The following is a 238,670-nucleotide window of genomic DNA, read 5'->3' on the forward strand; positions in this document are numbered from 1 at the left end:
GGTTGTCTGCCCTTGATTTGGACCAAAGATTCCCAAACTAAGTCTTAATTTTTAATTACAAGTAAAAATTATAATTCGCAACACAGCTGAAGGGGGAAATGATGAAACACCTGGGGATGGAACACCCAGACTCTTCAGTGGATTTAGCTTAAATTAAAATTTCATTTTCATGGAATCTTTTTTTCCTGCCATGCTCTCTGGTTGTTGGATGCTACACAACCCTGCAAAATTTGCCTTCAGCCACCTAACTGTAGAATGCCCCTATCCCAGACCTTCGTTCTTCTGGTCTTCGGATGGCACAGCACCTGAGTTAAATGTCTTAAGAGGCTGCTAACCGGGCAAGGTGGAATTAGCCAACATACCTAACTGAGTTTGCATCAGGAAAGTAGAATAGAGAAAGAATGGACCTCCAGGGATCTTCTTTACAAATATAAAAGTCAGATATCCAAATACTCTGAGTAATTACATTTTCCATTTCTATAGTGCACAGCTGTGATACTATGCTTTAATACAATGTTCAGTAGTCTAATTGGTCTCAATGACTGATGCGCAATGGTATTTAATAGCTGGCCTGCAACAGTATTCAGTAATTGAGAATATTGTATGGCTGACAAGTCATGGCGTTAAGATCTGATGACATTTAATGGAAAATATGTGACTGTACTTTGGTATCTGGTCACTTAGGAGATCTGCTGAAGCACTCAACAGATGATGGCAAATATAACTGATTTTTAAATGCCGAGTTCCAAATTAAAACAAACATTTCAATAGGAAATTGTTTTCCTCAATAGTTCTGAACATTTTCAGTTGGAAATATTGTCCATAAAATGTCAGCCGTGGGGTGGGGGTGGGAAGAGAAAGGTAGCATTCAGACGGGTCCAATAAAATGAGTGGTGGCTGTTGTGTTGAAAATGTGATGGAAGTAAGTGGTCAGTAGGCATTCAGAAATTAGCCTTCCAAGGATGGTGGCCTGCAGTAGCAGAAGCACATTCTTCTCAAGATGTTCCCACTTTGAAAACATTCCTAAGTGCCACCTGCAAAGCCATGGAAAAATGAGCACCTTGTGATCACCAAGGTGTTGGCAGGATGAGGAACTGATTAAGGTGGAGGCCAGTCCCTGCCTCCATGAGGCATCTTGGATAAGCATCGCCTCTAAGTCTTGAGAAATCCAGTGTAGATCAATCAGCAGGTTTTGCTGTGGCTGCCCAACGTGTTCTTCAGGCTGAAAGCCCAAAGGCTCAAAATGTAGGCGCTTTGATGTGGGAAGTCGCATCTTCCATAAGGGCCAAACAGAGAAAGGTAGCCCAACTGTAGGGAATCTGTTAGCCTAGCATATCTGCCTCCCCCTGGCACGTTCCATCTTAGCCTGCCAAAGCGTTGTGTTGAATATGACAGAAGGAGGGCCCTTGGTCTTCCTCTGTCACCAAAACAAAGAACTTGTCTTCATTTTGATCAGACAATGTTCCTGACCTCGAGATCCTTCCCAGGTGCCAGACTTCCCTTGCAAAATTCCTAGCCCTTGATGCTGCTGGCTGGGAAATCTAGAAACTGAATTTCCACACATCTGGAGGACACCAGTCTTGGGAAAGTAGATTTACACAGATGGGTAAATGCTTACCATGTTTTCAAAAGCAACTTTCCTAGCCTGGCCTGGAAATTCCATGGTCTGAACCTTTTTCATTCAAAGTCTGTATTCTGCCACTGAGCTACTGACCCTACAGCTTTGGATACAGACCCTGAGCCTTCATGCATCAGGTCTGCACTCGGCCAAGTGCAGAAATCATCTGCAGATATTAGCCTCCTTCTCTGCTGTACTATGAGGACTGGGAACCTGTTTTCAGACTGAGATTCTTAATTAACAGGGAAATATATAGTCCTTCACAGGCTTCCTTCAAAAGGAAGAGAGGCCAACAGGTGATCCTATTTATTTATTTCCATTTCTATGGCCATCCATCTTAACACCGTGACTCCGGGTGAGAAACAGCAATTAAAAACATGAAACAACAGTAACAGCCCAATATGTACATAAATGGCAGCCAAAGTAATAGCAAGGCTCTTGAACATTTTAGTATTGCAATTCCCTAACATGATAAATCAAATAAATCAATTTGTGCGATAACCACCCCACCCCACGAATATACACTAACTAGTAATTTCATTTGGGGATGCAGTTGGGCAAGAAATAAATACACACCTTAATAATTCCAGGGGTTCTCAAACTTTGCAGGGCTAAAGCTGCCCACAGGGGCTTGTGCAGGGAAAATACAGGGCAAAGCTCAGAGCAAGTTTCAGCAGTGTTCCTACTTGGCCTGTGTTTTGCTACACTGGTTTAAAAAATGGTGACACCCCCCCACCTTCCTTTCAAAGTTTGAAAAACCAATTTTATGGAGTAAAAACAGCAAAGCAGCACCAGTGGACAAAAGTTTAAGCTGGTCTCTGAAACCTCTTACGACGTGAAAGGACACAAAACTGGAAGAAGGAGGAGGATGCTGTGTTTGCAGACCGGAGTTACTTGGGGTTAGCTGATTTGGGACACAACACACTAGGAGCTGGTGGGCTGGGGGTGATTTGGGATGTACGTTGTTTGTAGGACTTGGTCTCCGTTCCTTCCACCTCTTGGCCCTCTAGTGAAGTTCTTGTTGCAAGGTGTATCCACAGTATCCCTGTTCTTTTGCATCAATACCCCGGGCCTTTCTGATTTCAGAGGACGCCGGGGTTTTGAAAAATCGCACTCGGATCAAGGCAGTGAATTCATCTCCGCCGGGGTTCACATTCTGGCCCATTAGGAAGGCCAGTTGCAAAAGCCAACGGAAAAAATTGTTTCTGCATAAATTGTGCAAACGGCCAGGGTTAGATGCTGTTTAGGTATTGTGGAAAGGGAGGTCCAACTCAGCAGCAACGGGGAAGGCTATTATGCCGCTGCTGCCCCCACAAGCAGAAACCAAGAGCCAAGGGAAGCATTGCCCTCTTCTTTACACACCCTGCCTTGGCTTGCAACACCCTGCCAGACTGCTTTTAGGTCCTCCAGTGTTCAGATTGCATGGCTCAACCCAATTGTTTTGTGCTTTGGGGAGGACAGTAGATCCACAGTGTCTGCCTCCAACTGCTAACAAAAGATCATTTCCTAAAGTGAGAACGATTGACCGTGGGTTTCTTAAGAGAGACATCATTCAGTACATTATCAGCTACACTCTGCAGGCAAGGATATACATCCACTTTTAGACTTCTAAAAACTTCTAAAGGCGGGGAAAGGCAGAAAATTACTTTCCCGTGATCTAGAGATTGGCCATAAAACTCAGAGTATTGAAAACTTAGCCAGAGTGGCTTCAGTGAACTTCATTCATTAACTTTCTTGCTGGCAAGGTCTCCATATCTCAGTGTTCATTTTATACTTTAATTTGGTTAGCCTTTAATTGTCCTATTCAAAGGAGAAGAAAAGAGGTTTAGGTGATACAGAAGGTAATGCACTAACCTTTTATCTCTGCAAAGCTCAGGCAAACTCGGGAGGTTTTGATACTCTCCAATTTTCTTTTCTCCCCAGGACATTTGGATTCACAAACCAGATGGGGCAGGATTAAGATCTGACTGTATTTAGAAGCAGGCACCTTCCAGAGAGAAAAAGGACACCTTGTCGGATGCAGAAATTATAGGCTCACCTGTATGTACCGTTGCATAGGAAGATTATCTCTGCAAAAGAAAGGCCTGCTTGCACCTGGAAATTAAGGGCCTTCCGCTCCGTTCTGCTAAGTAGCTCTCTCCAGGATGTCCAACTTCTTATGTTCTCCATGAGACTTCAGTCTCCTGGGTTCTCACTGTAATAACCTTAAGAGTTTAATCATTCCTATGATACATTTGCTGAACAGTTTAGTGTGTCTTGTATGACTCTTGGGCACAATGGTTGGTGAGAATGTGGCTTGTCAGTACTTTCATCCTTCAGACAAACTGTGGCTGTCCTGTGGGAGGCAGGTTCAGTACATACTAGGGGCCATTCTCCCTCCTTGTGATCTAGCCTAAAGGAAGGGGATTTTGAAAGAGGAGAGGTGGATGGCCCAGCTTTCAGTGGGGAGCACCAGCTTCTTGTGAAAAGGACTTCTATGCCATTTGTCTCTTACTCCAACAGACTGGATCTCAATCCAAATCACTGGTGATCCATGATCACCAGTTGTGAACCAATGACTAGCCTGGAAAAGGAACCTCGATAGATCAGAAATGCTTCCCCATTTTCCTCCCTTCAATGCGATCTTTTTAAAAAAATACTGTAGGTTTTAAGACTTACCAAACCACAGAAGGGAACTGAGTTGTCAGTTCTCAGCAGCTGCAAGTGATAGGTTGTAGATTATGCCAGAGATGGGGAAGCAGGGATCCTCCAGCTAGTGCTGAATGACACCTCCCAGCAGCCCTATCCAGTCTACCCAGTTGCTTAACATCTTGAGGGCCAGAAATCCTCCAGTTCTCGCCTATTCTAATAATGTGCAGCGATAAACAAAATCATGTTCTCCAGGTGTTCTGGACTTGAACTCCAAATCAGCTTTCAGCAGCATAGCCAATGGCAGGGGACCGTAAGACTATTTGTCCCAAATACCTGGAACATGGGGTTGTTTCCTCCGGCTCTGCACATGAAGGGATAGGGAAATACATTTCCCATCTGAGCCCAGAAAAGACAGTCAGGGATCCAATTAATTAATTGTTCAGTGTAAGACCATTCGATGCTTCTGTGGCATAATTTGCCCTGAAGAATGCATTTGTGGGGCAGAAGTTCTCTTCTCTTCTTTCTAAAGAAGCTAGATTTAAGAAGTTGCACTTGTGGTGACCTCCCACTAGCAACGGGGTTAGTCATGATCCTACCAGAATAGGAGTGGCGGCCTAGCACTCCTTTAGGAGGTCTAACTTCGCCACTATTTAACAGGGGGAGTCTCTTGCTTCTAAAATATTTCTCTGAATTGCCTTTGTCACAGTAAACTTTTAGTCTAATATGACAGTGAAGGGGGCAAAAGCTTCAAGAAGGAAGGTCTTCTGAGCTGTGGGGAGGGGGGGCTCATTTCTGAAACGCCTTCTCCGGGAAAACACGCCAAGCACCCATGCAGACGTTCATTCAGCATCAAGTAAGACTGGTGTTTTCACCCAGACTTATTCATAATTAGTTTGGGTTTTCGGTGCCCACTTCGTAACAAAATAATGGCTCACCTCTTTTTATTTGCATTTTTTTCTTCTGTGCTGTTTATTAATGTGTTCTGCTCAGCTTCTGATTCTTATCCTTTAATGGTTTAAAATCACACCATCTGTCCATAGAACTTGTTATTGGCCATTATAAAAAAGCACACCCAACGACTTTAACTTCTGAACCGGGAAGCTGTTCTTCCTTAAGTGTAATGTGGAATACAGACTTCATATTTATACCTTCATAGTTTATTGACCTCTTCCAAGAAATTCAGTAAAACATTCAAATAATATTTACAGGTGTTATGGCAACCTTTGTGTTGTTGTTGTTGTTCTCCGACAGGGGATATGAATAACGTACATCTCAAGTGCCTATGGAATTCGTCTTTTCCAAAGTGGCATAAAAGAGCCATGAAACAAAGTTGAAAAGCAAGCGAAGTTTGGTTCCTATCTTGATTTAAAGGCAAGTCTGGTCCAATTGACAAGAGACCGAGGACAAGTGGAAAAGAACGCATTTCTGACTTAAAATTCTTTTGGTGCTGTTTTCGCAGAGCTCACCTTCTTCCTTCAGTTGAGTTTTAGTTCCCAGAATACCAGCTAACAGCCTTTACTGTAAAAGAATGTGTGCCAGAGTTTGAAAGAGAGGTGCACTCCTGAAAATCCACGGGGTCTGGCGCATTCAGTCCTGACATGTGACAGGCTGCTTAAGCCTCCCATCTTGGCAGAGGATCTTGCGTTAAACTTCCAAACTGGGGAGGAAACTTGCATTTTTTTTTAATGATCAATTTGCAAGCCGGCGGAGATAAAGTTGGCAGCCTCTAGCCAACTCCTGATGACAAATTAAGGTAACGTTGGTGAGGGTTGCCCCGATCTGCACAACTAGTTTTGTCCTCATTCTGAGGATATTGTCTATGTGCACAAGCAAGTTTCCCTTTCTCCTTTTAATTTCTCTTATGAAAAATAGCTGTATTTACGTGGCAAAGCTCATGCATGCTGCTATACACTATAAATGGAGCAAGTGCACTTAAATAGCCATGTTTTCTCACAACATGGGCTCAGGCATATCCTGAACATGAAGTCCAAGGGCATGGAGGAAAAACCTGCTCACTAAAATGCAAGCATGCACTGTTCACAGTAATTCCCATGTGAAAGTTTTTCCAATTAAATTCAAGGAATTTCAGATCCAAAATTCAAAATGCAGGATACGATGGATCCTTACTGTCATTTGCCAATATCTTTTGGTACTGCGATGATGTGACAGAAGAAAGCTGTATCTTTAAAGCCTAACTTGAAAAGTAGAATTGAAGACATGGATTGGACGTATTTTCTACGGCTCCCCATCATACCTGCACCCAGAAATCTATACAACCTTACACAACATCAGGAAAATTTAAAAAATACATAAAAAATAAAATCCTAAAAATAATACTGTGGCAAATTTTAAAATAGCTATAGTATCTTGCAGATATCAACCTGAGTCAAAAAATCTGTTTCTAGGAAGTGCTTGGATGTACCACTGAAATGAGCAAGCAAAGAAGGGAGACTTAATTCAAACGGGCTTTGGAGGGGAGAGAAAATCTGCCTCGTATTTTAAGCTGGAGAAGAGAAACATACCCCCCCAATACACACACACACAAAGGAAAAAGGAAATTATTTCACAAAAAGCTAAGGCAAATTTATTTATGTTCAGTTGTAAAAAAATGGGGAGAAGGAAAAACAAGGAGAGAGAAAGTTTCACATATTCCTATCAGAAAAATATTTACCAGCCATTTGCTCCATTCCAGGTCACTTATGATTATCTGGCTAGGCAAGAAGAGGCCAGGAGCTATGGAAATCACGCCAGGGGCTTCAGAAGGATCATAATCAGTCTCTCCTGTTCCTCAGACTAGGCAAAAGCAACTGGGAGAAGGCAGCAATGTTTACAAAGGTCCCTCCTGCTGCTCAGTTCACGGCTCTTCTGCTGGTGAGCCCACGGCGGCGGCGAATTCTCAGTTCATGCCTATCCCACTTGGTGAAGAAGGAGAGGGAGAGAGAGAGAGGACTGGAGGGAGAGAACCGTGGGTGAGGATGTGCATGTTCCTCATCCCCCCAAGAATGGTAATTCTCAGCAACGCGATGGCAACGGTCAAGGCCGCAGAAGTTGGGCCAAATCCTTCTGAAAAAGGACTCAAGACGGGGGCATCGAGGGCCCCGCCTGACAATTCTCCACAATCTCAGTGTGCTTTGTGTTTCCACTTTTTGTGTTTTTTGTCTTTCTTTTTGCTTGCGCACCGGGAGCAGAACCACTGCATTTCTTCTGGGGGAGCGGTGGTGATGCCGACACACGGCCTGCGAAGGAAAAGGACAAGGGGTGAAGGTGCTGGAGAAACATAGCGGGTCCTGAAAATTTAACTCCCTTAACTCCTGGGAGGCAGGGACAGCGACATTTCACCATCCTGATTCTGTGGTCCGAAAGAACGTGGGTAAAAAAAATGCAACACGTTTCATCTGACAAAGACTCCAGTTTCACACACACAAACATTACGAAGATAATGATACGGAGCATCGCCTACAGTGAAGAGGTTGTACAACGTTCCTCGATTTTGATCGATGTGGCATCAGTGCTGACCTTGTGAACTCTTTCCCCTACCTCAAAATCTGGTGGAGATATGAATAAAATGAGGCACTGATGGACTTACAGGTAGACCACGCTTAATGACCATTCGTTTAGTGACAGTTCAGACTTACGATGGTGCTGAAAAAAACCAACTTACGACCGGCCCTCACACTTATGACTGTCGCGGCGGCCCCGCGGTCATGTGATCGCAATTTGCACTTGGCAACCAGTTCGCATTTATGACCGTCACGGCATCCCGTGGTCCCATGATCGCTTTTTTTGACCTTTCTGGCTGGCTTCTGGAAAGCAAAATCAATGGGGAACCACATGATTCGCTTAACACCTGCAGCGATTCGCTGAACACCCGCCACAACAAAGGTAGAAAAATTGGGTCGGATTTGCTTAATGACTGCTTTGCTTAGCAACCAAAATTCTGCACCCAATTGTGGTCGTTGAACGAGGACTACCTGTACACAAGGGATGTTTCCTATAGTTTCTTATGAAACATGTTCTTAGATACTTGGAATGGCTGCATATCTCTGAGTATTTTATTGATTGATTGATTGAATTTCTATTACCGCCCATCTCTCCCAAAAGGGGGACTCTGGGCGGTTTACAATAAAATCTTACAAAATTATGTGCTTTCTCTGAATGGTTCTTCCTGATTTCCCCCCCCCCCCATCATACATAAACTGGAGTGCATCTCTAAATAATTTTGAGTGTTTTTTTAAAACTCTCTCTCTACTGTTCTGATCATTTACAGCCCTGGTTCTTTGGTTGTAAAGGGTTGCATTTCCCCATCCTTTAAAAAGACATGCATACATGCATGCCAGAGCATTTGACCCTGCCCCCTTTTTTGCAGGAAAATATAAGAAATTACAGGTTGAAGAAACAAGTTTGAAGGTTTTTTTATAGCCACTGGGATCAGTTGTCTGTTTAAATGTGTAGGACGATTACTCAGCTCACTGAATACATCCTTTCAGTTGTAGAAAAGGTCTATTTTTCAGTTCAGAAAAATACTCTTAGGATTATTTAAGTAATGAAAATTCAGAGAACTCTATATTCACATCAGTGCTTTGCAAGAAGGAATTCCATACCGCAGACAGTACGAACAGGCCGAATGTATCACTTGGCTGGTATAGAAGCCTGTGTGCTCAAGATAGGGGTGTACAAGATCACTTGAAATGAGGGCTGTGTTAGGCCTGTGGATGGCATGTCTCCAGAACAGGAAGGGCTGGACAAAAAATAAGCTAGATTTAATTTGATTTTATACTTACTTATACAATTAAATATATTAATGAGATTATTTCCACGTATTTTATACTTCCCCCATTCGGTCACATTAAAGCATAGACTAGTTGCCTCCAAAGCTTTGAGAAATGGCCACATTAGACAAGAGCCCCAACTTGGGCACTTTTGTTTTCCGATCCTGTCTGACTGCCACCAGCTGATGACAACAGGCTGACAGCGTTGCAGCCTTTTAAAAGAATTATCATTTCCAAGGGGCTAAGGTGACACACAACTGCTGTATAATTTGAAGGTCTGGGACGACAACGCCCAAGGGCAGTCCTATCACATGACTTCAGAAGCACTTACCAATGATACCAATCGTCACAGTCATCACACCCAATCATTGGGCTGCCGTCGTCTGGTTTTTCACAACCAGGACAGATCCATATCTTGTTCCCCCACTCATCTCGGATCTGGATGGATAGAAAAGGAGGGAGAAACTGAGGATCCAGATGGGGAGAAGGCTCCTTTAATGTACTGTAGATTACTTTCTACATATTCCACAATAGCTGTCCAGTAGCTCGAGTATTGGGAGGGGTGGGGGGGGACATCCTACCATGTTATCTTAACAAACGTGATGTATGAATGCAGGCATGCACCCTTCAAAAACAGCAACAAAAATAGTAATGTATTAGATTTATAAGGAAGCCAAATCAGAGAAACTCCAGGTGAGTTACAATTAAAAACTCAATAAAAACAATCATATACATAAAATAAACAACTTCCTGCTTTGGGGAAGCACATTAAAAAAAAACAATTTCAACCATTCTTATTTATTACTCAGAGGATCACAAGTGAATTCAGCCCACGGTCTGCTCAAAAGGCCAGGTTTTGAATGCTTTTCTAAAGCAGAGTAGGGATGGGGCCAAACAGACCTCTGGGGGGATGGTATTTCAGAGGACAGGAGTCCTTATTTCTAATTAAAGACTCACACATGCCTGAAAAAGCCAGTATACTGTATTGGTACACATACAGATTCTGCAGATGCTAAAAGTCCAAACCTACCATAAGGAACCTTTGTGTCATCCAGAAAACCAACATTTGGCACAAATCTAACCCTGATGACGAGAAACATCTGAAAACCTGGGGGAAAGCTTCTAAGGTTACATCACTTAGAATCAAAAACCTGAAGTCTATCTCATAAGAGAGGCTAGTAGCCTGGCCCAGAACAAGCCAAGCCAGGCACAGGATAGAATAATGTGGGCATGCCAACTATTGCCTTGCACACATGAAAGAGAAGGTCAGGGTGCCAGAGCTTCAGCAAGCCAGGGAGTGGCACCTCATGACGCAAAGGCGATCACCCTCCCTCCCCTTCCAGAATGCAAGATGGCATACTTAAGGAATAGCCCAACAAGGCTCATTCATTGGCTTCAGTTTCGTCTCAGCCTTCCTCAAGCTGGGACCCACCACTTGGTGGGTAAGTCTGTAAGTTCTTGCCCCCCCCACCAAACGTTTTGCTAGCCAGTGATAATGGGACTTGTAATTTGATGGCCTGGAAGGTGCCAGTGCCAGTGCCAGCTTGGTGAAAGCAACACTACCAGACCGGGAGCTGAAGGTGATTACGGCGCTGCCAGGCTCTTTCCATTTGCTCTGTGCTGCCTCATCCGCCACCCTCCCTCCCCTGCGGAAGACAGTCTTGGCAATGTGCATCTAATATATACAGCAGAGGCATTTAGGTTGCCGGGCTAGTACTTATTAGCCAAACCCATCCAACTCAGCTAACTGATAAGATCAGGGGTATAAAAATGGTTACTGAGTAACTTTCCATTCCTCTGACATTTGTCACACAACGAAGGGTTACTGAAGGGTAAGCAGGGGGGAGAGAGAGAATTAGAAAGTTTATAGCACTTTGCAGGAGGCTGGTAGAATCTGACTCTTCCACTCATTAGGGTGCATGTTCAGGGTATAATAAATGCTGCTAATTACAGTAATTGCAGCAATCGTATTTTGAGCAAAATGTACACTGGAGTTCAGGCTTGTGTTAGAACCTGACGATTTTATAAATTTCCCTCTCCTATGTCAACATACAAGAAACTTTCTAACTCTTAACGCTGCTCAATGTTAATTTTCTTAAATCCAAATACATCTGAACCTAAATTTATGGGCTACCACCTACATTTATGGGATGCATTTATAAAACACCTTACCGAGCAATTATTAGCAAAAGGAATGGAATCTTGATAGAACATGATGGGTGTCAGCCTATTTTTAACTGATAAATGTAATGTATGTGAAAAGTTACACTCTAAATGTAAGGGTATACGTTATGACCATATGAACACAGACTGTCTTCCTCCTGCATGAGCTATTCTGTTTTGTGACTGCTTCTTAATTAAAATTGGTGAAAGCTGGAAGAACTACCGTAAGCAAATGAACTGAGAGTTGGGTGGCATATAAATTTAATAAATAAAAAAAAAGGCAGACAGGCTGATTATATGCTTAGATTTCCCCTTCACTCCTTTGGTTCTGCCATTAATAAACTAAGCAAGCTCTCGTTTAAAATGATGTAATTGCCCTGTAAGTTACCTGATACATATTAAACTACAGTTTGCCTAAAATGGTTTGCTGAATAAATCCTCATTGGATGGACTTACACAACGTGCTGAATCACAAGTCCGGGTTTACACATGGCTGAATTCACACCAGTTCAGCAAGAAAACAACTGTATGCCTCAGTGCAACGTGTGAACCTAGCTGTTGATAAGGCCGCTGGGCTCTTTAGCTCAGCTCTGCCTCCTGGCCAAGGCGGAGGTCCTTCCTGGAGGCTTTATCAGTGAGGAAAGCTCAAGCAAGGCTTTTGACAAGGGTAAGCCAACATGTCAGAGTGTTCTCACTGACAGAAGGCTGGGATTGTATAATGCATAATGGAAGGGGAAGGAATTCTGTTTAATTTCAACTGCTGGGATTTACTTTGTATGGAATTAATATTGGAAACCATCTCTCCAAGGTAAAATATTTGCTACTGGATTGCATCCAGAAACTAGGGCAGATTTACAAACAGGAAAGCTTTGTTTGAGAAGTATAAAACTAAGGGCACTACACGACGCCAGTCCAGAATCAGCAGACAGAGTTTAGCATGTCAGGCAAGTTATTTCTGGTGCGGTGGGCTTTTTTTTACAGAAGAGGGGAACGATAAGTGACCTACGGAGATGGTTTTTCCTGCATCAGAAATGGAGTGGAATAATCATGAAAAGTGGGACCAGTTTACTTTCTGGCATCGGCTTCCTTGACATGATGTCCTCCTCTGCCTTGGCAGCCACCCTCCCTCTCCCGCAGAAGACAATCTTGGTGATGTGCATCTAATATATGCAGGGCAGGCACATGGGTTGCTGTGTTAGTACTTATGGCCAAACTGATCCAACTCAGCTAACTAACCACAACCAGGGTATAAAGGAACCCCCCCTTCTGGCTGTGAATGATGGGAGCTGCAGACTACTTCCTCCAGAGGACACCACATCAGGGAAGGCAGCATTTGTGTATTTCATAAAGTTCTATCTGATCAAGATGGAGGCTGATTAAGATTTGAACTGCAGTTGAATCCCTACCTCGAACTTCCTGTTTGGCTATAAGTCAGCCCCCCTGTGGTTTGGTTACTCATTTCTGAAAAATGAGGAGGGAACTTTTTTTTTTCTCTTTCACACTCCCCTTTTCCTATTTCCTGCCTATCTTACTTTGAGACTGATTGCACTTTGTGCCACACAGAGTATGCCAGGGAAGAGAACCTGCACTCGTTTAATACCGCCTTGGATATCTTGAGAGCTGAAACAAACAATGTATTTGGGCATTGGTTCATGTATCTCTAACTTGCTCTAGAGAGCCAAGACGGGCTGGAGCCAAAGCAAGTTAGCTGCACTTAGGTCCTGCTCAAATCTACGTGAAATCCATGTACCAAAGCTGTACTTTCAAGAATTCACTGGACACGGCAACAATTTGCTTGTGGAGAATGGATATCCAGCATGTGTGTATTCCCTAAACACAATGGTCATATCCTTATAACTGTATACACCGGCACCTTTTGTCATAAATACACATACTTCTTTGGAAGTTTCTCTGTATCTGTTATATCAGTTCATCTTAAGATGTATACACCCATATGCATTTGATAAGTATCAAAGGCAGAATATAAATATGTATTGCTGGTTTTAAGCTTTTGGAGGCCAGCAACGTGTCAACGATTCAGATACTTGCCATCAGTTCAAGGTCAAGCAGTTTGAACCAATAATCACATTTCATTATTCCAAAAGTTGATATAGAGTTACATATAGTACTTATGTAACACGTGTAACATTAGGCACAACAGGTTAAAAATATTTAGATCCCGAAACTTACGTTGGGAGTTAGCAATCTGTCTTGGTGAAGGTTGACTTTTTATTGGTAAATTGTGGAAATAAGAGTTGAAATCTGATCAGCTCAAGTTGCTTGGTCAACTTGAGATTTATTAGTAAGCCTCAAAAACAGTTGTCTCCATGTACCTGGTTTTGGGAAATTTCTCAACAGACTTAAACTTAAAAACCTTCCTGTTTACTCACAACTTGTTAAAAAACTTTCTGCCTCCATTTTTGGGGGGTGTTTTTACTGATAAGATCGCTTTACTCTGCCCCCAAGTTCAATACACTTCATATTGTAGGTACAATGGTGGTAACTTTTATGAATTACTTTGCAGGGGAAGAAAATTAAAGCATATTGGCATCAAAAGCAAATCTGGCATCATATATGCCTTCCCCTTACCACATCTGTAAGACTTGACGAGCGCTCAATACCCAGGAGCTTTGTGAGAGAAAATGTTTCAGCCAAAGAAGCCGACGAAGTGCTTAATTACAAAATTTTAATTCATGAAAAGCAAACCCTTTTATCAACTTGGAAAACTTTATTCTGAGGGTGGTGATCAAACTCAGAACACCCAGGTTTCGCTACTTGCCTCGGAACTAACCACGATGCTATTGGATTCCGGTTTACCACCCGTACCAACTGTTTGAAGAACCGCTTAAAAACTGGTCTTGTAGATAGAAACGTTTTAACCATGCACCTAAGTATGACTGTGAATGGAACAGCTGGAAATAGGTGGTGTTAAGGATCTAATAAAAACATTTAACAGGAACCCAGGACATGGGATGATCCCATGTTCTCGCTGAGATACATTAAGCCACATACCACGTAATTGCTGACAGTCTCTGTCACGACGCTTCGAACGGGGACTTTAGAGCTTCCCATGGCAGATGCTGCAGGGGACGACGGTGGAATCAGGGCTGGAGAAATGGTGGCAGGAGGCAGAGGAGGAACTGCTGAAGGAGGGGGGGGTGGGGGGGCGACATGAACAGGAGCTGGTGCTGGGGAGGGCGGCGGCGGCGGCGTTTTCGGCCGAGCTGAGAGAGAGGATGGTTTAGCCTCCGTCGTGGACACCACTTTGCTGATGACACTACCAGAAAAAAAAAACGGAAAGAGCAGATGTAGCATTAAACGATTAATTTGATTAACTAAAATGATGCCCCGTAAGTGGGGGGAAACCTACAATTCTGCTTACGAAGGACAACAGTAGCAACAGTAGTTCATAACAGCATTAGAAAGAATTAGGGAGGGAAACAAAAGTTACAGCAACAAATTTTCTAACATCAAGCAGATTTAGTAATCACCAGCTGTAATACAGATATGCCAGTTATGGCCATTATGCCCCTTGAAAGGGGCCATTATGCCCCTTTTCAGAGCAACACATCTTACTGAAAGGCACAAGCTTTTCCGAAATTTATGCATTTTAATAACATTTGCTAGTCTGAAAAGGTGCTACCAGATTCCTGGCTGGTGGCTACCACAAACTGCATGGCTCTCCTATAATACAGGAGCGGAAAAAATGGCAGGCCTTTCAGCTAAGCCGATGGTCCTACTTCCTGTGGCTTTCTCTGGTACAGAAGACAGACTGACCTTTGGAATGCAGCTCCCCGAGAGGTCCTGAACCAGCTTTTTAGCAGAGTGGTGGCGCCTCTGCTTCCAATCTCTCCCCCTGCTACAGGATCCAATGTAGTGGTGAGATCAAATAGGCAGACTGGTAACGAACTGCTTATGTACGTCAGTCCCTCTCCACTGCCGCTTATGGTGGCCGAGAAAGTTTTGAATCAAAACTGTCTTTATAACACCAACAGAGGATGCGTAAGAACACGAATGGGGTGCTAAACTCAATCTACTGAAAGCATTTATTATCCGAAGAGGCAATATTGGCACTTTGAAAGTAGTCTTTGTGGGAATGGTGCAAAAATCAAACTACTGGAAAAGTGACAAAGAGAAAATATTTAATTATGTTGTAGAGAGAGGGTGAGGGAGAAAGCGGAATGGATTTGGATTCACGCTTGGGAGCAGAACCAGTTATGAATCCATGTTTGCAGTAGTCCTTTCTTCCCTTCCAGTCTGACTGCTGATGTGGGCTTGCTCGGTAGGTGTAATGATTGCCTATTCTAAACACCATCAGACTCATGAACAGGTTCATAAAGATATCTGATTTATTAAAGAATAGTATGCAGGATCACAAAGAAAGCTGAGAATGATGAAAGCGCGCCAAATGCAAACTAAAAACCCTTGGTGCAAATGAGATCCCTCCCCCCATAGAGTCTTCCCAGGCTCACAATCCCAGGTGCTCCCAATGGCTTCTAATGGTCCGCGGGAAAAGTCCTTGAGCCGAGCACATAACCCAAGCACATTCCATTGAAACGAACACAGATACAGAGCTTGGCACAAGGTCTCCCAGCAGCTCCCTTCCAACAGCAACGTGTGTCAGCACCATGGCATGTGAAACGTTACGATGTACAGCGCACACTGAAACAGTGAACATGACAGTAGGAAGTTTACAAGTAGCAGGTGAAGACAATAGCATCCCTTTGTGGTTGCAGTTGGTGGCAAACGTAATATGAGTCCAGCCCCCATAATGCCTAGGCTACTGCCGAGGGCTTCTCTTTGAAACTCTCAAAGGATGGCATGTCACCCAAACTAGACAACTTATTCAACTGCAATTGCTTCTATAGTTATGAAGTTCTTTTCTTAGCCCTGTAGCTTAGATCCAGCCCTGGCCTCTAGATGCCATCAGGGACTTCATAGGCCTCAACGACATTTTGCAGGTACTAATCATTCATTCATTCATTCATTCATTCATTCGTTCGTTCGTTCGTTCGTTCGTTCGTTCGTACGTACGTACGTACGTACATATGCACATACCATTATATACACCACAGTATGACTTGGTGGTGTATATAAACAAAATGTCCATGCAAACTACAAAATACAAGGACAATAAAAATACTAGCTTTCCAGAAATCATAAGAAACTGAGTTATTTTAGAGAGCCTTTGAGGTATGAATTGATTCTTACTGTTTTCGTGAACCTACTGGCAACAACACAGAAGCAGGTTACCATTGCCTTCTTCCAAGGTGCCATTACAACTTTCCAGTTTAGCCTACAGCTTTGGGATTTCCTGTAGGTCTCTCATCCCAGATTAACCAGGTCTGATACTGTTCAGCTAAAATAATGGAACAATGGATGGGATATGTTTGCTGAGATCTTCAGGAGAGAACTCTGCTCTGCATCCCATCATCCTCAGAAGCAAGCTGATGGGACAGGGCCTCTTTGGGCACAGCACCCTGACCATGACCCACCCTGTCTATACAATATTTCTCTGGTTCCTCCCACCCCCTTTTTTTTTTTACTGTTCATTGGATGCTCTGCTATACAAGCAAAGTCAATAGCCAATGCCAGCAGTCTCAAAAAGAGGCACAGCTAAGGAAATACTGAAAGGGTGCTTGCTTTGGCTTGTTGTATTGTGATCGTACAGGCAATGCTTCTGATAATTTTCTAGGCTGGAAAAGTTTAATATGAACAAATGCTGGAAAACAGGTCAAAGAAATCATTGTGTTCTAGTCTAATTTTTTTCAATAGCCAAAGCAGAAGATGCATCTGCAAACTCTGTGTTATTGTTTTATTCTGATGATGATGGAAGCAATAACCCTTGATTAGGATGAATAATGTTATGTAGTGTATATATTATACTCAGCATACAACTATTAATTACTACCTCCCTTGTAATATAAAGCAGGATTTCATTGTGATATATAAACAGAGCAGAGCATTGTGCTAGCACGGAATCTATTAATAATGGAACAGGTAGGCCCAACTGGTAGATCCGAGTCTGCAACAGGTAGGAGACATCTGCTCATTTGGCAAGGAGAAAGGAAAAGAAGGAATCCTGGGGGTTGTGGTCCCAACATCTCTGAAGGGCACCAGATCAAAGAATGATGCTTTGGAGAAACAGAAGATAAAGGGTATATTTCAAGATGGCAAGTGGATTTTATTTATGTGTGATGGCATCTTCAGCATATCAAAATGGGGAATTTTAAAGAAGCTCCAACACAGAAGACAATAATGGAAGTTCATTCACATACTGGGAAACTTATTTTTCTATGATTATCTAATTAGCATGCTAATTGAGTTTGTTCAAAAAATCCCAATCTTAGTTTGGGAATGGAAAGAAGGATTCAGGGTGAACCTAAGACAGACAGGAAAGAGTTCAGAGCTGTCATTTCAGCTACAAATCAGCGCTTCTCTGCAAGTGCAGATTCCCAAAAGGACAAAATAAAACAAACTTTCAAAAAGGAGAAGACACTCAGACCCGCTTACATCGGGCTTTGGGTAGGAGCAAGGATGTTTGCCTTAAAAGCCAACATTTGTTTTGAGGGGAAGTAAACAGAAGAATGCCTATTAAGAAGTTAAAAAAGACTTTCACTAAAAGGTGAGAAGGGATTCTTCAATGCCACAAGTATTTCCTGTTGACAAGACTGCCCCAACAGCCCACTGCAACTGCTGTGCTCTTGGGCTGTTAAAAGTACAGCAAGCCTAAAGAATTGGCAACTGATGCAAGTGCCATTACAATCCAAGTCTGGAAGCACACCTCATTTTGGAGCTTTCCCTATCTCACACTGCAACAAGCACATTTTATTAGACCTAGAGCAAATTCAAGCACTTTAAAATTCTGGGCTGAAGAAACATGAAGGGCAGGAAATCAGAAAACAAAACGCAGGGCATTTTGCAGGGATTGTATCTCTGAGACGACAGGCCCTCCCCAAAACCCTCTATCAGTGCCCTTCATTGTTCACCTTTCATTTAAACTGGCTCAGCTGTGGGCCACCCAATGCTCTTATGCTAAAGGCTGGGAGTTTGAGCATTAGCTGCTGTGATGTGCCTCCTTTGCAGAGGTAAATTATGCCAGTAGGCAGGCAGGCAGGCAGGCAGGCAGGCATTTGCGCTGGGAATCTTCCTTAAATCACAGTTCAGAAGAAATGCAGATTTTGATATTTCCTCCAAACAAAACAGGAACAACAAAGCCACCTCCAAAACTTTTTTCAAGGGTTTTTTGGAACAAGGCTAGAAAGACAGCATAGTAGAAGGAGAACCCTTGAACCACAACTTTCTGTGTACTGCTCTTCCTAAAAAACAGCATTGGTCTTCATCTCCACAAACTTGAATAGGGCACAGAAGTGTTCAGAAAATTTGCTAGGTTGCTTCAGACACCACCGCTGGCCACCTGGGAGATGCTGACAGTTCAATTTGCCAAAAGCAGCTGGAAGAACAGAGACCAAAGTCCTGGACCTGAATGTAGAAGAGTGAAGTTGGGTACTCTTCTACAAAAGCAATTGGTCTAGGAAATAAACTGAGACTAGAGCATTGTTGCCTGTTTTCAACTTCTTAGGGTATGGTCAGAAAAATATGAATGCACGGACAAAAAATGCAGGAACCCAGCTTGGGATTTTTCACATTTTGGTGAAAACAAAATATTACGTAAATGCAAAATACCTGGTACATGTAATTTCAAAGCTAAGTCATGATCAGCCAATAACAAATAAGTGTTCTTATTATAAGGGACTGCAGATGGCAGAATGCTAGTAAGGGTGATTACGTTTTCAGCTCAATCCTTTTGCCCCATGCACTCATGTCCCATAGCAGAAGGAAACCAGTGTTATACTTTCCTTTTGACCCATCAAATGTGAACCTTCTTACTCTTTATTGGCAGGGTTGTATGTAGAAAGCAGGCAACAGACATCCGTGGCTTTTGTTACCAAACAATTTAGGTTGGGGTATCAGGGACTGGCTTGAAATTTTCTTGCAGACCTGGTCATTCCTCCTCAACAGCAGCATTAACCGCCATCTTTGTCCTGGTTCTCTTCTCTAGTCCTGAGCATCCACATGCTCACCTCCTCACTTTTCCATGAGAAGGGTGACTGAGGTCTTCATCTGAAATGTTTATTTAGAACATGTGGCCTAGTTATCTTGGGTATCATATCCTCAATCTAGCTACCACTCCCTTCAGCTAATAATGTTCTGCAGGAGTAGATACAGAAACTGTTTTGCCTTACGCCACTGGGCTGTGATGGGGTAATTTTCAAGACGGGTGGGTAGTCTTATCAACCTATCTGAAGGCAGAAGACGATAAGTGGCAACACACAGTAGATAAATCAAAGTCAAATAATTTTTAATAATGAATGTTTCTTTAGTCTTTCCTTGCATAGATGAACTTAAAGACTAATTTATAAACTTAGGTCAAAAAATAAACAAATTACGAGCCATAGGGAGATATAATTGGGAAACTACTACACTGAGGACTTTCACAATAATATACAAGATGGCAAGCCAAGCAGCAGTAGAGATGCAGTCTGCTCTTGCATATACAAACACTATACGGTGGATTCAAGCAACACTTTGTCCTACCTAAAGAAGAGTCATGGTCCAAAAAAAAGATGCACACTGAGTTCTGGCATCTCTGGCTAAAGGATCTCAACCAGCACGCCAGGAAAAAAGAGATTTGTCTGAAATCCTGATCAGAAGAGCTAGATTTTGGAGTATACCTTCACTCTAGAATAAGGCAGCTTCCTACCTTTTCCAAAAAAGTGGTGCTTTTAAATTTGGTTTAGTATTGAGCCTCATGGGGCGCAGAGTGGTAGGCAGCAGTGTTGCAACCGAAACTCTCCCATGACCCAAGTTCGATCCCAGCGGAAGCTGGATTCTCAGGTAGCCGGCTCAGGTCGACTCAGCCTTCCCTCCTTCCGAGGCCAGTAAAATGAGCACCTGGCTTGCTGGGGAAGGTGACGACTGGGGAAGGCAGTGGCAAACCACCCCGCTATAGTCTGCCAAGAACACGTCGCGAAAGCGGCGTCCCCCCAAAGGGTCAGTCATGACTTGGTGCTTGCAGAGGGGACCTTTCACTTTTTTTTTCATTTGCTTAGTAAGCCAACATACTTCTTAGCAAGTGCCAAAAACAGCAAGTCATACTATTTGATGCATGTCAGCACCTTTGGACGCTCCAACGGCCTTGTGACTTTTCCCACAAAAAGGCTAACAATGATTCAGTGTATCATGTGGTGGAAATAAAACAACGATCTGAATCAACCCAAGGTACAGGTTCTCACACTTTAAATCACAATAATAAGTATTGGCATCACATAACCATGATTTGGAAGGAGTGAACGCATCATGCAATATGCCCTCTCATTTTTCCAGAAAACAACTGGAATCTTTGCAGTGTTAGAGCTGGTTCAGAAATAATTGGAACACATGATCTGCGAACAAGCTGAGGAAGGGCTACAGCTCAGCGCAGAAGTACATGTCTCCGGGCAGCCGTTCTCAGGTTCATCCTCTGGGACTTCCAGGGAAGGCTGGGAAAAGTCTGTCTGGAACCATGGGGAGTTACTATCAGTCAATGTGGATATTATTAACCTAAGTAGAGCAGCAGCTTTGGGTTGGGCTAAACTGACTAAGAAACAAGTAGGTTTGAAATATGATTTTGGATCCTGGCTTTTCAAAACAAACAAACAAACAAACAAACAAATAAATAAAAAGTTCCCCTTGCTCAGAACTCTTGGAAAACTGATTAATTTAAACGGAAAGTGCACCCTTTCAACCTCCTCCTCTGGCAAACCAAAAAGGGAAAGAAGTGAATGCATAAAGCCAGGGCTTGCTGAAGTTCTCACTGTCAGAATCCACTACCCTATCATCTCTCAGGTCTTGTCTTAGGGTTGACTCCTTACTGACTTACCCCCTGCTACAGGGCTCACTTGCATGTACAGTAAGAAGAAGCACTGTTTGCCCATGGAAATCATTTCCATCAGGAGTCCATGAACGTACACATATCACCGATGCTTCCGCAGACAGGCATGTATCAACACCCAATTCACAAAGTGTGCAATTCTCTTCCAGGTATCAGCAGGAATGCTGTCATTTTAAAAGCAAAACCAAGTCCCTCAGCAAAACTGAATGTCAGGTTCTGCGGTGTGTAGCAGAGGCAGACCCCTCTCTCTTTCAAAAAATCCAGACAAAATCAAGAGCGCTGCCTTTCCAGCATACAGTTATGCCACCCTCCTTCTGACCCAAACCAGCAGGAGTGAGCATGGGAATTCCTCAAAAGACAGAGCGTGACAATTTCTTTAAGAATAAATTTTCTCAGTCCCACACTGAAGCTGCTCAAAGCAGTGAGATCACAGATTAGTCTCTCCACAGGCTGCTTGCCTGGCAGTGTTTTTACCAGGATTATACCCTTCATTAAGAGATAAAAAATAAATTAAGGGTTCTTTTTTTCCTCCCAACAAAAATTGCCATCCCAGAAAGAAGAAGGAGTCTGTGAGAAAAGCCTTGAAGCCATGCAGGGATGAGTCTTCCTGCAACCACATCAACCCAAACTTAAAAAGGTACCACACACCACTCCCTCTCCAAAAGATGAGAGAATGGCTAAAGATTCTGGTGAGAAGCTAGCCTTGCCTCAAACACCCTTTTCATTTGCGGCCTGCTTTCCTCCAAGAGTCACACAACTTGAGAAAGGAAGCTGTACAATTTGTAATACTGCAACGCTGATACAGATGTTTCCAAAATGATACAAAACAAAACAGGTTACAGTGAGTGGACAGGATGCAAACCCAGGTGTAGACAAGGAATTCCGATGCTCGTCTTTGTGAATCGCCTTTGCACACGGTGTAATTCTATGCTCACATGTAAATGAAAACTTGGCCTGCAACAAGTTTGATATGTGCATCCTTTATTCGTCCTCAGAAGAGGATCATGTGATACTCATTTGTTTCTATTTAACAATGGGAAAATTGGATGACTTGCCCAACATTCCCCACCCTGTCTACAGCTGTAATTTCATCTAAGTGCCCTAGTTCCACAATTAAAACACTATCCACATGGTGCAGCAAATCCCAAGAGTATTTTTTTCCCCAAGTAGCTGAGGACAGTAGACTTTTAAAAAAATCACCTATTTTAGATTTGGAAGTTTCTACAAAACTGAGCTCCCCAAACCTCATGTTCCCAGAGAAGGTAAAGCCGAGCATGTTCTTCCAGTCATCATATTGCCGTAAGTAGATAAGTTACTTGGGTTGTAATGGCTTGCAGCAAGCACAAGCTGTAACACGCTACACCTGAAGTTCAGTACACCCCCAAGATGTGAAATAATTTCCTATCTTTGAATGCAATTCATTTGATTTCAATCTCACCCTTGCTGGCAAAAGCACCTAACCTTATTAAAATAAGAGAGAATGGGGCGAGGGAGAGAACGACGTCTTGCAAGCTTTCAGAAGGAAACCACTTTCTAATGTCAGGTTTCCAATGGGGGGCTGTGAAGGCCGCTGTACACAATCACCAAGGAATAGGCACGTGACACTGTTCTTCAGGGAGAATAAGCCACGTCGTTTTTGGCACCTTAAAATGCAAATAACCACAACTTGGAAATGCAAGTGTTGGGCACAGAACTCTGGCTACTCTGTAGATTTGCTAATATTCTGGTTACTTTGGTACTCAGAAGAAACAACACCTTTTCAGCGATGATGGTTGGTGTGCAATAATCACAGACTCATTCCTGACATATAATAGCCTTCCTTAAGCTGGCACCTTCTGGATGTGCTGGCACTGTTGGCTAGGATTTCTGGAAGTAGCAGTCCCAACTGGAGGGTGCCTGCTTGGGGAAGATGGATCTACATAACCCAGTAGCAGACCCATGCAACCCCATTTCTTCTTGCTTCCCTCCCCATCAGCTGTCCCAGTCATGACAGCATATAAATTTCTAAGCAATTACTGTGTTTGTGGCTGTCCCTTACACCTAAGTGAAGGAAATTTCATTTCAGTGAAATGGAGCTAAAGCTCAAAGCCAATAGCTATAAAGATTTCAAAGCCTGCAGCTTGTGCTTGCCTTAGTTTTAGTATTGAGCTTATCTGATCATGGGGATACATTATAAAACCACTATATTTTTCTAAATCTGCCTGTTCTCTGCTTTTATATGATACCTCATCCTGCTCTCTATAACCACAGAGCAAGCTTTAAAAGATTATCCAAAGCTGGTTTCAATTTTCACGTGTGACATTCATATTTATAGATTGCCATCATTTATACAGCCTTTTAAACACAATATGATTAATTATCACTTTTATTTAGCAGTGATACCCAGCTATGCAGCTTTGGAAGTTAGCAGTCCTGAAACTTTGTTCTAAAAAGGCTTAGCAGAAACTCTTTAAAAAAAAAAAATCAGTTCTTTTGTCTTACTTGCAAGCAACTCTTAATACACCTGTTCCGTAAATACTCAACTACTCAACAGTTTTTTTTTAAAAAAATTTTTTTTTAGGAAAGTGCAATTGCATAAAAAGAGTTTGTGGGGGCTCTGTGTACATGGTAAAATTAGTAAAGCACAGCATATAGAAATATTCAAAGAATAACTGATTGAGGGGTTATTTCAATTGTTAATAATGCACAATTCATACAATTTTTTTAAAATAATACCTATCTTGATAGATAGTATCACCGTATAATTTATTCACTAGAGGGCAGTGCACTTGTGTATATTTGGACTGAATCAGGAACTTCTCCCAAGTTCAGCACCCTTCAGATGTGTGGATTACTATTCCCAGAATTCCCTATTGGCTAAGCTGACTTGAGAATTCTGGGAATTGTAATCTAACGTATTTGGAAAGTATGAAGCTGGAAAAGGCTTGGAAAAGATTAAAAAAGAAACAACTGATGTATCTTCCTCCTGAGACGCCACCAAGTTTTAATAGTCCTATAATAAGCCCTTATGGCACAACAAATAACAGTCTTATTTTTATCGGACTTCATCATGCAAAACAAAGATAGGGGAAATATGCAAACAATATCCTTTTTATGCTATAGAACAAAAGCCAGATATGCTTAAAAGTCTTTTACCTTTGCTGAAGGTAAAGGCATCTTAACACAACTATAAAACCGGGATGAACTTATGCACATTTCTTCTGAGGAATGTGACAGATAAGAGGGCTGATGCTATCAAAAAGCTACAACTGCAGAGAAGCTCTTGTGTCATATACTGGGGTCTTGTACGAACAGGCTGAATGTTGAAACTGTACCAGCCCAAAAGGGAAGACTTCAGAGGCTATGGATTCAAACAAACAAGCAAACCAAATGGATATAAGGCACTGAATGGAAGTCTTCAGCCTATAAGGCACAGAAGTGGCCTAACTGGAGCAACTATCCATGGAGATCCTAAACTTCAAGACATCTTGGATTTTATCAGATCAGCAGGGCTTAAACACTACAGTAATATTTCAGTCATAACCTGGAAGAACTCTTTTGATCAGTCAGTGAACAGAGTCACAGCAAGTAGTAGCACCCACTCATCTTGAAGAAGCTAAAGCAAAGTTGGACCTGATTAATATTTGCATAGGAGACCAAGAGGAGAAGGCAAACTACTTCTGTACTGTTGCCAAGGAAACTATATGGACATTTTTATGTAGTTACCAGGAAAATGGCTTGACCAGACGAAGACTTTGTCTTACTGAACTGGAAAACCAAATAGTAAAAGATGAAGCAAAGAAAATAATGGATTTAAGTTACAGGAACAGTTTGGCAGTAGAACCAATTATCCAGAGAAGGGGTAGGCTACCCTTCACTGGATATGTTCAAGTGAAAGCTACACAGTCATTTTTTGAAGAAGTTTTAATTTTGATTTCTGTGTTAAGTAGAGAGCTGACCTTGGCCTCAGTCACCTCTTCCAATTCTATTATCTTATGAAGAGAAAACCAGATTGTCATGGTATGCCCTATGAAGAAGGCAATTTTGCATGTTATCTACCAAAGATGTTGAGCTTTAATCCAGGGGCAGTCAACTTGGTATTCTCTAGATGTTTCAAACTTTGTGCTTAATGGCAAAAAGCTGTAACAGCCATAGATCAGAATAACAACAAAAACAAGCTGCCAAACATGATCTAAAAAGACACTCTAAATGTGTACAGTTTTGCATTTGAAACTCAGTTAAAACCTAGCACAATCATAACTACAGAAATAAAATTCATTGCTCTGATATTTCCTTGGGAATGAGCTCCATCCTGTTGCAGGACAAGATAATATATTTATATTTTAAAAAGCAGAACTAATATAATGAGTCTATGCAGCCAGATGCATATCCAGTCATATTTACCTGTGGATGGAATAAAGAAATACTTTCTTGCTGTTTTGTTCTTACTTCAAACATACAAAGAAAGTATTGTCTAACTTCCTGGCAGGGACTGTCCTCAAAGCCTTGTATGAGACTACCCCAACAAGGTCGTAAAACTCTGGACTATTCAACGTAATTAACCATTTAAATGCAGTCCACTTTTCACCAAAAGCTGATGTACACAATGCACATTGAAAAAAATAATTATATAAATGAAAGCCCTTTTTCCTGGATCAATTACAGATAAGACTGCCGATCTTTAAAAATAACATTTCCATACAAACTACAGTATATGTATATACTAAATCATTGCAAGCCTAAGAAGAAAAATCTAAAAATGAAATGTCCATTAAAACCATGTATCTGGAACTGAATTTTATGTCAAGTAGATCAATCAGTCAAAAATCAATCTGTAGATATGAAGTGGTAGCTGGCTAGTCCCATTTCTGCTTGTTCAAGAAATAAAATATTTAAGATACAATGTTAATTCTCGGCCTAGATTTGTAGTGAAGAAAACTAAAACAATTGGATGGAAGAGCGAGATCAAGTGTGACAAAAGATATCCAGAGGGGGGAAAAAAACTGTAGTGAACGTACTAAATCATTGTCCACGATTAAAGTTGTACTGGCATAAGGATTAAAAAATTATATTTAATTAGCACTAAAAAAAATGAAAAGGCTCCCTGGTGCTCCCTGGCACAGCTTGGATCAGGCAGAGAATGGTCCAATAGCCCACATCCTTAAAATAGAGACTAGGATGCTGAACTAAACCACACTTTTCTTCTGAAACCTCTTTCCAGTCACTATCACATTCACATTCACAGACCCACAATTTTTAAGTAATCTTCAAGGTAACAAGAACAGCGACACCAGATAAAAAATTAAATTGCGATTTGACTCATTCTTCAGCAAAAAGACAGAGGCACCTTTCCCAGACATGAGCGAGTGTTTAAAGATGAGAACCCTGTTTTGATGTGCTACAGGAAACTTGTATATACAAACAAATGTATCCTGGGCTGCCCCAATCCCTTTTAGAAAAAGGAGGGCACACAAAAAGGGGGGGGGGGAGAAAGTGTCTCAAGTGTCAGCAAGAAATAACTTATAATGTGGCCTTGGCACTGGAGATGCCCCTTCCCCTTCCCTGATTATTTTTGGCCTTTAGTATAGGTAATACTAAATCTAGCTTTTTATTATTTTTCTTTGGTTGTTCTAATGTCGTTAGCTGTCCAGAGTCACTTGGTGAGTGGGCAGCCATATAAAATAAGGAAAGGAAGAAAGAAAATAACAAAATGCCATTTCAGGGAGAGAAGACAAGCGAGCTTGTTCTCTGCGCCACCAAGCTGTGCAATAAGAAACCCCAAGGGCATCCACCTTCAGCTCTGTGGTGTTGGCAAGATGAGTTTTTGTTTTGCTCTTGCTGGTTTGTATGTGGAGCCCTGTTTGGGCAGGGATGTGTCTAAACCTGTTGGGAGTTTTCTCACTTTTGTTTTTTAATTGAGATGCACACACATTACCCGGCACCTCCATCACTCTTGTGCAACAGAGAAGAGAATCAAAGAAACTTGCATCTAGTAATTGGTCTTTTCTTCCTAATGACTCAAACCCTTTTATGGCTTCCTTTTGGGAGTCACTGTTTTGACAGTATGGCCCAACAGCAAAATGAAGATAATTTTGCTTCTGCTCCCCACCTAACACAACCCAGTGGAATAATTGGCATGGCGGCTTCTGTAATTAATAGGAGGGAAGAGAACCTCAAGAAAGGTTGGGACAGGTTCTCATGCTTAAATTTTAAGGTGCCTTTAGGAAAAAGCTGGGAGGATGATTATTTAATCTTTCTGGAAATGGCAAGTTTATTCCCAAAAGCATAATTTACTGCCAGGATTATTTGGTGGAGGAGAGGAGAGGAGAGGAGAGGAGAGGAGAGGAGAGGAGAGGAGAGGAGAAGGTTGGAAAAGAGGAGCTGAAGGCAGACCAGGAGTTCTGCTCTCAATGCTACATATGAGGACTTCTGCAGAATAGAAAAATGGACTCTGCGTATGGAAATTCCTGACTGCATCAATGTAAGATGAAATACAGGCTCAAAACCAGTACAAGATTAATATGATTTAATCCTTCTGGAAAAATAATGGGGTACATTGGCTGCCACAGAAGTCAAATATTGAATAACCTTCTCTGTTTTATGACACAACACATCTACATGCAGCCATGTATCGTGCTCCAGGAGTAGGTTTTTATTTTTATTGTACAGAAACAGAGAGAGGCCAGTTCTGCTACTTTTACAATATTTTTATCACACTTTTCCACCAAGGTGCTCCAAGGACAGAAGCGGTCCAAGTTCCACGGCTGGAGCAGAGAAAGAAGCAAGGGCGATAAAAGATGGCTGCATGTGGCGAAAAAAAGCTAGAGAAACAAGGAATACAAGAAATATGGTTAAGCTGAAGACTACACGGAAAAACAATTTTAAGGAAGGGTTTGACAGAAGAAAGGCGGAAACAACCATGTTCATGCAGGGAATTCCATACTTGGCAGTGGGGGGACAGTACAACTGGCTAGGAATTGTGGGAGCTGACGTTTAACACAACTAGGAAGCATTAGGTTGGGAAAGAGGCTGGTGCTATTGTGCCTTTAAATCTCAGCACCCAATGCCTTCCTATTTTTCCTTCCACAACTCTGAAAAGTTGTGCTTTCTACAACTTTTAGGCAATTCATGCCTCCTGCCTCCTTTCCTTCCAGCTCACCCTTTCAGATGCATGTTTTCCCAAAGCACCCAAAACAAAACAAAACAAAACAAAGCAAAACAAAACGAACACCAGGTACCCTAAAGACAAGCTATGTATATATATATTTTTTTAAAATCATGCTTGCCCTCCAGATATATATGCATATCATGGAAACACCTGATATTTCTATCTTGGGGGGGATTGATAATGAAGGAAAACCACAAAAACCATGTGCCTCTCTACTCTTCCAGTTTTCAGTACACCCTCAAGAAGACGACTTTGATTCAGTGAACAACTTCTATTGAGAAAAGATATTTAGCGTAGGGACGAGCATGGGAATTGGAAGTTCAGCTTCTGAATGGATGCTGTTTACTGGTTTTTGAGGAACTTACTGGAGGTTTTACATGGCTTCTGAAGATACTTAAGTCCCCCCTTCTCTTAAGGTCTTTTCAGTCAGCTATACTTTTAGCGGGTGGGGGGGAGACAGGATCAGAGGCTAGTCCCAGTTTTGAGAAATGACGATCTCTCAAGGAAAACCACGTGCTTTGCTCTGGGACTGATCTAAATACGCCTCACAGATCCCTGTGTTTGAAAAACAAGGGTGGAAAAGCATGCAGAGCAGGGCTTCTGGAATCCTTCCTGACCCTTTAATAAGAGCGATGATGCTCTGAATCACAGCAGCCAGGAGGGAGAATGGAGCCGTCAGCAGCATCCAGAGCCTCGGCCCTCCCGCTTCTTCCGTGGGAGGAATTTTGTCACTGGGGCCCTTTGCCAGTAAAGCCTGCTTCGCCCTGATTTTATGGCGTTTCTCTGTGCCAGTGAAGGCAGTTTCATTTTCTCAGGTTTTTTTTTTAATATATTCATCTGTTAATTAAAAATGTATATGCTGCACAGAACCTTAGCACAGACTATTGCTTTTCTCGTGCAGGCGTGCGTGCGTGCATGTGTGTGTGTGCGTGTGTGTGTGTGTATACATGCACATATTCTTGTAATCTGCCTTGGGAATGCTCCAGTGTAGAAGGGCAGAATGTGTTTTTTTAACTCCAATCAATCAGTAACATCTCATCCCCCCCGCCAAGATGGCAGCCTGAAAGGAAAACATCTATCAATAGCTGCTCTATTCTCTTTCCTGGATTCAGGGAAATGATCAAAAAAGGACCCATTAAAGTTTCAGTTCTGTGATCCTGACCTTAACCAGTGACCGTTCGCTGCTAAGTGCTCCTTTGTGCAATACCGGGACCCACCCTTTGGTTCCTGGCAAAGAGAAGGTGGCCGTGGGGAGCTTGGCCTCGCCTCTCTCTCGCCCATGGCTGCACCTGAAGCTGCTTCCTTTGATTCCCCTAAAGACCACTTGTTCCCCATCTTCTGATTTCACTCCACAGTCAAGTTCTCCTCCAGAGCTTTCTGCTGAATAGATGGAGTCTTGCAAGGTAACTAACACTGCCCACAGCTGCACCCACAATGGCTGTCTCCCGCTTGCATTACAACCTGGAGAAGATTTGGTCACGGTGCCCTACCTGCCCAAACACTGGTCCAATTCATCAAGGCATGAGGGAGGACGAGGGTCTCCAGCAGGATCCCTTTACCTGTTTCCCCACCACAAACAGGGCCCTAAATGGAACGGGTGGTGAGCGGCTCGTCCTGTAATGCAATCCCACTGCCTGACAAGTCAATAAAGAGCCAATCCATCCTCTCCAGCCACACAGAGAGTGCCAAGGTTAGGAGCAAACACAATTTGGATAGGCCCTTACAGGGAACTTAATGAGCCCCATTATTTGGCTATTGTGGGCAAACACTATGAAACCAGTAATCTAAATTACCAAAGTCTGAATAACTGGTCGCTAAATGGCGCACAGAGTTCAAAAGAACCTGCACAATGGCTGCCTTATTTACCCTTTCAGAAGAGGACTATTGTCCCGCCAAAAGCCTAGAGGTAAGGTGAGCTCGTAAGTGATTCTGAGGATTTTAAACCCAAGAGCAGCAGCGAAATAGTACAGCGTCTGAACTCTGCCTTCTTTCTCCCTCCATAAACTGGCCACCAAGGTAACGAAGTGGAAATGCACAGGGAAATTCTGGATCAGCGTGAGAAGTCATTCCCCTCGTGGTTCTCTAGTGCTGGATAAATTCCTGCTTTTTATATTGCACAGCCTCCAAGATTCCGGGTAGGACTCAAAGCTTCCACAGCAGATGTGAGTAGTGCTTTCGAAGCCTATCCAGATCGGTGGCAGCCACCCAGACAACCCTCGCTGTTGCTGTTGGACCTGGTTAATATCTGGATCAGAGACCATCAGGAAATTCCAGGTCTCTAGGTTGGACTGGATGATGATAATAATGATGATGATGATGATAATGTCATCTTCATCGTCCTGAAAGAAGGCAATGGCAACCACTTCTGCACTGCTACCAAGAAGACTACAATACACGCACATGTCCATGAAATCACCATGAAGCTTGACTTGAAGAAGGCCTTACTTATTTTGAAGTCTATTACTTCAGACTATAAAGTGGGAGACACAGAACACTCGACTTCCTGAGCAACTACACGGAGGAGTTGAAAACGGCCACAGTTCCCTGGTGCATACCCAGACTGTTTCACGTGCATCTATCTTTGGAAATGTTGTTAACCACAGCACTGCAGCCATGGCAAAGACTACTGTTAAACAAAGGATAAAACAGCTTCTGGCCTTGGGTTGTGATACGTTCCAGGTACCCTGCAGAACAGAAACGCCAAGCTGCCTGAACAATAACCGTCACAAAGACTAAACACAAAGGGTCAATTTAAAATGCATTTTAAATGTAACAGAATACAATTCTACAGAGCTGCAGCTTTCACAGAGCTTCATCTTATGTTCACATATATCAAACCACATTCTATTTTTTCTGAATGCCAACCCTGTGTGGGAATCAATGGCTACTTTAGGATGTCACAGCAGCCGGAGCACACGCATCAATAGCCTTAGCCAAGCCACCCTATTTCTCAGCTACAGTTCTCCTGTCCGCAATATGGGGGGAAATTATTCGGACTTTCTCCATTCACAGAAATCAGGATTGGGGGTAGGGGAAGGAGGTGAAGATGAAGGATAAACGGCAGACCATGGCTTTGTTCTGGAGTGGCCAGATGACTAGAGACAAGGTCTCTGGGGAGCAGGGAGTTCTCAGGAAATACTCTGAGACTTTAGAATATGATTTCCCTTGTGTTATGTGCAAACTCTGGTGTAATGCGTGTTCGTGTGTGTGTTTTCCCTGATATTTTGCTGTGTGTGTATCTGAGTACCACCAATATTGCTTTCCCTGAAATGGATACATCACTGTATGTTATGTTTTGGATTTGGGGGCACAAGCAACAGCTGTGTCTTGTCCTCCACTCCTTGTTCAAGTTACCAGTTTCTAAACATTATCAACTTAACTTCTGTGAACTTAACTTCTGTGCACACCCAACCGTATCAGTTAAAAATCTAGGGGCCATATTTTTTTCCACATGCAAAGCTTGGCTACTCTCTTGAGGCTTAGCATTTTGGCTAGTTTATGATTCAAAGAATGGGGCAAATGCCAAAATTGGGTTGATTTGGTTAACCATGTTGTACGAATTGAAGGAGTGGGCAGATCCTACTTCTTTTTCCCCTTTAATCAAATTTACTGTTTGAAAAATGGGTGTTATCATTTGATTAAACAAACAAGACATCAAGACAAAAATTAGAGAACGTACAAAATTAAAAATAAAAAATAAACCAGGAACAAAAGGAAGCAAAAAATTAAGGAAAACTTGGGAGCAGGCGCACACACACACACACACACACACACACACACACAGGGTGTTTTGTTACTATAAGCTACCTTGTGACTGGGTGAATCCAAGCTCCCTTCACAGCCATTTTGTGATCAAAAAGTTTAGGAACCTTTTTTTAAGAGCATCGTATAACAACCAAATATAAATGTGACTGGTCTCAGTTTGTGTATATGCTACTGTGGGCTTTCTTCACACTTGTACAAGATAAACTACAATCTCTAAAATCCAATCAATCAGTTAAAAGATCAGGCCTGATTCATTAAGGCATAATTAATTTATTTTGAATATGGAGTCCTGTGAAGGATTGCTCTGCTTGAATTGTTCAAAATCCTTTGCATGAATCCAATAACCTGTGATAGCCCACCAAAACTGTTTTACTACAGGTCCATGAATGGGCATTTTATACAATCTCATCATGCAAAGGACATTTATCAGTCAATAAATGCAATAAGCCATTTTTAAAAAATAGTGCAGATTAGGTGCTTAAACCCTATTGGCAACTGAAGCTTGATAACCCCGCATACACCATTTTTTTCTAGATAATTAATCATAAATGTTTCCCTTTAGACACTAAATTACAGTAGTAATCTTGTGACTTAATACCATAACAGCACACATAGGACCAGCAGATCATTCAAAACGTATGCAAGTAGCTACACATTCCTTAAAAACTTGGTAGACCAAAGTCCTGGATCCATTACGGATAAGATCTTTCACAACAAATTAAATAAAGCAATTTATTGAGGCTTGAATTTGAGATAAAATAGATTTATTGTTGACCTTTTTTCATTTAAAGAACACATTTAGCTCTAATTACATTAGAATGGAATCCAATAAATTTCTTTTAATGTGGCATTTATGCAAGTATTGCTGTATTTGTTTACTACAATGACAGAACTTCTCTGATTATAATCTATTTGCCACTTAGTTTTATTGTGAAGTCAAAGCACTTGCAAGAAACTAGTGTTTGAAAATTAAGACTTCTCCTAGATCTTCTTACACTTATTTTAGATATAGAAGAACCAGACTTGACAATCCAGTCCATCTGACTGGAATATACATATAAATTAGTTGAAAAGTTTCTTTTAAAATGTGAAGATATACTTATATGTGGAAGACCTATCCAAGGGGGAAGATAGCAGGATTCTTAGGTAGTTACAGAGACAAGAATCAATTATTTACATGGATCTGCTTGTGAATAAAACAAGACATCTCCAAAAAAACCATATTTATTTTTACTGAATTGTACACATGGATCAATCTAAGGATATTTTGGCAGAGTCACTGAAAAGGAGGAACAGTGTGCTTCCCAAACAGTACACGCAAAATGTATTTTATACAAATTTATACAAATATATTAAAAATAATTAGCAAACAGCTTTACTGTTCGAATGTCAATTCATATTAACCAAACAAATAAACAGATATTTATTGCCCTAGGGGCTATGTTGCCCCAAGCAACACAGGATCAAAAATATCTGCTATTCGGCTAAAATATTCGGATTTAATAAAATTTGAAGGGACTAAATTTACAATGAAAACAAGAGAAGAATTGGAAAATGAAGGATATTTATGTCATTGGTTTACATATATTCAATTAAAAGAACAATTCAAAATAGATGCTAAAAGTTACAAATTTACAAAAAAACTATCTTGGTGGGATGAACAAATCTATGCTAATAATGACCACATGATCTCTAAAATATATAAAATATTATTACAAATGAGAATACTAAATGTACAAATTAAGCAATGTATGAATAAATGGGAGAAAAATTTTGGATATAATATTGAATATGATGTTTGGGAAAGAATGTGGACTAAGGGATTAAAATTTACATCAAATTATAATTTAAAAGAAAAATTTTATAAAATGATGTACATGTGGTATACCACCCCTGAAAAATTATCGAAAATGTTTCGAAATATGTCAAATGTCTGTTGGAAATGTAAAAAAGAAATTGGAACTTTATACCATATGTGGTGGACCTGTAAAAAAGCAAAAAAAATTTGGTCATCTATACATAAGATAATTTGTAAAATGCTGGCAGTTAATATTGATAAATTACTGGAACTCTATTTATTGGGCTTTATGAACAAAGATTTGGAAAAAAACTATGGAAAACTTCTACTGTATTTGATTACTTCGGCCCGAATTCTCTACGCTGCAAAGTGGAAAGAAGAATTAATCCCATCTGTGGAGGAATGGATACTTAAATCCCTAAATTTGGCGCAAATGGCAAAACTGACAGACCAACTAAACGATAAAAATATGGAAGATTTTCAAAAGGACTGGACACCTTTTTTCAAATATGTGGAATGGACTCAAAAAGTTAATATGAATATATAGTATATAAATAGCAAATTACCTAATTGTTTAATCTCTTATTAGAATTAATGAAGGCAATTTAGAGAATTAAAGAAAAAATAATAACAACACACTAGGATACTAAGCTGTACCTTCTAGAAAGTTGGAAACCCTAATCTTTCTATTTATTTATTTATTTTTCATCTTATCCCCTCCCCCCCTTTTATTTTTATTTATTTATATACATATATATATATATATTCCTTTTCTTTTTTTCCCCTCTCTCTTCTCTTTTTTTTCTTTTTCTTTTTCTTTTTCTTCTCTCTTCTTTTCTTTTTTATATTGTAAGATATTATTGTTTGTATGTAATTCTATGTTTATTAAATAAATTAATAAAGATTTCATGAAAAAAAAATTCTGGTATTCAATAAGGGTTTTTCCTTTAAAAAAAAAATGATGAAGGGGAAGCTTTTTGGAAACACAGGCACATGCTCACTTTTGAACGTATATTGAACAGTCTACATACTGGACAATATGCAAAGTCAAAGGATTTTGATACGTTTCAAGTGTCAATGGGGGTAAAGAAACCTCAGAAAAATTGAGAGAAAAGGAATCCATAGACTTGATCTTTGACAAGTTCAGAGTTAAATTGCTAAGCAGACCTTTAAGTTTAAATCATCTGCTGCCTCACTCTCAGTCCGAAGATTTTCAGAATGCCTACAAGAAAACTCCCAAACCACAAGGCTCCATAAACATGTCACCCTGGGTGGCTGCCAAAGCAGAAAGACAGAGTATAAATCAAATCAAACAACAACAACAATAAACAATAAAGCAATAATCCCACAATTCAGTTCCACAGCAGACAACAGAACAGCATGCACACTAGTGCCCAAAATGCCTTGGGTATACCATCTAATGCCCCTTCCAAGGAAAAGGGTTCAAGAGCCAGGACACCAACACATTTTCACCCAATTCAGCTTACGACATGACATGATTGTTTGGGGTGGGAGCTAGCCAGCCCAGAACTGCGTAGAGACATTTCTTACTATTATTTCTATATACTTTAACCAAAATATTCTGTTCTTTTGCAGTAGGAAATACGTGGTAGATTTGTAGGAAAATGGAGTGCGGAAATCTACAAATACCTAGTGATAGCAGCAAGCTCTAGGAGAAGTCTTACTTTTCAAACACTAGTTTCTTGCAAGTGCTTCGACTTCCCAATAAAACTAACCTCAGTCTCCCACACAGAATGAAGGCAGGCAGCTTGCATATTTGGGGATAAGTGGTGGAGGACAGAAATGGATGCAATTGTAGGTTTGTGCCCTGGCTACCAGAATACGCAGAGACACCTCTTCGTTCACATGGAGCAAAGACAGGAATTTAGATGAGCATTTAAATAAAAGTAAAGGATTAGAAGGAGAGAGCCATTTTGGTAGAGTGGTTAAGGCACCAGGCTAGAGACCGTAAGACTGTGAGTTCTAGTCCCATCTTGGGCAGGAAGCCAGCTGCATGACACTGGGCCAGTCGCTCTCTCTCAGCCCTAGGAAGGAGGCAATGGCAAACCACTTCTGAAATCTTGTCAAGAAAACTACCTGGATTTGTTCAGTCACCAAGAGTCAAAAAAATGACCTGAAGGCATGCGTGCGCACACAGATACAGAGGATTAAAAATCTTCATCTACTACTCTTAGTCCAAACAGAAAAGACCAAATACTGAGGAAAAAACCCCACCTTTTTATCCATACTGAAAGGCTCTGCAAGGCAGGATTGATGGACCTAAATAGAGGCTGTCTACTGGAGGTACAAAAACATTCATCTTGTTCTACTTATTTGATGCAAACAATTTCAATTCCCATCCTTCTGGTGGCACGCATAAACCCCTCAAATCAACCTGTTTCTCTTCAGTATTATTTAGAGGGAAAAAGAATACAGTTTTGTATTTTTTCCTCTTTTCTCCTTCTCAAACAATGTTTACTTCTCTTTCCTTCTTCCCAAGCAGCAAAAGATTAGGATGCTGTGTATATGCTTTCAATACAGCACATAAAACAGTCACAAACATCATTAGAGTCCCTCTTTCGGGGCTGGGGGGGAGACGGGCGGTGATAAAAATCTTATAAAATAAAATAAAATAAAACAAATAAATAAGGTGAATCTTCTGCCAGGTACTAAACTTTAGCCTCAAACTCTGATCTGGTAGCACATTCTTCTATTCTGCAATTGCTTCTTCTGACTTGGCGGCCTCCATGAGCTTCCAGAATTTCCAGCCAACTTGTTCTGAGGGGCTCCTGTAGTAGCTGCTTCACTGGGGAACTTCCCCTCCTTCCCCATCCCTCATGCCCAGTTAGACAACTTTTCACTTTGAAAGCTTTTTTTTTTACTGAAACACTGGAATTGTCTCCAGACTGTTTCTCCATCTTACTGTCTGGACACACTCAGTATGGAATAAAAGGGTTGCAAGACTGCTAAACAGCAAAGATAGTTTTCAGACAATCCATACCTTAACAATGTTCTCATCAAGTCTCCCAAAACAATTTCCTACTCAACTGTCTGATGATCTCATGTTGGCATGCAATACTTATCCAGCAGGCTTAACAATTTGACAGATTTAAAATCAGGGCTGAGTTGCAGATGCCCTGAAAGGCTATTGGGTCACTGTACAGGGGACCCCCAAGAATGTACTCGTTTATTTATTTCCCCAAATTTTATATCACTTCAACCTGACTGACTCAAAGCAGCTTAAAGAAATCTCTTTCCTTGTAAGAACAGGAAGGTAGTCCACAATTCCACTCATTGTGGCAAGGGTGCCACAGATTTCTGTCAACAAGGGGACATTCCTCCTGAACTTGGGAACTGTGAAGGGGCACATGCATACCAGCTATGGACACTGTTTTCTGAAGTTGCAAAATGTAAAAATAATGTTTCACCTGTCCATCCCAACCCAGATTTCTAATGTTGTATCACTATTACAAATCTGACTTATCTTTTTCAGAAGCCAATATTGACTAAAAAAGGGGGTTATACATGTCGGAGCTAAATATAATATTAACATGTACATGAATGCCTACATACATACACAATTCAATCCAGGTCCTTTTATCAAATAATACTATTAAACAATCTCATTTTTTGAAATCAAGTCTGATGAAATAATAGCTAATATTTTGTTAAATATTATTATAAGCTGTCAACCAAACGGTCTAGTCAAGCTTAGGTTCCATTTTGTGACAAAATGCTGTTAGCAGCCTCGATTCCGAAACGTTATTACTTAAGCCTTTCACGTTTTGTTTAGTGTCCTTGAACATGAACACAGGAAGGCAAACAAAAACTCTTAATCTGCCTGCACAATCATAAATCAGGGATTATGCCTTTGGGTCGTAGAAAGGCTCTATTTAATTGCAAAATAAAAATGACTAAATATTATGGCAACCAAGGTTCGTGTACATTTGTTCGGGAAATATATTAATTAGGAAAGGGGATAGTATATTAAATGGATTTTGCCAGAAGCAGGAGACATCTGATGAAACCATCCCCACCAAGAGTTCATGAAATGGGTTATTTCATACTCACATCTTGTCCTGACCGCCCACTCTGAGCGTCAGCCTGGGAATCACAGGAGATGGTGCTGGGATAACAGGTTCAACTTTGATCTGCTAAAGGTAACATATTCAAATATTAAATGGGGTGTCTCCTATAGAGAAAAGTTTTAACACCGTGTTGAATTATGTAGAGGATCTTCCTATAAGAAATCCTTCTTGTAACTTAACCTACAACAGAAGGCAACTGAATGGAAAGAAAAAATAATGAAAAAGTGTTTAGGATATTACTCCATTTTATTTACTATGATGGGGCTGACAGGGAGAAATTCACAAAGAGTTTACGATGCCTATGAAAGCTGGTACCAAAGATACAATGTTTTTCCTACCAGTATTTATCCAAACTTTCTTTTTCTTTTTACTTATTTACGTGAAAAAGACCATCGTCCACCTTCCGTTACTCAAGTCAACATTTTTACAATGGCTCACAGTGAAGTATTCACAATACGCAGCCCTCATAATTTTTTTAAAAGGCTCAGCGAAATTAAAAATTGACCAGAGCAAAGGGACAACCCCCCCCCCCCACACACAATAATATCAGCATTTTAGCAAACTAAAAGTCCTGAAAGGTTTCGGGAAAGAAAAAAGTCTCTGTGTTGTACAGGGCAAATCTTCACGAGGAGGGTTTTCTGCAGAAAGGGCACCACAGCTGAAAAGACCTCAAAGAGATCTTGGAAGACCTCTGAAGAATTTTAAGCAGCACCTAAACACATTAGAACCTTTATAATCTAGTGCTGATATTGGTAGCAAACATGTTGGGCGTCAAGCTGACACTAATATGTTACACGACACAGAAATATTCTTTACTCAATGTTTATTCACTGGAGGCGGGGAGAGGGGATGCACACTAAAGATGGGCTTCCTTTTGCAGTCCTACATGGTAATTTTTGCTTCTTTCTTTTTAATGGTCCAAGATTTAGAACCACTCTCTTCTCTTAAGAATCCTCAGAAGACATCTTTGCTAACATTTCGCAATACATATTCCAAGTTAATTGGCTGAAGGCCTGCTAATAAATCAGTAGAGAGCCCTAATAAACATAATTAATCACCTTGTTTTCTGTCTTTCGTTTTATGATTAAATGTGCCCATTCACAAAGGATGCCGAATTGCACACCGTGGTTTGTCGCTATATATTCTTTGCAGTTGGCAAAGGAGAACGCATGTTGTCGGATCAGAACAAATTAACATAATCCGGTCCTGGGCAAAGCAGGACCATTAGCCTATCTTCAGCAGCTGGCACTCAAAGGGGTGGTGCTTCCACATCTGGAAGTTCTATTTAACGATAACGGATAAAAGTTACCAATCAATCTTCCTTATACGAATTTATCAACCTTATTAAAAACAATTTCTCCCTTTTGTACTAATTGTAATGGTATGTGGGAACTACCTTGGGGGACAGGTGGAAGAGGCACAGCCAGAGGAACGGTCGGACAAGCGGCAGCTGAGTCCGCAGAAGGAAAGGGGGCATGACAAACGTCTCAGAAGGGACCCTCCCTAGTTACTTGGGCTGTAACGGCGGCAGGGGAGAGATGAACTTTCAGACTTGCAAGGTTCTGTTAATGTAACTTACAATAAAGACAGAGCTAGTGCTCCTGGGTGTGTTTCTTGTCTGGACGACCTCGCAAAGCTGACATCAATCTTGCAAGTCTGAAAATACATGATTTCCCCAAGCTGGCACTTTCCACATTCGGTGGCACTGCAACAGTAAAAATTCCTTTCATCATAATGGCTGGGAATTCTGGCAGGTCCTGTTCCAACAGATCTGCAGGGTGCCAAATTGCAGAAAGCTGTATTAGTGCAATGGTATGTGGGAATGACTTTGGGAGACAGGTAGAAAACCTGCAGACTAGTCAACCGTCACTGTTCTTGTAAGTTTCTTTTCTTGTAAGTTTTGGGAGAGATGGGCGGTGATAGAAATTTGAAAAACAAACGAACAAACAATCAAATGAATCTGCAATCCACAATTTAACGTGCCTGTGCAAAAAGTGGCAGCAAAATGAGATATGGAGAAAAACTGTGCGAAAGCATGCTTATATCTGTCCAACAACGTTCTTGAGGTAATTTTATCAAATAATACTACCAAAAAACCCCAGATCAAAACCAGAAACCTTAATTCAGTTGTTGGTTTTTAAAGAGCATTTTTCAAGAACCAAGACTTACGGAAAGATGCTTTGTTTGGGGAGCTTTGCGTTGATTTTTGCAAATTAAATTAATACAACCATCACAGTCTAGAATACTAAGAATCTAAATGATGTTGGTGCATTTTATTCACAGAACTGGGAGCCAAGAAAAACTGCATGCATGCGTGTGGTTATGTTCACGCATCTACACTGGAGAAGACATGGGTGTGTGAATGTGTGTTAAAGAAAATATGAATGTGAGTATGCATGAGGAAGGCCGAAAGTGAGTTAAATGGACAGCCTGAATATTTGTTGTTGTTTTTTAAATGTGAAGGGAACATAAACTCTCCGTGATTAAAATTTAAAGAGCTGCAATTCTGAAATAACGCTGGGTATTTGGACTGGCAGAAGAATATTTACAGTGAATTACTAAGCTTCCCAAATCACCAAAGTGGTAACGTCCAGCGATGTAAGACTCCTTTGTAACTAACTAAAAATACATTGTCACTGGATTTGTCCAGTTTTATGTATAAGCAATACTTCTTTTACCTGAACTAATACTAGTAGTCATATAAGCCCCTTATTGCGGTGTGCAGCAATTTTTTTTTTGCACTAATCTTCAAGGATTTAGCTTCTTTGCCACATACCTCAGGGCACCAACTGATAAAGCCCTAACTCTCCGTTTTTCCAGGACGCCAGCAGAGCGGCCTTGCAAAAAATGAAAATCACTCAAGAGATTTAAAAGGGGGGAAATTTATTTTCAAAATCCTTACTTCCAGCAAAGAGATGGACTTTTTCCATGTTAAAAGAAGAAGAAGAAGAAAAGGGGGGGGGGGGGAGGCTTATCTCTTGAGATCAGTTTAAATTTTAATTTTGTTGAGGAACTCTTTAATGAAGTCTAGCTTTAAAGTTTATCTTTTGACAGGGACTTTTCACCAAGGTAACAGGAAGCTTTGTCAATGTAATCTGCCCAAGCTTATATTGCTTTCCTACAATACAGTATATTTTAGGAGTATAAAGGATAGATTTTTAATCACTTGTAATGTTGCATTATAGTCCCAATAGTGTACTGAGTTGTAACAGGAGGAGAGAAGAACTAGTTACAAAATGGGGGGAAGAGCTATTTTATTTTTTCTAAGTTCATTTTAATCGTTTAGCATTTTATTCGTAAGTTGCAATTTGGAACAGAATCATGACCTTGGGCCAGTCACCCTCTCTCAGCCCAGCTCACCTCACAGGGTTGTTGTTGTGGGGAAAATAGGAGGAGGAAGGAGTACTAGGTATGTTCCCCACCTTGAGTTATTTGTAAAAATAATAAAGGCGGGATAGAAAACAAACAAACAAACAGGGATAGAAAACAAACAAACAAACAAATAAATATTTTCTCCCGTAATCTGTTAATATATGAATGCCGCAATTAGGAGAACTTATGACTCCCCTCGGCAGATACTACAGTAATTGAGAGATATTTATTTATATGTGATTTCCACTTGGGAGACAGAATTCTCTACCAAATGTGATTATTATAGGGACTGATAGAGTGGTTTCCTATGCCAAAGTATCCAACCTAAAAAAAAAATAGACGGAGCAGTGAGAAGGAAATACCGGGGCAGATAAAGGGGGAGGTAGGCAGATTTGAGCCCAGATACTCAAATTCCTTCTGTCTCCTTCCGTGAACCTGCTTTTCTCACTTCACCTCTATCAAATAGCCCGATAATCTGATAGTTGGAGCTAAATTCTCTTCCTTTCCCCAGAGTCTCCTTTTTCAGATTCCCTTGGTCTTGGTATGGTTTACTCCCATTGAGAAAGAGCAAATGCTGCATTTCAGCAATGCATCTCTCCTTCGGACTCTAATATAAATGGTATTTTCTATGGGAGATTTCACAACAACCCCATGTAAGCTGTTAACAGTTGGTTAAGGTGCTGGAATGGAGGAAGCAAACCTGAGTTCCAAGTTTGCTCTATGTACAAAAGTCAGCTTGGGCCAGTCATTCCTTCTCAGTCCTAGAAAGAAGGCAACAGCAAGCCACTTCTGAAAATCTTGCCTAGCACTTGTCTTGGTAGAGACTTGTGTAGAGCCAGGAGTCAAGTCTTATCTGAAGGCCAAAAAAAAAAAAAAAGACCCTGGCAGTTTAATTTGACAAATCACAGCTAGTAAAAAAATGTCTGTAGATAAAGACATAGCCTATCAGCTTATATAATGGGGAACACTGAGGATTCAAAAATTCCCAGAGGAGAACAAATCACTGTTCTGTGCTAAAAAAGTTTCTCTGGTTTCATTGGAGAGAAAAAAATGTACCAACATTTCCACCTCTGATAGTCCTCTTGGGGCTTGAAAATAATTTCACATTTGTATGCTTATGACGCCACTGTTACACTCATCCCACTCTAAAGCTGGCTTGGTGCAGCAATACTCTGACGAACCATTAGGCCAAGGGTCAATATCCTGTGGCCCCCTTCCATGACCCCTCTCATCTAACCTGACTGCAGATCATATGCAATTCCCTCTGAAGAGTCACAAGTTTCTCACTCCAGCGTCCTCTGCCTACGACTGCACCACTTTACTTTTTGCCCAGTATTATGACCATATGACTACTTAATATCACTGAGGCTACAGGGCCACTAAGTTCAGTATTTTCTATCCTGATTGGCAGAGGCTCTGCAAGGTCTCCAGCAGTAGTTCTTCTACCAGAGAACCTCATAATTGGAAAGTCTTCTCTACTTATGGGCTGAGACCAGCAGCCAAAGTAGTGTCTAGGTCAAGGGACTGGACTTGGACCAAAGAATCTCAACCTAGATTCAAATCCTCACTCAACCACAGAGCTACACTGGATAGCTTTGGACCAACCATTCTCTTTCAACAAAACCTGAAAGGGTTGTTGTGAAAATCCTGAGACCTCAAAAAATGGTGGATATAAACGAAGTTAGTAATGAAGAAAGAACTATGTGCTACCACTAAGCTGAAGTACCCCTAAGACCTTTATATACACAGGAAAAGAAGAATCTAATGCCCATGGAAAGTTGAGATCTGATAACAATGTAAAAATTAAATCTGATTTATTTATGGAATGGAATGTGCAACAGACTTACAGAAGCTAAACAGTAGTACAAAACTTATTCTATATTATCTTTCCTTCCATTCCTTATGTCATATAGCAGTTGATCTCCTGTCCAAATTTAGATTGCAAACTTCTTGGATGGTTGGGAAGAGGATGGTTTTTAATATATATTACTCTGTACATTGTAATTATTGTCATGAACTACCATGTAAACCAGGGTTTCTCAACCAGAGTTCTGTGGAGCCCTTGGATTCCATGAGAAGTCACTAGGGGTTCCCTGAGAGATCACAATTTATTTTTAAAAAAATTATTTCAAATCCGGGCAAATTCACATTAAGGAGGTAAGCTTCATTCTTTGAACACTATTAATGCATAGACACAGGCCTGTACATGAAATGAATATACTAATTTTGTAACTTCTGGCCTATCTTTGAGCCTGAATGTGCAGGAGTTCCCTGAGGCCCGAAAAATATTTCATGGGTTCCTCCAAAAATTGAGAAAGCCTGCTGTAAACTAATGGTCTTAACATCCTCCAGTTTTAAAAGGAGGTCTTGGGATGAAATAAAAGGAACACTAGTGGTTTTGATAAAAGTAAAAGCTGCAAAAATTATAAATGGTCCAAGGTTCTGCAATTCCCCCCCCCCATTTGCATTCCTGTTTTACAATTCAGAATCCTACGAAGGCATTCCATTTTTAGGCTTAATGGATCACTAAACTAAAAATCAGCATGTAATTTTTGGCAATGATGAAGGTGACCCAGATCTGCCTTCCAACATATGAGAGGCTTACTTTTTCATGCTTGTGCTTCTCTTTCTCTTTCTCCTTCTTCTCCCGTTCCTTCTTCTCCTTCTCCTTCTCTTTCTCCTTCTCCCTTTTCTCTTTCTCTTTGTCCTTCTCTCGCTCTTTCTTTTTCTTCTTCTCCTTTTTGTCTTTTTTCTTTTCTTTGGGCTTTTCCTTCTCCTCAAAGAGCTTCTCAGGAAGCACTGCTGAGGGGGGCTGCAGCAGCGAGGGGAGCTTCATGGTGGCTGGGGTGCAGAACAAGGACAAGGGCAGGTCTTTGGGGGGGAGGGCAAGGGGGGCCGATGAAGCTTTCGCCTTGTCCTTAGTTTTATCTTTTATTTTATCTTTGTCTTTCTTCTCTCTGTCCTTTTTGCCTTTCTCTTTCTCCTTCTTCTTATCTTTATGTTTCTCGCGTTCTTTTTTTGCATTGGTGTCTTTTACCTTCACTTTTGGATCGTCATCAAAGTCCTTCATTTTGAACTTGAAAGGATCCAGCTCCTCTTCTCTGACCAGGTCCTTCCATGGAAATTTGGCTTCTTTGCCCCCTTCCTTGTCTTTATCCTTCTCCTTATTTTTCTCCTTGTCTTTGTTCTTGTCTTTGTTCTTCTCCTTATCTTTCTGCTTCTCTTTCTTTTTCATTTTTGTTTTCAGCTCCTTTTTCAGCTTCTTTTTCACTTCCACTGATGAAGCTAACTTAGTTTTCTCCTCATGTATTTTGAGCAAAGGTTCAGGCGTTGGCGGAGAAGCAGATGGAGACGAGAAATATGGAAAGTTTGGAGGTAAATTAGCATGAGCACCCATGTTTGCTTTCCGAATGACCTCATCTATTGAGTCATCCATTGTCCATGAAATGTCTGAACCTGAAGGAACTGGGGTGCCTCCTGCTTTATTTAAGCTGCTATTCGCTGAAATAGAAGCTTTAGGTATGGAAGTCTCAGACACAGAAAGTCTTTTTGGACTGGTAAAAACGTCTCCTTCTGATTCTGACCCTGAGGAAAACTCAAATGGATCAGGATCCCGTTCTGCACATGCACGAGCAATTACGGCATCAATGGAATCATCAATTGTCTTGTCAATCACTGCTAATTTCTTTGCTGGATTCTCACTGTTGGGTTTGGCAGGCTCACCTGGTGTTGGTCCTAGCCTTACCTGGATGTTCTCTTTCCCCATCTTTTCACTTAACACCACTAATGGAGTTCTAACTGGTGTCTCCTGCTTAATTGCTACTTGAGGAACAACATGAACTGGAACTTTTGGACTTTTCGGGCTTCTTGGACTCTTGGCCCGGCCAGGAGACTTTTTCTCTTTGGTTCCAATTTTTGGTGAGCGAATGGGGCTTCCAATAACTGCTGGAGATGGAGAAGCCTTTGGCATTTTAGTTTTCTGCACGGGAGACACTGTTTTCACTTTTGTTTTAGGAACAAGTGCTTTTGATTCTAGCGGTTTGGGGATTGGCACCTGTGATTTTGCAATTGGAGCCAGTATGGGTGGCTCTGGAGAAGGAGGCACCAAATCACCACTGTCTTGAACACAAACTGGGGAAAGCATTGGAGGCACCTTCTGGGTGTTTATTAAACTAAGAGGCTCACGTGGTTCCACTGTTACATCAAGGGCATCTCCTTTTGTGCTTGCTAGCTTGGGCCGCTTAGTTGCAGGTACTTCCTCAGATTCCGGGCTTTCAAGTGGCCTCTTGCTTAAGTAATTTTCATCATTAACAGCCTCATCTTCTTCCATCTCTCCCTCTTCCTCTAAAGGAACTTGCATGGCTTCTGCTGAAGTTCCTCCATCGGTTGGCACCTGCTCCTCTTCTTCCTCTGTGGCAAGAAACAAGAAAACAGAGAAGTTATTTTCAGGCTCTGAACAACAAAATATTTTAGAGTTCATGAGAAATTAATTTGCATAGAAAGAACAATTCATTGTAATGCATGGCCAAAGACTGAGGTGTCATTGCATTAACTGAAGATCAGAAATACATAAATAAAAGAAACTAATATAGTTTGCTTTTATAGTTTATTCATCTGCCATGTCATATGATGTGAAATAGAACTTGGAAGGAGTGTCCCACATCCACCCCTTGTACTACTTGTAGAGCATGATCATACTGGGATTTTAATTATTTTAATTGTGTTTAATGCTACCGTCTTAATTGGTTTGTTAGTCCCCATGATTACTATATAGAAGTGGAAAGGCGTGGTACAAACCGAACAAATAAATGTCAAGAGATGGTTTTGCATTAGAAGGCCAAAAAAATATTTCTATTGATTCCCCCCACCACCACCAAGGACAAGACAGTTAGTTCATCTGGCATTCATCAATCAGCATCTAAAGGAGGACATATACCTGTAAATGGAGGTACATTGCTTTTTTAAAAAAAATCAAGATAGCTACATTATGCAAGCATAATCCTAGTGCTGCTACTGTTACACAACAACTACATTCCTCTGTTCTTTAACTTCTTGACAAACAGCTTTTTCTGGCTTTACTTTGGCAACATGGGAATTGATGCACCACGCGACCCTCTTCCACTGACTTTAATAGTGGCACATAAACGTCCTCCTTCATCAACTGTAAAGTGCTTGAATCAAAGCATGCCACAGATATTATTTGTGAACTGAAGATTTACTTGGTGGGTGCATTTTTGTTATTTTAACAAACTTTGCTCAACTGCAAAGTATTCTCATATTTTGAACCCAACTCAAAAATTTTCATTTGGAAAGGCTTCCTTTCAAACCTTGGGAGGGAACATTTCTTTCCTCTAAAATGTGTCAATGCCCCGATTTAGGAGACTTGAGTCAAGAGCCTTGGGGTGAAACATGAATTTGTGCCAGCAGCACAAATTAAGTAAAAAAACAAACTAACAAGTTAAGCTTTTGCCAAGGCCCAGAGGATTTACAGCAGCCAGTCCAAAGTGGAGACTTTGCCTGGGGATAAAGCCTTCTGCTTTATTTAGACTTCTATAAGAAATAGAAATATGTTAGTTCAGTTTTGCTTGGATGGACATGTACATTTTTGTCCTTAAAAAAAAAAAAAGAGGAAGAGGAGGAGAAGGAGAAGGAGGAAGAAGGAAAAAACCAAATCCGCCTCTCCTGTATTGGCATCTGCTGGAAATAGACTGCACTGCCAGATTTTGTGCAGGTTCCAAAAAGTGGGTTTAATCACTGACTGATCTCTTCTGGGAGTGAAATATGCTCATATTCCCTATAGTGGCATGAATTAAAAGAAAATTGAGCTGAGCTGGAAAAATATTTCAAATTCATAGGTTGGGCCTCAGCGTTATAGACAGCTGCTCAGTGCAGAGGTGAAAACAAAAATTCCCTTAACCCTCCTTGCTGGTGCACATGAAATTCCAGAGGTCCCACACAACCTCAAACAGGTATTCATACTTGATGACCACATATCATGGTTCTGATGAAACTGGCCAAAGTCAGGTACTTCAGGTGAATATAAACACTAAGATCACTTTTTCTACTTCTCTGAAGGACAAGGAGCTTCTTTTTCTGGATTATAATATGCATATACATTTTTAATCTAGGTTGACAGAACTATTAGAAACATTTCCCCAATAAGTAAGGTTTCAGAATGCAAGGATTTGTGGTGGGTGTGTGCTGGAATATCTCTTCGGAAACAGGTTTATTTCCTCATCTGCTCTTTCCAAGCACGAGTCTAATTAATTCATTACCCCTCTTTGATAGCTAAGAGGCCTGAGACTTTCAGTCACATACAATCAATTTGGTACTCCAATGTAATAATGTGAAACTCATTATTAGGAAGTATTTCTAGCTGTGGTACATTACAACATAATACCATAAGCGAAGTTTTACCCTTCTTAGAAAGTACCAGTTCATACAATGGAGTACAGTTTGACCAGCATAGTGGTATTTTAAAGCATTATATTACCCCAGACTAGGACATATTGTAGTGGGATAACAGAAGCAGCACCACTCACACAATTTTGATGAGAATGTCAGCGAAACAAACAGAAAATCTCCAAGAAGAAGCATATAGCCAGAGAAACAAAAACGATTTCTGAATGAAGGTGCGAACCATGAATCTGGTGAATCTACATTGTTACGCTAATCTTGATCCTGGCATTTAGTAACATTTATCAGAGGAACTCAGAGCCAGGAAAGTCCATATAATGAGTGAAGAGTAATAAAGACCCTGATAGGTTCTTAAGTGCTTAAGCAGACTTCCACGAAGTGGCCAAAATGGTAAAGACAACACTGCACAGATATTCCAGATGTATGTTTTTACCTGTGTAAAAATCTCTCAGGAAAACATACTTCAATAAAGATGTTTGAAAATAATAAAAACAGTTCATAGGTTGTGAGGGAAGAGGAAGTTATCTCAGACTGCTTGCTCATAAACATTAGAGCTTAATGATTTAAATCTTAGAATAAGAAGAATATGAAAGGGGAACTCAGGCTGAAGACACTGGAATTATCCAAACGGACAATTCAATCTTTTTTTTTTTTGTACTTGCATATAGCTCAGTTAGATTTCTTAATTTATGTTACATGTCTTGATATAGAATGTGCTAGTCAGGTGACTGTGTAACACATGGCTAAATTAACTTTAATATTTTGATATGTCTGTTACCTGTTTTCACCTGGAATAATGGGATACCCCCCCACCAAAAGCGCCCCTTCCAGGTCCATCTGTGAACTGTCCAGCTAATGGCTGAGACTCGGGAGAAAATTCTGTGAATGAAGAGCAAAGGCTCAAAGAGGCTATTGGCAATTCAAAGTAGATCCTACAAAATGTGAACTTTCAGTCAGAAGATTAAAATACTCTTCTACCAGGCTCGAACCCTCAATACTGAACTTACAAACTGCTGCTCATAGGAATTGGACCAAAGCGGTACACTGAAGTCGCAATATACTGTGGAGGTCCCTCAACGTTTTTTAGGAATTTTCAGTCTGGAGGCATGCAGACTGAACAGTACTTAAATTTATCAGCCCTCAAAAACCACTCGAAACCTTTGAGCATCAAGCTGATGACATCTTACAAGTGTGAAATCTAGAAACTTTAATTACAAGGCTGCAAGCTTCTAATACTTCTATTAGCACATCCAAGATCGCAGTTGGAGCGCACGGCCCCTCCTTCCATGATAATATATGCTGCTGAGAGCTCTCTTCTACCTAGTTTTGTAGTAATTTACTAGCTGCAGCCGGTGAATACCCTGTTTTTTGTTTTGTTTGTAGACCTAATCCTCTGCCTACAGGCAGAAAATGACTTTCTCAAGGAGCGCTTACAATTGCACAAAACATAGAATGGACAATTTTAAAAAAACAAAACACCTCACCATCCCTTTAGAGAACATGACTTTCCAAAAGGAAAAAAGGAATTGTGCAAAAATAAGTCACTTCTGCAATGAGCAGTATCTGCGGCTCAAGCAGTAAATCCTCACTTTTTTCCCAAAGTTCCTCAAACCCAACTGTGGCCACAAACTCAGTAGTGCCTGGGTATGCTTTAGGCCGAAATGATTTAAAGGAGGAACCCGTAAAGCTGGCCCCAGGCACCAAGCTCTCCTGTCAGCACCTGATCATTCGAGCATTCACACATACACAGTCAAGAGGCTGGATCTCTTTGAACTGTTTTAATGAAGCGTAATGAACGGTACAGAAGGCAAGCTGCGAATAAAGATTTCCCGCTCAAACCTAATTTAAAACTACATCCCCTTAGCTAGTCCCCTTTCCCGCGAAGCATGTCACCCCCCTCCCATCCAGATGGTAGTCCTGGCGTATCTCGACCCCGCATCCTTGATGTGCTCCATAGCCATAATAAACCACTTCACGCTCCAACTTCACACCCCCTCCCAGCTGGCAATCTGAGAGAATGAAATGATGGGAGATGCCCTGATAAGGGTTTCTGTAAAGCCTTTGATCGGGGGATCTGACATCTCCAAGGGTAATCCTGGGAGCTGGAGAAAAGGCATGGAAAATTCAGTTCCCAGACCACCATGGTGGTATGTAAAGGGAACTTCAGGGAGTGGCTTTTCAGAAGGCCAACTGAGTGACAGGTAATGTGATGGGACAGAGCTGTGGAGTAACAGAAGTGAAAAGGAACTTACTGGCTTGACTCTCTCCTCTGCATGAATTCACCATCACTCTGCTTTATTTAATGCTGTACAGGTAGTCCTCGCTTACCAACTGCTCGTTCAGCAACCATTCAAAGTTACGACAGTGCTGAGAAAGGAGACTTACGACCAGTCCTCGAAGTTGCAGCCGTCACAGCTTCCCCCGTTCACGTGATTGCCGTTTGCAACCTTCACAGCCGGCTTACAACAAGCAAAGTCAATTGGGAAGCCGGCAAGAAGTCGCAAGTTGTGGTCATGTGACATTGTGCTTAATGACCTGCGATGATTTGCTTAACAATTGCAACCGGAACTGACAAACTGACCTAAGTCAGGCACAGTCACATGACATTTCACTTCATGACTGCACTGCTTAACAACGGAGCTGCTGGTCCCAATTGCGGTTGGTAAGTGAGGGTTAACTGTAATGTTTTATATTCTTACTGGAGGCCAGTAGCAATTCTCAGTTTTATTCTGCTAGTGCCCCACCTTTCTTAAGAAGACCAATCAAGCACTTTTCCAACTCAGGCTGTGCCACCCCCCACAAGCATCCTTTGTGCACTTCAGTCTGGGACTCTTTACAATAACCCAGACACACAGGCTTGTAGCATTATTCTCATCACGTGAGGTCACATGGAAAGTATCTTTTTTTAAAATGGTAAAACATGGACTTCTATTAATTGAGGGCCTATATTTTTTAACTCCCTTCCTTCCTTCCACCTGGGTTCTCTTCCTATTTCCCAAATGATCCTAGAAAACAATCCTACTTTCTCCACAAAAGTAACTTTCCCCTGTAACCTGCAGACCAATGATGTCACCAAAGGAAATGCGTAGAATCAAAAGTACTCAGAAATAAACTGTATCCCTGAGTGGCAGGGAGTGTGAGTCGGGCTTTGACCATCATGAGACAGGTTAGTTTTATCCTACTGATTACAGTACGTGTTGTTGCACGAGTAACCCTGCTTGGTACAAATAAGGTTTCCAAGATGTTTGCAACAGGCCCTCTTCCCAACCCACTTACCGCTCAACAATAAATCATGCTGCTCTAGCCAAAGAACTCTATATGCACTATATTCCTTATTTAAACATATTTCATTTTTTTCCTGTTAAAAATGAAATTATTAGCAAAGACAAGGTAATTAGGCAGTGACAACTTGTATGTTGCAACCAATCAATAACAGGAGTAGATTAACTAAGCTGACGGTTGTACGATGTTGATGGGTTATAAATGGCTAGAGAGACTGACCTGCAGAAATGGAGTGTTTCCCTAACATTCTCCACAATAAAAAAAGAAGAGAGCCTTAAAATGCTATATAAGCAAGCTAACCTGAAATGACACCTAGTATTATAAATGGCCTAATCTATATGTTAATATGGTTGTATCACATAACTGCAGCAAGACTAAGATAACAATATGACTTTGGGGTTTCTATGGCTACCATGCTAAGCGAATGTGCCAGGAAGTGCCTCACTGCGGACACCACACCAGCTTTCTGAGGGCTTCTCTTTGGTTATTTATGATATGATTTATAATAATGACAACATCTCCCATTTTCTCCCCTCGTCAGATACAATAAATTGCCATCGTTAATCTCCGTTTTTGGTTCAGGCCCGATTACAATAGTATAATAGGGGCACAGTTATGGTAATAGGATGCATTAAGGTGAGATTTCTCACACCCGCTCATTTCTTATAAAAGAAATATGAATTTGGAGATCATCTGAGACAATGTCACTATCTGGAGTATTTCAATAATTTTTGCTTCAAGCATTTCTGGCCTGGAAATTTCCGAGCCATCTAAAACTCTCACCAATCCACAGGCAAAAGGTTGTTTTAAGATTAAAACACCGGAAACCCTAATTGAATTTGTTCTTCTGGCATGTACTGCCACGGGAGTGTGTGTGGGAATGGGTGAGCCACATCCACACATGACAGAGGGAGAAAAAAACCCACAAGCGCATGTGTGGGAAGTCAGCTTTCGTACTTCAGGTTGATCTAGCTAATAGAGTTGGGAAGGGACAGTACTTTTCAAACTGGCACTTAGACTGAAAATGTTTTGTTCCAGTGCAACCCCCAACTCATTTAAAACATACAGGCAGATACACATTTGTAAACAGAAGACAGTAAGTAATGTGGTTCTCTTGATACAAAAATCTGAGAGAACACTTTATCTATCCATTGTTTCGAGACTTTTCAGGGAAACCTTCCAGCTTTAGATAAGGAGCTGGAATTTTGTTATAGCTTATATCTGTATTTAGTCACCGGAGACCAAAGGCACAATTTTAATAACGGTTAATTCTGAGCTACGGTACGAAGTTTTCTGTTCTTGCCCTTCCAGGTTTGACATGGTATAGTCTACATTATTTCTATAAACATTTTAATTGATTGATTAGCTAGATTTTACTTTTGGGGGAGAGGGGTAAAGGCCAACTGATCACATACAATAAAATATTTAATTGAGCTTTATCGAACTGCCCTGCTCCTTCCTGCAAGGTAACCTGATAATCCAGCCACTAGGGAATAATAAGGCCTGCAGTGATGTGGAAAGAGGGTAGAAAGCTGGAATAAACTACTTCCTTGAAAAATAGTGACATCCCATTAATGAAAGTGGAGACTGCACGTAGGTAAGGTCCATGAAATCTCACATGCTAATTAGCATCACTCCTTAATTTGCATTAGGAGATAATTAGAGAGATTTTAGCCTACTGATCAGTTTAATTCCAAGTATAAAGGCAAATGAAAATTCAAAAGGCAACATTACCTAAATGAGGGATGGGCAAACTTTTGCTGGCCACGGACCACATTTAACTTTTTTGGAGGTATTAAGGGCTGTAACACAGGCAAGGTTGAATCACAGAGCTGAGAAAGGGTTTTAGGTAGGATTTTTTAAAGTCTTTCCTTATTCATACTTATTTTACAGCTTACAGTGACATTCCGCCCAGCTTCCTATTTCAAAATAGTGTGAAACTCTACCCTGAGTTTTCAACAATCAGATGAGGCTCTGAAGTGTTCAGGGGACTGTGTGTGGCCTTGGGGCTGATTTAGAGGATGGTTTCAACTGAGTGCCATGTCAGATTCCTCAGGTCAGGGGTACAGTGCATAAGATGAGACCCCACGACCACAGGCATCTCCCCAAAGCCTCAAGTGATTGCTAGCCTCCATCCCTCATTAGATGTTCTTGTTCAAAGCCAATTGCCAAGAGCCTAGTGAGAAACACAGTCTGAAAATCTAAAGGAAAAGATATTAAAATCTGCAGAACACACCTCTGCCAAGTTATTCCTACAAATTGGCAGCAGAAGACAAATTGCCTATGTGTGCAAAGAAGTTGTTCTGCTTCCACGAAAGCAAGCTGAAGGCACTTAAAAATAATCAATATAGGCACTTCACATTTAGCACACCATGGGATCAGAGAGAAGTATTTATAATTCAGTTAGCCAAGTACCTTTTGGCACAGCGTGGACTGTATTTAGATTGAGCTAGATCTACAGAGCTAAAAATATGGAAGGGCTGCCACGGCATTTTGTGTCTAAGAATCAGAATGGCAACACACACCCAAAGGAGGTCTTGTGTCCTCCCTGAAGGACTCCTTCTGGAAGATTCAGATGCTCCCAAACTTCAAGCTAAATTATCTGTGGTTCCTTTGCTTCAGTATCCATGGATTGATGTTAATGGGAAAGTTGGAGCTTTCCTTACCAACTATGGGGAAATCAAGAAATTACTGATAACCAATTTACTCAGAATTCTACTGATGACCTAAAATGGCATTACCTTGTTAATATCTATTTGCAAATCTAGCTAAGGGCTCCTAAATTCTACCATAACATGGCAGATAATAATTTCAGCTGGGCTGCAAAACCTGTGCTCTGTCTCACTGCCAACAATGGGCTTGCTTCTAAATAAACATGCACAGGCTAGGATGTATATGTCTAAAATAATACACTACTGAATACAGGTTAACATTTGTAAACAGCTGGCAACCACAGACTAACCAGGCAAGAATTGCTTGAAAAAAATTGAAAGGGCTTATTCTTCATACAAGCTTGAATATTCCCTGGTAAGATCAGCTGGGATAGTGACTATCCTCCCCCTTACCAATATGGGCTAATAAGATTTATAGACTGCGGTTAAATACAGGACTATCTGCCCTTTGCCCACCATCTTCCAACGGGGGGAAAAAATTACCTAATCTTGATCATATCTAGACTTAGTTGTACAAAGATTCAGCTAAATCATTACTGGGTTCCCATTCTTTCTTACAGATGGAGAGCAAACAAAGAAGGGATTGGATTAGTAGGATGTTTACAGTAATCGTGGGGAGATGGCCATAGACATTAAGGGGTCAGAACCCGTATGCTGTCTTTCCTCCAATGTGATCTCCAATGCAATTTCTTTATGACCACAAAACAAAACAAAACACTGGCAAATCTTTACTTTTTAGCTGCCTGGACACCATTCTTGCATAGCTGAGACTAAGAACGAAATTCTGGGATTTGCAATCTGACACCCTGATGCAGGCTAAAACTTTGGCAACTTTGGCTAAAAGCAGTACTGATGTCCTGATTACCAGGAAACACACTGAGGCGAGGACTTGGTCTCTAATATTTATTAGTAGTACTTAACAAGAATCCTAACAAACTGAGAAAGCGTGGGAAAACCCAGCCATATAAACCCCAAGGGTTAAGGCGGTCCCGATCTGTGTCTCTTTGAATGGCTGAACAGTTCCTCAGTGCTACGCATGCGCTTGACAGTCTGGGTGAGAGCCCCCTGCTCGCCATCCTTACTCATGACAACTGGGGTACAACAAATAAGATCTTCACCTCTTGGATTTTATATCTATTTTATCTTTATTTATTGGTCTGTTATATTGTAATTTATATGCTTTTAATTTCAATTTTATTGTAAACCGCCCAGAGTCCCCCTTTTGGGAGAAATGGGCAGTAACAGAAATTTGAAAAACAAACAAACAAACAAACAAATATGTGTGTGGTTTTAGGTTTTATCTGTTCTTATGGGTTCTGGGTGGGTTTTTTTTTTTTTTTTTTTGGAGTTGGGTGGCTATAATAAATTTAAATAATAAATTAATAAATATGGAGAATTCAACTTTCAAGTTACTAAGAAACTGGGACGAACAACCGCATATCAAACAGCACTTAACTCTGTCTCTGCTTTTCCAGGGAATTCAGGGGCATCTTCCCCTGTTTTCCAAAATAAACTTTAGAAGAGGCAACCAGTTTTCTCCAACGAATGCCCTTCAGATGTGTCCGTATACAATGGCTATCATCCCAGCCAAGCTGGTTGGAATAATGGACTACGAGTTCACTATATCTGGAAGGCACCAGACTGGGGAAGACTGGAGTAGGCCACAGCTGAGAAAGGGAAGATTTTATCACCCAGACAAGATGCTGTTCTTTGCCTTCATGTCTGGGTCTGGCTGGCCCATCTCTCACTGTGATTTCTCTTTCCAACAATGCCCTAGATTTGGGTGGTGGTAGTGGAGAGGGTGGTAGGAGAGGTTTGACAAGGTAGTATAATCTTCTCTGCAGCCACACAAAAGCACCACTGAAGAGCCATTTGAAACAGGAGAGGACAGTCCTACTCTACGTCAGCTTCAAAACACTGGTGTCAGCACCTGCAGAAAAAGTGCTACAGGCACTCATGCTGAGTAATAATGTGGAGGGGAGTTTTACTCACTCAAGCATGGTGTGAAGTTTAGAGGACATGAGAAAAATCAAAAGCACATCCACTTGAAGGCTTCTCACTGTTTAAAATGACCTCAGGTTTCCTAGAGGACTGCAGAAATCTATGCTTCACCTTCCAGAACCTCACCCATCAATGAAAAGCCTCCAAATAAATCTTGCTCCTGAAGTCTGGGAACTAACCAGGCTGCAGTGAGATGTGGTGGAAGGGCTGTTGAGGGAACAGGCCAAACCACTGAGGTCAAGAACACCCATAAAACATATTTTCAAAGTGCTTGTTTTCTATAGCCCTCACCTTTTCTGGAAAAAGTACAGTAAAACCATACAGTAGTACATCAATCTTATGGATTAATTAGTTAAATGCATACTAACTGCTTTAAAATAGCCATATTCTTGGTCTTAAACCATGAATGCTTATGCTGTAGCAATCTTAATCTTAGAAGTAATCTCAATTTTAATCTTAGAAGAGGCATTCTCTCCTATATGTGAGAGAGAAGGGGAAAAAGAGAGCCAGTTTGGTCTGGTGGTGAAGGCAACGGGCTAGAAACCAGGAGACTGAGAGTTCTAGTCACGCCATAGGCATGAAAGCCGGCCGGGTGACCCTGGGCCAGTCACTCTCTCTCTCAGCCCAACTCATCTCACAGGGTTGTTGTTGTGGGGAAAAGAGGAGGAGGAGGGAGTAATAGGTATGTTCCCCACCTTGAGTTATTTATATAAATAATAAAGGCGGGATAGAAAATAAATAAAAATAAAAAACTTAGCAAGGTGCTGCAGTTATACGACTGCATATATAAAAAGTTAAACTTTTAAAAACCTGCTATGCATTTAATTGGGTGCTTCCCCCCTATCAATTAATATAACTAATCTACTGAAGACTGTAGCCCTTGCCATGGGTGGTGTTGTGATGGGGAGATGTATGAATCTGTGTTTCAGTTAATCTTTGCTCCATTCCAGTTGACATCCACAGAAGATAATCTACCTGGAGAAGCATAAAGAGGAATAAAGCAGGCTCCCCATACTGGTACCCTCTAATAAATGGACTATGCTGGTTATGGATAAGGGGAATTATAATTTAACATATGGGGAAGGAGAAGGAGAACAAATTGGGAAAGGCATAAAAACTATCCCACAAAATAAAAGATGCGTTTTAAAGCAGGATCTGCAACAAGTCCTGGCCTCTGGTGCTCTCGGCGACCTTGACCAAAAAGAAAAGAAAAAAAAAAGTGGGGGGGGGGGAGGAATATCTTAGGACCTGGGGCTCTGAAAGTATTTTAGCATGAGCTTTGAATAATTATCCTACAATATGAGTTTCCTGATTAATTGCTTCAGATAAGGTCTCCTTTTCCTAGCTGGCCTCCAGTGACTCTCCCTACTTCATGTAATCACTTGTGTCTCATTTTTTTCGGCACACCGGGAACAGCTGAGAGGGAGAGGGGGCGGGGGGAAGAGATACACAATTCCATTACTTGAGGATTAGCCAAAAGATAACCTTACGTATTCCATTACTGACCATTATTTGAGTAATTATGCAATCAAACCGAGTCACTTTGAAAGATACATTAATTGTTTTCCCAGGTCTGCTCAGGCTGTGCATCCAACTGAGAGAAGTTGCATCTGTCCACAGCACAAAAGTGCATTCAGACGGTCAAAGAGAAATGTAATGAGAAATCAGGCCAATTTTTAGAAAGTTAATTAGACTTTCGGAAGAACATTGTATAAAGAAGGAAGTTAAGAATCTGCTCTGGCTGACGTATGCCCTAAATGACTCAGAATTGAGACAGGCAGTTTTTGGACATGTTACATGGACCATTAGGAGACACCACGTGACCGGTTTCCTCTTATGGGAATCCTCAGTTGTAAGGAGCCAGGTATTATTCTATGGGATTCAAACTCTCTACCTGAAATTGAACTCTCAGACGTTTGTGCTTCAGATGACTGTACGCAGTGCACTTCTGAGGATTCCCAGTAAGAATGAAACTGCTCATGTGGTGCCTCCTGGCCGTCAATATAACTGAAAAATACCACTCCGGATATACACTGTGTAAAAAGAAGAGAAATTTCTCCCCCTTGGAGTTTGGGGGGGAGTCACAGTCATGTAAAATTGGTACGTAACACCTGTATTTCTCTGCCCTGAGAGCTTAAGGGAATCTGTGGATTCTACATACCATTCTGAGAGCTTTCCAGACATGGCTTTCCTATCGACATGGATATAAAAATATTTGGTCATGAGAGTTCTCACAGTGGGTCAGTATATGCATTTAAAGAGAGAAATGCTATTTAATCTAACGCAAATATCAGCCTGCAAGTAATAACAAGTTGAAAAGGCAAGCATCTCTTTCAAACCAAGCTCAGCTTGGCCGATGTAGTTTTCTTGGCAGCAGTACAGAAATGATTGCCCGCCGCCTTCTTCCATGATGCATTTTCAACTTCCCAGTCTAGCCTACAACCCTAGAACTTTGGGTGGTCTCCCATTCAAACAGAAGACATGGTTTCAAAGGCAGGACAAAGAGTTGGGAAACCATCTTTTCTCCCATGTGTCTGAAAAAAACTGAGCACGCCTATGTAGAACAAAATGTCATTTACATTTATTTATTTATTTATTTATTCATTCATTCATTCATTCATTCATTCATTCATTCATTCATTCATTCATTCTTCAAACTTCTATTACTGCCCATCTCCCCCAAGAAAGGGGGACTCTGGGCGGTTTACAATAAAACCAAGATTAAAGTCATAAAATGTAAGTTGCAATAAATACACCAATAAATAAAAATAAAATAGTTTATATCAAGAGTTATTCTGAATAAACACAATGGAAAGTCAAGTCTTTAAGTGAAACTGGGCTTGAAAAAAAGGGAGATCTGACATGCAAACTGATAGCTTTTTCAGAATCAGAGATTCTGAGCAATGAAAACCAAATGGTCTTGTACTGATTCCTCAACAGCTTAGAAAGGGACTCGGGAATGCAATTTATTTCCATTTTTGATTGGTGCTTTCATTCTAGCATAAAAAGGATTTATCCAATTTTATGACTTTTTAATGTAAGTTCTATAACTCAATATCCCATCCCTTCCACTGTTTGATCGGAGTGCAGATATGTGCCCATAAGTGCATCAAAAGGCAAGCCACCATATGATTCTGCTAGCAGCCAACCACTCCCTGCATTCCCCAGCCTTGGGAGGATCCCTGTGGTGAATAAGCCAGTCTGCTCAAACTGCTGAGGGACCCTTGTCCTCATGGAAGACTTTGTTCCCCTGAACCGATGATTACGTGCCATCATGTTGTTATCAACTCTTAGCAACCACACAGATAGGTTTTCTCCATGATGCTCTGTCCCCAACCTGGTCCTTCAGCAATGCCAACGGTGCCCTGACCATCACTGTAACTGAGTCTATCCACCTTGCTGCTGGTCATCCTCTTTTTTTATTTCCTTCCACCTTTCCCAGCATTAGAGATTTATCCAGAGAGGTAGGTCTTCACATAACGTATCTGGTGCCCTACTATGTCTAGTTTACAAAACAAGACATAAGAACTAACAACGCAAACACAAAAACAAACAATTGTGAAGAGATATCAAGCTCCCCATTTATTTATTCTGAATTTATTTATTTAATTGATATCTCTCCATTTGAAACCTTGGGGACTTATGGGAACAGCTGACGCAAAATGATCTCCCAACTGTTACCCAGGCTCCACACATTACAGAGACATCAGTTGACAGATGTAGCTTATCCTCCAGGACCACAGGAGTTTATGGGAGCCAGACTGAATTTTTAATAGGTGGGAATGCTGGACTATGAATATGTATAAAACTTCATAGAAAGCTGGTTGGTCTGGAAAAAGGTTATTTGATGACTATGCTTGATGGGAGATAGAGAACGCTCTTCTCCTGACTAGCTCAGATGGGCAACCTGTCCCACTTGACAATTAATTGCAGGTATCACATCTGCACATAGGAGCTACTGCTGAAAAAGACAACAACATGTATGCTTTATATGAACAGGTTAGCCCTATGGAGGTCTAGAGACAGAGGTGAAAGAAAACAAAATTGGATGTGCTGTGGCTGCTGCCACACACATATAAATATGCTGTACATAAAAGCTCCTTATAAGCAGGCTGTTTGGTTGACTGATTTATTTGGTTTCTCTTTTTTAGCTCGTAAACTACTTCACCTATTTTTCCATCTTCTACTTTTTATTTTTTCTGTTATGGTATACATGCCTGTGAATTTTTTATTTTCTTCTGTTTCAATCTTGTCATGGATGGTTTGGTTTTTTCTTCTTTTCAAATCTTGTATATGGTCAAAAGTTGTGAGATTGCAGCAGGATATAAATTCGTCTGCTTGCCTGTACCATGAGGCTTCAAAAACTCCAGAATGTATGTTAATATTTTATATGTTGTTTGCTCTACCTTGGATCACCTTAATATTTCATATGTTGTTTTATAATTTGGACTACCAGTGCAAAACACTATCTGGATTGCGAACTGTTTTTTTTCTTTTAATCAGGTAATTGTCTGATTTTGAAAACTAAGCTTTTTTAAAGGAAAAAAGATTGATGGGCCACCCCATGTCATAAGCCTCTGGGTGGGCAAAATCTCCTTATTTAATTTATCCTCCGAACATCCCTGCAAGGTAAGTTGCAATCTACCCCTCACAGTGTAGAGATGGGAACTGAAGATTGAGATAAGGGTCTTGTGCAAAGCCACCCAGTGAGTAGACAGCTGAGACTGGATTAATTAGCTAATTGAAATATATATTACTGAACTCAATAGAAGCACTGTTTTGAGGGTAGTGAAATGAAAAACAGTACCCTCTCTTCTTATACAATACAGACAAATCACTTAGCAGTTGGAAAAACCTTTTCAGCGTATAGCCTCAATCAAGAGATGAATAAAGATAGCTTATAGAGTTTGGCCTGAAAAAACAAAGCAGTTACTGAAAAAGTTGATAAAGGGACCTGAAATTGTTTACTACCACACACAGGGCTAATGATCTAAAACTGATATTGGCATCAAAGATTCTCAAAGATTCTTTTCTGCTCTAGTCACAATACCCAGTATTATTTATTAGCACCTGTGTGTACATCTGGGCATATCTGAGAATCAACGTCGAGTCATTTCCAGACGGAACAGACTGAGATGATAATGTTATTTCTTTTCAGGTACCTTCATTACTTCAGTCTTTGTGTACCAGATATTTACAATAGGATTAGGGCCAGCCAAAATGATTTAAGGATGGGCAGAGCGCTTGGCACCCAAGCAGCCCTGGAGCTACACTGTATTTTCAGAGAACTGGAAGATCTCTTTAGCTGTTCTGGCTTTTCCGATCTGACGAAACACCTGTTGGCTTTTCCAACATCAATGTGCCACTACCCTTAAAGTTTTCCTTCCATTAGAGCTCTAATTAATTGCAAAAATGAACAGGTAATCAGTTTGGCATCAGGATTTTATACAATCTGAAACATCCAGGTGCTTTCCAAGGTAAACACCACACAAAGCCTAAAACTGTGGTCTGGGATGCATGTTTCTAGAGCATGAACAATTATGGCTATGCATGATTTCTTCAGGAAAGGATGCCAGTAAAAAGCAACAGCCACCACTATGCCATCCAAGTTCCCATGAAACCACCAGAAGAGAGAGCTCTCCAAGCTGCACACAAGTGTCTCCTCTCAAGACGTACTGTATAGCTCTTTGCACATCAACCAATCCCTAACTAACACTGCTTTTATTATCTCGATTAATCTCAAATTTGTTTCTCTACATACAGTCTTGTTTCAGTTCAAATCTTTCCCTGGGGTCTCATACTGTGCACTAAAAGCACAGGACGACAAAATACAGGAGAAACCCAGAATGTTGATAGTGTATCATCATGAACCTACTTTTCTCAGAAGATGTGCCAGGGGCCACATTTTGGCAAGCGGGTGAGAATACAACAAAGATAGGGAGATGGCCAGAAAAAAAAAGTAAATTTGATTGAATTTAAAGTGGCTAAATATCTCTCCTGTGCCATATTTAAAAATCAGAAGGCAATGACAACTTTTTGAAGGGGGTATGAAGAGAGCATCCAAGGTTCACAGTGCATAGCTATGGCTTTGGTCTGGGAGATAAATGAATAATCATGGGGCAAAGCAGTAATCTTCTGCTACCACCATTTGGATGAGTACCACTCCATATTAATCTACAATCTGAATATAACCATTGTTACCCAAAGTTCATCTGCATGAGCAAAGTGCACATCCAGGGAACTGTTTTTCTGTGGGAGCCGCCACACAGTTCCCGAGCCTTTGCTGGTACGTGCCCCTTGATGTAAAGTGCTGTAAACCTCCCCTGTGCCTCCCACAGGATAATCTGGGCCACAATCTACAACTTCAATGTGCAGTAGAAAATTACATGACCAACGAACACAATCCTACTATAGAATATTTTTGAAAGGCATCCCAGACTTCATCTGTGGATTCCAAAAATCTAGTGATTTGGATGGGGGTGTGTGTGTGTGTCTGTGTGTTTTTGCGTACTTCTTGAATGTTCCGATGGACTGCTGGAGAGGAGGAAAGGCAAAGAGATTTAAGGCATGGAGCATGAACTGTGGATATTCTCATGATTCGATTAGAATGAAGAGTGAATCTTCTCAGCCATGGCTGGGCAACTTCTTCCAAGTTAGGATTAAAGCCACTGCTTGGGAAATTTCCCTTTTAATGGATAAGAGTGTTGCAGAAGATGCTCTGCCAAGCTCCGCCACCACTTTACAATTTGCTGATGAGCACAGCTCAACACAGGGTGGGGAAAAGGGGGATTATCCCTTTGCTGCAGCTTGCCACGTTCACAACACCCAACCTATTAATCTATCTCCATGCCAAACACTAAGCAGCGGTTTGATCAAATCCTTTTAATAACAATATGTCATTGCCCACTTCCTCTCCCTTCCCCCCAAGGGGTAGAAAGTGGTTTTGTTAGTTTCAGGAAAGAAAACACAAATGCACAAACAAATGACAATCTGTACAATTTTACAAATTGAGAGTATTCTTTTAGTTGATGGGCAGCTAGGCTGGAAAACTGTTTCTTTCCCCTGCAATGTTCTCACTAATTGACACTTTTGAAAGAAGGTTCTTTTAGCAACACCCTTCCAATTGGGCATCCCTGGACAATGCACACGTTTGAGCTCTTCATCTGCTTCAGGACAGTGCTAACAGTAAGCACGGCCTCATCCTGACTCTCACAGTTCATAGACAGCAAAAAAAGCCATCTTCTTCTGAAAGAGAAGGGAAAATATGATGCCTAGAATGCCACTTGGCCCAGTATCTAAGCAACTAGGAAGCAAACTTTGTGATTTGAAAAAAAAAAAAAAAGCTACCCCCACCTTGAATGCATGAAACAAATATCTAATATAAATATGTGCAGGCAGCTTGATTGATTAATGATTGATTGATTGATGTTGATAATTCTGACCAGGTTCTTAGCAGTTGAAGGTACAGTACTTCTAATTTGAGGACTAATTTTAAAGAAAGGTGTATCTGATGTTCTCTAATACACTTCAGCTCATAAATATAATAGAAATTGCCAAGAAAAGTGCTTGATAAAACATTTATAAAAACATTCAATTCTTGGACTACACTAGATAACATTCGCTTAGTAGTTACACTGTTCCCTTTATTCTTAGATAAAGGTAAAGACTTCTTTAAGTCAATTCCAAGTGACTACCTGGACACAGTCATGCCATTTTCTTGGCAACAATATGAAAATAGCTTGCCATCACCCTCATCCAGGATTTTCCCCCTGTTTCCTAATCTAATTTACACTCCTGCTGGTCTGCCATTGAAGAACTATGCAGGCCTGACTATGGTCAGCTTCCCAAGCCCACTCAATATATGTGACAGATTTTCTAAAAAAACATTCATCTTGCTAATGTTTTCGTTACACTGAGTGAGAAAGAATAAAAAACAAATAATGGGGCACTAATTCAAAACCCTTCAGCGAAGGATCATTACCTTGTCGTGGTGCTGGAGCTTGAGCACCTCAACGATGCCATGAGCTAAACCATGAAGGGCCACCCAAGACAGGAAGGTCATGACAGAGAGGTCAGACTAAATGCGATCCCTGGGGAAGGTAATGGCAACCCACCCCAGTATTCTTGCCATGAAAACTAAATGGATCAGTACAACCAGAGATATGTCGGTATCCCATCGGAAGATGAGACCCCCAGGTCGGAAATGGTCAAAATGCTACTGGGGAGGAACAGAGGATGAGCTCGACTAGCCCCAGACGTGATGACACAGCTAGCTCAAAGCCGAAAGGACGGCTAGCGGCCGACGGTGCTGGTGGTGAGCGGCGAATCCGATGTTCTAAGGATCAACACACCATTGGAACCTGGAATGTAAGATCTATGAGCCAGGGCAAATTGGATGTGGTTATTGGTGAGATGTCAAGATTAAAGGTAGACATTCTGGGCGTCAGTAAACTGAAACGGACTGGAATGGGCCACTTCACATCAAATGACCACCAGATCTACTACTGTGGACAAGAGGACCACAGAAGAAATGGAGTAGCCTTCATAATTAATAGTAAAGTGCTTAAGCAGTGCTCGGATACAATCCAAAAAACGACAGAATGATCTCAATTCGAATTCAGGGCAAGCCATCTAACATCACAGTGATCCAAATATACGCCCCAACCGCAGATGCTGAAGAAGCTGCAGTAGAGCAGTTCTATGAGGATCTGCAGCACCTACTGGACAACACGCCTAAAAGAGATGTTATTTTCATCACGGGAGACTGGAATGCTAAGGTTGGCAGTCAAATGACACCTGGAATGACAGGTAAGCATGGCCTGGGAGAACAAAACGAAGCAGGACATAGGCTGATAGAATTTTGCCAAGACAACTCACTCTGCATAACAAACACTCTCTTCCAACAACCTAAGAGACGGCTTTATACATGGACTTCCCCAGATGGACAACACCGAAATCAGATTGACTACATCCTTTGCAGCCAAAGGTGGCGGACATCTGTACAGTCGGTAAAAACAAGACCTGGAGCTGACTGTAGTTCCGATCACGAACTTCTTATTGCACAATTTAGGATCAGACTAAAGAGATTAGGGAAGACCCACAGATCAGCTAGATATGAGCTCACTAATATTCCTAAGGAATATGCAGTGGAGGTGAAGAACAGATTTAAGGGACTGGACTTAGTAGATAGGGTCCCGTAAGAACTCGGGACAGAAGTTCGCAACATTGTTCAGGAGGCGGCAACAAAATACATCCCAAAGAAAGAGAAAACCAAGAAGGCAAAATGGCTGTCTGCTGAGACACTAGAAGTAGCCCAAGAAAGAAGGAAAGCAAAAGGCAACAGTGATAGGGAGAGATATGCCCAATTAAATGCAAAATTCCAGAGGTTAGCCAGAAGAGATAAGGAATTGTTTTTAAACAAGCAATGTGTGGAAGTGGAAGAAGACAATAGAATAGGAAGGACAAGAGACCTCTTCCAGAAAATTAGAAACATTGGAGGTAAATTCCAGGCCAAAATGGATATGATCAAAAACAAAGATGGCAAGGACCTAACTGTCATGAGTAAGGATGGCGAGCAGGGGGCTCTCACCCAGACTGTCAAGCGCATGCGTAGCACTGAGGAGCTGTTCAGCCATTCAAAGAGACACAGATCGGGACCGCCTTAACCTTTGGGGTTTATATGGCTGGGTTTTCCCACGCTTTCTCAGTTTGTTAGGATTCTTGTTAAGTACTACTAATAAATATTAGAGACCAAGTCCTCGCCTCAGTGTGTTTCCTGGTAATCAGGACACTAACAGAAGAAGAAGAGATCAAGAAAAGGTGGCAAGAATATACAGAAGACCTGTATAGGAAGGATAACAATATCGGGGATAGCTTTGACGGTGTGGTCAGTGAGCTAGAGCCAGACATCCTGAAGAGTGAGGTTGAGTGGGCCTTAAGAAGCATTGCTAATAAGAAGGCAGCAGGAGATGACGGCATCCCAGCTGTACTGTTCAAAATCTTGCAAGATGATGCTGTCAAGGTAATGCATGCTATATGCCAGCAAATGTGGAAAACACAAGAATGGCCATCAGACTGGAAAAAATCAACTTATATCCCCATACCAAAAAAGGGGAACACTAAAGAATGTTCAAACTATCGAACAGTGGCACTCATTTCACATGCCAGTAAGGTAATGCTCAAGGTCCTGCAAGGTAGACTTCAGCAGTTCATGGAGCGAGAATTGCCAGATGTACAAGCTGGGTTTAGAAAAGGCAGAGGAACTAGGGACCAAATTGCCAATATCCGCTGGATAATGGAAAAAGCCAGGGAGTTTCAGAAAAACATCTTTCTGTTTTATTGACTATTCTAAAGCCTTTGACTGTGTGGACCATAACAAATTGTGGCAAGTTCTTAGCGGTATGGGGATACCAAGTCATCTTGTCTGCCTCCTGAGGAATCTGTATAACGACCAAGTAGCAACAGTAAGAACAGACCACGGAACAACGGACTGGTTTAAGATTGGGAAAGGAGTACGGCAGGGCTGTATACTCTCACCCTACCTATTCAACTTGTATGCAGAACACATCATGCGACAAGCTGGGCTTGAGGAATCCAAGGCTGGAGTTAAAATCACTGGAAGAAACATTAACAATCTCAGATATGCAGATGATACCACTTTGATGGCTGAAAGCGAAGAGGAACTGAGGAGCCTTATGATGAAGGTGAAAGAAGAAAGTGCAAAAGCTGGCTTGCAGCTAAACCTCAAAAAAACCAAGATTATGGCAACCAGCTTGAGTGATAACTGGCAAAGAGAGGGAGAAAACGTAGAGGCAGTGAAAGACTCTGTATTTCAAGGTGCAAAGATTACTGCAGATGCTGACTGCAGCCAGGAAAACAGAAGACGTTTAACTCTTGGGAGGAGAGCAATGACCAATCTCGATAAAATAGTTAAGAGCAGAGACATCGCACTGACAACAAAGGTCTGCATAATAAAAGCAATCGTATTCCCTGTAGTAACATATGGCTGCGAGAGCTGGACCATAAGGAAGGCTGAGTGAAGGAAGATCGATGCTTTGGAACTGTGGTGTTGGAGGAAAATTCTGAGAGTGCCTTGGACTGCCAGAAGATCAAACCAGTCCATCCTCCAGGAAATAAAGCCAGACTGCTCACTTGAGAGAATGATATTAAAGGCAAAACTGAAATACTTTGGCCACATAATGAGAAGACAGGGCACCCTGGAGAAGATGATGATGCTAGGGAAAGTGGAGGGCAGAAGGAAGAGGGGCCGACCAAGGGCAAGGTGGATGGATGATATTCTAGAGGTGACGGACTCGTCCCTGGGGGAGCTGGGGGTGGTGACAACTGACAGGAAGCTCTGGTGTGGGCTGGACCATGGAGTCACAAAGAGTCGGAAGCGACTAAATGAATAAACAACAACATATAGTCAGCAGATAGACCTATGGGGATTGACCTCTCCTGCACATCATGGCATTAGTCAATAGAGCAATGCTGGCTAGGAAATTCTGGGAATTGAGGTCCACACATCTTAAAAGTTAAGATTGAGAAGCACTGCAATAGAGGCTTTCATATAACATGGTAACACGATTCAGTAACATAGAAAAAAAACATAATTAGGTAACCAACTTTAGTCATACCTATGGCACACAAGTTAAGGACACAATGACAGTCAGTTCTGGCACTGAATTATGAGAACCTTCCTGACAGGAAGGTTCAGATATGAGAGGGAGACAACGAGAAGCTCATACAAAGCCTGAAAAAAGTTGGTGTAGGGTTTATGGTGCTGGACTAGAAACTAGGAGACTGTAAGTTCTAGTTCTCCCTTAAGCATGGATCCTGGCTGGGTGTTGCTGGGAAAACAGGAGGAGGGACCATGATATACATTGCTTGAATTGTATAAAATAAAGGTAGGATATGTCAAATGAATGAATGAATGAATGAATGAATGAATGAATGAATGAATGAACGAACGATAAACACACAGAAGTGCTATCCTCAAGCATAGTCAAAACTCTCTGGATCATTTTCAGAGCATGCAGGCTCCTAATAAACACAATAATGCAGAAGGCAGGTTAACAGAGTTGATCTAATATAGAAAGGTATCATGCAAGCCTAAAAGGATCTCATGATTGGATCTCATGACTGGAAAATATAAGGATGTTATTTGTTCAGAAGAAAGAGAACCAATGAAGAAAAGGTCAGGTGATTTTGCAGGTAAAGAAGCCATATGCTTGTGAAGAAATTCATGTCCCTGAATATGGAATTCTATTGAGAGCATCTTGGTAAGATTAAAGACTGAAAGGAGCAAGAAGCAATTGCTTCTGTAAAATATTCCTATCACTGTAGGAGTTTATTACAGGCTATGCATTGTTATGTGGACAATATTTTTCTACAATAACGTTGTTAATTGAAAGTAAAGGCTTGGGGAAGAGCTCATCATAAAGTAAAAATGGGAAGTGAAAAGTCTAGGTTAAATATTAAGTTATCTAAGGTAATGTCAACAATTATGCTTAGCAAACTTACAGTGGACAATGAAGAGGTGAGGGTGGTAGACAGTTTCATTTTCGACTGAAGAACAGATCCAGATAGTATATTGGAGAAGTAAATACGAGATTAATTCTAGGAAAGAAGTCAACAATGAACTTAGAGAAGATCATAAAGGATAAGGACATTTCAATGGTAACAAAGTTTGGAATAGTTAAAACAACTGTCTTTCTAATATAATACTATAGAAGCTGGACACTGAGAAAGAAGATAGGCACCTTCAAATTATGGATCTGGAGATGGTTATTGAGAATATCATGGATTATAAGCAGAATTAACCAATCAATCCTGGGCAAAATAAAAGATTTATTACTCTCTTAAGGTGATGATCATAAGCAGAAATTCACGTATTTGGGACCTGTGACGTGAATGGATGGTGGACTAAAAAAAATGACCATGCTTGGCAAAGTTGATGGAAGTACAATATGAGGAAGACAGAGAGTGAGGTGGATGGACAGAGTCAAGTGATTATAAGATTGTCTTGGAAAATATTGCTGGAAACAAATCAAGATGGCCATGTAATTGCTAGCAGCTGAGTCTGTCTCAGTGGCACCATCTGGAGAGTGCCAAGACTGAAGAAGGCTAAGCTAAGAAAATGGAGGCAATAAAGAAAAATCAGAGGACAGAGAAGAGGAAGAAAAGTAAATGAGAATGAGAGCAAAAAAAAGATGAATATAGACATAATAAGGGGTCCAGACAAGAGTGAAAGTACTTGTACAGTATTGTGAGATAGCTAAGTCTTGGATGGAGGCTTCTAGTTGAGAAATTCCTTCAAACTGGATATACTGAATTATAATTTCTGGACTGTCATAATCCCCCCCCCCATCTGCCAATAGGCAATTGACTGGGGATTACAGGAGTTGTAATATAGCAGGTCTGGACACCAGGTTTGGTAAGCCAGCTGCCATGAATTAATAAGGATCCAGACTGCCAATTCACCTGTCTGTGGCAAGACCCGTTTTTCTGCACAAACAGGTCTCAGAGTTTCCATGGCAACAATAGCCCCAGAGAGAATATATTGGGGGGATGAGGGAGAAATCTACAATAGAGCAGGATAACTTCCAAGGAATTCAGAGAATAAATTATCAACTGGAAAGAAAACAAGCTCTTAATCTCTGGGGACTCCAAGTACTATTTCAAAACAAAGGAAATGTCTACAAATCTGTGGGAAGTACTCAATATTAACAAAACACAACACAACACAACACAACAAAATGAGGGTTCCTTTACTCAAAGTTTCCAGCCTATGCCAAGAGCCACATTTGTTAGTGGTGAAATAAAAGACGTTAGTGAACTACAAATCCCATCATTCCACATCACTGGGAATACTGATTGGGGCTGCTAGCTAGATATCCCCAGTTTCTCTACCACTGCAGTATATGGCTTATGAAAAATAATTTTTGTCTTTCTCTTCCAAATTTGGGAGAAAACCAAAAATTCTTAGCCCATTACATTAAATTCTTAAACATTTAAGATTAAACACATACATATTCTTGTTGCAGAGACAATGAACAAATTGCACATACAAAAACCTACTAGGAATAGGCAGGCTTTTGAAATAAAAACAGGTTTCACACAATACACTTAACCTAGGTTAAAAAAGCACAATTCCTCTGTTCACATAATACGTGATGCCCAACAAATACACCCTACAGTATTACGGATTAATGTCATAGCCTGGTTCAGGCAACATGCTAATGCAACGGTTGACTTTTGTACAACATGGCAGCCCCATTTTACCCTAGACTAGCATGTTCTGCAGACCCAGCCAAAGTGTTAATTCTCTCCATTTTATCAGTTTAGTTGGCAAGGGCTAGCTTTCAAGTTACAGCCAGTTCAGAACTGCTGTTCTGGTGCCAAGGCTTAATTGAAGTGCTTACACAGACCATGTTCCACAGACTCTGGCACTTCTTTGCTGGAAGTTTTAACAGCTATAACATGCTGCTTCTGTCATTTTCCCCACCTTTCTGAAGATTAGGGTGGAGAGAAGGAAGAATTATCTCCAGAGAAATATAAAAGATACAATTGATTTTTGGTAAGAAGTCTGTAGAAGTTCTTAATACTAGCTTATCTATACTCCTCTACTGACTAAGCCCCTATCTCTGAAGCTATCCTTTCCAATGTTATCTAACAGGAAAGTACCGTCTGAGGATGGGAAATAACATGAAGTTCTTCACTGGCTCAAATAGGGCTTTGTCCAAACTTGTAATGCTAACTCCAAGTGCCACATTTGTACAGTTTCCAATGACTTGAATACATTCAACAGTTTTGCTGAAAATAGTAGCATGAGGCTCTGACTTTTTTTTTTTTTTTTGCACCATGGTTCTAAATGGAATTTAAGTGATGCCAACTGCCACATGGGGCATAAGCCACTCCTCAAAAGAAGCAACACTTGCATGCCAATATAGTCGTGTGTTGAACTGGACCAGGGAGACTGGGATAATTTATAATGCCTGATTGGGGGGGGGGGTACCAACTCTTCACAATACATTTCTCAGTTGTTGTGGCGTGTGACCTCTAAGGCCCAGCTGTGATCTGATAAATCTGTCCCATTAGAATATTTTTACAGATGTTGAATCATTTCTTTAAAATAATCCAACTGCAAAATTATTATTCTAAGGGGTGTTGTTGTCCCCCCCACCTTAACTCAGTTAAAGTCAACCTGCGTAAATTTTGGCAGAATGCAATGCCCCACTCCCCATTTGAAAGGTCTTGCTAGTACAGCAAATCTATTGAAATGTGTATCGGCATCTGAAAGCCATTTTTTCTCACCAGGCTGGAGCTATGCATATGAATCACAGCTTCCTTTTTATTTTTTGGAATTACCTTGGCAACCAGCGTAAGGAATACGGATAGGGGGGAGAAGACAGAGAAGAGCCCTGCAGATTCTCAATTAGAGATCCCCCCCAACAGCTGCAGCCTTACTGATGGGGGGGGGGGGTTGGAAGAGGGAAGGGGGGGAACTTTTTTGTTCACCTGCAAGGCAAAATCCTTGGGTTCTTAAGCCTTCCAGAAGGTCTGCTATCTGATGGGATTCTTACACTGAGGCTTCATTCCCCTGGTGGCCTGACTCGTAGGCTAGACAGTGAGCTCTTATGTTGCTTTAAGGCAAAATATGATTTTGTTTCATGGCCAGTTGAAAAGCTGATACCTCTCACGGAAGAGATTTTCACCTTATTCTGTCCAGTTAAAAAACAGCAGAGTTACTTTTTCTGATATCACCAATACATCCTTTCCCTGAAAGGCCAACATTGACAAGGCCCAGCCCAACACAGAATTAGGGACTGCAATCCTCAAGCTTGCTTCTTTGGAAACGATGCCAAGGGAGTGAACAATGCCATCCTGGGAAATGTGAATCTAGTTTGCATCTTCAGATTGTCTTCCACGCAGCTTGTCTCTGCAGCTCAACTGCGTGGGGAAGACCTCTTCTCCAGCCTCCTTTCCATCCAGTGGCTATTTGGCTCCCAGTTCTAGCCCTGCCTTTTGATCCTTTCTAGTGTCAATGTGTGGACGATTTCCAGACTCAACTTCCCTATTCTTCAAAACTCACCTGACTTGAATCACTGAACTTCTTAAGTCCAGGAGGGCTTTAATTTTTCAAGAGTATTTATTAGGAATAGTTGACATCAATTATAAGAAAAAATTATGAAAAAACTGTTTCTATTTATACATAACTATATATTTTTTGTGTAAGTATAAACCAAATAGTATGGGGGTTTATGAATATTCAGCATGAAACACTTTATTTATTTATTTATTTAATTTATTTATTATTCAAATTTTGTTACCGCCCATCTCCCCCAAAAGAGGGAGATGCACAATGGTAAATTTGTTCAGTATAAGGAACAGAATGATAGCAGATGTTATAGAGTTTTACAGTAAGTATAGAGGGAAATCCTATTAGTACTAAATAGATGTTTCTAAATTGAATGGGCACAAGGACCACCCTTCTTTCAAATAACTCAAGCCTAATCATTTCTTTATAAACTAGCTAGGTCTCATCAATTAAAAAACAGCATTTAGGGAATAGTTTACACCTATTCCTATTTAATGATGAGAGAATCTTGTCAATGTTATATACAAATTATGTTAAGCTTGACAGGTTCTCTTGAAAATCTTAAAAACTTTGAAAGTATGTTCTGGGTTTTTAACTTGACAAGCTGGAACTCCATATGAACTAAAATTACTTACAAATGCATTTCAGCAAACTACCAGGTAACATTACATTCTGTTAGTATTGCCATTTTATCTGCAGCCTCTCTAAACTGCACTGGAGTAGTAAACAAATGGACATATACTCTATCTTTGGTGGCAACATCCAATTTTTCTTTCTGATTAATAATCTTGGAAGAAAGTAATTACAGCATTTATTAATTTTTTCTAATACATATACATTTATAAACACCCTAGTTCAATTCATAGCTGCCCAATTTGTTATTGTAAAACACTGGAAAATAAAACACTTTTTTCATTGGATCAATGGAATTCACAAGTGCAGAAAACTGCTTTGATGAAAAACAATCATAACAGAGAGCTTTGAAAAACCCTACTATAAAGGATGAATATATTCAAATCTGATCACTATTTACTGCCTATATAAATGTACAGCTAACAACAGGAATATTCCTGAAATATTAGGACATATTTTTTCCTAACAGGTTACCTTCATCTGAACAAATGCAATTCTGGACAGAAATACTGCCTATAGTTGTTAAAATGTTTATTTTTGTTAAAGACCACACTTTATCTTTTTCAGTTAGTCTTTCCCTTGTGTGTGTGCATATAAGAAAAAAAGCCCAAGGCCTCTCGAGGCTCATGCGTCCCCAAAGCCCTCCCTACAAAGCTAACATCAGTGTCATTTCTCATCATTTTGAGGGGAAAATAAAAAATACAAAACAAACCCTCTAGCAAACTATAAAAAGAAGTAACACTAATAAAAACGAAACTTTTAAACTGCCCCCAAAGCTTAGCATAAAACAAAAATTAATGGGCTTGACTACATGTGGTTCTACCTATCAGGTATTAACGATGGCCCCCATTCACTAAAAGGGTGCTTGCTCTTAGCTTAGATCCTTCAACTTCCACCTTCATCCCTAACTAAAATAAAACGTAATCTGACTGATATTCGTATTTCATTGTTCACATCTCTGTTCTCCATCCCATTTCCCCACTCTGGCCTCTGCTCTCCTCCTGTCAAGTTTCAGACTGTGTCCCTCTTAAAACAGAGACTAACCTTAGTCCCACCCCCCAATTCTGTAAAGCACATCCAATGAACCAGCAACCAGGGAAAGAAAATGCAGGTGTCATTTGTGCTTATCTATATAGCTAAACAATTTGCAAATGATGTTACAGTAAGTGTTAGAAATTTGGCAAATACTGACATTTAGCAACACATTTTTAACTGGAAATATGAATGCTATGAAGCAATTTTATTTCTTATATAGGTGGATACTGTACAAGTCCCCTTATAAATGGAGCAAATGAGGATGGATTTTGGAATATTTTGATTACCACACTGACATTAACCAGATACAGGCAACTCAGAATAAAGAACTGGAAGCCCTGCCTTTTAAGAGCTAGTGCCAGAATTTCTAAAAATCAACAGGAAAATATCAATATTCACCAAGTTCTGACATTTACCATTACACTGCTTAGTTCCATTTAATGACCTTCAAAAAAAGTCCCAATACATTGTTATTCTGTGGTATTAACCTTGATCCTAGCTCCTACTTTTTAATCTTTTACTTATATTTCTTTAACTGCTTTGTTTCTAACATGTTTATTCTAAACTTCCTTTGTAAGCCCTTGCCGTAAAAACTGGGGTGAAAATCAATTAAAATAAGAGAAATGGTTGTCTATGCATACTTTCTGTACCTAAATTATCTTTCTTTTCCTTGGGGCCACAGAACATTTTATAAAATTCTCTGTTTTCAGGAAGGTAGGTGATCTCTTTACTGTTTGTACTTCTATTATAATAAGATGATGATCTAGGTCTTCCCCTAGAGCTTTCCATTTGTCTTCTCTTAAGTCTGTTTAGATGTGCCGAAGCAGAAAGGACCAGTTTTCGTTAGGAATTTCTGTGAATCACATGTGTCTCTACAATCTACACTCTAATAACCGCTTGTGCATAAGAATTAGTCAAAAGCCGCTCCTCCGTGGTGTCTTCCACACAGAGAGAGATTAAGAAGCATTAGCTTCTTTTAAACCAAGAATTGTGAAATTATAGCAGCATACTCTATATGATTTGAATGGGGAAAAAAAGGAGAAGCAGGATCTCTTCCCTGAAGAAAGAAAGCCACTGGAACTCCCATGATAATCCAATTATACAAGAAGATCTGTTGGGGCACATGTGAGAGAATGTGAAATATTCACAGAGGCAAAATTAGAACAAGCCTATATTACTTTGTAATGTAATGATGATTGGAAAATCAAGGAAAACTAAAAAATAAAGGAGTATGTGTCCAATGGATCTGGCTATGTGGAAAATTGATCTAACACAAGGACTCTTTATGGCATGCTTTTTGGGGAATAGAAAGGTGAAGAAAGCCTAAAGGGCTAAGCCGGGTTATCAGTACTCACTTATTTGATCATGGTTGGCAAGCAAGGGACAAGGGCGCTTCCAGGAGATGAGTCAAGGAGAAATGCTGGCCCGTTTTTCTCTTTTGAAATGACAACGTGCTGCTAATGATTTGTAGAACTATGTGTCATGTTCACTGATTCAATGTAGTTTATACATCCTAACGTTTCACATGCCATGGCGCCGAGGCGTGTTTCGGTTTGGGAGGGAGCTACACTATGGGAACATAGACTGATAAGACCTAGGTGGGCAAATACATTGTCCCCTTCCTTGTGAATTTCTGCCATGCAAAATCAGTCTTTCAGCAAAGGGTCCCCCCACCCTCATCCCCACCGCTCTATTTCTAGGGTCACCGACATTTACCGTACAATAATCTCAGCACGTTACTATGTCCAAATCTGAAATCAGAGGAGCGGATCCCTGTATGTGGGAGAGTGGACTGAAGGGTCAGAATTCAGCCCAAATGCAGGGAACCAGAGCAACAAAAAAAGAGGGGGCAGAAAGAAGCTGCTTGGAACTGATTTTTCTAAAGAGGCATTTACAGGCACGCAAAACATGATCTCCACTTAAAACATAAAATAGACATTGTTCTGATTTGCTTCAGTAAAGCACACTAAAGGATTTTATTCCATATTATCTGAAACTAGCCAGTTATCCGAAGTCTCATCTTTGTAGTGGAATGGAATGTACAAAAGCAAAGCTTTCAGTTTCGCACACAATATATTATCTATACAAATTGGTCCTCCTTCAGCAGACAAATTTAAAAACCCAAATTACAGCAGCGTACCAATCTGCTTCACTCTTGGCACAGGAAAACATGCCAGGCCCCGCTGTTAGTACTTACTTGAAGGTATCTCTCTCCAAATAAACTGTAAGTTATCCCAAACTAGTATTAGTATATATGTGTCAAAATAAATACTTGTAACGCCACTTAATTGTTTGTTTCAAAATCACAATACGCCTTTCTCAGAGTGCTTTTGAGTATTTAGCATTTCGCTAAGTGCTCGAGGGAATATTTAATTAATTTATGGTGATCAGGGTTCATCCTAAAATGCACAGTTCAGACAGGGTTTCCCGAAACAAAAAGTACTTCTTTATACAATATATAACTGTTTTTTTTGTTTTTTTTTAAATTCTTCAATTTATATGCTGCCCACTTGCCAAGTGACTCGGGGTTTATGAAGGCCAGCGTTTACAAAATGCTGTGATGGCTACTTCATTCAGTAGCTTTAAGATGTCTAACAGCTGCTAGCAAAGGGCAACTCAGTGGAGCCTACATTCCCAGAAGCTGTATGTTTCAGAATACAACACCCACCAGCCTTCACTCTGTGAAACTCCCAGAAGGAAAACGTTTTACAAATACGGCACGCAACTGTTCATTTTCTGTTTATAATCTAGTCAGGTAATTTACTATTAACATAAAGGTAGGATGTAAAATGCAACGTAAATAGTTATTTTTAAAGGCTTATGACCATTTTCACTGCTGGTTTTATATCCTGGTCGTGTTACTGTTTCCTGTTTTGACCTGTTCTACCTTGCCTGGTAACCTTAAAAGAAAGAGAGTTGAAAAACGTTAGTATTGTTTAACACCGTTAACAATAAATCTGCCCAGCAGTTTTGAGAGCAAAATGCTAAAGGCAAGGGTTGGCCTGAGAGCAGTGGGATGACTAGGAACATCGCCTAGGCCAGAAGGAAGGAACTGAATCTAGAGCAAGGTCCAGACCGGGGAGAATCTGGCCCCTGGTCTAGATTCAGCTCCCTATCTCTGGAACTAGGTGATGCTCAGATATACACACACCTCACTACCTTACTGAGCTGGATGGTATCTGTGGCAGGACCTCAGGGGAGAATAAACCCTCTCCCAATTTCCCAATCCCTGCTGCCTTCCATCCGTTTTTCCTTCTTTTGGGGAGGAGGAGGCTGGGAGTGCTTCTGGCCCCTCTAAATAGAGGGCAAAAGAACTACTGAAGTGAGCACAAGAACCATTTTTTCCCCCCACAATCAGAGAAAAAGACTTCTGCGGGAAGCAATTCTGGTAGTAGTGGTGGTTGTATTTATTATGCACTTACAACTAAGTGTGGTGCAGACATAGAATAAAACAATGGATACGGTAATATATTACGATCCCCTACACTATCGTAATACAAACTAAGGAGTCTCTAAACCAAGAGGTCTATGATATTCAGTAATATTAACCTCTATGTATTCACAGTGAGAAATCAGTATTTATTGTACAGTGACTTCGCAGAGGCCCATGAAAAGAAGCTTTCTGAATCTTCTAAGTGATTGGATTCCAAGCATAATTCTGGTTGGAGTAGCTTCCAAAAAGTCATGGCTGGATGAGAAAAAGCTCTTATCATTTTATGGTTATACAGTATTAGTTTCCAAGAGATCCAAATGATCCCAGCCTGGTGATCAGGCAGAACTTAGGGGGCACCTGTAGAGCTGCAACCCTTTCTGCCAATGGGTCAGATATGCCGTCAAAGAGATTAGACTCTGGCAAATACTAATCTTTTACATGCACAGAGCTTTGGGAAGTGGGCAGATGTTCAACTGGAGCATGAGGTTTCTTCCTTCTGGAATTGCCAAGAGGACACTTTGCAATAGTAAGTTTTTAAACTTCATATATGTTTGTGTATAAAGTATGTAACATGCACACAACTGGTATGGAAGTATGGAAATTTGGTAACCTGGGCTCCTTTCAGAATGAATTTTGGAATACTTTCTTTGATTTGGCCATCTATAATCCTCCACAGGTACTGGAAAACCCTTTTTAATGGCTGATAAATTGACAACAGTCACGATTAAAATAGTGACTTTACCCTAAACCTGACAGCTCAACGTGATTCTAATTAAAGAGGCCATTACAGTTGTGTGAAGAGAGGGGACATGTCCATGTGCTTCAATCAGGAAACTCATACTCAGTGCCAAATTCGCCCACCAGACCCCAGCTTGGAACGCGCCTTTTGTTTGATTGCTTTTTGCTCCAAAAGGTGCTCTTTGCAACGAAGAACACTTTGAGAAAAAAAGGAGTAATCAGGAAGGATTGTTTTTCAACAGAAAACAAATCACGGTCCGGATCAAAAGCATGTTCTGGCTCAAAGCTCTGAAAGAGTGCTTTTCCTCCAAAATAAAAGCAAGCTAGTGGCGTTTGTAAATGAGGTCAGCCTCATATTCAGTTTGAACCTAAGAGCAATCTGGAATTGAGTGAAAGTTAGCTTTTCAGCTTCAGCAACGGGGTCCTTCCTTCTTTTAGAACTGGAGGGTCTGGGACAGGACCTTCGCGGCTGTGACACACTATAATGCAGAGATGTTCCCCAAATACCCCAAGAACAAATTTGTTACCCCATTTGTTTCCCAAGAACAAATTGCCCTAATCTTTTGACATGTCACTGAAAATGGTTTAAATTGATACCATGATTTACTCCACTGGATTTTTTTTTTTTTAAATTCAAGCTTCTATAGATTTTTGAGTATATATTGAATGTATCTCAATAGTTTTATGTCTTCATCATAATTTCCCAAAGTGCCCAGCTGGACAACGACATACACTCTTTCAGTGAACCAAGATCTTGGAAAAATGATCCAAAAGCACAACCTCTTTGGGGAGGGGGGATTCTTGTAATACTGCAGAACAGCCTGCTGATGTTGTTTACTGCACCATCTTACTATACAGTCAACCAGCAAGGTTTAGCCAGAGGTTTTTTGCACTACTGGATTGCTGAATGGATTATTTGGCCTTAGAGATGACTGGAAGTAGGACTCTAATACTGGTTCCTTGGTCTTCCCACTGAGCGCAAGGCAGCCTGCTGCAACTACAATGTGCCAACTGTACTTCCCACACACAGCAAAATTCAAGCTGGTGTATTTGCATGAGGAAGACAATGAACACATAAACCACATGTGGAGACTGGGAACCAGCTGCCTCTCGTGGCAGGTAATAAAAAAACAACACAGACTGGGTAATATGTATTTTAAACACTTGAAAGTGTATTACTTCTCTAGATCGGTTTCAAGGACGGTGTTAATTCTGACCCACCTGGGATTCTATCTCAAACATCAATATGGATGCTTCAGCTAAACTCCTCTAACCGGTAGATGGAAAGTCCAGAGGGAAAATAGTGCCGGAAGACCAATACACTCTGTTTCAGAATTGACTGAATATTTGTGAATATTTTTTTTCTTACAGGAAATGAACGAGTCAAGTCCCAATTTGGATTGGCATGGGATTCCTATCAAGAATGTATTTTCAGCTGAAACTAGATCACTGTTGTATATTCCAGAGCACTAGAAGGGAGCTGTAATTGCTGATCAAAAGAATTCCTCCAGTGGGTGCTTATTCAGGGGAAGTTCCCATGCCTACACAGAATCTGGATGACTTAGGCACCATATCTCCTTTGCTATTCATAATTTTTTCCTCTGGGTTTCCTTCAGCTTTTTTTTTTTTAAATACTAAAAGAGGTCAGGTTTTTCAAACATATGCCATTTACAAAATCATGCCCCAATGTTTATTACAACTGTAATTGTCGCCAAAATGATACGATAGATAAGAGGGAGAAGCAAGGAATTTCTAAAATCAAGTTTCAAAATGACCTGTTGTATTCAGGACTGTAAAAATCAGACTCTGCAATCCCAGTTCCTAGGGATTTAATTCAAAGTAAAGTCTAATAAGAAACTTCACAGCAATATTTGGTTCAGAAAGCACTATTGTGAGGAAGCCAGAATGTGTTGTAAGCAACAAAGATGCTATTTAAAGTTAGGATACTACTGGTGGAACTACTTTAAAATCTATCACATGTACAAATGATTTACAAAACAATCTTAGCTACCCATAGTTTGATACTATTATAACTCACACTGCCTGCATGCACACAAATACACAGACAGACCAGTAACACGGATAGCGACAAGAAATTATCCTAAATTTCAGAAGTTTGTGCATGAGGCTGTGAGTTCTAGTCCTGCCTTAGGTACGAAAGCTGGCTGGGTGACCTTGGGTCAGTCCCTCCCTCTCAGCCCAAGAGCCAATCAGGCGCGGTAGGAGAGTTGTAGTCCCGCCTTAGGCACGAAAGCTGGCTGGGTGACCTTGGGTCAGTCCCTCCCTCTCAGCCCAAGAGCCAATCAGGCGCGGTAGGAGAGTTGTAGTCCCGCCTTAGGCATGAAAGCCGGCTGGGTGACCTTGGGCCAGTCACTCTCTCTCAGCCCAAGAGCCAATCAGGCGTGGTATGAGAGTTCTAGTCCCGCCTTAGGCCTGAAAGCCGGCTGGGTGACCTTGGGCCAGTTCCCCTCTCTCAGCCCAACTCACCTCACAGGGTTGTTGTGGGGAAAATAGGAGGAGAAAGGAGTATTAGGTATGTTCCCTACCTTGAGTTATTTATAAAAATAATAAAGGCAGGATAGAAAATAAAATTAAATAAATAAATAATCTTGAGATTATTGCAACACTTAGAAGAAACTTTTTTCCCTGTAAACTCCAGCCTAGAAGTGACAGGGCAGCCTAATTTGTTCCATGCAGATATAGAATGGATGCTGGAAGTGGCACCCAAGAACATGTTCAGGACAAAACAAACCACCTCATGGAAAACTGTGAACAGTCCTGGAAAGGGAGGATCAATATGGTCCAGACAAGTCAAGTATCAATCACTGCCCCTTTAATTTTTATTTTGGTGTCCATACTGTTCTATCCCTATATCAAGGCAGATATATCTATGCATTTGTTCTTGTTAAGAACTGATGTACTGTATATGTGCACATCTTAAACCATAGAGCCGAGGGCACGTCTTCATGTTTTCCAAGCCCAGGCCACACTGAACAGCATGCTCTGGATTGTGCTCCAAAAAGTTGGCAGAACCAGGACAGAACTAAATTTGATAAACACAGTTAACATGATTACTCCTTCAGCATTGAATACGTTTCCTCTTTTGTCCCGTTAAAAATAGCAATTCGGTGGCAACATCTGGAGCAACACTGGGGCCTAATGGAAAGCTTTTGATGAGGGTCAGGGATATCAGGCTGTGATTTACACCCACTTCTCATTCTTTTTAGGATCAGTGCATTTGTCACAGAGCACAGTCCTGCTGTGCACATTCACACAGTTCGATGCTAGTTTCAGGGGGATAAAAATTATAAAGGACCCAAATTGCAGGACCCGCTGGCAACAGGCAGCTAGGGGAGATCTTTGCCACTTGCTGTATGGAATAAAATGTGGTCAGATGACAAGTTCTACCCCTGAGGCTGTCATGGGCTACAGAATGCTCTTATAGAGCAGTCATACTGCCCCATTTCTTGCCTTCTGTCAGGCCTAACAAAACCCAAGTACTAAACATATTTCATGCTTTATCAGCCAAAATGGAACTCTGTTCATTTTCATTACAGCTTCTTATGAAAATGTTGGCTCTATTCATAACCCACATTCACAATGTTTAACCTGAACCTGCTGTATGAAAAGTCAATCATGTGTGCATAAATTCAATATATTCTTCTCATTTACAACAATACAATGGCCTACCTTACAGACAGCAATGTTTGTATATTGATTCAAACTATTTCTTTTCTCCATCCATCCAATTCATTTGGCATATTTGACTTGAAGTCATGGATATTTGATTTAAACAACAATTTTATCACTCTAGACCCATTATGCTTAGCACAAAATGAATGCCTGTACCATGTGTATGAGAAGGAGGCTCCATTTCAGAATCATGTCGTGAAAAAAGGATTTGTTAAAAAGCTACCCTGCTGATAAATAGGAAATATACTATTTCTACAGTTAACATTTTCAAGATAAGAAAACAAGCACTTTAGCTACATTTGTGGATTTTGAAATAAACCCTGGAAAACAGAAGTTAACTAAATCAAAACCATATTTCAAGCAAGGAAACATGGGTCATTCCAGAACACAATATGAGTCACAATACTAAAAAAGAAATGGGGAAGGAAGGAGGGAAGGAAGGAGGGAAGGGAGTGAGGGAGGGAAATGAGTTGAAACTAGAAAGTTAGAATGCTTTAACTTGTAATTGGAGTTTTGAAATTACACAAGCCAAAATTGTTTCAACATTAAAATTTATTTCAAAGGGAGGAGATTCCATTCAAAAACTAACATGACTAAAAATATGCAAGGAACAAATGTACAAACTGGTGACAACATGGATATGGTTGTTTGTTGTTTATTTGTTCAGTCGCTTCCGACTCTTCGTGACTTCATGGACCAGCCCACGCCAGAGCTTCCTGTCGGTCGTCAACACCCCCAGCTCCCCCAGGGACGAGTCCGTTACCTCTAGAATATCATCCATCCACCTTGCCCTTGGTCGGCCCCTTTTCCTTTTGCCTTCCACTTTCCCCAGCATCAGCACCTTCCCCAGGGTGTCCTGTCTTCTCATTATGTGGCCAAAGTATTTCAGTTTTGCCTTTAATATCATTCCCTCCAGTGAGCAGTCTGGCTTGATTTCCTGGAGGATGGACCGGTTTGATCTTCTTGCAGTCCGAGGCACTCTCAGGATTTTCCTCCAACACCACAGTTCAAAAGCATCGATCTTCCTTCGCTCAGCCTTCCTTATGGTCCAGCTCTCGCAGCCATATGTTACTACGGGGAACACCATTGCTTTAACTATGCGGGCCTTTGTTGTCAGTGTGATGTCTCTGCTCTTAACTATTTTATCGAGATTGGTCATTGCTCTTCTCCCAAGGATTAAGCGTCTTCTGATTTCCTGACTGCAGTCAGCATCTGCAGTAATCTTTGCACCTAGAAATACAAAGTCTTTCACTGCTTCTACATTTTCTCCCTGTATTTGCCAGTTATCAATCAAGCTGGTTGCCATAATCTTGGTTTTTTTGAGCTTTAGCTGCAAGCCAGTTTTTGCACTTTCTTCTTTCACCTTCATCATAAGGCTCCTCAGCTCCTCTTCACTTTCAGCCATCAAAGTGGTATCATCTGCATATCTGAGATTGTTAATGTTTCTTCCAGAGATTTTAACTCCAGCCTTGGATTCCTCAAGGCCAGCTTGTCGCATGATGTGTTCTGGGTATAAGTTGAATAGGTAGGGTGAGAGTATACAGCCCTGCCGTACTCCTTTCCCAATCTTAAACCAGTCCGTTGTTCCGTGGTCTGTTCTGACTGTTGCTACTTGGTCGTTATACAGATTCCTCAGGAGGCAGACAAGATGACTTGGTATCCCCATACCGCTAAGAACTTGCCACAATTTGTTATGGTCCACACAGTCAAAGGCTTTAGAATAGTCAATAGAACAGAAAGAGATGTTTTTCTGAAACTCCCTGGCTTTTTCCATTATCCAGTGGATATTGGCAATTTGGTCCCTAGTTCCTCTGCCTTTTCTAAACCCAGCTTGTACATCTGGCAATTCTCGCTCCATGAACTGCTGAAGTCTACCTTGCAGGACCTTGAGCATTACCTTACTGGCATGTGAAATGAGTGCCACTGTTCGATAGTTTGAACATTCTTTAGTGTTCCCCTTTTTTGGTATGGGGATATAAGTTGATTTTTTCCAGTCTGATGGCCATTCTTGTGTTTTCCACATTTGCTGGCATATAGCATGCATTACCTTGACAGCATCATCTTGCAAGATTTTGAACAGTACAGCTGGGATGCCGTCGTCTCCTGCTGCCTTGTTATTAGCAATACTTCTTAAGGCCCATTCAACCTCACTCTTCAGGATGTCTGGCTCTAGCTCACTGACCACACTGTCAAAGCTATCCCCGATATTGTTATCCTTCCTATACAGGTCTTCTGTATATTCTTGCCACCTTTTCTTGATCTCTTCTTCTTCTGTTAGGTCCTTGCCATCTTTGTTTTTGATCATACCCATTTCGGCCTGGAATTTACCTCCAATGTTTCTAATTTTCTGGAAGAGGTCTCTTGTCCTTCCTATTCTATTGTCTTCTTCCACTTCTGCGCATTGCTTGTTTAAAAATAATTCCTTATCTCTTCTGGCTAACCTCTGGAATTTTGCATTTAATTGGGCATATCTCCCCCTATCACTGTTGCCTTTTGCTTTCCTTCCTTCTTGGGCTACTTCTAGTGTCTCAGCAGACAGCCATTTTGCCTTCTTGGTTTTCTCTTTCTTTGGGATGTATTTTGTTGCCGCCTCCTGAACAATGTTGCGAACTTCTGTCCATAGTTCTTCCGGGAACCTATCTACTAAGTCCAGTCCCATAAATCTGTTCTTCACCTCCACTGCATATTCCTTAGGAATATTAGTGAGCTCATATCTAGCTGATCTGTGGGTCTTCCCTAATCTCTTTAGTCTGATCCTAAATTGTGCAAGAAGAAGTTCGTGATCGGAACTACAGTCAGCTCCAGGACTTGTTTTTACCGACTGTATAGATGTCCGCCACCTTTGGCTGCAAAGGATGTAGTCAATCTGGTTTTGGTGTTGTCCATCTGGGGAAGTCCATGTATAAAGCCATCTCTTAGGTTGTTGGAAGAGAGTGTTTGTTATGCAGAGTGAGTTGTCTTGGCAAAATTCTATCAGCCTATGTCCTGCTTCGTTTTGTTCTCCCAGGCCATGCTTACCTGTCATTCCAGGTGTCATTTGACTGCCCACCTTAGCATTCCAGTCTCCTGTGATGAAAATAACATCTCTTTTAGGCCTGTTGTCCAGTAGGTGCTGCAGATCCTCATAGAACTGCTCTACTGCAGCTTCTTCAGCATCTGTGGTTGGGGCATATATTTGGATCACTGTGATGTTAGATGGCTTGCCCTGAATTTGAATTGAGATCATTCTGTCGTTTTTCGGATTGTATCCAAGCACTGCTTTAGCCACTTTACTATTAATTATGAAGGCTACTCCATTTCTTCTGTGGTCCTCTTGTCCACAGTAGTAGATCTGGTGGTCATCTGATGTGAAGTGGCCCATTCCAGGCCATTTCAGTTCACTGACGCCCAGAATGTCTATCTTTAATCTTGACATCTCACCAATAACCACATCCAATTTGCCCTGGCTCATAGATCTTACATTCCAGGTTCCAATGGTGTGTTGATCCTTAGAACATCAGATTCGCCACTCACCACCAGCACCGTCGGCCGCTAGCCGTCCTTTCGGCTTTGAGCTAGCTGCGTCATCACGTCTGGGGCTAGTTGAACTCATCCTCTGTTCCTTCCCAGTAGCATTTTGACCATCTTCCGACCTGGGGGTCTCATCGTCCGATGGTATACCGACATATCTCTGGTTCTACTGATCCATTTAGTTTTCACGGCAAGAATACTGGGGTGGGTTGCCATTATCTTCCCCAGGGATCGCATTTAGTCTGACCTCTCTGTCATGACCTTCCCGTCTTGGGTGGCCCTTCACGGTTTAGCTCATGGCATCATTGAGGTGCTCAAGCTCCAGCACCACGACAATATGGTTGTTACAGCAATGTAAATCACTTTCAGGTTATGAATCCCACTCCCTTTATATTCCTTTTTTTACTTTCTCCTTTGGTTTATACGAATCACAAATTATGATATCTAATCAACAACTTTCTCAACTCATAACTGGAAATCTTCAAAAGAAATTTCAATTCTAAAAAGGAAGCAAAAAATGGTTTATGCAGAAGAGAACAGGAAAAGAACATGGAAACCTAAAGCTTCATTCTCAGTACGCAAATACTTATAAAAACAAAATAGCATTTCATTTCTGAAGAGGCAAGTCAGGCATGTCTTTAAGGGCATTCATGATCTTTAGTCACTCCTTCCATGTCATACACATGACAACTGCAGATCTTGGGCTACAGGTCCACCAAGCTCAAGGCAACCATATTGGGGTTTGTGGTGATCAGCTATTGGTTAATAGACAACCTTTTGCATTGGCAACATGGGACACCCAAGAGTTGTGGATAGGCTTTCCCACTTCTGCCCAGGTATATTACAAATCCTGACTAGCTGTGAGGCTTCTAACGCATTGACTACTCATGCCTTTTACTGTAATATAATGATCCTGCTATTTGACTGGAGTCACTTGAATGCAAGTGGAAATGTAGAAGTGGCTGGATTTTCTGTTTGCATTTTTATCCTGAATAATTATGTTGCTTATGCTGTCTTGCATATTTTATTTATCACAAAAGTGACATATAGAAACAAAATGGGTTAATTTAATAAACAGAGTTGTTTCCATGTGTTGCAGTTTCATTTATTCAAAACCCCCTCCTTCTCTTTTCAGAAGACTCAATGAATTTGCATGGCAAGATGCTCAATATAAATGGGAACTTCCAGTTAAATGTTCAACAAGAGGATGACTAATCTGAATGCAACAATTTGGCATGCTGATTATTGAAGCAGACACATGCAGTGGCAAACACATAACGTATCATTTGAAGTCCATCAGCTTGCAGGCAACCAGGTGAATCCACTGCACACACACACACAACCCGACTGACCTTTTTCTAATGTGAAAAACATACATATACAGTCAGGGTTTCTGGGGGGAGGGGGAGGTAATGACATTATTCTAGACCAGGAAAAGGGGCAATTGGGTCAAACAGTTGAAGACCCACCGGCCCAAATCAATCCAGTGCAAGATGGAGGTCTCTTCTTTGAAGGGTATGGGCCATAATCTATCATGCTGGCCCAGTATGAGTTGGTAGCTTTCTGACTTCCCCATCTAGGGATGAGAAAAATGTGACTTGTCCAAAGTCCCCCTAGGGAGCTTCCATGGAGGATGGGGGGGACTAGAACCCAGGCCTCTGAACTCCTAATATGACACCTTAACTACCACATATCACCAGCGCTTGCTCTCTCTTATAGCCCCTTGTAATGCAAACCAGAGTTTGCATTTCTGAGCAATCGGCACATCACCGTGATTGACATCCGCTAACCATTAAGACCACCTACCTAAAACCGGATCTCCGGAAGCCTGTTATCCTGAAAAGTAACAACCCCTGAGCTTATGCAGGTATTTGAGAGGCTCAGTTAGTGCTAAATGAATCCTAAATATCATGCCCTGGTTAATCATGTCAAATAAACTACGGAGTGTAGTTTTTATCAGAAAATGCTCATGTAAAAAACAGTACCGATGGAGTGGTATTTTAAAAACTTCTGTATGCCTTTGGAATATCTAAAACAATCACACTGCACACATTAATCGCTTCATGAGTTTTGTCTTTCAAATGCAATTCATCCTTCATGTAACATCACAGCCATTTCTCAAATTATGCTGTTGTTTATTCCTAACATATCATCAGACAGCCAAAGCTGTAAACTGTTATAAAGCATTGGAGTATTTATTTCACTCCCTGTTATATAGAATGGAGACTTCCCCTGTGCCATAAAAATGTTTCACAAAAGGAACCCTGCTCTGCTTTTACCAGTAAAACCACAAATCCAATATGGTTCAACAACAACAACAAAAAAAAGCAAGGTAGATGGACTACTGGATTTAGACCACCCACCCCAAATGGCTATCCTTAAAATCGTTAAGATTGCGTTTCAATTCCCATTATGTCCTACCACCCTGGCCATCAGGTACATCAACTGTTTATCCTGGGAGCTGCAGTCCAACGCAACAGGAAGGCACCCAGTTAGACAAGAATGATTAGGCAAAGTAATTTTTTTTATCAAATTCTATACTGTTTAATAGTATCAGATCACCATCTAGTAGGAAAATGTATGCATAGTTACTTGCAAGAAAACTGTATTAAATTCAGTGACATTTCTGAATGTATAAAGGATTGCACTATTTATCTCAGATCAATATCTATAAAACAGGAACAGAATAATCTGCCATGGGTTTGTTGAGAGGACAAACAAAATGCAGGCTGTATATAGATGTTACATATAAGTAATACATTTTTTTTTCAATCTCAGCATTTAACAACACCAAGAAAATTACCAAGCTCTGGCCTAAAATGTCACAGTAGGGAGCTGTGGGTGTACATGTGTGTTAGAATTCATGGCATAATTAAGGGTGTACATGTGTGTTAGAATTCATGGCATAATTAATTGTGTATTATTTTACTGATTATGTTTCCAAAAGACACAAAGCATTACTAACAGGCCTTATGACATGGATAAGAAAGCCATGACTACCACAGCACATGGCTGGAAAACAGCTCCTAGAATTACCAAGGGATTTCCAACTTCCTTCAAACACAGCAGCATTAATATCCTCCAGATTTTTTGGCCTGGCTTCGAACCACCTCAAGAAACTGTTTACATTAAAGCTGAGTTCAGCTGGAAGGTCAACTAACTTTTAGGGCTTAAAAAAAAAATCAGCAGCAGTCTGGTCTCCTCTAAAAGGGAAGAGGGGGAAAAAAAGAAAATCATTAACTTGACACATGCACGAAAAACTAATTTTGTTCAATTTGCTACCCAGGGTACTGCGTTTTTTTTAAAAGCCCCATCAGTTTAAAATTACTATAGAGAGAACCAAATCCAGAAAAATTGTGTATTTGACTTTAACACAGCATTTCAGCTTCAGCCACTGCATTTTGCCACTCTGAAAACATAATGAAAATAAAAAGGTACTATCTCACCCAATTAGCTATGATTTTTATCAGGTCCCTGGCTTTAAAACTGTACATGTACATCAACCAAGCAAGATAAGGCTTTTAGACTGTACATATTCAGACTTTATTCCTTAAAAACAGCTCCAATGAACACCAAAGAGATGGCCAGAGATATATTTGCCAGTTCATTATGTCCTGCACAAGAATCAATACAAGCTGGTTTTATTCGGGTCAGACAGCGAAGACTACAACTTTACATCTTGCAACTGATAAATGAGAGCAATAAATGTAAGGGATGCTAGAAGAGAGTGAGCCCATCTAATTGTTGAAAGCATCTAAAACCAGATGAAAAACACAACCTCTCTAGAATGTTTTAAGAGACCTGTGTAATCTAGGGAAATAGCGAACTGTAATTTTTAAGCACGGACAAGCAGCAGCATCTGAGTCAAAGCTATTAAGAGGGCTAAACGATGATATAACAATCATAATAGTATCTTCAAAATAGAGAATTGGGGAAGCTGACAATTTCAGTATAGCTTAATATTAACTAGCTTCAAGTGATTAAATTATTTTTCCCAAGGTTTTTCAAACATGTCTTTCAAATATGAAATTATACACTGCATTTTTTTCAAAAGGTTTTTCTCTTGTGGAAAAAAAAACCGGTGGTGCACCAAAGGGAGGTATTACAAATAAAATATATTGCTGTGAAATTATACATTGCATGGTAAAAGTTGCACATTTTTTTCAAGATGCCAAGATACCAAAATTGTATTTATCGTATCTGCTCATGAAAACCTCCTCCATTAAAGCAGCTGAGGTTGCTGTCCTATGTTAACTCACACAGAACTGCTTCTTACTGAACACAATGTACAGCAGACCATTAGAAAGGTCTATTACAAAGTCTTTCTTTGAAAAATACTAAAAACTTTATTAAACTTCTATTTATTGTAATACAATATGGATCGCATTTCTGTTATTTCGTAACTTGTTTTATTACTTAAAAGTTTGGGAATGAAATGGAGAGCCCCCTCCATAAGCAAGCACATTTCTAATGCTTTAAAACTCAAAGGGAAGTGTTAAGACCTCTATTCTGGTCAGATTATATTAGCCTTCTGGATCAATACTTAGCGGCATAAAGAGATGCAAGTTGGACTCTGAAAGGTAAGCGTCTCGGCAAATATTCTTGCTAAAGGAATGCTTGGCACCAATATCATACCCATTTCTCTGTCACTTTAAACTCAAAGGATACAGAAGACTGTTTAGAGTACAAATAAGACCAAAATCTTTAAAACCACACCATCACCATACTGTTCAACTTTAGACAGCAGCAGGAGTCAAGAAACATTTCCTAAAAGTTGAAAGGCGCCATCATGCGCCTTCTTGTAAGAGTATTATACTACAGGGAGGGACTCTCTTTATGCATGGGGAACGAAAGGAGAATAGAAAATGATGCATATGCATTAAGTCGCTTCACATCCCTCTGGAGTGCCAATGTATCATTTCTATATTTCACTGTAAGTAGGAGCCTGGCATTGGTTTCACCAATTCCATCTGATTACCATCTGCCCACGTGTAACATTACAGCCTGTACATTTGCATTCTCTTGTTAACTGGCATACAGTGGCCATAAGCCTATGAAGACTAGTTTTAAGGAACATTAAAAGACAGAGGTCTTTTAGAAAATACAAACACAAACAAAAGTGTATTTTAACATGTTTGCTAAAAGAATTTCTCATTTTAAGAAACAAAGTGAGAATATCTCTTACAAAATTACAGAAATCTAATACCAGAGATCTCTATTAGCATTTTACTAAAAGGAGTCACAGGATTTCCTAATTAGCACACTAATATCAAAAGGAAAATCATCTACAACAAAGTGGAATAAGTTAGATATGTACCTGCTTTCAAATTAGCTACAATACTGTAATTGGTCTGTAAAATCATTAGTCTATGTACTATAAACATAGTAATTAAAAGAAAAATACATATTTCTTCCTCACCACATAGACAAAAAAATTACATAAATTTTCATTTATGGTACAAAAAAAAATGCAGCATAAATGAAAATGCAAAAAATAGAAAAGTCTTGAAAAAGCTGGAAATAGTGCTGGTATAAAAGTGGCATGAAAAAGAGCTATCTGTGCCATAAGAATATGATTCAAAACTAACTAAAACTGAGTGGGGTATTTTCCAACTCCAAGTCTGGTATGATTTTGTACAGCTGCTAGAGTTACAGGTTATAATTGGAAACCCAAACCTTCTTACTAAGAGGAGGAAATAACAGGAAACAATATCACCAAATCATTAATACATCTATATATCTACTCCTACATCTCTGAGTGGTGCCTTCTGAACTATTTTGTTGGCCCCAAACAATGTTATTTTGTCAAAATTGTCTGGAAAAGTGAAGTTCTTGAAAGTATCCAAAGGACCATAATGCTACGTCCCTCCAAGAAGGCAACAGGACTAAGCTAGAACTGAAGACTGTCCCCTAGAACACTTCTTGTGATCCTTTCTATGACCTCCAGATTCTTATTTTCTACTAGCCCTGACGTGGTAGGCTGTGATCTTTCTTATGGCCATGAGCAAGTCTGCTGGTTATCCTGAAGTTATAATGGTTAAGGTCCACTCTATTATGGAAAATCAGCAGATGACTTTGGACCAATCTTTCTCACAATTGGCTGTTGTGGGAATTAAAAAATGGAGATTTCATGTAAGCTGCACGGAATTTGTGGAGGAAAGGCAGTTACAACAACATCAGCAACAATAACAAGAAGAATGGAAAGATCTTCAAGAATACAATAGCAGTTTTACTAAAGGGCTAAAAATTCATCCAGTATGCTCCTTGGCAAAGAAATTTACTACTTTCTTCTACCTAGGAGAAATCCAAATTTCTCTTCTTTATAAAGAGAAAATTTGGATTGCTTCTAGACTTTAGAATAGCTTAATCCATTTAACCAGAGCCTCTAGTTCAACACCAATGGAGCTGCTATCACCTGTTGTTCTTCACTGGGAAAGATTCTAACAAAATCAGCAGGCTATAATGAACTTTGGTACAAAACATCTATCAAAGCTAGCAGTATTTAAATGTAGCATATTTTAGCAGAAGCTGCAAAGAAGAAAGGGCAGGGTATGGGTAGTTATATAGTTCTTAGTTTCTTGAGAAAACATGTGTCTAAAATTTATTCCAATAACTGTAGAAATGTTATTTTTAAGATAATTGTTGGGGGGGGAAAGGGAATATACAGTGATGCTGATTGGTTTTACAGTGACTCATACAGGCCTACTGAAGAGAAGATTAAACAATTAAACAGGGAAACCCCAGTTTAGTAGAATACAATATAGTACACATTTTAAACAAGCAGAAAACATAGAAAACAACAGATTTCCGCTGGCACAGAGAGTCAGTTTCATGCTTAATGAAGAACGTTTAATAAACATTACCCCATATTTCAGGCAAAAATTTCCAGCCAATTAAAAAAAACTCAGCAATCAACTGGCTTTCAGCCTGGAATACATCAGGATCATAAAGACAGATACCCACTTCCTATGGGGAAAAAAATTCTTAAAAATGTGAGCACAGCGATTCCCCATTTCATTGACTACTAAATTCCAGTGTTTTCAGACACACACAAGTGACAAATATCTCCTTTTTCATCCTGTTTCCTCAAAGCAACAGCTCCTTACTCAGTGTAATTTGCTCCTTGTTTCTAGAAACAGAACTGAGTATCTGAAAGACGTTGGAAAGATATAACTTCGGCAGCTGGCTGTTCTGAGAATACATCCATACTTAGACAATTAAGGTGAGCACAGATGCATGAAGAGCCAGTTTGGTCTAGTGGTTAAGGCATCAGGATAGAAACTGGGAGACTGTGAGTTCTAGTCCCACGTTAGGCATGAACCAGCTGGGTGACCTTGGGCCAGCCCTGGGAAGGAGGCAACGGCAAACCACTTCTGAAAAACCTGGCCAAGAAAACTGCAGGGACTTGTCCAGGCAGTCTCCGAGAATCGGACACGATTGAACGGATTAAAAAAAAAAAGATGAAACTTGTAGAAAAACACAAAGGGGGTGAGTGGGATGGATGGCCAGTGGATATCCTTTAGGAAGAGAGAAAAACCGTATTCTTCTTTGGAGGCCAGTATGTGGATGCCTTTAGCTTTCACTTCATATCTCCCAGAGAGCAAGGAAACTACTTTTAACTTTAACACGGCCATTAATGCTAGACTGGCTGTTGCCTCTTTCAACTGACCTCCAAAGCTACCATCCAATACAAAATTCATACAAAATAATCAAGCATTAGGATAACAAAATGCATTCTGTACTTTAGCAAAAAGTATGCACCCATATCCGCTCCAGCAACACATTAAGACAAAACTTCTTTGCACACTACATGCAGAGTTATAAAAGATGTTACTTATGTGAATTAGTTTTGCACTATGAACTTTAAACCCAAAAGTTGCATTTCAAGACTCCAAAATTACAGGTTTGGAAGGAACAGCTCTTCATCAGCTGACCTGAAGGCTTTTTAAATTCTTGCCATCTAAGTGGCTGCCTACAGGTGGAAAAATGGAATAGCCTCATATATGTATCTCTGGACTTCTGAAGCTGTGTTCCAATGGATAGGTTCCCAGCCTAAATTACTATCAGGTATTGATAGCAAAAATTAGTGTAATAGAAGGGATCAAAATAAGACTGCCTTGAAAATGCTAATAGAAGAATTCATCAAAACACCTTCTTACAGCAGTGTTATTTTCCCCTATGGCATTCTTAATAGATTTGTAAGTCAAATGCAACCTAGAATCACCACAGCAAAAAACAAGCAAAGCTCAAGACATATTAACACTATGTGTTAGGTATGTATGTTTGTATAAAAAAAATGAAGGTATCGCGTTAGGACATCTAGTAAACACGTGCAAACAGGCCCTACGGAAGTATGTGTATAACTTGCTGCGGATGGAGACATAAATACATATAAATATTGAAAAATTTAAATTTTGAAATGTAAAAACACCCCATAAGAACTAAAGCAAATGCAAATCCTAGCAATTAAGTAGCCAGGCTGATTTTTGGGGGGCTGGCTAACTGCTGGTGGAACTGATCCTTTTAAGATTCTCATTCATCTTCGGAGTAAAGAAGCTGTGGCAATCTGGAATCCAGCAAGCTATATCATAACAGGGTACTTGGGTGTTCTTAAAATAAACATTTCTTCCTTTTCTGTGGAAATGTCGTTCTTTTTGCCCCGCATCTCTAGAAAAAAAAGCTTTGCAAAAAGTATACAGAAAAACCTGCAGCGCTCCCCTTGTACGTTTGCATAACTCAAGTAAGATATACAACGGAAATGAATCTGTAAAACCATTTCTATAATGCAAACCGTTGCTGTCTGCTGTCACCATTTAATCTGCATTATAGACCTCTTCAAAGATACTGGGTTTTTTTAGGTAATGCAGAAAGAGGATGAGAAGGAGAAATAATATTGCAGTGTTTAGTTACTTAGTTCTGCTTCTAGCCTGCTTCTTTTCAGCAGCTAAATGGAAGTAATATTACACCAAAAAATAAATGAAATGCAATTGCGCTGTGTACTGGAAAAGACGTTAGATCAGGAGCAGGGAGACCCAGGTTCTAATCCACTCTCAGCCATGGAACTTCGCTGGGTGACTTTGGGCCAGTCACTCATTCTTAACCCAATCTGCTTTACAGGGTTGTTGTTACAGGAAAGAACAGGAGAAGGTAGGTTAGGTACATTGCCTTGAATTCATGAATGAAAGGCAGATTATAAATCCAATAAAAACGGCTAAATACACAAAGTAACTGAGATTATTCCACGTCTGATTAATCCTGGCTGTAGAATGCTGATGCAAACAGCATGATAGCTCTTTCAGAAGGAATCCCATCGCAAATTTTGACAAACTTCTGTGGGAAAAGCTGTTTCATATGACCGATTACAAACATTTACCCCACTGCAGTTTCCTCCTATACTGTAAGCTTGGAGCTGAATAAAAAGTGGCAAAAGATAATGTCTCCTCTTTGTCAGAAAAGTACGGTGAGAATTTGAGACATGTTAAGTCCAAGGACTTGCTCTGCCAGCTCTGCATATTTGCTCTGGATACTTTCAACAACATGTAGATTCTTAAATACTTATTTTCAAATGTGTACCATTTTATCTCCATTTTACCTGGCAAGAGTGTACACAGAGCTCTAAGCAAGATAACAAAGACAGGGCGATTATGTACCAAGATTTTCTTGTTCCAATATAGATTCATTTTGATACATGTTACAGGATTTGATGGAAGTATAAGCTTGATATATAGATAGTGCAGATCTAAAATATTTAGAACAATTTGCAATAAAAATACAGAACAGTGGTCACATACTACGGTTTGCAGTGCATCTCACTAGCAGCTAACATTCTGAGCCTTACTGATATATTTTGGGGGCAGATCCTACGGAAGTTAATTATTCATATTAATTCTTATTAAATCTATGGCCTACTGCTTTCTTTACATGAGAACATCCCACTCACATCATTTGTTGTTTATTCGTTTAGTCGCTTCCGACTCTTCGTGACCTCATGGACCAGCCCACGCCAGAGCTTCCTGTCGGTCGTCAACACCCCCAGCTCCCCCAGGGACGAGTCCGTCACCTCTAGAATATCATCCATCCACCTTGCCCTTGGTCGGCCCCTCTTCCTTTTGCCTTCCACTCTCCCCAGCATCAGCATCTTCTCCAGGGTGCCCTGTCTTCTCATTATGTGGCCAAAGTATTTCAGTTTTGCCTTTAATATCATTCCCTCAAGTGAGCAGTCTGGCTTGATTTCCTGGAGGATGGACCGGTTTGATCTTCTTGCAGTCCAAGGCACTCTCAGGATTTTCCTCCAACACCACAGTTCAAAAGCATCGATCTTCCTTCGCTCAGCCTTCCTTATGGTCCAGCTCTCGCAGCCATATGTTACTACAGGGAACACCATTGCTTTAACTATGCAGACCTTTGCTGTCAGTGTGATGTCTCTGCTCTTAACTATTTTATCGAGATTGGTCATTGCTCTTCTCCCAAGGATTAAGCGTCTTCTGATTTCCTGACCGCAGGCAGCATCTGCAGTAATCTTCGCACCTAGAAATACAAAGTCTTTCACTGCTTCTACATTTTCTCCCTGTATTTGCCAGTTATCAATCAAGCTGGTTGCCATAATCTTGGTTTTTTTGAGCTTTAGCTATAAGCCAGCTTTTGCACCTTCTTCTTTCACCTTCATCATAAGGCTCCTCAGCTCCTCTTCACTTTCAGCCATTAAAGTGGTATCATCTGCATATCTGAGATTGTTAATGTTTCTTCCAGAGATTTTAACTCCAGCCTTGGATTCCTCAAGGCCAGCTTGTCGCATGATGTGTTCTGGGTATAAGTTGAATAGGTAGGGTGAGAGTATACAGCCCTGCCGTACTCCTTTCCCAATCTTAAACCAATCCGTTGTTCCGTGGTCTGTTCTGACTGTTGCTACTTGGTCGTTATACAGATTCCTCAGGAGGCAGACAAGATGACTTGGTATCCCCATACCGCTAAGAACTTGCCACAATTTGTTATGGTCCACACAGTCAAAGGCTTTAGAATAGTCAATAAAACAGAAAGAGATGTTTTTCTGAAACTCCCTGGCTTTTTCCATTATCCAGCAGATATTGGCAATTTGGTCCCTAGTTCCTCTGCCTTTTCTAAACCCAGCTTGTACATCTGGCAATTCTCGCTCCATGAACTGCTGAAGTCTACCTTGCAGGATCTTCAGCATTACCTTACTGGCATGTGAAATGAGTGCCACTGTTCGATAGTTTGAACATTCTTTAGTGTTCCCCTTTTTTGGTATGGGGATATAAGTTGATTTTTTCCAGTCTGATGGCCATTCTTGTGTTTTCCAAATTTGCTGGCATATAGCATGCATTACCTTGACAGCATCATCTTGCAAGATTTTGAACAGTACAGCTGGGATGCCGTCATCTCCTGCTGCCTTGTTGTTAGCAATGCTTCTTAAGGCCCACTCAACCTCACTCTTCAGGATGTCTGGCTCTAGCTCACTGACCACACCGTCCAAGCTATCCCCGATATTGTTATCCTTCCTATATAGGTCTTCTGTATATTCTTGCCACCTTTTCTTGATCTCTTCTTCTTCTGTTAGGTCCTTGCCATCTTTGTTTTTGATCATACCCATTTTTGCCTGGAATTTACCTCCGATGTTTCTAATTCTCTGGAAGAGGTCTCTTGTCCTTCCTATTCTATTGTCTTCTTCCACTTCTGTGCATTGCTTGTTTAAAAATAATTCCTTATGTCTTCTGGCTAACCTCTGGAATTTTGCATTTAATTGGGCATATCTCCCCCTATCACTGTTGCGTTTTGCTTTCCTTCTTTCTTGGGCTACTTCTCGTGTCTCAGCAGACAGCCATTTTGCCTTCTTGGTTTTCTCTTTCTTTGGGATGTATTTTGTTGCCGCCTCCTGAACAATGTTGTGAACTTCTGTCCATAGTTCTTCTGGGACCCTATCTACTAAGTCCAGCATCATACACCTCTAATAAGTATCTAGGATAACATAGGACCACAGAACAGAATTTTTCTCTAAGGGATATTCTGTGCCATGCAGCCAAAGGAATAATGGCTACGAAACTTAATATTCCGTCCTGTGCTACATTTAATTCCTAACTCAGCTTGTATTCATATCAGCTTTGCTTTAGGATTTCCTCAGATTTAGGAAAAGGGAACAAACTCTAATTGATTACCAATTCTTAAAGCTGCAAAGTTCATTTGGACATGCAGCATGAAAGCATAATGATCACATAATGAAACAAAGCAAGCTGAGACAGATTTCAATAGACTGATGTTTAGCAGTAATTATTGGATTGTCTCTGGCAAATAACTGGAAATATATACCTCAGTATAGAAGCACATCAAAAATAAAAAGAGTTTAGCTGGCCACTCCACAGATACATAGAAAAATAACTTCCCTCTAGCTTTGGATTTATAAATTTTTGATTCTAATATATTCAGATGGTATATAGATATAGATATAGATAGATATAGATATAGATATCTCCTTGTCTATTAATTGTGTATAGTTGTATTACATTTTTAGAGCAGACTAGATTACAGGATGTGAAATTTGCAAACCGGAGTAATGAAGGAGATCTCTGCATCAGATAGCCATTCGTTCTGGAGGGTACTGCTTGGGAATTAGACAGACACACAGGGAGATTCTGCTAGGTTTTCTTGCGAAGGAAAATTCAGACTTCAGAAATTTATTCTTGTCTTTCTTTCCGGCTTGAAAGGAAGGTGTAAATGAATACACAGTTTCAAACTCACATGTGAACAATGAACACAAACATGGTAATTCATCATTGAAGGTTCATATCAAGATACTTAATGGGCACAAAGTTTGATCTAGAAGAGCTTGTATATCAGAGAAAACTATTATGGAATACTATTAGGTGCTTCAAGTATGTCTGTTCAATCCTGTATTTTTTTTCCCCTTCCATCTGTGCTTTGCAGATTGAAAATCTGCACAGGCATGACATGGAAGCTAATCTTGTTAGGAAAGCATTAATGTCTACCTGCCCATTCAACAATATAGAAGGATAACTTTCGATGGACAGTGACTATATTATCATGCTCTTAGACACTCAAGGAGATTCACAGTATGATGAATTACATTGAGAAACATGGAACTACAGAGAACTAAAGCTACAACATACAGTTGTATTCGAAATTATTCAACCCCCACTGCAAATCAGGTTGATTGTCAAAATGTACAGACTTTCAGCTGTTTGCAATGAACAAATCAAACAAAAGCAATTGAAATAGCTCAACACAATGAATGCTTCAAGTGGTGTCCCCAAAGACAACTGAAAATGCAACTTATAATGACTTCCCCAGTCTCAAAATTATTCAACCCCTTCATGGCAAGCATCTTCAGTACTTAGTAGAGCACCCTTTTGCTGTTATGACCTGCTGCAAATGAGACGCATAGCCAGACACCAGCTTCTGGCAGTGTTCTGGGGGAATCTTAGCCCATTCCTCATGAGCAATGGCCGCCAGTTCAGTAACATTACCGCAGGGAGGCAGGATCCATTCGATTGGTCCGCCCCCGGCGACTGATGGACCCGGTAGGGTTTCAGAGGGAGCTGGGGGTTATACCCGGTGATCTGCTGCACGGTCCAGCGGAGGCCCTGGCTGCAGCCTGGAACAGGGAGGCGGCCGGGCCCTTGGACAGGATTGCACCTGCGCGGCCTCTCTTGTCCCATCAAACCTGGCACTCCCCGTGGTTTACGGAGGAGCTGAGGGTGCTGAAGAGGGTTAAGAGACGCCTAGAGCGCCGCTGGAGGAAGACAAAGACTGAATTCGACCGAACACAGGTAAAAGCCGCCATTAAGACCTACCTTGTGGCGATAAAAGCGGCGAAACGTCAATATTTCTCCGCTCTTATTGTGTCTGCAGAATGCCACCCGACTGCCCTGTTTAAGATCACTTGATCCCTTTTGGGGAAGGTGGGTTCAGCGACCCACCTACAGGGCCGTGCAGAGGAATTTGCTGAGCATCTGCAGGACAAAATTGCTCGGATCCACTCCAAGTTGGACTCCAGGTGTGAGGCGTGGTCTGGAGAGATACCAGGGGAACAGGCTTACCCAGTTATCTGGGAGCAGTTTGATCCTGTTGGACCCAAGGAAGTGGACAGGATCCTACGGACAGTAAATGCCACCACATGCCATCTAGACCCATGTCCCTCCTGGCTAGTAAAAGCAGGCCGGGAGGTCACATGTGGTTGGGTCCATGCAATGGTTAATACATCCTTGGGAGAGGGGGTGTTTCTGGCAGCCTTTAAAGAGGTGTTGGTACACCCCCTCCTCAAGAAGCCATCGCTGGACCCTACTGTTCTGGACAATTTTCGTCCAGTCTCCCACCTCCCCTTTCTGGGGAAGGTGGTTGAGAAAGTGGTGGCTTTGCAGCTCCAGAGGGTCCTGGATGAAACGGATTATCTAGACTCCTTTCAGTCAGTTTTCAGGCCCAGTTATGGGATGGAAACGGCATTGGTCACACTTATGGATGATCTCTGGTGGGAGCGGGATGGGAGCAGTGCATCCATCCTCGTTCTCCTTGATCTCTCAGCGGCTTTCAATACCATCGACCGTGGTATCCTTTTGGGGTGGCTCAGGGAGTTGGGGGTGGGCAGTGTAGTCTTACGCTGGTTCACCTCTGTCCTCCAGGGCCGATCCCAGTCGGTGTTGATAGGGGAGGAGAGATCGGCCCCGCGGCCCCTTCTTTGTGGGGTGCCACAGGGATCAGTACTCTCCCCTCTCCTTTTTAACTTCTACATGAAACCGCTGGGTGAGATCATCCGTCACCATGGGATGAGATATCATCAGTATGCTGGTGAAATAAGTGATGCTGTGATCACCCTCTCAGTGTCTGGGGGCTGTGGGGGCCTGGATGGGGAACAACAGGCTTCAACTGAACCCTGGTAAGACCGAGTGGCTGTGGGTTAATGGTTCTTCTGTATCCGGGACATTAACATCTCTGGTTCTGGATGGGGTTGCACTGCCCCAGACAGACCCGGTGCATAACTTGGGGTCCTCCTGGACTCACGGCTCCTACTCAAAGAGCAGGTGGCAGCTGTGGCCTGGAGAGCCTTTGTGCAGCTACGTGCCGTGCACCAGTTATGCCCCTTCCTGGACCAGGAGGCCCTTCGATCAGTCACTCATGCCCTTGTTATCTCTCAGATAGACTATTGCAATGCGCTCTACATGGGGCTACCCTTGAAAAGTATCCCGAAGCTTCCGCTGGTCCAGAATGCAGCTGCACGAGCTGTTTTTGGTGCTCCCAGAAGGGTACATGTAACATCACTGCTGCGCGAGCTGCATTGGGTACCAGTTTGCTTCCAGGTCCAGTTCAAGGTGTTGGTTATCTCCTTTAAAGCCCTACATGGCATGGGACCAGGTTACCTGAGGGACCACCTCTTCCCCATTATATCAACCCGCCCCACCCGATCATGCAGAGAGGGCATGCTACGGACCCCGTCTGTAAAAGAACTTCATCTGGCGGGGTCCAGGAAGCAGGCCTTCTCCGCAGTAGCTCCCGCCCTGTGGAACATGCTGCCCCTGGAGGTGAGACTGGCCCCATCGCTCCTGGCCTTTCGGTGGAGTCTGAAGACCTGGTTCTGCCGCCTCGCTTGGGGTGGAGAGGGGAATAGAGTTACATGGGGATGGTTGCTATAGACCACTCCTCCCACAGTTGGACTGTTTTAGATCTTCCATTGCTTGGATTTTTTATTTTTTCTTTATTTTTATTTTTATTTATAGTATTTTATAGTATTTTATTTTTTGTATTATTCTGATGGTTTTAATCACTTGTTGTAAACCGCCCAGAGGCCTCCAATGGGAGGAGATGGGTGGGGATAAATTAGATAAACAAACAAACAAACATTCTTGGGTTTGCATGCTGCAACTGCCTTCTTCAAATCCTACCAGAGATTTTCTATGGGGTTCAAATCAGGTGACTGTGATGGCCACTGTAGAATCTTCCAGGACTTCTTCTTCATCCAAGCCTTAGTGGAATTTGAGGTATGCTTGGGATCATTGTCCTGTTAGAAGGTCCAATGATGCCCAAGCTTCAGCTTCCTTATAGACAGCATGATGTTTTCTCCTAGGATTTCCTGATACTTCAATGAATCCATCTTGCTGTCCAGACGCTGCAGGTTTCCAGTGCCGGAGGATGCAAAGCAGCCCCAGAGCATCATCGAGCCACCACCATGCTTAACTGTAGGCAGAGTGTTCTTTTCAATGTATGCGTCACTCTTCCTCCTCCAGACCTACCGCTGATCCACCTGGCTGAAAAGTTCCAGTTTTGTTTCATCGCTCCACAGAACAGAATCCCAAAACTTCTGTGGCTTATTTGTATGATTTTGAGCATATTGGAGCTGATTTGTCTTGTGCTTTTGGGTCAGTAGTGGTGTACATCCTGGAGTTCTGGCATGGAAACCTTCTGCGTTTAGCACGCACCTTACTGTGCTCACTGAAACCTCTTGCCGCAGGTCTTTTGCAGTCACTGGAGGGTTTCTCTCCACCTGCCTTCTCAGAAATCTGGTTGCAGCCATTGACAGCTTCTTTTTTCTGCCCTGTCCAGGTAGTGTCACCACTGTTCCTTGAACTTTGAACTTGCAAACGATGCTTCCAATGGTGTTTCTAGGAACATTCAGTGAATTAAATTCAGTATCTTGTTCCTTGTTTGCTAAGGGCGATGATCTCTTACCTTTTTGGACCATTCTTTTGACTTAGCCATACTGTATTTCTAACATGCAGTCAAACGTGACACTCAACAGACCACTAGCCAGTTCAGGTATTTCATGTGTTCCAGCTCAAGCACACCTGGTGCCACTAATGAAGCCCTTGATTAGTTGCATCAGGTGTGCTTGAGACAACACCTGTTTTGCATACTGTATGTCTGCTGTTGTGACGGATTCTATTCAGGGGGTTGAATAATTTTGAGACTGGAGAAGTCATTATAAGTTGCATTTTTAGTTGACTCTGGGGACACCACTTGACGCATTCGTTGTGTTGAGCTATTTCCATTGCTTCTGTTTGATTTGTTCATTGCAAACAGCTGAAAGTCTGTACATTTTGACAATCAACCTGATTTGCAGTGGGGGTTGAATAATTTCGATTACAACTGTAGGTTCTTCTCAACCCAACTTCTCCCATTTCTGCATCCTATTTCCCCTTCTTATGTTTTTCACCTATGTTCTTAAATAGAGGAAACCAAAAGAAAGCTGAGCAAAGTTTAGGTCATAACATCAAAGAATACTCATAAAATAAACAACTTTCAAGGAGAGCTCCAATACATTTCAAACTGTGAAAATAATTAGTTCATATGACAACTTCTAACAGAGAACTGTGAGAGTAAACGGCCAAAGGGATGTATGGAAAATGATGCTCCAATTAAATCAGGACAAAAAAAAAATTGGGATGCTGATATGCTTTAAACTGGAATATTGTGCATCACTATAAAGGTGGACCAATTGTGAAAAGCCTGACATAAAAACTATTTCATTTGGTCAAATGCTCTGACAACTGGTGCTTCCCTTAGCAACTAAAATCTTATTTAAAAAAAAAGACATTAAGAAAATTAAGAATTCCTTTGATAAATCAAACTACGTGACTATCTAGTTCCTGTTATGTGGTGTCAACCTATAACCATATATATAGCTGTGGAAAACCCAGAATATGGGTGCTATGAAGACAACCACCACCAGATGATAAATGTAAAGTTCATGGATTTAAAACATGTACTGACCACCCAATCAAGGAAAAGGTACAGATAATATTGTCCACAAGCAAACAGCAATTCTTTTAAAGAGATAGGAAGTAATTGTGATTACCGTGACATTTGTTGGGAGACAAACACTGTTAAGCATGCTCTGAGCAGTTTTGCTGGCAAACCTCTCCTTCAGAAGGAAGAAGACAGAAAAATGGGAATTCTCCTTCACTTGATTGGACTTAACCCACATGGAAGACTTAGACAAAGTGGAAACAGTAGGAACGCTGGGGGAAAGTAATGATGCAATTAGAACTTTTGGTATTTATTTATGTATTAATCCAATTTATATGGTGCCCATCTATCTAAGAAACTGGGCAGTGAACAAGATAAAAACCAAGAATTCCATTAAACCATAAACAAACAAACAAACAAACCGTACAGAAGCTCAGTAAAACTACAAGTCACATATACCCATGCCAGAGCCCTCATGCTAACAATCAGCTCCGATGTTTAGAGCAAAACCCAGGTCTTCACAGCTCTACAAAAAGGCTAATAGGGGAGGGGCTGTCTGTATATCAGGATGGAGGCTGTTCCATAGGGCAGGCACCATAGCAGAGAAGGCACACTTTGGAAACCTGCTAGATGACATTGTTTTCTTGATGGTCCCTGGAACGTGCCCACTCTGCCACATCAGGTGGGGGGAGATCACTGGGGAGAGGTGGTTCCACAAATAACTTGGCCCCATGTCATGTAGGGCTTTACAGGTGAGAAACAGCACCTTGAATTGCATTTGGAAGCCTACTGGGAGCCAGTGTTACATGGGCATACCACGGCGTGCCCAAAACTGTACATGCTGCTGCATTCTGGAACAGCTGAAGCTTCCAAATGCTCTTCAAGGGCAGCCCCATGAAGAGCGCACTGAAGTAGTCCAATTGGGAGGTGACTAAGGTGTGAGTAACCATGAGCAGTGCCTCCAGATCTAGGAATAGGGATAACTGGCATACAAGATGTATCTGTGCAAAGTTCTCTTGGCCATGACTACCTCCTGCTCCTTAAGCAGGAGCTGTGAGTCCAGGAAAACCCCAAGTTCGCGTACTAATCTGCCTAGGGGAGTGCAACCCTATTCAGAGATAACAATGGAAAATCAGCCCATGCAGGGGGCCCTAAAACCCACAGTCACTAGGTCTTATCAGGGTTGAGCTGAAGCTGGTTCTTCCCCATCCAGATCTGCATAGCCTCCAGGCCCTGGGAAAGCACCTTGGCAGCATCACTTGGTCAGCCCAGGGCAGAGATGCACAACTGAGTATCATCAGCATATCAATGACACTAAACCTCATGCCCATGGATGACCTCACCCAGTGGTTTCACGCAGATGTTAAATAATGTTAAATGTTAAGGGAAACTAAACCTGAGTGTAATTAATTGTATACTCTGGAACAGCCTAATCCTAACTTTCTTTCTTTCAGTGAGAGACTAGGTTTTATAAACACACACACTCATAGCTGCACTACGTGGTTCAATGTATTTCTTAAAGGTTTTAAAGCAGACCACCCACCTGAAAAGGCTCCTCCACGGCCATCATTCTTTTTAAAGATTCAGCATCTGAAAATATATCTGCACCCTCTCCTCAATAACAGGTCCTCACTCTCTTCATTTATTCATAAAGGAACTGCAAGAGTTAATTATCATGGTGGGGGAGTGGAGGGGGGAGAATAATCTGTAATTGATTCACACCTGTTGCATCGAGGTGGATTCATTCTGCTTCATCAGGGCATCTTGATGAATAAAACAGGAATCCACCAAAAGAATTTACCCAGGCCAAATGGAATTAAGGAAACTTTACAGAAATAAAGAACGATGAGAAGAGAAGCAGAAATACGTGAAAATGAGCAGAAAATGGCAAGAAGAAGAAAAAAATCCACAGGCGTAGCAAGCAGGGGATTCACTTACTTAAGTGACTTCAGAGAAAAGCGATCACCACCTTCCCCCATGGGCCCCTTTAATCAACCTTGATGCAATTTCACTAAAGCAAATTCTATTTAATTTCATTGTGCCTGACCAAGCGGTGCAATTCCTACTTACTGGACAGTTTTGAGCCTTCATCAGGGCTTTCACAACAGCAGTCATTCCCTTGAATTTATCAGTGCATTTATCACCACATTTCCACAAGCTCCAGCTCCATGAGGCAGAACCTCACGCTCGATCCTTTATTTGTATTCCACAGACCGACCTTTGCATTCTCAACCATTGTTACTCTTGACTGTGTGCTCTGTTTCCAGGAAAATTCCTGCTGCCTTGTAATGTAATCACTCCAGTATATGAAAATGCATAGCATTTAGGAATTGGGCATCCACAAGATTTTATTTTATTTAGTTTAATGCAGAGCTACCTGACCAGCAATACGATCAAAACTGAATATATGAGATGCACCTGTGGACGTTATATTGGATGCAGTGTAAAAAAAAAATAATAATAATTACTGACAAATCAAGAACTTGTATGACAACAGTTCAACTCAGCAGGTGACTTTCAAATATATTGTATTTTGTCAACAGTTCTTCAGTGGGTGAGCTTTACACCCTAAGTAACGAAGAACTTGCATTTTGATGCATTTGGCATTTTATGGGCTTATTGAAGGATTATTTTAGTTTCGCATGATGTTAAATGGGATTGAACTTGAACGGGATTCATTTTGGAGTAAATCTTTTTTTCCCTCTGAGGATTTTCTAAGTTTGTTTGTTTGTTTGTTCATCGTATTTCTTCACCGCCCATCTCGTGTTGTGACGACTCTGGGCAGTTTACAAATGAATAAAAGAATAGAAGTTTCATTACAAAATATAAATATACATAAATATAAAAATATAAAATATAAAATCCAAGATGGATTTTAAGTTTAAAGTATGTTTAATTGTTTTTAAAAATACAAATCTTGATTGGATATTGGACCTCTTTAAAATGTTCTCAGATGTCTGTGTCAGTTCTGTAGTAAAAGTTTCTTGTGCCATCATATTGAAATTTCTCATGAGCATCAGATGACAAGTGTGCATTTCCTGCCCCCTCTCCAAATTTTACCATCTTAGCAATACTGTGAGAGGGAGACTGGCTCAATTAAACTTCATGACTGAGCAGGACTTGAATCCAGCCTAGGTGTAGCTTGGTTCATATATGTTTCCCCAACCTGATATTTTTTGGATTTGTTTAGAATTTCTAACAAGCTTAGTCAAACACTGGCTTCCATTCATATTTTTCTACTACTCTAAGGAAGCCATCCCTTATCTGTCTCTTATCCAGGCCTATAACAGATGCAGGCAACTAGCTAACCATCTGAAAAAGCAGGCTCAGAACTGACTAGGATTTGGATGGAGTGGAATCAGGAATGTGTGGATGTGTATTTGGGAAAGAAGGCAGTAAATACATGGACATGAAGTCACCAAGAAATCAACTGTAATTCAAGGGAGATCTTACTTTTTTCACGTCTAGTCCAAATATTGCTTTGATTCAGACTTACTATATGTCAGAGACCACACAGTCACACTGATACATTGGTAAGCTTAACCTTTTCATAGCACACTGTCTGGAATCTTTTCAGCTGTGCAAATAATAAAGGAAGGAAGGCCAAAACCACCTATGAATTGCATATATTCCATATTACAAATGAAAAGGTAAAGATAAAACCTCATTGGTCTCCCATATTTTTACTCTGTCAAAGAACAGAATTAAAAGTAGTATGTTCTGATCAGTAGTGCTTCAGTAGCTGATTAAACCCACGCTAACTGGTAGTTCCCCGCCCCCCAATCCTCTAAACAAGGTGTTATACTCTTTGACAAAACACTTCCAGAAATAAATGGCAGCCTCACAAATCTGAGTAAAATATAACTAACCGACTAAAAGATCCTGGGAAAAAATGTTGATGACCAAAAGTACAGGCCATCAAATCTCAAATGCAATATGGTGTTCCACTCAGGCCTGTTTCAAAGGAAAGTCGTTTTCAATGGTTGGGTGGTCAAACACAACATTAAGTAGCAAGCACTAAAAAGTTAATTGAATGTTTGCCAGTAGACATACGACCCATTTTTATATAGGATAATTAATTTCTTTGTTTTTATAAGAATTTTAAAGAGTGACCAACATGTACCCCAAGGGTAATTAGCTTCATTCAAGGGAAACTGCTGACTTCTGGTGGTATAGGCTCTGCCTAGCAGTAAAACGAATTCTCGTATCTGATCATTTTCATTCACCCCACTTTTCTCGTCAGTTACTGTATTTCAACAGTAACTTGTTTTACAAACAATTGGTGGAAAACAAGCTGTAAGTTTACAATACAATCCATTTTTGGAAGGAGTCCTCTCAATACTAGCCAGGAAGCTTCAAGACAGAGCTAGTTTCAGTAATAACTAAAAGAAATGTGATTTGTAATTCATCACAGTAAAGTCAAAGCTGGAAAATTTTAACTCATTACCCAAGTTGGAAACTGAACTTGATTTTTTTCCATTGTGAAAAAAGATTAATTGCACAGTATGTTGGGTGGAATGAAATTTATGTTCAATATTTATGAACCTTGTATCATACAATCTTAGTTATCTTCTAAAACCTCCTTTTATTCAAGTGACACATGCTAAGGCTTTCTGAGAACAATTACCCATCTTAAGGGCATAATTTTCCAAATTCAAATCACTGTGCTACTCTGCAGACTGAGCACCCATTTTCTAGTGTTATGGCCATTATGTGGAAGCCACCCAAACAGCTTCCAAAAGTAAACTCTCTTTTCCAGCCGAGCAGCGTTATGTACACACAGCTAGAAGGAAAACAGAATTTCCAGCATCACAAAAAGTTAGGTATAATGGAAAGCCATAACCATTCTCCTTCTAAATCACCGGCTAAGCAGAGGTGAGCTACATCTTGATTCCCAAGAACATAAATGATCCAGCAGTTAAGCATTCGGTTGAGGTACGGTGGTTGCACATGTTGCTGTTCTTTACAGTATTATCTAAAGCCTTTTAATATTAAAAGAGATAGAAACTGGCAGTCAAGGCAGGGAGAGAAAGAATTGAACAAATGAAGGGGACAATATTTTTCACATACTGCACTGTGTGAAGTATGGCTTCATTTCTGGTTAGCCATCATGTTCTAGAAGTTCTAGATTTGGTGGATTTACGGTTTTGTCCACCTCACACACACCCACACACCCAATATGGTAAATCCAGAGTCTTGTAATGATTTGGCCTCCATGCTTCCTACTTTGTTCTTGGTCACCCCGGGAGGCCATGATATAATGCACTGCTGAATTACACAACAAGCCAATTTTGCTGGTCATTCAATTTCTAACCAGACATTTCAGAGGCAGGACACGAGGTGTCAAGAGCTCATACCTGAGGTATATTTCCTAGCACCAAAGTTTCCAAAGTTTCCTTCATCTATCCTTTTTCAATTTTCAGGGAAAAAAATATTCTAAGATCTAAAGTTATTTTTTTAACGCTCTGATTTCAAAAATACAGGGCTGGAACCGATCCTTACAGTATTATAAAGGAGGATAAACAGATTGAATCTTTCCAAACTACAGGCAGGGAAAAGTATTATTAATGGTCCATAAAGAAAAATGAATGTGTAGTCTTCTTGCATTGCAAAAATACCTCCCTCTTATGCTACAGTTCTGTTTGCATAGGATTTTTTTAAAGTGTATGTTAATGCTAAAAAAAAAAGCCTCACTGTCTACTGACTGAAATGACATAGCTGCACGTAACAAGAACCTGATGGAGTTCACAAATGGCATAAGATTATTTATTTGGGTTGTGATTAGTGCAATGTGTGAAAAACCTATCATGATTTATTAATAAGTGATGGTGGAGCAAACTGTGGCTTAGTACAATATATGAACTAGGCTTCTATCACTTTGTTTACTTGAATGCATTGATCTAACCGTAGATGTAAAATCCATAATCATGCTACGGAATATGCCAGAAATAGTTGCAGAACGGACATAAAAGACTGGAAAATAGGAAGCTAAAGAAGGAGAGGAAGTGATTCTTCAAAGCAGGACAACACTTCTTGCATTTTAATAATTTGCAATAGTGCTTATCACCATGGAAGTAGAGATATACTCTCTCCCAATACAAGCAACGTCCCAAGGTCACTGTTTTATAGTCTATCTCCTGTTCTACAATGCAACATGCAATTAGATTTTTTTTTTAAATCAAACACAAATTATTTCACTCCAAAAGGCTTTTAAGGCTCTAACACTACTTACACACAGTGGAAACGTGTAGTGGTGTAGCGGTCAAGTTAGTGCAAGATGTGCCATTTACACTGGCAATTTTCCACTAACAACAAAGAGCCAGGCCAGTTGATGCAGTGTTTTCAAATCGCATGTAAACTATTTAGATGAATTCTTTTGACTGTGAATCCTGAGGGAATGGACAGAAAATGATTTGTTTTACCCTCAGAGCTAAAAAGCTCTCTCGGGAGGCAATTCAATTGAAATTTCACATTCAGAGTAGCCAGGCAGTGATAAACAGATGCTTAAATTAGCTGCTTTATGCCATAATCAAACATCTTAAGGGGGGAAAAGTTTTGTTTTTCAATCAACATCACAAAAGGGTGTGTTCTTGCAGGATGGGAGGGGGGACTGCTTGGAATTTCAGAAGGAATGTTTTTCATACCTCTGTAATCAATCAACCACAGTTAAGACTTCTTGAAACCCAGAAGCCTCTAACAATATGGAAAATACACAGAACTTGCTGCAATTTCATTAACGTGGCTTCATCTGATAAGACAGCAATATTTGGCAACAGGCAACTTCAAAACAACACATTTTCAAATTTTAAACTGGTCCAGTAGAACCAGCCAGCTTTATTTCCGTTCTGTAAAAAACTGGTGCCCTCCACATATATTAGATTCAACTCCCCAAATATGAGGCTGACTAGGAATTATGGGAAATGGTCCAATATCAGGCTGGGGATGCCAATTTTATTTATTTATTTATTTTTAATCAATTTATTAGCCAACATATAAACTCCCCAGGCACTAATTTCAGATCCAGCATAAACATAAGTCAGCTGAAAGAAGAATACATTATCTTACTGTTCACACAGTCAAGAATGAAACAAGCCTGAAGTAGGCCAGTTGGTGCCCTCTAAACCGTTTTGGACCATATCCTGCAATCCTTTGCCAATAGTTGAGCTGCAGGAGTTGCTGAGAACTAAAGGCCAAAACATGGGGAAGGCACCAGGTTTTCTACCCCTGCCATAGAACAAGTTGAAAATATCTACTCTGAGAGGTAAAGTGGGGCACAATTTGTGGGGAGGCTTAATATCTAGGGGCAGTTAAGTACGGGAGCAGGGAAAATGGATCTACACCCACAATTCAAATAGCCTAAGATAATTTGTGTACAGTTCATATGCAACACCATTTTGAAGCTTTGCCTCGTGTATGTTTTGGAAAGGACATCTGCGTGCGGCACTTGAGAATGGATTGGATTCACTTTTGGCTGAACCCCCACGATGGATGGCCTTCACACACAGTTTTAAATAATCTGATCAAACTACCCGAATTCCCAGGATTCCAGGGAAGTACACAATGTTAGTTAAACGATGTAAACCAAAGTGCATGTAGGACACTTATTATATTTATATACAGCCATAATCTCCAAGCATTCTTATTCTATTATTTGTGTGATGTACCAACTGCCTCACTCCTCACAGATTCTAAGCTGTTTACAGATATTAAAATAGCAATGAACTAAAATTATATTTTAAAATATCCACAAGAAAATTAATAGTAAATTTAAAAAATATATACAGATACACACATACACATATATAGGCAGCTCTGACTCTATAATCAGTCTCCAAAGGCTTCTGGAAAAGCCAAGTTTTTACTAGCTTCCAGAAGGCCATAAAAGTGGGGGCCAACTTCACCTTAGGTGACAAGTTATTCCATAGGAAGGGAGCTGCCACTGAAAATGCTTGACGTTAGCCCCCTGACATTTTTATGCCTTAAGATGCACTATAAAATGGAGACTTAGAACAGTAACTAAATGAACATGTCTTCATTACAAATCTAAACAAGTTTCAAACCTCTGCCTAACGTTAATGTGTAAGATTGAAATGTAAGATAGCAATACATTTGAACAACATGTATTAGAAACACATTTTGAACCTGGCAACAATGAGAATTTCAGCTGCGGGTGGGTGGTGGGGGAGCTCATGTAATCTAAAACAATGAAGTGAAATATTGCCTAATCAAACTCCCAATTCTTTGGACTATTTGGTTTAGGAAGTGATTATAGCAGATTAGCATGCATGTAGTGATTTTAGCATTGGACTAAGATAAACCTGGTACTAGTCTGCATTCCATGATTAAAGCTCATGGTTGAATAGACCTTCATTCAAAGACTATTCTGATGGTTAATAACAATTTCATATGCTACCTTCAGATATACAGTAAAAAAGTTATTGAGTACTGTAACTAATTCCTGCCCTTATCATGAACTTACTTAAGTTTGCATCCACTGATTTTGTTCAAGAAAAAAATGATGACTGAGTTCACTCATTTTCAGAATTCACACATAAACCAAATGGGCTGGGTTCATACAATGCGACAATGTTAAATCTATGCTACCAGCTCTCAAGGAAAATTGATTTACTCCCCTCCCCTATTCCACAAATCTATTTTCTTCTTTCCACTTTTTATTCCTTGCTGTCATCTCACTGCCCATCAAAACACTTTCCTGGCAGTTGTTGGAAAAAATATGAAGCATATGCAATGATCCACTCATGGCCCTGCCTGTACAGAACACAGGATAAAAGTTGGCGTATATGTAATTTAGTGCAACTCCAACTGAGAAGAATATTGAAAGGAGTACAGTTGGGAGAAAAGAAAAGGTGTGCCACCTTGAGCTTCATAGAGACAAGGCAGAATATAAATAAATAAATTAGAAAACCAACAAAAATCTGTGGACCGCTTACTTTCATATTGAATTCTTTCTTTCAAATCACATTTCCTCTTTATAATAGCCGAGACTGTTCTCTATGTTCAAGTTACACCATATTGTCATTCCTGGCCCAGACTCAAAGACACATACCCACTTTGTAGGAAAATGGATCTCAAGCCGAAAGCAATCATAAGATCACAGCGGCCCAGTTAAAGTTTCATAGCTAGCCAGCAGTGGCCAGGATGCAGTTAGCAGCTCTGCAAGAGGCATCTCACAGGGTAGGTTGACAGACACAGTGACAGACCTACTGCTAAAATTCAAGTTGGTTTGACCCCAAGGTTACTGCCACACCGCAGGCTACTGCTGTGGTCTGCTTTTTTGAAACTCAATGCAGCCGAGATAAAAACAGAGGAAAGCAACTATCCAAGCATCACACACTTTAGCCAGCTAAAGCCTGATTAATTTCATTCTCAGAGCTCTGCCTCAAGAACTAACATTTAGGAGCGCAGCAGTTCAAAATGTCAGCAATTCCACACTGAAATAAGGACTCCACAAAAACATTTTTCTTTTTCTTTTTTCTTTTAGCGGATGATTTACCGTGTTCTGAATTTTAAAAATATTAGTTGGGATGAATTGTTCCAGCAAAGAATAAGCAGCACACATGAATCAAGTATACCATGATCAAGAATAATTCTTCCTGCTTTTGTTTCATTCATTTCCTCAAAATGGGGCATGAAAGCTATAACGGTTTCTCTTGAAGCCAAGTCACTGTATATATTTTTGAGCTGCAGACTGGGCATTATTCACTGTGAAAGGCAATATGCTAGCAGAGCAATCTTATGCCTTCGTATCCAACACAAGTCTTACAGAGTAAGTGCGGACAAACACTTGCTTAAAAAAAAAGCTTATGTTCATGTAAGGACACTTTAAACACACATTCGCACACTCCCGTTCAAACCTATACGTTCTCAGCAGTTTTATAGGACTCAAGCTCAGTAGCAACTCACTGTAATTATCTGTCTCAAAAAGGTAACATGCAAATTGCTTTCTTAGAATTATATTCTTTGCTTTTCAAGGTTTTCAGAATTATTTATTAATTCTTGGTTTCAATGAATCACTTGTCACCTTTAGGCCTTTCTTTCTTTCTCTTTCTCCCCAAGTAATTTGCATCTACACAGATATATGTCTAGTAGACTCATTGGCTAGGACTGGAACTATCCCAACCAACTAGCTGCTGTGGTTCTTAAGACTTGGATGCTGACATCAAAGATCGGAAAAATATTTGCTTCCGTTCTGTACAGGGCCAGCTCCTAAACCACAGATGTCACCTCCAAGGAGTTTCAGAAATCCAGTTGGGCTGGTGCACATCACTGCACACGTGGAACATTTGGGATCTAATTTCCAACTGGGGGTTTCTTAATGTCTGAACGGTAACCCAGGAATGTAAGTTTGGCACTGCAGCTGCTCACCTGAGCCTGGGGAGGGGGGAGTGGCGCCCCGTCTCACCATCCACTTGAGGTCATTAATCACGGTTATGCTTGTTTTTTACACACCAATCGAAAAGGCTTTTCAGACTGCTGCCAACGTATTTTGTAATACTAAGCTCCTATTAGCTGTGTTTTACTAAAGCATTAACCCAGACATATTTCTTATTTATACAAGAGACACTGCTTCTGCTGTGAGGCTTTAGTTTTATTGTTTAATTGTGAAGGGTTTGTAATTACTCGGGATTGTTCTAGTTAGTTGAACAGCGGCGGCGGCGGCGGCAGCATTTCTGACTCACAAGCCTTTGCCAAACAAAATTATGGGCAATAACTTTATCACTTTCAACCTGCCCAAATCTAGCCAGGTTGCTATTGTAAGATAAAAACAAACAGAGTAGGAAAACCAACAGTGAAATCCACCGATTATACTCTTCTTCCTTCACACAGTGAAGCACATTTCTGGCAAGAATGAAATACAGGGAAAAGAAAAGAAGGTGAGGGCTGATGAAGCAGTAATGGGGCATCTCTCAAGATTGACTGAGAACCACAAGGTATGAGTGTATTAACTGTTGTGCCAGAACCGTCACCAATAAAAAGAATCATGTGTGTTTAGGTCTTCACTGAGGGACCTGGAGGTCCTGCCACAGCTAATTTTGCTTTCGATGTAGGGGAGGAAGGTGTATTGTGTATTGTGGATAAATTATCGTTGGAACTGCAGCAAGCCTCCTCTGTGTTACTGTTTATGGGGAGGGGGGATTAAACCAACAAAAAAACTCTGAATGACTTAACAGCAGCAATAAAAGGTTCTCTCCTTCTAAATTAGGTTGTTAGAAAACCTCAAAATGAGTCCTTCTACATATATTTACTAAGGCTCATCCCAAAGTATGGTTCAAGATAAGCAGCAGTTTAAGGTCCATCTTTTGAGCCAACTGTTTGTACCCGTGTAATGTCATGAAGTGCAAAAACCTAACTGAGGTACAAGAACAATTAGGCCTCTTGAAGAATGAGTATGTGCAATTGGCATTAAGTATTTAAAGCAATTTCCACCAGGAGGAACTTTTTCTTCATCTGGATTCTCTTTCAGAGAAATCCGAAAAGACAAGAGACTACTTCCCAATCGATCAAGCCTAAGGGTCGCTTTCTCTGACAGAAAATAAAGTTTATTTTAATGTTTGAACCTCTGACATGTCATTTTAATTGCTTCATACAGTGGTAACAGTGATGCTGTTCCTTAGGGACCTCTATTCTGTTCCTTGTCGTTGGGCTGCAGTTAGTAGCACAACCACATGGTATAAAACTAATAACAAAGAACAGATAATGAAACTCCACTTTTGTTTTATTTTATTTTTCCTATTACTAGTAATTATGAGCCATCTTTCCGCAAAAGGCCACAATTAACGATGACAGACAAAGAGTGGGTCTGGCTGAAAGAGAAAGCATCTCGGTGGGAGGCTGTTACTTCTCAAAATATAAGCCAGCGAGGAAAGCAAACTGTTCACTCACACTAGTTTAGTTCCTTTAGCGTTCATGTCATGTAAGTGACGGAGCTCTGGCCTCAGAACCATAAATGCACATTTTGATTTATTTTGTTCTTAAAAGCCAACTGTACTTTCGTTGGCAGACTGATTAAAGTGGAATAAAAATGCTCTCAGATGAAAGAAGTGATAGGGGGGAAAAAAAACTTGTCACCTTTTCTGCAATCCTATCCCATCTCCCCAAAAGACTTCTTAAACAGATAAAGGGCTTTCCCCTTCCCTGCCCCCTCCCCTCCCCTCAAAGTCACAGACACCAGATACTTTGGGGTAAAATAAGAAAACTCATTACATTTTCAAAAGGACTTTTGTTCTTATTTTAAAAGCTTTCGTTTTTCTGAATATTGAATTGAGGCACCATGTTACAAAAGATAACTTTGGCAAAACAGTCTGGTGGTGTTCAGTTCTCCTTGTTAAATCATTAAATTTCAACTTGAGTCCCAAAAGTCTTCATTAACAACTCCTTAACCCCGCAGAAATGCTACTCTGGGAATTTTGGGAGGGAGTAAGAATGTCTGCAGTAAGGATAAGCTGTTCAACTCACCAATCTCTTGGTAGCCCACCAATGCCTTTTTGTTGCTGTCAATTGACTACAGGAACTAGGCTAGACTACCTATGTGGCTGCCCCCCAATGTTTTAGGATTACACACACACATACACACACACTGAGCGAGAGAGCGACCTGCTGCCTGGGATCCTGAGGAATATGAGCCCATCACATTTGAAAGACACAAAGTTGGGGAAACTAGGTGGAAATTTGCTTCATCCAGCAGTATATTGGGGAGCACAAAGCAGATAGTGCTGCCTATCCTGAAGAGATCTGTAAATGTAAACGCAGCTTAGTAGTCAGAGGTCATTATAATAAAACAAACAAAAAAGCAGATTGCTGCCCACCACACTTCACTGAAGTGTTTGGCTCAAAGAGGCAACTGAGGCCCAAATCTTGTTTGGGTCTTTTATTTGTAGAAAAAGCAAGCACTTCAGAGTCAAATGTCACAAAGATTCATTAAATGCATCACCCGGTTACAACATACACAGACTGACAACTTCCTCTATTTGTTTTTAAAGACTAAGGTACAAAACTTGGAAAGAAGAGTAGAATAATTAGAAGAGCAACATCAGGTATTATGGGTTATATTGTTAGTTTTCATCATGGAAACAATAACTCTGAAGAACAATCCTGTTAATGAAACACCAAAATTGGATTCCGTCTTCCTAATTAAATTAAACATGCCAGGTATCAAACTTCAGAAGTAACAATGAGGCAAAGCTACACAGTTGCCTCTCAACATGGTCAGAATAAATACTACGGATGTTTAATTTCTCAGAATAAAACCATTAGGTAGATGCAAACTCACTAAGTCATAAAACAGATCAGGAGAAAGGCGGGAGAAAGAATTTATTTAACAGAGAAGAGCCAACAGAATAGCCAGCTAGATTTGAATAAAGAATGTAGCAATGTCTGTCCCTTCCACATGTTTAGACGTGATTATTCTAGAACAGTTCCATTTTTCATACTTAGGATGGTAGAATGGAAAGAGAAAGGATACATCAGTGTTTATTAATGAAATGCCTATTCTTTCTTACCACCCAAAATAGTGCCTGAAAGATTAGCAAAAAATGAAGTGTAAGAGGACAAAATAGGAACACAGCATGTTCTAGCTTAGCTGGAAAGGGTATCTTGAGGAGAGTGACCATTTTCCATGTTAACTGAAGAACTAAGTACTTGGATCCTTCTTAGAGTTAGGAGCAAGAGGATTCTGTCTGCAGGAAGGGAAAAATTCTGTTTGCTGTTCCATTCTTCCCTTTGCAGCCAGCGTGCTGTGGATTCTCCAGGTCCCCTGAAACAAGTTGGGGGCTCAAGGAAAAGTCCATGAAAGAAATTTTCTCTTCTTTTTGGAGGTAATTTTATCTGTTAAAAGATCTTTACTCAGAAGACACGCCTGTCGGCAGAAGCAAATTCAACACCTCAGTTCTAATTGACCCATATGTAGATACAGTACAGAGATATCAAATTATGGACAGAGCTATTAAGTCATAATAGGAAACTACAGACTTAATTGAACTGAAATTGTGGACAAGACTTCTACGTATGTTTATACAGAGGCAAGCAAGAGAGGAGGAACCATCAAAAGCCCAAAGAGTTCAGTTTTTACACTCTGCTGAATACCACAAAAGTTAGGGGCCTCTGAAACAACCTTCCTGACCATCTAATCTGGTTTTCCTAAGTTGAAAAAAAAGAATACAGAGGCTGGAAAAGGAATTGGATGGGAATAAATAATTATAGAATGAAACTACCCACTACTAAAAGTACACAGAATTGTATTGTGAGAATACTAAAATATAATAAAATATATTATATATAATTATTAATTATTAATTAATTTAATATATTAATTAATAATGATAGATTAATTTATTATATATAATCTAATCAAATCAAATACCACACTATCAATAGTAGCTTTTAAATAAGATGCTAGGTTCTTGAATACTTTCTAAAAACTCATTAGGAGTACTGGCAATAAATATGGCTATGGTATTTTACTATAACAATATTGATCACAAAGGACTTGACTTACCCAGAGATAAAACTTAGCTTGACCTTGTCAAATATACTCTGGACAAAAGGAAAAAACAAACCTCACAACAATCTTATGATAGCTCCTTGTGTGGGGGAAAAAAGACATGCAGAGATAACAGAGTAATGGTGTAATATAAAACAGGACATGAATATATGTTTGGGAGATAATGGGAATTTTACCTTAGATTCTCTGTACTCTTTGAGGGAAGAGCAAGTTATAAGCATGATGAACACAGATGGACGTATTTTAAAATCAAGATTTTTGTAGCTATTTATTAACAATATTTACAGATACCCCAAAATGATATATGTTACTATTAACACAAAAGAGCAGAAATCTCTCTCTGCTGGGAGATGCATCAAATTTATTCAGAGTGTGCAGAAACCTGTGTTGAAAGTTATAGTATGACAGCAAAGAATGGACCGGAGATCAACCAAATCCCCCACATGTTAGATGTTCAGTACTTATTTTCAGCTTGCTGGATGGGTTTAATCTGGGGAAACTAAGAGAATCTTTGGAGTCCACAGGCATTTCATATAGCACAGCAGCAGATGGGAAAGCAAAAACTAATCTGCAGGGTGTTCAGGAGTGATTGCTACTTCCACTGAACAATCACAGGACTATTTGGAAAGCGGTACATGATCTAATTTTGGAGTTTCTCTTAAGCGCTACCTCTACGCAGAAATATAGCAATCAGAAGGAAAACTAATTATTTTAAAGCCAAATATACGGGAAACTGTTTCTACCTAATTGCCACAAATGACCTAAACAATTTCTTCAGGCCTCAAATATTAATAGTTTGGCAGAAAATTTGCCGTTTGGTGGCTATATAGTTCTATTGTGGTATCAAAACTTTTCTGGAGCAGACTAACAGTTTTAGAATGATAAAAATAAAAAAGAGGGAAATATACAAACACTTCTACATTCTCTAAAAGTGAATCCTGGTTACAAAATAAAAATTGATATATAGCAAAATTATACACTTTAGGGACCCCCTTAATGACCCAAATATCTATTATTACAACCAGAAAAGCAAACACAATAATGGCGATAGATGTGATTCCAGAATTAAGTGTACCATTTTTTTCTCATGGCTGTAAGGAAAGCCTCAAAGTAAACTAGTTGATAGCTCTAACAACTACTTTGATTATGCTGTTCATTAAGCAACAGTTAATTATGCCTGGGTGTAGCATAATTTTGATTTCAGTGAACTGAATGCCATAACAATATTGTATAACTGCTCTGCAAAAATGCAGATGAAGCAAATGAGAAGGGAAAGTGTACCAGGTAAAAGGAAATGGCGTTTTGGTTTCTTGCTTAATTAAATATATTGTTATATATTTTGACCAATAAACACATGCCCTTCATACAGGCAAATCTCTGTCCCTTCATATGTAGAACATTCAGCAAATGTATTATCCTGTGCATCTGAATGCCAAGACAAAGGATTACTTTACCAGCATTGTTTCAAAAGGGCCTGCCATTCAGGACACCTACACAAAATTTGAGGTTTTATATCCTTTAGAAGAGAATATCTGTAGCTCAGGGTTGAACTGTGGAGTCCTTGGTGCTCCCTGAGCTGGGCTGTTGGCCTGCATTACCCAACTAGGTAATTGATGATGTTACCCAGTTGGGTAATGAAACGTCTGCAAGCCAACAACCAAGCTCAGGGAGCACCAAGGACTCCGCCAAAGTTTTATATTCCCACCTTAGAAAGTGCTTCGTTGATGGAAAGCATGCCACAAAAAAAACTCTGTCTTTAGATGAGCAACAGTATTTCCCATTGAAGGAAGTCAAGCAGGCTGAAAAACAACACTATCCAAAGCAATGGCACAAAGAAGACGGCTCAGTTGCTAATTATTCAGGGAACTGAATTTAATTAGAGAGAGAACATTAAACGCTTTCCAAAATTTGAGGGAGGGGGGAAGGGATGAAAGAGACAAGAGAGAAAGAAAAGTGAGAAATGATTTTTAAAAGGTAGATCATTCTAAAGCCATTGGTGTTGCAGCATTGCCCTCTGCTGGTACAATATACTGCTTTAAATCAGACAAAGCAAGACAACGGAAGCCATAATTTTCCTTGTCTCGTCTAAAGGTTTGACCCCTCTTCAGCCAGCAGGGACAGACCCAGTCCTCCCCCCTAGCCACCAAGCTATCCCCCCCCCCCGCAAAATGCACATACACTGGTACGTTTGTACACAAAGAGTGGTATAACAATATCGAAATGCATTTTAAGTGTCTGTTCAGCTGTTATTCAGCTCTATTACTCTATTCCTTCTCATAAGCCATTCTAAAATCTGATAGAGGATTGGTCCGCTTTCAACAGCTCTAAAGCCCTTAATTAAAAAATCTGTCTTTATCACACTCATACGCTGTTACTCTTTCAAAGAGCCCAGAGAGTTCCCAGATAGTCACCCATTCAAATAATGTAAAAGAACACATCTGTTTCCTCTTCAGGAAATTTTCCGGGGCCAACCTTAACAGTGCTGAGAGGGTTCATATGTAACTCTAATTCCTGTGCAGGCAACCTTTGGCCTTCCAACTTGCATTGCCACCCCTGCCCCCCTCCCCAGCCATGCTGACTGGAGCTGCTGTAACTACACTTCAGCAACACATCTATTTACTGCAACGCAAATTCCAACACAATCAAGAGAGCAGGAGGCGGTGTCGGGCTATTCAGCTAAGAAAAGGAGACAGATTTTTCAGAATATTACCGTTCCCTTTCCCGACGCAACCTTGAGGTAATTGCGCATTGCAGCCAACTCAGAAACACGGTGGCCGCTTTACATGTTGGGAAATTCCGCCACACCAATCTGCGCAAGTAGCTTCCAAATGGCATTCTCCCACACCACCTCCCCACACCCTTCGTAAATTTTTGCCAGTTTCCATTAAGGAAGGCAACCAAGTACTTGCCCTGATAGCCAGGAGAATTTTCCAAAAAGAGCAACAGCAGTCAATATTCGAGTTCCCATATGAAAATATGTAGAGGAAAGAGCCGATTCCAATATACTAAGAGAAAATGCTTTGTTTTACTGTTCGGAAGAATTAAAAAATGAAGCCCTGCTGCAAGTCCACAGTCAAAAGTATCTAACTGGGGACCACATGTAATGGAAAAAGGAACAGCAAAACACTCTGCCGATGCATTCCAAATTCTGTCACAAGAACAGATGAATTCTACAAACTGTACAGGCAGTACCGACCAAGGAAATTTGCTTGACTTCATTTTTTAAAAATTTAGATTCTGATTCTTATCTATCTGTACAATTCATTCTGAAGTCTAACAATCATGACACGCAAGAAGATGTGATGGAAGCAATCCCAGAAGTCTCTGTAGTTCGGTCTCCTGTCCACTAAAAGTTTTATTAACAGTGCCCTTCGTTTCTCAAATGCTGTCACTCGTAGGCATCCCCTTGCTGGTTTTGCTCTTTTAAATTTCTTGCAGGTTTATCCTACACTTCTCAAGGAAACATCTTATGGGTCACCGATCCTTTGATAAATCTGTGAGATAGGTAAGGTTGAGAGGTAAGTGACTGGTCCAAATGACTCTCCAAGAATCCATGGCTAGCTGAATATGGGGCCATCATCCCTCTTGACACAGGCTCCCTATAATCCAACCTCTCTCAAATGCTCATGCAAGAAAAACCCTGTGCTCTATGAGGCAGTATCAGTCAAAACTTGAAAACTTGCATCCTCCAAGATCTAGTGTCATTTTTAGAAAAGGTAGAATTTGAGATTAAAAGTATTTAATCTTCTCAGACTTCAGCAAAGTTCAGCAGGAAATCATCGGCAGACTTCATTGCCAACAATAAGCAAAGTGGTGAAATCATTTACTTAGGCGGCTTATTCAGGCTGCTGACTATGCATATGTATGAAAAACACGGAATTTGCTTGAGCCGCATACAAACACAACTAAATTCAACTGAGGGAATTCTGATTTCATTCATTCATTCATTCATTCATTACATTTATATCACCGCCCATCTCCCCCAATGGGGGACTCTGGGTGGTTTACAATAAATAGCATTAAAACATAGCCAGATAAAAATTACATTAAAATATACATAGAATATTTGATGTATTATGAAGTATGGTGTGCCAATGAAGGCTATGCAACAGGAAAGTCTTAATGAGATTTGTACATGCATGTAGGTGAAAACTGGACTGAAATAGTAACGCCAAAAAATTGTAACCGAAGCAGTAAAAATTAATGTGGGATGGTAAACTGCCCAAAGTCCCTCTGGTGAGAGGAGATGGGCAGTGACAAATTTGATAAATAAATAAATATCAAAACAACATTTTTCAACCGTTTCAGTTCAGAAACAACAGTTCTTATACAGCTTAGTTCCAAATTCTATGATACGAATGTTTGCTGTGTCACCCAATTAACTTTTGATGAGTTATCAAGTAATGTACTGAACTATGAACTTTCTATGAGGATCTTTTATTCATCTGGGGAAAAATAGCTTTAAAAGACTAAAGGCTAGTAGTTTCTGGATAGTGAAGACAAAATTATTAAGATGTAAGTCAGTTTCAAAGCAGAAATTCACATCTGTACATCAGAAAACAAAAGTATAATCAACAAGCCTCTGCCGAGTATTAGTTCGACAAGGCACAGCTCTCTTCTGATGGTCACACAGCAGACACTTGACAGCCCAACACAGCCCAATTTGTTTTGAATTCCTTCCGAGGAATTCTGTATTACAGGTGCTGGTGGATCAGATCCTAGGGGTGCTCTGCTTGCAAGTGAGGTGCTTCCTGGAACGATTTGCCTCATCTGTCGAAACATTTATTAGACTTTGCCTGGTTTCAGAAAGCTAAGCAGGGCGGGATCTTTTTAGTAACTGAATATGAGACCACTAGCAAAACCCAAGATTGTAGATTAAACAGAGAACTGGAAAAAAAAAAAAACACCTACCCATATGTATAAACATATAAACGCTATAAAATTATTAGGAAAACTCAAAGAGCTGATCTATTTTTCAAAATTTAAACAACCTGACAGGACTTTCTTTTTAATGGTGCTTGGGCTAGCCTGCAGTGGTTCCAAGGCTTAAAGGACCAAAATATAAAAAAATAAAAAAATCTGTTCTTTGGTACTGTCTACATATTCCCATTAAGAATACTATTATTTTTGTAACGTAAACTGCTTTGCAAGGACATAGCCCCCCAAAGCAGCTTCCTTAGTCAATATCGCTCAGCTCTGCTTTCATTTACGTGGTGCAATCATTTGAAAGAGCAAGTCTGATGACAGAGACCCACACATTTTCTTTAGTATCTGACAAATTATTTGGTATCTTCAGTTCCCATGGGCATTATTAAGCTCACAAAATGTATCAGATATATCAAGTAGAAATATTCTGCCCTCGGCCTGAAAACTAAAACAGGACTGAGTTTGTCAAACACTGAATGGAAAACAACACTCCAACTGGTATGATATAAAGTGTAAATCACTTCATAGTCTCTACAGAACTGGTAGTTCCAGAATATCTGAAGAACGTAGCTACTCAGAAAACCACACAGGGTCTGCCCACCCAATTTTCCATCTTGATAGGAACAGAGCAGAAACAAAAGCCCTACTGTAGAGAAATTTAAGGTGCCACTATCTTCGCGGGGGTGGGGTGGGGGGGATCAGACCGATGTACAAGTTATGTGAAGACGGAGAAGGCCCTCTCAATGCCGTGAGGGATTGCAGCAGCAGCAGCAGCTAGAGATACAGCTCCACAGCTAATGCTTGGCTGCATCTGAGTAAATTCCTCCAAGATTTGCTGCACCCCAGAAATTAATCAACAGAGTGGCAACTGGAATCTGCATGAGATGGACGGCCGTATAAATATGATTGATAGACAGACAGACAGACATAAATGTGTGTAGAGTGAGCCAAAACTTGCATAGACTTATGACCTACCTTAATAATTCTTGCTTAATTTAAGTAGGACGACAAAAGGAGATGGGCAGAGCAGCGCTGACATCTGTTCTGCTGTGGACCCAACAATTTTCACAGCAACTGAAGGATTTTACATCCATGCATTATCTTAAAGGGCCCATAACTGAGTCCCATTGTGCCTTAATTTTTTTCTGAGAAAGGATGATATACTAAATTACCCACATTACAGCCTACATTACAAAGATTGGGCCCACCCATGTCTTGACAAAGATTTTGGCTTTTAGTTAACTACTATTCTAAGGAAAAAATAAATTAAAATGTAATAAAATTAAGTAATTTTAGTTGCCTACTGTAACTAGAAGGAAGAAGGAAGTGGTCCAAAGATTTAAGGAGCAAAGGTTACTAAGAAGATATCACAATAGATGTGAAGGGAAAAAGTAATAAGAGAAAGTAGGCTTGGTAGCTTATAATTATGAATAATGAGCCAAAGACATCTTTGTTGATAACTGAAAGGTCAGTTTACATTTTAATATCTATAGATTTCCTTCAGATTTCCATAAAAAGTCAAAAGGAAGAGTACCCCATTCCGTACTTGTAATGAAAGTCAAATACTTTAATTAAACACAGAAAAATTATCTTCCTTCTAAAAAAATACTTCTGCTTGCTGGTAGAAAAATGTTAAGATACCCTAAAGGTCAGCAAACATGATTTAATTCAGGTTAGGAAAAAGTCTCTTTCAGTAATATGTTATTAACAGTTCATAAAAAAATTCCATAAAGACTGGAAAGTTTTTAAAAATGATAAACCTAATGCAGAAAGAACAGCATAATGGAAAAATTTCCAGGAAAAAAAATTATTATCTTGCCCATGGGTATTTTTAAAGTATTTATTTATTGAAATGATATCCCTTCTATCTAAGGCTAACAATAATATACATAAAAACAGACATTCCGAATAAATTCTTTAGAGATGGAAGGATTAGAGATAGTATTTATCTGACACCTTTTGCAGGTCCCAGAGAACTGCCACTGAAAAAGGTATTTTCACCAAATCTACACCCAGTGATAGAAGGACCAGGAGAAAATCTTAAGGTCCATGCTGACTGATGTAACAGGCCAATACGGTAGAATATGTGAATTATGCAAATGCTTTCCCAGCCCATCACCCTATAGAGTCCCTCTTGGTGGGGGATTGGTTGGTAGCAAAAATTTGAGAAATAAATAAATAAATAACTGGGTACCTCAATAGAGGGCACTCAGGATCAACTGGGTCAACTGAGCCATCTTCTCTCTCTCTCCCTCTCTCCAGGACTTCTACAGAATCATGTGACCTTATGCCAGGAAAATCTCCATGAATTATCAAGAAGCAAGTTGGATCCTTCAGCCTCTTAAGATACATTATCTTAATTACCCCCTCCATCTGCCCAGATTCTAATTCCTACTAGACAATGATTGTCTAGCATAGTCCTGGAAGTTCATGCAAAGCATGGGAATCTTTGAGAAGTGACCTTTCATGGAAAATTAGATTTCTAATATTGACTTAATGTATTGCAGTTCATAGTCTTAGATGGTGATTTATACTATGTTAATCTGGTAATTTTAGGTTAAAATTCAGTAATGACTTTTGGTTTTGGTTTTTAGTATCGATACGGCATCTCTTACAATCTTGTAAGTGACTAATATTCTGGATAATAGCAGTGTTTATGATATTTTAGACCTTTTGTTATTCACCTGAATCTCATTATTTTCCTTTATTTATATACTTTTATATGTTTAATAAAAAGAACAAGAACTGACATTGGGATTTTTCTGGGTTTTGTTTAAACCAATACTAGATTTGTATTTTATTTGTTGCTAGTATAATCTGAACAGAATACAAGAGAGGTGATATATGTCTCAATAACGTAATTGTTAACATAGCATAGTCAAAAGTACTCATAATACGGTTGAGACAAAAATTCTAATTACTGAATACACAGGGGAAAAAGATTAATTACCAACCGATTCTGACAGGTCTGAAAACATGACCGTAGCATTTCTAAGATTCTAAGTAAACTGGTTTTCATTTTAAATCATTAATGGAAAAAGAGATAAGTGCAGTACACAGTGAAGTCAAACGATGACTGCGGCTTCTGAGGAAAAAATGCCAACTACTGACTCAAGGGAAACACAAGAGAAATGAAGAACAAACCCCACTGGTAAAACAATCCAGAAGAACAAGCCAAGAGATGTGATTTAGGATAATTTTGTTAGCTTAAGTCAAGTCTTCTCCAATCTGCTGCCTTCCAGATGGGTTTCATTCCAAGAATTTTCTAGCTAGCATAACTGTTGATCATGGTAGTCAATGATTCTAGGAGCTAAAACACAACGAATCTAGAGAAAACTAAACTGAGGAAGGCTGACTTAAACCACCCACCAGCAAGATATTCAAATACTGAAAAATGTACATATCTTTCTTCCAATTTAAAGTCTACATTCTTGGAATTTAGACCTGGTTTAGAACCAGTTAAGTCCCAAGGAATTTAATAAATCATAATTCCAAATGTATGCTCAAATGACAGTCTGTCTTTTATTTATTTCAAAAGATTATTTTGTGAGCTGCTACATTTATAAAGTGGAAAGAAGGCACAAACATTTATTTCATAATTATAGTATTATTGAAATTTAGGATTTTATTTTTTTTTAGTCACCAATACTGTGCTACTATTTATTGTTTAAAGGTACTGGCAACATATATTGACAGCAGAGGATGCACAAAGCATCCAGTCATTTTAATTCCTTTTTTCTTCCATAGAGTGTGCATTACAAGAAACACTGACTTTTGCATTAACAATATAAATAGCTGCTCAGGAAAATTCTACCATTTGGCAAATGATAATCTCTTCAAGTAAAGCACACTAAAAAAGTTGCACAACTGATGGTGTTATAGTTTTAAGATCCATGACACTGAAATAACAGCTCCTTAATGAGCGCTTTCAAGTTCTTCATTCAAAAGCAAGCATTTTGTTGTTGTTGTTGTTGCTGTGTATTTAATTTGCAATAGGATACGGAGCAGCTTAACTGAAGAGTTTTGGCCAGCGACCAGCTGCCTGCTGTGATGGACTCCATGCAGCGGCAGCTCTGCGTTGGAGACCAAATCCTTTAACAGTGTCACAGTCTCCTTTAAAATTAATCTGAACATGTTGGACTGAAGAGGAAATGAAAGGTGAGTTTCTCTCCCTTCCTATGGCACTAAGACTTCCTGAGCAAAACTGATCGGTTAGAAGCTACTATTTCCTAGATGCAATTCCCAGTTGGGTCTGTCAGAGAGAATTAGTGAGGCAGATATATGGGAAGAAAATAAAATAGACCCATCTCACCATCTGCTAACGTATGAGTGTGTTAAAAAAAAAAAAAAGCCAAACATACGTTGAAAAGCTAACACCGAAAAAAGTACTTTTCACAAGGTAAGTATTCTTGTATGCTGCTTTTCTCCTGAAATAAGCTGGAGCTCCAGTATTTAAAATTGCAAAGGTAGCTTGACCCTGACCACAAGCAAAAACAAGGAAACAAAACAACTTACATTTTGCTATTATATAATGGAGCTTCAATTATTTATTCCAAACAAAAAAACAATTTGCCACAGACGGCGGGCAGGAAACCTCCAGCCCATCTGAACCAAGCAGCATGTGCAACCCTTGGTTTCATATTTCGTTTACTAATTCCCATTTACTAAGGACTCTTTCAGAATAGACTTAGGCACCTTTTTATTTATTTATTTATTTATTTATTTGCTTTATATAGCTGCCCATCTCACACATATGCATCTCTGGGTGGCTTACAAAATTAAAATATAAGCAATATCAAAAAACCAGGAAGTAAAATAATTATTTTTTTTTAATCCGTTCAATTGTGCCCGATTCTCACAGACTGCCTGGACAAGTCCCTTCAGTTTTCTTGGCCAGGCTTTTCGGAAGTGTTTTGCCATTGCCTCCTTTCTCGGGCTGAGAGAAAGTGACTGGCCCAAGGTCACCCAGCTGGTATATAAAATATAAAATAACCACACAAGCATTAAAAATGTTAAAAACAATGAAAAAAACCATACACTACAGTCAATGGGAGAGCACAGTCTATTCAGGAACAGTGCAATCATTTAATAGGCTCTGCACCACCACTATCTGATCCCCAGGCCAGATGGCAAAGCCATGTCTTCAGGCCTTTCTAGAAGGCCATCAAGGTTGGGGTGTCATGTTCACTGATTCAATGTAGTTTATACATCGTAACGTTTCCCATGCCATGGCGCTGACGCGCGTTTCTGTTTGGGAGGGAGCTGCTGTGAGACCTTGTGCCAAGCTCTGTATGTGGAATCAGTACAATGGAACGTGTTTGGGTTATGTTCTCTGTTCAAGGCCTTTTCCCGCAGACCATCAGAAGCCGTTAGGAGCACCTGGGATTGTGAACTTGGGAAGACTCTACGGGGGGAGGGATTTCATTTGCACCGAGGGTTTTTAGTTTGAATTTGGCGCGCTTTCATCATTCTCAGCTTTCTCTGTGATCTTGTACACTATTCTTTAATAAATCAGATATCTTTGAATTCACACTCACGAGTCTGATGGTGTTTTAGAACAGGCAACCATTACATGGGGCCAGCCTGACCTTGGAGGGAATGGTGTTCCACAGGGTGGGTACAGTGGCAGAAAAGGCTTTCATCCTGGGTCCCATCAGATGACATTCTCTAGTGGATGGAACCTACCACATGCCCCTTCTACTGGGCCTGATGGGACAGGCAGATGTAACTGGGGAGAGGTGGTCCCTCAAATAACCCAGCCCCATGCCATGCCATTTTTGTAGCTTAACTATGATAAATTCTTGCCTAAACAATGCTGTAGACTTTGAAACAATTTAAAGCTTTAAGCCTTAACCTGTATTTATGTGGAAGCAATACAATTATTATTTTTTTTTAGTAAAGGTGTTCTTCCAAATACATATGCATGCTATCATATACTTGGCTATTTCAAAAGACAAAAGTAACTATGCTGCCTCACAAACATTTTGAACCACACCTAAAAAGACCAAATTGCATCAAGCATCAAGTTCCATACCTGCAGGTTACCTTTCCCCAGATGCAAATACTCAACATCACAAACACCTTCACCAGATATAACTGAGCTATAGTGGCATTTAATTACTGATACCTTCTCATGGAATGACAACAGGGCTCCCATAATCTGTGCATTCCACTGACAGGTAAAAAGAAAAAAGATGGTAAAAATGAAATAAATTCTATAGCATCACCTTCTGACCCTGGAGTACTGAGGCCTGTGACTAGTCATATCACCTTTTCCCTTCCTTTGGGAGATACAGTAACCTCACAAGGTATAAAGAGAATCTAATGTCATTTTTTTTTAAAAAAGGAAAATAAAAAATTTAAACATTATCTTCTGCTTTTAAGTAGTGACGTGTAAAATGCTCAATAGGCAAAGAGATAAACATACAGAGCTGCTAATAATATCACAGAAGGCATCTGTTGTGAAGCCAACTTGCCTCCACAGTATTTCACAGTATTAACTACATGCCACATTATTCAAAAGGATAGATACATATATCAAGGTTCAGTTTGTGATTTCATACAGCATTGATTACTTTTATACGTCACTACATATAAAGGAGTTTTTTGGGGGGGATGGGTCCTTTTCTTAATAAAGTTGATTTTATTTAAATTATTTGTTGTGAAATTTATCTTATGCTAAAATAGAAGGGCTGATTTCTTAGCCACATACCTAACAGCTACAAGGAACAGGAGGTAGCACTGTAAGACTGATTTTTCTTTTTCATTGATCCCTCTTTTTTCTTTCTATTTGCCAGGAAGACACCTAAGCTGGGGATCCCTAGCTGCAACACATACAAGTTGCGGGATGGAGGAAGACACCAGCTAAAGCATCCTTCTGGAAGACAAATGGTAGCAGGAATGACTACCAAGCAACTACTCTAAGGCTGGAAGACAGGCCACACTGACTAATCTCCATTTTGGGAAAAGAGATGTGAGACCTTTCATCTTACAGGCTCAGCCCTGCTGCTATAGCAACTTAAAAGACCCTCAAATAGGAAAAGATACAGGAAAGGATAGAATTCTGGAAGACCAGAAGATACTGCTGGTTTAGTCCTAGTTATAAACAACTGTGCGGCAAGAAGGTTCCAAGTTGCCCAAAAACACACAATGACTAAGCTTGTAGAGACAATAAAACTTAAATAACAAGACACAATGCAAATAAAAGGCATGGTTACAAATATTTCTGGCTAAACTTGTTAGCCGCTCCATAGAAACAAACAGATCATTGCAACACGCACTGCCTGCTTGCTTCCTCCATATTTCCCCAATTCTTATTGATTACAATCTTACATCAGAAGATCAGAAGAGTAACGTTCCTTCTATCTAGCCTCGGTACCCAATTTCTGGCTGCTTTTCAAAAGGATACAAAAATGTTTCTTCTCCAGGAGAAAGTGGGGGGTTTGGGCGAATCTGTTTATTGGGCATGTGCCAAAACCCACATGACTGGTTTAGAATGCAGTAGATCTGTACTTTGCCTCTGCTAAACTGCTGACAGTCTTGAGTAATGTGAAATCAGGTTGGCTTCACAACACTGATTTATTCCTTAGTCATCAACTGATAAACCAAGGCCTAGAGCAGGGTTTCTCCACCAGGGTTGCGTGGCACCCTCGGGTTCCGCGAGAGGTCACTAGGGGTTCCCTGGGAGATCACAATTCAAAAAATTATCTCAAATTCAGGCAACTTCACATTAAAGAGGTAAGTTTCATTCATTATTTTAAGTTTAAGAACACTGTTAGTGCATATACACAGGCCTACCCATGAAACGGATATAATAATTTTGTAACTTCTGGCCTCTCTTTGAGCCTGAATGTGCGGGGGTTCCCCGAGGCCTGAAAAATATTTCAGGGGTTCCTCCAGGGTCAAAAGGTTGAGAAAGGCTGGTCTAGAACATGCTTCAGCTCTGGGGTCTTCAACCTCATTTAGGTAAAATGTAAAGGTTCCAGTTTAGTTGTGTCCAACACTAGGGGGCGGTGCTCATCTCTGTTTCATGGCCGAAAAGCCAGCGTTGTCCGAAGACACTTCCGCGGTCATGTGGCTGGCATGACAGTCACAGAACGCTGTTACCTTCCCGCCAAAGTGGTACCTATTTATCTGCTCTCATTTGCATGCTTTCGAATTGCTAGGCTGGCAAGAGCTGGGGCGAGTGCAGGAGCTTACTCCGTCACGCGGCACTTGGGTCTCGAACCGCCAAACTTGCAACCTTCCGGTCAACAAGCCTGGCATCTTAACCACTGGGCCATCACGCCCCCTATCAACCTCATTTGCTCCAGGGCAAATGAGGCACTTTGAAAAGACGTTTTAGATGTCCTTTCACAAAATAGCTGACAGTACATGTATTGCCATCCCAAAACAGATTTACCAGACTGCTACCTCGTACCCCTTCCAAACCCCTCCTGCCAGACACTGCCTAATGCTCCTCTACTCCTTTCTCCCCCCACCCCCAGACTTCTAATTAGCCTTCCAAACAGAGCACTAAGCTGCAGCCACTTATAATTTTCACTTTTCAAAGAAAGCATATAAACCATTTTGGGGTCCAGATGCATCCTTAAAAACAAACATTGTATTGGATGCTGGCACTGGGTTTTGTAGCATGCTACCTTGCTGCGGGGTCTGTTTGTTTTGCTTTTAATTCAAAGAATTTTTAGAAAATAGAGTCAGATGGGTCAGGAAGCTTGGCAGACTTAATGGCACACTGGTAGGCTCCACACTGGGGCCCCCAGTCTTGGCTACACAATAAGTATAGTCTATATGGACCGTTCTGACCAAATGAATGGGAATGCCACAAAGGTTCTGCTCTGGCAAAATAGTTCCTTTTAGGCTCTGCTTCCTTGTCTAACTGGAAACATGTGCATCCTAGGATAGAAAGGATCATGATGCTCCAAATGTAATTAGATCCTCCAGAGGTACACAGTACAAGAAGAAGTTTAACACAGAGTATTAAAAAGAAAAACAAAAGAATCAGAACCTCAACAGCTCAAGGCAACTTTTGAGCAAAATCCTTCTGAAATAAACATTTTTTAGAAAATGATTTTAATGTACCCCAAAATACACAAAATGGACACCTTTTCTTTTTTCTTTTTAATTAATTTCATTTGGTTTGGTGCCTTTCTATCATGATACTAAAATCAAAACTAATATGTACTAGTAGTACTTTCATTCCTTTTTTTTTTTAAAGAAAAATCGTTCCTGATTAAAAAAAACTGAACATCGAATCCTAACTTTCAACATGAACTATGTACAAATACATTAGTTTTCTGTTCATATTACAAATACTTATTCCTGAAAATTACATACTCTAAAAACGAATCCTTGCCTATGTTCTCCTTACAGAAAATCAGCATCACCTGGCCTGGTTTTAAGTAAACATTTCGTTCTAATCAATATTCTTAGAGTAACTTTCTTAGTGTGTACAATTACAAAGACCTTAGGTAAAACTTAGTAATATATTCAAAGGAATACTTTATCAGCACTACTGAAAAAAATATGAGTAATAGGAAGCATATTTTTCCCTTTGACATCTCTGCTGTCATCATATATTCTTTTCTTTCTAAAATCTATCTGCTTGGTTCTTCTGCAACAGCTTCCTCTCTCTGCTTTTCAAGCTTGACTGTCTTTCTCATTTTATCCATTTTTCTTGTTGGTTCATCCTGCTAGGTTGATGCATATACAGAAGTTCATTTGTACAAAAGCCATCAGTGTCTGGCATTTGAAAAGTGGAATGCCAAAAAGAACCGAACACACACTTTTGCACTACTTCTCCATCAGGGACATACAAACGCAGGAATGAGTCCAGCTGCCTAGCCAGAAAGGCAGAAGGTTGCAAACGTGGAAGAACACTATACAATTTATACAGAGAGATGCAGCTGCCTCCAAGAAAAAGGCATTGCCTTGTAAAGCTATCTGAAGATAGCTTCTGATATTATGAGAATTTAAAAAGAGAAAGTAATTGTAGACTTTAAGTAGGTGAAGCATCTATCCAATCTTGCTGATCTTGAAAAAGCTATGCAGAGTTGGGACTAGGTAATACTTGTAAGGGAAGCCACCAGGAAACTCTAGGACTAGGCTGGAAGTTGAACAGACAGCTGTAATTACCATTACAACTGTAATTTTAACTGTAATTTTGTAAGCCGCCTGAAGTCACTGTGAGTTGGGTGTGTTTGTTCGATTAATCAATAACTCAATAAATCAAATACGGAGTAAGACAAAGGCCAACCATTTTCATACTGTTGCTGAGAAAAAAACCTGGACACGTCCAGAAGTCAAGCTCAGTTCTCTCTCTTTTTGGGGTATAAATTTAATAAGTAAATAAATAAATCCAACAAGTTCATAACGATTATATGCAAACCAGGTCAATTACATGCATTCAGGTAGAAAGTTTAGCTATGCCTTTCTATTTCTGCCAAAGCTAAACAAAGCAGCTGCCCTTGATCAATTCAGGGCTCTACAGAAGAGGAGCTCTTGTCTTGTCAGAGAAAAAAGAAATTCTGTTTCTGCCTAGATGTGGAGCAGGTCACATTTATATTTATATGAAATGGTAAGTAAAGTAAACTGTTCCGTATCCTAGGCACACTGGATGAACTTGGACAGATGTGATATTGGCTCACAGAAACTGGCTTCGATACCAGGAAAAGAAACTTACGAAATGGGACAGCAACACCTGCTGGCCACAATAGATATTAGAAACATGCAAGTCAACTCTAATAAATAATTTCTGAGTAACAGGAACAAGGAAAGCAATATGCCACCCCACAAAAATTGTTAAAATACATGCCTAGGTAGCCATCAGCTTGGCACAAACTATCATCCCCACCCTAAAATATTCTATTTTATTTAATTTTATGAAGACATTATTACTGATAACAATATAAACAGTTAAAGCCAGATGATCTCTTTTTAGTATTCTGAAGCCAAAGGCTTCTCAGCTAATACCAATGGGTATTTCTACTATTATTCTGAGATAAACAGAGAAGTGATCTTTTGGGAGCAATGAGGAAAGGGGAAATTGGCAAACTCACTGTTCTTCTGCAAACCAGCTATCTCAACACCCTACCCTGATGCTGCAGGTGTAGAGAAACAAATGAGGTAAGCAACGTAGAGATTTCTTGAGATGCCTTTGAAAAAGTTGACTTATATATAACCTTATCCGACAGGAGAAGCAGAAAGGCAATAGATCAGTTGCTCAAGGGCGTTGCCAAAATTTTAAGCACCGATGTCAGATCAATCCGATCTACAATGGGATGGATGGAAAGGAGTTTATTCAAGACAGAGAGAGAAAAAGGAAGAGTGCAAAAGCAGAAACACCACCACCACCATCACCCTGGAGGTTCAGACCCAGCATCCTTTTGATGATAAATTCTGCACTACCTCTGAGTCAAATAATAACAACAGTAATAACAACAACAACAATAGCCGCCCGACTGCCAGCAACTTTATCATTTCTCTTGACAATCTTCTACAGCTTGTTATTTTGCATCCATCTGCTAAAACTTGCAATATATTCCAAGTGCCTATTCAGGAGAGGAAGTGTAAAGGGCTAGGAATACATACCATTGTATGTAATTAGGTTTTCCTCCCCCTTCAGCCCCCAGATTAATCTTTGGCTAATACCAGTTAAATTTTGTAATGGTTTAATCAGAGGAATACTGGCATCTTATCTCCTTTCCTGTTATGCTCACAGCCAGGGATGAAAAGTGGAGCTTCAGTCTGTTAGCTTCTCTGTAAGACTTAACCCATTTTGCTCCTTAAAAAGCTACCAAAATGAGCAGCCCCACCCATTTCACTGACACTGCTGTATTACCAGTCATGCCTCACACAGCTTTCAGATGCTGAAAAATATAAAAATGAATGTGCAGTGCTATAAACCATCTTTTACTCATATTGTTAGGACCATGGCATTTATGCGCTTTTGATAATCCACCAAACGATGGCTTTCCTTTAAAAAAAAGTTGTTTTAGGTCTGTTTTAATTTTCAAATAAGCCATTTATTTGTAGTTGTTTGCATGTGATGGGCGGTGAAGAAATGCGATAGGTAGATAAATAAATAAATAAATTTCAGTGCATTTGAAACAAACCATGGATCCTTTACCAAGAAGATATCAATATCCAGTAACAAAAGAGACTCAGTATTCAAACATCCTTTACAGTACCGTACATGAATTCTGGTACAAATCCAAGCACCATTCCAAATAAGCGTATGGATGTTAGCCAGTCCAATAACCAAATCTAAGAATTCACCTACCATTTGAAATACCACTCCAAAATAAAAAAATAAGTTCAACATTTGACTAATATCAAAAGAACATCTTCCATTACATAACTGTCTTCTACAAAAAAGGTCCTATGGAATCACATTTATGCCAAACTACATACTTATCAACCTTCTTCTCTTCTAAGTTATGTTAGCCTAATAGTGAAAGCTCCTGAGTAAACTTAGCAGTTATGATAAGAGAGGAGACCGTATTATGCAGATGACAAAGAAAGCAGAGATTGGAAATAAAAGGGCAGTTCCCGCAATGGAGGAATGTAAGATGTGGAAGCTCCCAAGATCTGCTATTACAAGCCATGTGTAGCCATGTTTAATGACAAAACTATTCAGGAGGGTAAGAAAAATGAGGCAGTGAGATGTCTGCAAACTGGATCATTGGAGTAGGAAGCATACTTCAGAAATAAGTAAAGCGATGTACATTCAGGGACAGAAAAGCTAATTTCACATATATGATATTGGATTACCAGTGAATATAAGCGATCACAAAAGAAGTCAACAAAGATAGCTCCAAAGACATAACAATAGTTATGTGACAGTTATAAAAAAGCTGCTAGGGATCGTTAGGAAAAATTGCTAAAATAAAGCTGCCTTTAGGAAAAAAAAATTGGTGTAACCACGCATTGTATTGTTACAATTCTGGTCAACAATTCTGGGCCTTCTCTGCAGTGGCTCCTGCCCTCTGGAACATCCTTCTCCCAGAGATAAGACAGACTCCATCTCTTGCAGCCTTTCGAAAACAACTAAAGACCTGGTTCTGCCACCTTGCCTGGGGCAGGGAGGGGAGTAATCACTCCTGGAGATGGCTGGTGCCCTAAAATGGCCCTCTAGGTATACATGAGCAGTTTTATATCTACTATCATCATCTGGATTTTATACTATATTTACATCTTGCATTATTAAATTGTATTTGATATTTATGTTTATGATATTTAATGCTTTTATTGTTATTGTAAACCGCCCGAGTCCCTCCTTTGGGGGGAGGTGGACAGCGGCAAAATTTAATAAATAAACGAACACATTTTTAAAGGAAATAACAGATCTGGTAAATTATCCAGAAAATGTCAACAGAAAGGATCAAGTCAGCTGGGGATGGACTCTGAAGAAGTAGGATAGGAAGAGTACTGACACTTTTGAACGTTGGGGTTGGAGAAGCCTGCTGAGAATGCCATGGTCAGCCGAGGAAACAAACAAACCGATCATTGAACAAATCAACCCAGAGTTCTCACTGAGGGCACAAACGACCAGGCTCAAATTATCCTAGTTTGGACAATTATGTGGAGACCCAGCTCTCTAGAGAAGGCTGAGAAAAGTGGAAGGAGAGAGGACGACCAGCATCAAAGTGGATGGACTCAGTTACAGTGGTGATGGGTGCACGGCTGGAAGACCTGAAAGACCAGGTTGGGGGCATCCAGATTGTCATGGGAAAATCTATCTATGTAGTTGCTAAAAGTCGACTCGTTGTTGGTGGCACATACACAACCAATCAACTGGAGAAATCTCTTGCAACAGGTCTCTGGCATACACCATCCCATTAATTTTCACTATTAACCACTTCCATATTAACCTTAGTGGAGTCCTAAGGAGAACTCATGCCATCAGAATTAAGTTACGGAAAGCACGTGTAGCCAGTTAGTCTCACAGAAAACATGTACTTCAGCCCACTTTCTCCTTTGTAATTAGATGACAACATGCTCCCAAGTGCTCTAACACACAAAGAGAAAAAGTTCTTGTCATACAAAGCCACTACAAACTTCAGGCTCAAATTAAAAGAGTGTAGTCAGAACAGCATCAAAATACTGACCAAGTCAGAATTCTGTTTCGAGCTTAATGTTAATTGAGCTAAATCTTAATTCTAATCTTCAACCATATGAGGCTAGCAATGGTGAAAAAAGGGGCTCCTCTCCATCATGGTATCTATTCCAAGCAGCTTCTTGTGTGTTGACTTTGATAACTTTCTGGTGCCAGACAAAGAGCCTCTTGTATTCCCTAGCCTGGATTCCAAGTTGCACTGAATATCACAGGGATAATTTTCATCCCAGAGCACTTCCACCTCTTGCGTTATTCACAGTTCTTGTCAAACTGCTCTCACAGTACAGCAATCAATTTTTCAGATGGAAAACTAACAATAAAACTCAAACCAATTGATACAGTAATGGATGAGCAAGTAATCAAACCCAGGTCTATTTCCTGTATGGTAGCTCCTTGGATCATTCACACTGAGGTAATATAATAAGACAAGGGGACTATTTTGGTGAACGTGAATGACAAGAAGCCCAGCCCACAACTCTGTCTATTTTCAGCACCTAATTCCTTTCTTGCAAACTGCCTGGAAAATCTTCTATCATCTTGGTGCTCTCAGACATTCACGACCAACATCCATAACTCCAAGCCAGAAAACCATGGTAAGAAGTCACAGATCATCCTAAGTGATCCTGCTGAGTCTTACATAAAATTGACATCCTAGGTAGCAGAGTCTGAGCAATTGTGTGTGTGTGTGTGTGTGTGTCAACAACAAAAGCACAAGTAGAGAAACAGAAACAATTTCTCACCTTCTTGAGAAGAGACCAGAGGTGGCATGTAATCAGGAATATACTCCTTCCTCTCTTCTGCATCTTTGCTTCCAGGCTGAGGAAACTGCAGCACATTATTCTTACTCACAGGGAAGGAGGGGATCTGATGTGCAAAAGTCACAGGCTCAATATTGAGTACGTAATCTTCCAGTTCGTGCAGGTTGACCCCCATAAGCTTAAAGGCTTCACCCACATCCTCCAAAATTGGGTCTGTCCGGCCATCTGAAACAAAAATAAATGTTAATATGGGGGAGGGGGGACTTCACCAAACATTTAAAAAGTTAACATATCTGCACGCTATAGAAGTTGGCCACTCAGAACTTCATTTTGAGATGACTGGGAATGTCAACATTTTTATTCTGCTTCCACCAGGCTGTATTTACTTGATGACATATTATCAGAATTTGATTCTCCTTTCCTGGCTCTGGTTCTGAAGTTACAACAAAATTGCAATTTAGCAAGTGCTCACTGGAGCAGGAAAGTAGGATATAAAATAAATAGAACTTACTCAGAATGCTACTGAGATAGCAATATCAACAGAATTTCTACTCATATCTGTTTAGAAGACATGCTTAGGTTGCCAAGAACCCCCAAAGCAAGTAAACATACTTGGATTCAACCTGGCAGTAAATATATTCAGTTTTCCCTACCCCACTTGCCCTAGTCAACCATTTGCTCCAAGTTATTGTCTACACTGTCTGCAGAAGGAACTGAGTTTCCTCATAACTCTTTGGAAAACAGGAAGTTGTCTTAAATCAGTCTGATTACGTCCCCAGCTAACGCAGTAGTGTGCCCTGTCACGGCACACAGTCCCCATGCTCTCTGGGGATAACACAGATTCTCCTTTATTCTGTTGACCTCCAAACCTAGGCAATTCAATTACTTTGAAAGCTATCATTCCAACTTGCCCAGCTGCACAGATCTAGCATGCTGCACTCAGTGCCTAGGGACTTAAATGGACACCTCCATACATTGTTAACGTGATATGGAAGTGGTTTGTCATTGCCTTTTTCAGAGATTTTTATTTTGTTTTACTTTCCAGTCTAGTGCTGTAATCCTGGACTTCTCAAGACAGTTCTTCATGCAAGTCAAGTCCAGTCAAATCGTCATTTCAGTCATAGACCAGGTTAAGATACAATAAAGAAGAGTTACAGCCATTTCAATAATAACATTAAGCTTATGAGCAATGACGCGGTGGCGCTGCGGGTTAAACCGCTGAGCTGCCGATCGGAAGGTCGGCGGTTCGAAACCGCGCGGCGGGGTGAGCTCCCGTTGCTCGTCCCAGCTTCTGCACACCAAGCAGTTCGAAAACATGCAAATGTGAGTAGATTAATTGGTACCGCTTCGGCGGGAAGGTAACGGCGTTCCGTGAGTCATGCTGGCCACATGACCCGGAAGTGTCTATGACAACGCCGGCTCTAAGGCTTTGAAACGGAGATGAGCACCGCCCCCTAGAGTCGGACACGACTGGACTTTACGTCAAGGGAAACCTTTACCTTTACCTATGAGCAATAAGAATAACAAAAAACTGGGACTGATAACCCAATATCATAATATTAAAACTCTAAAATCTGCCTACAAAAAACCTTAATACTATTGACTAAAAAGGAGGGGTTTATGTAATTTATCTTTACATAGATAGATATTTTTTAAAAAAATCGGTTTACCCATGCCTAGTACCCTTAATTATCTGTCTACAGATCTTAATGGCCATCAGGCAGAATCTTGCAACTCTGTATGTAATGAGCAGTTCCTCATCTGAGAGGAGAAGATCAAGAGGAAAGCTTTCATAGATCATAAAGTAGCAATAAAAAAAGAATGAAAGTTTCTTGACTAGGCTGGTAACAAGGGCACTTGTAAAAATCACACGTGTCACGGTCGCAGTAGCGCCCAGTAGAGCACCTGCTGCATGGGCAGGTGCTCGCACACACTGAGACGTTCGGGAATCTCCCGTTAAGAATCAAGGAGGGTAAAACATCAAGCCAGGCCCTGAGAAAGGCTCTTTTTTGGCCAGGAGAGAGTAAAGAAATTAGGCATCCGCCCAGTTCCCATCTGGACTACGCTGTACAAATTCTAATGTGAGCTGGAATAAGGCTGACCTCATTCTGGAATTCTTTATCTAGGACCCTTTCTCTAAAGATTCCTTCGGCCAGAGAGTATTCCAAAAGAAGCCTGTGCTCAAGCAGCAAGCCAGAGTGGGTCGGTTTCTCCAGAACTGACTGTTACCATGAAGATTGAAAATTGGTCTGTCGGGACTAATGGAATCAGTCCTGATAGGGAAAAGCGGCATTTGAGGCAACAGGTGAGTATTAGCAGCCATGCTCTCCCCTCCAATTTTTGTTGGCCTGATTCCCTTCTGAACATCCTGTTGGATCAGTGTTTCTCAGCCTTGGCAACTTGAAGAGGTGTGGACTTCAAGTTGAAGTTGAAGGTGTGGAGTTGAAGTCCACACCTCTTCAAGTTGCCAGGGTATAAAAACACTGTGTTGGATATGCATCTAGGCACTTGAAAAAGGAGTTGCAAAAACTTTATTTGTATGGCCTCAAATGATTTACAGTTAGCACCATACAACATCTGGACCAAGGGTTATGTTGTAAAAAGTTTCAAAGCTGCTTTTATGTCATCTGTTAGCCCCCAGGAAGGGCACCTTCTATATGTCACAGTGTCTACCTTCTGGAATGAGGTCCCCCCCGAGATCTGAATGGCTCCCACCCTGCTGGTGTTTCAGACAGCCATAAAGACCCGACTGCGAGGGTGTCTGGAGCTCCCTTTTCTGGATGTTAGATCTTGGCGGGAAGTTTTGGGCTGTTTGCTGGGTTCACCATTTTCTTCCTTTTCTCCTTTTCTAGTTTTGTTGTATGTTAGTTCTTATTATACTGTTTTTATCTTGTTTAGCACATTGTGACCCACCCAAAAGTGCTTGGAGTTGGGTGGCATCAAATCAAATAAATAATAAACATAAATAACTATTTTACCCTTTGTCTGAAAAAGTTTCGTAATAGCTGATGCACTCCTGTGTGCTTGTGAAGCAGCATGATCAGTGTGCATCTTCCAGGCACCTGCAGACTGGCGCACTACTCCCAGATGCTTGAAACCTTTAACCTGCACAATTTCTTTCTCTTCCATGGCCCATTTAAATCTTCTGGGTTTCTTGGCAAAAACCACCACTTTAATTTGCTAGTCATTAAGGACCAGTAAGAGCTCTCAGAGGAAATGGGTGAAAGCTCTGAAGGCTCACTTAAATCCTACAGCTGTTAATGAAAGGACAGGCACAACACCAACATATAGAAATAACGGAACATCTACCGTGGCAATCTTAGGTGGGTAGAAGCTTGAGTTGGATAATTTGCCTGCTAGGGAGTTCAAACAGATGTTGAATAAGCTGGGGGCTAAGATGCAGCCTTATCTAACCCCCTTTCAAACAGGGACTGATTTAGACCAAACGCCTTCAGGGTTGCATCTAATTCTAATAGAAGTGTTGTTATAAATTTGTGGAATTAGGAACAAGAGACACCTGTTTATATTTGTGCTATTTAACTTCTCCCAAAGAATTGATCTGCCATAAGGGTTGCTAACAATGTTCACCGTTCCTATAGGCCTATACTTGGCTGGGTCACCCCTATTTTCCTTTCTGAATACTGGCACAATAATGGTAGTACCCAAACTGGGGAATGTGACCCATGTGATCTATACAGGAAAAAAGAGATGCCAAAACAGGTGCCCACCAGCTGGCATTATCCTTCAGCAACTCCAGCGGAAAAGAATCACCACCAGTGGCTTTATCTGGCTTCAAGGAATCTATAACATTTCTTATTTCAGTAACCCAAACTGGAGGCCATTGGGGAAGAGTTCCTCACTTTATTTCAGGTTTTCAATCTATGCACTCTTGGTCATAAGAGCTATAGAAAACTGTAGTTTCCCAAAATTCCATGGGCACGTTGCTAATTGGAAGAGTCTAATCATTCCTCTGATGGCCTGCTAGGATTTGCCAGAAAGCAGAAGAGTTCTTATCCTTAGCGGCCAGACATGATGGCTGCCAAGATGCCTTGAAAGCATCCCTCTCCTTCAATCTCAAAAGGACCTTATATTGTTGGTTTTTTTATTCCCACTAATTTAGCAAGGGGCACTTGAGAGAGGCCTGCTTGTGGTCTCACCTATTGTGAGCAGACTGTACAGCCATTTCCAGCGGGGAAGCATTCTGACACCTCATGCAAGCATTAACTAGGGCTAACCTGCTTAGCTTTCCAGATCAGACAAGGTCATTATAACCCTCTACTGCACCAAGCTAACTGCACTGTAGAGTTTATTTAATAGACAATTACTTGTCTTTTTGGGTGTTCATAATTCCATACAAGTTCATTTAGATCCCTTATACCAAAATAAAATTCCCACTGGTACCACCAAGGTAAGACACACAACAGGTCTAACCCTAAACTAAGAAAACATATTCCCTGAACTCAAACAAGCATGCTAAACTAAAGTGAAAAGTCCCTTGAGTTGATTTCAATTCCTTGTTGACTACAAGAATATACAAGGCAACCCTTTAAAATTATGGTGATAAAAGGAAATGCTCCCTTGAGTCAAGGTCATCTCCTGATGATTGCATGGACATGGACATGTATTTTCCTTGGCAATAATACAAAAGCCATTGCCTTCTACAAGGATGTTTCACTTCCTGGCCTATCCCACAACTTTAGGGTATCCTGGTGGTCTCCCATCCAAGTACAGACCAGAATCAACCCTGTTTGGCTTTTTCCAGAGTATCCTTGGTGAGCCAGATGCTTCTGCCCTCTGTGCCCCACAGTCTGCTCTGCCCAATCAAATATTGTCTTAAACCTGGTGGCTTGGCTTCCACAACATGGTAAAACAACAGCTGGTTTCCCACAATACACTGAACCCCAACCTTATTCTAGTCTAGTTTAGCACGTTGTACAAACCTAGCCCCATTGTAGTCAACGACTCCCTTCTCTAGAACAACTGAATTCTCCTCCCTAGAATCTTATCACCCTTTTTAATCATCTCACTGCCATAAGTCCTTTAAAGCACTGAATTAGCCTAGCTCCATCCCTCTTGAAAGCTGCCCAAACATCTCCAGACCACCATTAGAGCATATTTCTTTTCCTAGCGCTCCCTGGGCAGAGAAGCAAGACTTATCAACTGATCAGATCCGTTCCCCGCCTGGTCCTCCCATTTTTCTCCCCAACACTAACCCTGTGAGGCAGGTTGGGTGGGGAGAGACTGGCCCCCAAGATCACTAACAAGGGTCAGCCTTGCATCCCCACAACCAGTGCAACTGGGAGATGCACCTCCACTACGTGGGCCCCGAGTCACTGGGAGTCGGATAAATTTAATAAATTATTGTTATTACAGCCCCCAACTTCCAAGCTGGGGGTCAAGATTGCGGGGAGGGAGGCTCACCCCTTCCAGCAACTATACAGAACTAGCGGTGCCTGCTGGGAATTCTGGGAGTTGTAGTCCCGGGTCCCAGGAGCGCAATGGGCCAGGAGGGCTCCCCACATCCTCAGGGGATGCCCAGGGCAGCCCCCTCCCCTCCCCGTATCACGTGCCAAGCGCTTCGTCTCCGTGGCGACCGGGCGGTTCGCTTCTCCCCCGGTTGCCACGGCAACGCCTCCTTCCACCGTCGCCGCTCCGTCCCCATGACAACCCCGCGAGCACCCTCCCCACGGCCCCCCCCGCACTCACAGAGCTCGCAGTAGCGCCGGCAGCCGCGGCCCAGCGAGTGGAGGTACCGCTGCAGCACGTCGGTGAGGAGGTCGCAGGCGGAAAGCTGCACCGAGTCCCAGCCCAGCGCCTGGCACACCTGCGCCACCGACACGCGCAGCAGCCACCGCGAGTAGCTCTCGCACATCCTCGCCTCACTGCCGCCCGGCGCCCGGCAAGGCCCGGAGCGCGGCCATGGCCCGAGCGGAAGAAAGCGCCCCTCACGCCGCCGCCGCCGCCGTTACTGCCCTTGCAGCGGCCGCCATCTTGGAGTCGCCCGGCGGCCGTGGAGGCAGCGGCAGCCGAGCCCGGAGCGCGCCGAGCCCGCGCATGCGCCGAGGCGGCCGTGACGCCCGCGACCCATCGATAGCTCGGGCATCGTTTCCCTTCTTCGCCTTGCTGCGGCTGGTCCTTAAAGGTTGGCTCAAAACCGCGTTTCCAAGAAGGTTGTGTGAATGGGGCGTGCTGTTCTTCGGGGCCCGTATTTCTGAAGCGCCCGTGTCTGGAGGGCAGACCTATCTGGGCGTCCTTGCCCAGATGTTGGGGTTTAAGCTTTTGCAGGGAAGATGTCACGGCACTTCTGGCTCCTGGACGCTCCCAGCCCGACGTGCCTGGGAGGGATGGCAGCCCGTAACCCCGACTCTGCGCTTGCCAAAGCCTCCCTGCCTGCCTTCCAGGAATTTTGCTTTTCTGTAAGCGAGGAGAGTCAACCCTTCCAGCCACCGTTTCCCTAAGACTGAGTCCCAGGGGGATCCTTCCTGAGCAGACACGCGTCGCCTGGGGCTCCGTTTTCCCCTTGTGGAGGGTGTCTACAAGCAAGGTAAGCTGGTGCACGTTCTCCGCCAGGCTTCCGTGGCACCCTCGGGTTCCGCGAGAGGTCCCTGGGGGTTCCCTGGGAGACCACCATTCATTTAAAAAAATATTTCAAATTCGGGCAACTTCACATTAAGGGGGCAAGCTTCTTTATTTCTACTTTAAGAACACTGTTCATGCATATGAAACGAATATAATAATTTTGTACCTTCTGGCCCGGATACAGATTTATCTGACCGTTGTCTTGGTTGTGGCCCTTCCACCAGATTATTTATTCCTTCTGCATATTACAACTTTAGCCTAGTTCAATGGAACCAGGTATAGATCCAGGATAGGTAGTTACTGGGTTAGGGACAGGTCATCATGGAGATTATCTATCAATGCGGTTGCTAGGAGCCAAAAATGACTTGATGGCACATAATCAGTCTGTTGAAATTCCCAGGTTTATCACATCTTCAAAGTAAATAAATTTCTTGGAGGGGGATGTGTTTGCATTTAGCAGCCATGACTATTTGTTGCTGGCTCATACGGTGCTCCCCAGTGGGCATTTGGGTTGGCCACTTCAGTAACTAAGATGAACCTTTAATTCTATGCACTTACATAGAGGTAAAACTGGGGTTTTGGAAACCTGCCTCAGCAATGGATTTTCAACAGTGGAGAGCTCTATGAAGTTTCATGCCAGATTTACCTCTATTTGTTCACTACAGTGGATAATATTTTATCCTTTGCTTCACAATCTACTATTGCTTGCCTCCAGGGACTTTTTAGATGGGCTTTAATAATTTTAAAAGGAGGATTTAAAAGCTATGCAATTACATGCCATGCTTAATACAGAAATCAGTGTTTCACAGAATTGGAATAAAACGTGAAACAGTGAAGAAACCATTCCTATAAAACTACCAGTGCAAAGTCTCCAAAGGCACAAACAGAAGAACCAGTTGAAGAGCCACTTTCTAAGCAGCTGGCAAAACGGAAGCGTTAAATGCAAAGACAGGGAGCAGGATAGAGAAAGTGCCCCAGCCTTGAAGTCCCCTTTTTTATTAAGGCATAAGATGTTCTGGTTCTCATGTTACAGGAAAATGAAGGTTGGGGTGTTTCCAAAAGGGTAGCAATGCTTATCATTAAATCCACCCAACTTTACCTGTCTTATAGGGACGCGGTGGCACTGCGGGTTGAGCCGCTGAGCTGCTGAGCTTGCCGATCGGAAGGTCGGCGGTTCGAATCCGCGTGACGGGGTGAGCTCCCGTTGCTAGTCCCAGCTCCTGCCAACCAGCAGTTCGAAAACATGCAAATGTGAGTAGATTAATAGGTACCGCTTCGGCAGGCAGGTAACGGCGTTCCGTTTAGTCATGCCGGCCACATGACCACGGAAGTGTCTACGGACAAACGCCGGCTCTTCAGCTTTGAAATGGAGATGAGCACTGCCCCCTAGACTCGGACACGACTGGATTTAATGTCAAGGGAAACCTTTACCTTTACCTTACCTGTCTTGATGCAGCTGGTGTATGAATGGACCTGCCATAGTTCTTGTATTTTCCTTTTACTTCAGCTTTCCCCAAAATGCTGCTGCTAACACGTTGGATGGAGATGAACATAATTTCCCCCTTATTCTATCAGAGCTACTGGTGGAGCAGTGCAACCCATACCAGCAAAAAAGACTTAAAGATGACTGTAGACTGGATGTGTGACCCAGATTTGCATACTCAACTGCTTATGAAAGCACAAAGCCGATGATTGGGAACTTGTCACCTCCAAATGTTGTCAAACTACAGGTAGTTCTCGACTTACGACCATTCATTTAGCGAGCATTCGATGGTGCTGAAAAGTGAGTTGTGACCAATCCTCACACTTACGACCATCAGAGCATCCCCACAGTCATGTGATCAAAATTCAGGCACTTGGCAACCGGCATACATTTACAACTATTGCAGCATCCCAGAGTCACGTAATCGCCATTTGTGACCTTCCCAGTCAGCTTCCAAGCAAAATCAATGGGGAATCACGTGATTCACTTAATGACCATGTGATTTGCTTAATGACCACTGCAAAAAAATTTGTAAAGTCAGGTACAGTCACGTGATGCCTTGCTTAACAACACACCGCTTAACAACAAATTTTCCGCTCCCTATTGTGGTCATAAGTTGAGGACTACCTGTACATCTCCCAACAGCTTCATGAAGCATGATGACTGGTGGAAGATACTGGGAGTAGCACCTTGGCAGCATCTGGAATGATGCCAACCCGTCATCCCTGCACTAAGCAGTAATATAACTGAACCCCACCCAAGGCAGTACAACCAGTGGCTGCTGTGAGGTTTCAGCCAGCTTCTGACTCAAAAAATGAAACCTAAGTCAGAAGGGGAAACAGAAGCTTACCAGGCTAAACTCAAGAAAACAAAACCCAGAAGTGACTCAGCAGAGCGGGAGCAGCTCAAGATGCTGATTGGCCAGACATCGGAGGAGACTTTGAATCTGCCAATCAGCACGCAGGAAAGGCATGCAGAAAAGCTGCAGAAGGAAACAGATACGCAAGGGATTGGCATAAAAGGCAGACGCGCGAAGAGCAAGCTGCCGGAGACAAGCGATCCTTCGAGCTCACAGCTTTCACGGAAGAGTCCTTACCTGCAGCGGAAGCCTCGCCTGTAGCCAGAGTGGAATCAGCGCCAGCGTCTTTTGCCTCCACGGAATTGCCTCCTGCACCAGCTGCTCCAGAGGATCCTTCTCTTGCCGTCCCTGCTGAGCACAGCATTGTGTCCAGCTCCAGACCTTGTAGCCGCGTCACAGCACGACCCAGGTTTGCACCCAGCCTTGCTCCTAACTCTCAGTCTTGCTTGGAATCTCCAGTCCAGTCCAGTCTCACTCCAAGCCCACAGCCTCGTCTCAAACCTCCAGTCCATCCCATTTGTGCTTCAAGTCCTCAGCCTTGTTCAAGATCTCCAGTCCAGTCTTGCTTCAAGCCTGCAGTCTTGTCTCAAGTCTCCAGTGCAGCCCAGCCTGGATTCCACCTATCCGCCTTGCCTTGGATCTCCAGTCCAGTGTTGCCTTGCCTCCAGTTCTCAGCCTTGCCTAGAAGATCCTGCCAAGCCCAGCCTAGTCTCCAGAGTCAAGCCTTGCCCAGTGGATCCAGTTCCATCTTGCCTAGTCTCCACGTGTCAGCCCAGCCTTACCTGCGTGCCAGCCCACAGATCCTTGTCTCCATCTTCTGCCTTGCCATGCACTCTAGCTTCACCAAGTCTGACAGCTTCAATCAGAGAGCTGAATTCTGCCTTGCGGTTCTGCCACAGTCTGACCCTGCAGCCGTGCCTGTTTACCCATCATTGCCTGGGTGGTCTTGGTTAGAACTACCTTGCTTATTATTTCACCAGGACTCTTATTATTGTTGTTTTTAATAAGAGTTTTTGATGATAATTCTGCCTGGTCGCCTCATAGTCTGAACAGGACAGCTGGGTTCACACACTACACTTAACCAGTTTAAAGACTTAGCAGCTGCTGCCATGCTAAGTTTGATTAGTTTTTTTGCGGGTTAGCATGTTGTATAAACCCAGTTCATTTGGTTTGTATATGGTTCTAGATATTATGTGAACCCAGCCAATACCCTCCAGCTGTATGTAGGAAGACTTGCAGTAGGGAGGCAAGATCGAGAATTGTTTCCACCAAAACAGCTTTTGTTATTACTTTTAGAAATCCTTGACTAAAACAACAAGCTATTCATGTTTATCCTTTGTCACTTTCTGTATGTTTTTAACCGTTTTTATTTTTGTGTTTTGTGAGTTGCCTCATGTGGCGCAGGGTGGTAGGAGGTAGTATTGCAACTGAAACTCTCCCCACGACCCGGGTTTCACCCCAGCGAAAGCTGGATTCTCTCTCGGGTAGCCGGCTCAGGCCAACTCAGCCTTCCCTCCTTCCGAGGTCGGTAAAATGAGGACCCGGCTTGCTGGGGAAGGTGACGACTGGGGAAGGCCGTGGCAAACCACCCCGCTCCATAGTCTGCCAAGAACACGTCGCAAAAGCAGCGTCCCCTCAAAGGGTCAGTCATGACTCGGTGCTTGCACAGGGGACCTTTCACCGTCACCAAGCTGCCCAGATGTCATGCGCTGCCTACTACTGAGTAAAACACAGACACTAAATTAGGGAAGATTAGGTTCTGGTTTATTTCAGCATAGTGCATAGCTAGAAAAAGCTGAGAGTGAAGGGAGCGCGCCAGTACAGGGTTTAAATAGCCCGTGCCGGTCAGCGCCCCCCCCCACCTTGGGTTGTGTCATCCCCCCAAGTCCTGTATGCTTCGTTGCCGGCAGGTGAGGGGTCGCGGGGCCCCTGCTGGTGCCCCGGGCTTCTCTCGTAATCGCTTTGTTCCTCCGGCCGGTGATTGCTTTCAGCTGGGCGATATCCTTTGCGTTCCTGCTGACAGCTCCAGGTGTGCCTCGTGATCCGCCCTGTCTTTGTCGCTCTTTCTTCCCCCTTTGTGTTCTCTTGACTGGATTTTCCGGCCGGGGTCGTTCCCTTCTCCTCGGGGTCTGTGTCTGTTGTTGTGCGCCGCTTTGCTTATCTTTTAATCCCTTGCTCTTGTTTCCGTGGTATTGTTATGTGTGCCGTTGTGCTGATGCATTCAGCTCAACGGTGCTCATGACATACTGCCCCCCTTTCGAATGGTAGCCCCCCCCCCTGGCATTCCGGTTTTTCCGGGAGAGCTGTCAAAAAAAAAATTTTTTTTTTTTTGTATTTCCCACCGGAGTGCTTTCACCCCTCCCCTTGCTCCGCCCTCTACCGCGTTTCCATCTTTTGGGTGTGTTCCAAGTGCGCATGCCTCGACCACACCCTGCGAGTGCGCATGCCTCGACCACACCCTGCTCGTTCCTGCTCAGTTCGTGAGAGGAGGCGTGGCTGGTCTGGTGCTGTTTCACCTCCAGGTAGGATCCTTATCTTTTTGTTTGTTGATTGTTTTGTTGTGTTGTCATGTGTGCATCCTGGCCATTTGCCCTCTGGCGATGCACCTATGACCAATCTTCCCTCCCCAATGGGCCCGGAGAGGGTGGGGGGAGGGTGAGTCTCAGGGGGGAGGAGGTCTACTCAAGTCGCGGGCTTGGGGGGTCCCTTCCCCTGGGGGCGACGCGGGTGGGGGGGAGGCCCGCGGGGGGAAGTGTGTCCTAAGGGGCCAGTTCGGCTGGGCGCCCCTTTGGTTTGTCGGGGTACGTCGTGTGGAATGCTCGGGTCAGGTCCGGTGCCTTAACGTGTTGAGCCGCCACCCATTCTGGGTGGGGGAAGTGTTTCCATTTTACTAAATAGTATAGTGTGCCCCATTGACGGCGGGAATCGAGTATTTCTTTTACTTCGAAATGTAGTTGGCCGTCGATCATCACTGGGGAGGGCAGAGGCGTGCTTGGGTGCCATCGGGAGGTGGTTGCTGGTTTCAGGAGGCTGCTGTGGAATACCGGGTGGAGTCTCCTTAGATTGTGTGGCAGGTCCAGGCGTACTGCCACTGGGTTCACTATCTGTGTTACTCAAAGCGGCCCGATATACTTAGGCCCCAGTTTCTTTGAGGGTTGAGGTGATTTCATGAATTTGGTGGACAGGTAGACCATATCCCCTACCTGGAATGTCGGTTGCTGGCGCCGGTGCTTGTCGGCCTGTTCTTTGTAGGCGGACTGTGCTTCCTTCAGCGCTGCCGTGATTACTGGCCATGATTCCGCTATCTTCCGTCCCCAGTCGCCTGCGCCCACTTGGGGTCCCGGTGGTTGCGGTAGCTCCGGTATGGGTACGAACTTGCGCCCGGAGACTACTTCAAACGGGGTTTTCCCTGTACTCGTGTGAATGGCGTTATTGTAGGCGACTTCTGCAAACGGAAGCAGGTCGACCCAGTCGTCTTGGTGGTAATTGGTATATGAGCGTAGGAATTGTTCTAGTGTGGCATTGAGGATCTCCGTGGCTCCGTCCGTCTGGGGATGCCAGGCTGTGGATAGGGCTTGTTGGGTCCCGATCAGTTTTAGAAAAGCCCGCCAGAATTTCGAGGTGAATTGTGTGCCCGTCGGTCACCACGCGTACGGGGCATCCGTGTAACCTGTACACGTGTACGAGGAAAAGTTTAGCCAGCTGCTGGGCGGACGGGACTGATGAGCAGGGGATGAAGTGTGCCTGTTTAGAAAAGTAGTCTTTCACCACTCAAATGGTTGTTTTCTTCTGGCTGGGTGGTAGATCTACTATAAAATCCATGGAGATTTCCTCCCATGGTCGGGAGGGCTCCGCCACCATTTGTAGTAGTCCCGGGGGCTTTCCCGGTGCCCGTTTGGCCATTGCGCATATCAGGCAGGATGCTACGTAGGCCTTAACGTCCCGTCTCAATGCGGGCCACCAGAACTGCCGTCGTGTTAGGTGCAGGGTCTTTAGAAACCCGAAGTGTCCCGCTTGTTTGCTGTCGTGTGATCTGCGCAGGATTGCCTGGTGCTGCGAGTCCGGGACATATATTCTGCCTTCCCCCCATGCTAAGTCCTGTTCCATTGTCACCTTGTCGGGGTTTGCTAGTAGCCAGGGGTCGGTTTTGAGGGCGGCGGTGAGGTCCGCTCGTATCCCTCCTGGTAGTCACGGGTGGCGCCGTCTGGCCGCTGGTTGGCTTGCCGTCAGCTGAGACGTGGGGTTGAGGTGTTTCTGAGCGCTGCTTCGGGTGGTCACTGCCATTCCCAGCTGGGAGGCAGATAGGACCATCCCAATCATATCTGGAACGGGCTCTTCGTCTTGGGGCAGTCGGGAGAGGGCGTCAGCCAGGAAGTTCTTTTTGCCCAGTATGAACTTCAGTTGAAAGTTAAAGCGGCTGAAGAATTGGGCCCATCTGACCTGTTTCAGGCTGAGGCGTCTGGGCGTCCGGAGGGCCTCGAGGTTCCGGTGGTCTGTCCAGACCTCGAATGGTTGGGTGGCTCCTTCCAGTAGATGCCTCCATGTTTCTAGCACCGATTTTACCGCGAACGCCTCCTTCTCCCATACGTGCCAGCGCCTTTCCGTCTCCGAGAATTTCCTTGACAGGTAGGCGCATGGTTTCAGGATTCCTGCAGGGTCCTTTTGGAGCAGTATGGCCCCCAGGGAGAAGTCTGAGGCGTCAGCTTGGACCACGAACGGCTGTTCTGGGTCCGGATGAGCGAGGATTGGCTCCGTTGTGAACAGCGCTTTCAGTCTGTTGAACGCTGTCTGACACGCGGGAGTCCAATTTAGTACTGTCCCTGGGTTCTTGGCTCGCTGTGTGTCCCCAACTCCTTTAGTTTTGAGGTCTGTTAGCGGGAGGGCTATCTCCGCGAACCCCCGTGCGAATGACCTGTAGAAGTTCGCGAAGCCGAGGAAGCTTTGAAGTTGGCACCTGTTACGTGGGCGTTCCCAATTCACCACCGCCTCGACTTTTGCGGGGTCCATTTCTATGCCCTCGCCGGAGATTCGGTACCCCAGGTAGTCTAGGCGTGCTTTATGGAATTCGCACTTAGATGGTTTGGCATAGAGCTTCGCCCTTCTTAGCTTTTCGAGGACTTGCCTGACTAGGGTTACGTGTTCTTCGTGCGTCTGGGTGTAGATGAGGACGTCATCTATGTAAACTAGTACCCCTTTGAACAGGTGTTCATGCAGTACCTCATTGATGAGCTGCATGAACACTCCCGGGGCCCCCGCTAATCTGAATGGCAGTACCTTGTACTGAAAGGCGCCTAGGGGGCAGTTGAACACTGTTTTCCATTCGTCCCCCTCCCTGATTCGGATCCTGTAATAAGCCTCGCGGAGGTCCAGTTTGGAGAATGCTCTTCCCGTGGACAGGTGGGCGAGCATGTCTTTCACGAGGGGTAGGGGGTATTTATTGGATAGGGACGCCGCATTGAGGCCCCGGTAGTCGGTGCAGAGCCGTAAGGTGCCGTCTTTTTTCTCTCAGAATAGGACGGGCGCTCCAACCGGTGACCATGCTGGCTCTATGAAACCCCTAGCCAGGTTTTTATCGATGAACTCCCGGAGGGTTGTCATCTCCTTCGGGGTCATCGAGTAAATCTTCGGCCTGGGTAAGGGGACATCGGGAAGCAGCTCAATTCTACAGTCCGTCTTGCGGTGGGGGGGTAGTTGGTCCGCCTCCTCTTCCCCGAAGACCTCTGAGAAATCAGCATATTGTTCAGGTAGTTCTTCTGGGGTTGCTGTGTTGTCCTGGGCTACTGCCTCTGCCCATCCCACTGTGGGGTTGATCCTGCCCGCCGGAACTGGCGCCCAGTACGCGCCGTCGTCAAATTGGAAGGTGCGGGTCTTCCAGTTAATGCGCGGGTTGTTGGTCGCGAGCCACGGTATTCCTAGTACTATGATGGGTCGCCCTATGTGGGTTACCACAAAAGATGTTCGCTCGGTGTGGGTGCCCATTTGCAGGGTGACAGGCTCGGTCTGCGTCGTGGCTGGTTTCCCTCCCGCTGTTGAGCCGTCCAGTTGGTGGAAAGCCAGCGGTGTGGGGAGGGGGAGGCAAGTCAGGTCGAGCTTGGCGACGATGTCGGGGTGGATCAGGTTCTTGGAGCACCCCGAGTCCACTAGCGCCGCAGCCATGGTGGCTCTGTTGCCGAAGGAAAGCCTGATTGTCCCCATTATTACAGAGCTTTCGTCGCTCTATGTGTTTCGCACCCCTGTCCCACCGCCTGCCTCGCGGTGCGTTTTAAGGCAGGCGGGGAGCGTTTCCCGCCAGCCGGTCTGGGACTTCGACGTCCTCCCCCGCCAAGTAAGCGTCCAAGTCTTCGTCCGGTGTCGCTGTGGCTCTGGTCATCCAGCGGTGGGGGGGCGGCGGTGGGTTAGTTGGTTTGAACGTCGTTTTCAGTGCGGGTTTGGGAGCACTAGTTGGCGTTCTGTTGGAGAAGCAGTCTGCCGCTTTGTGCCCCATTTTCCCGCACTTCGCGCAGGGTCCGCGAGCAAACTTCCTCTTTTGGTACGTGGGACCGGCTGGCCCCAAGTGTGGCGCGGGTACCTTTGGGCTGTTGCTTGTTTTGTCCTCTGCCGTCATCAAGAAAGTGCGATGAGCGTGTTCCGCTCTCCCCGCTAGGTAGATCCAGCCTTGCAGTGTCTCCAGGTCATCCCGGTAGAGTGCCCATTGGAGTACCTCGCGGCTGAGGCCCCTTTTGAACATCTCTATCAGGGTAGTCTCGGACCAGTCATTAATCTTCCCTGCGAGGGCTTTAAATTCGAGGGCGTAGTCCGCGACAGTTCGTGCACCCTGTTTGAGGGCTTGAAGCGCACTTTTAACCCTCTCCTTGGCTAGCAGGTCCTCAAAATAGTGCTTCATCTCTGTGATGAAGGCGTGGAAGTCAGAGAGGGCTGGGGAATTGGACTCATACATTTGGACGTACCAGTCCGCCGCCCTGTCTTGCAACTTGATCGCCACGGCTGCGATTTTGTCCGCTTCGGAGTCAAAGGAGTGTCCGTGCCGCCCCATGAACTCCCTGGCGTTCGTGACGAAAAACGACAGCTTCGTGGGGTTTCCGTCGAAGGAAATGGGGAAGTCCTTTGGGGCCCTGGTGTTCGGTGGATCCCCTCTCCTCGCGTCCCGTCCCATGGCTTCTTCCGCCGGGGAAGCTTGTCTGTTAGCATTTGGCCTATGGGGGTGCCATGACCCGCTCGGGGTTTGAATAGGGGTGTGTACCTGCGCGGGTATGTTCATGTGAGGCATGGAGGACATCAACGACTGCAGCATGGTCCCGAGGTCCCTTAGTTGGACTTCCATGGCCGTGAGTCTGGCTTGCGTTTCTCGGTCCAAGGTCCGCGCCGCGGCTGTGATCGGACCGGTCGGCATCTCCGCGTAGCTGGGCCACCGGTGGGGGTCAGGCGTTTCCGTCCGCTGGTCAGCTCCCTCGACTAGGGAGCGAAACGGCTGGTTCGTCCCTCCATCCTCCACCGCGTTTTTTGCAGTTGGGCTGAAGCTCCACGCCTGTGGCTGGGGTGCGATGTGGGGCGGGGAGGTCTCCGCGGGTCTTGGGAGGTATGTTGCTCCCTCCCGTGGTCGGGTCGCCTCCGCCTCCCTCCGGGGGTGGGGCTGAGGCTCGGGATGGGCCGGGAGGGTGTCCGTGGTTCCTGGGGTCCGCGTTGCCTCTGGCCGCTGTCGGTTCTCCTCCGCCTCTTGCCGTACGACTCACCTGTCCTGGCTGCAACGCGTCGGCTCCATCGCTCTCCGCTCGTGTTCTTCTCGCCGTCTGTTCCTCCCGCGGCTCGTTGTCCGGTGGGGCTTGGCGAGGTCGAGTTTATGACTCTCAGCTTTATGTCATGCGCTGCCTACTACTGAGTAAAACACAGACACTAAATTAGGGAAGATTAGGTTCTGGTTTATTTCAGCATAGTGCAAAGCTAGAAAAAGCTGAGAGTGAAGGGAGCGCGCCGGTACGGGGTTTAAATAGCCCGTGCCGGTCAGCGCCCCCCCCCCCACCTTGGGTTGTGTCATCCCCCCAAGTCCTGTATGCTTCGTTGCCGGCAGGTTAGGGGTCGCGGGGCCCCTGCTGGTGCCCCGGGCTTCTCTCGTAATCGCTTTGTTCCTCCGGCCGGTGATTGCTTTCAGCTGGGCGATATCCTTTGCGTTCCTGCTGACAGCTCCAGGTGTGCCTCGTGATCCGCCCTGTCTTTGTCGCTCTTTCTTCCCCCTTTGTGTTCTCTTGACTGGATTTTCCGGCCGGGGTCGTTCCCTTCTCCTCGGGGTCTGTGTCTGTTGTTGTGCGCCGCTTTGCTTATCTTTTAATCCCTTGCTCTTGTTTCCGTGGTATTGTTATGTGTGCCGTTGTGCTGATGCATTCAGCTCAACGGTGCTCATGACACCAGAGGCTACTGGCATGGGCAGCTATAACTTAAGTAAACAACTCAAATAAATATTATTTTCATCTCTCCCTTTCCAGTCACTGTAACTTGTAATCAACTGTTTTGGAAGTACTGATCAGTGACATGCGGATGATGGGATTATGTTGTAAGGCTAGGCTGAAGTTGCCATAACTAAAGATCAGGCAGGCACCCAAGCAGAGAGGACAAAAGCCAGGAATCTCTGGGGAGGTAGTTAAGAAGGAAGCCGTTATGGAAACAAAGGAAAAATGTCACCTGAACCAGACAAAGGAAGTTGGGCCTGAGCACATGGAAACCACCCCCCATCCCATCAACAGCGACCAAGCTTGTACATGAACAAGGCCAGAGTAGCTGCCAGTCTTGTGAATCAACAAGGCAAGGACTTTGGGGGATGAAAGGGGTCCCGAAGCCCGCCTGCTCCTGGAGTCATCTTTGGATCCAGACTTGGCGGCTTCCATCCCTTTAGTTAGTGCCTGGCAGCCTAGTTGGGGAGCATGTGGGTAAGTGTGGATGAGCGTGTGCGCGCACACGTGTGAGAAAGAGCAAATGTACCTTGCAGCCAGTAACTAGGACTACCTGGTAAGGTTGAGTTTTTTCCTGGCTGTTATTTATAATTATGTTACATTATTTTTAAGCATTGGTAGCAGCCCAGAGTCATGTATTTGAGATTGGGGCAGGGGCATATAAGTTAAATAAATGACTGTCTTGACAAACTACCCTGAACTTAGCGGGGGCAGCATGACAGTGAGATTTCCAGAAGGGCTAGTGGCCAAAATAGTCATCTTTGGGGTGGGGAAGATTATCCAGAGATCATTAGAAAAGAAACCATCACGCTGGCGGGATTTGGCTACACACTCCCAGGGACTGTAAAACTGGCTCTCAGTGGCAGCATGTTCTGCTCTCTCTCTTAGCTGTCTCAAAATTCCAGAACAGCCACCACTGATCAGACTTCAAGAACGAATCGCTTCACCTCGTCCAACCTTTGGTAATCGAACACGATAGAACCTATTCACTGCTTCAACAAAGCAATTCAAGCTTCTGCACAGCTCCTGCTTCTTTCAGCTGGGCTTGCAGAGGAGGAAACGCCTAGTAATTCTTCATTTTTCAATACACCTAACCACACAGACGGCAGCATTTTGAATACCCTTTCACGAAGGCCCCGCCGTTCACCTGCATTCTTGGTTCCAGTTATCCCGGCAATCATATACCCAGGAGACTTCCATGTAGGCGTTTATTGCAATACAATTTACAAACAGATGGGATTCTCTGCCTGAGAATTCTTCGCAGAATGACAGACTAATAATCTTCTCACTTGAGAAAGGAACTTCTTGCTGGAAGAATTTCTCTTTATCTGTAAACAGAAACACAGTATTAAACAAATGTTCATACTTAATTGAACGTTCCATTTACAGATTCTCCGATTCTGTCAAGCGTGAATTGCTTCTAGTCTCCTCCACCCCTCTTGCTGTCTGGGCATCAGCCTTTAAAACTGTTCTAGAGGATTTGTTGATTAAATAGTTAAATACAGCTGCGTGGTCCTGTCATAACAATTGGTACGATTTAATTCAATAAGACAGACCCTGCAAGTTCCCACTGAGTTACCCTGCAGCTCGCAGGAGGATTTTGAACTACTCATTTCTCAAGTATTTGAAACAGATCCACAAAATGGATCTCAAATAATAATTTGAAATTAGTTCTTTATAATACAGAAAAATTGCAGATAGTAAACACCGTCTTAGAAGAAATAGCCTCTCCTGTGAGAGTAGGGGAGATGCCTTTTTTAAAGTGGTCTGTTGAAACCAATGCCTGAATCAGGTAATAGATTGAAATGGCCGTTACGGCAAATATCTAATCCAGTGTTTTTCAAACATGGCAACTTAGAGACCTCCCATTCTGGCTGGGGAATTCTGGGAGTTAAAGTTGCCTAGTTTGAGAAATGCTGCTCTATTCCAAACAAGATGGAAAATCTCTAACTCGCTGCTGTTTATTTTATCTATCTACATATCTATCTATCAAATTTGTCACTGCCCATCTCCTCCGGCCGGAGGGACTCTGGGCGGTTTACAATATAAAGCAATAACTATATAATAAAATTCCAATAAAATCCCTCTAAAACAATTTCTTAACTACCCCAGCTCATAAAATCCAGATGGCTGTGATCTCCTTCAGTCATTATGTAGGAGGGGCACTTCAAGGCACCAGCCAACCCCAAGTATGGCGATTCTCCTCCCTGTCCCAAGCCCGGCAGCAGAGCCAGGTCTTCAACTTCCTCCAGAAGGCCAGGAGCGATGGGGCTAATCTCACCTCCGGGGGCAAGACGTTCCAGAGGGCGGGCGCTACTGCAGAGAAGGCTCCTGGACCCCACCAGATGAAGTTCTTTTACAGACGGGGTCCGTAGCATGCCGTCTCTGCATGACCAGGTGGGACAGGCTGATGATGCGGGGAAGAGGCAGTCCCACAGGTAACCCGGTCCCATGCCATGTAGGGCTTTTAAGGTGATAACCAACACCCTGAATTGGACCCGGAAGCAAACTGGTACCCAATGCAACTCACATAGCAAAGCTGTTATGTGCGCCCTTCTAGGGGCGCCAAAAATAGCCCGCGCGGCCGCATTTTGTACCAGCTGAAGCTTCAGGATACTCTTCAAGGGTAGCCCCATGTAGAACGCATTGCAGTAGTCTATATGGGAGATAACAAGGGCATGAGTGACCGTCCGAAGGGCTTCCCGATCCAGGAAAGGGCGCAACTGGTGCACAACACGAAGCTGTGCAAAGGCCCTTCCGGCCACGGCTGCCACCTGCTCTTCGACCAGGAGCCGTGAGTCCATGAGGACCCCCAGGTTACGCACCGGGTCTGTCTGGGGCAGTGCAACCCCATCCAGAACCAAAGATGACAAAGTCCCGGATACGGAAGAGCCATTAACCCACAGCCACTCCGTCTTACCAGGGTTCAGCCGAAGTCTGTTGTTCCCCATCCAGACCCCTACAGCCCCCAGGCACCGAGAGAGGGCGGTCACGGCATCACTTACCTCACCCGGGATGGAGATATACAATTGAGTATCATCTGCACACCTCATCCCGTGGTGATGGATGATCTCGCCCAGCGGTTTCATGTAGATGTTAAAAAGGAGAGGGGAGAGTACTGATCCCTGCGGCACCCCACAAAGGAGAGGTCGAGGGTCGGATCTCTCCCCCCTATCACCACCGACTGGGACCGGCCCTGGAGAAAGGAGGTGAACCAGCACAAAACCACGTCGCCCACCCCCAACTCCCTGAGCCGACCCAAAAGGATACCATGGTCGATGGTATCGAAAGCCGCTGAGAGGTCAAGGAGAGCGAGGATGGATGCACTGCCCCCATCCCGCTCCCGCCAGAGGTCATCCATAAGTGTGACCAATGCCATTTCTGTCCCATATCCGGGCCTGAAACCTGACTGAAAGGGGTCTGGATAATCTGTTTCCTCCAGAATCCTCTGGAGCTGCAATGCCACCACTTTCTCAACCACTTTCCCCAAAAAGGGGAGGTGGGAGACTGGACAAAAATTATCCAGTACAGTCCAGCTTATGTTTGTGTATTGGATACCTGCTTTAAGTGGAATAAATGAAAGCGGCACAACCAGCCCTCAATGGTTTGGAATGCCTTTTATTAAATTTAACTGGTTCATCAGCTACCTTTCCCGTTATCAAAACAGTTTATTTGTAATCCTTCAAGTAACCTCTGAACTGGATGACAGCAATGCTGCTCTTGAAGAGCAGTCATCTTTCAGCGGAGGGAATGTCATTGCCAGTTGCATCCACTGTGTTTCCAGTTAACCCTTTTGGTATGCTCCCCCAGTATCCACAAATATCAAGCACGGTTTCACAGTATTTTAGTACATCAAAACACATAATGAAAACCTGGCTCATCGACACCTATTTTGCCCATATACTACAGGCACGGAATTGATCTTTAGCAAGAATGCTGGCTGCAGGTATTTGTACAACATCAGTCAACTGCAAGCAAGCACTTGAATCAAAGCCAAAGCCATCTAAACATTCCCCAGCCCCATTACAGACATTTCAGTGGCCCACTTTTTTGCTTAGCATACTGTATCGTCACTTTACCTGCTGATTCTGGACGAAATTCACCTTCTGATTAGCCGTTATTGCCTGATTGTGGAGTTTTTAAAAAAAACACAAGACATGCAGTAAAGCATCAAGCAATGCAGATTAAGGCAAAGAAATTGGTGCAAACACACAGGACAGAGTCAACATGCAACAATGACCCGTGGTGGTTAAAATTAAATTACAACCTCAACCAAGCTAATCAGATGCATCAATTAGTGGAAAGATTAAAAGCGCAGCCATTTCCCATTCTATGCAGTAGATTCCTCTCCCCCATTTAACAGTATTCTTGCAGACCTACATTAAGTATCTGCTTTTGCTTTCTAGGAACGGCTCTGTAAAAAATTGGACAGCATCTGAGCTTTGCAGACAACCACATGGGATCTATTTACAGAACTCTGTGGCAGAAGATTTGATGACAGCTGCTAGCTGACATGGCTATCAATGGGGATTAACCACAATGGTTATAAGACAGTCTCCTTATGTGGAGGCAGGATTCCATTGAATACTATTAGGAAACATCTGTGACTGAATTTACTGCTTTTGGGCCCAGGATGTGGGTTTTACAAGAGCCATCATCAGCACTCTGATTAACCTAACACTGGAACAACTGAGCAGCGCTGTCCGTCTCGCTCCATCTCCACCAGGCTACACACCTGAAGAACCTCCCTAGGGTCAAGGCAGCATCACATGACCATTGGGAGTTCTAAAACACAGAGCAGAAGCATTCACCAGTTCACGAGCCCTCTTTGCACTTCCTCCCCAAGTCATCAGGACAGAGAAAAAATAAATGGCCATTAACATCAGGGGGAATCTGCCAGTACTTACAGAGCTGCAGCACCGGAGATGATCTCAATCAGTTCCTTGGTGATGACGGCTTGGCGAGTGCGGTTGAATTTCAGGGTCAGCTTGTCAATCATCTCAGCTTTGAAAGGGAAAAGAAATTTGGGGATGGAGGGGGAGACAATTAATGAGCAGGAAGGATCTGGACTGCTCCTTGTTATCAGAGCCAAAGACCGGGTAGCTTTACATTTGCTGAGTACTGCGAGGTGCTCAAAAAAATTGCTACAGAATCAAATATTCTGCTGCCTGCTGCTTGGGCAAACTCTAATATCCATTCTTCTCCCCCACCCCCATAATATGACTAGTGTGTTCAGTTCTGAAGTCTATAAAAGCAGAGTCGCTACGTGAGACGGGCGGCTATATAAAAGTGATTGATAAACAAACAAACAAGGCACAGCTATCCCACCTATCAGCAGATTCTGCTGTGGGAACGCACTCCTGCTTCCATGACCCACATTACCAGCATGCTCTGAGGTACAAACTATGCATGCTGGCTGCTGATTCTCACTATATACCCTTATTCATTCCTGACTGGTGCTTCCAAGCCAGTACAGATAGTCCTCCCTTAACAACTACAACCGAGATCGGGATTTTGATTGCTAAGTGAAGCGGTCATTAAGTGAATCTGATCCAGTTTTATGGCCTTTTTTGTGGCGATTGTTAAGTGAATCACACAGTTCCCCATTGATTTTGTTTGCCAGAAGCTGACCAGGAAGGTTGAAAATGGCGATCACATGACCACGGGATGCTGTGACGGTCATAAATGCAAACTTGTTGCCCAGCACCCAAATCATGATCACATGAACACTGTGGCTAAGTTTGAGGACCGGTCGCAACTCGATTTTCCAGCACCGTTGTAAGTCTGAAACATCACTAAATGAATGGTTGCTAAGTAAGGACTACCTGTAGGCATACAGCCCAAGGGCTCTCATTTCACCCAAATGATTTGCCAGTCTAACCAAGATTATTACACGCTAATCTGCCATCTGAGAATCTCCCAAAGGACAGATTCCGCATGTATGTTGAGACCAGATGGAGAACCGCTGGCTCTCCAGATGTTGCATCAATCCCCATTAGTTCCACCCCGAATGGGTAATGATAAGAAATCGTAAGAACCGTAGCCCAACATCTGGAACCAAGAGAAGGCCGGGGCATGTTACAGCAAGAGAGAAGGCTCCCTTGCATTCTACGTTAGAGGGGAGGGGAGGAGTGACATCAGGCCAGCCAACAACCGGGCTCGGAAGTTGCCTGGCTGCATTCAAGGCTATTTGAGAGAACATGTAAAAATATGTAGCTCAGGCTTCGGTAACACCCTTGAGAGGAGTTGGGACTGGAACTCCCCAACTTCTCAGCCGGGAAGTTCCCGTCCCAACTGTATGGAAGCTCTCCGGGCGATGGTCCCGACACATCTGGAGGCCATCAGGGGGAGGGGGCAGCTGCAACGTCAAAGTCTATCTGAAAGCCCTCTTACGTGGGCGCAGCATCTGCACCACCCCAGGCAGGAGGAAGGTTCCGCCTCTCAGACCTCTTCGAAACGCCAGCTGGTGCGGGATGCGGTAGCCCCAGTGCTGAGGGGAGAGCAGCTTCGGTGCTGTGACAGCCGCACCGCAGGCACCAGTGGCGGCCAGAAGGTTTCCCAAGTGCTGGTTTTCACCTACAAAGTCCTAAGTGTCTTGGGGCCGCGGTACCTACGGACTGTCTTCTCCAATCAGGGTCGGCCCGCCCCGCGCGATCGGCCACGCAGCAGTGCGGAAGGTCCCCATCCCCCTTGGGCGGTGAGAGAGGTGCGGGCTTGGAAAGAGCTCTCTCCTTTCGCTGAACCAGTGTTGCCCAGCCTCAGCAACTGCAAGATGTGTGGACTTCCACTCCCAGAATTCCCCAGCCAGCGAGCTAAACCATCCCTTTGGAATACTCCATCCTTGGGGTCCCAAAATCCCACGATTTCATTATTTTGTCAAGTCCTTGGGACATGAAATGCTTGTTACGCGGGCTGTTTTTAATGTTTTGTTGTTCATAAGGTTCAAATTGTTTTGACCAATCTGTTGTTTTAAAGTGATTGCTTTTAGGATATTTGTAACTGTTGTGCAAGCCTCCCAGAATCTGTGGAGCTGCCCAGAGTCAGTCAGTCAGTCAATCAAATCTTTTAAGCTTCCTTAACTGACCAGTAGGATCCCCTTCTATATTTAAGAAAGCAGCACTTGAGGCCAACATGTAAAACAAAACTGCTTGCTTATCTCTCGGCTGTTTCTGCTCTTACTGCGGTTTTTTTCACACGGGGGGAGAATTCCCCAGAATTCCACTTACAGGCATTTTTGCTGGCATTATCCATAGCGGTCATCCGAGCGCTCTGCTCACTCGTGGTAGACTCCTTCAGCGAGTAGTAGATGATGTTAGCCAATGTGAACTCCTGATAGTTTCGCAGGACATCGGCATCGATGTCATCATAGATGCTAATGCTTTCTGTAAAAGCAGCAAGAGTTGGTACAGCTAGTTCCTTACAGCCTTAAAGGTAGTAAGGTATAATTAAGTATGATAGAGGGAAAGAACACCACACGTTTGCATGCATTTAAACATTAATACTAACCACTTCAATACACAGAAAAGCTGCTTCTGCATTTACTAAAGATTAGCAGATTGCCCAGCACTTTCATCTTTAATTCTAACTTTTTTTGAAAGCTGATCAGGAAACAAAGAACATATTCCCTTTTGCAAGAAAAACAGACAAACTGATCATCAAAACAAATGATACACAATTGTATTTACTTGTCAAATTTATATGGACTATCTGCCCTGTTTCCTTAAGGAACAAGTAAGATGACCTGACCATGAGGGGGTTTTTTTTGTTTGTTTGTTTGTTTTTAAAAGGCGGTCAAGGGGTTAGAGAAGATGTGTGATGGAATGCAAGGGTGGCCTTGGAAGACGGGGGAAGAGATGCCACTCAGGGAACGATCAGATAAAAGAGAAAGGATCCCACAACAGAGTAATGGCCAGAGGAAGAAACCTAGGAAGGGCCCACCCTAACCATTCAAGCGATAAATAGGGAGGGTGGGAGATTTGGACTTTCAGACTTGCAAGATTCAGTTAACGGAGCCTTACAATAAAGTAGAATTAGCTCATCTGGTCGTGTTTCCTGTCTGGCCTACCTGGGAGGTCTGACAAGATGTGACCTCTCACTTCTATGAAAATGTGTTGGAAACTATTTAGTTTGGATTCATTTCAATCTGGCTCTCTATCCGTTTTGATGGCTTCTCCCTGAAGACAGCACTGGCTGAGATCAGGCCCACCAGACGGTTTCTCCCCACTGGGATGGATGAGGAGAAGTGGACTCTGATAAGGCAGGGGGCTTCGGGGGTGGGAAGTCTGTCCGTGGGGATGGGACTGCACAACAGAATGGGGTATGTCAGCAAGAGCAAGACAGTTACAACAACAACAAAACCAGTAATGGAAAGGAAGAAAGAGAATAGAAATAAAACAACAAAACCACTGAAACCAAATTAAAACCATAAAGCACAACCAGGAGAGTATGGGTCACACGTCAGAATCAATACAGAATCAATACAGCCATCTAGCAGGCTGCACACCACAACCGGATCCCCACACACAATGGCAAAACTGTGATTTCACAGCCTTCTGAAAGGCCAGCAGGATCAGGACCAATCTAACCCCCGAGGGATGATGTTCCAAAGGACAGGGGCTGCGGCAGAAAGGGCTCTCCTTCTGGGTCCCTTCAGAGGACACTCCTTGATAGACGGGGCCCATAACATGCCTCTTCTTCCAGACCTGATGGGGCAGGCAGAAGTAACTGGGGAGAGGCGGTCCCCCAAATTTCGGTCATCGCCTCTGAGATAATGGGTGACACATTTTACCCATACCGAAGCTGTCGTGGGAAAGGGTTGGTTTAAGGCAGTGTTTCTCAACCTCGGCAACTTTTAAGATGTGTGCACTTCAACTCCCAGAATTCTGGGAGCCAAAGCTGGCTGGGGAGGTTGAGAAACACTGGTTTAAGGAGAAATGCTACTTTTAGACTAGCACATATAGTAACTTTAGCTTATTTCACCTGTGGGCTGAGGACAAGAGGGAGACAACATTATGTAATGAAGGGGGGAAGGCTGGGACCATCACACCTTCTTCCTACTTTCCTACTTTGGTGTATAGTCTTGTGTGAAGGCTCTTCTCTGGACTCATGCACGGTGTGAAAGCGGGAGGGAGGGAATGGCTGGAGGTATCTACTCACTAGCCATTGTCAACTGTTGGACTTACCAGCACCAGAAACTGTCTCAAGAGAATAGATTGGTTTCTCATCAGTCCTATAGGAAATGACAGACCTGAAAGTGGGGGAAAAAAGCAAATTATTTTGAACTATACTGACTTAGATAGAGGGAAGTATCCAGGTAGAATATGTATGTATTAGATAACATGCCAACACTCCCCTACAAACTTTAAGACTGTCTTTTCAAGCAGAGACCTTTGTATTTCTGAAACAATAAAACTATAATAACCTATTGATTAGCAAGAGCTAGAAATAAGTTCCAGCAGGAAATAATTTCCTTCAGCCACAGAAGTAGCTTACCTATTTCTAGTTGTTTCTTTTGTTTGAATTCCCTAGAACTTTTTATTCTTAATTAGAGTAAGTCAGACCAAGGAGCTGTTCTCCCTGGAAACAAGGTCACTTAGGTTTCAGAAGAACTGAATTAATTAATTCAGACTTAATTCTTGCCTGAACCGATTGTAGATGACGGAGCCTTCATCAAACTCGTATCCAGAATTCAGCAGCTCCAGAGCGATGATCGATGCATCTCCAAAAGTGGGGGGCTTCCTTCCAACCTCTTTGAAGTTCAAAAGGAAGCTCCTTCCATGTGTCCTAAAATGAGAGCAGTGCTGTTATGGTACATGCTCTTAAGTTGCATCATGTGTAAACCCAAGTTCTAAGAAACATCCAGAAATTTCAGTTGATCCCTAATGCAACAGCCAGACTCAAGAAAATCAACAGAAGCTCTGCTCTGTAGCCAACCTGCATGGGGCTCACTTCCTGATGGCCAACTAGTTGTACCTTATTATTTATCAATCAAATCATATCCCACTGTTCTACTCAGAAGGGATGCTAACCACGGAGCAGACTATGTGCCATGAATTGCTTTTTCCTCCCCTTCATAAATTTTTGGTCTTGGTTTTTAGTAATAAAATTATGACGACTTGCTTAGAAGAGGTACTGACTTGAAGAAATAATCTGGCTAGGTAACGAGGCTTAATTATCCAGAAATCTGGATAACAGTAAAGCCATTGAGGAGATGGGCTCCAAGGGAGATTTTTTTTTTTGCATTCTTTGCAAACCTTTTTGAAGTGTGATGAAGTAACTGCTTAGAGAACAATAATTTCCTTATTTTGTAGTCTAGCAATCATTTTATGTCTGCCCCTCTCCATGGTGTTACAACATTACCCTCCTTTTGCCCAAGATTGGCTTGAGGTTACACTATGAAGTGGGCAGTTTTGGCTCCCATCCTAGTTAAGGTCTCCTTTCAGCAGAGCCTCAGTTTCTGGTGACTTTATGGATATGCCTATGTAATTTTCTTGGCAACAGTATGGAAAAGACCTGCCATTCTTTCCTTCCAGGATGTTTCTTTGACTTCCCAGACTAACGCATAGCACTGTGGAAGTCACCCATCCAAGTCCTAACCAGGTGCGACCCTGTTTAACTTTTCAAGATCAGCCAATCCCCCTGATGATCAGGAGGTCCTCTTCAAACATATCCATATACTACTAAAACTCCTGTCTGTTTCTACTTTGTAACCTTTAACTGGGCAAAACGGAGCATCACAGAGCAACCATTTTTGAACCAAGGTACCCAAAATGGACTAACTTACAGAATGCATCCAAAATCCAGGACCCATGACCCCCTTGGAATAGAAATTTGGCAAATTTTATAAAATATTTTATGACATAAAAATCATCATAAAACATTTTAGAACATAACACAAAATGTCATAAAGCATTTCCTGTGGTCAACTCCTGATGTTTGACTGGGCAATGCAGTTCAACATTGGCTCCTCCAAAGCAGACACGCCTCTCCCTGAATTTTTAAGGACTTTTCCAGTACATTAGAAGCTCTGCCCGTTGAAAGCACTGAGGAATCCGGTAAGGAAATATTTCTGAAACGATGGCCCAGGTGGTCATGGGTTGTCTAGTTTTACCTGGAAATGTACCCAAAGCAACCTTAAAGCCAAGAGTCCCGCTGGACCTTAAAATTCAGAGTGGAATAAGAGGAACATAAATGTCGTCTTTCAGAAAAAGTGTAACAGTTTGCGTACTGTATATACTCACAGATAAGCCAAGAATTTTAGGTGCCAAAATACACCTCCAAAAATGGGTTCAGCTTATCCACAGATGGGCTTATCCACGAGTGTGTGTGTGTGTGTGTGTGTGTGTGTGTATTAAAGTACCCATATTTCCCATATATACTTGCATATAAGCCCATCTGCGAATAAGCCGACACACAAATTTCAAGCCAAAATACCATGAAAAATGTGGGTCGGCTTATCCATGGGTGGCACGTTCTTCATGGTATTTTGGTTAAAAAATTGCAGGTCAGCTCATCCACCGATGGGCTTATACGTGATTATACACAGTACTTCAAACCAATGAGCCCCAGAAGAGGATGGGCCTGTCCTCTTACCTCTGAAGGATGCTTCTTAGCTTGTCGCCAATCCCAACCACCATGACTTCTTTCCCCGCATCCGTGAGTCTGGAGACCTGGCTCTTGATCTCTTTAGCAATGGAGGTATGAATGGCCCCACACAGGCCACGGTCTGATGACACTCCGATAAGGAGATGCTTCTTCTTGTCTTCAGGGGGCTTGATTTCTACTTTTTCGTAGAGAGCTGCCAAAAAAAGGAAAACAGGTGGCCGCTAACAATGAGCAACCATCAAACAAACAAGCTATCAAAACAGACAGTACTTATCCCAAGGAGGGAGATCTACGGCCCATAGAGTTTGCTTCATACAATGCACACGTTCCTATTTGAAATGGCCCAAGCGAAGGTAGCTTTCCCAGTTATTGTAAAACCTTGATTTAATGGACCATTAAGGGGAGAGAGTGTCCTTCACTCCCAAATGTCCTCTGAATCCCAAAGGATACTATTTGATGTCATTTGCATCAATTTATGTAATTCACATGTCACTGCACAAAGAGCATAGATACCTCATGACACCAAGATCGTAAAATGACGCAAATTACGTAAGCATAATTTGATAGGAACATAAGCGCCTCGTCTGGGTAACTTTCGATGTGACAGACCTGCTCTTTATTTCAGGAGGATGAAATTTCATCCTTGCACCCAAGTGCTGCTAAATCAGAGTCTGTTAAATCAGGCGTTTACTATTATTTGCAAGGTTGCTGGAAACAGCTCATTCGAAACTTCCAGGTCAGAAAACTGCTAGGACATCATTTTCCTTTTTAACTAACAGCAAAAGTTGTTGGCTGCAAAACAGAGAATGTCCCTTACCCAGAGCCCCCACACCATAAACTCTGGCAGGCTTTAATTCTCTCTCTGCCCGGGAATACTTCGCAGCAGCAACCATCTTCATGGATTTTGTGATTTTCTGGATGTTCTTGATAGACTTCAAGCGTCGGGTAACTGTATGGATTAGAGGGTATGAACTGAGGCAGGATTTCAAGCAAACAAAGAAAATGGCTGAATAAAAACAGGAACAGTAGAATCAGCATAAAGTACTGGACTCCTAAATGGGACAAATCCAGCAATGAGAATGGCATGAATTTATTATGAAATTAACCTAGGTGGCAATGCTAAAGCAGCCTTTGGATTATGCTGATCATTTCAAATGGGGCTTTTGTCCGTTTAGGCAAATGACTGGAAGGAGAAAACACTATTCTATTTATTGATTTCTATGGCGATTCAATCCAACCGACTCAAGGCAGCGCTCAGCAATCTTTCAGCAGAGTTTCCTTCTGTTTAAATCTCTGCTAGCAAGAGGTTTTCGGTGCAGCACAATACAGTTTCAGCATTGTGTTAATAGGTTTTGCAAATTACTGGAGTTCTTCTGCAGACAAGATTGGTGATATTTGCAGAAAGTTAGCACTTACCTACTGTAAATAATTTGTTGCTTATTTATAAATAGCAGCTGAGAATACATACATAATTTTCTTGGCTGCTATGCATTTTAATTTTTATAATTTATGGTGTAATTGTTTTTATTTATTTTTCTCCACCCAGAATCACTTGTTGAGTCAGACTGCTTTATAAATTGATTAAATGAAGAAATAAGGAGTGAGCCCTTTTTCACAAGACAGCATCAATGGACCAAGGCAAGAAATGTAGTATTTCTTGATTCCTTGTGAATTCTAAGCCAATTCAATTGCATCAGTTGCACCCTTCCCCAGAGTGGGCAGCCCTTGAGTCATGCTCTAGATACTTCAAGAATGCACTACTGAAATGCACTGCAAATGGGGGCTGCCCTTGAAGATCACTTGAAAGCTACAGCTTGTCCAGAATGCAGTGGTATAAACGGTGTTGGGTGCACTATAATACGTCCCTGTGTCTCTGCTGCTTCGCAAACTGCACTGGTTGCCAGGTGGCTTCTGGGTACAATTCAAGTGGGTTTGGCTATTTGGGGGACCACCTGTTCCTGATAGGTCCTGCCCACCCAGTGGGCAGTATACCAGGGTATACCCACAACTACCCACACTGCTCCATTCTGCTACCAACATTAGTTTCTGAGTAGACTTCAGGGATAGCCCCATATAGAGTGCATTACAATAGTCCAAGTGGGAAGTGACCAAGCCATGGGTGATTGTGAGCAGGACCTCCTGAACCAAGAACAGGCACAGTTTGTGCACAAGATGGAGGAAGAGCTGAGAATCCAAGAGGACCCCCAAATTGTGCACCACTTCTGTCTGGAGGAGTGCAGTCCCATCCAGAGCTAAAGATGGAAAGTCCAAGATCCAGAGGGTTCAACATCCACAGCCACTCAGTCTTATCAGGGTTCAGCTGAAGCCCATTTTCCCTATCACTGGAAAAAAACCTTGATCTAATATCTACTCCTTGATCTATCTACTGCCCACTGAGAATCAGGTTTTCAGCTGATGCTACACAGCCATTTCAACCGGCATCAAGGAAGGCCCTTCATCAATTTTTGCAGCTTACGGGGGGGGGGGGGAAACCTAATATGTTAAACGGCTACAAATGTTTAAGCAAATTTGGATTAGCCATTATGTACACAGCGGACGTAGGCTATCCCTAGTCAGCATGTCAAAGCATGTCAAAGCATGTTTAAAATGAAGAGAGTTTAAAATGAAGCCATGATTTCACTTTTTTAGGCTACCATCTCAGACAAGTGGATATAACATGAAATGCTTACTGTCTTTCAGAGTCGCCATGTTCCTAGCTCGGATCCTGAAAAATTAAACACACGTTTGCATACTTCATAAATTGAATGTGCCTCTTTCAGTTGCCAGGGTAACAGAAAATACCGAACAGCTGCCACAGGTCCCTCGTTTGCTAAAGAGGGTCTGCTTGGATATGTAATTCCCGAACAGGCTCGCTTCTCAGCAAGCGCGGTAAAAAGCAAGATCCAAGTCCGACACTCCAAGGCTACAACACCGAGAGGGAAACGTGCCTGTTGCGATCCTTCCTCAAATACGCCATCAGACACCGCACTCCGGCCACAGGCGGGCAGGTTCCCAGCGGCGGCCGCCGAATAACCCACCCCGCAACCCCGTGTTACCGAGTCTGCTGTCGGAGGCCAGAGCTCCCGAGGCTGCTGGACTCCAGCTCCCATCAGCCACTGTCCGCAAGGGCAAGGCGCAGGGGCGACGGCCCTCTAACCGGGGCCTTCCTCCCAGGAAAGCCCGAGGCAGCTTCCCAGGCCTGCCAGGAACAGGCAACCCTAACCCCGGGCCCTGCCAGCCGACGACCCCCGGGACCTCAGGGGGGCGAGACCGCCTCTGAGCATGCGCAGAAACCCTCCCGCTCCCCTTCCCCCGGAGTACCGCCGCGGCCGGGCGTGGGCGCCGGCAGTAGCAGCAGCAGCGCCGCCGATCAGGCTCCTTCCCGCGGCCTCGTCCGGCTCCTGCCGCTGCTGAAGGTCAGGGCGCCCGCACCGCGCATGCGCCGCGCTCCCTCGCTTGAACCGGGCTTCCCAGCGCAAGGGCGGGAAGGGAAAGGCGAGAGAGGAAGAGCAGTGGCGGCTTCCGGGTGGAGCGCCTCTCTCTTATTCTTCTCTATGATTTCTCGGACACGGAGCTGGCTGGCTAGAGCGGCGCGCCTCCAAACGGCGCGCGGTGGTCTTCCAAAATGAGCTGACGCCACAGCGCTGACGTGCTAGAGCGGCCTCTCCCATGGGTGATGCATAGACATAGTAAAAAACAAAACAAAACGATATTTTCACATTTTGAGATTTCACCCCCCCAGGACAGACACTACAGCGTCGCACTACAACTTCCATGATTCCCAGCCCTAGGGGCCATTCACTGGGAGAGCTATAGCGGTGGGAGAGCCTTCGCTGTTTACGTCACGTCCGCTTCCGGTCAAGCGGACTCCGGAAGAGGGGGTCGCCGTTGCCCGGCTTGTGTTGCGCTGCTCCTCCGCGTCCCTCGTCATGGGGAAGACGGACTTCTTGAGCCCCAAGGCCATCGCCAACCGCATCAAGTCGAAGGGGCTGCAGAAGCTGCGCTGGTATTGCCAGATGTGCCAGAAGCAGTGCCGGGACGAGGTGAGGGGGAGCCTCCAGCGGCAGGGGCAGTATATCTGGGCGCTCTGGTCGCACTAAAAGAGGCCCTAGACCCGGATGTCCTTTTCCGTCATCAGCCACGAATCTCACTCCGATTTCGGCTGACTCTTCACGTGTCCTGTGGTGGTGATTTGTTCCACCATGAAGTTTTCCAGCTTTCGTCGCGGTGGTTTTTCACCCGAGTCGTGGGTCATATAATACGAACAGAGGAGCTTTTGCACGCCCAGCCAGCCTTCTGTGAGGCTGGGGGCCCTTTTCATCAGTCTTCCATTAGACCGGTGTTTTCCCAACTTGGCCACTTTAAGATGGGTGGACTTCAACAGTTGAAGCCCACCCATCTTAAAGTGGCCAAATTTGAAGAAAACAGCGCTAGACCAAAGACTCCCCACCAGTTTAGGTCTGATGGTATTCAGCCCATGGAACAGAATGGCTGGGTCTGCACAAGTCGCTTAAGCTGATGCCTAAATTAATTCATTTTCTGGCTTTGTACAATGCGGCGGCCAGTAAACCGGCTGCGTGGTCCGGCTTTGTACCATATGTTGGGACATGATGTGCTTAACTTAGTCTGTTGGCTGAATGCTGATATTAGATCTTTAGCTGACAAAACTAAATGCGTCGAGTGAGCAAGGAGAAATTTGAATTTGGGCTGAATTTGAACAAGGTTGGCAGAGGAAGACTATTGCAGTCTTTGCTGTTCTGATGGGTAGGTCCTAGTTGCCTGCTTGGCTGATGTCCGTTCTTTGAAAGTTGCCAAGTTCTAACACGTGACCCATATTAGACCATCCGGGATACATCTTCACTTGAAATGTAACTGTTTTTATGGTGGGTTGGAAAAAATAAACTGCATTCCTACAAATAAAGCATGGTTGACTTTATAGTTTTGCACAGTATGCTAAACATTTATGCGGTTTGGTTTGGGGCTTAATATGCTGTCTTGACATAGCTATAATCTCTCAACCTGGCTTAACCGTTTGTTATGAGCCTAAATTGTCTGAATAAGCAGAACAAGTTTATACACTGCCTAGAGCTCCTGAAGAAAGGGTGAAATATAACAATAATAAATAATATAGAATGATAGATTGTCAAGGCTGGCTACAGTCTTCCTATCCTAATAGTAATATCTTCAAAAACATTGGTTCTGCATTGGTTGAACCAAAGAGGTAAATGTTGGGCTTGATGATCGATCTCATCCAGTCAGTTTATTCTTCTCCTCACTTTCCTACAAGCCACACACTTAAAATAATGAAGTCAAAGGGCAATAAATTCAGAAGAATTAAAAGAAAGGGGATCTTCCTCAGATAAGCAAGTAGCCTGTAAAATTTGCTCTGACAAGAGGGCCAGATTTTAAAGAGGCACTAAAAAGGAATGGAAAATAAATCTGTCAGTGTGGATGTTTTGTTATGGTTGTGTGAAGTTTCTATGTTCTGAGCTAAGATATCTCTAAATGGCAGTTCCTAGATAATGCTGATTTGTTGTCCCCGTGTTCTAGTTGCAGGCTTTCAAAAAGCGCTGGATGCCCACTGAGGGACAGAACGATATATTAGATTGTTAGGCTGATCACACAGAGTTCTGATGTTCTAATGAAGGCAGGCCTAATTGCTTTGGAGAGAGTTGACTTCAGGATACAGCCAAATCTAATATCTGGTTGGCACTTTGAATGTCCCTAGGATTGTTGCCATGTTTTGAGGTAAACATCTTGTGCTTTAGCTTGTTCCTTGTCAGCCTAGCAAGGGAACACCTTGTTTCTTCATTATTTTGTCTCCATATTTTTTTTTTTAAAAAAATGCTTTAGCTGCTTACGATATCGGTTCAAGGTTTGCTGGGGGATTTTGACTTCATTCTGGTGTCTTTGCAAATGCATTCTTCTTCCCTTGTTTTTCCAGAATGGCTTTAAATGTCACTGCATGTCAGAATCTCACCAGCGACAACTGCTCCTTGCATCTGAAAACCCTCAGCAATTCATGGATTACTTTTCAGAGTGAGTTTGGCCTACAACTTGACATTGCGTATTATGGGCTGCTTCCGCTTCAATTTGTGCAGCATCAAGGCTGCAGTTGGTATATGTCAGTGCAAATATAAAACAGTTTAAAAGGGATTCACACACTTGTGGTTATTTCTCTAGACCAGCCTTTCTGAACCTTTTGACCCTGGAGGAACCCTTGAAATATTTTTTCAGGCCTCGGGGAACCCCCACACGTTCGGGCTCCAATAGAGGCCGGAAGTTACAAAATTATTCTATTTGTTTCATGGGTGGGCCTGTATAGATGCATTAACAGTGTTCTGAAACTGAAACTAAAGAATGAAACTTTCCTCTTGAATGTGAAGTTGCCTGAATTTGAAATAATTTTTTAAATAAATCATGATCTCCCAGGGAGCCCATAGTGACCTCTCGTGGAACCCTAGGGTGCCATGGAACCCTGGTTGAGAAACCCTGCTCTAGACCAATCTTTCAGTCTTCTCAGAATGTAGGAGTTTGCGGGGGGGGTTGGTTGTTCTTCTCAAGACCAATTCGTTGTCCATCAAGTTATCCTCCATTCTGGGGCCAGAATATCCATGTTACAAAGTGTTATTTAAGCCTCATGTTGCTTCAGAGAGAGAAAGAATTTGTTCTGTTATGGCTGACACGGGATCTGTCACTCAAAGGCTATCATATGAATTGAACTGATGCAATTAGAGTTATAGTGTTAAGCTGTGCAGAGAACCAAGGAGATGGCCTTGAAGCAAACATTCAAAACCATATGTAGACAAAAAGTCAGAAGCATTCTTTATATCCTAGGACCAGAGAAAGTATTAAGGTGAAGCTGAGGTTGCCTCCACCACCCCAATCCACTGGGGTATAAGAGGGAGGGGAGGAAAAGTAGAATCAGACTTGCAAGATCCTGTTAGTAGAACCCAGTGTTTCTCAACCTTGGCCACTTTAAGATGGGTGGACTTCAACTCCCAGAATTCCCCAGCCAGCCTTGCTGGCTGGGGAGTTCTGGGAGTTGAAGTCCACTCATCTTAAAATGGCCAAGGTTGAGAAACACTGCTATAACCTATCCCAATAAAGTAGAGTTCTAATCTTCCTATGGAGTTGGTTTCCTGGTCTGGTCTATCTTGTTAGGGCTGACATTTGGTTAATGTACAGTATTTGTCCCAAGTGCTTATATCAGTTTCTTTTATATTCCTCTAGGGAATTCCGGAATGATTTCCTAGAACTCCTCCGGAGAAGATTTGGTAAATTTGTTTGTTTGTTTATATTAGATTTGGAGACTGCCCAACTCCCAAAAGACCCTGGGGGGCTTGGAATAAAAGCCAAGAAAAAAACCAGAAGCAGTAAAAAAAATGTGTACATCCAGAAGAGGAAAACAACTAAACATACCCCAGCTCAGCAAAACTGAACCTGGACTCGGCATCCACCTGGGCCCAGAAGCAGAGCCACGTTTTTAAAAACTTCTGGAACAATTGTAGGACGGGAGCCATGTCAGGCTCCAGGGAGATGCTGTTCCAGAATGCAGGCTTCACCATAGAGCAGCCACGATAAAATCATGCTTCTTTAGTCCAGTCGGAAATGTTTTGGCTAACTCCAAGCTTCTAATTAAGAACAATTTTTTTTTTCTAGGAACAAAGAGGGTCCATAACAATATAGTATATAACGAATATATTAGTCACCGGGAACACATCCATATGAACGCTACCCAGTGGGAAACTCTGACGGATTTTACGAAGTGGCTGGGGAGAGAAGGTAATGAAGGGATCCCTTCCTGGGAGGAGCCGGGATGCTGGAGGCAACTGAACAAATGGCTAAACTGAAGGCCTAACTGATGAAACAGTTAGCCTTGTAAACGTATTACTTTTAACCTTTGCTTTTAGAATTAATAAGACGGGAGGCAGATAAGTGGGCATTCGTTTGAATACCATACCTAAAGGCCATCTGAATGGTTTGTGGAAAAGGAGAGGTATGAATCACAGCCAGTACATTGTACCAGCTTAATTCTTAGCAGTCTTCTGATTAATTATGCATATACATATACACAGCGCCTATATATGTACTTTGGAATAGATTGAAGAACTGTACAGTGTGACCATTTCAGTTGATGGCTGAGAAGCTAAGTGGAATCAGGCCTAGTTAGCACCTGGATCGGAGACCATCTAGAGTAGGCTTTCTCAACCTTAGCAACTTTAAGATGGGCACTTCAACTCCCAGAATTCCCCAACCAGCATGGCTGGCTAGGGAATTCTGGGAGTTGAAGTCCACTCATCTTAAAGTTATCAAGACTGAGAAACACTGATCTAGAGATCAAGGCTCTAGGCCAGACTGGACATCAAAAAACTTCTCAAAGAAGGTAGTGGTAAGCCATTGCCAAGTAAACTACATGGCTGAGTCTGTGTCATCAGCAGGAGTTGAGGTCAACTCAAGGACGTTTTACACGGGCATTCCAATTTTGGTGTGTAATTCTGTGACTTCCTTTGCTTCCTTATTTCTCCCAGAAATAAAGGCTGTAACCAGGGCAATATGCTGTAAAGGCTGTAACCAGGGCAATATGCTTCTTTAAGGCCTCTGCAAAGTTGATGAAACGCCCAAAGGCTGGTACATCCAGTACATTGACAGAGACCCTGAGACCATCCGTAGGCAGCAGGAACAGGAGAAGAAGAAAAAACAGGATTTGGATGATGAAGAAAAAACTGCCAAATTCATTGAACAGCAAGTCAGGAGGGGCCTGGAGGGAAAAGATCAGGTGAGGCAAAATCGAGTGTCCCAGAAACTGAAGAGAAAAGGAATGGTTCGTCCCCATTTTGGTATTCCTCCAAAAGTTTAGTATTATGAGGATGAAAGAAAGGGGATCAGTCCGTCTTGCAGGCTTTCCTTGCATGAAAGCAAGTGGACCATCAAACGAGACTGGTCGCTATAACACGCCCACCAGCCGCATCTTTCTGCAGTTGTTTCTCCGTGTGTTCCCACCTGCTATAAGTCAGACCCTAGACTGCCCAGGACCCTAGACTTATTCCCATTCCCGCGAGCGTTTTGTCTACCAGACCTTGCTTAATCTTGATTGCAACGAAGCTGAAACCAACCTTATGATACAGCGTGTGCGTTTTCCTGGTAAGCTCACAAATCCTGAGGTGGTTCTCTCTTCTCATTGCAGGAAGGGCCAATCTTCACAGAACTGAACAGAGAAAACGATGAGGAGAAAGGTGAATGTTCGTTTGTTTGTTTAAATTTATTGGCCACCCAACTCCAGTGGACTCTGGGTGGCATAGAAAACTTGAAAACAACTAAAAACATAAAATCAGACAGACAGCCCAGACTAAAATATTCTGATAAACAGTAAAGTCAACAAAACAAAACAAAACAGGGGTCTTAAACAAATCAAAAGCATCAACCCCAGGCCTGGGACCATTTGGATGGGTAGCCCTGCGTATTGCCAGACTCCATGGGGAAAAAAAAAAATTCTCAGTGCAGGCGAACAAACCCTTCTCATGCTAGCTAGCTAGCTAGCTATTTATTTATTTGCTTGCTTGCTTGCTTGCTTACTTACTTACTTATTGCTTTTCTATTCTGCCACAATCTGTTGACTCCCAGCAGCTTCCATGATATAAGGAATGCCTGTTAAAGCATCTACGATGCATTTTAATCCACCATACTGGTTCTTTAGTTGTTGTTTATTTGTGGAAATGGCTGGCAAGCATGGCATTTGAATTTAGGGGCTTGCATGTGTGGTGCAAAACAAGAGCGGTCTACTTTTTCCTTTTAGTGACCTTTAATTTGAACAAAGGAGCAAGCACTTCAACTGCTGCAGCACATTCCAAAGGCAGGCAAGTATTATTGTTATTGTTATGGTTGGTTGCACAGTCAGCCAGATGTTTAGATTGGATTTGGCATTTTTGTCCACTATCAAGTCCTTCTGAAGGACCTGGGATAGGCAGATGTTGTTTGATGGTGTTAAAGGTATTGCCGCAGGATGTGAGCTGTTCCAAATAAAGCTGCCTTTTGCAATGGACTGATGGTGGTTATTGTTGTTGTTAACATTTGTAAGCCACTGAATCCTTTCAGACTCAGTGGCTCACAGCATGCCAACATCCAATGAAAAACCGTAACCTCAACTAATAACATTACACAGTACAGCTTCACAAGCAAAATCAATTAAACTTGAACCCCTGTAGAATGTGGCAGATACAGATATAATATAGATATAGATGATATAGATATAGATGTAGATGTAGATATAATCCATTCAATTGTGTCCAATTTTCAGAGACTGCCTGGACAAGTCCCTGCAGTTTTCTTGGCAACGTTTTTCAGAAGTGGTTTGCCATTGCCTGCTTCCTAGGGCTGAGAGGCTGGCCCAAGGTCACCCAGCCGGCTTTCGTGCCTAAGGTGGGACTAGAACTCTCCTACCACGCCTGATTGGCTCTTGGGCTGAGAGAGAGGGACTGGCCCAAGGTCACCCACCTTGAGTTTGGGGGTTTGTCTGTCTGGGTTTTCCCACGCTTCTTCAGTTGGGTAGGATTTTCTGTCTACAACAGCAGTTAAATAAATCACTAGAGACTTTCTCCTCGTCTCGGCGTGGTCTTTGCTTAGCCAGGACACTGGTGCCCCGATCCTGGGAATTTTCAGCCCGCCCTCCACATCCCCTGAGCACAGGGCAAACAGAACATTTGACTTCTCAGGTGAATCAGATCCAGCTCAGGTTCCATGCATTGGTGCTATTCTCTGACTCAGGAAGAAAATCTCACCGGCTTTCCACCCCAGGGCACTAAGCAAAATCACATCCTCAGGTCTGGACAGATTCTCCACAACAAGGGTATTATCTGTGTCTGTTTTCTCCAGCTTGCTTGGCCCCAGCGTACTGAAGGCAGCAGGAGCAGTGCTCCCAGTTAAGCACAAAGAAATTCCTCTGACTTCAAGGCAGACTAAGGAGAAGAAGAGAAAATCTGCCCTTGATGAGATCATGGAGGTGTGTGGGGATCCACTTACTGATACATTCTGCTTGGTGATTATTATAAGCAGGAACAGTACTGAAGGTGGGCGGGGTGGTGGTGAGATAACCAGAGAACTTCTTTCCGTGTTTTGCCAAGGTCCCATCCAGTTATCTGGAGCAGGGAGAACTGGTGGCAATATCTAGGAGGGCTTCTGCTGACAGGAAAATGACGGAGGAGATCACAGCCAAAGGGATCACAAAACTCAACTCCTAGTTTAGTTGTTTAGTAGAACATCGCCAACGAGCTAGTAATCGTTCCATCTTCTGCATTGGTCAGGTCCTACCTTGGGTCCTGTATCCAATTCTGGACGTGCTCTTGAAGAAGAGTAGTGAGTAAGTAGAACGGCTTCAGAGAAGAGTAACAAGGACATGCAAGCCTTGAAAATTAGATCCTTTTGTGGAGTTTGAGAGGTGGGAATTCTTGAGATACCTGAAAGGACATCCCACGGAAGAAAACCAAGACCTCTTCTCTCATTCCAGAGGGCAGGACACAGACTGTTAGAATTCAGTTACAGGAACAGGATTCCAGTGGGTCACCTACCTGTTCCCTGGTATCCTAATATGAATAATGGTCTTCATTTATAGCCGTGTTTCTCAAACATGGCAACTTTAAGACCTGTAGACTTCAACTTCCAGAATTCTAAATAGCAATAAATAAATGCAATAAATACATAAATGAAATCTGGCTCGGATTTAATATCTCCCATTTACCCAGCTACTACAGCTCTAATAAGAAAGCAGAGAGTTAGAAGGAGGTGTTTAGACCAGTGTTCCTCAACATCAACAACTTTAAGAAGGGTGGACTTTGGCTTCCAGAATTCTCCAGCCAGCATGCTGGCTGGGGAATTCTGGGAGTAGAAGTCCACTGTCTTAAAATTGCCAAGTCTGAGAGGCCAAATTGAACTGCAAGGCCAAATTGAACCGATAGAATTTTTTTTACTTCTAGCTTGAAGAGGAGAAGAAAAAGGCTGCCAGAACAGAGCACTGGTTACAGCCTGTAAGTATCCGAGTGGTGGTCTGGATGCTGCCGTGATGTACTTTCAGGAGATGAGCGGCTGGATGTTTCATCTGACCCCTTTGACATATACGGGGCTCTCTGGTGTACAGGATCAAGGGGTGTGTGTGTGTGTGTGTGTGTGTTCAGATTTATCTCCATCAGGTTCTTGCTTAGCTGGCAGACTATTATTTGAGTTATCCTACTTGGACTGTTAAACAAAGAAGCATCTGCACAGCAATGACAACAAAATCCCTGCTCATGGAAAACCAGCAAATCAGGGAAAATATATCAGTCTGGAACCATTTTTCCTGACACAGGAGATTCTGTTCTCCTTCCCAGTTACAAGAACAAACTTCACTTCCTGGCTACATCTTAACGCTGCACCCAATTTCACCATATAGCAGAAAGCATTAGCTAGAAATGGGACATGGAATTTACTTGCATGTCATTAACCTTGATCTCTTTTCTAGGAGATTGTGGTCAAAATCATAACCAAGAAACTTGGCGAGAAATACTATAAAAGAAAAGCCGTCGTTAAGGTGAATATGGAGCCTTTTGTTTGCCCCCTGTATAATGTTGGTCAGAGAAGGGGCAAATGTAGGGTGGTTTGAGCAGATGTAAAGGAAGGCACTCCAAGGGAGGGTGGGTGCTTGCCGGGCTTTTATGCAGCTGGAGCCTCCCTCCCCTTCCCAATGCACGGTTCCCTGCTGGCTGGGGATTCTGGGAGTTGAAGTTCAGGACATGTAGAGAGCACCAGATTCTGCATGCCGATCTATAACTTGACTAGGAGATCTGAAGGAAGGTTAACGATAGACCACTTTGTTACTGGATTGCACAACAATTTAATCCATCAACTGTGGCTGGCAAACCCAAATGTACAGGCAACATGGGAAGCCAAAACACTGACATCATAGCTTAATGCCGTGTTTTTCAACCTTGGCAACTTTAAGTTGTGTGGACTTCAACACCCAGAATTCCCCAGCCAGCATGCTGGGTTAATGTGATGGCCTGGTTTGCACAACATGCTAACACACAATGTGGCTTGTTTTGGGCAGGCATGGTGAAGTGTAAATAAACCATGGTTTACGATTTTATGTGTTTCGTACAGTAGATCCAGCCTGTGACTTCTTTCTTGCACTTAAGAATAATCAGTGATGAATTTTTCCTTTAACAAATGTATATTGATGTAACAGGAGGTAATTGACAAATACACAGCAGTTGTAAAGTTGATCGATTCTGGAGATAAACTGAAACTTGACCAGACGCATCTCGAGACAGTGATCCCAGCCCCAGGTAAGCTTTTTGGCAAGCTAATGCTAGTTAAGAGGAACCCTGCTTTTAAATTTCTGTGCCCTGTGCTGTCTTCCACTCTTCCTTGTTTGGGGATTGTGGTTAAATGTGGCTTCTCAGATCATGGTCAACTATTTAGGGTGGATGTTGGAGTCCGGGGTACCATTTTTTCATCTGCAAAATGCTTTTGTTTCAAACTCTTATCAACTACAAAGCTGCATGAAAGATGTAGCTGTTGTCTCGAGATCAAAGGAAGAATGAGGGAAGAGCTCTATCCAAGCGGTTAACAGCTAGGCCAAGCATAGGAGAAAAGAATTGGGTTAGATTGACCAACAGGACAGGCTTGATGTAGGTTAGATTGACCCCTGTTCTTCTTACAGGTAAAAAGGTGCTGGTTTTAAATGGAGGTTACAGGGGAAATGAAGCCACATTACAGGGCATCAGCGAGAAAACATTTTCAGCAACAGTACTCATTGAATCTGTAAGTATCTTTCAATAGTTGTATAATGCATCATTTGGAAATGGGCAGCTGAGTCCTGTGCTTATTTACGCAAGAAATACAGGAAACCAGTCGAAGTGAATAATTGTAGCTCAGGGTTGAACGGTGGAGTCCTTGGTGCTCTCTGAGCCTGGTGGTTTCATTGCCAGATGGGGCAACATCTTCAGTGCAAAGAGGGAGGGAGCCTTGCTCTCAGTTTATATATCGTGGCTTGCCCTGCTTGTGTTGGTGGGGGTGTTGTTCTCTCCTTGGGAGTTCCTTGATTGGGCTGTTGTTTGCTGCTTGGTTGACTGACTGAGTTGATAGTTCCTTGATTAGGGTGTTTTGTGCTGTTTGATGGTTCATCTGGTGTTAATCCTAGTGTTGATTTTTGCATATCTGGGTGTAGATTGCTGGCAAGGAAGTGCACGGGTATTTTGGCTTTTCTATTGTCTCAACCATAGTTTCAACTGGGAAACGGTGAGCATCCTAAACCAAGCGAAATCCAAAAATGCCACAGAATTCCTGGAAGCCTGGCACTCAGACAAAGCAGCCATCAACAGACACATAGAGGTAAACAACATTTACATACCATTCAAAACAGACTATAGAAAAGCCAAAAGACCAGTACACTCCCTTGCCAGCAATCAACACCGAGATACGCAAAAGTCAACACCAGGATTAACACCAGATGAACCATCAAACAGCACAATACACCCTAATCAGGGAACTATTAACTCAGTCAATCAACCAAGCAGCAAACAACAGCCCAACCAAAGAACTCCCAAGGAGAGAACAACACCCCCACCAACACAAGCAGAGCAAGCCGCGGTATATAAACCAAGAGCAAGGCCCACTCCCTCTTCGCACTGAAGATGTTGCCTGGTCTGGCCATGAAACGTCTGCAAGAAAACAACAAGGCTCAGAGAGCACCGAGGACTCCACAAATATAGGAAAATGGATTAATTCAGTTAACCAAGGGTTTTGTGTAAATGCAGTTGAAATGTTATTCCTTTGGCCTGGCTGAATCTTGCCTAGATTCTGAAGAGATAATAGAAGTCAGCCATCACTACAAAGCTTTCACCTTGGGATGCCTCCCCAAGAGATTTAGTCCCCTGTCATATGTGTGGGGAGGTGAACTTGATTGAATGATTGTTTACGTGTCATCAAGTCACTGTCAACTCTTAGTGACCACATAGGTAGATTTTCTCCATGATGATTAATCCCCAGCCTGGTCCTTCAGGTCTTCCAATGGTAGACCATCACCACTGTAACTGGGTCCATCCACCTTGCTGCTGGTTGTCGTCCTCTTCTCTTTCCTTCCACCTTTCCCAGCACTGGATCTTCACATAATGTGTCTGAAGTAGGATAATTCGATCCTGGTCTGTTGTGCCTCGAATGAGATGATCCACTGGTTTGTTTTCTTGGCTATCCATGAACTTGAACTTTCTTAGGACTTCCTTTTGTTTAACTTCCCTCTCCAGGGACCTCTGAAAGGACGTCAGGTGGATGGTATTCCATATGAAGACATTTCCAAGTTGGCCTGAATTGACCTGATAGAATCTGTGATGAACCTCTCTTAGATGGCTGCAGATTAAGGACCCCAGCATGCTAAACTCTATGTATCAGAGTTGAAGCGTCAACTTCAAAGAGCAAACAAGACTTCTGAAGGATGCCCTATAATTGCAGTACATTGGATTCTATATTTAAGCCCTTTTTATATCAACCTTTGGTAATATTATGATAGTTTCTGTTTCCCCCTTATTTACTGCTGGAAATCTTGATTAGATTGGTTCTCCTGTAGCACAGTAGCAGCCATCTATAGTCCTATGGTCTGTAGAACTTTTTATGTAACTTACATTTCCTGCAGAACTTGAAACCATCTGTGGTCAGAATCATCGTCTGCCTGTAGGGCTAAGTTATGACATGGAGTTAAAAGTTCAGGGTTGCCAGCAAAGAGTTTAGCTTTCTTACATGCTGATACGAAAATATCCCTCCATCCCATTGTTCTTCAGCTAATGGGATGGGCCAGCAACAGGATGTCTACCACCCATAAAAAGCATTGCCTGCCGCCACCCACCCTGCCATTTTTTTAAATGGCCACACTTTTACAAAATCATCAAGCCCTGCAAGATGTTGGTAGTCACTCGCCAATCTTGTGGGCAAAGTTTACCAATCCCTGGTCTAAGTTGTATGGATTCTGACTGCATCAGAGGATCCTCTCTCCAGTTTTTCATTTTTTTTTGCAGCCCCTCCTTGTACCGTGGAAGAGGCTACCAAGCAGCCGTTTGGTTCTTGCAGGACCTTTTGTCAGGCTTTAGGAAAAACTCTCCTAAGTGGCCCATGGTTATTTGGACCTTCTGAATTCAGCTACATCCTTGGACCCATTTTCGAATTGCAATGTGTAGCGATGTTAAAATATTTAGAGAATGGAGACTTTGCAGCGATAGCTGTATGCTTGGAAATCCCGTTTTCTCTATCTGGGCCTCCACTATACCATTACACAGCGCTTTTGAGCAGCAGGAGCATCGATAGATGGTTTTTTTTAAACTGTGTAATGATTTGTACAGAACAGAGAAGATGAAGTTACTATTTTATTGGTGCAACGTTTTCTTTTCACAATTGTGTATTTTCCAAAGTAAATGGAAACTGACTTCTATGCCCTAAAGTTGGCCCACAGCTTCGTTATTTCAGAAGATAGACTTCAGCTGAACTTGGGAGTTACACTTCACTCGTTTGAAGTTGTGAATCTGCAGCATGCACTCTTCCGATTTGAATTCAGAAGAGCAGAATCTTCGGATCACCCCAAGATCCAGCGTGACGATCCAGATACTTGTCACAGTCCAAACATTACCGAAAGTTATCTGGCCAAGTTTTAGCAAATCGGAGCTGATCTATACTTACGGTATAATACTGACCCCTGGTGTATTGTCATCCAAGCTGTCTTCTCACTACCTGCTTAACCAGGTCAGTTTCAAACTTAGCAGGTGTATTCACACAACGTGCTAAGCTTTGTTTCAACCTTGACTGACTTTCTTGGGGTTCAGCATAGGATGCAAATGCAGACTGATTAGTTAGTTTATGCCTCAATGTATTGCTCAAACCCGGAAAACGGGTTAATTCAACCAGGTTAAGGATATTGTGTGAATGCAGCAGCCGCTTTGCTTATAGGCAGCGTAGCGATTGGGGATCTGTGGGACCACCTCGTTGCCCCCTCAAGCTACAGGAAGCATAGAGTGGTCATCTGGCTGGAGGCTTGCCAGGGAAGGGAGAGGAGAACCCCTTCGGAGTTGCTGGAGAAGGATGGCACCTGCAGCACTTTAATGACTATTCTCTTACGGACGTGTTTAAATTCCAGCTACTTTAGATCTTCTGGCCTAAAGGTGGCAGGGCCCCTCCGCCTCAGTTCCCTTCATGTTTGCTTAAGGTCTTGTTTGAAAGTTCTTAGGCACATCAGACAAACCGAACAGAATGCAGGATCCCAGCAGGGAGTTTGCTATTTTAATTCTGTTTGGATACATGGTCTCTATACATTCAGGAAGAAAATAAAAACAGATTTTCTAGACGGGGCAGCCACCTTTGAATACCAGTTTGCTTTGAAATGCAACACTGCTCGAAAGCTGAATTTTTAGTTTGCCTTCTACAAAAGCAGCCTCGGTGAAACATTGTCAGCCACAGTCACCAGACACCCCTGGAGAGAATAATTTCAGGGGATTGGGGAAGTGGGTAGCATTACGCTGGAGCAGGCTGCGATGAAGCCCTTCCCCAAAGAACGTTGCACGTGTGAATTGCTGCAAGATGAGTAGCATGGCCATTTGGACAGTTTCTTTGCCTGCTTTAATGGTGAGCGTTCAGATGCGCTTCAGGTAGCTGTATAAATTAGGGACAAGGTAATCCCTGTAGTGGCCATCAAGGAAACCTTTGCCATTGTTGTGCACAAACCAGCATTGGACGTTGGTCCCAAACACACGGTCCCAGCGGTAATCTTTTTGCAGACCTCTGCAGGGAAAGAAAAATACACATAAACATCATCACGTACATCTGTGCTTGACCTCCTGGACCAGTGTTTCTCAACCTTGGTAACTTTGAGATGTGGGGAATTCAACTCCCAGAATTCCCCAGCCAGCCATGATCTCGAAATTATTTCTTTGGGGTGTGCAGATCAGCTTAAGTAGGTCTGATTCATTTTGTCAAATCATTCTCATTCAGATAATTTCTTCATTCAAATCAGGTGGTCAGGTCAAACACATCTGACAATCTTGCCTGCAATTGAAGATAGAATTGATCTGATTTGAAAAAAGGGATTTGCTTTGGAGATTAAATCGAATTGCCTTTTGAATTGATTTCAAAATCTTTTACAGCCCTTCTATTTGAGCTTGAAATGGTCCATGTCCAGCTCAAAACAATTGTTCCGAGTTCAAAATGGATCGTTCTGAGATTCCCTAAATGTTTTGATGCTGCTCTGACTGCTGGAGGTGATCCACATTGACCTGGTTCTGGGTTTTGAGCTGAAAATGGAATGAGGGAGATGGGCGGTGATAAAAATATGACAAATAATAAATAAATAAATTTGTGTCAATTGAGGACTCTTCAGTCAAGGTCAGGACCATTGTGGAGCATTTGGTGTTGAAAATCTTCCAAATTTGACACCTCGTGCACCTGCACAAACCCACAGGTAGCATTTTCTGTCAACCTGGAAGGTTACAAGAACTGTAATCACGGTGGGAGTCTGTCTAATAGATTGCATGATACATACAAAACCATATATGCAGGGAAATTGCTGCCCACCACACACTTCCAAGACTCCAGGATGCTCCAAGAAAATAGGGCATGCCTGTTTCCACTTGGGTAGCATTGGACACAGCCCGGTATTTGTCTCCAGCTTTGGGAACACCGCATAGGCCTTTTTCACTTTCCAGAAGGGCCCTGAGGCTGGATGAAGCCCAGGGTCCATCAAGTCCAATGTTCTGTACTTCACAGTGGCCAACCAGATGCATCACTGGACTCTGAAGTGATAACCCTCTTTCACTGGTGCTGGTATTTAAGGAACACTGCGATTCAGGAACTAGCACAACCAGTAGCCATTAATTTCACTTCCCCACCCCACTTTAAGATCTGTTGCTGTCTTCACAGCAGACAGCAGCAATTCCATCGTTTATCTACGCTTTGTGGAAAAGAGTTTCTCAGACCTGAATCTGCTAAGTCTTGATTTGTGAGAGAGAGAGAATATTATCCACACCATGCTCGATTCTATAGGCTTCTATCATGTGCCCCTGGTTTTCAGGCTAAAATGCCCCAGATTCTGGGATCTTTCCTCAAGGGGGGCTGCCCCTTTCATCACCTTTTCCACCCACTTTTTAAGAACTATGTCATAGCCTCATGTAAATCCTTTCACTTGGAATGCTAGTGAAGTCATGTGGAAGGATTGATGTTAGGCTACAACCTATTAGCAATTGATTTTCATTCCTTTCCCTAAATATACCTAGCCTAGAATTTGCCATTTGCCCATCTGCTGCACACTGGCATTGACCTTGAGGTATCCACCATGATTTCAAGTTCTCTCCATGTCAGTTTCTGCTAAACTCTTCAACAACGTCCCCTGGATGTTCAGTCTACCAACATCCTCACACACACATACACAGCAACAACAGAATTTGGAGGGCTTGCTCTTTAGGTGCCTCTGGTGCCCTACCGGGTGACCGTAAGCTTGTGGCCTTTCACTTCCATGGTAGCATCAGATTTCCCTGGGTCTTGCCCTGGTCTTTCATTGTAGATGGATACATCCAGTTCATGCATGAATTGACCTAGTGAAGAATTTTGTAAATGTTGGTGAAATTGAAATCATTAGCTGAGATGTTACAGTCCTGAACTTGTGTTAATTCTGAAGAGTCTGTTAGAAGAATTAAGCTACACTAAGCACCAAACCCCGTAGCCTGGCTACTAATTACACATACTGCATGTACAACTAAGGATCTTCTGGCACGCCTTAAAGTATAACTATTTCATTATCATTAAACTTTGATGGATCAGCTTACTTCATCAGATCCATGGAGAAAAATCCTGAAAAGAGAATATTATGTATAGGAATACTTGTTCTTGATGAACAAGAGGGAATCATGAAGGGAGAGGTGAAAAATAGACTTACCTGAGATTGTGACCATAAATAAATCAGCTGTTAGGTGCGACAAAGGCACTGTTGCACTGATTAGTCAGCTAACACTAACAGTGGGATAAGGTCTCATTCTGACCAATTCATGAGAAATAATACATAACAACTTTCCCCAACCTGGGTGCTATCCAGGACATGGTCTTCCTAAAATTCTCAGCAATGGCCATGCTGGTTGGGAATTCTGGGAATTAAAGTCCATGCATCTGGCCAGTGCCTGGGTTGTGAAATCTAGATATACAGTAGTAGATCTAGGTGATTCATGCAAAATCCAGCTTGAATCATTGACTAGGTTAAGAAAACCAGTGAGGTTCAACAGTTCAAATTGATTCACAGAATCAGTCTTACGTGATGTAGAAATTCAAATCAAACTGACAGATCAGGTCAATTCAATTTGATTTTCCCAATCAGTTTGAAAAAAGTAGTTCCTGCACACACGCAACAGCACGCAAAACAATCCAGCTTGATTCAGAGGTATCCAATACATTCAGCAACTCAGACTGGTTTTCCAGTTTTATTCAGAAGGCTGAATTGGGTCCAGAATTTGAGTGAATCACCTCCAAATCAAATCTCTGAATTAATATTTGCACAGCCCTTGAATTTAGAATAGGAGCTGTACACAAGCACCGCACTCTTCTGATAATGTTATGTATGAGCGGAAAACACATTCCTCTTACTCCATCATGCCTATTTTAAGAAATAGTTTCCTCTTTTCCCAGTTCTACCTGCTGTCATGCCTCCCTAGGAACACAGAGCTATGGAACCACCTCCCACATCCAGCCCTTACCAATGAGGCCATGCACAGTGGAGGAGAAATTATTTGCAGGAGAGATGTAGATGCCCAGGAAATCCACATTGACAGGATGCTTTTTCCAGACCCGATGGAGTAGGACCATAAAGGTCAGCTCCCCGTCTACAGTGAGAGTGACATTGCTCTCTTTCTTCACCGAGACAAGCAACCTGAGAGAAGAAAACCATTGAAGATATAAGGTCCTGCTTGAAATCATCTTTGGATGTGTTGGCAGAGTGCTAGAAAGCATTTGGCCCAGGAGAGATCAGAAAAGTCACACACCAGGCATTTCTATAAAAATAATTTTATTTACAGAAAACAAACATATTTAAAGGCTGTTTGCTGAGAGGAGAGATTTCTCTCAGCTGCATATTCTCTGCAAGCCTACACAGAAGGAAAACTGAAACTAAAACTAGTTCAGGCAAGTTCCTCCCTTAGGCAATGCAACCATTAACACGTGAAAAGGGGACAATTAAATTCAACCTCTTCACCTGGCCAAAATGATTAGTTACCATAGTAACCTTAATCTGTAGTAGAAAACATATTAACACTCCCCTTTTTATACTACAGAATAAGACACAAACCAATTTTCTTTGACAACTCTGTATGTCTTTCCATTCACAATATTTTAACATTATCTCCCCTTTGGTTTAACAGAAAGCTACCATCCTTCTTCCTGTGTATTTTCAAACCTAGGTTATTTGTTACAGTTCCAAGGCTTTTTAATGTGAAATGGCTTTTCATGCAGGCTTCTGTTGGTGTGAACAGCAGCAAATCATCAACATAAATGCACAGATACATACAGCCTTGTTTGCCTTTCTTCATATATACACATGGATCTGCTTTTCCTTTTTCAAAACCAAAATTCTGCAGTTTTTCAGACTAGATTCTCCCCTTTTTCATAGCCAGGGGGTTGCTGCATGTATAATTTGTGGTATAAATCACCATAGAGAAATGCAGTTTGAATGTCATAGTTGTGAACTGACATTCCTTTGAGTGCAGCAATTTTTAACAGTAATCTAACTGATTCACCTTTAGTAACTGGTGCAAAAGTCTTGTCAAAGTCTAAATCTTTCCTTTGAGTGAGCCCTTTTGCAACCAACCTTGCTTTATATTTTTGGATTTTGCCATCAGCATCCCTTTTCAGTTTGAAAACCCACCTGCAACCTAGACAGCGTTCATTGGGAGGTAGATTTACCAGTTTCCATGTTTTATTTTCTTTCAAGGATGCTAATTCCTGTTGTATGGCAGAATGCCAATTTTGTGCAATCTCAGGTGGTAAAGCACTTGTTCTAAAGACTCAGGTTCTGTGAATATGTGAAAAGCCTTTACTGTTTCAGCCTGAAAACATGATGGAGGAACGCCTTTATTACTCCTCTGAGATCTGCGAGGTAATACAGGGCTTAAATTTTGACTTCTATCACTTTCCTGAGAAGCCTCTGTCTCATCAGACAGATCTTCAGTTTGCTTTTCTGGTTTAATGTCCTCATCAGGCAAAAGATCACCATCAGCAAGTCCTTGCTGTTCTCTTGTGGTGGTCAGATCAACTGGAGAGCTAGAATTTAATCTCCCCCAGTTTTGTTCAGCAAAAGAAGCTCTTTTGCCAATTATCAATTTCTCTCCCACTATGAACCTGTAGCTCCTCTGGCTTTGTTCACAGCCAACGAAGATGGCTTTCTTTGTTGTGGGGCCTCCTTTCCTTCTCTGTTGTTTTGGAATATGAACCCAAGCAGTGCTACCAAACACTCTTAGATGGTTTACCTTTGGTTTCACACCATAAAACAAATGGAATGGAGTGTCCTGAATCAGAGTTATACAATCTGTTTTGTACATAACAGGCAGTAGATATTGCCTCTCCCCAATACTTAAAGGATACATGTGAATCTTTAAGCATGCATTCCATTGCATTTTGCAAGGTTCTGCCCTTTCTTTCAGCAACACCATTTTGCTGAGGGGTGTAAGGGTTAGAAAGAATTTGTTCTATCCCCTTTTCCGGTAGGAACCTTTTGAATTTGTGAGAAAGGTACTCTCCTCCTCTATCACATTGGAGTGCAGATACAGGCCTAGGGAATTTTCCATTTGCCCATGTCACAAAACATTTAAATTTCTCAGATGCCTCATCTTTATGTTTTAAGATGTAGATAAATGTGTATCTTGAGAAATCATCAATGATGGTCATTGCATACCTTGCTTGTCCAAGACTTGGAGCAAAAGGACCAATAATATCAGAGTGTACAATTTCCAAAGGTCTAGTTGTAACTCTGTCACTGTGCTTACTCACAGGAGCTTTTAGTGTTTTGCATTCTTCGCAAACTACACAGTCTAAGTATTTGTCACAGGGTTTTATCTTTAGGTCAGCACACAGCTGTGGCATTTGTGCTATATACTTGAAATTAGCATGACCAAATCTCCTGTGCATCAGGTGTACACATTGGTCATGATATGGCGTGTTGCCAACTGCAGCCTTGCAGCTTGGCTTCCTTGCATTTTGCACAATGTACAAGGAGTCTTTTAACATGCCAGTAGCACACAATTTTCCATGTTTACGTATCTCACAACCATTTTTCTTAAATGTTATGACAGACCCTGTTGCAGCCAATTGTGCCACAGATAAAAGGTTTGATTGTAAATTTGGCACATACAACACACCTTTTACGGTTTCTCCCAAGCAGGATAAATACAAGTCACCTTGTCCCATAATTTTGGTCACAGACCCATCAGCCAAAGATACACTTTGTCTTTCAGTTTTAGACAGTGACACAAAAGAGCTTTTACAATTACATAAATGACAACTGGCCCCAGAATCTAACACCCATACATCAGAATTACCCTTCTCAGCAACCTGTGCAATTTGGGTTGTCTGAAGAGCCTTCTTCTGTGTTGCCCTTGTGTTCTTCTTCTCTGTCTTTCTACTCTTGGGTCTCAAGGCACAGTCTTTCTGCAAATGTGAAGCATTGCTGGCTGGCTAGCACTGTGGCCTCAGCTTCCTTTCTCTTCTTTTCCCTTGTTTTCTGGTACTGCAGCTTTCCAGAAGAGATGGGGGGATCTTTCCTCTCTCTTCTCCCATTCAGCGAGTAAGTGCTGTGTAACATACGATGGAGTGAGGTCTGCTTCAGGCATAGCCTCCAGGGTACAGATCAGCGTGTCCCACGTTGCATTTAGTGAGGACAGGAGGATATAGGATTTTGTGAGAGGTGTAAATTCCATTCCTCTCTCCTGCAACTCAACAAACAGCTGCTGAATATGATGCAGGTGCTCAGGAAGGCTATCTCCTTCTGCAAGGTAGGCTTTGTACAGCTTTTTTGTCAGGGTAACTTTACTCCCTGCTGTTGCCTTTACATACAAGTCTCTCAAAGCATCCCAAAGTTGCTTTGCAGACTGCATACCTCGCACGTGGACTAGCTGATTGTCCTCAACTCCCAGGATAATGGTGGCTCTAGCCCGGTCATCCTGTCTAAGCCATTCAGCACTGGGATTTGAGGGGTTTTGCTCACCAATTGGCAGCCAAAGATTCTCTCTGCGAAGATACATCTCCATCTTCAGGGCCCAATTCAAATAGTTGGTCTCTGATAGGCACTCCAGAGGCATCGCTGAGGGCTGGGAGGTAGCCATGGCTTCTTCCTTCTTTTGCAAGTCACCTCAGCTGGCTTCTTTGTCCTGTAGACCGGCAGTTGCTGGAAAATCTCCAGGTGGCTCCAAAGAAAATCTTCACAGGTCTTTGCTACCTGCTTTTAAATTGTGCATGAGGTGTGGAGCTGATCTCTCTATTCTCTCTGGGGTTTTACTGGGCTTCTTACTGGGTTTACTGGGCTGCTTACTGGGCCCATAACCTGTTGGCAGAGTGCTAGAAAGCCTTTGGCCCAGGAGAGATCAGAAAAGTCACACCCCAGTCATTTCTATAAAAATAATTTTATTTACAGAAAACAAACATATTTACAGGCTGTTTGCTGAGAGGAGAGATTTCTCTCAGCTGCATATTCTCTGCAAGCCTACACAGAAGGGAAACTGAAACTAAAACAAGTTCAGGCAAGTTCCTCCCTTAGGCAATGCAACCATTAACACATGAAAAGGGGACAATTAAATTCAACCTCTTCACCCGGCCAAAATGATTAGTTACCATAGTAACCTTAATCTGTAGTAGAAAACATATTAACAGGATGGCCATTGTTCAGATCAAGAGTCTCTCGAGCACCATCTCAGCCCCAAGTATCGAAGGGTGAATCTGTCAGTTCCTGTTCCTCCTTGTTACAAATATGTCACATTCTCTCTCCGTTTCTTATTCAGGTGCTCCTAACAAGTCCAATTCGTCAAACAGAATTTTGAACTAAATGTTTTATCCGCTTTGATGCACAATTTCTCGAAACCCAAGCATTTTGGTTTACATTTTTGCCTATTGTGCATATATTTTTATACACAGGCAAATACATACAAGTACAGATCATCATTAAAGAACTGTGTGTACCTACTGCCAACCTACCAACTATCTCCTAATGTTTGTAAACATGCTTCAGATAAAAGTGGGCTTTGGTTGTGTTTACGGCTAACCAGCCAAAATGTGCTGAAGCTGACCAGGACTGTCCATACATTTAGCCGGGAAGGCTGCTGATGGCATGGGTACAACTAACACTTGTACCCTACTTTACTCTTTTTCTGTATTTTATTAATATATTAACATTATTAAGTATCCCCCTCCCCAAGTCCTGTTGTGGTGCCTCATCATGGTGGTAGGGTGTTCAAAGCCAGAGTTCTCACCCAAGGTACAAATGACCAGGCTCAAATCATCATATTTTGGACAGACTATGCAAAGACCTAGCTCTCTGGAGAAATCTATAATTTTTAGATGTTGTGGGTTCATATGAAAGCAGAAAGCCATAGGTTGGTGATAGTTGTATGCTATACTCCGCAAATGGGTATCAGTCTGTTTTGAACCATGATTGAAGTATAAACCTATGCAAATGTAACCATGGGAAAGAATTGATATAAATCCAAAAACATGATTGGTTTGATTGTTTATGATGAAAGAGTGAGAGAATTAGTGAAGGATTCAGGGATGATTAAACGTTCTTAATTTGGAACAGATTATTATTTGGTCTAAAGTAGATTTGGGGAAAAGCGGATATGGAGGGAAAGGAAGGAAAGGAAAGAATCAAGAGTGAAAGTAGAATGAACAGAAAGTAACTTCTACTTTCATATGAACCCACAACATCTAAAAATTATAGATTTCTCCAGAGAGCTAGGTCTTTGCATAGTCTGTCCAAAATATGACTAGGCAAGATAGACTAATCACCCAACCGAATGAATGGAAAAAAGACATAAGGAAAGCAGATGTGGAAGCTGCTTGGAACAGAGGTTTATGAATTACATTACAGAGTGAAAGAGAATGACTGCTTCAAAATAGGAGGTGAGTTGAAGTTATTGCGCAACGTATGTAGAGGTAGCTTAGTCATAAACAAAGAAGCCAAATAGATTTTAATGGGAAAAAAAGATTGCTTTCGAAGTGGGTGAAGAATGCTAAGCAAGGAGACTCAACAGACTGAGTGGAATTAAAATAAAAGAGATGGAATGATTGGAGATGAAAGTGAAGGGAGGGCAGGGAGGGAGGAGTGTTTTCAAGGCCTGTATCAGAATGACAGTAATTTGTTGAAGAGTTGAGTTGAAATGAATGCTATATATGTTGCTGTGCAAGAAAAATGATAAAAAGAAAATCATAAATGCCAGGAGAACATCGAAAAAATGGTAAGGCTGAAGATGCAGATGGTATGATGGAGAAAGGTTAAAATATGGATGCATATGGAATGGCTCAGCAAGTTCTTTCCTCTGTGGGGGAAGACAACATTCATGTCTGAAGACTGGAAGAATGCCATTACTCTCCACCCACAGAAACAGAAGAGTAACAAGAGCAAATTAAAAACCTACAGAGGGATTAGCTTGGGGGTGGGGGTGGGGGGGGTAAAAGGAGAGGAAATAGGGTCAAGAATGAAAAGAGGTTCAGAGATGTGGATTGAACACAAGCGTGAGTAACCAGTACAAAAGAAGTGCACTGAGGTGGTTGCAATGTGAATGAGGACCCCATAGCAAAAGAAATACATGAAGGAAGAGTGAAAGGGAAGATGGAGAAAGTTGGGGATGACTGAAGTGAAAGGAGCTTTCCTCAAAAGGAAAAAAGGAAAAAATATAAAGGACCAAGGACCATGTATGTACAAAGAGATGTGTGCACCTAACAGAAGTAAGGCTGTCTCCAGGGTCTGGAAAGGTATCCTGAATGGTGTTGGTGTAAACCAGACGTAGTTAAATTCTGTCCTTTTCTCTTAAGTCCTGTCTCCAATTTACCTCCTTATCACTTCATACTATTTCTGTCATGAGTAAGGATGGCGAGCAGGGGGCTCCCATCCAGACTGTCAAGCGCATGCGTAGCACTGAGGAATTAAGCAACCATTCAAAGAGACACAGATCGGGACCGCCTTAACCCTTGGGGGTTATATGGCGGGGTTTTTCCCACGCTTCCTCAGTTTGTTAGGATTCTTGTTAAGTACTAGTAATAAATATTAGAGACCAAGTCGTTGTCTCAGTGTGTTTCCTGGTAATCAGGACAATTTCACTGTACTTTGCTTAATGATGCATATCTGAAAAGGAATAGTATGATGAAGGTGTTTGTGTATATATATGTGTGTGCGTATATACAGACACATTATTTTCCGTGACACACTTCACTGCCGCAGTTAGTTTCTTTAAGCAATCCTGAACTGCAACAATAAAAGAAAATTTCCCTCCGCTGACATAAAGCCACGGGGAAACAGAAATGAACAGAAACCAAGGACCAAGTACAAAATCAGATGCCATGATTTTACCTCCTCCGGATGAGTCTTCCTGTCTCTGACCAGGAAAGAGAATGGGTGGAAGAACCATCCTTCAAGGTGATGGTCTCAGTGCTGACTTCGACCTTTAAGCCTTTCATTTCAAAATTAAATCCAATCTTGCCAAAGTAGGTGTTCAGTTTATTATTCAAGAACTTCTTGGCTCCAGTGAGCTGCCCATTAATTGTAATTCCTGCAAAAGGGGAGAGGGGAGGAAGAGGAAGAAGAAAATAGTAGTATTGGCAGCTTCCAGATCCACGTGATAGGAAAACTATGGTGTACAGGTCAAAGAAGCTATTTGTATAATTGGTATGGAGGAATTCTCTAAATTTGCTTGCAAAAACGAACACGATATTTTAACCCATTTTTATATACTACTAGTTATGGATAAGCCTCGCGTGGTGCAGGGTGGTACGCGGCAGTATTGCAGCCGAAACTCTCCCCACGACCCAAGTTCAATCCCACTGGAAGCTGGATTCTCTCTCGGGTAGCTGGCTCAGGTCGGCTCAGCCTTCCCTCCTTCCGAGGTTGGTAAAAGGAGGACCCGGCTTGCTGGGGAAGGTGACAGCTGGGGAAGGCAATGGCAAACCACCCCGCTTTCGTCTGCCAAGAACATGTGAAAGCGGCGTCCCCCCAAAGGGTCAGATGTGACTCAGTGCTTGCACAGGGGGCCTTCCATCTTTCACACAATTATGGATGCTTAAGGTGAAGTGTTTATTTATTTATCCCAGCATATCCATATATGCTTAAGGTGAAATATCTATCCCAGCCCATCCATCTCACTTTACTATCAAACTTTGAGCACAGTCAGGATTTTCCAAGAGTCACACCTGGAATTCATCTCTACTGTCCCATCCTTATCCTACCGAGCCACAATTCCTGAACTGCTAGGAGCCACCCCTTAGCTTGTAGAAATCTAGGCCATTGGCTGTGGTCACTCAATTCAAGCCATCCCTTTGCTAGGTCCTTTCCCTCATCTCCAAGCATCAGCTGCACATGATCCAGGAGTCCTGGGTCAATGGTCTATTGGCCTTTTTAAAGTCATCTCAGGCCCTGCAAAAGAAGCTGAGAGGCTGTTACTCCTTTCTCACTTCTTAGCTTATTTATTTATTATATATTTTGATAGAGCTAATGGGAAAAAATTAAAAATCTGTGGTGCTACAATCAGGGTTGGTGCCATTATGGGCAGAATCTTGGCATGGGGAGGACTTTCACCCTTCCTTGATCATTCATGCCTCATGAAATGGCAACAGAGATAGAGTGCCTAGAGAAGGCTTGCTTTTGCACGGCCACTCTAGGATTATGTCTCACTAGGGAAATGATGAACCAACTCTGTGGGCTGGGAAGCTGCTTGTGCAACACAACGGATCAGGAAGAGTTCCTTTAGCTCCAACATACGTGGCTGTTCCAGACAAAAACTAACCTCTTCTTAACCATTTGTTAGTGTGTTTGTGAACAATGCTAATCCCCTCTAAGGTTAACAGTTGTTATGTATTACTTCTCCCAGTCTCACCCTCAGGAGACCTGAGCACTCTATCCCCAACTGGGAGACAGTGGCTTGCATCCCAGAGTGATTTTGCTAGCTTTTGACTTGTTCTCAGATTCAATACTATGATTCAGAAAACCATTTTCCCCAACCCCACTTACGTCTCTCAATTAAACCACAGATTGCACTTTTCTCTTACCAGACTCTGCATCTGAAATTAAATTCAGGATGGCCCCTGGTTCAGAATCAATATTGAAGCAGATGTTCTTCTGTTGCCTTGGAAGGTTGATGATAAAATGGGGATCGTTGTCCACTAGAAACAAAGGGAATGCCTCAGATAATGTGAAAGAGCCCTTCCTAAACATATTGCAAGTCTTACATCGCATATCTGTAGCCACAGCCACTAAAAGAGTTCAGAGTGGTTGTCTAATCATGTTGACTTCTGGAAATGCAAAGACTTGCTGTCTTGGTTATCCCAGGAAGAATAATCATGTGGGGCCATATCCATGGACATGGTTCTTTGCAAAACTCTTGAAGGAAAAGCTAGGATTCTGGGCTCAAAGAAAACATTTCTACAGTTGTACAGTTTGCCCAAGAAGGGGGGCAGGGGAGAAAAGAAATAGGCTGGGAGAGATCATGAATAATAAAAGGGAAGGAATGGGTGATCAAAACTCTACTTTTATAAGGTGGCATCTCTCTGTTACATCTCTATATAGTATATTTATGGCAAAGGAACATGATGGTGAAATGAAGATTTATTGGTGTATCTGTGCATGAGATTTGTGTCCCATCTTCCTTTAGGAACTCAAGGTAGCATATATAGTGCTCCCTCCTCTTATTTTTCCGCATAACAATGTGAGGTAGGTTGGGCTGAGAGAGAGCGACTGTCCCAAAGTCCCCCAGGAAGCTTTTGGGGCTGAGAGGGCAACTAGAATCTAGGTCTCCCCACTCCTGGTCCAATACCTTCACCTCTATGCCACAAATGGATTTCCAAAGATTAAATAGAAACCATTGATCTACTCCAAGGAAGGACAGACTTTATGAACCCAGGCAAAATCCTGTATGATGTCCAGTTTCCTTGCCTTGTCAATCACAGGTTGCCAACTCCAGTTGAAAGTAATCCTGGAGGCTTCCACAATAAAAGAGCGGATGTGACACACAGAAGCATATTCAAAACAACAAAAAACAGAAGGGTCAGCCTCGACAGGTAAACCAGATAGAAATCATGACCAGATGAGCTAATTCCACTTTATTGTAAAGCTACATTGACAGAATCTTGCAAGTCTGAAAGTACAAATCTCCCACTGTTTCCTCTATAGCCCAAGAATTTAGGGAGGGTCCCTCTGAGCCTCTTGCCCTGCCCACTATCCAGCTGTGGGCTATGCTGCCTCTTATCTGACCATTTCCTTGGTCGTGCCTCTTCACCTGGTCTCCCAAGGTCTTTCCCACATACCATTACAGGCAGGGCTAGGAGATATCCATCTATCTCTCTGTCTGCCTGCTTGTCTGCAATGGCTTCTCTTTATCGATCTGCCCATTATTTCTCTCTCTCCTGATTAAAATCAATTGCCTTGAAATAATGAGTCCCATTTATGAAACTAACTGATCCCCATATCTGGATAGCACTCATTCACACACACATATGCAAACATGTGATGAGGAGGAGGAGGAGGAAGGGTGATTGGAAAGGCTACCTCAGTAAAAGAGAAAGTATTGAGTAAAGAGTGGAAGATGGAATTGAGCACAGAAGAAAAAAAAAAGCAAGAGAATTCCTGTTCTGCCTTTACTGAAATGGGTAAATTCACCAGGCAAGCCACTCTTTGCAAGCAAAAACTAATCTTCAGTTTCTTCTGAAGCGATCTTATATTCTCATTAGCAAATGTAAAGGAAGCCCTCAGTTCACAAGAAATCATTTGGGGGATCTAACTTTCCTATAGGGTAAATATATTTGAATGCAGTCAAAACCTGCTTCTCCCACTTACTTAATAACTGTGATTTCCTTTTTTTCAGAAATCAGTAAAGGAAAGTCCTTCTCTCCAACATAAAACCACAGGGATAACAGATAACACAGAGAAAAAAGGAACTGCTTAATCTTAAAATGCATCCCATTTCAAATTAATGAATGTATTAATTTATCCAACATGCACTTCTCATCCAGCATGCACTTCATTTCCCAGAAATACATAAACACCATCTCATCCCACAGCTGAGTGATAGAGTACGTGTTTTGAAGGCCAGCTGTTCCACGTTCAGTTTATACCAGTCCAGAGCAGGGTTGCAGAACCCTGGGTTCATGCCCTGAAATGTTGCTGCTAAGTTTTGTTGACTAGACTGACTGGACAGTCCAGTGGTCTAAGCTGATATGAAGCAAAATACTAGATTCCCCAGTTCTTCTCAAGTTGCAACTCAGCAAGGCCAACACGCCCTGATACTGAAACTAGCCAATGCCATATTTGCAAGAAAAGTAAATACCACTCCTTCCCTACCTCTGATGCCCAAGGACTTCCCTATTTTACCACTTCCAAACCCCATCCCAGCATCTGGTCTACTTGGAATGAGATGGAGGTCATGGAAAGGGTTCAAGAAGCCATGGAGATTATCATGCCTTATCCTGTCCAAGGACTTCTTTGAAGCATGTGATAGGCCACAGGTAGATGCTGGACCAAATCTGTATCCACAACTTGACATCATCCAGCCAACACTGCATATTAACTGGAGTTGATGGAATTGATGGTCCCACCACTACCATCACTACCAGCAAAGTCATGTTGTTGAAGGCTGGTTTAGATGGATCAGTAAATGTCTTGCCTATCATGTATGAACTACATCTAGCAGGGGGCAAGAACTTCCTTCAGCATGCTGCAGATCCTAGGATATGGGAAGGCAGCTCCTCCCATGTATCAGGCCCCTCTGAACCAAAGAAGCAATGCAGTAGAGAGCGGGTACAATTTCCTCTACCTGAATGTATCCTCTTGCTGTCAGCTGGGTTCTTTGACAGGGTGCTGGAGTTATCAGCCTTGTGCCCTAAAATTAAAAAGCCTGTTGTGGAAGAAGATGGATTAAATCTAATTATCTCACTGAGTAGCAGTCAATTCTTGTGGGAAAAAGAGTTTCAGAGAAAATGATATGCTTCCATTCCTTGTCACAAAATGTTTCTGGGAATGATGGCTTCACTGAATTTATTGGAGACGACCTGGTTGTTGTATTTAGGACTTTGAATGGGCCCCAACACTATCAATGATTGTTACGAAAAGAAGGGTTGTATTTGACTCGAGAGAGCCAATATTTTATTAATAAGTTGCATCTGCTACTTGATACAACCCTCTTCCTTGTCCTTCACTCAGGTGTAGTTTTGTAAATTCTGTTTCAACAGTATCAAAGTCATTAATGAAGATATGATCAGATACATGTTTCAGGGAGTTCTATAGGGTGGTATTAATAGCTGCCAGCAGAACTCAAAGAAAATAAGTTTTTATAATATGTCAGGTATGGTGTGTATTGGGTTCTTCTATGGCATTCCGTAAGTTCGGAACTCTTTCCCTTTTTGAAAAAAATCATAAAGTGGTTCTTACTTTTTTAACTGCAAGTGTTCTCAGTGTCCCAGAATGTAACATCATTAGGAACAGAATGTAACAAGATGTTTTCCACTGTTGATTGCCTTCTCAAAAAGTTTTCTGTTCAAGTTTTAAAATGTATGATGACTGCACTGAAACCTGTCTGTGAAGGGTATGTGTGGAATAAATGGGCAACAGGTTAGGTGGAATATTAATTGCCTTCATCTCATTTTCTTTTCAGACTGGCTGTCCACTCAATATCCTTAAGCCAAATTAGTTGAAGACTAGGGGCTCTGTTGGCGTTACATGCAAAGCCTAGCTAGCTTTAACTTTGGTTAGATTAGTGTAATCCAGGGTTTCTCAACCTTAGCCACTTTAAGATGTGTGGCCGACTGGCTGGGGAATTCTGGACATTGAAGTCCACCCATCTTAAATGGGCCAAGGTTGAGAAACCCTGGTGTAATCTATTATACTGGCTTGGTGTATTGTGCCAACCGCCAACTTTATAGTCTAGACTGGTGTTTCTCAATCTTGGCCACTTTAAGATGGGTGGGCTGGCTGGGGAATTCTGGGAGTTGCACACTGGTCTAGCAAATGAGATAATTTGGTACGCTGGTTAATGATGTTGTGCAATTGCACACTCTTCATATGCATATATTAACAATATTTTGTATTTGGGACAATTAAGGGATTAATGATATGGTATTTTATAGCTTGGGTATGGCATTTGGATCAAATCCCATATGCACTAATGCCAGTCCCTTTCTTCCAGGGCTATTAGCACATCTATTCCCATCATTCTAAGAAAACTGTAACTGTAATCCATCATGCATTCATTATACTTCAGTTTCTCTACATGGTCCATCCCATAGTTACAGCTGGGGCAAATCTATCAAATTCAGGGTGGCTTCAGATTCTTATTCTCTCCCTTTGGGCCCACCGCTGTATGTGTTGCGTTAAAAAGAATCTTTAGAAAGTTAGACATTTTTTTCTGTGTAACTTCTAAAAACATTATTTTAAAAGCAATTGACTGCCCCCCCCCCCAATATATACTTGCAACCACTTTCTCTTAACGTGCCAATGTTTTGTGCAATCTTTTCTGGATTGCAAATTAAATTGGATATGAGCATATGAGCAGATTTTGGTTCATACCCTCCTTGGGAAAATATGAATGAGATTGGTTCACATCTGGATAAAGGGGAGTCAGTCCAACATTTGTTACCTGCAGGTATGGCAGAAGTTGGACCCATGACAACAGCTAAGGGACCCCCTGATTTCGTTGCGGGCTTCACCCAGGATGGAATGGAATTGTCAGTCAGTTCTTGGTCAATAACTAAGGATCCTGTTTAGATAAATGAAGGAGATAAATGTAATGGGTGATTAATACATGCACAATAGAATGCTTGGGCTAGATGTAGTTTTGGTTACATGATGTATTTTCTTTTTATCATTTCTGGTCCTTCCTTTTCATCATTACTAGTAATACAAAACCATTTTTTTTTTAAGGCATAGTTTAGCGTGTGATGATCTTACACTCTCTCTGATATCCCTAGGCAACATTTCTTCCTATCAACAAGAGTGACTAGACTGCTGGGAATGGGGATCATGTAAGATGGAGAGGGGAAGGATGGAGTTTCAGAGAGAAAAGGAATGCCTGTAGAAATAAGATACCCTTGTCAGTAAGTCAACAGAGCAGCGTTTCTCAGCCAGGGCTCCGTGGCACCCTAGAGTTCCATGAGAGGTTACTGGGGTTCCCTGGGAGCTCATGATTTATTTAAAAAATTATTTCAAATTCAGGCAACTTCACATATCTACAGGCCTACACCTGAAACGAATATGATGATTTTGTAACTTCTGGCCTCTGTTTGAGCCTGAATGTGCAGGGGTTCCCCGAGGCCTGAAAAATATTTCAAGGGTTCCTCCAGGGTCAGAAGGTTGAGGAAGGCTGTCGTAGAGGCATCTGCAGAACCTAATCAGAAACTCATGCGGTCCAAGGAAGAGACCTGTGGAGGAGACTTAGCCCCAAACAGAGCTGGAAATCTGTGTTCCTCCAAATCTGTTTGACCTTTCATCAGTGGTCAGAGAAGTTAGATGATATCTAGGGAATCTAACTAGAAGCTTGGGAAATCCAGAGAAAAGACCTAAGTGATGAGACATCTGTGATCTTGTTCATCTGAAACAGCCTGTGGTCCTTCATATATTTTTGACATTTGACCATTACCAGTAGCCAGAGATAATGGGACTTGCAGTTTGGCAACATCTCTATGAATAGCGTATGTTTACTAGCTCTTTAACTCAACATTCCCTTTAGGGAAGCCTATATGAAAGAGGGGAATAAATATTTGGCAACCTGTCTTTGTTACTATGGGAAATCTGAACACACAGTAATGTCTTTGGGCCTTTCGCTCCCCACTCCACCTCAAAAATCTTCAAAGATTCATGGATCACATTTTCCATGATTGTTTGGACAAGCTCTTGATAGTTCATTTAGATGATTGGTGGATTTACTCTGAGGATCCTGCCCTCCATAATAATCAGATCTGAGCAATTCTTCAACACCTTCATCAACAACAGCCTCCATGTTGTGCCAGAGAAATATCCCTTTGTCATGCCTGCTACTGTATTTCCTCTGAAGGAATTCAGATGTCTTTAATTCACTTTCCCTGCACTCCTCCTTGTACAGCATTTCTTGGGCTCTGCCAATTTCTACTCTAAATTTATTCTCAACTTTGCTGCATTGACCATACCATTGATTTGTCCTCTTAGGGTCAGGGTTTCCTTTAAGAGGGATCTTACGAGATTCACATCAGCTTATATAGCAAAGGAGTGGCAGAATCTGGATGGTGTCAGATAGAGACTCTGTTAACAAAGCTTTACAATAAAGTAGGATTAGCTTATCTGGTTGCATTTCCTGTCTGGTCTACCTGGTAAGGCTGACATTAATCTTGCAAGTCTGAAAGTACAATTCTCCCACCATCTCCTCTACAGTCTGAAAAGCTAGGGAGGGTCCCTTCTGAGCCTCTTGCCCCACCCACTATGCAGCTGTGGGCTATGCCCCTCTTATCTGACCATTCCCTAGGCAGAATCTCTTCATTCCATCTCCCAAGGTCTTTCCCACATACCATTATACTGACTGTTATCATGGCTGTGGCTTTTCCTCCTTTCTCCCAAGGTCATTCTCACAGACCATTACAAAAGGACGATGTTTCTTCATGACACATTTGTCCCTGTGCCAAGCCTCATATTGGCAAACCTCCTAGTTTGCTGCAGACCCCCCCCCCCAGTCCGCAAAGAACTGGGAATGCAATATCCTTGGATTTTATACGTCAAGGATCTTGATGCCATTTTGGTGCTAATCAATTTTTTCTCCAAGATGGCTCACTTCATTCCCTGTCGTGGCCTCTCTCCACCCCCGAGATAGCTTGTCTGCTCAATCAACAGCCTTTTCACAATCGCTATTTCCCCAAACATCTGCTTCCTGATAGGGGGTCACAATTTATGGCACATTTTTGGAGAGCCTTATTTCACAGTTGAATGTGAAGCCCCACTTGTCCTCTGCCCATCATCTATAGTTTGATGGAGAGGAAAAAAAGCTATCTTAGATCAATTGCTATGTTAACTGCCAGCAAGACATTTCACCAGACAATTGGCCACAATCGAATCTGCTTATAATAACAGTTAATGTCTCCATTTAGTGACTGCCATTTCAGACCAACTGCTAGCATCTTGTCCTCCTGTTGAGAGCCTCCTGGCCCTCTCCCATCCCCCAAAGCTCCTGATTCTTCCAGGACACACAGAAGAGGAGAAGGTAGACTATGGAAAAGGGATAGGGTGAGGCATAAGCAGAAAGCCAGAGGTTGTCAGGGCAGAGATGTCAATTATGTCAACAACCAATGAGTGCTTAGCTTCATGAAGCAACACCCCCCCAACCCCCTGAAATGTTGGGAAAGCAGCAGTGGGGCTAAGCTGCTATGGGCATAAAGAGGAATTGTAGCCCATCTCTGACAAAGGGCTATCAGCTGTTTAATGCAGTTCAGGCTAATTGCAATAATGTTGGGTTGGCTATTGGAAGTTTCTGTTGAAGTCAAGCCTAACAGCCAAGCTAAGGCATATTGTCACATTCAGTGTTTCAATGTGCATTGTACATCGTAACGTTTCGCATGCCAAGGCGCTGACACGCGTTTCTGGTTGGAAGGGAGCTGCTGGGAGACCTTGCACCAAGCTCTCTATCTGTGCTCATTAAAATGGAATGTGTTTGGGTTATCTTCCCTGTTCAAGGTCTTTTTCACGTTGATCAGCAGAAGTCGTTAGAAGCACCTGGGATTGTGAATTTGAGACGATTATGGGGGGGGGGCTTCATTTGTATCGGGGGTTATTTAGTTTGATTTTAGGCGCACTTTCCCCCATTCTCAGCTTTCTTTGTGTTTGCATTCTATTTTATAATAAACCAGATTTTATTAAGCTTTGCTTTATGAGTCTGAGAATTTTTATGAAATAGGCATTCATTACACATATAAAGTTATGGGTCAGAGAATTACAGCTGAGTCCTGGTCAGGGGAGCATGACAATCTGGAAGCCAAAAGCATCTCAAAATTTAACTCCAAACCCTGATGATTTCAGGTCCTATCCAAACTTTCAGTAATACTAGTTCTAATCTTCTGTGGGTTTCCAACTTCATCCAAGAAACTAGGTCTGTGGGGTAGACGATGGGAGATGCACAGCCAACAGTTTCCACATTCTGCCAGTCTTCTTTTCTGAGAACTGGCAGACAGTCCTATAGCCAATGAGCAATCTTCCTTTTATACAAAAAGTAAACTGCATTGTCCTCAGTAGCCCCTAATAGAAATATTTTAGACCTCTCACTTTTCCCGGAAATGCAACCAAGGTCAATACCCAGCACAACTTTCGCAATATACACTGCATCTGCCAGATGGCAAACAGGGGACCGGACTGAGAGACATTCAGTCGGTTCATGAAGGGTGTGAAAACCCTGCCATTAGCTACTCAGTGAGGGGCAGTCTCAATTCAGGACATGACACGGACGAGAGAGGACAGTGACACCAGCTTTCATTTGTGTGTTTTTATTTCAGTGCCATATGCCCCTACCCCAAGGTGTATCGCTATTTAAAGAATATTTGAAGAAGTTTTAAAAGCCAGCTTTCCTCAATCTGGTGCTTTCTTAGTGAACCAAACTACAGTTCCCATGAAAGCTGGGAATTGTGGAAGTTGTAGCCCAGCCCCCATGGAAAGGGGTTCCCAGATGGGGGAATTGCAATTGAATTAGACCACTTGTCCCTCCTCTTCCTGCACCCACTCTGCTGCTATGATCACCTCTGACTGACTATGAAATAGCGGCTGCATTCACACAACTTGCTAAACGTGGTTACTAAATTTACCCAATTAATATAATAGATGGTACTGAAAACTAAGTAAGCCATCTGGGCTCACGTAACAGGACCTTCTGTCTCTGAGGATTTCTGCCTGCTTGTAATGGTATGTGAGAATGACCCTGGGAGACAGGAGGAAGAGCCGCAGACTGGACAACTGCTGTGTAAAAGACATCTCAGCCCACAGAAGGAGAGAGGGTTTGGGAAGCGTTTCAGAAGGGACCCTCCCTAGTTTTCTGGAGACTAAGAGGGAAGCCAGGAGACATGCCTTCTGTGTTGTAGCACCTGCCCTATGGAACAGCCTCCCACATGAGATTTGGAGGGTCCCAGCCTTCTTTGTCTTCCAGAAGGCTGTTAAGACCTGGCTTTTTCTCCAGGTGTTCGGCTCGGGAGGTTAGTCAATATACATATGTCTATTTCACAAGTTTGTCATATGGTGCCTCTTCCCCCCCAACCCCCATTATTTTATCTGGTTATAAGGTTCTTTTATATCATTTTTAGCAAGTTGGTTGTTCAGCACTGAGTTATGTATTTAGGGGGGGGCATATAAGTTTGTTGATTAATACCATACTAGGCTATGAAAACCAGCCAAGGGTGAAACTAGCCAGGCTTTGGCATTTCTATCTGTGCACCTGCAAGGTTTTTCACCAACTTGCTGAGCCCCCACCCCAAATAAAGGAAGGTTAATGCTACGTTTGGCATTTTGCACGAATGTCAGGATGATTTTAGTGTACTGTATATACCAGTGTTTCTTCTCCACTTTAAGACACGTGGACTTCAACTCCCAGAATTCCCCAGCCAGCCATGGTATAGATGCATTGTCAGGTCAGGGTGGGGGCTGGCAATGCTGCAGAGAACAGCAGCAAAAAAGGATGCTGAGCTTGGGTAACATAAGAATAAGGTACAGGTTGTCAGGCTCTGTTGCTTACAAGGACAACGGGTGGGAACTCAGCAAATCCTGGGAGTCTTTCAGTGCACAGGAACAGGAGACCCAGGATGGAAAAAGGAAATATTTTTCCTTTCCTTTGGAGAAGGCAGCTATCAAGCCAAGATAGCGCTATATTACTGGCCAAAATAACACTACATTACTCTCCAGAACAATCTATCAGCCTTGCAACTTTAGTGGTATGAAGGGTGTTATTATTGCCTCAGTAGAAAGAAGTATCACTAGGGCATTTGCATAACATCCCTTAACTTAGTTACTGAATTAACATATTGGGGGGGGGTTGTCCAATATATGGAATCCTTAACTAACCAAACAGGCCAGGTTCACGATCATGGTAATCAAAGCGAACAGGCAAACAATAAACCTTCAACAGGTAACCAACTTCAACAACTGTCTCAGAAGAAATTCAAAAGTAAACTTCAGGCATCCTGGAACTAAGGTGGAAAAAATGGAAGCCACGAAATGGTTGGTGAAATTGGAAGGGATCTCAGCACCACATTGAGATTTAAGTAGAGAAACAGTCACGCAAATGCCACTTAAATGCATTTCCGCTCCTATTTTTAGTCCTCGTCTTGGTTTGGTCTCTGTACTATTCTCCAACACCTAGCAGACACAAGCAAGGAAAACAAGCAACATAGAGAATTCACACTCCACACGCACAAAGAGGATCAAAGCTAGCTTGTTCCCTTCCTCTTGGCCCTACAGTCAGTCCTTGCTTACCAATGGCCTCGTTTAGCAACCATTCGAAAATGCAATAGTGTAAAATCCCAGCTTCGTGGGTAATCCTTGCATGTGCAACCACTGCAGCTGTCCACAGTTGTGGGATCGCCATTTGTGTGCTTCGCAACTGGCTTGCGACAAGCAGAGTTAACAGAGAAGGCAGAAACAAAATTGTAAGTCGCAGTCAACCGCGGCGCTTTGCTTAACGACCAAAGGGGAAGTGAGGTTATAAGTCCGGTGCGGTCACATGATTTTCCACGTAGCGATGGAGTTCTGGTCCCAACTCCCACTAAGCAAGGACTACCTGTATTATGAACTTGGTTGTAATGTGGGAATGACTTTGGAGAACGAAGGAAATCAATAGAGAGAAAGAAGTTTTCATCCCCACTCAGTGTATCCTTAATTGACTTCCGCATAAGTTCATTAAAAAAAAAGTCCTTCCTGTTCAGGCAGGGATATTAAAGGCCAAGGAGAAAATGCAGTGATGGGGGGCAAGCCATGTAGGGCCACTCTGGGAGATTCAGCTGCTAAATCAGGATTTCATTGGCTCCCTAAGTTTCCCACGCAGTTGATACTAACTGTACTTTTGTCAACTCTTAACAAGGGTTGTTCTGCTAAGGATACTGGTCAGCGAGAAACCATACCCTTTTCCTGGTTATTGTGTTACAAACATATACTCATTTTCAAGGTTCTTTTTTCCCCAAGCTGGTAGGCAATATTCAGTGGCTATTGAGCAGGCTTCCTCTATAATGTGCTATTTTGGTTTTTAAAGGCTGCATTCCCACAACGGGCTTAACCAGGCCAATTACCAGCCTTGCAGCTGCATTCTCACAATATTTTAAATTTTGCTAGTGATAAGTCTGGTTAGGTTTCTTTGTGGCTTGGTGCATTGGGAGAACCCACCCAGTCCATTGGATTAGGTTTTGGTTCCATCTGTTTACAAACCAGGACCCCATTTGCTAAGTAAGCAAATGGGACATTTGCTTAAGTGGGCTAAGTGTGCAAAAGCAACTCCAGAGTAGGACTCAGCAACACTTGGACTGTCTCTAAAAAGTGTTGAAGTGTCCAGACAGGTGCTAAATAGTGCCTCATCCTGTCCAGAGCACTTTTCGGACTGAAGCTTCGCACAATCCTACCACAAAATTATTTCTCCTCCTCTACACCACAGCTATCCCTGCCTTGCTAATATCTTCCCTCGTGCTTCTGATTAGCCACCATCTGACAACAATCTTGCATGGCTCAAGACCACTTGAGTTTGTCACTAGACTTATTGTTCCCATTCGTATCACACCAGCAATGTGTGGTGGATTTTTAAAAAAAAATCTTGGGTGTAGTTTAAGCTGGATGTTATTTTATATTAGTTTTTAATTGTGGCTAGCTGCCCGGACTCACTATGGTGAGATGGGTGGCCATTGTCAGTACGAGGGAGGGTGGGGTTGGCTGCCTGTTTATATGCGGTGGCTTGCCCTGCCAGTGTGGTGGGGGTGCAGTTTCCAACTGCATGGTTTGTTGGCAAAACTGGCAGGGCAAGCTATTGCATATAAACAAGCAGCCAATCTCACCCTCCCTCACACTGATGATGTTACCTAGTCAGGTCAGGAAATGTCTGCAAGCCAACGACCAAGCTCAGAGATCACCAAGGACTTCACACTTTTCTTGGTTCCTGGATTCACCCATGTTAGGTTCTCATGAGCCACACACTAATCAAAACAGGCCTGGTTCACTCATCCTGCAAAGCCACAAAAACCCAAGCTGAGGTTAAGACTAATCAAGGTTAATGTGTTGTGTGAATACAGTCACTGGGTCTTTCCCTGGGCTGGTGAAGCATGAGGTGAGGACCCAACCAACGAGCAAGATGAGAAGATGGATGGGGCTTCCTTTACCTGTATGTACAGCTGCCGCAGTTGGACCCATAAGAACCGATTGTGGGTCTTTGGAGCCAACCGGTACCCAACCTGGGATGGGTTTCTCGGGCTTGGGCTGGCCAATGGTTAGAGCACCTGTTGGGGGAGAAAAGACGTGGATTGTAATGAACTCCAATTGCTTCCATCCGGGTCACATCTGGACAGGGACAGGCAGAAGGTCACCTGGACAGCAGGCCCTCTTGCGGTCCTGAGGGGAGTCGGCCAGCATCAGCTCTTCTCCATTTGGGCTTTCAATCAACATAGCTGTGTACGGGGTCACGATGTGATGATCCAGTGACATCTGCAAAATGGCCTTGGTGATGTTTCTTTTCAATGCAGCTGTAGAAGCTATGTTTCTGGGCAACATTAAAAAAAAAAGGCAAAGGCTAAACCCAAAGACAGAAGATTGTTTGATAATACTAGGTGCAAATGGACCTGTGTTAATTAGGGCCACGCCCCACAAAGCTGGTCAAGATTGAGGATGCAAGAGCCACACAGATGTCAGCATGGTATCTTGGAAACTGTAGGAGGAATTTCCCATGCTTCTTTCTTTCTTTGTATATTGAAGCATTTATATGGCCACCCAATTCAGACTATGTGACTCTGAGCAGTGTACAACAAATTATGGAGTTATTTATTTATTTATTTATATTTCCAATTTTGTCACCGCCCATCTCACTCACAGAGTTCATTGAGGGAGCCTCTGAATGATTTCAAATGCTTCTTCCCAGATGTCTCACCCACCTGGGCTGAGTTGCCATTTATGAGACAAGCTGCCCATGGATTCCCCTTCTACCTCTTGATTGTTTCTATCTACTTTCTCTTCCGTTCCTTTCCCAGCCTCCACTCTCACAGTGGAGTGCTTGACCCCCCTCACTGAAATGACCTGCTGTGGGGTTGTGCCATCACCAACCACACCCAGGCAGGTGTGGCTGTTCACCTTCAAGGTGAGTTCTAGTGGTCCACCTTGTCCTTTCCTTGGCTTGATACAGAGTTGCAGCTGCCTTCTTGTAAGACATTACTTTGATTTCCCAGTCTAGCCTACAGCCCTTGAATTTCCTTGTGGTCTCCCACCTACATCTGACCTTGCTTACCTTCCAGACACTAACAGGATTCAATAGAACAGAATCTCTGTAGCTCAGGGTTGAACTGTGGAGTCCTTGGTGCTCTCTGAGTTTGGTGGCTGGCTTGCAGACATTTAGTGGCCCAACTAGGTGACATCATCAGTGCTCAGCACTGATCAAGCATCATCATCAGCACTGATGATGCTACCTAGCTGGGTAATGAAAGGTCTGCAAGGAAACAACCAAGCTCGGAGAGCACCAAGGACTCCACTATCAGGATTGGCCAAATAGTGCTATCTAGCTAGGTGATACATTGAACTGTAAACTACAAGATGGGATGGGTTCACACAACCTGCTAAGCCACATAAAAATCATCCAAGTTTAATCCTAGCCAAGCTTAGGACGTTATGCATCTGCCTGATCGTGTGACCTGGATCAGTATAGTGTGTAAACACAGCCAGTAGTTAAGAATAATCATGTTCTCCCAGGTATCTGCTAACCACTCCAGTTTTCCCTTCTTACCTCTCAGCCATGAGTTGGTTGACAGTAAGGTAGGCCCACAACTTTTCTGTGAATTTGGGATCAGCATGCTTATCCTTGTTCAGGAATTCATCCAGTCCCTCAACATCTGCCAGAGTCTCCAAGATTAACTGTGCATTGGACTGATTGAAAAACAAAACAGAGAGGTAACAAACGTGGTGCCCGCGCTGTGGAGTCTTCTTCCCCCTGAGGTGAGGTTGGCTTCATCACTATTGAGCTCTTGGAGGTCCCTCAAGACATGGTTGTGTCAGCAGGCCTGGGGACCCCAGGGGACAGGTGATTTGGTGAGGTGGCTCCATTATTTTAACATCCCTCCATCTATTATTCTCTGTTGTTGTTGGGTTTTATATATTTCTTATACCCTTTAATGTATTTATTGATTGTTTTCTAATCCTGTTGTACGCCACCTAGAGTCGCTCAGAAAAGTGAGATGAGCAGCTAAAAAACTGAATAAATAAAATAAAATAAGTATAAGCTAGCAAAGCCAGCATGAAGGTTTTGTGCTTCTCACAATCTGCAAAAATGGTTACTTCATCCATTCAGTCTCTAGTCTCACTAGAAACAGTTAACTATTCACCCCACTGAAGAAAATCTGGGAGGTAGGTAAAAAGATCTGTTACCCATCCTCTTCCTTTGCTCCCATTTGGAAATTTATTCAGGCTTCCTGACCAGGGCTGCAGAAATCTAGATGGCTATTAGCAAAGAGAAACCATGGCTCTGAAACCATGGTGGGCACCACAAGTGAAGAAAAGGTCCTCGGTTCATGTAGGACTCTTGCCCACATAGGGTGAATTCTGAGATGCACATACCAGCCTCCAACCGATGGCTGCTTTAGTACCACTTTGTCCTACCTGGAATTCTCCAAATCTCCAACTTTCTCCTATTTGGGACTCTCAACTCCCATTATGCCTAACTCTTGGCCATATAAACTAAAGCAGAGAGGAATTATAGCTGGAGAGAACAACGACCAGGGCAGGCTTTTCTAATGATCGTTCTGGTTGGGTCATGTTAAGAAGAAATGGCTACTGCACACAAGCCGAGTCATGCAGCTGTATTGACTTTGGAGGAAAAAGGATCACAAGGTCTTTGCTTTGAAGAGTTTTCTTCAAAGTTCTAAGCAGCTAAAAGGTCATTCTCCCTCTAGTCATGCTCAACACTCTGCAACTTCAGGTCACGTCCATATTATTGGCAACTGTGCGGAAGTGGCTTACCATTACTTTCCTTGGGGAATTTTTTTTCCCTCAATAGTTCAGCCTAGACTACTTCCCCAGGATTTCCAGGAAGCTCTCATCCAAGTTCTAACCTTGTTTAACTTTCCATGATTAGCCAAGGCCGACTTTTGGCTGTCACCTAGGTGGGTTCTATATCGCTAGAGGGAGAAACATCTGGAGCCAGGCTTGGAGAAGGACACATGGAAGACTCACAATTTCTCCATGAATGTTTGAGAAGATTCCTATAGTTCCACAAACTCATCATGTTTGGGTAATAGCAAGGTGTACTTACAGCTGTGGCTGTTACCACACTTTGTAAATGCTGCACATTTTCGGTGTCAACTTTTCCCGATACCACAACCTCTGAGCCTCCAAAATAATTCTGGAAGCTGCTCTGAGTTACATCAGACACCAGTCCTTCGGGGTAGTTGAAGTCCAGTTTTTTGAGGAGTGGGGTAGAAACCTGGTTGTAGAATTTCTGCAAATTCAGAAAAAAGCACAGGCATTAGAAGTTTACTTCTGAAAGACCCTCGTGCCAGTGAAATGGACAGATCTTGCCCAGATGGATAAACTAACCTCTTTGATTGGAGAAAAGACATCATCTACAGCAGAGTTTTAGCTGACCGGAAAGCTCTTAAGGACTTTTTGCGTAAAAATGAAAAAACGAACTTGTGATTTATGGTTTTGATGGTTAGACAGGACAGATTGTAGAAAGAAGAGAGTTACTCATGATGTAACTTTAGAGAGAGAGGTTAAAATATCATTGGACTTTTAAGTGCTGTGAAGAATATCGGAAGCCACTTCCTTATATCTTTTTTCCCTTTCTTTTCTATTTTTCCTTTACTTTTTTTTCTTGCACTTTTTTCTTTCTTTTTTATTCTTTTTCTCTTTTCTTCTTTATATTAATTTGTTTTATATATATATACACACACACACATATACACACTGTATGTATGTATGTGTATTTGTGTGTGTATATATATATGAAAGTCTCTTGTGCCAGAGATGTGATAGACACCCCCTGCTGAGTACAGGTGTAAAGGGCACAGATATACCCCATTTCCCAAGGATCGTAACCCTTTCACAGTAAAAGTATGAAAACGGAGTGGTGAAGAGAAGGATCTAAGACCTTTGCTTCAGATGTTCCATATTTATGCTTCAAAAGCAATTTTGTGTACAGTTCAGACTGTGAATCTGAGGAGACCGTAACCCACCCCCCACGCTTATTTATTTATTTGTTTGTTTTAAAATATTTATGTGACTGCCCCCCTTGCCACACAAACTTGGGGCAGTAAACAAAGTTCAGAAACAAAAAACCCCCACAATATAAATAACCATTAAAATACATAGCATGCGATTTTTTTAAATAAGGTGGGGGGCAGCCAAGACTTTTTTAAAAACCACAAAATAAGATCAAACCACTGGGACTGCAATGAGTTGTAGAAGAGCAGAGCAGAACAAGGAAGCCTGGGGGACCAACGGTCCCTAGAAGACGGCCACACGCCCCTAATGCAGGGCAACAGCTCGCCTCGTGGACCCTCATTCTGACCCTGGATGCGCATCACCATTTTTCGAACTTCAGGAGCAGCAGCAAAGACAAAAATGGACTGACATTCAGCAAATCTTGGTTGTGCTTTGGATCAGGACCCTGATATAAAATAGTCACATCCAGATTGCCAAGGAAGAGCATATCGTTTCTGCCAGGAATCTCCCCAACCATTTTGGAGACCTGGTCATGGATATGTGGAATTTGGGGGACCCAGCTGGATCTGACCCAGCCCTTCCATCCAAGGCACTGCCCTTCTCAGTTTCTGCAAGACAGTCCATGACCGAATCTAGTTTCCTGATGAGGCTTTCCTGTATATGAAATTCTCCCTTCCACTGTCCAGGACTGGTAGAAATGGCCCATACTGTGTTTTAAGATGATGAGTCCTCACTTAACAACCACAATTGGGCCCAGAATTTAAGCAAAGCAGTCATTAAGCAAATCTGACCCAATGTTACGACCTTTTTTGCAGCAGTCATTAAGCAAATCACCCCAGGTTTTAAGCGAACCACATGGTCGTTAAACAAATCACATGATTCCCCACTGATTTTGCTTGCCAGCCGGGAAAGTAGAAAATGGCAATCACATGACCATGGGATGCTGCAACGATCATAAATACGAACTGGTTGTCAAGCACCCAAATCATGATCATGTGACCTTGGGGACACTGCAGTGGTCATAAGCTTGAGGACCAGTCGTAAGTCATTTTTTCCAGCATCGTTGTAAGTCTGAACTATCACTAAAGAAATGGTTGTTAAGTGAGGCCAACCTGTAATCTTCTGGTACCGGCATCTCTGGAAATTAATTCACCTGCTAAAGAGGTCTCATGATACGCAGGCTTGGATCTATGGCTGGCTCTCAGCCGTGATAGCTATGACTTACCAGACTGTGAATTGCTTGCTAATTGAGATTTGTCATCGCAGAGGCAATGGGAATGGGGTACTAAAAAAGTGTGTGTGATAACACCAGAAGCAAGGATGCCTGAGTGCTGCAAGAGTGTGACCGAAGTGAGGGACCAGTGCAAAAGAAATCTTTTGTGGTGGCTTGGTCACAGAAGGAGTGGGTGGGGATCAAATGGCAAAACGAAGTAAAGTTTCTTTCCTATGAAGGAAAAGTCAGAATAGGAAACAGCAAGAGAGTTGTGGTTGGTCTGAGTGAGTGAGATCTTCAGAAAGGAAGGTGGGAAGAACAAAAGGCCAGGTGCAAAGCGCTGCCTAGATGCGGTGGAAGAAGGATGGTTCGAAAAGATAAAAGATGTCGCTGAATGGTGCTTACATAGATTAATTGTAGCTGCATTTCCTTTTAATGTTCTTATTTCCCACCTTCGATTTCTTTGGCTTGGCAGGTCTTACTTCTCTTCTGTGCTTTGCATAACATTGTTTGCCCCATCTGAGTTTGTATGTATCTGCGTATGTAACTGCAGGCCTTTCTTTATCCAAAGCTATCTGTTCCCTGTTTTGGGATCACTACCAGAAGCCTGAAATAATCTGATGGCACCAACTTAAAGATTCTGACGGTCCTGCCTGAGGAATGAGGTTTTGCCAGTCCTCATATCTGCCACTACCCTTTTTTGTCCATTCATTACTAACTAGGTCTGTGAGACCTGCCCAGGATGCAGTGGTGATGTGCCTAACTCCACCATCACAGAAGATCTATCTATCTATCTATCTATCTATCTATCTATCTATCTATCTATCTATCTATCTATCTATCTATCTATCTATCTATCTATATCTATCAAAGTTGTCACCGCCCGTCTCCTCCCACCGGAGGGACTCTGGGCGGTTTACAATAAAACAAGATAGCAGATTTGATTCAGTCCGCCTAATGTAGTGCCATCAATCTGGCTTGCAAAATTCCATGTGACCACTAGATGTCAGTAGAAAAGTGGGGGGGGGGGTTGTTTCTCTGTGCTGCCATCTACTAATTGATTATGCACCATCAAGTTGTCTTCCACTCCTAGCAACGACATAGATCAGTGTTTCTCAACCTGAACGACTTCTAGATGCCTAGACTTCAATTCCCAGGATTCCCCAGCTCATACTCACTCTGGAAATTGAAGTCCACACATCTAAAAGTTGTCCAGGTTGAGAAACATCGACAGAGATAGATTTTCTCCATGACAATCTATCCCTAACCTGTTCTTTCAAGTCTCCCAACAGTGCCACCTAGTGGTCACCTGGAATTCTGGATAGTGGTGAGCCTTGATTTCAAAATCTTGTGTACAAGATGGACCACCTGTCCCAATAGTTCAATTCACAAAAATATTTCCCAATTTACACTCCCTTAATATCATACATGTCTTTTTGCAGAGGAAGGATGTCCTCAGACAGAAATGGTTTTGGTCAGAGGTTAATAAAAAGGTCTTCATTATCAAAAGCACCTGAAATTCTGGGCAATCTTCCAGATCCCTTCCATCATTAACTTTATAGATTTTGTTGGCACATCCAAAATGAGTTAGGCCAAAATATGGAAGGAAGCAACCTTCTGAACTGCTAAATTGGTGACCTAGATTATTGGACAGAAGTGTAATGGAGAAAACTAGCAAGGTGTAATGACAAATGGATTTTTGAACTGGGAAAGAGCACGGATTATGCTTATTGTCTGTAAAAGTCTGTAAAAAGTCAGAACATGTTGTGTAAGGATCTCCCCTTCTCCCTTCTTTTACTGTGCAAGGGACAATGGAAAGTCACCTTCATCTGGGAAGATGTCTCTTGATTCCCAAAGATCCGTTGTGCAGCTCCGTTGTTTTCAGTAGCCAATCTCTTCAGAAAATCATAGTCCACATCAAAGCCAATTCCAAGGCAGAACAAAGAAATATCATCCCGGATATTCTTCTTCACATTCTTCTGAATTGTTGGCAGCTTTAGTTCTCCTGATAGGAAGGGAAAAGACAGAAATGGGGACATCCTTCCAGGACTGTCCTCTTACAGTCATTCAGGAGCAAGGGGAAGAAATAGACCAAGCTATTCCAATGGCAATTTCTCTTACATTTCTGGAGAAATTTTATGATGTGAAATGAAAGCCTAATGTCCAAATCTTACCAACAGTTGGGTCTCCATCCGATACCAATATGATCATGGATACAGAACTCGGATCCAACATTCCCAGAGCATTGGCTTCATTTAAAATAAAGATGGCTCGGAGGAGGGCATCATTGATATTTGTTCCTGTTAAAAGTTAAAAAAGCAACAAGAATGTATAGAAGTATCAGGAAGAAGGGGTGTCCCAGTCCCCTTTATGGAGTTCCTTCCCTCCGTACTCAGCAGGAGAGGTAAGCATTTTTTTAACATTTGCTGAGGGATGTAGAGAGTAAGGAAGATGACCTTGACAGAAATACAGTAGGCAAGAACCATTACAAAAGCAAAGAGGGTTGAAACCTTCTTTAAGTCCTGGGAAGCAAGATAATATTTGGGAGCCGATCGGGCAAACACCTCCCTAATCCACTGGAGTATAAGAAGGAGGGGACGTAAAGTACGATCAGACTTGCAAGGTTCTGTTTGTATAACCTAGCTCAATAAAGTATAGTTCTAGTCTTCCTGTAGTGTTAATTTTCTGAACTGGTCTACCTAGTGGGGCTGGCAAGAGATCATGCTATAGGCTGGGACCGCACAACACACAACCATCTTGGGGTGTGGCGGCACCCACAGGGGGATGCTGAGGGCACCAAATGATGAAAAGGGCACTTGGTTGTTGTGATGTGAGCTTGCCCCTTTTTGATACGACCTCACAGGAATGCCCCAACGTAGCAAAGCACATGGAGTGACAGATGCTGCTGCTTTTATTATTTCGACAAAAGCAGGAAGATGTGCCAGTACCCTGTGAACCGTCCGTGAATCCCTTCTTCAGACTGAACGCACACGATGTTCAGAGCCCAATCATTTTCAAGGGGGTTGGAAGTTTCAGGGTCAGAACGGGAATCAGGTTTACGAACCACAGCAGATGGATTCATGCATGAAGCCGGAGGGGGGAGGAGGAAGGAAGAAGAGAATTACGGCTTAGCAGGACAGATAGATGACCCTAGTTATCCTGGGGCAATACAGACTTATTGGCCCCCTTCTGAACAAATAAGGGGAATGTTTTTAGTGGGGCGATAATCTCTCACTAAAGTCTCAATCTTCTCACTGGCCACATTCTCCAGGATCCTTTGAAGAAAGCCAGGAGAATTTAATACAAAAGCGACTTAAGTCGTTTTAGTGCAGGGAAGCCTAGAGTACCCAAGACTGTGTGAACTTCCCAGACACAGGACCTCTTTTTACGAATCCTTATGATTACTTGGGTCTCTCGCTCACCTCCATTGGGGTGGATTCCCTCAACGTACTTCTTGGCTGCTTCTGTCTGGGTTTTGGAAGCTTGCACCAAGCTGTCTCTCCAGCACCGGATGTTGTGGTTGAAGTCAAGGATTGAAAATTGGTCATCGGATCGGAGATCACCCAGTATGGTCTTCATAGCTTCAACAGTCTGAGAAATCGGATGAAATCAGATAAAATTCCATGAGCATTTGTGTGTCACAGTCTGCATCACTGGAAACACGATGACTACTTTTATGATCAGTGTTGCAAGACAACCATATGCACAAAAATGGAAAGACTCTTAAATACTCACAGCGGAGGAATGGTTGGTGAAGATGACGGAATAGCAGAGATGGCAACATTTAACTTGTTTGATTAGAGCAGTGTTTCTCAACCTTGGGCACTTGAAGATGTGAGGACTTCAACTCCCAGAATTCCCTAGCCAGCATGGCTGGCTGGAGAATTCTGGGAGTTGAAGTCCACACATCTTCAAGTGCCCAAGGTTGAGAAACAGTGGATTAGAGAAAGATCAACGACTACGTTTATTAGTGACTGGAAACCCCTTATGGACTTTTTGCTGAAAAAAGAAAAAAATGAACTGATGATTTATGGATTTGATGATTAGAAAGGGTAGATTATGAAAGAAGGAAACTTTGATGTAACCTTAGAGGGAGAGGGTAAAATATAAATGTACTTGTAACTGCTCTTAAAAAAATCGAAAGCCACTTCTTTATTATTCTTTATTATTCTTTTTTTTCTTTTTCCTTCTTTTCTATTTCTTCTTCTTTATTTCTTTTTCACTTTTCTATTACTTTTCTCCATTTCTCATATCTTCAACTTAAAATTGGTATTGGTTTTACTCTGTGCAAAAAACTTCTTTAATAAAAATTATATGTATTTTTTTTTAAAAGAAAGATGATGACTACTTCAAGATATACTGTATATTTATGCATCTGATGAAAGGAAAGAATGTTCCCTGAAAATTTCAGTGCAAGACATTTCTAGCTAGTTTTTAAGAGCCCGCAAAGCTCTCTGATGTTTGTTTTTTCCTTGTTTCATTTACCTGAACCATTAAATATATTCATTCCTCTTTTCCCTTCTGTTCAATTAAGTTGCCCACTGCTAATTTCCTTGACCTTTTTCCAGGAAGCATGGGAGGAAAAGACACCTTCTTGCATCTTGGGATTGTTCATGCTTTTTAAACTGTGTATTTTGAATGTCGTTAGCCAGCTAGAGTCCAAAAAGACTCTACGTTTTGAGTCAAGCAGTCTAAAAATCCAAAATAATTTAATTTAATTAATTAAATCTTAGGATTCAAATCTTTATCTAATCCACCATAGTTTAAATCTGATCATCCTTGAAAGATGACAGGGTGGGAATTACATTTTTCCAAGTGTTTGAAAAAGTGTGTCTGTTAAATCCATGATGATGTCAGAATTATGACCAATGTACAAGGTGATTACACACTTGTGTCAAGGCATCTGACACAAGTACAGTTGCCTCATTTGTGTGACGGCATCGCACGCATCATCAGTTGCTCCTCTTGCCCCCCTCCACAGATGCCCAAGCCAGTGGCTCCATTCACACAACATGCCAAACCTGAGTTAGGTTCTTTGTAGCTGTGTGAACTCAACCCATCTGGGCAGCACATGACTCAACATATATCATGCAGACCCAGAAGACAAATTATTTCTGCGTATTTTGTGAAAGCAGACACATTTTCTCTCAGTCCCTCTTGAGAGATACCCAAAGTTCAACTCTTCATAGGAACTTGCATTCACCTGCTTCATTTTTAATCCCCACATTGAGCCACTGACATCAATGACAAAGAGGATGTTCTTCGGTAGAGGTTCCAAATTATCAGGAGCGAAGTAGTGGACAAAATAGCCATTGAAGATCTGGAAAACAAAGTTAGAAGGGCAGAATTTCTTACCGATGGATTTCTAAGGGAACCCTAAGCAGAGAGGAACATCAGTCACTAGCTTTCTTTTCAGTTGTGTCCCAGTACTGATTTGTTCCCAAGGTGTTCTGTTCTGTGCGTGTAAAAGTTGGAAATGCTCCACCCACCATCTTGCCAATTCTGACCCCACCAACCCATCCTTGCTCCTTTTGACTAACTGCGAGAGAAGGAACAGTGATCTCGGGCTGAAAACCAGTCACAGCATCAGCCATTGCCAGATATGCCCTTTATAAGTTTGCCTAACCTCAGATCTTGGTTAACAAAACACCGTGGTTCTGTTCATATAGCACACTTAACTTGGTTATTGTATTAAGGCCTTTTCTTGGTTATTGTATTAAGGTTCACACACCACCACCATAAACAACTAACAGGCTGGGTTCACGTGATGCGTTGAACCTCAAAATAATGGGCCAAGATCAGAATTGAACTTGGCATGTTTTTCAAATACAGTCACAAAGTTTATTAATAACTAGGTTAACTGTATAAACTGAATATAGTGTACTTCAATGCACACCTAACATGTTATGCCCAAACAAATAAATCATATTGTGGCTTTTTTTAAATAGCCTAGTTCACCTAATGTGCTAAGATAATAGCTGGATGCACAAGGCGTGATGAATCACAAACTATCAACTGAGTTTTAGCCTAGGGTACTGGCCTTGTTGAAGTTTGGAAGCTAAGCAGGAACAGGCCTTGATTAGCACTTGGATGGGAGACCACAAAGAGACACCAGTGCTATAGGTTTGATTGGGAAGTATATCACTGATAGAGACAATGACAATCAGTTGCTGCCACCCACACCCCCAGGAAAAAAAAACCCTAGCTATATCTATGCAGAGACAAGGGTCAAGCTCAATGAAGACCATCTTTTTATTTACAGTACAGTAGAAAGTGGTGCCTAGCTGACCATGGTTGATCTTGGAAAGCTAAGCAGGTTGAGGCCTGGTTAGCATTTGGATGGGAATCACCATTATATGCCAGAGCTGTAGGCTAGACTAGGAAGGTGAAAATACTTCTCAGAAAAAGAAAATGTATTTTGTATTGCTGCCAAGAAAATTACATGGATATTCCATGAAGTTACCCAGGGTTAAACTTGAGTCGAAGGACATTTTTTTATTTTTTTTTACCTTTTGTACAAACACCCTATTAAGTGGCACTGGCTGTGATCACACACAATGTATTTAATCAGCGTAGTTCACTACCCAACAACTGAATGTCCACATTTTGACTAAGCTAGCTCACTGATAACCTTGGTTAGTTTTAGTGTGTATATATATGTGTGTGTGTGTGTGTATGGTTTCACAGGTTGCATGAAGCAAGAAGATGGCTTAATTTGGGAACCATGTGGTGATTGTTTCTGAGAACTATCTGTAGGTTGAGTCATGGCAAGTGGATTTCTTTCTTTTCGGTTGAAACTTTTCGCTGCTTGTCCAAGCAGCTTCTTCAGTCTGGGCAAAGCTTGGTGAGGGGACCCCATATATGTCTTCCAGGGTGGCTACGTTGTCCCTACACCTGAATGGCTTGTTAATTGGGCAGTGGAGGAGGGGATTGCTTTTGGGAGGTCTTACTCCTAAATCCCTCGCTCATCCCCAAGTAGATCATTAAGTGTGGCCTTCCTGGTGAACTTGTGAAGTGGTCTTAATCTTCCTGGGGATTGATGAAAGAGCAGCATGAAAAATGGGGACAAGTTGTGTCTGCAGCCACCCCGGAAGACATATATGGGGTCCCCTCACCAACCTTTGCCCAGACTGAAGAAGCTGCTTGGACAAGCAGCGAAACGTTTCAACCAAAAAGAAGGAAATTGGCCATGTTGAACCTGGGTGACTGAGAATCTTCACCGACTTCTGAGAACTGTGCTTAATAAAATCTTTGAATCAAGAATTTCAGAGCTGTAAAGAATCCTATAATGTTACCTTGATGGAACCGATAACACTTAGAATCATGGGATTACTTTTCCCGCGAAAAATGCCTAAAACTCAAGATCGTGATACTTTCCAATCAAGTAAAACAATAGACTTCATACCAGGGTAGGCACTGAAGTTTGCACCATTTCTAACTGTTGATCATATTTGCTGGACTCTGGTAACATCTTAAGATTTCACCTGGCCTAGACCAAGCCCCCAGGCTGGGTTTAGACAACGTATTAATATAGGCTAAAACAGAATTGGATAATTCGTGGTTCAGTGAAATGTGGGAACCAGTCCGTCATGTTATGCTGGAATATGGGTTATTCATTTGATCCTAGTCTATTCTATAAATGAAGGAATTGCGTTCTGTTAACCCAGCATTAAGGTTTGGCATGTTCTCAGAATGTAGACACTACATGAGATGACTCCACATCAACAAGCATACATTTTTTAAACACCCGTGTTACGGTTACTCCTGATATAGGAATAGATTCATGCACTGGGCAGAAGGTTGGACCACATGATTTCCAAGGTCTTTCTAAGCCTTACATTCTGTGATTCACTGAACTGAACATCCACAGTTGGTGCTCTCCACATATTTCTGGTATGTATGTATGCATGTACATATCCCTCCCTCCCTCCCTCCCTCTGAATGACTTCTTGGAAAGATTCTCAGAATGATGGCAAGGGAGTGGCAGTTAAAATAACATCATAATTGACATGTTACATGAATTATGGGCATTCCCTCCTGGGTCTAAGCATCTCTTGGCCTGTTCCTGGTTCAGATCTCACTTGATCCCCTCCCAATCCCCGCATGCAAGACATGCAGCACAGCACCTCCAGCTCTCCGGCTTCCGTATCCCTGTTGACATCATACGTCACCACAAGGTTGCCATCCACAGCTGTGGTGGTACAATTGGAGCACTTCCGCTGCTGGGCTATAGTTGGCTTGAAGGATATGTGCGCCTTGAAGTGCAGAGAGAACAGGAAAGTGAGACATGGATCTAAAGGCACCTTAGTTTGGGGTGGTTGTTGTTGTTTATTCGTTCAGTCGCTTCCGACTCTTTGTGACTTCATGGACCAGCCCACGCCAGAGCTTCCTGTCGGTCGTCAACACCCCCAGCTCCCCCAGGGACGAGTCCGTCACCTCTAGCATATCATCGTGGGCTGATTCATGAAGTCACAAAGAGTTGGAAGCAACTGAACAAATAAACAACAAAACAAAATCTTGCCCTTGGCCAGCCCCTCTTCCTTTTGCCTTCCACTTTCCCTTTAGTTTGGGGACTGTTTTGTATTTGTCACAAGTGGCATTTGAATGTTAAATCTGCATTCACCAAACTATTTTAAAGTACAGGCAATCCTCGACTTACGACTGTTTGTTTAACAACGGTCTGAAGTTACAACGGCCTTGGAATGGGTGCTTTACAGCCTGTAAGCACTTCCGAGCATTGCAAAACGTCACACACACACACACACGCACACGGTCACAGGAGCACATTTTAGGTGCTTGGCGGCTGGCTCTCATTTACAACTGGTCGCAGCATCCTGTGGTGATGTGATCGCATTTTGTGACATTTTTTGCATTTTCCAGCTAAAAATGCCCACTGGGGAAGCTGGAATTTGTTGAACAATCGCGTTGATTCACTTAACAACCCATGATTCACTTAATGACTGCCATATTGTGGTCGTAAGTCAAGGACAATCTGTATCTCAGCCTTCCTCCTACAGACATCCACCTACAAGATCTGCGGGACCAACTTCATTCATTTTTGCAGATGTCTATCCTGCCTTCCTGGTCTGTGCAATTCAAAATTATCATGTATAATACAGTAGTATTGGAAACCATGGCATATTTTACTCTTGAGGATTCTACTCCTTCATTCCCAAAATTCCCTTCAAATCCACACAAGGATTACAAAGGGAGAACAACAAAGCATCAGTGGAAGTGTTAAAATTAAATTTTAAACCCCTGCCCAAGAGAAAGTGGCTTTGAAAATGAAGTAAATGGAAGGCAAGAACATTTTAAATGATGGAATGTGATACTTTAAAATGTTCCATAACCTTACTTGAGAGTAGAATAAAATAGCAAAAACCAAAAATAGTATTAATTGTATATTAGGTAATATAGTTCCCATTTAGTTTATAAAATCTAGTAAGAATGGTCAGAATATTTCCAGTTTGTATGACTATTAATTTGTTTTTATAAACTGTTAATTTGGGACTGCCTATTTTATCCAATTTCCATATTAATTTGCCAGTCTACCCCTGCTAAAATCTGCCTAAAAATTGTGCTTATATATTTATATCCAATTGCATTTTCCTTCTAGGCCTAGAAGGAAATGCATTTCCCCCCTCTATGTATTTTGATATGGTCTTCTGCAAAGCCCTGAGTAACATTTGAGGAACAGCTACGTTCTAATTCACACATTACTGGAGGACTCGTAACATGGGCCAGTCTGTAGCAGAATTCTCAAAAATTTCAGCCTATATATTAGCCTCAGGCAGTTTCAGACTTCATCTTCCAAATCAAAGCTAACAGGAAGCCTCTGCTCCAATTAAGCCAGGAGCATCTGCAAAGTAGAGGGGAAGGGGGAAAAAAAAGTCAAGATCTCTTGCAACCGCTGTCTTGACTTCTTTGACCCCTTGCTGGACACCAACCCAGCTTGGAATCTTAACCAGTGATGGCTGAAGACTTTGTTTTTTTCTCGAAGAGTGATTTGATTTAGCATCATTACCTTTTTAACTCCTTTGCTGACCGTCGTTGCATCCGTAAACTGCTCGCCAAGTAGGTTAGGAACATGGACAAAACTAATCCCTTGTGGTTCAACAAGGTGGACATCAACCTGTGGCAGTGAGGTAGAAGGGAGATGAGAATCAGTTGTCAGAAGGACAGAGACACGGCAACGTCTCTATTTTTCTGAAGTGGGTTAGAAGGAATCTCAAGCCCAGAAGTTGTGTGCCCAAAGATCCAGCTGAATCGCCAGTAGAAGCTGCTGGAGGAATTTTTTAGCCCCTGAAGGTCACAGTTCATGATATTTCCTGGACAAAAGTAGGCAGGGCAAGAAAATTTAGCAGTGAGCTAAAATGTAAAAGCAATGTACGGTGATGCAAAAGTAGGAGGAGGACACAAAGTCTATCTGCTATAGCGCTTAGAACTACAGGATAAACCTTTCCTAAGCATAGGTAGGACATTTTGGAATCAACATCTGATAGTAACGAATTTGCTAGCAAATCAGACCAGCAACATTGGGCAGTGTGACCGGTCTCCAGAAAGTGGTCTGTCTTGTACTTGAAAGCAGCTCATGTCTCAGGTTTTCTCTCTTTTTAAAAGGAGGACTGGATCTTGTAAAACTTTGAAAACTTAAACAGGGTCGATAACGGAGCCTATTGCAATACAAGTGGGAAGGGCGAGGGTTTCAGTTTTTCCTTACATGCTCCAAATTGAGGTACAAATACCACCCGGCAGTGTCTCTCTCTCTCTCTCTCTCTTTGATTTTCATGACATCAGCCTCATCTGACCTCCAGCCCACACATGAGGCAGTCTTAAGTTGTCCTGAACTTTATCAGTGTGTTAAAATAGTCTTTTCTCTCTCATCCTGCCACATTTGTTGTCATGGGTACAAAGTGATTTGCTTCATCGGCTGGTCTGTTGGTGGCGTGGTCAGGTGACCTGGGTGGGGTGGGGTCGATCCAGGAACTATTGACGACTTTAGGATGGTGCTGACATAACCCCTACCTTCCAGTCTTCCCTGGGCCCTGGCTTTTAGAGTCTTTCTGCTTTGGACAGTGGTAGAGTCCTCCTGCTTAAAAGCACGCTTTCTGTTGTATTCTACGCTATGCACCATACTGTATTGATCTGCCTGAACAGATGTGAACCAGTGGTGGCAGAATTGGGACTTCACAAGACATTTTTCCCTGCATCTATCAGCGGAGTTTGTGGCTGCTTTCAAAAGCAGGTTTAGCAACTCTTCTAGAAGAGCATTAAACCCATGTCCAAAAGGCGCCTAGCAATCAGCTGATATTCTCCTTCTTCGGCAGAAGTAGAGTGAGTTTTGACAGACGGTTAAACCCATCACTTCTTCCTGAACCCCTTTCAAAGGCCGCTCAGTTAAAGCATACTGCAGTAGTCAAGCTGAAAGTTTCTAAAGGATTAGTCATTATGGCTAAACCCATCTTTCTAGAAACTGGAACAGGAAATACTCTTTGGGATGGGAACGTACTGCAACATTTTGCTGGAGGTCTCACTTTCATATCTACAGTTTCCAAAGCAGCACTTCACACCCACTTTTCCAGCTGTTTATTCTTCTTTACCTCCACGTGTTTGGCCAGCCTCCCTGGCTGCACCGGAATAATGTGTTCATAAGTTGATAGTTTCCTCCGGATGGGCTCTTGGTAATGAATTTCAAACTGGACTTTGGTTCCACTTGGGACGTTGAGTTCGGCTTTGAAGTTCTCCATGTCGAGAGCATTGCTCCTGCATTTAATTACACAAATTATTTTTTTATATAAAAACCACAAAGTGCCACCAATCCGTTGAGTAAGGAGAGCAGAGGGGACATTCCAAATATGGTGGTTGGCATTGTCCAGATTTTAAAATAGCCAAAGTAGTAGAGAGATGCTGCCTGTCCCTTGCTACATCTCTCTTCTTCAGAGCCCCAAAGCGGTACAAAGGGAATGGATGAAGCATTGATAATTTTAACCTGAGTTACCTACCTTAGGATTGCAGCAGCTTTACCTCTGGCCCTAGCTTGGGCAAACTGACTTCGAGCCGCAGATTTTTCCTTAACTGAACTCGTAAAAGTGATCCCGTTGACATTCCTGTAGAGCAGAAAGGAAGTAAAAAAGAATTTAATCAGCAGTGAAACGGTCAGGAAGACAGTTTTATTGTTGGACAGAGTGAGGCAGCTTCCCCATTTAGGAGATGCTGGGTGGAGATAGGCAAGGTATTGGAGACCAGAGTGTGGGTGTTAGATTTTATGCCCTGCAACAATTCCAGTCCCTGCTACCTCACGTTAAAGGGGAGGATTCTGTACAATTGCAACTCTAGAATCCAATGAGTTTTCAGGACATCCATGGGGAGGGACTGTGAAAAAAATCAAGATGGCAAACACACACACACCATTGAAATGGAGCTTTGATTGTGCAATCACAGTGGCTGTCTTGGCCTTTCTGACCCATCTCTACAGACAGCCCTTTTTAACTTGTGGTTTCTGAAATGCAGGAGAACCTTCTCATCCTTCATTTTAGTCATGGAAATATTTGGGGCCAAGCTTGAGAGCTGAGAGGGAAATTTCCGTCTGAAGAGCCCGCTTGAAGAGGACCGTCATCCTACCCCCAAAAGTAGACTACTAATATCTCATAGTTAGCTCCAGGTTTCCAAGCTGGTTTGGGACTTCCATTTCCCACCCATTGGCCTTACATTCTGCATGGAAAAGGATAGGCCACGGGGCTCTTGTCCAGCAAAATCCCACCAAGCATGGATCATTCTTGTATTTCTGGACAAGAATAGAGAAACAAGTTGTTCCTCTATTTACTGTGTCCCCAGCCCCATTGTATAAGTAAAATCTTTTTTTTTTTCCTTTCCAGTCTCAGCTGGATTATCTCAGGCCCTATGGGCAATTCTTAGAGGTTAACAGTACCGTTTTAGCTATGTCTTATCAGAAATAAATCGAAGCTGGGCTTAGAGTAGTAGGTAGACTAGGAAGCTGGTTACTGCCTAGAGCAGTCCTTATCAAGAATCAGCAAAAGTTAGTCCAGCAGAACTCCTGATTTCATGTTTTCCCACATGATTCCATTGGGAAGCTGGCCTGGTATCCACTGTTGTGTGGATAAATCTAGAGGATACCTCCATGTATGCTGTCTTGAGCTCCCAAAAGAAACAAATTATGAATGAATGAATGAATGAATGAAGTTCCAAGAGCCACCAAAAAGATGGTCAGAGGCCCTCTGTGGTCCTGCACAAGCAGATTGCCCACTGCTGGCTTAGCATAGGATGAACCTACTCAGCCTATCAGAAGATTAAGTGGATGGACTAGTTTTGCTATGACTTACATAGTAAAATTGTGAATAAAGGCCCCCTTGGGGATCTGGACATCAAAGACCAGATTCTGTGAATGCTTGGCTCTGTTTTCCACTTTGGTCTGGACCATCGTATTGGCCAGGCGGGACGTGATGGTGGACTGGATCTTGTAGCTGTGGAGGACTATGTTGTCATCACCTAGAAGCTGAAATCATGAAAATATGGCAGAAAGGGTCAGCAAAGGAATAGTTGGGATTCCAAATATGATCCCAGGGATATCTCGATGGCAAATTTTATTGTTGACTTGTTTAAACATTGAGATCCAACCAGAGGCATCCCTGAGAGAGATTAGAAAAAGTCAAGATGGCAGTCACACCACCTGCATGATGGAAGGTCTGATACCCATCTTGAATTTTTTTATACACATACACACCATGGACGCCCCTGGACCCAGTGTTTAGATTCATCACTGATGCTATTTGATCCATTTTCACAGGGCTTCTGGTCCAGTCTGAATGAACCAGACAGGCCTCGGGGAAAGCTGAAAACATGGAACAGGAGAGGCCTATCCACATCACCTGCAGATCTGCATCACCTCCAGAAGCAGGTGGTGTGGAACCAGAAAGAGGCCCAAATTATATCACAGATGTGGAACCAGAAAGAGGTCCAAATGAACCCAGCCTAACTTTATAGAGAGAGCCTGTTTGGTGCAGTGGTTAAGGCACCAGGCTAGAAACCAGGAGATGGTGAGTTCTAGTCCTGCTTTAGGCACAAAGCCAATTGGGTGACTCTGGGCCAGTCCCTCTCTCTCAGCCCTAGGAAGAAGAAGAGGGCCAGGGCAAACCACTTGCAAAATGTTGCCAAGAAAACTGCAGGGACTAGTCCAGGCAGTCACCACAAGTCAAGATAAGAAAGAAAGAAAGAAAGAGAGAGAGAGAGAGAGAAAGAAAGAAAGAAAGAAAGAAAGAAAGAAAGAAAGAAAGAAAGAAAGAAAGAAAGAAAGAAAGAAAGACATAGTTATGGCCTTTTCCCACTTGCAGCTAACCATGGCACCGATGTCCCCCGGCCATCTATCTGTTTTTGGCTCTGTTGCTTTCATCTCATCACCCTATGAGTAAAAGAGGCATTGGTCATTCTTAAATACACCAGTGTTAAAGTAGCACATTACCCCATGTTCTGCCACCATCCAAGGACAGCCACAAGGTATGTGGGCTCTGTCACCTTGGAGGGAAATCAAGCAACTGCAGAGACTGGGTAGAGAGGGGGCAAAAAATGCCATGCCCATCTGTTTTCTACCAGCTTGAGAATGGGTAGAGAGCATTTCAGCTGGGCAGTGGGGAAAACCAGATAAAACAGAGAGGGAAGTTGGAAATTGGGGCTTCCCTGGAAACTACCAGAGAGCCAGACTGAGCCTCTGAGATGCTAAGTAGCATCAAAATCACAAAGATGAAAATCACCTGCAGACTGATCATTCAAAGGGATCCATGTCCCTGTTTTTTAACATCTTAACAACATTTTAACATCAACATTTTAACAACCTGATCGTTTGGCCAGACTCTGCTCATGTTTTCTAAGTCCTTGATGTTCCTCAGGCATGGAGTCTGGAGGATGACTGAGTCCATCAATGTGACTTTTTTTAACATGACTATGGTTGTGTGGATTGAGTTAGATTGTCTTCAGGTGCCATGACACTATTATCGGGCTATTACTGTTGTTATTGTTCTGGCTTACTTTGTTGTTTATTGTTTTAATCCTATGTTTGCTGCCAGAGACTCAGTTGCGAGGTGGATGGCTGCGTAGATCGAGGCCATAAATAAGTAAATGTCTTGACTTGCTTTGCCCAAACTAAAACCTTTTCTCTGTTGTCATTTCAGCACCCCGTGACAACATTGTGGAATCCAAAGCACCAGGTTAATATTCTGTTTCCCCTGGACAGGAAAAACAAGGAGCTCTGAGTAAACGGTGGGATCGATCTTCTGCTAATGGTTAACTGGGAAATGGGAAGGAGAGGAGCCACTTTGCTGAAGAGAAAAACATCGACGTGAAAACTCACCAATTCTTCATCATCATCAGCATCAGATGCGCCTCTCTAGAAAGAAAAGAAGCTGGCTTAGACAAACCCTTGATTGGAGCACGAACAACCTGGTAGCTTTTCCAAGACATTCTGCCCTCCTGTTAACTAGCATTCATTTCCTCGGGTCTCCAACTAAGGCTTCTTAACTTTTTTGGATCATGGACCCCTTTGAGAGTCTGATGAAACCTACTGACCCCTACTGATGTTCAAATATGGTTCTCAGAATATTTTTAAAATAACAAATACGTCATCGAGCAACATATGTGAAAATAAAGTGGGGTTTTCTTTCCCACCCAAACTCATGGGCCCTCTGAAATCTATCTCCTGACCCCTTAAAAGCCCACAGAGCCCAGGTTAAGAACCCTTGAGATAAGGCCTTTACTCTTCCTGATCATGTGCCACTTAATGCTTCTGACTTGCAGATACCTGTGGGCCACCGAAGCATAGCCCCTCGCTAACTAAAGCCAAAAGTGTGTGAATGGAAAGAATACATTGACTAGTTTTGTTCCATGAATGTCTGTGTTCTCAGCAGAGACATTAGTGGAAAGCAGAGATGTTAGTGGAAAGTTATGAAACCAGAATGAATGTCTGGACCATCCATTGATCCATTCATTTCTTAAATGGGATTCTCATAAACCCAGTGTCCTGCACAGTGGCAGTACCTAGGCAATCTTGGCTGAACTCAAAAAGCTAAGCTGGATCAGGATCATTGGTACTTGAATGGGAGACCATCAGGGAATCCCAGGGCCTCAGGCCTGCCAGGGAAGTCACCATGTCAGCCCTGAAGGAGGCAGTGGCCAAGTTCTATATCAAGGCCAAGAAAACATGAATATCTCCAAAAGTCCTAAGGAGTATTTAACTTGGCAACCCAAAGATAAACGGCATTCACTGGTTGAGTAGATTGCTAAGTTCTTTCAAGCATTAAACAAGTCTAAAAAAAGAAAAAGGGCATCCATAAAAGAACAATACAAAACAACTGATGGACAAATAAACATTTATCAAATCTCTGATTCCGGTAGGGAGTGGTCACTTAGGTGCAAAACCATAGAAATGCCAGGAAGAAGAGGACCAGAGTCCATGGGAGTGGGCGGCTGTAACCATGACAACTTTGCCTGGCATTGAAAGACAAAAATGCAGGGACCATTGATACATACTCCATGTCATCTACTTAGACAAATTGTAATTTTTTTCTTTTCTTTTTTCCTTGGTTTAGTTTGCCATTAATTTTGGGGTCTTTTTTCTCTTTTTCTACCCCTCTCTTTTGTGCATCTTTTTGTAATACATGTTAGGAAATAAGGTTTTAAAAAATAATAAAGATGGGACCTTTGTTTCTTTTGCACACCCTCTAACACAGAGAAAGGCAACGTTTCAGGCCATCGTGCGTGCCTGGATTTTTGAGAACACATCAGATGTGTTCCTGCTAGAGAGTTGCAATGTCAGGAGTAGTAAGTCACAAGACTTCCTGTTCACTAGGAGGCAGGGAGTAACCTTGGTAGGTCTTGCTTGGGCCTGGAAGGGAAGCAGGGCCAAGCTTGCTTAGCACTTGGAAGGGAGACCACTTGGGAAGCCCATGGCCATAAACTACATTGGGAAGTCTAAAAACACCCTAGAAGATCAGTGGAAAATACTTCCTTGGCAATAGAAGAGAATATCTGAAGCTCAGGATTGAACTGTGGAGTCTCTGGTGCTCTCTGAGCTTGGTCGTTGGCTTGCAGATGTTTCTTGACCCAACTAAGTAACACCATCAATGCGAGGGAGTGTGCGGTTTGCTCCCTGTTTATATACAGTGGCTTGCCTTGCCAGGGTTGGTGGGGGTGTGGTTTTTTTCCTTGGTAGTTCATTGATTAGGGTATTGGTTTCTGCTTGATTATTTGCCTGGTGTTCATCCCTGCTTATCTGGGTATAGACTGCTGGAGAGGATGTGTTCTGGTCTTCTTGTTTCCTTCTTAGCTTTTTGTTGTCTCTTTTGAATGATGTGTAAATATGGTTTATTTCTCTGTGTCCATTGATGGCTGGTTTGTCTTAATGCCAAGCTGCCAGGAATCCCCTAGCATTTTTGGATTTGGCTTGATCTAGGATGCTCACCGTTTCCCAGTTGAAACTACAGTTGGGTCTGTCCTTGTGTTGTGAGATTGAGCAGTGTCTATCTCATGTCCTCTGACTGCTGGTTGGTGTTCGTGGATGTGCTCTGCTGGTCTTCTGCCCATCTGTCCTGCATAGTGACTGTTACAGCCCTTACACTGTATGTTGTAGATGACTCTACTGTATATAAACTACTGCATGATATAACTCTATTGTATGGACTCTATTGCAGGGTTCCTCAACCTTGGCAACTCTAAGCTGTGCAGACTTCAACTCCCAGGATTCCCCAGCCAGCTTTGCTGGCTGGGGAATCCTGGGAGTTGAAGTCTGCACAGCTTAGAGTTGCCAAGGTTGAGGAACCCTGCTCTATTGTATATAATAGATGTAAGGTTTCCCTTGACATTAAGTCCAGTCGTGTCCGATTCTAGGGGCCGGTGCTCATCTCCGTTTCAAAGCTGAAGAGCCGGTGTCTGTCCATAGACACTTCCTCCATGGTCATGTGGCTGGCATGACTAAACGGAACGCCGTTACCTGCCTGCCGAAGCGGTACCTATTAATCTACTCACATTTGCATGTTTTCGAACTGCTAGGTTGGCAGGAGATATAATAGATGACTCCACTGTATATATAGTATGCAGATGACTCTACTACAATTAGACTTTACATCTAATATATAGATGACACTACTGTATATAAGCTACTGTATATAAACAGGGAGCAAACCCCACACTCACTCACAGTGACAATGTTACCTAGTTGGATCATGAAATATCTGCAAGCCAACAGCCAAGCTCAGAGACCACCAAGGACTCCATACTTCCTTACCGTTGCCAGAAAAATGATATGGATGTGTCCCTAAAGTTCCCAGAACTTGAGCTTGAAGTCTTTCCTTCTATTAAAGACAAACAGGTATGGTTGCTTCCCACACCGATCTCTATCTCCACCTGCCAGTGTATCATTAAATTTCTATGGCCACTTCCAACCAACACTCTGGGCCAATTCCACACACCATTTTTAATTTTCTAGGAATGCTGGGGAAGCTGGCACGAGTGAGAAGACAGGTAGCTTTTCTCTTTGCAAAAATATAAAGTAATAATCTGCTATACCTGATATCTGCCCCTCGGCAGCTGGGGGCTTGAGACAAAGCCACTGGTCTCCAAGTCAAACAACGCTGCCAGTTTCTGGAAGAAAAACCACTGAGTATATCAGAAAAGGGAAGCCACATGCAGTGTTATCAAGTTGAATTGGGGAAAAAATGTCCCATAATTATTGGGAGCAATGCAAAGTGGTTGGACAATGTACAATAACTGTGTATCTGTCACCCCAATATTATATTCCACAATCTAATGTTCCAGATAGGATACTGACTTGGTTCACCCATCAAATAAAGCCATGGCTTATTCAATCATCATTTATTGAATAAGCAGGCTGAACTGAAACCAAGCAGATTGCAATGTGAAGCTGACCAGTTCACAGAACAGAAAGGCCACATTTGTTCAACACAAACATACAGTGACTATGACTCACCCCACCCAATTTTCTGGGTACTTTTGACTCACTTAGTGGTACACTAGCCACATGAGTTGGGTTTGTTCAACACACTAGCCTAACATGTAGTTGGCTACCTTGCATTCACTGAAATGTGTCAATCCAGCTAGAAATGTTCACAAGATACCTCTATCCCCATACTTTTTCTCAGGCTCACACCCCTCCCATGCACAAAGACCCACATTCCATTCACACAACCCACTGAATTACAAACCAGCCAACCGCATTTTAGCCTAGCATGTTGCAAGAACTTATCCTGCATGGTTAATTTATGGCTCAGCCCAAACTAGCCAGATTGCTTTGCTAATTTATTGTTCACGTATTGGACCGATCCAGAAAACAGGATAATTCGGTAACCAGATTAAGCATGTCATGTGAATGCAGCCAGTGGGCGACAACCTAGTTAATTGCACAGACCACGATTCCGTAGACAGGCTTCAAACTGTGTTCCGGAGGGTCAGAATTCTTCAACTTGTGAAAGGAAGAGAAGAAAACTCACCCTCGTATCCCATCAATATAAAATGGCTAAGCAATGAAAATTATAACCGTTAAAATTTTGTACAAGCCCCGTTCAGCCTTGTAGGGCTTCCTTCTTAGAAGACATGAAACTATTACCTGAATATTTCTATTTATCAATATCAGGGTTGAAAGTTAATTCAGGCAAATACATGGAGTATAGTTCCTACAAGATAATGGAGGAGGGAAGAATAATAAAGGCAGTTCAATCTTGATTTAGCTGATTATGTTAACTTCAGCTCCCCATAGGCACGAGGAGGATTGCCCGTGATGGAAACCCTTACCTCTGGATCTTCTTCCACAATGAAGTCAAAACTCTGGATTTCAGAAGCAAACAGCAGCTGCAGCACCACAAAACATGCAGCAAGAAACTTCATTTCCCCCCCCTTCACCTTCCAGAGAACAGTGAAAATCTAATATGATCAGGCCCACACCATGTAAACCGGTGGTGGACTTTTTCTCGATAGATCCAAGTTCAAAGGAGTGTGAGGGTGCAATTGTGTGGAAAGGCAGCCACAGACCCGCTTGGTTGTGTTGTGTTTTGCAGGCTCTTCAGAAATGTTAACCTTGTTGGGGCAAAAACAAATATTTACCCAGTAGCTCAGGTGGGGGCATGGGTGAGGGGCTGTGCAAACAGGGCCAAGTCTCTTGATAATGGCTTGCATGCTGGATAGGCTGGGCTCCCCGTTCCCTATTTGCTTTGCCCTATATCACTGGGCTGAACTGCCTTTAAAGGCCACGGGGAAGAGGAAGATCCGGGGCAGGAGAGGAACAGGCTGCAAATGGAGCAGTTAATCTGTGGATTAAAGAGGCCCGTCTGGCAATACTGCAGAACCAGAATGGTGCAGAAGGTGCTGGATTAGGAGCAGGAAGACCCACGTTCTAATCCATCTTCCAGGTTCTAGTCCACGGGACCTCGTTAGGTGATATGGGGCCAGTTATTTCTCTCAGCCCAGCCTACTCACTGGGTTGTTGAAGAAAATGGACTATGAACACTGCCTTGAGCTGCTAGAAGAAAGGCAGGATATGAATTTAAAAACTAAACATCCATCACATCTGTTTTCCAATACATAGGAACCAGTCTACTAAAGATATCTTAAAACCAGCTAGCCCAGTTTCTTCCAATGGTTGGAGGTAGGCTCCTCACTATGGCAGCAAGAAGTCAACCACAGTCCTAAGTCTCGTTGATGGGCTTCACGTGTTACCCTAAACACGGGTTAACCATGGTTTATGGACTCGCATGTAAACCTTGCTTTGTGAGTCACTGAGGCTGGATTTATACCCCATATTATCCTCCAACTAACTTTAGGCTTAGCTCAGTGGGTGAAACCAACCAATAGGTGCATAGTTGTATGAACCATGATTTGGAAGCCATGGGTTATGGAAAGAGCAGAACATTCCCCCATCCCAGGGCCCACATTATATGCCATGGCGATATCCTCAGAAGGGCAGGCATGAAATTTTCATGCCAAGATTTTTATTCAGTGTGTGGGGATGTGATTTGTCACTCAAAATAAGTGGGTTCTTGCTTTAAGGCTTAATATTATACGCAAATCCAGCCCACGGTGAATTACTCAATAATGGTTAAGCAGACTCTGGCTTAGAGTAATGGTTGAATCAACCTGGATCTTGCTCTTCAAGTATTGGGCACGAATATAGCTGATTCCCTCTGAAGGCACCAAAGCAGAACACCTCCTTGTCAAAACTGCACTTGGCAAACGGGGCTGGAATTTGAACCCTCAAGCTGCACTTGGTCTCCTTCAGTGCAGTCGGACTTTGCTGGGATGACGCTATTTCTGCCAACCGGTCACCACCAGCTGAAGAGGGCATCCAAAGGACGCCCTGGAAGTCTGCGATGGTTTAAAGCTAGGGCAGACACCTCCTCTCTCACTTGCACAAACTGAGCTAATAGAGAAGCCAGAGGAAATTGGCAAGGAAGGGCAGAATGCCGGAGGATAATTGATGGAGGAGATAATAGGAACCTTGGAAGATCTGGTATATCACAGGGAGTGCCTGACTCAGGACACAATGAGATAGTTGTGTTGAAGTGTTTTCTTCCAACCCGTGAGCCAGGAGGAAAGGGTGCCGGCTATTCTCAATCGCTCTTGTTGCCAATTCCTATCTGACTTCGTTACAGGGTCAGTGAGTGGTGCTGCTCTTACCATTGAATGCAGGAAAGTTAAAGAAAGTGACTGGTGGATTGTCCTGCTTCATCTCCTCTCCCACCAATCCCTGCACGTGGGATAAGCAACCACCAGTGGTTCTCTTTAATGTGTCCTGGGGTAAGGAGGGGTATAGTTGGGCGCTTTGAATGGCAGGTTGAGCCACCTATCAAGTTGCCCGATGAAGAGGTCCCAGGGCGTGAAGGTATTCTGTGCCTGTTACCAGTCAATCATACCGTTTCTGAACACAGGTCTAGCCCTCTTCTGGAAGAGAGCTAAACCCATGTCTTAGGAGAGCCTGGCTGGCAGCCAAGGACATGGAGGACAGATGCAGGGGGAAAGAGGAGGGAGAGACGCCAGTTGAGAAGACAAAATGTCACCCCCAACATACATCCATGTGGAACTCCAGTAGAAGAATGGAAAACCTGCAATAAACTCATTGGTACACCAGCAACATAACACCCAGCTGGCAAAACCTGGTTCTCCTTCCCAGGTTAAATCAATTTTTGGTGAAGCACAAGACCAGCGGTGAAGGCCACTCGGAGGCTACAACTGTCCAGAACGCAGCAGAGTGCGAACTGGTCATCACCTTCAAAGCCCTGCAGGGCACAGGACCAGGTTATTTGCAGGACCACCTCTCCCTGAGAGTATCTGCCCATCCTACCAGATCGGGTAGGGTGGACACACTCCAGGTTCCTTCCCTAATTGTTGCTGTCTAGTGGGAAGTGCAGTAGGGACGTGGTGGCGCTGCGGGTTAAACCGCTGAGCTGTCGATCGGAAGGTCGGCGGTTCGAAACCGCGCAGCGGGGTGAGCTCCCGTTGTTAATCCCAGCTCCTGCTCACCTAGCAGTTCGAAAACATGCAAATGTGAGTAGATCAATAGGTACCGCTTCGGCGGGAAGGTAACGGCGTTCCGTGAGTCATGCTGGCCACATGACCCGGAAGTGTCTATGACAACGCCGGCTCCAAGGCTTAGAAACGGAGATGAGCACCGCCCCCTAGAGTCGGATTCGACTGGACTTTACGTCAAGGGAAACCTTTACCTTTACCTTTACCTAGTGGGAAGTGCGCCTTTTCCATGCCTGCCCTTACTCTACCCTACGAAAGCACCTAGGTCCATAATAGAACAAATCTCATGAGTCTGAACAAAAATAAATCCTGCTGGGTTTATTGTGTTAATCTAATTCAGTGGTTTCTTAAAGTGTGTCCGAGGACCCCTGGGGGTCCCACAAGACCCTCTCAGCGGTCCGCAAAATCAAAATGATTTGCCCGATATTTGCAAAAATTTGAAACAGTGTCACTGTTCTCATTATTATTATTATTAGTAGTAGTAGTAGTAGTAAAATGTGGTTTTTTCATGAAAATTGTTTTATTTATGTTAATATCTAAGGGGTTTAATATTATTATTTTTCCAGGATTCAATAAATAAATATTCTACAAATGCACCCATTTTAATTTTTTAATACAGTAAAAAAGTAAATATCAGTAAAGATAGCCCATACAAACCAAAACTCTTTTGGGGTCCTCCATAATTTTTAAAAGGGGGAAGAGGCCCTGAGAGCCAAAAAATTAAGAAACGCTGATTTAATGTAATTCGTTTGGGCTGCGCTTACTTAGACGGCCACTAGGTGGCAGAACGCCCTAAAGGAGGAAAGTCACAGTTATCCACAAAGCTGACAGTAAATTTACATAAACCCCGCATGTCCTGCTTAGCAACATCTCCGGCTTGTACATGCATTGCAGATTGTATGTGCCTTATGGGACTCCTCTTCAACCCAGCAGCCTTGTCATGGGCCATTCCCAACATCCCGGTGTCTTCGCTCAACCCTCAGAACCAAATCAATCAAAGATCCAACAGCTTCACGGCCACACCGTGACTCATTTTAACCTGGCAAGGGTTGTTTTGGGGGTTTTCTCTTTTGTGGTTTGGCCTATTGTGTGAATCCAGGGCCTTTGTTCCATTTCTGGTTCCGTATATGCTGTAAACCCGGAAAATGGGTTTAATTTAGTAATTTAGTCAGGTTAAGAGGATTGTAGGGACACACCCCATTGGGTGTCTTTTTAAATAGTGTAAAGTGGGGGGGGGGGACACTTCTTAAACTATTTAAAGTTGAAGTCCACTCATTGTTAAGTTGCCCAGGTCGAGAAACACCGGTCTGTGGTTTAGTAGGTTGCACAAATCTAGGGAAATGAGCAGTCCAGTTAACCATGGGTGTGTTCTGCTCACCCACAGACAGCCTCACCGTCTTCAAGACGAGCATCAACATTCCCACTGCTTCATCAGCAACTACAGGGCTTGACCCACAGTCCTTCCAGTTGCCACTTCGCTTCCCAGTGCCCTGCTCTTTGTCCAAGACAGCCATGAAACAGCAGCTGGATTTGCAGATGGGTTAGCCTCCTCGTTTCACCCACTTGTTTTTGGCCCGTCCGGCTGCCATTGAAGACCTAAGAGCAAGCTTGCCCACAGAGTGGCGGCAGAGAAGATTCTGGTTGGCCTCCTTTAGCCCATGATCTCCCAGAAGGAGAAAAAGTTGCAAAGAAGGTTCTCCCCAACCTCAATTTTTGCCAGTGTTCCCTCCTAGGTCTGGAGGTCTCCAAGGCCCCAGCAGCAGCTGTCTGGATCAGAGTCCCACCCTGGTCGAGCCAGCTGGCAACCAATTTTGGGCTCTGACTCAGAGCAACCAGTGGCTGAGCAAGGTGTTGGTCTCGCATCCCGGATCCTGACATCTGCCTGAAACCACACAAAACTTCCATCACGACTGGAGGATGTTTCCAGAATGTGCCCGAGGGACCGACCAGTTGTGCAGACAGGCCATATGACTGAACAGGCAGCCATTCAGGGAACACGTCTGCCCTGTTGAGCACATGCAGGCCTCCTTCCCCGCCTGCTCCAGAACCACGCAAAACAGCCCTTGGAAAGAGTTGCTAGCAAGTCAAAGCAGAGGCAGGGGATGGGGGCGGTGGGGGCAAAGGTCGCATTCAGACTACCTACTCAACTAGCCTAAATTGGAGGTGAGTCATTTGTGGATTGGCAAGTCTGTCTGTTTGTTTGAATAGTTAGGTTGCTATTTTGCTTTTTCTCCAGGGGGCTTACAAAGGGTCTCTCTTCCTTTTGTCCCCACCACAGTAACCCCATACGGTGGGTTGATCTGCAAGAGAGTGGCTTGGCCAAAGGCGAGCTGACGGTGGAACCGGACTCTCAGCCTCTCCCTTCTTGTGAGAACCCAGCCTTTATCTTAGTACGTCACGTGAATTCAATTATAATATCGTTTCTCATATATGATTATATTTTATTCTAGTATTGCTGTTCTAGTATTATATAAGCATTGTGTAAAGCACATGGTATAATATTATGCATATTTTATATAGTATTATAGAGTCAGAAGGGACCAAGGAAGCCAGTTTGGCACAGCGGTTAAAGCATTGGGTTAAAAAGTGGGGGACCGTGAGTTTGAGTCCTACTTTAGGCACAAAGCCAGCTGGGTGAATTTGGGCCAGTCCCTCTCTCTCAGCCAGAGGAGGAGGAGGAGGAGGAAGGCATAATCACCAGAGGTTAATTTGAAGGCACCCCCTTCCTCCCAAAGGGGACCAAAAGATCATCTAGTCCAACCTTCTGCAATATTCTGGAAAACCAGTTGAAACATCCCTAAGAGGTGTCTGTCCAGCCTCTTCTTAAAAGCCTCAGAGGTGGGGAACCTGCAACCTCTGTTTTATTGTAATATCAGCCATGGTGTTTTGTTAAGGTTCAACGTGCTGGGTAAACACTGTATCAGTGTTTCTCCACCTCGGCCACTTTAAGATGTGTGGACTTCAACTCCCATGCTGGCTGGGGAATTCTGGGAGTTGAAGTCCACACATCTTAAAGTGGCCGAGGTGGAGAAACACTGCACTGTATGAATGCTGGCTATCCCAGTGCGCTGGTCCTTTTCCAAGTCAGCTGGTCTTCAGCCAGCCTGAGGGCTGTTCCACTGGTGGGCACATTCCCAAATCAGTGTTCCTGGATCTTAGCACAATGGCCTTGTTATTAGCCAAGGGGTGCTGGTTTGAGGGCCCACAGCGCTGCATGACTTCCCATTGGAGCACTTGGCCATCTGGGTCAGGGGGGCGGGCTGGCGTCTGCCCCTTCAGAAGCTCAGAAGGATGGGCCCCTGTTGGGATATCGGGACCCTGGAAACCACTCAAAGTTGCCAGCCCATGTTGTCAATTCTGGTCCAACCTAGACCGGCTGGAAGCACCAGCAGCAGAACTCAATTGTGTCAGTCGCTTAGTTTCTTAGTCCCCAATTTTTATTTCAGGCTCGCTCTTTTTTCCGATGGTGGTCTCCACACATCTTGGGAACCAGCTCATCCCCCAGACCCACCAC

At 42.5% G+C, this 238,670-nt stretch overlaps 4 protein-coding genes across 8 annotated transcripts; 1 reads left to right on the forward strand and 3 right to left on the reverse strand.

Annotated features, from left to right (window-relative positions):
* Positions 1-6,807: 6,807 nt before the first annotated feature.
* TAF3 (TATA-box binding protein associated factor 3) lies at positions 6,808-142,821 on the reverse strand. Of its 2 annotated transcripts, none has more exons than XM_063308448.1 (7): positions 142,532-142,821; positions 136,808-137,050; positions 43,891-45,695; positions 37,897-37,976; positions 14,194-14,458; positions 9,350-9,456; positions 6,808-7,485 (listed from the first exon to the last, which is right to left on the reverse strand). In XM_063308448.1, exons 1-7 carry the CDS (start codon positions 142,695-142,697, stop codon positions 7,371-7,373), a joined length of 2,781 nt encoding a protein of 926 aa, XP_063164518.1. In that variant the 5' UTR covers positions 142,698-142,821; the 3' UTR covers positions 6,808-7,370. The 2 variants fall into 2 exon arrangements, with proteins under 2 accessions (XP_063164518.1, XP_063164516.1); XM_063308446.1 differs by having other exon boundaries at positions 37,897-37,979.
* Positions 142,822-155,378: 12,557 nt separating this feature from the next.
* On the reverse strand, positions 155,379-169,235 carry ATP5F1C (ATP synthase F1 subunit gamma). 3 transcript variants are annotated; one of them, XM_063308450.1, is made up of 10 exons: positions 169,113-169,235; positions 168,482-168,516; positions 166,609-166,740; positions 165,780-165,984; positions 163,827-163,970; positions 163,370-163,434; positions 161,414-161,569; positions 159,095-159,191; positions 158,267-158,311; positions 155,379-155,515 (listed from the first exon to the last, which is right to left on the reverse strand). In XM_063308450.1, exons 2-9 carry the CDS (start codon positions 168,498-168,500, stop codon positions 158,305-158,307), a joined length of 825 nt encoding a protein of 274 aa, XP_063164520.1. In that variant the 5' UTR covers positions 168,501-168,516; positions 169,113-169,235; the 3' UTR covers positions 155,379-155,515; positions 158,267-158,304. The 3 variants fall into 3 exon arrangements, with proteins under 3 accessions (XP_063164520.1, XP_063164519.1, XP_063164521.1); XM_063308449.1 differs by lacking the exon at positions 158,267-158,311 and having other exon boundaries at positions 169,113-169,233; XM_063308451.1 differs by lacking the exons at positions 155,379-155,515; positions 158,267-158,311 and having other exon boundaries at positions 159,091-159,191.
* Positions 169,236-169,637: 402 nt separating this feature from the next.
* KIN (Kin17 DNA and RNA binding protein) lies at positions 169,638-181,306 on the forward strand. Its single transcript, XM_063308452.1, has 13 exons — positions 169,638-169,834; positions 171,736-171,830; positions 173,025-173,068; positions 173,454-173,576; positions 174,389-174,570; positions 174,979-175,027; positions 175,588-175,648; positions 176,664-176,790; positions 177,761-177,811; positions 178,282-178,350; positions 179,005-179,104; positions 179,482-179,582; positions 181,064-181,306. The coding sequence occupies exons 1-13, from the start codon at positions 169,721-169,723 to the stop codon at positions 181,124-181,126; spliced, it is 1,179 nt and encodes a 392-aa protein (XP_063164522.1). The 5' UTR covers positions 169,638-169,720; the 3' UTR covers positions 181,127-181,306.
* An 849-nt stretch (positions 181,307-182,155) lies between these two features.
* Positions 182,156-232,684, reverse strand: ITIH2 (inter-alpha-trypsin inhibitor heavy chain 2). Of its 2 annotated transcripts, XM_063308444.1 has the most exons (23): positions 232,430-232,684; positions 231,188-231,262; positions 227,979-228,014; positions 225,958-226,130; positions 224,620-224,724; positions 224,218-224,380; positions 222,642-222,749; positions 220,744-220,872; positions 217,821-217,937; positions 216,040-216,208; positions 214,792-214,917; positions 214,441-214,622; positions 210,494-210,679; positions 208,973-209,112; positions 207,570-207,742; positions 207,366-207,482; positions 199,652-199,771; positions 197,834-197,914; positions 195,075-195,188; positions 193,384-193,582; positions 186,533-186,705; positions 185,272-185,383; positions 182,156-183,578 (listed from the first exon to the last, which is right to left on the reverse strand). In XM_063308444.1, the coding sequence occupies exons 1-23, from the start codon at positions 232,520-232,522 to the stop codon at positions 183,431-183,433; spliced, it is 3,039 nt and encodes a 1,012-aa protein (XP_063164514.1). In that variant the 5' UTR covers positions 232,523-232,684; the 3' UTR covers positions 182,156-183,430. The 2 variants fall into 2 exon arrangements, with proteins under 2 accessions (XP_063164514.1, XP_063164515.1); XM_063308445.1 differs by lacking the exons at positions 197,834-197,914; positions 199,652-199,771.
* Between the last annotated feature and the right edge of the window lie 5,986 nt (positions 232,685-238,670).

This window comes from Candoia aspera, chromosome 7 (assembly GCF_035149785.1).
Source record: "Candoia aspera isolate rCanAsp1 chromosome 7, rCanAsp1.hap2, whole genome shotgun sequence".
In the NCBI taxonomy this organism is placed as follows: domain Eukaryota; kingdom Metazoa; phylum Chordata; class Lepidosauria; order Squamata; family Boidae; genus Candoia; species Candoia aspera.

Bases quoted from the DNA above. Each gene is read 5' to 3' on its own strand.
- KIN (XM_063308452.1), top strand. From the start codon at position 169,721: ATGGGGAAGACGGACTTCTTGAGCCCCAAGGCCATCGCCAACCGCATC. The intron at 175,028-175,587 runs GTGAATGTTCGT...TTTTCCTTTTAG, and splicing joins AGAAAACGATGAGGAGAAAG to TGACCTTTAATTTGAACAAA. The intron at 179,105-179,481 runs GTAAGCTTTTTG...TTCTTCTTACAG, and splicing joins GACAGTGATCCCAGCCCCAG to GTAAAAAGGTGCTGGTTTTA.
- ATP5F1C (XM_063308450.1), bottom strand. The intron at 163,435-163,826 runs GCAAGAATTAAG...CCCCACTTTCAG, and splicing joins GTCATCTACAATCGGTTCAG to GTCTGTCATTTCCTATAGGA. The intron at 161,570-163,369 runs GTAAGTCCAACA...CTGCTTTTACAG, and splicing joins TGAGACAGTTTCTGGTGCTG to AAAGCATTAGCATCTATGAT.
- TAF3 (XM_063308446.1), bottom strand. From the start codon at position 142,697: ATGTGCGAGAGCTACTCGCGGTGGCTGCTGCGCGTGTCGGTGGCGCAG. The intron at 45,696-136,807 runs GTGAGAAATTGT...TTCTTGCCACAG, and splicing joins TCTGGTCTCTTCTCAAGAAG to AGGAAGAAGAGGAGCAGGTG. The intron at 7,486-9,349 runs GTAAGTGCTTCT...TTTCCTTCGCAG, and splicing joins TGTGACGATTGGTATCATTG to GCCGTGTGTCGGCATCACCA.
- ITIH2 (XM_063308444.1), bottom strand. From the start codon at position 232,522: ATGAAGTTTCTTGCTGCATGTTTTGTGGTGCTGCAGCTGCTGTTTGCT. The intron at 216,209-217,820 runs GTGAATGCAAGT...CCGATTTCTCAG, and splicing joins GGGGATTAAAAATGAAGCAG to ACTGTTGAAGCTATGAAGAC. The intron at 186,706-193,383 runs GTAAAATCATGG...TTCTTCTCTCAG, and splicing joins GGAAGACTCATCCGGAGGAG to GTTGCTTGTCTCGGTGAAGA.